The sequence below is a fragment of the Podarcis pityusensis genome (assembly GCF_964106645.2).
Source record: "Podarcis pityusensis genome assembly, chromosome: Z".
Lineage (NCBI taxonomy): Eukaryota > Metazoa > Chordata > Lepidosauria > Squamata > Lacertidae > Podarcis > Podarcis pityusensis.
Genome location: NC_138044.1, coordinates 21,255,792 through 21,544,149, shown reverse-complemented (window position 1 = coordinate 21,544,149; position 288,358 = coordinate 21,255,792). Strand labels below are relative to the sequence as shown.

Genomic DNA, 288,358 nt, shown 5'->3' with positions numbered 1-288,358 from the left:
CCAACGGGCTAGCTGTTCAGCAGCAAAACCTCGTACTTGCAGTTCGTATGTGTCACCTTTTTTCGGTTTCCCTTTTGGTGGGAAATTAATGAAGGTTGGAGCAGAGTTCATGTTGAGCTGTATTTTTTAAGAAACACAAAGAAATGTACTGTCACTCAAATTGTCTGTTGAGCTGCTACCTAAAATCCATGCTCTGAAATGGAGCTCAGATTCTGAAGTTATCCAGACATAACTTGTGAACCAAGACACATAGGTCTATGTTGCAAACTCCACTGTCTCACATAAATACCAGTAGTTGTACTACGGGTTACCAGAAAAGCTTATTTCTTCCCTCCCACTCCACTTAGTTTGAAATGCTCTGAAGAAGCAAGTTATTACTTAATGTGCAATCCTAAATATTAGAGTAATATTAAGTATGTTTATGTTACTGATGCCCCAGTAAGTATAAACCGTTTTTAGAAACAAAACAGTAACGCACATCTTTTTCTTAATCCTACTCCACAAGTATAACTACGCAAGAAGCACATTACCATTTGAAATACATCAGAGCCTTCATCGAAATCAACCATGGCAAAAAAGATCCTGTTTGTGAATGCACTTGAGTACCGCCATGAGTTTGCCAGAATCTGATATTCTTCATCAGCTTGCCTACAAAAATGTAAGAAAGTGCTGTTCAAGCATCTAACCATGTCAAGATTTAAAAGCATTTAGCCCATCAGAAGTTTCAAGAATGTAAGCCCACACTTTCACACTAGCTGTAAGAAAAAACCTGAACAGCAGCAATGATCATGCAGCCACAAGTCACCACTACAAAAGAACAGCATCTGAACTGACAGGGATGCATATACTTCTTGGCGTTCCCACAAAGTTGCAATTTTGCTTTCTTTGGAGAAAGCCTTTTATATAGTAGGATTCAAAGACCCACACCCCTCAGTCTCAGCTAATGTAGTATCAATAAATAATGTCTTTAGCTGAATCCCTCATGTCAATGAGCATTTCTTTGAGAATATTTTTATAATTTGAGAACAGATGGCACTCCAGGTGTGAGTAAGTAGAATTTAAATCTTTAATGCTACAGTGGTACCTCGCAAGACGAATGCCTCGCAAGACAAAAAACTCGCTAGACGAAAGGGTTTTTTGAGCTGCTTCGCAAGACGATTTTCCCTATGGGCTTGCTTCGCAAGACGGAAACGTCTTGCAAGTTTGTTTCCTTTTTCTTAACACTGTTAATACAGTTGCGACTTGACTTCGAGGAGCAACTCACAGAACACGGGGTGGTAGCCTTTTTTGAGGTTTTTAAAGACTTTGGTGATTTTTGAAGCTTTTCCAAAACTTTCCCGACACCGTGCTTCGCAAGACGAAAAAATCGCAAGACGACAAAACTCGCGGAACGAATTAATTTCGTCTTGCGAGGCACCACTGTAAATGCTAAACCAGTTACGGTTGGCACTTCAGATGTGCGCAGGTAGAATTTAAGTCTCTGATGCCAAATGCTAAGTCAATTAAAGATGATGGTCTGTGAATCAGGTGCTTGAATAAGGTTTAGCAAGCACAATACCTACATGAATTGTTTGAAGAGACATTCTTTCTGTCAAATTCTCTTCATAAGAAGCAGGTATAGTACTTTTAACTTAAAAAGCAACTCCCTGTGTATGACTTTATATCATTTCTAAAAGAATTATTTTCAAAATATCACAATGATTAATTGCTACTTTAACAATCTTTTGGTGCACCTGATTTTTTGAATGCTAGCATGGTGCTTTTCCCTTGAGTACAACAGAATAAGTTTGAAGTAAAAAAGATAAAACAAAGAAGAAATACTGTGACACAAAAAAGCATACAAGGTTTTCTGTAATAATGAATTTTCAAGTAATTTAAATCCATACTTGCACACAACACATTGTCTGTGAGGCTGAAGCGCAGTGAACATAACAATCACAGAGTAGTTTCTTGGTGGTGCCTTTATAAGACGACGAAATTTATCACCGTTCAGTCGAATTACCGACCGTTTGCTAGCCCATTCCATCAGCTGGTTCACTTTTTCTGAAAGAACCATCTAAAATATAAAATTGGAAGGAAGAAAACAGTTTCTGTTAAACAAGTTTTCTACTAGGAGTCTAAGCTGCCACAGCTTAATCTGAACAACCATGCATGACATTTAAATGATATGTATTAGCTGCATGATCCCAGAATCAGACCCAGCTCCTAAGCCGTGTTGGGAGACTGAGAATGGAATACTGGTGTCTTCTCTTTAGCCTTTCCAGTATGTTATCATTTCATCTCCTTCCCAGTACCATTTCTTTACAGCAACTACCATTGATAAATCAAGGTGAATATTCACTTCCTCAGTGCTGCTTGCAACTTCGTGTCCTACAGATGTTGGCAGACTACAACTCCCATCAGCCCGTGGTCAGAGGCCACAGAAGATGTCCAGATTATATGGAGTACACTAGGCCTGTTCACAGCATTCAGATAATGCAACCAGCAACAAGCCTTTGATTCCATGAACTTGGCCACACAACATACGGTCTGCATAGACATGCCAAGGCACCCTTAGATGCTGCCCCATTCTCAGTTCTCTCCCTCATCGCCTGCCATTCACTGCCTGACTAAGAGTCATAACCGTCGGATCCTCCTCCTCAGCGCAGGCAGCGCCCGTCGTTTACCCTACGTGACAAGAAAACATGCCCTCTTCTAGGTATCTCTTGCTAAAATCTGGCGGCACTAATTCGCTTGCGCCTATAGCTGCAGCCTGGTCGTGCATAAATTAGGCGAAACGTATGCTACTGCAGTGTAACTGGCAGCAGCTGAAGGCGCAGCCAACAACTTTTTCATTCATTATAATCTTCATCATCGTCATCACTTGTTATGAATCCATCTCTCCACCAAGGAACTCTCTGCGGCGGCAACTTAACAGCAGCAGCCTGAGGGGGGCGAAGACTCCCACAGGACTGCAGTGGGAGAGACGAGTGGCGATTAAGCGATGCAAAGTGCTTGAGGCGCGGGGGGGGGCGGCCCTCTGCACATGCTCGGCAACCCTGTAGTCCGTCACACACACACAGAGCTCTTCCTAGGATAACTGCGGGCCTAGCAAACAGTTGTTGGCGAGCCTCCGTAAGTTGGGCCCTGAGAGTAAGAAAGGTGGGCGGTTGGATGACCTCGGTGTGCCCCTCTCCTTCTCCTCCTCCCCGCCTGGATCGCGATCGCATCGGCCCTCCTCCAGCCAGTCCCACTCACCTCCTTCTTCTTCTGCCCTCCGACGCCGGAGCCGGCCAGCACGGCCAAGAAAGCCAGAGCCAGAACCCTCAGAAACGCCGCCATGACTGAACCGGCCTCCCTTCCTTCAGCGACAGGCAGAAAAGCCACTCACGGGCAGCCCGGCGCCCATAGGCCAGGCCGCGCGTCGGGCCAGTACCGGATTGGGTGAAAGAAACTTCCGCTGCCTAGCTATTGGTCCCCTGCGCTTCTTCCTCTTTCACTAAGTCTCCGCCCCTACCCGAACTTTTACTTTTTGGACTGGAAGTGGAGGAGAAAAGAGTTCAGGAGGGGAGGGAGGAGTAGGAAGGACGCGTCAGACTCCCGTTGACAAATGAGAATGGGGTAAGCTGTTGCGATATGATTGGCCGCCAGAGACCGGTTGGGCGGACTTCGTGCGGACTGACAGGCAGCCCGCACAGCCTGTCTCTGGGTTCTGCGCCAGACGGGAGGACTTTGCGCTCAGCAGCCCCCAAAGGGAGGGGTAAGAGGGAGGGGTAAGAGGGATGCGTCAATTTTAAAAGACTAGCTGTTTATTAATTATTTACTATTATTTATTTCATAAAATTTATGCACCCTTTTTTTAAATTAAAAAACCCCAAAACTGGTTTACGAAAAATATAAGACAATAAAATTATCAAAAGGAATAATTAACAGCAATAATAGTGTAAGACTTTTTAAAAGTTAAAATAGCAATAGAGTAAAAGTAAAAGTAGGTTAAAACTTGCATTGACTACGTTAATGACCATTTTACCTATTTATGTAAAACATGTTTATACCACCATATTCAAAAAGGAATAAAATGCAATTTAATATTAAAATGCATTTTTCTAATAAACAATAAACTGAAAGCCAGGCAATCATAAAAGCCTCTAAATCTAGGGGACCTCGCCAGCCAGCCCGCTCCACAGCTCCACAGTCTTCACTCTCCAAAATTGCAAACCCAAGACTTCATGCGAGGGCAAGGCAACTTGGGCCCAGCAACTATGAGACTCAGGGCTAGCCAGTGGGGCCCAATTTGAAGCTCTGGGTCCCAACTTGGAATCTTAGAGTCAGAACTACAATCCATCTAGACTGCCCTGGTGCGGGGGCCCCCTTAGGAGTGGTCTGCGGGGCCCAATTTGGCCCAATTGCTCCAATTGCCTTAAGGCCAGCCCTGATGAGGCTGTGCAGGGGTTGGGCTGACAAGTGCTGCCACTTCTGGGTCCCTGGTGTCACTATTCAAAGTACAGACTCAATGACTTGTTATGGAAATAAAAGGGGGGAAATAAAGGGGGGCACTTATTGGAAATCATTTTTGTCACCTCTAAACACCTCTCCTCCTTCAAAACCCCAGGACAATGAGCCTTTGCACTGTTAATGGAGAAGGCTGGCAAATTGTATCCCTTCTGGTTTCTATTGGCAAAACTTGTTGCATTGTTGCAAGGAAGTGTCAGAATTGTATCCCTTTGTACTTGACCATGCTGGACTCCTAACCTTTGAAAATCACATAAAATCAATGCCATAACCAATTCTCCTATTTCAATAACATTTTGCTTCAAAAGGAAAGGCGGACTTGGACATCATCTTCCTCCATAATCCTCGAAGGGAGAGGTCACGTACTCAACTTGGATACCACCCTCCTCCATAATCCTTGGGATATACAGTCAAGTACAGAACACCCCTCCCTTGAGGGGAACAATGAACATCTGTTGATGGGTTTCCTGAGGCCAGGTGTTCCCACAGCCCATCCTCAGGAAGGCCAGATAGTTTTATTGTTATAGATAGTTTTATTGTTATTTAGGTGGCGGGAACTTAAGGTGTTAAGAACTTGATCTGAGAACTGAGGCAAGTTGATGAACTTGGGCAACCTCACGACTCCCCTCCCTCCTTGTGACATCATGTTGATGTATCAGCAATATATGAATGATGGTTCTGGAAATGTATTCTGGGTAGGGAGGGAAGGTCTTCAAGGAGCTTGTAACCCATGTTCGGCGTTCTTACTCTGTGTGGAGACCTGTTGCGCAATAATAAAGATTGTGGTCTACTGACTGCTGTTTTGCTCCTGTATTTGGCTGGAACTTCCTTCTTCTGCTAACCGCCCTGATGAGTATCCTCGCACCCCAGAATTTTCCATCTCAGAATCCAGAGCCAGCAGGCAAAGAGTCAACAACCAGTTGCACAGCCTTCCCCAGCTCAAGGGTCAGGTCAGTAGTGGTATGTGCTGACTTTAATCAGTGGGAGAGTGTGAGTGGGGGGCCGGCTGGGGGAGATAGACCAGGCAAGTAAGCTCTCCCAAGTCCCTTCCATTCCTTCCCTCCTCCTTGGCTTGAACAGAGCAAGGCAAGCACATGTGACTGGCACTGGCCTCACCCCTCCCAGGCAGGGAAGTCTATCTTTCACACTTCACAGAGACCTGTTGGTGCCTGCAGCATGCACTGCAGATTGCCCCCAGGCAGAGAGAGGTCTTGGGGATCAGGGAAGGCAGCAGTGGGAAGGGATCTGCGGAGGGATCCAGAACTACCTGTAGAAGGCAGGAGGCCAGGCTGCATGTTGGTAACTGGACCTCATACTGACTCTGACATTAGTGGGAAGGGGTCCAAGCTAACAATCTTTTGCAGAAAATGTGAGAACTGGAATCTGTGTTTACGCTGCATTTTTGGACCCGTGTGCTAGGTCATTTTCACAAGGTCAGCAAAGCCCTTCAGAAATCAGACCTGTTATTGAGTTCTTGTGCAAGTTTGTACAGTTCACTTCTGGATTTCTTAAGGAAAATTAGAGATGATTTTGATGAGCTTGAGAAACAAGCAAAAGCCACCTTGCCAAATGTCAACTACAAAACAATGAGACAAAGAGTGAGGGAACGGTAAAGAAATGACAGAAGTGCACCTGATGCCTTAGATGCACTTTCTTCAAGATCCAGGTTTAGGAAAAAAATCATTTATTCCTATATTAGATGCACTTGAAGCCAATTTAAAAAGAAGAAGTACTGTGTACAGTGATGTTGCACAATTGTTTGCCATTCTTGCTGATTTGACAACATCTAAGCAAGAAATTCAGCAAGGTGTGGAACTGTTGATAGAAGATACCCGGAATATACTGGCCTGAAACTTACTGATGAACTTTTGCACTTTCACCTGTAAGTGAGACAAAGCCATAGGTCTACAGCAGAGCATTCTCTGTCTCATACAGACCTTTATCAAATTATATACAAGGACAAAATTTGTATGACCTTTCCTAATGTGGAAGCAATTTTGCAGCTATTTTTATTATTATTATTATTATTATTATTATTATTATTATTATTATTATTTCTTAGCCTTATGGTCACTAACTGCTGAGGAGAGAGGAGTTTTTCAAGACTCCAAAGAATTTAAAATGAATTAAGGGTCACAATGTCTCAAGAGAGGTTGTCCGCACTGAGCATTCTGTACATTGAAAGTGACCAACTTAGACAAACAAATATTCATGAAGTTTTGGATGATTTTGCTATGAGGAAGGCTAGGGGGAAAACAGTTTAGCCTTACTGTATTGATGGTTGTAGTTTACTTCTTAATATGTGTTTTAAAACTGACTTTTTAATGACAACATAAAGTAGATTCTAAAAGTGCCACAATGTCAGGTAATCATGGTCATATTATTTACACTTCCCAGGCAATATAATTTGTAAACTCAATGTGTTTTTGTTTTTTTAAGAATAACATTACAACTTCATTTTCCTAAAAAATAATGCTTATTCCACAAAAGGTTTACAAAGTTCAGTAATTGCAAAAGTTTTTCAGTGTTAATTTTATGCATTTAAAAAAAGCAACATGATATTTAACAATAACATCTTATGTCCTTTTGAGGAGAAATTGAGAATTGCAGAATTTTAAATGCCCATCATCATCCTTGGCTTCACTCAATTTTGTTTATAACACTCTTCCATTTTCTTCTAGTCGTGAGGGTGGGGGATGGGGAGGGGCCTCACAAGTGGAGCAGCCTAGGGCCTCTCTTCATCTAGAATCAAAGAATCATAGAGTTGGAAGAGACCAACTCTATGATTCTATGATTCTATGATTCTAAGCCCTGCTTATAGGTGTTTCTGCTGGACTCCCAACTCCCCTCCTTCCCCTTATCCCTAACTCTCAGGCCTGCTGTCTGCGGTTGATAGGAGTTGGGATTTGGGAAACCAACTCTAGGTGCTGGAAATGCACCCAAGGAAGGGAGCACCCAAAGGTTCAGGTGTGAACCTTGCACAGAAGGGGTGTGTATTTTAGGGCTAAGTGAAAACTGAACTCCCAGAATTCCTCATTCGATTTGTGAGTAGTGATATTCGGGGTAGGGGGCCATTTTCTTGAATATTTTGAGTGGTGGTGGCAACTCGGAAAATTTATCAGAAAACTCCCGGGGAAAGATTTTGGCTCACATAACAGCTAACATGGGATTTAGAAGGGTCAAATAACCAAGGAGCATATTTAAAAACTGGCTGGAAGGTTGGGGAGGGGAACGGGACACAAGGCTTAAGGATGTCTCCTCTCTCTTCCCCAGGGCTTTTTTTCTGGGGGGGGGGGATGCAGGGGTACACACATACCCCTAACCATTTGTGAATCTAAGTTTGGCCTCATTGAGGGGCAGTATTTCAATACAAGCAGGAAAATGAGAGTACCCCTAAACATTTTTAAAGGAAAAAAGTACTGCTCTTCCCTAACTTTATTTTCAGCAGCATCTGGCAAAACACCCCCCCTGTGAAATAGGGGAGGCAGAATACCTTCCAGATTTTAAACTGAGCCAAAAGAGATAGCAATATTTTCTGACCTCTGCGGATCAAAGGAAGTCCTCTGAAGAGATGGTTAATTGAACTGGTCTGATGGGAAAGGAAACATTTCACAGGATTCCACAGCAAATTGTGTGGTCGGAGCCTGGCCAAGGACTGGCCCAATGGCCTCTGGGCTCCAGGCCAGCTCTCTCTGCCAGGGTCACCTTCAAGCAGCTGCACAATCCCTGGCCCACCCATTCATTTCTTTCTCACAAAGAAATCAAGGCAGCAGGATCTAGGCTCCCCCATAGTCCTCCCCCTATCCAATCTTGCATCCCTCAGAGGCACGGAAGGAAATAAGGTAGGCTGCAACTGGGATTCAGTTTATGGCACCAACTTGGAACACACCTGTAGGGCTGGCTACCTGGTGACTCCTCATTTGCCATTGTGTATTATAAATTCCAGTAGTTGTAATGTTCTTTCCTTTTCATTTTAATGCGTGGGCTTCCTTGTATGATGGATGCACATTTTCTCTTCACCTGGGTGCTCACCTACATTCACCACCTCCATGCATCTTTAAAAAAAATTTTTTTTGTGCTCCAAGGGGGTCTTTTTTGGTGTTGTATTTTTCATTACATAGAAGCCCCATCTTTCCTCCAAGGAACTCAAGGGGGTACACATTGTGGTACTCACAATAACTCTGTGAGGTAAAGGAGGCCGAGAGCCGAAGACCTGGCCAAAAGTCATCCTGTGAGCTTTATGGCTGAGTCGGGATTTGAACCCTGGACTCTTGGGTTCAGTGGACTCCTATTGTGTTCTTAAACTCCCATCATTATCTCAGAACATGACCGCCTTACTTTTATCCCTGTTACCTGAATCCAAAAACACACACGTTAGGAAAAATTGCCAGTATCAAGGCAATTGCTCAGACCATTTTAAACAGTGATGGCTGCCCCCCAAAGTATCCTGGGTACCAGAGGTGCCAACTTGAATAAAATATTGGGGAGGGGGAGCAGGTAAGCCCCACCCCGCATAATAAATCACATGACACCACACACACACACACCCCATTTGAATGGTGATGCCCATCAACTTTGAGGTGGTCCTGCTCTCTCAAATATTTTATTGGGGACGCTGAAGGTACCTAGGAGTGGCTCATATCCTGGGAACTGTAGTTTGTTAAGGGTCCTGAGAGTTGTTAGGAAACCCCTTATCCTCTTCACAAAGTAACTTTCTCTAGAACTAGTTATTTACCAATCCATTCTTCTTCCCACTTTCCAGGGAACTCTGGAAATTGTAACTCTGTGAAAGGAATAGGAGTCTCCTAATAATTCTCACATCAGCCTTAATAAACTACAGTTTCAAGGATGTTTTGGGGCAGCCACAACTGTTTAAAATGGTATCCCAGAGCTTTAAATGTGTATTACAGAAGTGGAAGTTAACTCAGACTTGATAAACTACAACACAAACTTGAGACCCTGAATTTTCACAAAATGTCAGGTGAAAAGGAAATATTGTCCGTCTTGGTACTAGATTCTGGCTCCTGTAACGTCAATACTAAGTCATCTGCAAATGCTCTCAATTTGTACTGTTTGGCTCCAACTTGTATACCTTTAACCAACTGGTCCCTTCTAATCATATTCAGCAAAACCTCCAGGACCGATATAAAAAGCAATGGGGAAATTGGGCAACCTTGTCGTGTCCCTTTTTCTATCTTAAATTCTTCCATCACCACATTATTTACAATTAGTTTAGCCTTTTGTTCTGAATAAATTGCACTTATACCATTTTCCAAACCTTGGCCTACCCCCATCCCCTGTAGGTTCTTCTTCATAAAACTCCAAAAGATATTATCAAAAGCTTTCTCCGCGTCCACAAATATCAAAACTGCTTTAGTATTTATGTTCACTTCTAGTTTTTCCAAAATATCAATTATATTCCTCAAACTGTCAGACAAGTGTCTTCCCGGGAGAAAGCCCGCTTGGTCTTTATGAATCTCTTCCATCAACACTTTTTTCACTTGGCCAAAATGTCTGCAAAAATTTTGTAATCCACATTAAGTAATGATATGGGGCGGTAGTTCTTAAGCTGAGTCTTTTCAGTCTCTGTTTTTGGTATAAGTGTAATACAGTGGTGCCTCGCAAGACGAAAAGAATCCGTTCCGCGAGTCTCTTCGTCTTGCGGGTTTTTTCGTCTTGCGAAGCAAGCCCATTAGAGGTTTAGTGGCTTAGCGCTACAGTATTAGCGGCTTAGCCGGCTTAAAGATCAGCTGATAAGCGGCTTAACGATCAGCTGATAGGCTTAAAGATCAGCTGATAAGCGGCTTAACGATCAGCTGATAAGTGGCTTAGCATCAGCTGTTAAGCGGCTTAAAGATCAGCTGATAAGCGGCTTAGCATAAGCTGTTAAGCGGCTTAAAGATCAGCTGATAAGCAGCTTAGCCATCAGCTGATAAGCGGTTTAGCGGCTTGGGAAAAGGGGGGGGGGGAAGGAAAAAAACCCCGCAGGAACTCGCAAGACATTTTCGTCTTGCGAAGCAAGCACATAGGAAATTCGTTTTGCGAAGCACCTCCAAAACGGAAAACCCTTTCGTCTAGCGGGTTTTCCGTCTTGCGAGGCATTCGTCTTGCGGGGCACCACTGTATACGCTTCTTTCCACAACTCTGGTGCCCTTTTCCCTTCCAATATTTCATTGCAGACTTCCTTTAAAGGTTGTACTAACCACTCTTTCAAGGATCTATAGTATCTAGAAGTCAGCCCATCCGATCCTGGAGATTTGCCTAATTGCATATTTTGAATGGCACCTTCTACTTCCTGTTCAGATATTTTATAATTCAACATTAATTTACTTTCTTGAGAGATTTTTTGTAATCCGTTTGTCTTCAGAAATCGATCTATGTCCATTTCTTTCTGTGGCCCTTGTGTGTATAATTGTTTAAAGTACCTCTGGAAACAGTTTCTAATCTCAGTTGGGTTGTGTATGTTCTTTCCTTCCACTTCTAAATTTATGATAGTATTTAATTTTTGTCTTTTTTTCATTTGCCAAGCCAGCAATTTCCCACATTTATTAGCTGATTCAAATGTTTTTTGTCTCATTTGTTTAATTTTCCATTCTATTTCCTGATTCATCATTTCCATATATTGTACTTGATATAATTTTATTTCTCTCAAAATCTCCTGCGACTTTGGTTTTACTCTCAATTTCTTCTCACTTTCTTTTATTTTCTCCAGAATTTTATCTTTCTTCTCATTTTGGCTTCTCTTCTTTATAGCATTCTGTTGTATCAGAAACCCTCTCATGACTGCTTTGCTTGCGTCCCAGATTACTCTTTTTTCTACATTAGTATTCATATTTATCTCAAAATAGTCTCTCAAGGTTTTTTGGGCCTTTTTATACACTTCTTCATCTCTGAATAAGGTGTCATTCATCCTCCATCTGAAGGAGCCAGTTGATATTAGTTTCATCTCCATCCTTACAGCATTATGGTCGGAGCAAGTTTTTGGACAAATTTCCACTTTCTTTATCTTTGGTGCCATTCCTCTAGTTACCCATATTTGGTCAATTCTAGTCCATGTCATCTTGGCTTCAGAAAAGAAGGTTCCCTCTCTTCCCAAGGGATTCTTTGTTCTCCAAGTATCAACTAAGTCCAAATTGTCTGTCATCTCGAAAAATGTTTTCGGTAGTCTACTATCCTTGGTGACCACTTGTCTTTGTGCCTTATCCATATTTGTAGATACTACTCCATTCATATCCCCCATCAAAATCAGATTGTAATCCAAATAGTCCATTAAGGTCTCATGCAACTTTTTAAAGAATTCAGATTTCCCCTCATTCGGTGCATAAATTCCTACTATCAAAAATTTCTCTCCTTGAACTTGAATTTCAATTGCCACAAATCTTCCTTGATCGTCTTTAAAAATGAATTTCAGTGATAGTCTCTCCTTTGCATAAATCACTACTCCTCTTTTTTTAACTTTATCAGATGAAATAAACTCCTGTTCCAATCTCTTGTTAATCAATACTTTCCTGTGTAGCCTTATCACGTGTGTTTCTTGTAGGCAAATCAAGTCCAATTGTTCCTTTTTTAGTAAATGAAAAACACTTTTCCTTTTCCGAGGAGAGTTGAGGCCATTACAATTCCAACTTAATAGTTGCAGAGCCATGATGGGGTTACTTCACTTTACCTCCGACTGCGCCAAGTGTTTGTTCTTGTTCTGTCGGTGGTGTCACTTTCTCTGAACCATGCAATCCAAAAGATAAGTTTGCTATATCTAGTATTCCTCTTTCCGGTGCTTTTGGCTCTTCTCCAGATTCCACTTCTTTCTGTAGATCTTCTCCATGGTCTTTCAATATCTTTGTCATTGACTGATCTTATTTTTATCTTTCTTCCTTTATATTTAAAGGACAGGCCTTGAGGGAATTCCCACCTAAAGATGATTCTATTACTTCTCAGCAGGGCAACCAGATCTCCGTAATTAAGCCTTAAGTCCAAAAGATGTTTTGGAATGTCCTTAAATATCTCCACACTTGACTCATATATTTCCAGAGTCTTTTGGTAATGCAGATTCAAGATTTTGTCTCTCTCCTCTTTTGTTCGAAGGGTAATCAAACAGTCTCTCACCTTGTTCTTCCTTCCTCCTCTTCCAAGTCTAAATGCGCTCACTATCTTAAATTCTTCCTTCCCCAAATCCTGTTGCCAGAAGTCTGCAAATTCCTGCTTAAGAAAGTCAGTCAAGTTATCTTTCTCAAGTTCTGGTACAGCCCTGATTCTCAAATTTCTTTGTTTCTCCTTCTATTCAATCATAGACAACGTCAAACCGTGGTCCTCGAGTTGCCTATATATCGGTGGTATCTTCTCTTGAGTAGCAGTTGCTATGTCTTTTGCTTCTTCGGCTGTCTTTCGGGTCAAAGCAGATTCCTGTAACAATTTCTCAATAGTCTCTGTATTGGTATTCACATTCTGTCCCAAATTATTAATACTTGTAGTATTTTGGTCAATTTTAACTGATGCTTCGGCTACTTGTTTATTTGTTTCAGCTACTTGTTTAGTTAAATTTTCTAAAGATTCATTAATTTTTCCTAGTGCCAGAGCCAAAACATCTTCAGAAGACATTACTTTTGGTTTAACTTGTGGGTGTGCAGCCCCTGATAATGTTTGGATAAGATACAAGGACTTATTGGAAAATAAAACCCCAAGGTGGCTGTCACCGATGGAAGCGAAAGGTCTGAAAAAGCTCAATATGGAGGTCAAATGGCCAAAATATTGGGAAATTTTGGAACAAGATGGAGATAGACTGAAATTGCAGAGTTTTGAGAAATTAAAAAACAAAGTGCGAGACTGGCTTCATTATTATCAGATAATGGAGGCATATAATTTGGACAAGAAAATTGGTTTCCAGGTGGAAAAATCAAAATTAGAAACAGAACTGTTAGAACCCAAAACTAAGATTTTGTCAAAGATGTATAACTTGCTGTTGAAATGGAATACTCAGGATGAAAAGGTGAAATCTGCTATGATTAAATGGGCACAAGATGTTGGACATAACATAATGATGGCTGACTGGGAACAGTTATGGACCACAGGTATGAAGTTTACGGCATGCAATGCCTCAAGAGAGAATATTATGAAAATGATATACAGGTGGTACATGACCCCAGTCAAGCTCGCAAAAATCTATCATTTGCCCGATAATAAATGCTGGAAATGTAAAGAAACTGAAGGTACATTCTTTCACCTTTGGTGGACGTGCCCAAGGATTAAGGCCTTCTGGGAGATGATTTATAACGAATTGAAAAAGGTATTTAAATATACCTTCTTGAAGAAACCAGAGGCCTTTCTCCTAGGCATAGTCGGCCAATTGGTGCCAAAGAAGGATAGAACTTTTTTTATGTATGCCACAACAGCAGCAAGGATACTCATTGCAAAGTATTGGAAGACACAAGATCTACCCACTCTGGAAGAATGGCAGATGAAGGTGATGGACTATATGGAACTGGCGGAAATGACTGGCAGAATCCGAGACCAGGGAGAAGAGTCAGTGGAAGAAGATTGGAAGAAATTCAAAGACTATCTACAGAAATATTGCAAAATTAATGAATGTTAGAATGATGTTGGATAGAAATTAAGTGGTTTTCAGCTGTAATACTATAAGGGAATATGAAAAATGGATTATTAATAGGTAAAAATTTAACGTTACAATATTTTAAGATTAAAGACTAGGATAAACAAAGAGGGTAAGGATTTGCTGAACCAACAAACCGAACTGGAATACAAAAAAGGGAGGTGTGAGGAGGTCCGGGAAACAAGTTAATGAAAAATAAGTAATGGAAAGATTGAGTTGTTTTTAACCATTTTTATTTTGTATTTTCTTCTTTTTTTATTTTTATTTTGTAACATTTTGAAAATCTCAATAAATATCTTATAAAATATATATATATATTGTCCGTCTTTTAACAAATATTAAACTGAAATAAAAAGTATCAGAATCCGAACAAAGTGAAGTAAAAGCAAAATGGATAAAAGCATAAAAGAAGCTTGAAGTTCTAAATCTCCCTGGCAAAATGCAGAATTCTATCTTTAACAACAATAAAATTATCCTCTGATTGATTACCACAAATATAAAAATATTTACAGATGCACATTTATTTTGCCCACCCAGGAAACAAAGGAGAGGCTACTTTCACTAGGGCCCCATAGCACTCGCAGACCTCAATGCTGAAGCCAGAGGGGGCTTCCTATGGCCATTCCTCAAGGCCCAAATGAGGGGAGTAGGTGAGGCTGCTCACTGATTGGAATGATTAGAATGGAAATGAGGTGTGTGTGTGTGTGTGTGTGTTGATAAACTCCTTTGGTAAAGGAATCCTCCTGGTGCTCCAAAGGGACAATCTGCACCAAAAACATTAAACTTGTAACCAACAATATCTACCCCCACTTTTTTTACAGAGGTTCATGCTTTAATGCTCTGTATCTGAGTGGGCTTTTTGCACCAAGCTTTCCCCATGAATATCTGCTCTTTAAAGCTGAATTAAAGCAAATGACACTTCGGGTTTTCTGTGGATTGACATGTGCTCAGATTGAAGTTTAAAGTGTAGGTTTTCACAGAGAAAGCTCCAGAGCAAAAAGAAATAAATAAAAATGACATGCTAGAACATGCAGACCATGCCTGGAAAGATAGGAAGAAACTTAAGTGTGGGTAAGCCCTTACTCTCCCTTCCCCCACTTCATTCCTTATCCACATGTCTGCTTGTGCTGTGCCTAGAAAGCACAGGTCCATGTAGTTTCCCCCTTGGCCTGCTCCTTTTCCAAGGGAAAACTAATTTTTTTAGCGATAGATTGGAAAAAAAGGCAATCCAGGGAAAACCAGTATTGCTGTTTTCCCCAATTGAGCACTAAAGAGTAGTTTTCCACAGGGAAAAGCAGCAGGACAAGAGCAAGTGTGGATAAGCCTCTTATATACTTGTGGATGCTCAGTGAATTAAAATTTGACTGCAGAATAATGATAATAGATGATGATGATAAAGTATACAGATAGTATTCTAAAAGATTAATCACATCTATCTGAAAGCTGCAGGAGCTACAATATCATGTACATAAGTAATAAAATCATACCATATTAATGCCAGGAATTCTTCCCAGCGGAGCAAGTTCCAGAAGGGACAACAGAACAGGTCCTTGGATCTTCCTGTGTGCCTGCCTGCCTTTTCCCTCACCCAGCCCTTCCTCTCTCTCACCTCTCTCTCTCTCACAGGCCACAGGCACATATTTTAGGCAACCTTGTCAAAATATAAACCGTTTGAGTGCTCCCTAATATTATTGATTAGCATCTAATGTTACCATACATCATTTCCTTGGCAGGGCTGTTGTACCTTCAGAGCCACGTAACAGGCCAGGCCTTCTCACCACTCCTCTCAAGAAAAACCCTTCACCTGCTATACTCCTGCCTGTTCTGCAGCTTTTCATGGCTGCATCTTTTCCCCCCAAGTCCAGAGAAGTACTGATGAGGAAGACTGCACCTGCTGACTTTAAAAAGGGCAGACTCTTCCCATCAAAGTTTCGCATGTGCTGTGCCACCTGCCCTCCTGACTGTTCTGCTTCCCCAACTCCTGTCCAGGTGGCATCACTGTGGAACAGTGTTCTGCTGCTCACACGGAGAGGAAAGACCAGGCTTCCTCAGCCTCAGCCCTCCAGATGTTTTGAGACTACAATTCCCATAATCCCTGACCACTAGTCCTGCTAGCTAGGGATCATGGGAGTTGTAGGCCAAAAACATCTGGAAGGCCAAGGTTGAGGAAGCCTGGGAAAGACAATCTCTTATTCAAGTAGGCACACATGATGATATGGATGCTCCAGAATTTCTTTTAAAAAAATAAAATCAAAGCAGCAACTGGGGAGGCATCTTGAATGGCCTTTTACTTGATCTAAATCGCCCTCAGAAGTTGCCAGCCGTGTCTCTTTCCTCCCCACCCCCAGAAAGAAACCTCCAAACCACAGCACAGGGGTGCAAGTAAAGTGATGGAACAGAAATCACAAAGACAAATGTAAGCTCAGAACAAAATTGTTTTTTTATTTAAAATGGGAAAATCCACCAGATACTGTTGTACAGTTTTATTGTTGTTAGCTGCCCTGAGCCCAGCTTCGGCTGGGGAGGGCGGGATATAAATAAAATTTATTATTTTTATTATTATTATAACACCAGGCAATGATCCCTCCTTTATCTCTGACCACACACATCAATCTGGTTTATGAAGAGGATTCATTCTTCGTAAGTCAGTACTGGGAACACATCCACAACTGCAGGCTGGATGTCCGCTGGATGGAAGAGAAAAGAAGTGAAGTGAAGTGAGTCTTCCTTACAACCAGACCCATCACTGGGCATTCTTAGGCAGCTCATGCCCCCTCCCATGCCCCAGCAAAGCCCAGTGGGGCTGCTACCCACCCCCAACATCCCCATCCCCATTGCCAGACCATTGGGGGTCCACCACTTGGAGCCAGCATCCCCATGGCATCTGGGAACAACTGTTCACTCTCCACCTTGCTTGGGGGCTTTGAGGCAGGGCTGGGATTTCAAACTGAGCTGTGTTACAGCAACCAGGTGTGTTACAGCAAAGAAGTGAGCTCTCCTCAGACCCCAGTTAGGCTGCCAAGGATGGCTTTGGGGTGGAGAGTACGCCCTGTGGGTTTGTTCTGTGCTTGCAGAATGGACAACTTGCCTTCTCTGATGTTTTGGAACAGTGCAGAGAACTGCTGGGGAAGAGCGCTGTTTATGACCTCAGCCTGTAAAATCAAGAAAAGTCTGAATCAGGTCCTTTTTTTACCTCACTCCCTTGCCTCCTAGGACCTCTGTGGGCTCTGCTGCCTAGTAGGTGGAGGCCAAAGGGCAACACCAAAGAAGAGCACAAAATACCACCTGAATAATCCTGGACATACTGGGAGACCACATTATTTCTCTGTCTGACACCAAGCTTGGATATCACTTTCATTGAGAGTCTTTTGTAAGTGTTATGTACAGTGGTACCTCGGGTTAAGTACTTAATTTGTTCCGGAGGTCCGTTCTTAACCTGAAACTGTTCTTAACCTGAAGCACCACTTTAGCTAATGGGGCCTCCTGTTGCCGCCGCGCCGCCGCAACACAATTTCTGTTCTCATCCTGAAGCCAAGTTCTTAACCCGAGGTACTATTTCTGGGTTAGCGGAGTCTGTAACCTGCAGTGTATGTAACCTGAAGTGTATGTAACCCGAGGTACCACTGTACTAAGCTTGGATCATAGAACAATAGGCAAGTAGGATCCTAGAATGCAACAACTGATTGGCTTGCAGGAAAAGACCAATCAGGCTCCAGGAGGGAAGCAGAATCAGCCAGTCAGACGGGACTCATTGTGTAAATAATGTATATAAAATCCTGAGGTTTGGGGCAGAAATCAATCACTGTTTTACAAGCTGCAATAAAGAGCATGAAATCACTGTAGGACTCTGAGTATATTTCAGTAAGCCACCTTGAGAAACCTCTCTGGGCCATAAAATAGAGTACTTACAGTCAGGTTAATGGATCTCAGTGCATGTTCCAGCAAAACATGGGTGCTGCTGGTAGCCATATCCCTTTCTGCTTCGTTCCCCATAGTGAAATAATAAGCCAGTGCCTGTGGGAGGAAAAAGGACCTTAGTTTAGGGGCTGCTTTCGGCTAGAGAGGCAAGCTACTGCTTCCACCGAGAAGTCTCCCCCACTATCTGAGGGTGATTCTTTGCTCATTGTTCCAAACAGCAAAAAAGAACTACTTTCTCCCAAGTTACCCAGCCCCAAATTTGCTTTGCCCCCCCCCCCACAACTGCTGCACCCAGGTGGAGACTGAAGAAAGGGCCTTGACAAGGGTGGGCCCCTGTCTGAGTGGCCTGCCCTTCCCCAGCGTGTCAGGAGACACCCATGTTCTGGGTTTGTGATGCTGCCTGATCAAGCATTTATGCCAGCAGGCTCTGTTGAAATGAAACAATACCCTCGTCCCACCAACACACTTACTTCCAAGAGGGTTCTTAGGCACTGAGCGGTTGGGTCCTCAGTCAGCAGGCGCCTCACAGTTGCATGAAGCAGCTGCTTGAGAGCCTGGTGGTGAAAACCATTTTCACAGAGGTGGATTCACAGATTCACAGGAGGACATGATGTGGAAAGACATGGGGGGTGAGAATAGTTAACAGATTTTTAGCATTGGATAAGGGTGGTACTAAAGCAAACTGGCAGAATAGAGACAAATGCCAGCTTCAAATGAGACTAAGTTTTCGCTCACTGACAAAATGAGGCAAAATGCACTTTCTGATTGGAGATGATGTTTAAAAAATCTTTGTGTGTAATAGCTGGAAACCAGTGAAACCAAAAACATTGTTTGTGCAACTAAGCTTACTCTCTCACTAAAAAAAATAGTAAGAAATGAAAAGATGGTGCAAAACTTTCAGGAGATAAATTGAACCAGTAGAAGTCAAAACTCAAGAGTAACGATCAAAGCTACAAAGACTTTACCTCCTTTTCAGCATTATTCAGTCCATAAGTGTGAGCAATTGGAAAAAGCGTCCCATGGATGATGGCCGATTTCTTACTTTGCATAAATGGAGGTTTCATGAAACTGTCAAGATGAAGCAAGAAACAACATGATGAGTTTTCCAAAGACCTGTGGGTGGTTTCCAGGGGTGTTGCGAGCCTTAAGCCCCTCTCATGCCCTTCTTATATCTTTTTCTTCTGAAATGTTGCCCCCCCCCCTCCACCACCGCCCAGCAGAAGTCTGGGCTGTGTCTCAAACTAAGTCCAGGAGGGGTCAACTGGCTTCCCCCAGGTTATTAGCACTGGAGGCAGAGGGAGCAGACACCAAGCCAGGTTCCAGAATCAGGACCATGCCTGACACACAGACTGACCCCACTGGATCAGGGCTCTTGAGACAGAGCCCCACAATTTGAGACCTATGGAGTCTATACATTCAAACTTCCATGACCCACTGAGTAAATAGCCCCTCCATGCCAGACAGCTCCCTATTGACCCATCAAGTTCCAGCTTCCTTCAAGGAAGGGATGAGATGGGGTGGGGGGGATACACCTAGCCCTGGAAGCATAAAAGTCATCAATCAAGACTTCTTTCTTTTTCAAAAAAAGAAACTTCCATAGCACCATACTGCCAACTGCTGGCTGCCCTTTCCTCAAGCATCTCTCTCTCTTTCTCTGTCTCACCACTTCTAATATCCAATTACCATGAATAGACACACACAAACAAACAAACAGTGCCAACAACATACGTGAGGCGGATGATATCTTCCATTCCCCTCTTCAGTATTCTCACGGGATTCGGAAACTGGGTCCATCTCCCCATGATGTCCTGAGAAGAGTTCAAACAGCAGAAAAGCAAAGTCAGTTCCCCATGGAATTCAGGGGGGCTGCTCCAGCCCGAGACTCAGGGGTTGACTTTGGTTGCAGTTGGAATGCCTATCCCAAATGCCTGCAAATTCCTCTTCTTTGCAAGAGCCACAAACTTCCCTTGCACAGAGTGTTTCCCAAACCCCACCCCTTCTGCCCACCTCCCCACTGGATTTTTCATCCTGAACCTCACTCACCATTATGACCATGGACACAGCATCTTTATTATACTCCACGCTGTCCTCACCCTCATTATAGGCTTTTTCACAGGTGAAGCCCACACAGAAGAGGAAAAGATCATCCCCAGAAAGACCCTGGAAGTGGAGAACGTCAGGCTTTCAATCAGGAAAGGACTTTCCTAGACTACAGAACTGTGAAAGCCATGGGGGCAAAAGGGGGTGCTCCAGGGGACAAAAACCTAAAATGGGCATTTTCCTGAGATTGGGGGGAGCAGAGGCAAGGGAACCTTCTGTGCCAAGGGGCCTTGTACTTGGTCTTCACTCCTGCTCCCACAGATACTAACCTCCAGAATTGGGTCAGCTTGCTGCACCTGGATTTCTGCAATGGAAAGAGGAAGAAAGCTTCATCCATCTGTTTGCATTTCTCACATGGACAAGCATTGCAAGGGGTTGCACTAGATGACCCCTTGGGTCCCTTCCAACTCTACAATACTACAAAAGCAGCATTGCCAAAGCAATTAATCAAAGTAAATAATACAACTCTTATCTCTCTCCCCCCCATTTCACCCAGCCCCTAGTATATCAGGTCAATTAAAAAAAAAATCATAGTTACCAATTCCAGTGCGCTCATCCAAACCTCGAGGAATTCTACACATAGTGAAGCCAATATGAGCAAGCCAGGAGAAACTGAAGTGTATCCTTTGAAAAGTAGACCAAAGACTACTCACACCAGTGATAGGACTAGGGGGTTGGACCTTTCTACTGAAACTTCCAACCAATTTCACTATCTATGTGGGTGGACCTAGACAAATGTAGCCTATGAACGATCATAAGCCATCTGCAGCAGCAGTGGAATCAGCATCATTGCCCCTTCTGTATCAAGAGTTTCTCCCTCAGTAAACTTTGGCGTGCTTCCACTGTTGGTTCTCCAAAACAATTTGTACCCCCTCTTTTTGTTTAGACGCAGTGGCTGGGCTGCTTTCCCTTTAATCGCAGTGCCAAGGTTTCCAAGTGCCTTATCAAAAACTGGAAAGAAGTGCGCAAAAGTTCAAGAAGCCTCTGCAGAAGGTATAAAGCTAGTATAAAACTTGTAAGCTGCACAGCACGGCCTGGCCTAGGGTAATCCATTTGGATCTTTAGTGTAATACATTTGGATCCTACATTGTTCCTCTTTTATGAAATGTACCATAATTGCTTGATAAAATGTACTTTTAGGTCTAACAAGTAGGTCCCAAATTAACAATCTTGGCAGCCCACTTAATAGGACAGCAAATATTTTTCCTCTTAAGTGTTCTTCAAAAGTTTGAGGCACCTGTTGTTTTGACTCCCAGCTTGCTTCGATATCTCTTCATTTCCATAACCCTGTTTCACTAATAGGCTAGTTGCTTCAATCGGCAACATTTCTAAAGGAGAGGGATACTCCCACGTGCCTGTTATATGCAGCAGAGCACGCAAACATCCCAAGTTTAGGGGAAGGCATGTAATTCAGTAGTTCTGCTTTGCACGCAGAAAGTCCTGGGTTCAATCCTTGGCATCTCCATGTAGGGCTGAGAAAGAAAGAAAGAAAGAAAGAAAGAAAGAAAGAAGAGAAGAAAAGAAAAGAAAAAACACTGTCTGAGAATCCTGGAGAGCTACTGCCAGCCAGTGCAACTTCCTACTTTTATATTCCTGTTTCATCGTTTATCCTAAGAACAAGCAACCTTCTCCACAAGACATGCACATTCACACATTTTCATGATACATAGTATAGAAAGGTCTTTCTATGTATGAACACAAGTACATAATTCCTGAATATAAAAGGAGGGAAACATCCTACCTCTGCAACAATGTCATTGGGGCTGCATTTCTGCACAAAATTACACTGTGCCTAGAAAAAAATCGGGGAGCCAGTGTAGTTCTGTATGGTTGCCCTCTGTGCACCCTCTCCTAACATGGCAACCCAACTGAAGTTTCAAAATTGTGCATGGCATGGAGAACATGGGTACAGAAAGGTTATTTCCCCCTCTGTCTTAACAGTAAAACTCATGGCCAATGAATGAAGCAGAATGTTGGGAGATTCAGGACAGATAAAAGAAACTACGTCTTCACATGATATACGGAGATCACGTCTAGAGGAGTCAGTGAGGGCCACCTTAGATGGCTTTGAAACAGGGTTGGACAAATTCCCAGAGGATACAGCTATCGGTGGCTACTAGCCATGATGGCTGTGCTCTACTTCCATGGTCAGAGGCAGTACTGCTTTTGAATACCAGTTGCTGGAAATAGCAGGAGGGGGAAGTGGCTGTGCTCAGGTCCTGTTTGTGGGCTTCCCTTTGTGGGCATCTGGTTGGCCACTGTGAGAACAGGATGCTGAACTAGATGGACTACTGGCCTGATCCAAAAGCTTCTTCTTATGGACACAGTGGGGCCTCTTTCCGAGTTAACCTGCAGAGAGTTCTGCTGAAAGTGCTTGACTTGAGCCCCAGTCTGCCCACACCTGTTCATGGCTGGCCCCAGGGGCTGCCACCATCAACAAACATGCAGCAGGGGATAGCACAGAAGACCTCTGCTGTGCCTGTTAGGTTGGGTGGGTGCCCTAATTCACAGCTAACTTGCTTTCCAATATCCATGTATCTGTTATGTTCCCAGCCAGGAAATCTCCATTAATTGTTCTATCTACTAGGAGGGGATTTGATGTATTTACCTTTTTGCTTCCTCCCCTGACTGCCCACTTCCAAAGTGTCAAATGGCTATGCATAGGGCAGCGTCTCTCAACTTTTTTGGGTCTGTGGACACATTCTGAATTTTGAAAAGGTGCCAAGGGCACCAGTCACAAAATGGCTGCCAAGAGGGGTGTGGCCTAACCCAAAATGTTTGCTGCCTCCAAATAAGCCAAAAACCTAAGATGCTTCCAATATTCAATTTTCTATTATTATTAATTTTGTTAACAAAACTGTTTAAAAAAACCTTATTTTTCAGACACCTGATTGTAGTATTGTCCATTACTAGTGTGCTACTGTAGATTAGAGCTAGAAAATAAAAGATGACTGAATCCAGGAATAATGCACATGCTTATACATGTTCATGGCCACAAATAGGAAGACATGCTCAACGCTGGCTGCTGAGTATTGCAACTACTGCTACTATCTTTATGGAATAGAAAGGAATAAAAATACAAGGAGAGTACATTTTTAAAACCCATGTTTGAGCAATAGTTGAACAATACAGACTCTCCTTCATTGGAGGATTTTAGGCAGAGGTTGGGTGGCCATCCTGCATTGCAGAGGGTTGGACTAGATGACCCTAGGGATCCCTTCCAACTCTACAGAGAGAAAACCTTCAGAACTCAAGATAGAACTACAACAAAGCTTTATTTGGAGTGAGGAATGTTAAACAAGAAGGTATTTGAAGCTGCAGAATTGCAAACAAAGCTCACATTTTGCCAGGCATCTGGAAAGGCCTGAAGTTGCTGATATGGCAGAGGAAACCCTAGAAAAGGGAGGGATGCCTTCTGGTTATTAGAGATGCACTCTGCTGAGTTTCAGAGACCCTTTCTTCTATCTAAGACAGGGGTCAGCAACCTTTTTCAGCCGTGGGCCAGCCCACCGTCCCTCAGACCATGTGGTGGGTCGGACTATATATATATATTGGGGGGGGGGGGAAATGAACGAATTCCTATGCCCCACAAATAACCCAGCGATGCATTTTAAATAAAAGCACACATTCTACTCATGTAAAAAGACCAGGCAGCCCCCACAAATAACCCAGAGATGCATTTTAAGTAAAAGGACACCTTCTACGCATGTAAAAACACGCTGATTCCCGGATCGTCCACAGGCTAGATTTAGAAGGCGATTGGGCCGCATCCAGCCCCCAGGCCTTAGGTTGCCTACCCCTGTGCTAAGCTCATGAGATCTGGACACCAGTAGATGCATATAAACTTGTTCGCTCAGTGGCTGAGCCTCTGATTCACATGGAGAAGGTAGAATCATAGAAATGTAGAGCTGGAAGAGACTACAAGGGCTATCTGGTTCAACCCCCTGCAATGCAGGAATCTTTCGTCCCATGTGGGTCTTGAACCCGCGCCCCTGAGATTGAAAGTTTCATGACCTACTGACTGAGATACCTCCCCACAACTGACCCACCTCAACCCCCTTATTTTTTGTGTCCCCCACCCCCAAAGAGCATTTCCACCAGCACCACTGCACCAATGGGGCACACAGCACACACACCCTCCTCAGTCCTCAGAAAACCCCTTAATCCCGATTTTACTTTATTCTGTGGTAGATTTACAAAAAGAAAAACACACACTTCAGAATTAATTAGAATTAATGATCAGCTTAATTCTGAAATGTCAGAGACCTTCAAGATTGAAAGGGGAACAAGGCAAGGGTGCCCAATTTCCCTGCTCCTGTTCATTTTAACTTTAGAAACAATCAAGATATAAGACTAGATGAGAGCATAAAAGGGATTGCTCTGGGGTACATATCTTATAAACTTCATGCATTTGCAGATGACTTACTCCTGACACTGGAAGACTGAAAAGAGAGTGTTAAAAAACTTTTAGAATTAATGGTGAATTATTAGGAATCCATTAATTAAAGTCTAGAGGAAACACCATAGGCTTTTGGAACCTAAAATCCCTTGGTGGGCGGCCCCATTTGAAATACTCTCAATTAAAAAGAAAAATATGGGCAAAATTAGAACCACATATAGACAATTGATAGAAGAGGAGGGAGGACAGTTAAAACTTAAATCGTATGAAGAACTAAAAGTATATTGCACTAGCTGGCTCCAGTATTACCAACTGAATGATAAATTTGTTTGTGACAAGAAAATAGATTTTTTGAAGGAAAAATATACTGCATTTCTCGCTCCATAAGACGCACCTTTTTCTTCCTAAAAAGTAAGGGGAAATGTCTGTGCAGCTTATGGAGTGAATGAATGGTCCCTGGAGCTGAATTGCGCAGGGGCAAAAAGCAGATCATGCTCTCTTTTTTGAAAGAGGGAAGGGTGTTGAAACAAAGCCTCTGATCATTTGCTGATCAGGGAGAGAGAGATAAGGGAGCTAGAGATAAAGGAGGCTGCCTGGGAGAGGGGAGGTAAAGACAGCAAACTTGCAGGGGGGGGGGACAGGAAGACTAAAGCAACAAGAAGAGAAATTAGAAGAAAAGGAGGAGCAAAAAGCTGCTCTAGCTAAGGAAAAGACACTAAGGCAGAGGACAGGGAAGGGAGTGTTGAAAGGAAACAGCTGATTGGTGGGATCGGGAGAGAGATAAGGGAAGCTAGGGGAGGCTGCATAGGAGGGGGGAGGTAAAAGCCCATGGATCCTCAGGATTTTTACATTGGGTCACCCCAAATTCACCATCAGATCACATGTCTGTGGCCGCAGCATGAATCACAAAAATCATACATCCACTGTTTCGTTAAGAATATTTTTTTTCTTGTTTTCCTCCTCTAAAAACTAGGTGCATCAGGTCAGGTGCATCTTATGGAGTGAAAAATACGGTAAATTCCAATTAGAAATTCTACAAAACCCAAAGAAAAATCTCTCAAAAGCATATAACCTGCTTCTTGAGTGGGAATTAAAAGATGAGCAAACCAAGGAATTCTTATAAAATGGGGACAAGATCTGGGCTACGCAATTTGATTTGAGAGATGGGAAAGTTATGGAAATATGATATAAACTTTACTGTGTGCACCGCTATTAAAGAAAATATCATGAAGATGAATTATAGGTGGTATATGACCCTGGTCAAACTGGCTAAAATTTATAAACTACCCACAAATTCATGTTGGAGGTGTAAAAAGGCTGAAGGCTCACTATAAAAACAAGCCGCCCAGAGTGGCTGGGGAAACTCAGCCAGATGGGCGGGGTATAAATAATAAATTGTTGTTGTTGTTGTTTCATATTTGGTGGAATTGTGTAAAGATAAAGACCTTCTGGAATAATATTTATGAGGAATTGAAAAAAATCTTTAAAATAACCTTTCAAAAAAGACCTGAAGCGTTTCTTCTTGGTCTAATTTCAGACAATATTCCCAAAGACAAGGTTAGAATATTTTTATACGCAACAGCAGCTGCTAGAATACTGGTGGCCAAAAGTTGGAAGAGTGAGGAGACTCCTTCAATGTCAGAGTGGCAAATTAAATATTTCAAATATATGGAATTAGCCAAGATGACAGCGACAATCATAATGCAATCAAAACAAAAATTAAGAAAGGAATGGAAGTGTGTCGAAGAATATATTGTACAAAATTAAAGTGGTACCTCTGGTTGCGAAAGGGATCCGTTCCGGAGCCCTGTTCACAACCTGCGTCTGCGAACGCAACACGCGTCTGCGTACGCGTGGGTCACAATTCACCGCTTCTACATATGCGCGTGACGTCATTTTGTGCGTCTGCGCATGCGCAAGCGGCGAAACCCAGAAGTAACCCTTTCCAGTACTTCCGGGTCGCCATGGGACGCAACCTAAAAAGACGTAACCTGAAGCTAATGTAACAAGAGATATGACTGTATTTCAATAGAAATGTTTGGAGAAGTACTGATTGAGTACATTAAGCTAAGATGTAATGAATTTAAAATAGAGGATTGAGTAATGTGATTAATATTTATGAACACAATGTTAGAGTTTTAAGGTAGCAAGAATGATATCATGCATGTGAATGAAGTTGCGTGTCGAGACCCCACAGCCACCCCCTCGTTGGGAAAGAACTTACACAAGGACACAGATGTTAGGTTTATTGGGCAAATTTTGGCCACAACTTTATTGAATTACAAAATATGAGTGGTATTGGCTTAGGCATCGATTGGACCTGACTATATCTGACTCCTGCCTGCTGTGCAGGAAGTCCAGTAAGGGTAAGCCACCGGTAGGGGGAGACCTGTCGATGCGAACCAACTCGAGCTCCCCCTGGTGTTCCCGTCGGGGTTGTGTCAAGGCCCTAGCCCCCAGCTGGGCTTCGGACAAGATCAACACCCCCAGATTCCTTTAACGGAATACCCTTAAGCATGGAGGGGCAGGTGATGGCCACACCTCCCCTCCCCCACACAAGGTCAAACAATGCCTAACCACAACCCTAACAAAGTTGTGGTGATTGCTACGAGGTAGGTGAAAACCAAGTGGCCAGTGCCAATTTGCCAAGTGGAAAAATTCCCACCAGGCCCCTTGGACAACCAAGGCGACCAACCTTAGTCCATAGCAAAATACCCAACACACACAAACATCCCTTTGCTGTGGTTCTGCTGGAGAGAGAAATAGGGCCATTCCAGGATCAAATCAGAAGCCAGGTTGGCTTTTGTAATTCCAGGACTGTCCTTGGAAAATTGGGAAAACTGGGCCTGTGGGGGGCAGGGTGTGTGCTGCCAAATCTGTGCAGACAGTATCGAACAAGACGGATCAACAGTCTGGCTTAGCCTTACAGTGGTACCTTGGGATGCGAACAGGATCCATTCCAGAGCCCCGTTTGCATCCTGAACAGAATGCAAGATGTGGTGGCGTGTCTGTGCATGCGCAGGTCGAGTTTTGCCACTTCCGTGCATGCACGTGACGTCATTTTGAGCGTGTGTGCATGCGGCGAAACCCGGAAGTAACATGCTCCGTTACTTCTGGGTTGCCGTGGAGCGCAACCTGAAAGCGCTCAACCTGAAGCACATTCAACCCGAGGTATGACTGTATATGTTATTATTATTCAAATATTTATTCAAATATTATTCAAAATACAAGAAATATTTATATACTGCTGTTTCAAAGAAAAATATCAAAGCAGTTTTCAGTAATACATAAAATTATAATAAGAACCATAAAAATAAAACCAGGCATCAATTAACTATTGTGGAAAGATGTGTTCTTAATTGCCTGCACAGACCTGGTGGAATAGAAAAGCTTTCAACAGGCATTTGAAGGTTATGTCAGAAGGTGCCTGCTGAAGGTCACTGACAAACCAAAGGAAATAAGGGAAGCCTTCATTAAGTACTTTACAGAAGATCTTTATAAAAAAGGAACTGAAAAGAAGACATTGATGGAAGAATATATAAAAAGTAGCAATCTCCCCAAAATAAAAGATGGAAAACAGATGACAACAACAACTTATTTATACCCTGCCCATCTGGCTGGGCTTCCCCAGCCACTCTGGGCGGCTTCCAACAAAATATTAAAATACAGTAATGCATCAAACATTAAAAGCTTCCCTGAACAGGGCTGCCTTCAGATGTCTTCTAAAAGTCTGGTAGTTGTTCTTCTCTTTGAAATCTGGTGGGAGGGCGTTCCACAGGGTGGGTGCCACTACTGAGAAGGCCCTCTGCCTGGTTCCCTGTAACTTGGCTTCTCGCAGCGAGGGAACTGCCAGAAGGCCCTCGGCGCTGGACCTCAGTGTCCGGGTAGAACAATGGGGGTGGAGACGCTCCTTCAGATATACTGGACCGAGGCTATTTAGGGTTTCAAAGGTCAACACCAACACTTTGAATTGTGCTCGGAAATGTACTGGGAGCCAATGTAAGTCTTTCAAGACAGGTGTTATGTGGTCTCAGCGGCCGCTCCCAGTCACCAGTCTAGCTGCCACATTCTGGATTAATTGTAGTTTCTGGGTCACCCTCTAAGGTAGCTCCACATAAAGCGCATTGCAGTAGGCCATGCGGGAGATAACCAGAACATGCACCACTCTGGCGAGGTAGTCCACGGACAGGTAGGGTCTCAGCCTGCGTACCAGATGGAGCTGGTAGACAGCTGCCCTGGACACAGAATTGACCTGTGCCTCCATAGACAGCTGTGAGTCCAAAATAACTCCCAGGCTGCACACCTTGTCCTTCAGGGGCACAGTTACCCCATTCAGGACCAGGAAGTCCTCCACACCTGCCCACCTCCTGTCCCCCCAAAACACTACTACGGCAGCAAGAATTCTAATAGCACAAAACTGGAATACTGGAGAAATACCATCCAAGGAGCAATAGTAAGAAAAATTGATGAACTGTGCAGAACTGGCAAAGTTAACGGACAAACTGAGTGAAAAGGACTATAGTGACTTTGGAAAAGAATCGGAACCCTTTACAGCATACTTGCAGAAACAAAACCAAAAATCTATGGACTTGTAGGCAGGATTTAAATAAACATTTACAACTTTATTTACAGAGAACAAGAAATACAACTAGTGGTAACAGAACATTATATATAAACAGCAGAATATAACATTTAGTGCAACAAACCAGAAATGGAAGTTGGGGGAAGTCAACGGCGGGGGACGGGACACTAGAAAATGGATATTAAATGCTGATACTGAATAATTGTTATGAGAACAGAAAAGCAATAAAAATATTTTTTCAAAGAAGAAGAAGAAGGTGCCTGCTGAATCTCTGGCAGTGGAGCAAATACCCCACCATCTGACTAAGGCTTGGTTTCTTGTTGTTGTCAAATGAACCTTGCCAACTTGCGGAATGACCAGGGACGTTCCTGCAGATGATCAATGTGATATACCTGGGAACCCTGTATATTCACAGAATCATAGAATTGGAAGGGACCCCAAGGGACATCTAGCCAACCCCCTGCAAATGCAGGAATCTCAGCTAAAGCATCTGTGACAGATGGCCATCCAACCTCTGCTTAACAGCCTCCAATGAAGGAGAGTCCACACACGCTTGAGGGAGACCATTCCACTGTTGAACCGCTCTTACTGTCAGAAAGTTCTTCCTGATATTTAGTCAGAATCTCCTTTCTTATAACTTGAACCCATCAGTTCAAGTCCTACCCTCCCCAGCAGGAGAAAAAAAGCTTGCTCCATCTTCCACGTGACAGCCCTTGAGACATTTATAAAATGCAATCCTATCTCATATCAGTGTCCTCTTCTCCAGACTAAACAGCCAGTTCCTTCAATGGTTCATCATAAGACTTGGTTTCCAGGACATTTATCATGTTTGCATAAACACCCGTAGGCATGATTTACTATAATAATAACAATGGACTTGATTGCAATAGCCCAGTGCAGGATATTGCTAGGAGGTTCTATTGAGAGATATAGGATGCCAGCAATAAATGAGAGATTTATTTTTTAAATCCCTTTTTAAAAAATAATGTATATTATTATTATATTACTTAAGAACAAATGGGTAGGTCTTTCTCTCTCCCAACCTTACCTAGTTGCTAGGTAGGAGAATAATAGTCACAGTTGTTGTGGTTATTATTACAATACAGTGGTGTCCCGCAAGATGAATGCCTCGCAAGACGAAAAACTCGCTAGACGAAAGGGTTTTTCGTTTTTTGAGCTGCTTCGCAAGACGAATTTCCCTATGGGCTTGCTTCGCAAGACGAAAACGTCTTGCAAGTTTGTTTCCTTTTTCTTAACACCGTTAATACCCAGAGTGCATTGCTTGAAGAGGTGCAGTTGCGACTTGACTTCGAGGAGCAACTCATTGCACGCGGTGTGGTAGCCTTTTTTGAGGTTTTTGAAGACTTTAGGGATTTTTGAAGCTTTTCCAAAACTTCTTTTGCAGCCATTTGGTAAGTTAAACTTTTAAAACTTTTTTGGGGGTTTTTGGATTTTGGGTTGGGGTGTTTGGAATTCAAGGACTTGGTGTTGGGGATGGGTTTGCAAGAATCTGGAAGCTTGTGTGTGTTTTTTCTGCATTTTTATGATTTTCTGTGACCATTGGGCCACTCTGCTGTTTTTTTTTTAAAAAAAATCTGGGTTTGAATTTCTGTGTGGTGGGTGGCTGGGGGAACAGTTGGGGAGGGGTTTGCAAGAATCTGGAAGCTTGTGTGTTTTTTTCTGAATTTTTAGGATTTTCTGTGACCATAGGGCCACTCTGCTGTTTTTTGGTTTTTTTTAAATATGGGTTTGAATTTCTGTGTGGTGGGTGGCTGGGGGAACAGTTGGGGAGGGGTTTGCAAGAATCTGGAAGCTTGTGTTTTTTTTTCTGCATTTTTATGATTTTCTGTGACCATTGGGCCACTCTGCTGTTTTTTTTAAAAAATTCTGGATTTGAATTTCTGTGTGGTGGGTGGCTGGGGGAACAGTTGGGGAGGGGTTTGCAAGAATCTGGAAGCTTGTGTGGTTTTTTTCTGCATTTTTATGATTTTCTGTGACCATTGAGCCACTCTGCTGGTTTTTTTTTTTTTTTTAAATCTGGGTTTGAATTTCTGTGTGGTGGGTGCCTGGGGGAACAGTTGGGGAGGGGTTTGCAATTTCTGTGTGGTGGGTGGCTGGGGGAATAGTTGAGGTTTTTGAAGACTTTGGTGATTTTTGAAGCTTTTCCAAAACTTCTTTTGAAGCCATTCGGTAAGTTAAACTTTTAAAACTTTTTTGGGGGTTTTTGGATTTTGGGTTGGGGTGTTTGGAATTCAAGGACTTGGTTCTGGGTTTGAATTTCTGTGTGGTGGGTGGCTGGGTGCTTTTGAATTTTTTGGATGTGAAGCACTGATTTTTTTGGGGGGGGGTTGCGAAGGTAGGAGCTGTGCTGCCATGGGACCCAAGAAGACTGCTGCTGCAGAGGCCGGCGAGGGGAAGAAGGAGAAGGTTACGCTGGAAATGAAGAAGGAGATCATCCGGAAGCACGACGGTGGAATGCGTGAGACAGACCTCGCCAGGGAGTACGGGAGGAATCCATCGACCATCGGGACCATCCTGAAGATGAGGGAGAAGATCCTTGCGACTGATGCAGCCAAGGGAGTCACCCGGATCGTGAAGAACCACCCAGCTGTTCTGGAGGAGGTGGAGAAGTTGCTGCTCATCTGGTTAGAAGAGAAGCAGCGTGCAGGGGACACAGTGACTGAGGCCGTCATTTGTGAGAAGGCCAAGGCCTTGCACGCAGACCTTGTCCGGGAACAGCCAGGAACCTCAGGCGAGCCAGAAGTCTTCAAGGCAAGCAGAGGCTGGTTTGACGGGTTCAAGACAAGATCTGGAATCCACAGCGTGGTCAGGCATGGAGAGGCTGCCAGTTCTGATGTTTCTGCGGCTGAAAACTTTGCAGCGGAGTTCTTGGAGGTTATGAAGACGGAGGGCTACGTTCCACAGCAAGTCTTCAACTGCGACGAGACCGGACTGTTTTGGAAGAGGATGCCCAAAAGGACTTTCATCACACAGGAGGAGGCCAAGTTGCCTGGCCACAAGCCCATGAAGGACCGTCTGACCCTGCTCTTCTGTGCCAACGCAAGCGGCGACCTGAAGATCAAGCCCCTGCTGGTGTACCACTCGGAGAACCCACGGGCCTTCAAGAAACACAAGGTCGACAAGGAGCGGCTGAGTGTCATGTGGCGATCCAACAGCAAGGCTTGGGTCACATGTGTGCTGTTTGTGGACTGGGTCAATCTTGCTTTTGGCCCTGCTGTCAAACAGTACCTGCTGGACAACGACCTGCCGCTGAAGGCTTTGCTTCTGATGGACAATGCTCCTGCTCATTCTAAAGGCTTTGAGGAGGACTTGTTGGAGGAGTTCAGCTTCATCAGCATCATGTTCCTGCCGCCTAACACCACGCCACTGCTCCAGCCGATGGATCAGCAGGTCATCGCCAATTTCAAAAAACTCTACACCAAGGAGCTTTTCAGGCGATGCTTCGAGGTGACTGATTGCACCACCATCACCCTGCGGGAATTCTGGAAGGACCTCTTCGACATCATCACCTGCTTGAAGATGATCACCACGGCCTGGAACGGGATCAGCCAGAGAAATTTGAATTGCGCTTGGCGCAGCCTGTGGCCGGACTGTGTGGCACCAAGTGACTCTGATGCACCAGAGTCAACAGTGGTGCAGGACATTGTTGCCTTGGGGAGGACCATGGGCCTGGAGGTCACAGAGGAGGACATCAGCGAGCTGGTGGAGGAGCACGACCACGAGCTGACCACCCAGGAGCTGGTCGAACTGCAGGCAGAGGCTGCGCAGGAGCAGGCCTCGCTGGAAGAGGAGGAAGCAACTGAGGAACGGCTGTCCTCCAAAGAACTGAGGGACATTTGCATGAAGCGGAAAGATGTGCAGGCTTTTGCACAGCGGCACCACCCTGACAAGCATGTGGCACATGACCTTGTGAACACTTTTGATACGAAGGTCATGTCGCCTTTCAGGGAGGTGCTGAAAAGGCGGATGAAGCAGCAGACCATGGACAGGTTCTTCAGCAAGAAGCAAAGAGTGGAAGAGGAACCTTCGAGTTGTCCCCCAGAGTCTTAGAAAATGTACTGTACACTTTGTTGATTTTTAAATGTTTTTCTGTCATGTTTAGAAACTTAATTTATTGTTCCTTCAATTTTTGAAGTGCTCTTTACAGTATGTGTGACTTTAAAGAGCACTTAATAAACTCTTGTTGTACCAAATTTGGCTTTGTTTGGACTTTTTTTGACCATAGGAAGGCATTAATTGAATTTCAATGCATTCCTATGGGATTTCGTGCTTCGCAAGACGAAAAATTCGCTAAACGAAAAAACTCACGGAACAAATTAATTTCGTCTTGCAAGGCACCACTGTATATCTTCTGCCCTTAACCCAAAGTCCCAGGGTGTGTGTGTGTGTGTGTGTGAGAGAGAGAGAGAGAGAGAGAGAGAGAGAGAGAGTGAGTGTTACGCGGGTGGCGCTGTGGTGTAAACCACTGAGCCTCTTGGGATTCCCTATCAGAAGGTGACAGGGTAAGCTCATGTTGCTCTATCCCAGTTCTTGTCAACCTAGCAGCTCAAAAGCATGCCAGTGCAAGTAGATAAATAGGTACTACTGTGGCGGGAAGGTAAATGGCGTTTCCGTGTGCTCTGGTTCCCGTCACAGTGTTTCATTGCGCCAGAAGCAGTTTAGTCATGACCCAGAAAGCTGTCTATGAACAAATGCCGGGTCCCTCAGCCTGAAATCGAGATGAGCACTGCATAATCACCTTTGACTGGACTAATCACCTTTGACTGGACTTAACCATCCAGGGGTCCTTTACCTTTTTACCTTACAATTAAAACAATGCATTAATACTAAAACATAGTATTAAATGCAGTTTAAAATAACATACGATCGCAGAAGTGAGGGTTGTGAACAAAATACACACGTCCAGTGCTTTTTTCCTGGGGGTACACAGGGGTATGCATACCCCTAAACATTTTGTGAATCTAAGTCTGGCCTCATTGAGGGGCAGTATTTCAATATGAGTAGGAAAATAAGAGTACTCCTAAACATTTTTTGTAGAAAAAAAGCACTGGACACGTCAAATGTGGAAAGGCCAGGGTAAATAGTTGCATGTTCAGCATCCTCCAGAGGCTATGCCATGAAGGTGCTTTCCCCCACCCCCCAGCCTCTGAGGGCAGAGGAACTACCAGGTGGACTCTCTCTGCTGATCTTAACACCCACAGAGGTCTGCAGGAAAAGAGGGACTTTCAGGTATTTGATATATCTGGTCTGCTGCTTATGACATCACTTAAGTTTTCATACGGTAAAGAAGGCAGCAGACTGAGAAGATGAGACCAACAGTGGGTCCAATGGTCAAGAAGCTGGTTTCTGCACAAGATATGGAGGGAAGTGAGAGGCACTTTAGTGCTGTGCTGAAAATGCAGCAAAAACAATGAGGGAAGCATCCGTTTTGATTTATAAACTCAATCTGATTGGAGTAAGGTACAAGCACTATGAGTTGCCTTAATTGGTGGCCAGTGGTGTGTCTCACTGGTCACTGGTCAGTTACCACCTGCCTTAAATTTCACAAGATTATTTGAAAAATTAAAAAACAAAGTGCGAGACTGGCTTCATTATTATCAGATAATGGAGGCATACAATTTGGACAAGAAAATCGGCTTCCAGGTGGAAAAATCAAAATTAGAAACAGAATTGTTAGAACCCAAAACTAAGATTTTGTCAAAGATGTATAACTTGCTGTTGAAATGGAATACTCAGGATGAAACGGTGAAATATGCTATGATTAAATGGGCACAAGACGTTGGACATAACATAATGATGGCTGACTGGGAACAGTTATGGACCACAGGTATGAGGTTTACGGCATGCAATGCCTTAAGAGAGAATATTATGAAAATGATATACAGGTGGTACATAACCCCAGTCAAGCTTGCAAAAATCTACCATTTGCCCGATAATAAATGCTGGAAATGTAAAGAAACTGAAGGTACATTCTTTCACCTTTGGTGGACGTGCCCAAGGATTAAGGTTTTCTGGGAGATGATTTACAATGAATTAAAAAAGGTATTTAAATATACCTTCTTGAAGAAACCAGAGGCCTTTCTCCTGGGCATAGTCGGCCAAACGGTGTTAAAAAAGGATAGAACTTTCTTTATGTATGCTACAACAGCAGCAAGAATACTTATTGGAAAGCATTGGAAGACACAAGACCTACCCACTCTGGAAGAATGGCAGATGAAGGTGATGGACTATATGGAATTGGTGGAAATGACTGGCAGAATCCGAGACCAGGGAGAAGAGTCGGTGGAAGAAGATTGGAAGAAATTTAAAGATTATTTACAGAAATACTGCAAAATTAATGAATGTTAGAATGATGTTGGATTGAAGTTAAGTGGTTTCTAGCTGTAATGGTATAAAAATACGGAAAAATTGGATTCTAAATACGCAAAAACCTAATGCTATAATATACTAAGATTAAGATCAGGATTAAAAAGGAGGGAAAGCAATTGCTGAACTAATAAATTGAACTGGAATACAAAAAAGGGAGGTATGAGGAGGTCCGGGAAACAAGAAAATGAAAGAGAAGTGATGAAAAGATGGAATTGTTTTTAATTGTTCTTTTTTTGTATTTTGTATTTTTCTTTTTTTATTTTTATTTTTCTTATTTATGTATCCTTCTTTTGAAACTTTCATAAATATCATTTAAAAAAATAAATAAATTTCACAAGATTACTGTGTCCTTCCACGAGAATATGCACAGCACCATCCAATATGACAGTTCATCCTCAGGCATCTTCCCTATAAAGGACAGTGTGAAACAGGGCTCTGTTCTTGCCCCAACTCTCTTTGGCATATTCTTCTCCATGTTGCTCTTATATGCCTTCAGCTCAACTGAAGAGGGTGTGAACATCCATTCAAGGAGCAACAAACTGGTACGTCTCAGAGCCAAGATAAAAGTGTGGTGGATCCTTACCTGAGAGATGTTTGCAGATGGCACAGCCTTGACAGCACACTCCCAGGAAGCCCCCTTGCCCAGATTATCCGGAGCTTTGGGCTGGGCTGTCACCAATATGCTGATGACACTCAGCTCTATATGCTGATGGATGGCCACACCGACTCGACCCCGGACACACTGACCAGATGTTTGGAAGCTGTAGCTGGATGGTTTCGTGGGAGCCGATTGAAACTAAATCCTTCAAAGACAGAGGTCCTCTGGCTGGGTCGGGATGGCATGGGGATGAGGGACCAACTCCCTTCTCTTGCGGGGGCCCAATTAGTGCCATTGCCTTCCGTTAAGAGTTTGGGTGTAATCCTTGATGCCTCCCTTTCCATGGAGGCGCAGGTTACAGCAACAGCTAAGGCAACACTTTTCCACCTTTGCCGCATCAAGCAGTTGGTCCCTTACCTTTCCCGCCCTGACCTGGCCACAGTGATCCATGTGACGGTCACCTCCAGGCTTGACTACTGTAATTTGCTCTACGGGGGGCTGCCCTTGAAACTGTCCCAGAAACTCCAGCGGGTGCAGAATGCTGCAGCGAGGCTCCTCACCCAGTGCTTTACCAGTTGCACTGGCTCCCGCTGGAGTATCAGGTCAGGTTTAAGGTGCTGGTTTTGACCTTTAAAGCCCTTTGTGACTTAGGGCCCTCGTACTTACGGGACTGCCTCTCCTGGTATGCCCTGCAGAGGACCTTAAGGTCCATGAATTATTATAGTTTAGAGGTCCCGGGACCTAATGAAATTAGATTATCCTCCACCAGGGTCAGGGCCTTCTCAGTGATGGCTCCGACCTAGTGGAACGCTCTGTCCCATGAGACCAGGGCCCTGCAGGATTTAACTTCCTTCTGCAGGGCCTGTAAGACAGAACTATTCCGCCTGGCTTTCAATTTGAACCTGGCCTGATCTTTTGTTCCCCTTCCTTCTCTCCCCCTCCCCTTTTTGTGAAGATTGCCTGCTCTGGGATCCCACAGCTGGTTCTTCCCTGGTCTACTTGCTGCCCCAAGTGAGACTAATTTAGCCAGCTAGCCCTGGTGATCATCTAATGTTTATTGGGTGGATTTCCCCCCTAAAGTGATTTTTGATTTTATTGTTATTTACGCTTTATACTGTATTTTATGCTGCTTTTTTTTTTTGTAGCATCAATTAAGTGTTTTAAATTTGTTGTTAGCCAACCTGAGCTCGGTTTCCTGAACCGAGAAGGGCGGGGTATAAATAAAAAAATATTATTTATTTTTTATTATTACAGTGGTGCCTCGCAAGATGAAATTAATTCGTTCCGCGAGTTTTTTCGTCTAGCGAATTTTTCGTCTTGCGAAGCACGGTTTCCTATAGGAATGCATTGAAATTCAATTAATGTGTTCCTATGGTCAAAAAAAGTCCAATCAAAGCCAAATTTGGTACAACAATAGTTTATTAACTGCTCTTTAAAGAGCATATCAAAAATTGAAGGAACAATAAATTAAGTTTCTAAACATGACAGAAAAACATTTAAAAATCAACAAAGTGTACAGTACATTTTCTAAGACTCTGGGGTACCACTCGAAGAAGTTTCCTCTTCCACTCTTTGCTTCTTGCTGAAGAACCTGTCCATGGTCTGCTGCTTCATCTGCCTTTTCAGCACCTCCCTGAGAGGCAACATGACCGTCGTATCAAAAGTGTTCGCTTGGTCATGTGCCACGTGCTTGTTAGGGTGGTGCCGCTGTGCAAAAGCCTGCACCTCCTTCCACTTCTGGCAAATGTCCCTCAGTTCTTTGGAGGACGGCCGTTCCTCAGTTGCTTCCTCCTCTTCCAGCGAGGCCTGCTCCTGCGCAACCTCTGACTGCAGTTCGACCAGCTCCTGGGTGGTCAGCTCGTGGTCGTGCTCCTCCACCAGCTCGCAGACGTCCTCCTCTGTGACCTCCAGGCCCATGGTCCTCCCCAAGGCAACAATGTCCTGCACCACTGTTGACTCTGGTGCATCAGAGTCCGGCCACAGGCTGCGCCAAGCGCAATTCAAATTTCTCTGGCTGATCCTGTTCCAGGCCATGATGATCATCTTCAAGCAGGTGACAATGTCGAAGTGGTCCTTCCAGAATTCCCGCAGGGTGATGGTGGTGCAATCAGTCACCTCGAAGCATCGCCTGAAAAGCTCCTTGGTGTAGAGTTTTTTGAAATTGGCGATGACCTGCTGATCCATCGGCTGGAGCAGTGGTGTGGTGTTAGGCAGCAGGAACATGATGCTGATGAAGCTAAACTCCTCCAACAAGTCCACCTCAAGGCCTTTAGGATGAGCAGGAGCATTGTCCATCAGAAGCAAAGCCTTCAGCGGCAGGTCGTTGTCCAGCAGGTACTGTTTGACAGCAGGGCCAAAAGCAAGATTAACCCAGTCCACAAACAGCACACGTGTGACCCAAGCCTTACTGTTGGATCGCCACATGACACTCAGCCGCTCCTTGTCGACCTTGTGTTTCTTGAAGGCCCGTGGGTTCTCCGAGTGGTACACCAGCAGGGGCTTGATCTTCAGGTCGCCGCTTGCGTTGGCACAGAAGAGCAGGGTCAGTGGTCCTTCATGGGCTTGTGGCCAGGCAACTTGGCCTCCTCCTGTGTGAGGAAAGTCCTTTTGGGCATCCTCTTCCAAAACAGCCCGGTCTCGTCGCAGTTGAAGACCTGCTGTAGAACGTAGCCCTCTGTCTTCACAGCCTCCAGGAACTCCAAGGCAAATTCTTCAGCTGCAGGAACATCAGAACTGGCAGCCTCTCCATGCCTGACCACGCTGTGGATTCCAGATCTTGCCTTGAACCCGTCAAACCAGCCTCTGCTTGCCTTGAAGACTTCTGGCTCGCCTGAGGTTCCTGGCTGTTCCCGGACAAGGTCTGCGTGCAAGGCCTTGGCCTTCTCACAAATGACGGCCTCAGTCACTGTGTCCCCTGCATGCTGTTTCTCTTCTAACCAGATGAGCAGCAACTTCTCCACCTCCTCCAGAACAGCTGGGCGGTTCTTCACGATCCTGGTGACTCCCTTGGCTGCATCAGTCGCAAGGATCTTCTCCCTCATCTTCAGGATGGTCCCGATGGTCGATGGGTTCCTGCCGTACTTCCTGGCGAGGTCCGTCACACGCATTCCACCGTCGTGCTTCCAGATGATCTCCTTCTTCATTTCCAGCGTCACCTTCTCCTTCTTCCTCTCGCCGGCCTCCGCAGCAGCAGCAGTCTTCTTGGGTCCCATGGCAGCACAGCTCTTACCTTCGTAAACTCGGAAAAAGAAAATCAGCAATTCAAACCCAGAACCAAGTCCTTGAATTCCAAACACCCAACCCAAAATCCAAAAACCCCCAAAAAAGTTTTAAAAGTTTAACTTACGAAATGGCTGCAAATCACCAAAGTCTTCAAAATCCTCAAATGGCTGCAAAAGAAGTTTTGGGAAAGCTTTAAAAATCACCAAAGTCTTCAAAAACCTCAACTGTTCCCCCAGCCCCTCCCCAACTGTTGCAAACCCCTCCCCAACTGTTGCAAACCCCTCCCCAACTGTTGCAAACCCCTCCTCAACAGTTCCCCCATCCACCCAGCACACAGAGATTCAAAACCCAGAAATTTTTTTCAAAAAAAACCAACATGGCCCAATGGTCACAGAAAACCATAAAAAATCCAAAAAAACCCACACAAGCTTCCAGATTCTTGCAAACCCCTCCCCAGCTGTTCCCCTAGGCACCCAGCACACAGAAATTCAAAACCCAGAAATTTTTTCAAAAAAAACAACATGGCCCAATGGTCACAGAAAACCATAAAAATTCAAAAAAAATAACCACACAAGCTTCCAGATTCTTGCAAACCCCTCCCCAACTGTTCCCCAGCCACCCAGCACACAGAAATTCAAAACCCAGAAATTTTTTCAAAAAAAAAACAACATGGCCCAATGGTCACAGAAAACCATAAAAATTAAAAAAAAAAAACAACACACACAAGCTTCCAGGTTCTTGCAAACCCCTCCCCAACTGTTCCCCAGCCACCCAGCACACAGAAATTCAAAACCCAGAAAATTTTTTCAAAAAAAAAACAACATCGCCCAATGGTCACAGAAAATCATAAAAATGCAGAAAAAACCACACAAGCTCCCAGATTCTTGCAAACCCCTCCTCAACTGTTCCCCCATCCACCCAGCACACAGAAATTCAAACCCAGATTTTTTTTCTAAAAAAAAAATAAACATGGCCCAATGGTCACAGAAAATCATAAAAATGCAGAAAAAAACCACACAAGCTCCCAGATTCTTGCAAACCTCTCCCCAACACCAAGTCCTTGAATTCTAAACACCCCAACCCAAAATCCAAAACCCCCCAAAAAAGTTTTAAAAGTTTAACTTACCAAACAGCTGCAAAAGAAGTTTTGGAAAAGCTTCAAAAATTCAGCAAACTCTTTAAAAAGCTCAAAAAGGCCACCACACCGCGTGCAATGTGTTGCTCCTCGAAGTCAAGTCGCAACTGCACCTCTTCCAGCAATGCACCCTGGGCATTAACGGTTTTACGAAAAAGGAAACAAACTTGCAAGACGTTTTCGTCTTGCGAAGCAAGCCCATAGGGAAATTCGTCTTGCGAAGCAACTCGAAAACGAAAAAACCTTTCGTCTTGCGAGTTTTTCGTCTTGCAAGGCATTCGTCTTGCGGGGCACCACTGTATAGAGGTTCATCAGACATTTTGCGCCCCCATCCAAGCTTGTAGGGAGTTCAGCCTTACTTACACCTTGGTCTTAAGCATTGGTGACCACCCACTTAAGGAGGTAGACAAATTTGTCTACCTGGGTCCCACCGTAATTAGCAGCCTCTCCATTGATGCTGAGCTAGACAAGTGTATTGGCAAGGCAGCTACAGCAAAGGCTCCCCTCTCCAAAAGGATGTGGGGAAATGTGATGCTAATGTCCAATACCAAGATGAAGGTCTACCAAGCTTGCATGTTGAGCATGCTGCTTTATGGAAGTGAGTTGTGGGCAACTTACCAGGAGCAAGGCCTCAATGCTTTCCATGTATGTTGTGTTACGAGGATTTGGGGTATCACATGGCAGGACAGAGTCTTAAACAAAGATGTTCCCTCCAAAGCCCACATTCTCAGCATGTTCACACTCCTGTCTCAGCAACATCTGTGCTGGCTTGGTCACATCCACTGAAATATACTCAGAATCCTGCAGGGATTTCATGCTCTTTATTGCAGCTCGTACAACAGTGATTGAATTGCCCCCCCCCCAAACCTCAGGCTTTCATATACATTATTTACACAATGAGTCCTGTCTGATTGGCTGATTCTGCTTCCCTCCTGGAGCCTGATTGGGCTGTTGTTGCAGGCCAATCAGTTGTTGCATTCTACGATCCTACCAGCCTGATAGGCTGATTAACTTCCTCCTGGAGCCTGATTGGTCTTTTCCTGCAAGCCAATCAGTTGTTGCATTCTAGAATCCTACTAGCCTATTGTTCTAGGATCCAAGCTTAGTACATAACATCCACAGAATGGAGGATGGCAGGATCCCCAAGGGTGTTATCTATGAGGAACTGGCTTCCAACACAGGCCAACTCTGTGTTACAAAGATGTCTACAATCATGACATGAAGGTTGGCAACATGTGTGGGAATCCTTTGCAGATGACCATAGTGTCTGCAGACAGACAGTCAAGTTGTGCATCCATAGCAGTGACTAGAGGAGGAATGACCGCTGGGTGGCTCATAGAGAGATGAAGCACCATGGGGCATCTGCAGCAGCCTTCATCTTTCCCAGCTGCAACAAATCACGACTGTGCTGCTTCGGTATTTACTGCCACAGCAGCTACTGCAACTGTCCAACAGCTTAACCTCACTCCCAAAGGTGCACTCCTCCATTGTCTCCCGAGACAGACGGATGCCAACAAAAGAAGACGGAGAGATTAGCCACTGAGGTGGCAGTCATCTATACACTTAAATGGGAGCAACCTCCATTGAACTCAGTGGAATCTCTGAGTAACTTGTGCAGAGGTTAGCAAACTTTTTCAGCAGGGGGCCAGTCCACCATCCCTCAGACCATGTGGTGGGCCAGACTATATTTTGGGGTGGGGTGGGGGAATGAACGAATACCTATGCCCCACAAATAACCCAGAGATGCCTTTTAAATAAAAGCACACTTTCTACTCACGTGAAAACACACTGATTCCCGGACCGTCCGTGGGCCAGATTTAGAAGGCAGTAGGTCCAGATCCGGCCCCTGGGCCTTCGTTTGCCTACCCATGTTGTATAGGGTTGTGCTGTTGATTTTAAATCTGCTGCCCTCTGGTGGTAGTGACTGCAATATTGCCTTTCTTTAATGTCAGGGGGGAAACCAGCTCTTCCTTCACCTGCAAACTGCCCAGCAGACAGCAGCTTCTGGCATTCCCATTTTATTTTTTATTTTGTGTAGAAAGCACGTGGGAACAGAGTTTTACCATGTTCTGGAAGCTGCAGAAGGGGAGGGCACTATTGTGCTTTGCTTGTGGGTTGCCCCTTTGGGTATCTGGTTGGCCACAGTAAAAAGAGGGTGTTGGGATGTTAGTACTATCAGCATCCCTTCAGACGTAGAAGTGTAAAGGATGAAGACTTGGTGGTCTGCCACAAAATAGCTTACGTGGAGCACTCTGAACACTTGCAAACCAATGCAAGTATGCAACGTTATTCAGATGTAAGCCCCATTTAAATGAATTAGGGTTTGACTCTAACCTCAAAGGTGCACTCTTCCATTGTCCCCTGAGACAGAGAGATGCCAACCAACCATTACTCCTAGGTAGGGCCCATGAGGCAAGGTGAGGCGACTGCTTCAGGCAGCAGGATCCACAGGGGCAGTGGATTCTGATGTAGAGCTTTATTTTTCTCTTTGTTCCTGATATAGATTTTCATTCACCTCTTTTTCCAGGTCAAGGAAGGGGGGGGTGCCACTTTGTGACTCTCCTAAAACCCAGAGAGCCTAGGACTTGCCGATCAGAAGGTTGGCGGTTCGAATCCCTGCAACGGGGTGAGCTCCTGTTGCTCGGTCCCTGTTCCTGCCAACCTAGCAGTTCGAAAGCATGTCAAAGTGCAAGTAGATAAAAAGGTACCACTCCGGCGGGAAGGTAAACGGCGTTTCCGTGCGTTGCTCTGGTTCGCCAGAAGCGGCTTAGTTATGCTGGCCACATGACCCGGAAGCTATACGCTGGCTCCCTCAGCCAATAAAGCGAGATGAGCGCCGCAACCCCAGAGTCGGTCATGACTGGACCTAATGGTCAGGGGTCCCTTTACCTTTACCTTTGAGGTTCCAAAACGTTTTCAGCCAGCCCTGTTCCCAGGTAATGTGCACAGTGTTACAATAAGATGCTTATTTACTCATAAGCAAAACCAACTTGAATGCATTTTTGTTTTATTTAGAAAAAGTGGGGAACCTTTGCCTTGTTGACCCTGTAGGCATCATTGTACTCCAATTCCCATTGGTCTCAACCAGCAAGGCTAATGGTTCAGGGCGGTGGGAGTTGGGAGACCAACAAAGGCTGGAGTGCCACAGATTTCCCACACCCAATTTATAAGAACATTTCTGGGCTGCTTTTAAGCACACTTTATTCTAATGGTGTAAAACCAGGAAGGGAACAGCTCCTTTACAAATAAAACTGATTCAAAAGGCTGTGGTGTCTTGTTAGAGGCAGTTGGCAATACTTCTAAGGTCATAATAGATTTATTAGCCCCTTCATGCCCAGAACCTATTTGGAAAAAATTGCTACACCAACTTTCCACAAGCTGGACAGGATGGGGATGACAATTACCATAAGCCATGAAGTTTCCACACACCCCAAAGCGCATTCTGGGTAATAAACAGCATTTCAGGAAAAAAACAATAGTTGGGCATCACACACCTACTTCCAACTTGCCAAACCAACCAACCCATTTCACAAGCCACAGATAAGCAGATGGGATTTGTGGCGATAAAGGAGTGGGAACTTTATCCACAGAAATCACATTTTGATACAATAAATGCTTACCCAGGGGGAAAAACCAGCCGACCCACAGTGACAATTTCTGAGCTACGAACCAAATAACACAAGCCACCTATTTGCATAGGAGATAGTTCCTAGGGGCCAAGGTCCATTTGCCCCCCCCCCACAATAAAATATTTGAGGGGACCACCCCTCCAAAGTTGGTGGGCATTGACATTCAAATAGTCTACATGCGCCACGTCTTGCAAGCAAGCCAGGACTCGCTGCAGAATCAAAAGAAGCATATCGGGGGGACTGGGTAAAAGGCAGATCCAGATGATTTAAAATAAATTCATATGATTTTTTTCATTCAAATATAAATAAAACCACCATGATACTGTAGACCATGTTTTAGTCTGTAGGCAGCATCAAAAAAATCATGCATCCACTGTTTAAGTGGGGGCGCAATGGTGCAAAAACATGGTTAAAAAACAAGGATCCTCATGTATCCTCATGATTTTTGCACTAGATCAGCCCGAAGTAACCATCAGATAGAACATCATGGCCATGGGCATAGCCTGCACCACAAAAACCTCAGATTCACGGCTTTCTGGCCATACCATGGCCCAAAAACGTGGTTTCGAAACACGGATCCTCATAGATCCTCGCGCTTTTTGCATTTGCAGGCCACCGCAAACTCACTGTCAAATCACACATCACAGCCAGGGGCACAGCCTGCACCACAAAAAACTAGGACTTCCTGGCTTCCTGGCCATTCAATGGCTGAAAAATGTGGTTTTGAAGCATGGATCCTCATGGATTCCCATGCTTTTTGCATTGGGCCACCCCAAACTCACCGTCAAATCACATATCATAGCCAGGGATATACTCTGCACCATGAAAAACTCAGACCCAAACCTTGCTGGCCATACCATGGCCCAAAAACGTGGTTTTGAAGCACGGATCCTCATGGATCCTCACATTTTATGCATTGGGTCACCCCAAACTCCACATCAAATCACACATCATAGCCAGGGGCAATGCCTGCACCACAAAAATCTCAGATCCACTGCTTCCTGGCCATACCACGGCCCAAAAACGTGGTTTTGAAGCACAGATCCTTGTGGATCCTAACGCTTTTTGCATTGGGCCACCCCAAACTCACCATCAAATCACATACCATAGCCAGGGGCACACGCTGCACCACAAAAAACTCGGATCCACGGCTTCCTGGCCATACCAAGACCCAAAACCGTGGTTTTGAAGCACAGATCCTCATGGATCCTCACGCTTTTTGCATTGGGCCACCCCAAACTCCACATCAAATTACACATCATAGCTAGGGACACACGCTGCACCAGAAAAAACTCCGATCCACAGCTTCCTGGTCATACCACGGCCGAAAAACGTGGTTCTGAACCACAGATCCTCATGGATCCTTATGCTTTTTGCATTGGGCCACCCCTAACTCACCATCAAATCACACATCATAGCCAGGGGCACAGCCCGCACCACAAAAAACTCGGAACCACACCTTGTTGGCCATACCATGGCCCAAAAACGTGGTTTCGAAGCACGGATCCTCGTGGATCCTCACAGCCCCATATTCTCAACACAAAGTGAGAAGTTTTTGGGCAAATCACTGATTTGTACATCAGTTCCCGCATGGCACAACTGTACCTTCCCCACTCTCAGTCTACAAACCATGGGACTTGTGGGTTCAGTTGCCAACATCTGTGTGTATGACTATGACATAAACACACTGAAAGGATCAAACTGGATAAATGACTGCATAATAGATGCATTTCTTGCCTCCAGGATGATCATGGCAAAAGAGCTAGGTCACGATGGAACAATTTTCCCACTTAGTTGCCACTTCATGCAGATGTGTCAAAGATTGCCAGTGCAAGCCCTGAAGAACTGTTTGAGATTTGGAATGCTAAAGAAAGATGTTTTGATTATTCCAGTAAATGACAGAGAAGTCCACTGGATACTGATAGTAATCATTTTTAAAAGGAAGACCATGCTCTACCTAGATTCCAAACATGGATCGAACCACTCTGTGATTGATGCAATAACATCCTTCTTAGCATGTCTGTATGAGATGGATTCAATATGTCCCTATATTTTTGCAGACTGGTCATTTTTTTGCACCAATTAATATACCCAGGCAAGGTAATTCCAGTGACTGCGGTCCTTTCACATGTACCATTGCACATCTGATTGCTTCTGCTGCCCAATTACAGTTCACAAAAGGATATGGCTGCCATTAGACCCTGGATTGCAAAAGAAATAATGCCTATCTTGAAGGACAGACAAATATTTTCAACTGGAAATTGCTGCTGTTCCTCCCAAGAAGAGACAAATCTTGAAAGAGAGTCACATTACTGTTTCTCGATCATGCCCAGAGGGATGGAAGGATGCACTAACCTATTGCTCAGATATTTTAACTTCCTTGTTTGAAGGCTGCTGGTCGCTATGTTTTTTGAAGGAAGGGTGCAGGAGGCCCAGTGGTGACCTAACTATGGTTTACTGTGAAGGAAACTGCAAGGATTGGTACCACTACTTTCGCATAGGCATTGATTCAAAAGATCTTCCAGAGGTTTTCATGTGTCCAGATTGTCAATCCACTGTGGCCAAACAGATTTTGAATCTGCGAACTGTCATATTCCACAGGTTGGTATAATACAGCAAAATCCAGACACATAGTTTTCATCATCATGGCAGGGATGGTCCTTTTCCATAGAATTCTTATTCATGGAGTTGGTTTTTATATCCTGCTTTTCTTTACTTTAAGGAGTCTCAAAGCGGCTAAAAATCTCCTTTCCCTTCCATGCCCACAACAGACACCTTGTGAGGTAGATCGGGCTGAGAGAGTTCATAGAGAAGTGTGACTGGCCCAAGGTCACCCAGCAGACTGCATGTGGAGGAGCGGGAAAGCAAACCCAACTCACTAGATTAGAGTCCACCGCTCTTTTTTTTTTTAATGTATTTTTATTAAAGATTTTCTTGATTTACAAAAGTATGTGCAATGTCTCTCTCTCATATTTCCCCCCCCATGTAACATTTTTACAAATCAGTTTCATTTGTTGAGACATTAGGAAGAAAAGGGGTAAAGAGGTGGTGGGGGGAGATGGGGGGTGGGGTCAGGTGACGATGTTTCTACTTTACTTACTATATGTAGGATTTGGTGTCAACGTTACTTGTGCAGGTTCTTTGATGTTCACTTCTGTTCCTTTGGTGGTGAGAAAGGTTGGGGTTGGCCTAGGGTGTGGTTGTTCATTTGTGGTTGGCTGTGGTGGTTTTTGTTTTCATGTGTGAGTGGGGTGGTTGGGTGTTTTGGAACAGGTTAGCCATATTGATTTGTATGTTGTTGGTGGGTTTTTGTCATTGTCTTGTTGGGCTGTGTATGTGATAAAGGGGAGCCATACCGGGATGAAGGCGTCTTCTTCTATTTGTTCCCGTGTCAGTTTCAGTTTATTGGTTAATTTTTCTAGTAAGGCTGTTTCCCATACTATTTGGTACCATTGGTCCATGCTTACCCCTGACAGGTCTCTCCAGTGTCTGGTTATGATGTTTCTGGCTGCTGAAAGTAGGTGGGTTATGAGTTAGAGTCTACCACTCTTGACCACTACGCCACAGAAACGTATCTCTTAAAACTCTGGAGCAAGCTGTTCAGTTCAGCCTCATAGTGATACTGATTTGCAGAGGGTAGGTGGGTGGCAAGATCTGTTCCCATTTCCAACACAGAGACCATAGAACAGTTTCTTTTGGGGGCTGAACCTGCAGAGTGTTTCTGTCCAGAGTTTCTGTGGCAGAAATTGGCCAAGTGCCTTTATAAACATTCAGCTTCTCAAATCGAACCCCATCATGAAACTTTCAGGTGTAGCTTTTGGAGATGGAGGGCAGAGAAGGTGCTAGTCCTTACTTCCCTCCTCCCAGCCCCATTAGAAGTTGCCCAATGGGCTGAATTTCAGGGCTTTTGTATGTAAAGGGCAAGCTTGTTCTTTACTTGTTTAGACTCTTTAAACTTGGGAAAAGATATTTGGCTCCATGACCAAAAGGGTCAGCTTCTAGAGCATCAGCTCCAAACGCTCAGTTTCATAACAAAAAATACTCAACGGACTTAGGACTGAGGGTAGGGGAAGCTTGGTGGAAAAACAGAAAAGTGACCCTCACTTAACTCTCCAATGCCCTTCAACAAGAATGCTGTAGGAAATATTGCTAAGCCCAAAGGGAGGCAAGAATTTGCTTCAGCTCACCCTGTTAATGGAAGAGCAAAAGCTATGCGTGTGTCATTCTCAATCAGTCTACTTTCAGGACTGATTTTAGAACCCTCTTATATCAGGCCACATGGTCACTGGAGGTGGCCCCATCATGCAGACTTGACTATCAACACAGGGACCATCCTTTTTCTTTTATTCTGATACTGGATTTTAAGTTACAATTATATCTTTTAAAACAGCTGTCAATATATCACACTGTATTCCACCTGCCTTCCAAAGGAACACATGGCTCTCCCCATGTAGTGGGTTAGGTTGAGACTGCTGATCCAAAGTGATCAGTAATTTTTACGGTAATTACAATCCTGCTTTCCCTTGTACCAGCTTACCTTGACTTCAGTAAGGCCTTTGAAAAGGTCCCCCATGATATTATTGCAAAAAAGCTAGTAAAATGTGGGCTAGACAAAGTTACTGTTAGGTGGATTTGTAATTGGTTGATGGGCTGAACCCATAGAGTGCTCATCAGTGGCTCATCTTCATCCTGGAAAGAAATGGCTAGTGGGGTTCCACAAGGTTCTGTCCTGGGCCTGCCTGGTGCTATTCAATATTTTTATAAATGATTTGGATGATGAAATAGAGGGCATGCTGATCAAATTTGCAAATGACACCAAACTGGGAGGGGTTGCTAATACCCCAGAGGAGAGGGTCAGGACTCAAAATGACCTGAATAGCCTAGAGAGCTGGGCCAAAACCAACTAAATGGAGTTAAATAGGGAGAAATGTAAGGTACTACACCTGGGTAGAAAAAATGAAATGCACAGATGGGGGACACTTGACTTAACAACAGTACCTGTGTAAAGGATCTGGGAGTCTTAGTCGGCCACAAGCTGAACATGAGTCAACAGTGTGATGTGGCAGCTAAGAACGCCAATGTGATTCTGGGCTGCATCAATAGGAGTATAGTGTCTAGATCAAGCAAAAGAATGCTACCACGCTATTCTGGTTGGTCAGACCACACCTTAAATGCTGTGTCCAGTTCTGGGCACCACAGTTGAAGAAGGATATTGTCAAGCTGGAGCATGTCCAGAGGAGGGTGACCAAAATGTAAAAGGTCTGAAATCCAAGCCCTATGAGGCTTAGGGAGCTGGATTTGTTTAATCTAGAGAAGAGAAGATTAAGGAGTGACATGATAGCCATGTTTAAATATTTGAAGGCATGTCATGTTGAAGAGGGAGCAAGCTTGTTTTCCGCTGTTCTAGAGACTAGGACACAGAATAATGGATTCAAACTATGGGAAAAGAGATTGCACCTAAACATTAAGAAGGACTTTCTGACAGTAAGGGCTGTTGGACAGTGGAATATGCCACCTCGGAGAGTGGTGGAGTCTCCTTCTTTGGAGATTTTTAAGTGGAGGCTGGCTGGCCATCTGTCAGGAATGCTTTGCTTGTATGTCCCAGCATGGCAGCGCGTTGGACTAGATGGCCCTTGCGGTCTCTTCCAGCTCTATGATTTTATGATTCTATGACACTAGCTAGTACACTGCACTGTTCCATTAGATAGATATTGTTGCTATTTTTTAAGCTAAAGGTTATGTACAGCTGGCATCTATTAGGCTTTGAGCCAGCGTGGTGTAGTCTTACCCTCACACAGGTGCTTGTAACCCTTCTCAAGGAACTCCAAAATGTTGGCAAGCAGGACTTCCTTTTGCAGGGAAGCTATGGAATGCACATGATATTTCAAACAGTGGCTCATTACACACTCACCGTTGCGGCAGCTGAGTGCGCATCCTCTGCACCCCCCCAGTGCAGACAATCAAAAAGGGACAAGAGCAAGTGCAAGGATTGTTGATGGAAGGGGATCTCTTCTGATTAAGTATATCTCATGGCCTGTGGGAATGGGAATTATCAAATGTTTCTGAGGCATAAAACATCACATTAAAAATCAGGTGCAACCACCACTTAATCCTGTTATAAGGCAATTGAGGAAAAGCAATATTCTAGCATTGCAAAAGAATGCAAGTATGCCATCAGTTCTAAGGGCAAAACGAGACTGCGAAACACAAGATTGCCACAGGGACTTGCAGCAGGGCAGCAGTTGTAACCTCCTTGTGGGAAAAGCACCACGGGGGCCAAATTTGGATTGGTACCACAGTGAAAGGGGAGAATGGGCTTCAGCCTTCTCCCTGGCCCTTTTTAAAAAACAATAATTATAATTATTATTAGATTTTTAAGCTGCTCTCCTCACCAAAGTGGGCTCAAAGCAGTGTACAACATCAGAAATTCAATAAAACAGATTAAAAGACAATTTGACTCCAATAACTGAGGCACCCTGATTGCCAGCTACTAGCCCAGTAAGGGTAAGGATAAAAGGGGAAGAGGGAAAGGACCAACAGGAAGAGGGAAAGAGTGAGAAGAAAATAGAAAGGGGAGGGGAAGGGAAAGGTAAAAATAAAACCACTGCTGCCCTCAACCTTAGGACTGGTGAAACAACTCGGTCTTACAAGCTCTACAGAACAGATCTTCTTCTTCTTCTTCTTCTTCTTCTTCTTCTTCTTCTTCTTCTTCGATCACTTGTAGCTGAGTAAGATTGTCTTCCATAAACACAGTTTTAACAATGAGTCCGTAAGTGACTGTGGAGGCCAATTCTGGACCCACATGACCTTCCACAGTGGGGACATTGGTATCCGGGTGGGAGTTGATCACGGTGTGGATTTGCCAAGCGTGCATTCCTCTTAGCACGTTTCTCCCTTGCGTCCTGAGTTCGAGTGTCTTCAAAGCCCATGACACCTTTGGTAAAGGCTGTTCTACAACTGGAGTGCTCGCAGGCCTGTGTTTCCCAGTTGTCAGTGTTTATACTACATTTTTTTAGATTTGCCTTGAGACAGTCTTTAAACCTCTTTTGCTGACCACCAGCATTACGCTTTCCATTTTTATGTTCGGAATAGAGTAGTTGCTTTGGAAGATGATCATCAGGCATCTGTAAAACATGACCAGTCCAACAAAGTTGATGCTGAAGAATCATTGCTTTAACACTGGTGATCACCTGTCTTCCCAAGTGATGTGTAAGATTTTTCAGAGACACCGTTGATGGAATCTTTTGTGAAGCTGGAGATGACATTTGTAAGTGGTCCATGTTTCACAAGCATACAGTAAGGTTGGTAGTACGATAGCTATGTAAACAAGCATTTGGGTTTCCCTGCAAATGTCCTGGTCCTCAAACACTCTGCACTTCAATTAGGACAAAGCAGCACTCGCAGAGCTCAGGTGATGCTGGATTTCGGCATCAGTGTTGACCCTTGTGGAAAGATAACTGCTTAGGTAGGAGAAGCGATCGACATTTTCCAACGTTACGCCATTGAGTTGGATTTGTGGCGCTGCAGAGGGGTTATTTTGTACTTGTCGGTGCAGCACTTTGGTTTTTTGGATGTTGAGCGACAGGCCAAGCTTTTTGTAAGCTTCTGTGAAGATATTTAGGATGGTTTGGAGGTCATCCTCTGAGCATGCACACACTACGTTGTCATCAGCATACTGAAACTCTATGACGGAAGTTATGGTAACCTCGCTCTTTGCTTTCAGCCTGCTCAGATTGAAGAGCTTTCTTTCCATCTGTTTGATATATGATTTCTACCCCAGTGGGGAGTTTCCCTTCGACAAAGTGTAGGATCATGGCAATGAAAATAATGAACAGAGTTGGGGCAATAACACAACCCTGTTTAACACCTGATCCCACTGTGAATGGTTCAATTTGAGAGCCATAGTTATCCGCGATTGTTGCTGTCATGTTATCATGGAGGAGCCAAAAGATGTTTACAAATTCATCTGGGCAGCCAATTTTCAGAAGGACAGTCCACAGGGCATTACAATTTACAGTGTCGAAAGCCTTAGTCAGGTGAATAAACACCATATACAGGGGTCGGTTTTGCTCTCTGCATTTTTCCTGAAGTTGTCAAGTGGTGAAAATCATGTCCACTGTCCCCCTAGAAGGCCGAAAACCATTTTGGGATTCAGGAAGGGTCACCTCGGATATTGTTAAGAGACAGTTTGCTAAGATCCTTACAAGAATTTTGCCAGCTGCATCTAATAGAGAGATGCCTCGATCGTTTCTGCAAAAAAAGGTTCTGTCACCTTTTTTAAAGAGATTGATAATTTCGGCATCCCTGAAGTCTGCTGGGATCGCTTCTCTCCTCCAGATTTTTTCAATGAGCTTGTGAAGTTGTTGTGTAAGTTCAATTCCACCCACTTTGAAGATTTCAGCAGGTATCCCATCAGGTCCACTGGCTTTGTTGTTTTTCACTTGGTTAATAGCTGTACACAACTGTCAGGGGTTCAGGAGCAGAGGCAAGGGCAAGGGAGGAAACAGAGAGCGAGGGAGAGGAGGCAGAAGAAAAGATGAGTGATGACGACGACCCGAGATCTCCGAGTCTTTCCAGTGAATCAGAAGATTCACAGAAAGGAGCACCAGTGGCCAGGGCAAGGGGGGAGCCTAAGGGGACACCCCAGGAAGATAGAGCCAGAGGGGACTCAGAGGGGAGCAGTTGGAAATCAGGACCAGCGTCACCGCCAGAGAGCAGGGAAGAGGAAGGGCGCCAGGGATCAAGCGCTGGCAGCTCACAACAGGGGGGAGGGCACGAGTCAGGAGTGGCCACACCTCCATCGGGGAGCGAAGAAACGGTCAGACGGAAGGTGGAAGGTTGGGCGCGCGTGCCAAGTTCAAATGCACAGGAAGGTGGCGCAGTAGGCAGCCCGGAAAGGGAGCCAGGTCCTAAAGCCCGCCGAAAGGAGGGAGAAGAGTCAGGGGGGTCAGCGTCAGCGTCAGAGGAATCCCGGAAGGAAGAGACCCCGGGGGGCAGAGGGACCCAGAGAAGAACAGTCAGGCGGAAAAGGTGGAGCAAGGCTAGGATATTAAGTTGGTGTACAAGGGGCGGAGACTCAGATGGGGCTTCGCCGATCTAACCATGAGACGTAGAGTTGCACGCAGCAGCTTGAGAATGGAAACTGTAACTCAATAAAGACTTTTATTTAATGATCGCTGGCTAGCGTGATCCTCTGTGAGCTAGGATCTGGAAGCAGCTCTGACAACAACTCTCCCAGATTTGAAGATACTGCAAGCTCATCTCTAACTTGTTTTTGCGGAATTTGTGAGTGGACCTCAGCAGCTATGGGAGAGTTGCGGTTAATGAGATGTTGGTAGTGTCCTTTCCAGAGCAGTTCAATAGCTTCTTTATCTTTTAGAAGTGTGGTGCCATCTGCTGAGCATAGGGGGAATATGCCATGATTTATTGGTCCATAGATGGTCTTTGTGGCTTTAAAGAAACTGTGCATCATGAGTGTCAGCTAAGTGCTGGATCTCTTGAGGCTTTTTTTTTTATCCACCAGGTGTTTTTTAGTTCTCTGGTTCTTCTTTGAACTTCAGCCTTAGCATTGGCATAAGTGTTTTTTCTTAATGGCACAGTTTCTATCTCTTTGCCAGATCTGAAATGCCTTCATTTTCTTGTCAATCATGTGTTCAATCTCACTGTCATTCTCATCAAACCAGTCCTGGTGTTTCTTGGTTTGGTATCCAAAGTTTGTTCACAGGCTGCAATAATGGATGTTTTTAGCTGGCCCAGTGTTCCTCATTGTTATCAGGGAATTCTGAATGCAGATGGTCCTTAAGAGTCATTTGGAAGCAATCCCGCTTAATGGGATCTTGAAGGGCTTGGGTGTTCATTTTGTGCCTTGGTTACCTTCCTTGAAGCCTGCATTGAGGTATAATCCTTGAGGTGTTCTCAAAGTGAAGGAAGGATTGAAGTCTGATAAATAAGAATACACACAGAGGCTTGAACCAGCAAGACTCTGGGAAGGGTGCGTATAATCATCTGTCTCTCCACCCCCTGGCCCAGGTCGTTTTATTCACAAAAGAACTTTTTACAGAGCGTTCGTAAGAACCAATCAGATTTCTTCTGAGCATTTCGACAAACCCCATGTGGGGACAAAGTTAAACTACCAAAACTAATTAAGCACAAATATTTCTGGGGTAAACAAAACAGAACTACAAAGGAGTGCATTTGGCAACCCCTGAGGTCATAAACAAGCAATATACCATACATGATAAGGAGGATAGCCAGGAAGGCAGCGATCATTATCACCTTCTGGTGAGATCTGTTTCCTGGCCCTAAGATTAACATCCTAAGATGTTATCTTATCAGGTGTAACTTATGAAAAGCTACATCAAAAGAAACTGCCCACTGTCTTTGATGACCCAGGATGCCTGCCTGCAGTACGTGACTTGTCAAGCAAGAGAAATGGACGGTAGAGGGAAAATGGCATAAATGTAGAAGCTTATGGGATTTAATCAGAAATTATTGTCAATATATCAAACCCAGTCAACACAATGCATTCATTGTGGACACAATGGCTTGATGTATATATTATAATTCCTCACTGTAATCCCATCTGATCACTACATCCTTGATAGCCATCATGGAGCATATTAGTCGGTGATCTGTCCAGTAGTCATCAGTGCTTGTCATAGCTCTGGTAAGAAGCACATCACGTCGATCTTTAGCACGGATAATAACATAGTCTAAGAGGTGCCAGTGGTTTGACTGAGGATGCCTCCATGAAGTTTTTAATTTATTTTTCTGTCAAAAGAGTGTGTTGGTAATAACAAGGTTGTGCGCTGCACATATCGTCAAAAGTAAGATACCGTTCTGGTTGCTGTTGCCAACTCCTTCTTTCCCAATAGTCCCAGGCCACAAATCGAAATCTCGCCCGACTCTTGCAATCACCCAGGAAGATAATTTTATTTTCCTTAGGCGTCTCTGATAGGATGGTATCCATCTGAAAGTAAAAATTTTCTTTAATGTCTTCATCAGCATCCAGTGTTGGTGCATAAGCGCTTATAATATAGTAGCCTGTTGGTTTTTTGTGAGCTTTATTTAAAGGGTTGAGAGTCGCTCATTAATACCAGTAGGGACTGCTGACAGGAGCTTCACAAGGTCGTTTTTGATAGCGAAGCCCAACCCATGTATTTGATGTTCTTATTCAGATAGACCTTTCCAGAAGAATGCGTAGCCTCCTTTTTCTTCCTTCAGTTGTCCCTCACCTGCTCTTTGAGAGTCTTGAAGTGCTGCAATATCGATGTTAAAGCATCACAGCTCTCTTGCACTGATGGCAGTTCTGAGTTTAGGACATTCGCTGTCTGTGTTATCCGACAAAGTTCATATATTCCATGTTCCAAAGTTCAATTGTCTTTAACAACTGCTGGGTGGTGACCCCATTGGGTGCGGTAATCCAGTCAGGGTAAAAGAGAGGCAGACTATGTTTAGGGCACCTTTTCTAGCCCCTCCCCCTTTTCGGGGTGAGCAGAGTGGATCCTAAAAAGGGCTGCGCAGTCATGGATACAGCTGCCAAGCTGCTCAACTGCCTCATTTCTTGAGTCAGAATGACTGAATCTGTATCCACCGCCCATGTGCTGGTTCATGACTAGGGGCTTCCAGATTTCACGATCCTGCCCCCGTTACCATTTGCCGATCGCCATGGCACTTTTGGGGTTTGGGTTGGGATTTTGGAAGACGCCTGTGCCACCAACTTCTGGATGGAAGAGAGGTGCCGGTGGCGTACTTTTCCCAGACCCTCTCCAGAGCTGAGAGGAATTATTTGCAAATAGACCAAGAGGGCCTGGCAGTCGTGAAGGGAGTAAAGAAATTTCACATTTTTTTTTTTTTAATATATATAATATTTATTGGAGTTTACAATAAGAATACAAGTAACAGACAATATAGCAAATATCTTAACATAATTTCACATTTATTTTTTTTTTGGACTTCCTCACATCTCCCGCTCCCACTTTCATCGTTATAACTTTTTAGCAGCAATTTGTTATCTTATTTGCATTCTTATATCCCTTCTATATTTCATAGTCTTCTAGTTCTCAAAAGAAAAAGAGTTATATTTTCTTAATCTCTCTTATTTTCTTAAATCATCTAAGTTAGTGGTGCTCAATTTATTTATGATCTAGCATCCTGCTTAGCATTCACTCAAGTTGCAATGTTTTTGTAAATAGTTCTTAAATTTCTTCCAATCCTCCTCCATCCTCTCTTCTCCCAGGTCACGGATTCTGCCAGTCATCTCAGCTAGTTCCATATAGTCTATCAGTTGCATCTGCCATTCTTCCAGTGTGGGTAGATCTTGAGTTTTCCAGTACTGAAATTTCACAATTTCTTGTATGGGCGCCCCCTTACCGTCATGACCGACCACAACCCGCTGCTTGGCCTATTTGCCCCTGAGAAGCAGACCCCTCAAGTACTGTCACCCTGCATCCTCAGGTGGTCAATTTTCCTCACCAGCTACCAGTATACACTGGTCCACCGGCCCAGGAAGGCGATGGGCCACGCAGACGTTCTCAGCAGACTGCCACTACTTGAGACTGGCCCCGACCCAGCACCCGCACATGAGGTCATGAGCATGGAACAGCTTCCTGACTGCCCCATTCATGCGCCTGAAGTAGCATGCCACTCCATGAAGGACAGGATCATCTCCCGGGTCCTGGACTGGGTGTGCTGGGGATGGCCCAGTAGCAACCCTGGGCTGGAATTTGTGGGCTATACGACCCGCAAACACGAACTGTCAGCCCACAAGGGGAGCCTGTTATGGGGAGGAAGGGTGGTCATTCCCCAGCTTCTGCGCCAAATGGTCCTCATAGCCCTACACAAAATACACCCACGGGTAGTGAGAATGAAGGCCCTTGCAAGAAGCTATGTGTGGTGGCCAGGAATCCATGGGGAGATAGAAGCCTGGGTTAAATACTGCCAGACCTGCCAGGAGTCCTGCCCAGATTCTCCAAGGGCCCCCGTCCCACCCTGGGAATCTGCCCAAGTGCCGTGGTCCCACCTGCATGTGGACATTCTTTGTCATGGTGGACTCATACTCCAAATGGCTGGAGGCCTCCCAAGTATTGTGCACTTCCATGGCTGCGGCCATCCAAGTACTACGTAGGCTGTTCGCAACCCATGGGCTCCCTGACACCCTCGTCTCGGACAACAGAATAGCATTCACATCAGAGGAGTTCCATACCTTCGCAACACAAAATGCCATCCGTCACACACGATCAGTGCTGTTCCACCCCGCCACCAACGGCCAAGCAGAGCGTATGGTGCGGACCACCAAGGACGCCCTTCGCCGCATGATGCAAGGGGATTGGGATTACTGCCTCGCTTCATTTCTCCTAGCCCAGCATAGCACCCTGATGAGCAACCAACTGAATGTGGGCTCTCCACAAAGTCCCAGTCAGAACTCATGCACCTGCATTTTAGACCATTTGGAGCAGTCTCAAGGGTAGCCCTGTGTTTCTTTCTATCTATCTATCTATCTATCTATCTATCTATCTATCTATCATCTATCATCTATCTATCTATCATCTGTTCATCGCATTTATACCCTGCCTTCCCAGGTTCAGGTGTAGAGCAAGTTAAAGTAGTCTGGTCTGATGACTGGCAGAATCCGAGACCAGGGAGAAGAGTCGGTGAAAGAAGACTGGAAGAAATTTAAAGACTATTTACAGAAATATTGCAAAATTAAGGAATCTTAGAAGGATGTTGGATAGAAACTAAGAGGTTTTTAGCTGTAATGCTTTAAGAGATATGAAAAAAGGTTAACAATTGGGTAAAAGTTTAATGGTAAGGATTTGCTGAACTAACAAACTGAACTGGAATACAAAAAAGGGAGGTATGAGGAGGTCCGGGGAAATAAGTGTAGGGAAGATAGGTTTGGAAAATCAGTGTCTTTTTAACTGTTTTATTTTGTATGTTTCCTTTTTATTCTTTTGTTATATTTTAAAAAACGTTATTCTTTTTTTTGTACTCTGTATTTTTTTTGGTATTTCTTGAAACTTTAATAAATATCATTTAAAATAAATAAATAAATAAAGTAGTCTGGTCTGCAGGTGACTGCTGCATGGATCACCATGGCTAGGTTCGAAAGGGACAGGTACGGTACCAATCACCTAACCTGACATAGATTTAAAAATGCCTGTGTGTCACATTTGTGATCAGTGCCTCTATAAAGACAGAAGTGTCCAGGATCACATCGGGACTCCTGATGATGGGTACAGGTGACTATTGCGCCCCATCAAGAGCTGGGAGCTGGCAAACCGAACTGAAATCATTCTGGCCCAGCCATTGCACCCCCATCTTTAATGGATTGAGATTCAACTGACTCCATTTCCTCCATCCCAGCACACCCACCTGAATATTGGCCAATATATCCAGGGTAGCATCTGGCCAGCGCCATGAGTTTTTAGATCCACGATTTTTGTGGTCAGATACAAAATATTTGAATAAAGGGTGAATTTTGGGTTCCCCAATGCAAAAACACTGAGGATGCATGAGGATCTGTGCTTCAGAATCACGTTTTTGACTTACAGTGTTGCCAGGAAGCCGTGGATCCGTGTTTTTTGTGGTGCAGGCTGTGCCCATGAACATGACGTGTGATTTGACGGTGAGTTAGGTTGCCCCAATGTAAAAAACGTGAGGATCCATGAGAATCTGTGCTCCGAAACCATGTTTTGGGGCCAGTGTATGGATCCATGATTTTTGTGGTGCATGCTATGCCCATGGACATGATGTTTGATCTGATGGTGACTTCAAGCTGATCTCGTGCGGAAACAGGTAAAAGGCTGATTTTAAACGAATCCTCATGAATTCATATGATTTTTTCATTCAAATTAAATAAAACTGCCATGATACTGTAGACCATGTCTTAGTCTGTAGGCAGCATCAAAAAAATCATGCATCCACTGTTTCGTGGGGCCGCAATGGCGCAAAAACATGGTTAAAAAACACGGATACTCATGGACCCTCATGATTTTTGCACTAGATCAGCCCGAAGTCACCATCAGGTCAAACATGGCCATGGGCACAGCATGCACCACAAAAATCATGGATCCACGGCTTCCTAGCGACACCGTGGCCCTAAAATGTGGTTTTGAAGGACAGATCCTCATGGATCCTCGTGCTTTTTGCATTCGGCCAACCCAAACTCACCATCAAATTATATATCATGCCCATGGGCATAATCTGCACCACAAAAACTTCAGATCCACGGCTTCCTGGCGATATCATGGCCCAAGAACGTGGTTCTGAAGCACGGATCCTCATGGATCCTCACACTTTTTGCATTGGGCCACCCCTAACTCACTGTCAAATCGCACATCATGTCCAGGGACACAACCTGCACCACAAAATACTCGGATCCACGGCTTTCTGGAAACTCCATGGCCCAAAACTGTGGTTTTTGTCTCTACTTTCCAGAGGCAGTCCTGGTTTTACAGAAGCCATTCTGGTTTCTGATTTGATCCCGGGAAGTCCCGCTTTTCCTCAGGACGCCCCTATTTCCATCAGAGAAATGTTGAAGGGTGTGGTATGATGTCCCTGAGAGAAACTTTGTGAGGGCATGGAGTCGTGTGACCCTGGAGCCAAGAAGATCAACTAACTATGCAACCTTTAGAAGGCAGCTGAAGGCAGCCCTGTATAGGGAAGTACGTAATGTTTTCTTATGTTTTTATGTATGTTGGAAGCCGTCCAGAGTGGCTCCAGCAGCCTTAGTCAGATGGGTGGGGTATAAATAAGATAATAATTATTATCATTATCTTATTATATCATTAATATAATAATATTATCAAATATTATTATTGTTATAAGAATTTTAAGGTCGTACATATATAAAATAAATGTTCATAAATGTACCAAGCACACACACACACACACACACAAACACACACACAAACCACATGTCTGAAGCGCACAGAAAAAGTCTTGAAACCATTTTGTCCCTCCCAAATTTACCTGTTCCAAACAGCACATTGAAATGATGGTTAATGATAAAGGCTTTATGTTGTTGGAGTTTGCTACGGCCAATGCTAGCTTGGAAGATTTGATTTCTACCCTTACAGAATTTAGGCTTGCATGTGGAAACTTACAAAGCCAAAAGGGATGTATTCTCTGGTAATTCTGATCTAGAATCTGGTGAGGATTCTAGAGTTGCTTCTGTAGTGCTGGGATGGGGAATCTGTGGCCCTCTGGATCTGGATCTTGTTCTACTCCCAATTCATCATGCTTCATGGAAAGCGATTCACAAATGAAATGAAATAATAGCACTCACCCCTGACCATTGGCTCTGCTGGCTGGGGCTGACGAGGGTTTATAGTCTTAACATCTGGATGCTGCAGGTACCCTGTCTGTACTGGGTGATCAATATCTCTCCAGATATTACTGCACTGAAACCCCCAGCAGCTCCTTTTGGGCTTACTTGCTTGGTTGCTTTAAGAGAATTGTATTTTGTCAGTTGATTTTGAGTGATCGATTCAATATCTGTGTAAAGAAGGTTTCTGTGGCTGACGTGCCCTTTAAATGAAGGACTTAGTTAGCTTTCGGATGATCTCTTCTAGTGCTTTGCAATGGCCAAGGAGCTGAGAACTGTGGCTGGCAACCAAGCCAAGAGGCTGAAGAGCAGCTGCAGCAACAGAGAGGAGGCAGCAGAAGAAGTTGGAAAGCAGGAGGAAAAGGGGCATGAAATGAAACGGTTCAAGACCAGTGGGGAGGCGGTGGAGGACGGGGTGAAGAGGTTCCCCAAAAGGAAGGTTGTGCTGCTGATGGCATATTCAGGGAAAGGCTATCATGGGATGCACATAATAGGCAGAATATGTGGTCCTGGTCTAATGATAGGTGAGAACAGTGAACAGACCTTCCGTAGTTCTACACTTGAGGGCTTCAGCAGCAAAATGGATTTTGAAAATGTGTATTTTCAGTTGTGTTTCAGGTGTTTCTAAATTGATTGTGGACATTTCCTCCCACTTCTGGTGAGCCAGGGCAGCTCAGCAACGCAACTGGTTGTCTCCAAAGTCTGTTTTGGGGGCCTAATCCGGCCAGTCAGTTGGTTGAATCCAGCCCCTGTGGCAGTTTATTTCATGGGGTAAAATCCTAAAAAAACCTCAGCTTCAACCCTGAAAAAAACTCCACAACTTCAATCCTAAAAAAAGTCAACAACTTTGGTTTTCGCTTGGTCGGCCCTCAAGGCCCTTCACTTCATCAAATCTGGCCCTCTTTGAAAAATGTTTGGGATTCTCTGAAAGGCTCTCAGCTTCCCCTCAATCCATTAATGTGGCTCGTTTCCCTCCCATTCTGCATCCTGCAGCAGACAGCTCTGGTGGGTTCGAGGATCTCTCTCTGAGTTCTGTTTCTTTTTCCTGTGACCGGATCTAGCCTCACCAATGCCTCTCTGGATAAGAGCATTAAAAGCAAGGAGATCCATTCTGATCCAACCAGATGGGCGGGGTATAAATAATAAAATTATTATTACTATTACTATTCCTGCTGGAAGAGTTCATCACAGCTGGGATAACCGCAGAGGCCTCCTTGGTATCGGGAGCCTGAACAAGAACGGACAAAGCCTACCTGAACTGTGCTCATACCACAGCCTCTGTGTCACAAACATGGTATGCTCTACCAAGGCAAAACACTCGGTGTCTTGGAGACATCTTAGATCTCAGGTCACTGGCACCAGCTGGACTGGATTGTCACCAGGCGATTGCACTGAACTGTGTTAATGCCACACGGAGCTACCACAGCACTGACTGTGACATGGTCACACCCTGAAGGCGAGCAAAGAGGACCTCTAGCCAATCTAAGGTTCTGCACTTTGGCAGGAAGAACCAGCTGCTCCAATATAAGATGAGGGACACCTGGTTTGCTGGTAGGGAAAAGGATCTAGGGATCTTAGTGGACCGCAAGCTTAACATGAGTCAACCTGAGAGTGATGCAGCAGCAAAAAATGCTAATGCTATTTTAGGCTGCAACAACAAGTGTCCAGATCAATGGAAGACAACAACACAATGAAATTCAAAAACAGTAACAATTTATTGTGCATTTATTCAAAATCCATTTAAAAATATTTATTTTTATTCCATTCTCTTCCAGTTCTTTTTCTTCTTGACACGTGGAGTTACACAGGGAGTAGATCATATATCCTAAGGAATTGAAAAACCCAAGATTCCGTGAGATCTTTTGAGGCAAAATAGTTAACAACTTTCGGATCTCTCTTTGTCCCCTGCCCTGCCCTGTCTTTTGCAAAACAAAGGTGTCAACCCTGTGCCCTGTGCTCCCTGAGGTAGTCCAAAGGAAAGAAGAGCAAGGCATAAGGCATCAGCTTGGCTGCAAGAGTTGCCAGAAGGAGGCCTACAAAATGCCACCCAACCATCTTAGGGACTCCACTCTGCATCTGTGTAGGGCTCCATCTGCCTGAGCCTGTCTTCTGACACAGGGGAAAGTCCCTCACTCACCGAGGGTTTGAGCCCCATTAGCTCCCCTCCCCTGGTTCCCCGGCCTCTTCTCCCCGACTGCTCCTCCTTGTCCACCCTCCACTCCCTGGGCTCCAAGACGTCTTCCCTTCCTGGTTCTCCAGCTGCTTCCTCCCACCATTCCTCTGTGCCCAACCAGTCCATGACACTGTTTCACCCCTTGGCCTCTGTCCCCACAAGGCAGATTCCCCCTACCTGATCTGGTCCCACAGCCACTGCTTCCTTTCTGCCGCCATGAAAAGATGGAGAAGGAGGTCTTGCCCCCCATGCCTATTCCTGCCCTCCTCTGTCCAAAAAAGGAGGGCCGTTTGCTCACCTGGTGCCACGGGCTGCTCTTGGTCTTGCTGGGGGGCCACCCTGTGGCAGCGCTTGAACAGGCGCCTTAGGCACCTGATCCTAGAAGAGATGAGCGGAAAGAGCGACTCAGACGCCGGCACCCCCAATTCTTGCGGGGCGTTTGTGTGTGAGGAGGGGCATCTGGAGAAAACAGTGAACCATTGCCGAATTGGCAGAACAGAAATACATATGTGGAGCCTAATCGATCCTTGCCGGCCCATCATGACCAATTCCTTCCATCTCTCTGCAGTTCAGAGCCTGAAAGAGGCAGCCCAGAGCATGAAGGGCTGGCAGAGAGAGAAAGGAGGTCCCAAGTGCTCTGGGTTCAAGAGCTACGGCCATGCCAGGACCCAGAGAGCCTGGTCCCCTCATTCATGCAGTCAAGCAGTGTATAAATTTCATGAAGCAAATGAAGTTTGGGTCATTCTTAACATTGTTACCGGATTTTTTGGAAAGGGTGGGGTGGGGTTTCCCCCTCCAACAGGCACCATACCCCTCTCCAACTGTACCCCAAATCAACACCTTCACTTCAGCAAATGTGAATTCTGCAGAAAAACAGATAGATATTGAGCAGCTGGAAAGTGAGCAGAGGAGGGTGACCAGGATGATCAAGGGTCTGGAAACTAAGCCTTATGAGGAACGGTTGAGGCAGTTAGAAACCAAGGCTGATCCATATTATAGATATGGAAGATAACATCAAACAGAACAGTGTGTGTAAAAAAAAAAAAGGAAAAAGGGAGGGAAACACTATTTTGCCAAAGGTTTACGATGGAGACTTAGAGCTGACTCTTCCCCATCCTTTATTATTTATGGAGTGAATATTGCAGTTGTATAAGGGATTATTTTTTTGACTGGAATGTAATTGAAATTCGTAAGATTTTGGAACGCAGAAATAAAATAATCAACCATCAATTCTAGCACACGGGAGGCCACCTAAATTATATAATTTTGTATTTGAACAATAAGTGTTAGTAATTGTATTATAGTTTGGTATCGTTCTGAAGCCTTATTTACCTAGGGATCCATCAGCCACGCCATCCCCGGACCTTGGAGGGAACAAAAGTACCAGGAAAGCAAAATCTTCTTTGGAGAAAAAGTTTATTGAAATCTGTGCACAGAGACAATATCTGTACACAGAGACAACCAGCTGGATAGCTCCTGAAAATATACTGGCTGTAAAGCAAGACACTTCAGCAAACTTTCTTATACTTTCTGAGCACTCTCCTCCCTCCCATACCTTCTCAAATTATTCCCTTACATGGCACATCTATATTGCTTGCTAAACACATTTTATTGCTTGCTAAACATTCCCTCCCCTCTCCTTCGTACACGTGTCTTTTCTCATCTTTGCATTAGTAAGCATAAGACAGGAAAAGGGGCTTCTTTAGCAGGCCTGGTTAAATCTGCACTTTTGACCTTCCAGCCAATTTTAGCAGGTCTGGTTAGTTATTGCTAACAGCAGCGGTTTCTTGCTAGCTGGCTAGGCAGGAAACGAACTTTTGACCTGCCAGCCAAATTTTGCAAGCAGTCACTGGCGGTGTGCTAACTGTCTGGCCAAAATTTGCAGAAGTAAGATTAGCACAGGATTAGCACAGGAATTTACTGCAGATAGTATTTGAGAGCAACCTTTCTTAGGTACAGAGTTCTAAGCACAGAAAATATTGAGAGAAACCTTTTCCCATCTCCCTTTACTCCCTCCTCTTCTTTTGAACAATCTATTACTTAGATTCGTTCTGGGGTAGGGGTCTATATTCTCTCATTACAGCAATCACGCGAGGTCCCATCATGCGAGACATCATCTTTCCCATCATATTCTGCAAGCATTGCATCAAGCAGGGAATACAAAAGCAAAAAAGCAATAGAAGCATTATTGGGCCTATCACCATACTAACCCTGTTGGGTGGATTGAACTCTCGTGCTGCCTCCCTACTGACCAGAGCATATGGAAGCTGAAATCCTGGGGTGGCAATTCTTACTGGCACTTGTTTAGCAATTTCAATGCACACCTGGTTAAGGCTCCCACCCCTGCAATACTTGCATTAAGATAGGTTCCGTCCCATCTAACGCCTGGATTAAGATTAGAACCTGGTCCATCAGATGAGGTTGGTATAGTAACCTCATCAAACCCGTTTCCAGTAGTCAATGAGCACGCCATCTCTTACCACCGGCAAGACGAACCAGTCGTAGCAGAGGCCAGCAGGCCAGTAAGGGCGGTATGGCTCGGTAGGGTCAGGGCTGTGGGGCATAGAGCAAATCAATACAGAATATAACAGAAAAAAAGGAAAAGAGAAAGTCCTTATGAAAGTATTAAATGTCCTGGTGGACTTCCTGGATCAGTCCCGGCACGGGTTTTCACGTTGGGGACGCTGCCCGCGGGCGTCCCTCCCATCCATTTCTTCAGCTGTGCGTTGAGATATCAGCTTCCGGTGTGATATCAGCAGAGCGGTCATCAGCGGAGGGTCTGGAGATGGTCAGCCGAAGGGGTTAATCAGGATTTAACTGCACAGTTCAATCTATAGTGGTCACTCTGGTGTGGTGGACCCAAGGGGTGATGCCGGCGAATTTCACGGCGGTGGATGTGGAGAGCAGGACGGTATAAGGTTCCAGCACGGTTGTAGCTGCGTCCGTGCCCAATCGTTTACCCACACTTCATCACCTGGCTCGAACTGATGCAGCCAACACACAGGGGTTGTGAGCCTGGGTCCACCTGTCGAGACAAAAGAAAACTCGGAAGAATATCTGGACTTAATTATTCAATTGCATATCCTGACCAGCATGTGGGGACAACATTCTGACATATGGGACCGGTCTCCCAAGCACAATTTCAAAGGGTGACAGGTGGGTTCGCTTTGACGGGAGACTGCGGACCCTGAGCAATGCCAAGGGCAACATGGTCACCCAATTAGACCCGGTTTCCTGTGTCAGCTTGGACAGCTGATTCTTTAGAGTCCTGTTCATTCTCTCTACCTTTCCAGAACTCTGGGGTCTATAAGCAGTATGCAGCTTCCAGTTGATCTGGAGCGCTTTTGCCAGTCCCTGTAGGACTGCATGAACAAATGCTGGTCCATTGTCAGATCCTATGGACCTTGGCAATCCATAGCGAGGGATGATTTCCCTAAGCAGGCACCTGGTTACTTCAAATGCCTTTTCAGTCTTTGTTGGCCATGCTTCGGCCCATCCGGTGTAGGTGCACACTGCCACCAGCAGGTAGCGGTGTAGTCCACAACGGGGTAATTCAGTAAAGTCCACGACAAGATCTTCCATAGGTGCAGTTCCACTATGCTGAATCCCTGGGGGAGCCAGTGGTCCGGCTCTGGGATTATTCTTTTGACACAGCAGGCATTTCCTGGAAATCTGGGCTGCCAGTTGGTAGAGGTGTGCTATATAGAAGCATTTCTCCAGCTGCTTGGTTGTAGCATCTGGTCCTATGTGGGTTGAATCATGGTATCTCTGAGTAACCTGCCGAGAAAGGGACTCTGGAATCCATATCCTGTCATCAGGGGTAAGGTACCATCCTTCTTTGGACAATGTCAGTTCCTGAGCGTCTGCAGTGTCCCTTTCCTGCTTCGTATAAGCTGGCTTGTCAGTGGTGCTTAAAATTTCTTCCGGGACCAGTGCTCCAATAACCGAGGCGGGGGCCAGTTCTTGGGCTGCTTCCTTGGCCACTCTGTCTGCCAATCGGTTTCCTCTGGCCACTTCTCCTGGTCCAGTCTTGTGTCCATAACAATGGATAACTGCCACTGCCTCGGGCTCCCATACAGCATCCAGAAGGTTCAACAAGGCTTGTGGGTGGGCCACCTGGCTTCCTCTGGAGGTAAGCAAACCTCTTTCTTTCCATAAGGCTCCATGGGCATGTAAAGTCAGGAATGCATACTTAGAATCTGTATAAAAGTTTATCTTCTGTCCCTTTGCCAGGCTCAGGGCTCTGGTAAGCGCAGTTAGCTCTGCCAGCTGGGCCGATGTTCCAGGCGGGAGTGACTTTGCTTCGATCACCTGGTCTTCCAGGGCTACCACTGCATAACCTGCCTTCCCGTGTCCAGCCTCAATGAAGCTGCTTCCATCCATAAACCATGATGGCCACTGGGGGTCTGCTTCATCTTTAAGGTCAGGCCTGCTAGAATACACCTCATCCATTACTTCAATGCAATCATGCGTGGGCTCCTCACCTACTCCTACCGGTAATAGGGCAGCTGGGTTGAGGGTTGTGGTGACTTGGAATTTCTAACGCGGATGTAGTAGCATCTGACATTTCCTCATTTTAGCCTGGGAGAGGAAATAGGTGCCTTTCGGCAGATGGCACGCTGACTCTTTCCTAAGCGGCCTCGCCCTCCTCTTCTTCTTCTAACGGTGGACCTCCTGTCTTCAGGGCCATCAACTTCTCTGCCTGGTACTTCTCCTTTTTTCTTCTGGGCCTCTTCCTCTCTCTGATTATAAGTGGTTTGGGCTATTTTCTAACATCCATTTCAGGGTGTGGCCCATCTGGATTTTTCGGCAAATATCGGGCGCTGCTTGGGCTACAAAGGCAGTTTTTATGATAGGGGCATGGATATACTGGCGGTAGGCTTCCTTCAGCTTCTTTAAGTAGGCTCCAGGGGCCTCCTCTGTTCCTTGCACTATTTCTCTGGCCTCCACAAAGTTGGTGAGTTTTCTGGCTGCCCTCCTCATGCCACTTAAGACATTCTGGCGATAAGTGGTGAGGGTATTTTACCCTTCAATGGTCTGATAATCCCAATTCAGTGTAGTTTCAGGATATCCAGTTGCAACAGCTTGATCTCCTGCCCCCTGCGCTCTCATGTGTGCTCGGGCTTCAGCATGAATTCGCCTATCCTCCTCTGTAGCTAGCAGGGCATCCATCAAATATTGCACATCATAAAAAGTGGGGTTGTATGTTTTAAAAAAAATTCCCTCAAACAGCTTAATGATTTTGGCAGGGTTTTCTTCAAATGAAGGGTTTTGGTTCCTCCAATTACAAACATCTGCACTAGAGAAGGGGACATGTTGAACTGTATAAGTTCTATTGGGCACCACCCCGTTAGGTCCCGTGGGGGCTGGAGGGTCATACACTCTATGGAGAGGCATCACTCTGGCCGCGCCCTCCTCCTGTGTTTTATGTGCCCTATGGAGGGTCACTCTTTTCACTGCCTTCCCCACTCTTTCTGCCACTTTCTTCTCTGTTCCCCTACACATCCCGCTGTTTTTAACATATGGGGACTGACGTCCACTTCTCCTGCATAAGGTTCCACATACTTTCTCAAACGTTCTGCCTGTTCTTATTATCACCTATCAACTTAACTAATCTTTTTACAAATTCCTCATCCTCACCATCCTCTTCTCGTTCCTCCCTTTCTCCATCCTCGCCCAGGTCTACCAATGCATTGTCCACGGGATTGGGGGCTGGGCCATCTGTTCCCTGTGGCGGGGGTGGTGCCAGGGCTGTTGCCGGGGCATGAGGTGGTGGGGCATCAAAACTTTTATCTTCTTCCCTCTCTGAATCCTGGAGGACTGGGGGGTTGTCCTCCTGTCTTCCTGACTGAGCAGATACGGCTGCCTGAGACTTTTTGGCAGCATGACTTCAGCCGGGGGGGGGGGTTCTGTTCCACATTGGTCTTCCATGTGGAAATGTAGGGGATTTGATCAGGGTGGACATTCAAAATGTTCTGATATAATGGATTAATGAGTTGCAAATCAAGGGTCCTGATGGACGGCCAATTTGTTATTTTGGGGTGGGCCAATCTAATTTACACAATGTCCTCATCCTCCCCTCTCATCAGCTTGAATCCCCAAAAGCATTTCAAAGGGGTACTTTTACTTTGGCCAGAACCCATTTCTTCCAGATACTTCACACACAACAGACCTACAATTGCTCGGCCAAGGGGACACTAAGCCCTGGCCCACACTTGACAATTCAGCCACTAGAGTATCTTGACATGCAACATACAACATACAAAACACACCAATATAATTTCAACATGTAACACACTAAACACACCAAAATAATTTCAGCATGCAATACACAAAACACACCAAAATAATTTTCCCTCCTTCTTCTGTTCCAAATTTTTGCTGGTGGCACTCTCCTGCACAACCAGTCCCCTTTATTCCTGGTGGCTGGCACTCTACTGCACAACCAATCCCCTTATTCCTGGTGGCTGGCACTCTACTGCGCAACCAATCCCCTTATTCCTGGTGGCTGGCACTCTACTGCACAACCAATCCCCTTATTCCTGGTGGCTGGCACTCTACTGCACAACCAGGTGAGGCTGATCAGACCTCGCCCCCCTTTTCCTTGGGGGCCCACGCCCTTTCCCTTGGGCTTACCTTTTTCCGCTGCGGACCTGTCCCCTCGGCGCCGTCCTCTTTGTTTTTCTCCCTCAACAAGATGTCTCCACTGCAGGACAGTGTGGCTGGCTCCCCCCACGAAACAGGTGGGGTGCGCACGGGAGCCTGCAAACGCTGCTGAGCTGTTCACCTTGGTTGAGCCTGGCCCTCCGGTCCGTATTGGGGAGAGGGCTTATCCCGGACGAGCCCCCAAAGAAATGAAGCCTTATTTACCTAGGGATCCATCAGCCACGCCATCCCCGGACCTTGGAGGGAACAAAAGTACCAGGAAAGCAAAATCTTCTTTGGAGAAAAAGTTTATTGAAATCTGTGCACAGAGACAATATCTGTACACAGAGACAACCAGCTGGATAGCTCCTGAAAATATACTGGCTGTAAAGCAAGACACTTCAGCAAACTTTCTTATACTTTCTGAGCACTCTCCTCCCTCCCATACCTTCTCAAATTATTCCCTTACATGGCACATCTATATTGCTTGCTAAACACATTTTATTGCTTGCTAAACATTCCCTCCCCTCTCCTTCGTACACGTGTCTTTTCTCATCTTTGCATTAGTAAGCATAAGACAGGAAAAGGGGCTTCTTTAGCAGGCCTGGTTAAATCTGCACTTTTGACCTTCCAGCCAATTTTAGCAGGTCTGGTTAGTTATTGCTAACAGCAGCGGTTTCTTGCTAGCTGGCTAGGCAGGAAACGAACTTTTGACCTGCCAGCCAAATTTTGCAAGCAGTCACTGGCGGTGTGCTAACTGTCTGGCCAAAATTTGCAGAAGTAAGATTAGCACAGGATTAGCACAGGAATTTACTGCAGATAGTATTTGAGAGCAACCTTTCTTAGGTACAGAGTTCTAAGCACAGAAAATATTGAGAGAAACCTTTTCCCATCTCCCTTTAGTTCTAATGAGGCTATTATTGGATTGAAATTGAAAATTAATAAAAAAATTATTATCGAATATGTTAGTCCCTTTTATTGCTTTGCCAGTGCTTGCCATTTGCTAATCAGCATGCAAATCATATCCAATTGCTAATCATTTAATCTGTCATATTTTACTGGATTTTGTGTGAATTACCATATATTCAATTTTTTATTTCCCCTTTTCTGTATACATTCTGTATTGTTTGTAATTTCATTTCATCTCATCTCCATTTATCATTTCTATTAAGCTTTGTATAGCAACAGAGCCCAGAGATTTGTTTCACTGCAACCCCACCCCCTTTGTAGGCTGAAGAGGGGAGGGGCATCAAATTCCCCACAGATTGATGGGAGGGGGGGGAACCCTGTGGATTTGTGCTTTTTATCAGATATGCAGAATGCTCTAATCCCAAACTCTCTAGCCCAGACATCCCCAAACTCGACCCTCCAGCTGTTTTGGGACTACAATTCCTATAATCCCTGACCACTGGGCCTGTTAGCTAGGGATGATGGGAGTTGTGGTCCCAAAACAGCTGGAGGGCCAAGTTTGGGAATGCCTGCTCTAGCCCTACGACTGGCTCTGCCAGATAAATCCATTTGTTTCTAAGGTGCTTGGTGGCTCTCTTTTTCTATGTTTGCTGCGGGGGGCTTAATAATATCACTATCCTTCTGCACTCTGTGAATTAAGCAGGGGCATGGATTTGCAAGCATTTGTAACTTCTGCCACATAATTTTCAGGTGGAACTCAAATTGGGAGAGAAAAGGGTAAATTCAGCCTGCTCTTTCTATGTGGGTGGCACATTTTGTGGTGCATGCAAGTTTAATGGTGGGCCATAACATTAAAGGCAGACGCGTGGGGGACCTGCCTGGCCTAAGTGGTTAAAGGAACCATCAAATTCTCTCAGCAGTGAAACTGACCTCATAAAACCTCTCTGGCATGGGAGCACATGAATTCCAGGGCCATGGGCACATGGGGCACATGAATGCTTCATAGTCTGTTGTTTTTCTGCGGAATTCACATTTGGAAATATGCCCAGTCGCAAAGAGCACATACCTGCTTGTTTCCAAAGGAGTGCTAAATTAAATTAACAAGTCCTCAAAGAGGCAGGCCTGTTCCAGTCCCCACCTCAGATAGTCTCAAAGGGCGAGGAAGCCAGTGCAAATTTATCAGCAATTTCAGCAGACGTATCTAAAGAGTGCAGCAGCTACCTTTGGGCTGACCAAATTTCTGGCACCTTGGCTGAGTGTCCTGGAGCATGCACAGAAATCCTTGATCTCCAAGGGGGATGTAGCATTTCAAAGACCGCAGGGCAAATGTGCTCCTGAGCATATGCAGAATCCTTTTCCTCTGGTGAGGTGTGGGGAACCTTTGGCCACCTCAGCTCTTGCTAGACTGCAACTCCTGTCAACTCCAGCAAGCAGGAGTTCAGCAACATCTAGAGAGCCAGAGGTTCCCCGCACCTGAGCTAGAGACTGTGCAGGTATCTGTGGATTCTGGAGTCCCAGAATTTGCCTTAGGTATATTTTTTCATGGATGTTAGTGACTTCACCTGCCTGATGCTGCATAGGAGGTGACCTAGGATGAGATTGCTGGCAGGTACTCATGCTATGGCCTGGCTGACTTGCTTGCACAGTAAACGGGAGACAAGTGTGTAATCTTATCACAGTGAAGAATGGTAGCAACTTCCCCAAATCTCTTGCTAAGCAGCAAAAGTCTGTATTGCTGGGTCTGCCTGCTGGAAATATAACATTGAATCACAATGGTACAAAATAACTCAGCAAGCTGACATTTATCAAGAGTTAAACAAAGGTTAGTGTACTAAATATTATTTCCAATTCTAGGTAGTTTGCTATTGGAGAAATACCATATATGATTATAAAAATCTAAAGCAAAAATTATTTAAAAATATGATTTCATTTCTAGATCAGACAAGATTTCTTCTACTATATATTTCTTTCTTTATCATATACACACAAAGCTTCTATTTTTAAACAGGAAATATTTTTGTAACCTAAGGTCTATTATACAAATCCATACAGATGTTCATTTTGTTACAGTTCTGTTAAGTTGTATACAAATTATAAAGATTCCAAGTTTTTTTATGTTCTGCCATGAGTCTATCATTTACTAAATTCGCGAGTTTTGCCATTACTTCATATTCTGATAGTTTCGCTTACCATACATCTATTTCAGGACATATGTCAGATTTCCATATGTTAGCGAACACACTCTGACTGCTGTGGTCATATAACTAAATAGTTCCACTGACAATTTCACAATACAGTAGCTGAAGGAGTCATTCCCAATGGCATAATTTTGGGGTCCAATGCAAATTTTGTTTTTTTTTACATTTTTTCATTTCGAAATGAACTTTCCTCCAAAACTTTTTGGTCTTTTCACAGGTCCACCATAAATGGAAGAAGGTTCCTTGAGGTCTATGTCATTTCCAGCAATGTCCATTCATTTCATTATTCACCTTCTGTATATCTTTCAAAGTTATATAGCATTGAAAGAACATTTTTGTACAGTCATACCTCATGTTACGGCCGCTTCAGGTTATGTATTTTCGGGTTGCGGACTGCGGGAAACCTGGAAGTACCGCAACGGGTTACTTCCGGATTTCGCCACTCGCGCATGCACAGAAGCGCCAAATTGTGCCGGCGCCTGCGCATACGCGGTGCTTCAGAATGCGAATGCTGCGGGTTGCGGACGTGCCTCCATCATGGGTTACGTCCGCAACCCGAGGTTTCACTGTACCAATTTTGTTTTAGGGCTTAACTAGCAGTGAATTTTATTCCTTTATTCATAATTGTTCTCATTGTTCCACTATACACTGCTCTTAAAATTTTTGCATCCATTTTGTCATATAAGGTTTTGCTTGTTTGGGCTCGGTGTCATATTTGAGTAATAGTTTATAAATTTTACACAAAAAGTAGACCTCTGTTATGATGGACTCAAATTCTGTCTTTTCACTGATTTAACTGTTTGCCATACAGTCTTTCTTGAATCTGGATATTAGTTGACAGTATGTAAGCAGTTTCATATTTTTTCTCCTCTTTAATACTTCAGCATGTATTTGATCTGTTCTTGAAGATGAACCATACCTTGGTACAATATATAGTCATACATTCTCCTCTCGGCTCTAATAATAATGTTCCAGTGGTGACATTAACAGTGCTGCTAAGGGCATTTTTGTGATTTTTGTAGTGCAACTCATGATTTTTGTAGTGCAGGCTGTGCCCCTGGCTATGATGTGTGAATTGATGGTGAGTTTGGGGTAGCTCAATGCATAAAGCGTAAGGATCCATGAGGATCCGTGCTTCGAAATCACGTATTTGGGCCATGTAGTTGCCAGGAAGCCATGGATACATGATTTTTGTGGTGCAGGCTTTGCCCCTGGCTATGATGTGTGTTTTGACTGTGAGTTTGGGGTGGCGCAATGCAAAAAGCGTGAGGATCCATGCTTCAAAACCACATTTTGGGGCCACTGTATGCTCAGGATGCCGTGGATCCGTGATTTTTGTGGTGCAGGCTGTGCCCCTGGCTATGATGTGTGATTTGACGGTGGGTTTGGGGTGGCCCAATGCAAAAAGCGTGAGGATCCATGAGGATCCGTGCTTCAAAACCACGTTTTGGGGCCACGGTATGGCCATGAAGCTGTGAATCCAAGTTTTTTGTGGTGCAGGCTGTGCCCCTGGGTATGATGTGTGATTTGACGGTGGGTTTGGGGTGGCCCAATGCAAAAAGCGTAAGAATCCATGCTTCAAAACCATGTTTTTGGACCACGGTGTCGCCAGAGGCTGTGAATCCGTGATTTTTGTTGTGCAGGCTGTGACCTCGGCCATGATATTTGATCTGATGGTGACTTTGGGCTTATCTTGTGCAAAAATCATGAGGATCCAAAAGGATCCGTGTTTTTTAACCATGTTTTTGCTCCATCACGAAACAGAGGATGCACGATTTTTTTGGTTCTGCCTACAGACACATGGTGCAGAGTATCATGGTGTTTTTATTTTGTTTCAGTATAAAAATCATATGAATTCATGAGGATCCATGCCTTGGATCCATGTTTTTGTGGTGCTGCAGCGTGGCTAAGTGTTGGATCCACGTTTTTTATAGTCCAGTCTGTAGGCGTGCTTTCCAGATGTGATTTGACACTGGATTTGTTGGAGTTGTTTTTTTAAAAGTGGAGGATCCATGAGGATCCGTGTAGATCCGCCTTTAACCCAGACCCATCTAGTGCAAAAATCATGAGGATCCGTGTTTTTTAACCATGTTTTTGCGCCATTGCGGCCCCACGAAACAGTGGATGCATGATTTTTTTGATGCTGCCTACAGACTAAGACATGGTCTACAGTATCAATGTGGTTTTATTTAATTTGAATGAAAAAATCATATGAACTCATGAGGATTCGTTTAAAATCATCTGGATCCGCCTTTTACCTAGTCCCGCTTATGGGCTGCTACGCCCTGCTCTTGTGAGTCGCTCGCTGCCCCTTGCAGGAGGCAGCGGAAGCAGTAAGAAACACTGGCTGGTTATACGGTTTTTCCCAAATGGGGAAGTTTGCCAGATAACATTTTATGAAACGGTTATCATAATGTGGACTTCGAACCCTGTTTGTCCCCCTTGCCCGTTTGACTTCCCTAAATCACTTTTCGAGTTTCATTCTTGGCGATGACGACGATAACACTCGCAATGCTTTAAAGAGAGCGAGAGCGCAGTACTGTTCCTTCGTTGCCATTTAATTATTGATTTATAATCATTCTATTTTTGCCGCAAATGATCCCAGTGCAAAGGAATTACGCGTGAATAGCCGCCACCCATCCACGCATCGGTTTGTGTACAGGTTTTGTGCTACTATTGTTTTACATTGTCTGTCATGTCAGTATTTAATGGAACACCTGAACGAACAAATATTTAAAAGAAAAAAGAAAAGCAGCCGCCGCCACTGAACCGTCAGGGAGACCCGGAGGGTAACCGCTTTCCTGGAGCAAGAACTAAGGAAAGCGGCTGCGAAGCAACAACTCCTCCAGCCCGCTGTGCTTTGTGAAATGGATTTTCTTTTTTATTAAAAATGAAACAAGATGCAACGGAACAAAAAAAGAAAAAAAAGGATGTGTCAGAAGTGGGATTCGAACCCACGCCTCTATACAGAGACCAGAACACCCAGCCCCGCTCGCGGGAAGGCAACTCTATGCGTCCGCCTTGAGTCTGGCGCCTTAGACCACTCGGCCATCCTGACACTGCCGAGAAGAGGCACGCAAAGGGACTCTCAACCTCGCCGAGGCAATAGGTCTCGGCTTCCCTCGCTCCCGATCCTTTCCTGAATCCACAGACCCCGAGACCCCGAGACCGGCCAGAGGGAGGCCAGCCACAAGCTACTCTTTCCCACCCACCACGCCCAAAAGAACTGGGGGTGCCGGGCTGGGTCCCTCGGCAATTCTTCCAGCCATACTATATTTCCCAGCATGCTCTTCGCGGGGGGGGGCACATGCGCAGGTCACGTCTTGCACGGCGACGGCCATTGTGCTCTTCACCTGTGCTTGTCAAGGACGCCGGGAGAGGAACTCTGAGGGGCTGAGTCCGATCCTGAGGCAGAGACATGTTTTTTCCTTTGGCGAGGGGAGCTCTGCGCTTCGCGGGTGAGTGTGCAGGGGAAGGTCGGCCCTCCGTCCTCCGCGCGGTTTTGGGTGGCGGCGGACAGAGGCAACCCTCCTCCGACTTCTCCATACTGGCCGGGGTCTCCCTTGTTAGGGCCGTGCTCGGCACCGGGGTCTCGCGTTTAGGGCCTTCCTGCCTCGCCATCTGCTGTGCTCTGTGCTGCCTGGCTGCGTGGACGGACCTCACTTAGCAGCGCCAGTTGCTGAGCTGCGAGGGTCCTGCGGGAGGTGGCACCCAGGACTACCTGTATAGGCTGAAGCACCAAACAGCTATGTTGGTAGAGGTGTGGGTTTTTTTGGGGGGGGTGCTGCTAAAGGGAGACGGTAATGCAGCGCTTTCATGTAGCCAGGATTTATGCTGGGTGCGAGGAGCCTTTTTGTTGGGGTGGGGCAGAACCTCAGTTAGTTAAATGGCCATCCCGAGCATCGCACGTGGCGAATGAGATCCAGCTTTGCCGGCTCCCTCTTCTAGAGATGGATGTAAAAGGAGGGCGAGACGCAGACACTGCAGCAGTTTTAATGGAGACGGCGCTTTGCATTGCCAGCTGTAAATGAGATGATGTATTCTCGTTTTTCCATTGACCCAGGGGGAAATGGCTTTCTCCGCAACTAGCCCAGGATTGTGTTCATTGACTGGCAGTAGCTTTTCAGGGATTCAAGGCAGAGGTCTTTCTCATCCTTACTTGCAGGCACTTGGGATTCCAGCTGTCCTTCTTTATTATTCCAAAAGAAGGGTGGTTTAAACACACAAAAGTACAGTACACAACACTTTCTAAGCACTGTACTTACTTTAAAAGATGAGATGGTTCCTACATCAAGCTCATAACCTAATAGACATGGTACAAGGTGACTGGGAAAAGAAGAGGAGAGCAAGCGCTGAAGTGGCTGCTTATTCACTGGTAAACCGATGGGGTTGCAATTGTCTGTGCCATAGTGCATTTTCTGGGAGTCCCAGGCTACCTGGTTGGGGGCAGAGGCCATAGTGCATTTGCCTTTGTTTATTCAGTCCTAGGACAACCAGCAATTAGAGCTTAATAAATAATAATCTTTCAATTTCATTCTTGTATGGAAAAAGCACGGTAATGTGTGAGGATGCCCCATTGAAAATAAAGATTGTAACTTGATAGGATTGGGTCATTGAGTATATATTTCTTTCTCTTGGAATTTTAGAGAATGACACATTCAAAGTAGAACTTCTTACCCATGCAAACTTTTGAAAGTGATATTTGTTTCAAATGTTGGAGACCTTTGTTGGCCTCCTGTGAAAACATTTTGTATTTGGCAAATTCATCCAGCTACCCTAAACTACTTTAGTAAGTATGTAGGAATTCTGAATAGTGATGTCAGAACAGTAAAATAAATAGAGATTTCATTCTGGTTTCCCCCCAAAAAATGTTTACTAATTTTCACAAAATTATAAACCAACCAACCAAACAAACAAACATAAATCATAACCTTATTAAAGTTATACTTATTAACATTGTTAAGCGACTTCCTTGCTTCCCCTTGGTTGGATTAAAATGTATATCTTTTTAATGGTTTTCCAAATCAGAGTTCTTATAAACTTAACTTAGTCGTTTAACTTCCTTATATCTTTTCAATTTGAAATTAAACATATTAATTCAACACTTAACTTATATAAAATCCTAAGCCAATCTAATACCTGCAAGCTGTTTCAAATTAATTTAACTTAACAAATTTAACTAACTAATCATTAAATTTAGTCCATTCTTCCTGATACTCCTCCTCCTTCTGGTCGTGGACTCTTCTGGTTAGGTCGGCTAGCTCCAAAAAATCCATCATCTTCCTCTGCCATTCTTCCACAGTTGGTAATTCTTGCGTTTTCCACTTTTTAGCTAGTAAAATTGGAGCAGCAGTTGTGGCATACAAAAATAATTTAACATCTTTCTTGGGCAATTCCCGACCAATTATTCCAAGAAGAAAGGCTTCTGGTTTCTTTTTAAGTGTATATTTCAACATTTCTTTCTTTCTTTTTTTAATTAATTTTTATTCATTTTTAAACATATTAATTATCATGCATACCACAAAATTTCACATTTTATACAATCTTTTTGGACATCAACACCTCTGATGATCCCCCATTTTTATCATTTCTTCTGCATTTCTTAAATTCATATTGCCTTTAATTATCTTAACTAATGTCTCCCTTTTTATCCAATTATGCATTAATTCAAATTATTCACTTCACAAAACTTCTTGCAAACCCACAAATGTAATCTGGTCGTTACAATTACTTTTCAAATAGTCCATAAATTTACACCAATCTTCAGTGAATCTCTGGTCCCGCCATTTCGAATTCTTCCTGTTAGCTTGTCTAATTCTGCATAGTCCATCAATTTCATCCTCCAATCTTCTTTCGTGGGTAATTCTTCTTGCTTCTATTTTTGTGCCAATAATATTCTTGGTGCCGTCATTGCATATAAAAACAGCTTACAGTCCTTTCTGTTTATATCATCTCCTACAATGCCCAGTAAAAATGCTTCTGGTTTCTTAATAAATGTATGTTTCAACATTTTTTTTCATCTCATTATATATCATTTCCCAGAAGTTTTTCACCTTTTTACATTCCCACCACATATGATAAAATGTTCCTTCTTTTTCTTTACATTTCTAACGTTTGTTGCTTACCTTATACATTTTAGCCAATTTAACAGGTGTAATATACCATCTATACATCATTTTCATCATTTTCTTTTAAAGCATTGCATGCAGTAAATTTTAAGCCTTCTTTCCATAATTTCCCCCAATCGTTCAGCTGTATACTATACCCAATATCTTTAGCCCAATGAATCATAACTGACTTTACCTCCTCATCCTTCAAATGCCATTCAAGCAGCAATTTATACATTTTAGACAAAATTTTATATTTATTGCTTAATATCTCAACTTCAAACTTTGATTTATTTTCATCAAACACTTTTTCTTTAAAGTCCTGCTTAAACATTTCATTAACCTGACAGTAGTGTAGCCAATCATTTACATATTTAACTTTCTCATATGGTTTCATCTTCCATTTACCGGTACTTCCTTCTTTTTGTATTAATCTCCCGCAAGTTATCCAATTTCCACACATATTGATCTTTTTCACACTCATTGCTTCTAATGGGGATAACCAATGCGGTGTTTTTCGTTCTAATAGATTTTTATATCTATCCCATATTTCTATTAGAGATCTTCGAAATATGTGGTTTCCAAATTTTTTATGGATTTTTGCTTTATTATGCCATAAATATGCATGCCAACCAAATCTACATTTTTTCCAATTCATTATAAATCTTTTCCCAGAAGTCTTTTACCTTGGGGCAGGCCCACCACATGTGATAAAAAGTTCCTTCTTTTTCTTTACATTCCAACAGTTATGATAAATCTTAGCTGGTTTAAAAGGGGTCAAATACCATCTATACATCATTTTCATTATATTTTCCTTTAACACAGTACATGCGGTGAACTTAACCCCTTTCTTCCACAGTCTTTCCCAATCGTCAAGCATTATGTTATGTCCTAGATCTCTTGCCCAATCTATCATCGCAGATTTAACTTGTTCATCTTTTGTATGCCACTCCAGCAATAACTTATACATTTTAGACAAATTTTTACCTTTAGTATCCAACAACTCCGTCTCCAACTTAGATTTTTAAGAAGATTTCATTCAGAGCTTTTCAGATTTTTCAGAGATTTCATTCTAAATTCTAATAGCAGGTGTAAATCCAGTGTGTAATACCCTAAGTGGGGAGCATTAAAAATACAAAAAACCCCGAGTCAAGTGTTACCGCAACAAATCCAATGGGAATGAGAGGCTGTGGGTTCTGAAATGTGGGTTCACTGATGTCTTTCAATAGCTTGGCTATAGAAGAGGCTCTCTTTTCCTGCAGAGAGAGGGACAGAGATAATAAAGTGCAAAGTGTGTGGGTATGGAAATGCATCGGATGGTGGATTTAGTTTCCCATTGATCACAAAGTGGAGTGTGTCTGAACGAGTGGATCCCATTGCAAACAAGTCATGCAACTTCACAATTTGCCAAGTTATTTTTGTTGCAACCATATATATGCACTGTAATATTCAAATGGTTTGAAAGTACCTGTGGTGGAGGTTGTAGTTCTTTCCTATTTAATGCACAAGTCATCGCATAGTAAAAGGGGTTCTTAACTAAAAGTTTCATCTTGTGTTTTAGCTCGTGGCGTGCAGCGTACTGCGGCAAGACAAGTTCACCACAAACATGGGCCTGATTTTCATGACAAATATGGCAACTTGATTTTACTTGGTGGGGCTCTGTTTTGTGTCTCCATTTGGAGCTATGTAAGTATTTCAGCTTTGCATTTAGCTCTGTCAATTGGAAGTAACAATTCCTTCTGGAAAAGCCATAGGTCAGGCTATATGTGGATGAAATTTAATTTTACAAAAAATTAACAAATGAAAGTATCATCACAGCTCTTTAAGAAATCCCGAGAAATTGTGTAAAATCCTATACAGTGGTACCTTCGATTACATACGCTTCAGGTTACAGACTCCGCTAACCCAGAAATAGTACCTCGGGTTAAGAACTTGGCTTCAGGATGAGAACAGAAATCGTGCTCCGGCTGCGCAGCGGCAGGCCCCATTAGCTAAAGTGGTGCTTCAGGTTAAGAACAGTTTCAGGTTAAGAATGGACCTCCGGAACGAATTAAGTACTTAACCCGAGGTACCACTGTATGGTTACTCTCATTGCTTAGCATCCCGAGGTTGATGTACTGCAGTGGTGGTATGACACTTAAAAGATTTTGCAGGACAGATTTGCCTTTAAAGTGCAACATTAAAAAATATGTTGCACTAAGGGGTTTTTTAATTAAAATTTATAAGCCACTTTTCTGCCAAAGGAGGGCCCTCAGAGCAGCATAATAGTTAAAAGTTCAGGACACAGATTCTGTAATATGAATAATTTCAGCAGCATAAGAACAGAATCGACAATCAACTTTTTGGCCTCATCAAAACCAGATGAAATGAGGGAAAACATCTAAGCAACATTTTAAAAATCATATCTAGGTTAGCCTTCACCATTCAGAGGCAGGCTAATGAGGAAGAGGGCAGCTTAGTCTTCAGTAGAAGCTCCACAGTCTGGATGCTGCAACTAAGAAGACATGTGTGCCAAATAGATTATAAAGTCTTAGATTGGGAGCTAGATTTAATTAATATACAGTGGTGCCTCGTAAGACGAAATTAATCTGTTCCGCAAGTCTCTTCGTCTTGCGGTTTTTTCGTCTTGCGAAGCACGGCTATCAGCGGCTTAGCGGCTATTAACGGCTTAGCGGCTTTAAGAAAAAGGAAACAAACTCACAAGACGTTTTGTCTTGTGAAGCAAGCCCATAGGGAAATTCGTCTTGCGGAACGACTCAAAAAACGGAAAACTCTTTCGTCTTGCGCGTTTTTCGTCTTGCGAGGCATTTGTCTTGCGAGGCACCACTGTATGGTGGTTTAGGTTATTCAGAACTAGGACGTCAGTGGAATGAAGAAATAGTAAGCTGCCAGAACTTGAGTTCTGCCTTGACATATTGAAGTTTGGTCTGTGGAAACTGATGTATAACTGGTCCTTAATTTACACAAAACAATTTTACAGTTAAGCTTCATGCCTTCTGTTTGTGCAGCTGGTTGAGTGGTGTTGAGGGCTACACCAAAGTACAGGAAGTTTATAGCTTCAGAGAGACATGTCTCGCTCTCTGAAGAAAACGCCTGTCACTGCTTAACAATATATAACGCTACATTGCTATGTACCATATGTATAGAATACCCTTTTTAAAAATTACGTTGGATAAATCCAGATCAGAATGCTTCAAGAGAACTTAAGGGGCCATTGGTTATTTTTTCGTTGTTTCACTGATGGTATGTGCACATTGTCTCATTACAAAGAGAAAAAATATAATGGGTGTTGCTGAGAAAGGTACATTCAGCTGGTCTGCCTTTACGGATCTGGCTTAAAACGTCTAAGAGAAAGTTGTAGTTGCAGCTGTTGGAAAGTAAGATTTCACTGTGCTTGACTGTTGATTCTTTACTTGCAGGTTGTAACACAAACAGGGATAGAATGGAATTTGTCTCCTGTTGGTCGAATTACCCCAAAAGAATGGAGAGAGGAGTAGAGATTCTGGGTTAAATCCTCTGCTGAAAAGTTGGGAGCAGCCATGGGTTCGCTGGAGCTTTTATTGGAATATACTAATACTATGCCTGTAGAGGACACAATTATCTGTGATTCAATAAATGCATTTAAACATTAAAATTATTGGCTTTGTTCCATTAATTTTGTCCCTTATAGCTAGGTAGAAAAGAGTACTTTGGTAGTTGTTGTCGTGTCCGACTCTTCGTGACCCCATGGACCAGAGCACGCCAGGCACTCCTGTCTTCAACTTTGGTAGTACAGATTACTAAACTGAATTGTTAAAATGTATTGTGACAGTAGAGTATTGTGCTTATGAAACTAAAAAAGAGCCAGCCCCAAAACAATTGGAGGCAGAATGTGACATAAATGTTTGACATGATGTTCTTCATGGATTAGAATAACTTCACTAACTCTTCCGTCATTGGTATCTGGACACAATAAAATACACATGAACATGCACACAACATGCATAGAGTTACAATTGGTAAATGGTATTAACGTATTGCTTTATAAATAGGATTAACATTTTATTTAATTTCTAAACTTTGAGAACAACATGTACAGTGACCACACTTAAAGTGTTTAGGGTAACTGAGATGTCACATGCAAAATATACACATGAACTAATTATCTGCCAAATTACAAATTATGTGAAATGCTGCAAGGTGGGCTCTGTGGCACTCTGGTAAGCATTTTATATTATGTCATTGCTTGTGTACCATCTGTTTTATACTGTAGGTGAAATAGTTTAATTCAAAGGACTAGAATTATCTGTGTTTTGGTAACAGACTGAGCTGCAAACAATGAATATCTGCTGATATTTGTTTAGTCGTTTAGTCGTGTCTGACTCTTCGTGACCCCATGGACCAGAGCACGCCAGGCGCTCCTGTCTTCCACTGCTTCCCGCAGTTTGGTCAGACTCATGTTTGTAGCTTCGAGAACACTGCCCAACCATCTCGTCCTCTGTCGTCCCCTTCTCCTTGTGCCCTCAATCTTTCCCAACATCAGGGTCTTTTCCAGGGATCCTTCTCTTCTCATGAGGTGGCCAAAGTATTGGAGCCTCAGCTTCACGATCTGTCCTTCCAGTGAGCACTCAGGGCTAATTTCCTTAAGAATGGATGTGTTTGATCTTCTTGCAGTCCATGGGACTCTCAAGAGTCTCCTCCAGCACCATAATTCAAAAGCATCAATTCTTTGGCGATCAGCCTTCTTTATGGTCCTGCTCTCACTTCCATACATCACTACCGGGAAAATCATGGCTTTAACTATACGGACCTTTGTTGGCAAGGTGGATGTCTCTGCTTTTTAAGATGCTGTCTAGGTTTGCCATCGCCTTTCTCCCAAGGAGTAGGCGTTTTTTAATTTTGTGACTGCTGTCACCATCTGCAGTGATCATGGAGCCGAAGAAAGTAAAATCTCTCACTGCCTCCATTTCTTCCCCTTCTGTTTGCCAGGAGGTGATGGGCCAGGTGGCCATGATCTTCGTTTTTTTGATGTTGAGCTTCAGACCATATTTTGTGCTCTCCTCTTTCACCCTCATTAAAAGGTTCTTTAATTCCTCCTCACTTTCTGCCATCAAGGTTGTGTCATCTGCATATCTGAGGTTGTTGATATTTCTTCCAGCGATCTTAATTCTGGCTTGGGATTCATCCAGCCCAGCCTTTCGCATGATGAATTCTGCATATAAGTTAAATAAGCAGGAAGACAATATACAGCCTTGCCGTACTCCTTTCCCAATTTTGAACCAGTCAGTTGTTCCATATCCATATCCATATCCATATCCAACCAGTCAGTTGTTCCATATCCAATTCTAACTGTAGCTTCTTGTCCCACAGAGATTTCCCATAGAGATTTCTCAGCAGACAGATGAGGTGATCAGGCACTCCCATTTCTTTAAGAACTTGCCATAGTTTGCTGTGGTCGACACAGTCAAAGGCCTTTGCATAGTCAATGAAGCAGAAGTAGATGCCTTTCTGGAACTCTCTAGCTTTTTCCATAATCCAGCGCATGTTTGCAATTTGGTCTCTGGTTCCTCTGCCCCTTCGAAATCCAGCTTGCACTTCTGGGAGTTCTCGGTCCACATACTGCTTAAGCCTGCCTTGTAGAATTTTAAGCATAACCTTGCTAGCGTGCGAAATGAGTGCAATTGTGCGGTAGTTCTTTGGCACTGCCCTTCTTTGGGATTGGGATGTAGACTGATCTTCTCCAATCCTCTGGCCACTGCTGAGTTTTCCAAATTTGCTGGCATATTGAGTGTAGCACCTTAACAGCATCATCGTTTAACATTTTAAATAGTTCAGCTGGAATATCATCACTTCCACTGGCCTTGTTATTAGCAGTGCTTTCTAAGGCCCATTTGACTTCACTCTCCAGGATGTCTGGCTCAAGGTCAGCAGCCACACTACCTGGGGTGTACGAGATATCCATATCTTTCTGGTATAATTCCTCTGTGTATTCTTGCCACCTGTTCTTGATGTCTTCTGCTTCTGTTAGGTCCTTTCCACTTTTGTCTTTTATTATGGTAATCTTTGTACGAAATGTTCCTTTCACATCTCCATTTTTCTTGAACAGATCTCTGGTTTTTCCCTTTCTATTGTTTTCCTCTATTTCTTTGCATTGCTCGTTTAGGAAGGCCTTCTTGTCTCTCCTTGCTATTTTCTGGAAATCTGCATTCAGTTTCCTGTATCTTTCACTATCTCCCTCGCATTTTGCTTGACTTCTCTCCCCCGCTATTTGTAAGGCCTTGTTGGACAGCCACTTTGTTTTCTTGCATTTCCTTTTCATTGGGATGGTTTTAGTTGCTGGCTCCTGTATAATGTTACGAGCCTCCATCCATAGTTCTTTAGGCACTCTATCCACCAAATCTAAATCCTTAAACCTCTTCCTCACTTCCACTGTGTATTCGTAAGGGATTTGACTTAGATTGTATCTTACCGGCCCAGTGGTTTTTCCTACTTTCTTCAGTTTAAGCCTGAATTTTGCTATAAGAAGCTGATGATCTGAGCCACAGTCAGCTCCAGGTCTTGTTTTTGCTGACTGTATAGAGCTTCTCCATCTTTGGCTGCAGAGAATATAATCTGATTTCGATGCTGCCCATCTGGTGATGTCCATGTGTAGAGTCGTCTCTTGTGTTGTTGGACAAGCGTGTTTGCGATGACCAGCTTGTTCTCTCTGCTGATATTGTCAGCTCTCAATCTGGACTCAAGAACCACCTGTTTTGGAAAGCCCTTGTATAAATCCAGAGAGAATTGATCAGCCTATAAACTGTTACGATGTACAGTTTCTCTTTTAATATAGAAACTGTCCATATGATAGGTTGTTCTTTAGATGTTTGGGGTAATTTTTAGAATGATGTAACAATGAATTTCTGTCCGTAGGCTTAGTATACCCTGTTACACAAAGACATCCAAGAATGGAATTTTCTTTAGATACATATGATATGCAAACTTGACATTATCGTTAATTGAGTTAATCCAACAAAAAAACAAAGACACCCTGGAAAACATATCCCATAATATCTGAAATACTTCTTAAAGGGGTTATGGTAGAATTTATGGTATTCTTAAGCTCAGTCATATGTAAACAGGCAGTGATGGAAGCTACTGGGTTGCCCATAGCAACCCCCTTTACCTGGAAAAAAGTATTAATTTTTTTCTGGAATAATGTCTAATTTTAAAAATAGGTTTGTTATCTGATGGATTGGGAAATTAAAACTAAATGTTGGAATGGCTGCCTCATGGTATAGATGTATAATTGACATCTAGTGTAGTTAAATATGTGATTGTCAGTCTTTCAGCCTTTTATTGATTGAATAAGGTATGCAATATATAGTGTAGCAAACCAACTTTTCATGTTAACACTGTGAGAAACAAGAAAATTGACTAAACTTTAGAAACTGCCAGACTGCTGCAAGAAACCGGTAGACAGTTATATCTCTGCAACTCAAGAGAATAGCATCTTTCCCCTCATCAGCTGGGTCTTAAAATTTTAGTTTCATCTACAGAAAAGGGGATAACACAACACTGGAACATGCTCCATAAGGCCACTGCCATAAGCACAAGGATGCTTTCTTTTTTTCTTAAAGGGACATTTCTAAAGTGCAATTTGCAACAGTTATAGCCACATCCTAAAACAAGTTAAAGCAGTTCTAAGAGGATTAGATACTAGTTTTATTGAAGTGCACTCAAGTTTGTATTAAATCATTGCATAACAAAGGGCTGTTCTTGTTACTTGCAATGCCACCCAAACCATAAGAACAAGCTCCCTCATGCCTGGGCCCAGGGCAAAGTGTCAGTTCCTCAGGCAGGCTTTTAAGCATCTGTCCAAAGGCACCCTGCTGGATCAGGCCAATAGCTCACCTAATCTAGTAATCTACCTGTGGGAGGTCAGAAAGCAGGACCTGAGCACAAGGGCAACACTCCTGTTCTGAGGCTTCCAGTAACGTGAATTCAGAAGCATTACTGCCTTTGATATTAGTGGACAAAGAATACATCCCTCATGGCCGGTAGCTATCTGTGGCCTTATCCTCCCATCAACTTGTCTAATCCTCTTTCAAAGCTATTCCAAGTTGGTGGCCTTCGCTGTTTCCTGTGGGGGTGAGTTCCACAGTTTAACTGTGCTACGTGAAGTGGTACTTTATTTTATTCCATCCTGGATTTTCCATCATTCAGCTCTATTGGATTCCTATTCATTTATTATTTATATTTATTATTATGAGAGAAGGGGAAAAACTTTTCTGCATCAATTTTCCTTTTCTCTAAACTGAGCCCGCCCCCCTGCAAAGCTGCCTCTGCACACTCTCAGCCTTCCTTTTAGACCAGGAGTGAGAAACGACGGTTGGATTACAGTGTGGTTGGACTACAGCTCCCACCGCCCTTCAGCTATTCGCCTTTGCTGGCTGGGGCTGATGGGAGTTGGAGTCCAGCAGCGGGTTCCTTTAACGGGCTCTAGTCTGTACCTAAATCTCTGCCTTAGAGGTTATTGAGGCGGGGCATCATGTGGCGTAGCGTCATCGTCCTTGTCACATGATCCTCCGTTCTCTTCCACGTGATTCCTTTTGCTTTACAGGCGGGGCGGAAGGAGGGAAACGACGAGCGCGATGACAGCGCAAAGTGTGTAGCAACCGTCGTTGGGAGGGGCGGGGCCAAGCCTCAAGGGGGCGGGGGGAACTTAGGGAAACAGGAGGGGAAAGAGTCCGCCGCGCTGTTTGCGGTCGGACGGCGCCTCTTGAGGGGCAGAAATCTGGCCAGGTAAGGAGCCTGTCCGGGCGGAGAGGAGCGCCCTCCTGCCACGTGAGAGGCCGGCAGACGGAAGAAAGAACAAACGAGACACCCCTCGCTGGCGCCTGAGGTAAATCGCTCCTCAGTCTACCTAGCAGGGTTGTTGTGAGGACAAAACGAGGAAGGGGGAAGAGCGATGTGGACCGCTTCGAGCTCCTTGGAGGTGGAAAAGGTGGGCTGCGAATGAATAAATATTATAATAGATGCATCCACCCCCCTTTCCTCCAGCTTCCTTATTCTCTTGAGCGGAGACTGCTGGGTGTGTAACGCCAATCGACCCCTCCGTGGAAGGGCTAGAGTCGGAGGGCGACATGGGGAAGCACTCTGCACAGGCTCAAGAGCTCTCTTGGTCGGCTTCGCTTCCCTCTCCGTCATCTTCCCACAGCGCCTGTTGTGGAGAGTAGCTTTCTGGATTGCAAGCCTCTTGGGGCAGGGATCTCTTCCTTTGTTTAAAGAATAAACAATCATTAAAAAATTTCCTGTTAAGCAAACTTAATTAATGCACCATCCACTCACTTAGACATTTTTATTTATTTATTCTTAAAGGGAGAGCAAGTGAGAGCCAGAATATGTCCCTCAAGAGGCATCTTTTAGTTCATTAATTAATGCTGATGTAGCTGCTGAGTATGTCTGTCTTTAAAGTCGACCTTCCTGAAAAGCATTTGATTCTGCTTGTGGATGCGAGGCCCACTCCAGATATGCCCCACCTGTGGAGGTTTCATTCTGTCGGGTATCTTGTGCCTGGGTTTTAGAGATGTCTGCCCACCTTGGCCAGAGGATGGGGCCAGATGCTCTCCCCTGATTTGGTGTGTTTGGAAATACATGTTTGTGATGTGCAGAAGTTTTTGTTTTTGTTTTAGTCCCTTGTTGGCATTGAGGTGGTTTAGCAAGGAGAGCTAGCATATAGAAGAACACAGGGTAAAAGCCCCTTGATCAGTGGGATGCTGATGCTGCTTCATGTAATGAACAGGTCAAGTTTACTCCCTCTGTTGAATCAGCCTTGTGCAATCTGTGATATTAGGGCTAGTTACTTGTCTTCTCAAGGTGTTTAGCTTGTTCCCAGAGGACAATTATGTGGGACATTGTGGACTTGGTGTTTCTTGTTTTGTGCAAAACAGTGTGAACTTTTGATGAACATCTGAGGGATAATGGTGCCAAAACTATGTAAACAGAGATGATTGCATGGGATGGAGCATGGGCCAGGATCCCATGGACTACAACTAGTTCCTCAAGCCCCAGGAGTTGGGGCAATTTTGGACTTACTGTATGTTTCTCAAATAGCAATCTCTCATTCCACATGACAAGCTGTTTTTGTAACTGAGAGGTGTTTCCAAGGCAGTTTGTGATAAGGAGTAGGTGGCTAAGTCTGCTGATTTATGAGAGGATGGGGACAGAATATGATTGGAGTGGTCTGAAATTGCTCTTTGGTTCCTGTTTTCTGTGATAAATTAATGTGCAAACAAAATTCTAACTACTCTTTCAATCACTGCTTCCCACTAGTTTTTTTTCCTTTCGCATTTATTTTCCATCCTTTTCTCTTTTAAAACTATCCTATATAATTATAGTCCTTCAACTGTTTCTTCTTTCAACATAATATTGGATGTGATAAATGCATTAAGTATAATGCAGTAGGAAAATGCTGTCGTTAAACTGAACCTGTAAGTGTGTACTAATTAAGGTAGGAAATATATATGTATGTATGACAGGTGGTCAGAAAAAGTTCAGGAAGGCTGATTAAAGCTGTTTCAGTTTCTTCTTACTTTTTTGTTTAAAAGCTTTATGTAAACTCCCTTTCATGTAAGTGTCAAAGTAATGTACAACAATCAAATCAACCACTTTAAAATTTCATAAATATACAAACACTAAACATGGAATCACTAAATGATTCTTCTCTTTTTGACATATGTGTGAGTGGCTTTGAAGGGAGGAAAGCTGGTAGAGTAGATTCTTCCTTTCATATGTAATTGCATAATATTTTGATCAAATCCTACACAGTAAACAGGTCACTAGACCTTATTAAGGTAATTATAGGGACACTTTATTTTGCTACAGTTGCATTTAAAAAACAAGCTGAACTACTTTTGTTCTTTATAATGGTACAGTTTAGTATATGCATGTTCTGTTGGTTTAGAAATGGTGGTAATGAATCATTATTAATGAGATCCAGATCTTATTCTGATAATATCTTATACAAGTGGAGAACTGATCTTTCTACTTAAACTCATTCTTGTAATTTAGGGTGATGAGCCAAGGCATACTTTCTTTTAGAGTAAAATAGTATAAAATACTCACACAACTTTTTTTTTAAAATGGAAGCGATATCTGTAATAGACGACTCAAATGATGAATATAGTGGTTAGTGAAGTTAAGATTGGTGCCTTACATGAACGTGCAGTGATTTCAGTGAATTGTTTTTCCGTGTAAAGTCCGTAACTGATTGAGCCATATAAGAACAAAAGAAGAGCCTGCTGGAACAGGGCAATGGTTCATCTGTTCTAACATACCTGTTCTCATAGTGGCCAAATAGATTCCAGTGAAAAACCTGCAAGCAGGACTCAGGCACAAGAGCCCTCTTTCTCTCCCGTGGTTTCCAGCAATTGCTATTAAAAAGCACTACCACCTCAGGCAGTGGAGGCAGAGCATAGCCATCATGACTAGTAGTCATTGATAGCCTTATTCCTAATGAATTTTCCTCATCTTTTTTAAAAGCCATCCAAGTTGTTAGCCATAACTGCTTCCTATATACATCAGACATCCTCCTTCCCCTTTATGTATAATCGAAAGGGGCTTCCTGGCTGTCAGTAAAGTTGTATGTGATGCAACATTTTCCACTACTACTAAACTTTTCTGATTTTAGAAATAGTTTCATAACATTGATAATGTAATGAATGAATACAATAAACATCAGATTTGGCAACTGGAATGGACACAATGCTAGGTAGATCTAAAATAAAAATTATACTAAACTTTATATAAGTAGCTATCCCTAGAAAGCGCACAGTATATCTATGCACCCAGCTTTTCAGACATGCTAAAGTTAGATTGTTAACCACTTCTGGTGCCATCAGGGTGTCCTTGGGCTTGCTGATCGAGCTCCTGCCAACCTAGCAGTTTGAAATCATACCAGTGTGTGTAGTTAAATAGGTACCACTGTGGTGGGAAGGTGCTCGTCATGGTGTTCTGTGTGCCAGAAGTGGGTTAGTCATGCTGGCCACATGAAGCTATCTGCAGACAAATGCCAGTTTCCTTGTTTGAAAGCAGAAGTGAGTGCCACACCCTATAGTCAAATTCGACTGGACTTAACCGTCCAGGGTCCTTTAACTTTACCTTTACCTTTCCCCAAACAGTTCAGGTATCATCTCAGCTTAATAAGCCAAGATAAGCACCTCTAGGCTATTGATCCACCTGTCACTAGAGGCAGAAGTAATGTTTGTGTACAAGAGTGTCTTTATCAGTTTTGGCTGCTTCACCAGCTGCAACCCTATGTGTTCAGTGATAACCTTTCGTGTTATCTTTCAGCTGGTAACTTCCCATTTGGGCTACTCCAATGCATTATACATAGGGCTACTTTCAAAATGATTCAGAAACTTCAGTTACAGTACGCTGGTGCTTCACCATCTTCACTTGAGCACAGTCCAGCTCATTTCCAAGCCCAGTTGATGCAGAGGCTATGAATCAAGTGCCCCCACAAAGTGAAGTGTGGAAGATGGCTACAAAAGAGAACATACTGTGACGCTCTTAACTGTGGAATGCCCTCCCCAGGGATGCTCACCTGGGACCTCCATGGTGTCATTTCAATGTTAGGTGGATACCTTCTTTAATTTCCTAGGCTTTTCATTTGTTTCATATGTTTTTACTCTTTTGCTTGCTTTTTTTAACACTTTTTTATTTTTATTGAACTTCAATGTGTCTCTTTTTTGTTGTGAGATGCTCTGAGAGCTTTAAATAATTATATGTTAGGCTAGTGTCCTTACTTTAGTCACTGAATGTAATATGGAGAAAGGTGCTATTAACGCCACTTGAAATCTGTGGACAGAGACACTTAAATACCATTAGGTGTTACAAACTATATAATAACCTCATCAATACATACTACTAAAAAAGCAGTAAAAAGTACAGGGATGCAATAAAGCATTATACAGAAAGACAGGTTTTAGGGCAGGGGTAGGCAACCCTCCTGATATTGCATTATAACTTGCACCATCCCTGATCCTTGGCCCTGCTGATTAGGACTGAAGTTGGAGTCCAACAACATCTGGAGGGCCACAGGTTCCCCACTCCTGGCTTAGGGTTTGATTTTGTGCGAATGAGCTAGTGTGAATGAACTTGTTTTTGTGAAGAGTACTAGAACATTGGACGCGGGTGGCGCTGTGGACGCGGGTGGCGCTGTGGGTAAAACCTCAGTGCCTAGGACTTGCTGATCGTATGGTCGGCGGTTCAAATCCCCGCGGCGGGGTGAGCTCCCATCGTTCGGTCCCAGCTCCTGCCCACCTAGCAGTTCGAAAGCACTCTTAAGTGCAAGTAGATAAATAGGTACCGCTTTATAGCGGGAAGGTAAACGGCGTTTCCGTGTGCTGCACTGGTGCTGGCTCGCCAGAGCAGCTTCGTCACGCTGGCCACGTGACCCGGAAGTGTCTTCGGACGGCGCCGGCTCACGGCCTCTAGAGCGAGATGAGCACGTAACCCTAGAGTCGGACACGACTGGCCCGTACAGGCAGGGGTACCTTTACCTTTACCTTACTAGAACATCAGCCTTCATCTTGGTTATTTACAGTGTTCGAAATTAGCAACTGACTATCAGCCACTCCTGCCAACCTAGCAGTTCGAAAGCACGTCAAAGTGCAAGTAGATATATAGGTACTGCTCTGGCGGGAAGGTAAACGGCGTTTCCGTGCGCTGCTCTGGTTCGCCAGAAGTGGCTTAGTCATGCTGGCCACATGACCCGGAAGCTGTACGCCGGCTCCCTTGGCCAATAAAGCGAGATGAGCGTCGCAACCCCAGAGTCGGCCACGACTGGACCTAATGGTCAGGGGTCCCTTTCCCTTTCCCAGCCACTTGAGGCCATATGAAGATGCCTGGGTGCCCGGGGGGCGCCTGACGTCTCCACCACCTGGAGGTTCATGCCTGGGGATCTTTGGATTTTGACTGTTTTCACACACTAATGCTACATCCAGTAGAATTCTGTCAGTTATATTTTATCTGCACAATCAGAATGGATTTCAGGAACCAAAATGCTTTTTCTCTGCAGCCTGAGCAGGTGTAGTGAACAATGTTAGAGTTACTGGTAATTGTTGTAGCTTGTCCTCACTTACTCTACCCCCACTGCCTTGCTCACAGTTGTAAAGAATGTTCTTATGTCTTATTAATGGTTTGTGTCACCATTAAGAAAAAGAGGTTGGAATAGGCCAGTATATAAGTTGGCTGTCTCTGGATAAAGCAACTTTTCTACTTTAAGTTTTCAAAGTTCTTAACCTAGCACACGGTTGTCATCTGACCTAACCAGATGCTTAAGTGAGAATCAATTACAGTCAGTCCATCATTTGAAAAATGAAACTTTAGAGCTGTTTTGCCCAAAAATGGCAACTAAACATTCCATTTTTGTGACTGTAACAGGGGGTGGATCTACAAGCAGAAAGAAAATGCTATAAATAAGTTAGAAATTAAATTGTTATAACAAAAGGGGAAAACAATGTGGAAAATCACAAAGAAATATTTTGTTTTGCTCTCCAGCACCATCTGGAGTTTTTTGGACTAATATAGCTGAGTCCCTGGGTTTAAGGAGCAATTAGGTGCCTAGCTTATATATCGGAATTTCTAACACTGGTTATTTAATTATCCAATTTAATTATTAGTTAAACCTTTAGTTGACTGTTTGGTGAGAATAATGGAGTACATGCTATATTCTGGGGCTTTTAAAAAAAATTCTGGCGTGTGACTAACAACAGAAGAAGACAATACTGTATGTGGCTTTTCCTTCCAACAATGGCTGGCAGGTGATATGTATGAAGCTATAGGTGTGCCTTGCACTTCCTTCATATCACAAAAACACACCTATACTGATAAATTAGGTGAGTAATTAACTAAAATATATTTGATGTACCAGCTTGGCATACAAGTGCCTTATTCATCATTAGTGAAGTGAACAAAGGCATCAGTTAAGCATAACAAGAAACATTTATATGTAGAAATATTTGGTTAGGTCCTAGAACTGATAGCAAACATTCCTATTGTTATTTTTAAAAAGGAAGGTCATATGTTATTGAATCATTTTTCCCTCAGAGAAAGGCAAAGGAGAAAAGACCCAGACCAGAGAGTTTATGTACTATTTGGAGACCACAAATGGCCAGAGATTATTAGTTTTATTGGCTTTTTTCTTATTTTAGAAGTATTTGTACTTTAAATGATACTTCAGTGCCTTGTAGAAAGGCAGCAAAGTATACTGTACTTGCAACTTATGTGCATTTAACTTGTGCACATTCAGCTTTATGTGCTTGGCAAAAAAAATTAAGAGGGAGAAAACGGGGCAGACTCTGAGAAAAAAGACTTTGGCAATACCATATGCTACTGCACCCATTGTGTTTTGACAACACACGATTTTCGCTTTAGGTGCGGTCTTCAGAACATAACCCCTGTGCAAGTTGCAGGTTTGCAGAAGAGAAGTATTGAAAATAATATGTAAGTTAATTGCTGTATTATAATGCCTAGTATTCAAATACTGTCTCCATCATGAATTTACTAAGTGTCCGGAGCAAGCCACTGTTGAGGTGTAGCTGCCTATCTACAGCAAGAGTGGCTACAGTTCCCATCATTATTTAGATTATGAATCAGTGCATATTTTTGAAACATGGAAATGTTATGCCCATTGTGCATGTGGAATTAAGAAACAACTAATTATTCAATTCATCTTGGTTTGTTCATGTGTGAAGTGGCCACCCAACATTGCACAACTTGTGTGACCCACCAAGGTGAGAACACAGAGCAAGGCATGGAGTATAATCTGCTGGACCAGTGGTTTGCAACCAGTGGGCTGTGGCACCCTGGGGTGACTTGAGGAGCAATCGGGGAGCCCCTGGGGGTGGTCCGTCCTTTCATTAACTTGCAGCCCATAACTTCCTGCATTAGTGCTCTCTAATCTTCCTGCATCCCTTCCCCCCCCCAAAATTTATTTTCTTAAAATCTCCCCCCAAAACAAAAAGCTTTCACAGCTTCAGTAGATAACAGTTCCTTAGGTTTACACAGAGGGCTTGAGAAATACAAGAAAATAGCAAAGTAGGTATGCCTGGATGTATGTGTGTCATATAAGGAGAGATTTAAAAATAACCATATTTTAGTGGTTTGTTTGATTCTTATGGGTTCTTTGTAGGTCTTGCTGTTGCAATAGAAAACCAGAGAATTGTGTGTGTTTGTTAAAGACACACTACTAAGTTGCTTTTATTTGCCTTGTACATTGGTGATGTCATCTAAGTGATTATGGTGACATCTTTACACATAACCAAGGTGTTCTTGTCTCCAGTTCCTTATTTTGGGAGAATATTTTAATCTCTTCTTAACACTATATCCATGTACTGCCTTGGCTCTGCTCTCTGCTTCCTAATGTTAAAAAATGTAAAGTAGCTCTCTATAGTGGTTTCTTCTAGTGCTGGAGAGAACAAAGGGGCGTTGTCTACTGCTTTGTCATGAGAGTGTAGTGTGAAAGTTGGAGAGACTAGCCTCCCTCAATTCATCATTTCAGGCTCTTTGAATGAAAAACAGCAGTTGATGAGCTATTCCATCTCTTTAGTTAAAAGATAACACTAACTGAGAACTTTGGGGGGTCATAAGTTTTAAAATGTATTTGTCTTGCATGTGCTTTGTTTCCTATTTTTTGTATGCTTCTTTGTGAAGAATTTTTTTTAACAAGCAAGTTATACGTTTATTAAACTTAAAGTATCTCTGACAGGACTTGCTTACCATAATTTCATGATGCACAAAAATGTAAATGTAAATTGTGTAGATAAAGGACAGGATGCAGAGAACTGTACAACTAACTTTTTGTGCCCATGAGGGCATTAGATTACCATACCTTATATTTCCAAAACAGCAGCCCCTTGTGCCATTTCACAGGACATACTTTGAAACTTGGTTGAGTTTTAAAAGTAAATTGGGCCTTCAGAGGTGTGCTAATGAAAGAGAACATAAAAACAAAAATCTTTGCTCATCTGCAATTGTATCATGGGTGTGAACCTATGGCAAGTTTTTGGACTTCCGCCAGTGTATGCCAAGCCAAGAATTTAAACTTTGGTTGGCTTATCTGAACTCAGTGGGTGTCAGTGCTTAGAACTGACTGGCAAGGAGGGAAGTTCAGAGTGCTAAGTTCAGGGAAGCTGAGCTGTAAGCAAATTAACTTCGGCAATTGTGCATTCACAGGCAAGCTTTCTGCTTTTGTCCAGCAACACAGAGTTAACAGTGAAGCTTCAAGCTAAGCTTTCTGCAATTTTACACCATTTTTTTTCTTTTTGAGCTAGTGTTGCGTTTTTGTTTACATTCCCAAGTTTGTAGTTCTGTGCCTAGATTCAAGTCATATTTTAGCTAGTTATTCACTGAAAAAACAAGGTTTATTTTCTTAACATTATGTAAAACATTACTGCCCCTTCCCTATATAGAGAGGTTATATAAACAGGGTTGTGTTCTTGCCCCAACTCTTTTTGGCAAATACTTCTCCCTGGTAGTCTCCTATGCCTTTGGAGCAATGGGGGTCTGTTCAACCTGGCATGTCTCTGTGCCAAGACAAAAGTGTTGTGGGTCCTTATCCAAGAGATTTTGTTTTCAGATGACGCAGTTCCTGGAAACAGATGGTCAGGTTTTACATCTATAGCAGTGACCAGAGGAGGAATGGCCACTTGGAACAGAGAGCAGAAATGCCATGGTTCATCTGCAGCAGCACAACTGGACACTTTCATCTGCCTCAGCTGTAACAAAACATGTCACCCCTATATCAGTCTCTACAGCCACAGCAGGTGCTGTATCCTTCCAAAAGTTTGACTTCAACCCCAAAGGCGCACTCCTCCATGGTCTCCCGAGACAGACGGATTTCAACTATTCTTAGGGGCTGTGAAGATCACATTGACTACTTAATCTTCATACCATTGTGGTTTAATATAGCATGATATTATTAGTCAGGTTAAAATGTAGTTGTTCAGTGAACTAATATTTACAGAAAACATCTCAACCTGTGCAAATTACAGTTGTTACAGCAATCTTCTAAAAGAAGATAAAGAGCATAATAGGGTAGGAAATGCATCTTAGCCAAATCCCCTTTTATCTATTATTTGAACTTAGTTACGTGAAAACCATCTTTTGTTAAAGTTGATTTGCACCTGCTACTTAACTGCCACCTAAACTTCTTGTTCTGTGTCTGTATTTGTAATAGGGTAATAATCTTTATTGAAATTGTTATGTGACAAACAGAGCTTTTATACCATAAGGTGTAAAATTAGCAGCAGGTGAATATGAAATTCTAAAACCCCTTGTTTTGTACATGTTTTGTGTTTAGGGTTTTTCAAGAGATTTTGGGAATTAAAAAAGCTTCATTAACATGTAACCTTGAAATTTTGGATCCCCTCCAAACTGATGCCAAAGTTTTGTGGTGCAAACCCTGTGTTTTGTGCTACCCCCAAACTGAATACAGTGGTACCTCAGGTTACATATGCTTCAGGTAATATCTGTTCTTATCCTGAAGCGAAGTTCTTAACCTGAAGCACTATTTCTGAGGTAGCAGAGTCTGTAACCTGAAGCGTATGTAACCTGAAGCGTATGTAACCCGAGGTACCACTGTACTCCAATTTAATCGCAAACTCTCTATTTTGATCTGATCAAGTGTTAATTTACAAATTGCCAAACATCTTGTGAACTCTTCAGGAATATTATGTAGAGGGTAGTTATATATGAGGACTGTATGTCCATTTTTTATTCTGGAAATTTATACAATTTGAATTAATTGTTCATTCCTTATACAGTATCCCACTTTCTCCAAAGATGATGATATTGTCAGCATGAAAGGAAGGCTTTAATTACCTGTTTTCCTAATGACCTCATTCTATCTGTTTGGAATTTATGTAAACAAGGGCTTGGTCACATTTGAATTGCAGAGATAATTGTATTATTCCACATTTGTTGTTTGGGTCAATCTTCCAGGGATTTGTGCACACAGATGATGGTACAATTGTAGGCCTGCCATCCTTTTTGCTGTTGGATATTTTTGGACCAAGTACAGGTTGCAGTGCTTATTGGTGACAATACCATGTATTCTACTCCCCCCGGCCTTTATTTACCTTTGGATAAAATAGTCTGAATGAAATCGCAGGTTGCTTGTCGCAGGAAGGTATATATTTAAAGCATCACATAATGGCCTGTGACATAGTGGTGGTTTCCATTGTGGAAAATCTTGCCTATATGCACCTCATATTTTTGTTAGGGTATTCTTTTAGTTTATGTGTTTATTTGGAAAAAATACTGAATGCAAGCAATGCTTTGTTTGATGATGCATCTTGATCAATGTACATGATATTTTATGAAGTTCTGTCCCATCTCCATACCTCCAAAAAATTAACTCCAAGGATCTTATATTCTAGAACTTAACATTTGGAAGCAGTGGAGCTCGTGGGACAAATCCACAATGCAAACTCTGTGGAACAGCTCCCTATATCATGGGTAGGCAGACTAAGGCCCGGGGGCCGGGTCTGGATCAATCACCTTCTAAATTCGGCCTGCGGACAGTCTGGGAATCAGCGTGTTTCACATGAGTAGAATGTGTCCTTTTATTTAAAATGCAACTCTGGGTTATTTGTGGGGCCTGCCTGGTGTTTTTACATGAGTAGAATGTGTGCTTTTATTTAAAATGCATCTCTGGGTTATTTGTGGGGCATAGGAATTCTTTCATTCCCCCCCCCCAAAAAAAAAATAGTCTGGCCCCCCACAAGATCTGAGGGACAGTGAACTGGCCCCCTGCTGAAAACATTTGCTGATCATAGATGCTGGGTGTACAGAGGCTGCAGATGGAATCCCACCTGAGTAAAATGTGTTTTGCATAAAGTTCAAATTCAGGGTATAACCCCTCACTACTTAAGGTGAAGTGGGGGGATCCTCACTCCAAATACGGCTCAATCAATCAGGAGGAGTGCTGCATGAACCAATAGCCTGGCATCTGCATGGACCAACCAGACCTTCTGGTCTGTTTTTGAAATGCGCCAAGTGCATTTTGCACCTTACTATCGGCCACTTGAGACCATATGAAGATGCCTGGATGCCAGGGTGGCGCCTGACGTCTCCACCACCTGGAGGTTCATGCCTGGGGATCTTTGGATCTTGATTGTTTTCACACACTAATACTACATCCAGTAGAGTTCTGTCAGATATATTTATCTGCACAATCAGAATGAATTTCAGGAACCAAAATGCTTTTTCTCTGCAGCCGGAGCAGGTGTAGTGAACAATGTTAGAATTAATTGTTGTAGCTTGTCTTCGCTTATCCCACCCCAGACGTATACTAATACATCTGTTAATCACAGTCAATCCATCATTTTTAAAAAATAAGACTTTAGAGCCGTCTTACTCCCAAATGGCAACTAGACATTTCATTTTGGTGACTGCAACCTTGGTCTAAGGAGCCATTTAGTGCCTAACATATATTTGAGTTTCTAACACTGCTTCTGGCCCACCTTTGCATACCCCTAAATATTTTGTGAATCTAAGTTTGGCCTCATTATCAGCCTTTGTGACCAATCCATGTGCACACCCTTTATTTTGCCTTCTACATCAGACCTGCTGGGTAGCATCATAAAGGATTTGACTGCCCCTCCCTACATTACGTATCCCTTTACGCCTTCCATCTACCCTGTCCCAGTGTGTCATACACCCTGATAACAGCAGATTGGGTGAAGTCAAAGCCATTATTGAACCTGCCCAAGATGAAGTAAATCCCAAAAAAGTGTGCATGAGGTTGTCAGTGTATCACCCCAGCAGGGCTCCTGAGCCTCAGGTTGGAGTGCCTGGCTTAGAAAAATACAGCAGTGGATTCCTCCCCCCCCCCCTACTGTGTGTCTGCCCTTGACAAAAAAAAAAAAAAAAAGGTGGACTGCTGTTCTTGTCCACAGCATAATGTTGTACAGGCACCTCCCCACTCACACGTGACCATGTATACACATGTTGCTGGTCAGTGCTTCCCCCCCCCCAAAAAAATGTTTAGGGGTACTCTCATTTTCTTACTCATGTTGAAATACTGCCCCTCAATTAGGCCAAACTTAGATTCACAAAATGTTTAGGGGTATGCATAACCCTGTGTCTCCCCAGCACTGGTGCTGGTATATAATTAGATAGAATCCTACCAGGAAATGGCAGGATATAGCTGGAGAGTCCTTGTGGTTTGGACATCCATGAGGATGTCTGTGAGGGTGGAGGAAGCCCCGAAGGGATCTAAGGTGTGATGGGGCTTTGTTTAGAGTATGCTTACAGCTGGTGTGTGGGGTAGCGCAGGCTACAGCCGCTTTCCTGCTCATTCTCCAGCCTCCAACTGGCCCCAGAGCTTAAACCCTAGATATTTTGGTCTGGATTGGAGAAAGAGTGGGAGAGAAAGCTGGAGAGCAGGAAAAAGTTGGCATTAGAGGATGCTCCTCACATTATGTGATTTCACTTATATGTAGCGGGGCCTGGAACATAACCTCCACCTAAGTGGTGGGGATACCTGCATAAAGCCATCAAGTTTGCTATGTAAAAAATAGGCTTTTCTCCAACACACTCTTCCTTTCCAAGGTGCCTTCATGGCATTTCATAACTGAAGCCTTCCTGTGCTGCTTCTGCTATTTGGATGGGTAGAAATCCAGTATTTCAGATGGATATCCCCAATTAATGTGTACTGGATTCTGCAGTTAGGTCACAAGATAACACTTGATAATACTCATTTTAAAATATAATGACAATTTTAGTGGATGCCTGGAAGTACTTTGAGAATTTCTATAGCCCTGTCTTTACAGGTGGCATATGGTCTTTGTTAAGTTTCATGTAAGATAAGTAGTTCAGTGGGCAGGAAATTAACATAGGCCATTTTTTGCCTGAGTACAAATACCACATCTGTTTTTCTTCCTTTACATCTTTCAGGAATGTGAAGCAGTAAATAGAATGGATCCAGTATCAGGTGCCAGATCAATTGATGTTTGTGTGGAGGGAATGACATGCAATTCTTGTGTACAGACTATCGAGCAGCATATTGGAAAACTAAATGGGGTTCACCATATTAAAGTAAGTATTTTTTTTCACATTGTTACCTGATCAAAGGGTATATGAGGTGTGGTAGGCCTTGTTCGGCTAAGCAGTTCACAGGATATAATTCATCTAAAGTTTTTTTGAAGAGCACCATCTGGGTTCTTGCTAAGAGATCAAGTTGTGCACTAAGGGATTAAGTTGTGCACTTTGGAAATACTGTTCTTAATGACGGGGGAAATAGTATATGTTTACTGCTGTTTCGGAGAGCATGTATTTTGGTTATCTTACATATAATTGCAGGTAAATCAATCATTTCTACCTTAGGCAAACGCAGAGCAGAGAAGCTATGTTAGTTAAATAGATTACGCTTGTGTAATTAGATCATAAGAGTGGCTTCCTGGTTGTGTTTTGCCTAAGGAAAATAATAAAATTTGGAATTAATGTAATTGGCTTTTTAGTGGCATCAGTTTGCCCTTTGGAAAATTGAAATAGTCAGAAAAGAACTCAGCTCGTTGAAAGCAAATCCAATTTTGAGATAGTTGCCCTGTCTGATGTGAAAAGCTAGTGATGTCAGCAAGGTTGTGTAAGAAGTACAAATTATTTTCTGCTGCTACTAATTCATCAGTTCCTTATTCTCTATCCTAGTTAGTGAATTCCTGACTTTTCTATCCCTATTGAAAAAGATCAGGATCAGTTTTAAAACAGTTTTAACAGCTACAGTTCTCAAAATGAAATATATGCTCTCTTTTTCAAAGATCTCTTTGTCACTCACATCATTTGGCTGTTTTTCCTGGAACAGGTTTTGATTAGCTGGTCAGGCACCAGAAGTTCAGTTCTATGGGGCTCGGAGAAGGAAGAGAAATTCAGAGTAAATGTTGTAGTTCTTGCTGAAACCATCACACTAATCAGTGAACTAGAACAAGGTGGGTGGGTGGGAACGGTAACTCTGAAGACAGATGGAGATGTTCAGAGTGACATGGGTCACTCCTCCAAGTATGAGCCACCCAGGATATGACTGGACTCCTGCTGGACGACAGTAGGGAGCATGAATCTGGACAAGTGGGAAGTCACTTGACAAACACATCAAGATATTAAAGGGTCTGGAAACTAAGCATTATAAGGAATGGTTGAGGGAACTAGGTTTGTTTAGCTTAGAAAAGAGGAGACTGAGAGAAGACATGGTAGCCATCTCCAGACTTCTCAATGGGTGTCACATGGAAGATGGAGCAAACTTGTATTCTCCTGCTCTGGAGGCTAGGACATGAACCAAGGGATTCAAGTTACAAGAAAGGATTTATAAGAGCTGTTTGACAGTGGAACATACTCCCTTGGGAGGTTGTGGACACTCTTTCCTTGGAGATTTTAAAGCTGAGGTTCAGCTATCTGTCAGTGATGATATTCTTGCATTGCAGGGGGTTGGACTACTAGGTGATTCTCAGGATCCCTTTGAACTCTACAGTTCAGTTATTCTAAGTCTATACCAGCTCTTTTCTTTCTCTCTTTAACCTTTTAACCTGTAGAGTTTCATTTCAAGCCTGGTCAGTGCAAGGGACACTGCAACATGGGATTAGTATAATCATCGCTGTATGTAGAGTGTTATGTATGCTTAGGGCACTTTGGAAAGTGCTGTGTGAGAAATTTATACTGTATTATGTGAGTGATACTCAGAAAGAATCTGGCCACTTTTATTGTGACTCATCTTGTAGCCAGTCATCTTGTCTTACAGATAAATCCAATTTAATTTGTGGTTTAATAGGTACAGTCTTACACTTCCTTCTCAGATGAGTGGAATCACGTGCAGGGTGTCACTATAATAGGACAAAGCTGCCTGATATGTTAATGCCACCTTGAGATTTTAATCTTTGTTTGGCAAAGTTGTCTAACATGTTTTTTCTTTTTTTCTTTTTCTGCTTTCCCTTCAAGGTTTCACTGGAAAATAAGAATGCAGCCATTATTTATAACCCCAAAAAGCAAACTCCAGAGTCACTACAAGAAGCTATAGATGACATGGGATTTGATGCTACACTTACTAATGCAAACTCTAAACCTGTTTTAGCAGACACCATTTTTCTTACAATACCAGCTCAATCAGCATTAACATGTGAAGAAATCCGTACCAACCTCCTGCAAACCAAGGGCATCTTGGATGTGAAAAGCTCTTCTGACAGAAAGTCTGTAGTTGTAACATTTGTCTCCTCTATTATAAATGGCAAGCAGATCAACCAAATAGTGCCAGAATTCAGTTCAGAGAATGTAGTGCATGAAATAAATCCTGGAATGTCTGAAGATTCAAATTTATTCCAAACAAGCGATGTTGCATTAAGGATGAAAGTAGAGGGGATGACCTGCCATTCTTGCACTAGCACTATTGAAGGAAAGATTGGCAAACTGCAAGGTGTCACTCGAATTAAAGGTAATTAAAACGGATTAGAGTTTGGTTTCTCCTGGCCTTATATGTTGCTTGATCATTTCCCATGAGTTTTCCAGTATTGCAACCCTTTATTTGGTATACCCAACTAGGTAGCTGAGTGGACTCTTTCTTTTACCCTATTCTGTGTAGAGTTTGCAGCCAAATCACAAATGCATGCTTTGCTGGACAAGCACAGGCTAGTACACAGAGAGTTCATAGAGAGGACCCTTTATGTGTCCACTTCCCCTGCCTCCTCTGGACAGGTATTCTGTAACAAAGGAGATATTCCTTTATACTTTATTCTGCCTCTGAGGAGACTCTTTCCACCATGCCTCCAAACTGATCAGACATGTGTCTGGGGGCTTACAGACACACACTACCTATTTTGAAGCCAGCTTCTTTATTTTGTACCCAGGAAGTTTTCTTTCTGTATTAAGATTTTTACCAAAGTTATTATAATGCAATAAAATATAGAAAACTAATGTAAATTTAAAAAGAGACAAAAACCGCTGCAAAAGAAATAGGGAAAAAAGAAAAACAAAGAAGCAGAAAGAAGGAAGGAAAGAGAAGGAAAGGCAAAGGAAAGGAAATTTAAAAAAGGAGAGAAAGAGAAAAGAAGCAATAAAGAGAGATAAAAGGTTCTCTGATTTTCCATCTGCCAGTTTCATTTCAAAAAGTTATTTAATACGTTCATGGGAATATCCATCTTCTCCACTTTCTGTTAATATTTCTCTTAAGTCCAACTCTCTCAAAATCATTCATTTCCTTTCCCCTTGAAAAGTCCAATAAGGGTTCCTAATTATTTTTATTAGTAATAAATTTCAGCTGTGCTTCTTCTTTAAAGTCTTTCCACTGTGACCACATGTTAAAATAATATTCCATAATTCTTTTCTCGTTACATATCTTTTAATTCCCTCCCAGTTCTGTATATTCAATTTCCATTTTCTGTTGTGGTGCAGTTGTGTGCTGTAGAATGAGTGGTGTTAATAGCAAAAGAAGACAAAGCTATGTTAGTAGACAGAGGCTCATTTGAGGGTGGCAGAACTCCTTCCCCAATTGCATGACACAGTTTATCACATTCCCATAGGGACAGTGCTCCTCTCCCTTTGAAAGCTAAACCCCACCATTGCAGGCGTGACCCGTCTGTGTTGCACACTGTGTTATGCACTGGTATATCTGTGATTTTGCAGCCTTTCCCCACCTGGCTTGCCAGTGGCAGCAGACCTTTCAGAGGTGGGCAAGAGGTTGGATTAGCCTGCTAACATGGCGGGGGAAACCAGAATTTTAGGTGAAACACCATTAGGGAAACATACTAACAATTCACCATTTATCTTCTAGTCTCCCTGGACAATCAGGAAGCTGTGGTGGTTTATCAGCCTCATCTCATCACATCGGAGGAAATAAAAAACCAAATAGAAGCTGCTGGTTTCATGGCATCGATAAAGAAGCAGCCTAAGCCCCTCAAACTTGGTGCTATTGATGTAGAGCGACTGAAGAACACACAAACCAAATGCTCAGAAAAAGCTCCGCAAGAATCTCCAGAGTACACACAATGTTTGAAGACCATAACATTCCGAGTTGATGGCATGCACTGCAATTCATGTGTCTTCAATATTCAAAGCAGCATATCAGCACTCCCTGCAGTAACTAGTATAGCGGTTTCTTTAGAGGAAAAGTCTGCCATTGTAAAGTACAATCCCAGCCTAATCAGCATAAGTGCACTGAGAAGAGCCATAGAAGCAGTATCCCCAGAGACTTTTAAGGTCAGCCTTTTTGACGGACATGAAAATGCTGCACTTCTGAACACACCTAAATCTCCGCTGAAATCTCCAAGAGCTGTCAACAGCATCATGCACCATCCCTTGACATGCATCACCGTGATAAATATAGAAGGAATGACCTGCAATTCTTGTGTACAGTCAATTGAGAGAGTAATTTCCCAGAAGCCAGGTGTGAAGGCAATACATGTGTCTCTTCTGAACCATAATGGGACTATAGAATATGACCCCATGCAGACCTCTCCAGATGACTTAAGGAATGGCATTGAGGATATGGGTTTTGATGCATCCTTAACAGGTGAATGCTCTTTAAATTATGCTTATAGCGCAAATCCAACTGCTATTTTGAAAGGTAGCTTTCTCTGGAGGGGGTTGTGCAAATCCATATGGTAATTATAATCTCTTAATACTGATTCTGAAATGGCCTAACCAGGAGTCACTCACCCTAGTTTTTTGGGGGTGGGGACACAGGAAAGGAAATATTGGGTGTCATTAAAGGCAGCTGATTTGGACATGGGCAGGTCTGCCCCATTGTGTACATTCCAACAATATGTTGTTCTGCATAGCCCCACTGAAATTAATAGGTCTATGAGATTGCACATGGTATGGTGTATCTGATTGAAAGTTGCTGATGTCTTCAAAGATCTGGGAAGATGCCCCTCCTTCAGCTCTACATGCTTGCTTTCTACATGTATGCTCTACAAGCATGTGCTTTAAACAATTGTTTCATGTTCTTATTATCTTAGAATATTTGTAGTGTTTCAACATAAAGGCTAGCAGCCACTCACAACACTACAGATACTCTGAGATAATAAGCAGGAACACAAAACAATTGTTTGAAGCACATGTTTCTAGAGCATACATATAGAAAGCAAGCATGCCCCCTAAAGAGAAGAGATACCTAATGGCTTCTGTTTAACTGGAAAGGATATCCTAAGGGTAATTTTCCAGTTAGGAAGCATGGGATTTGCTATTTTCTCTGCTTCTCAAATTCAAAGGTATCTTCTGGGCTCAGCTAGAAATAAGGTAGACTGAGAGAGCTGGTATTTTTAGCTCCTTCAGATGTGAAATGAATGCATCCAGTGTCCTTGGGACTAACATAGTTGCAGCAGTTGTTCAAACACATTAAAATTATTCTTTTCTGTTCCTAGGTCCCACAAGTACAGAACCTTTGGTGCTAATAACTCAGCCCTCACAAGAAAGGCTGGCAGAATCTCAGGATAATAAACACTTCAAAATGGAAGCTCACTCCAACCTCTCCCCCGTCCACAATAAGCAGGATGCAAGTGCGCCTTCCAAGTGCTACATTCAAGTCACTGGCATGACATGTGCTTCCTGTGTGGCAAACATTGAAAGGAATCTGAAGAGAGAAGATGGTGAGATATACATTAGTAAAATGGATTTAAGTTCCCTGACACCATTTTAGTGATGCTTAACCTGACCATTTAAAGCTCAGGTGACGCAAATATGTAGGCCCTTCAGGGATTCTGATTATACAGTTTAAATTCTAAGGCTTGCATCTTTAGCAGGGATGAAGAAATGGAGTGATATGTTGTGGGAGTGAATGCCATCCTTTGGCAGGAGAAGAGCTAGTAGCATTTGCCATTCATTACCATAAGACGTAACAATCTTCTAGTCTTCTCTGTGTCTCTTGTGGCAGAAAATAGAAGGTGGAATCCATAATGTTTCACTGCCAGCTATCAGTTTTTGTTCCCTCTCTAAACTCTTAAAGGCTAGTGGCCAAGAAATAGGATAGTGCATTTTAGTGGCTGCCTTTCAAAAAAGATCTGAAAGAGGATCCAAAGGCACTGCTGTCGCAGCAGCGCAATGACTGTATCTTTCCCCTTCATTGCAGGGGTTTATTATTATTATATATTCAATTTATATGCCGCTCTTTATCTGAAGATCCCTTGGCGGTGTACAACATTAAAAACATAATTTACAGAGCATAATAATAAAAAACAGTAAAACAATCACAGAAAGAATCTTAATAACAGTTCCCCCTCCCCCACTTTTAAAAGGTCGTAGATTGTTTAATGGCCAAAGAAGAATGTTTTTGCCTGGTGCCTAAAGACGTGTAATACATTAGAAATTAGGAAGAGGATATGGACTGGCAGGGTGCTAGGGTGGTTGTTTGAGGACACTGTGGTTCCCATAGGTGCTGCATTGGGAACTTCCACACTAAACAATATTGTATACTTTATTTGTAATGGGCATAAAAACCATATTCACCTTTTTTTCTAACTTTAATCTACATTGAATATATGAAGTGAAGTGGAATGTGGAGAAGTAGTTATTTATCCTTTCTAGCATTTATAGCTTGTCTACCTGTTCAAAAAATCAAGGTGGCTATCAAAGCCTTTACCTTGACTCAAATTAGAGCCAGACCACATTCTGTGAATAAGTTGGCTCCTTTAGCTGTTGCATGTAATACCTATTATGTTCCAGTATTGCTGTTATGGCCTAATCTGTATAGAGGTATATGGCACAACTCAGCCTTCCCTAATGGGTACTCCCCAGATGTTTTGAATTACAACTCCCATGAATCCCCAGTCATCAATGGAGTGGTGGTCCATAACATCTGAAGACTATCTGATTGCGGAAGGGTGAGCAAGAGCATCCCGCTGTATATTACACTCCTAATTTCTTTATGTAATGTTCCTTTGTGTGGCCTTGTGTCTCTAGGAATACACTCTGTTCTTGTTGCTCTAATGGCTGGGAAGGCAGAAGTGAGGTATAATCCTTCCATCATCCAGCCATCAGCTGTAGCAGAATTGATTAGGGACCTGGGCTTTGGAGCTACAGTTCTGGAGAACTATGATGAAGGAGATGGCACCCTGGAACTTGTCGTAAGCAAATAATTTAATAATCAATGCCACTTAACACTCAGCCATTTTACCTAGTGAGCTTTTCATACAAACAGAGTTAATTAAAGAAAATTCCTCTACAGATTGTGTGTAAGTAACTGTGATTCCAAAAGCATTTAGAGTAATTTATCTCCCCCACCTCCTTTTCCTTTGCATGTGTGAGAGAGTGTATGTCAGAGAGATTACTACTTGGCAAGCTCCAGCCATTAGCTAGAGACACTTGGTGTCTGTATGGAACAATTTTTGTCAGGACTGTAGCAGGGGTGGAGTGAAGCTAATTCTTAAAATTTAAACTCAGCCTCCATGCCAGCTTGTGTTAGGGCAGCAAACATTTACCGTATTTTTCGCCCTATAGGATGCACTTTCCCCCTCCAAAAATGAAGGGGAAATCTGTGTGCGTCCTATGGGGCGAATGCAGGCTTTCGCTGAAGCTTGGAGAGCGAGAGGGGTCGGTGCGCACCGACCCCTCTCGCTCTACAGGCTTCAGGAAGCTATCAGCAAGCCTGGGGACCCCGCGGGAGTTCCCGCAGGGCTCCCTAGGCTGCGGATAGCAGCCTGCTGTACGGAGCGCGGGGAGCGCTGAAGCAGAGCGCCCCGCGCTTCGGGCAGACATCGGGCAGCCCCACAAGCTCGGGGGACAGCGGGGAGGCGGAGCGCCGCCATCCCGCTGTTCCCCGACCTGGTTTGGATTCCCCGACCTCGTTTTGGGGGGGAAATGAAGGAAAAAAATTTTCCTTTATTTCCCCCCCAAAAAACTAGGTGCGTCCTATGGGACAAAAAATACGGTAATCAAGTTTTCAGTATAAAAAAGGGGGGCGGAATTAAGAGAGGAGAAGTCTGATCTCATGCCCATTTGTGCCACATTTCTAGGCACAAGTCCATCCTTTAAAGCTCTGTGTCAGAGTGTTGTTGTTGTTGGCACTTTCTCCATGAAAACCCTCTCCAGACTGCAGAATCGGAGCAAAAGGCATCCCACAGAAAACCCAAGTTGCCATTTGTTCTAAGTCAGTGCTAAGGAGCAGGTTTTCCTAGGGAAAGTGGTGGTGGGGGGGAATGGTCTTGGACATGAAGCTTTAAAGTGCAGATATGTGCCTTGAAAGCGTGGGGGTAGAGGTAAGTGTGAATGAGCCCTTTGCCTTAGCAGCTCAAGCTTATATTTTATTTTGGTGTGTCTGATTCATAATACAATTGAGCAACAGTATTCTCTGCTGGCCAGCTAGGTTTACGTTTATACTTTATTTATTTATTTCACAACATTTATACACTGCTTGATTATAAAAAAACCTTGAAGTGGTTTATAAAAGATAACAAGTAAAATAAAAAAAATATTTACAACTTTAAGGTGCATCGGTTTATAAAAAAGTATTGTGCCTTCCTTCTGAAATACTTGGTGTACTATGTAAATTAAAATAACACTGTGAAACAGTTGTGCTACAGAATCAGTAAAATAAAGTTAGTGCAATTTTGGGTCATTGACTGGGAACAGTGCCATCTTCCGATTGGAATTACTTATCAACTTACTTATTTATGATGCATGCAAAATTATCTCTGAAGAGAGAATATTCTGCAAACAATAACCTTTTGTTTTAACAGGTGAGGGGAATGACATGTGCCTCATGTGTTCATAAAATAGAATCCACGCTTATGAAAACAAAAGGGATTCTGTACAGCTCTGTAGCACTTGCAACAAATAAAGCACATATTAAGTATGATCCTGAGATAGTTGGCCCAAGAGATATTATACGGATTATAGAGGTAAGTAGTCTTGTGAATGTAGCAATTTGATGGCTCATTTTTCACATATAAATACTACCGTGTTAGTGGAACATATTTTGCAGCTGAAGATTGTTGGGCCCATTGTGGATAGTAAAGATACCAGTATAAAGATAATTGTAATCTTGGAGACTTTGTCTCTGTCCCTGTCTTGCTCCCACAACTCTTATCTTTTTCAGTTACCTTTCTTTCTTCATGCTTCCATCTTTATTTCCTCATGTTTGTCTGCTTTGATCATGGACAGGGAACATTTTTTGTTCCACAGGCCACATTCTTCCACAGGCCTCATGGGCCAATCTGACAGTTGGGGGCCTCATTTTCTGGTCAATCACAGGATGTCATATAATGACACTGTGATTGACTGTTGGGTTGTCGTGCCCACCTATGAGCATCCCTTGCAGGGTTCTGGAGCACCAGCAGCTGCTCAAGGACACACAAGAGAGAAGCCTGCATTTTAAAATATTCCCCCTCTTGCTGCTGCTGTGTGAAGCCAGAGAAGGAGATAACTTTAAAATGCAGGCTTCTTTCCGTTGCTTCCCACACGGGGCAGTGGGACAGGTGAATGGGAGTGAGAGAAAATTACCGCAGCCTGTTTGTGAGCCTCCCCACTGGTCTCCAATCCTGACGTTGCAAGTTGAAAGGAAAAACATGGGAAGATTTGCAAACCACCCCGTCTGGCTCCTTTTCTCCTAGGATGTCAGATGTGGAAATTAGCTGTGCAGGGAGGCTTAGAGAGAGAAGCAGTTTCCAGTGACTGGAACTACTACTCCCTCCTTCAGCTGATGGGCCATTGGGAGCATGCCTCGCTCAAGCAAAGGAACATGTGAGAGCCCACTTTAAGATCCTGATGGTTCTTTTGAAGCTCTGCTCTTACCTGCCTCACAACTGATGTCATATATGATGTCTGGTATGGGGGAGGTGTGTATGGCCTCTCCAAACAGGCTTGCAGGCCAAAGGGAGATGACTGGCAGGCCAGGTTTGGCCTGCAGACCAGAGGATCCCCATCTCTGGTTTAGATTGGCCAAAACCTTCCTGTAGGTAGGTGTACATTGTTTTATGTTGCATATTGTACAGCACCATGTTTTTAAGGTGTTTATTATTAGCAGTATATGCACAGGTGATATGCAGATATCCAGACAACTGCATGGTATCCTCAAGAAGCATGATGTGCTTGAGTCAAATGTTTGCATCATTTACTGAAATACAGTTAAAACTCCTCTAACATTTTGAAACAGCTTTGTGGGAGGGATCTGCTCTCTTGCGCTCTGAATGTGTTTTCCCCTAGCTTTCAAAACTGACTGCAACATTTGTACACTACAATAAATCTAACCCCCCCCTCTTTTTTTTTTTAGAATTTAGGATTTAATGCTGTGCTGGTGAAGAAAGATAGATCTGCTAGTCACTTAGATCACAAACAGGAGATAAGGCAGTGAGTATTCTTTTATCCGTACTCCAATCCCATACAAGATGTTTGATTCCTTCTGTGAGAATCCAGAATGCAGTTCTGTTATAAAGCAGGGCTGGGGAACCTTTTGCTTCCAAAGAGCTCTATTTCCTCAGAAGCATTTCAATGGACTGCATGTTCCTATCAGTCCATGATTCATGAATATTCTCTTTCATTCACTTTGGATGTGTACACACTGTACCTTTAAAGCACATTTCCCCCCTCAATGAATTCAGGGCCCTGTATTTAGTTAAAGGAATTGTAACTACAACGCCCAAAATTCTTTGAACTGTGGAAATGCACTTCACATGTTCTTTAAAGCCAATAGAGTACACACAGCCTAATTGCAATTTGCATTGAGCAAAAAAAGATTCCCTTTGGTTCTTCTTTTCCCAGTAGACTGCCAGCATGAGGGCCAGTCTGGATCAGGATCCTGGGCTAGAGGTCTTTAAACCCTAGCCTCCTGCTGCACCTGCAACTTACATTGATGGGCTGGGGGAGACCTTCCATTAAAGTGAATCATACACCCTACTAAATGCTTCCTGTCATGCTCAAGGTGCTAGATGCATGAATTTTTCTCCATAGTCAAACACTTTCCTTTCAATGTTGTTATGATTTCTTCACTATTATCTTGTTCTCTTATTTATTAAGATGGAAACGATCCTTCCTTGTAAGCCTAATTTTCTGCATTCCTGTAATGGGACTGATGATTTACATGATGGTTATAGACAGCCAGATGTCATCCATGCACAAGGTTGCGAACATGACCAAAGAAGAAATGGAAGCATATCATTCATCAATGTTCTTAGAGCGCCAGATCCTTCCCGGCTTGTCTGTTATGAATTTGCTCTCCTTTCTGTTGTGTGTCCCTGTGCAGGCAAGTAGGAATAAATCAAATGCTAGTGTAATAGTATTTAAATTTCATGCCAAGATTCCTTTGAATGAACCATATGGAATAAAGCAGGTGGACAAACTTGCTGCCAACCCTTGGACTAATTTCTTGAGCGTGCTTGGGGGTGGGGAATGGCACAGAGATAAGGGAAGAAAAGGGGATGCCCTGCCCATTTTAGATCCAGCCCCCAGCGTATTATCCCTTGGGGAATGCTGTTCCCACAAGATGCAGTGATGGCCACTGAGCTGCCGTATTTTTCACTCTATAAGATGCACCTGACCATAAGACGCACCTAGATTTTAGAGGAGGAAAACAAGAAAAAAAATATTCTGAATCAAATATTGTACTAAACTATTTAATAAACTTAGGGGCGATGGGCGTTGTAGTTGAACAACATCTGGGGACCCACAGGTTGACAAAGGCTGAATTATGGTATGTGAGTTGGGGCCTACCTGGCCTCTCCCCCCCCCCCCCATATTTTATTCAAGTTGGAAGAGGGAGGGAAGGAAGGAAGGAAGGAAGAGAGAGGGAGAGCTTCATATTTGTGCGTGCCTATAGCGGGCAGCTGCCTTGCCTCGCCTCCGAGGTGACGCCGGAACCGGAGCAAAAAGAGGAGGAGGAGACACCGGGACAGGAGCCGTGTAAGCGGCTCTCCCATCAGCTGAGAGGAGGGGCGGAAGGGGCTGCCGTCTGTCCCTCCTCCTGCCTTGCTTTTCTTCCTTTTTAGGAGGAAAAAAGTGTGTCTTATGGAGTGAAAAATACGGTAGGTGCTTTTAGAAGAGGGTTAGAGAAATTCATGGGTGAGAGGGCTACTGATGGTTACTAACCAGAAAGGCTTTGCTCTTCCTTCCACATTTGGAGGCAGCAGTTCTTCTGGACACCAGTTGCTGGAAGCCACATGAGGGAAGAGGGCCATTTTGCTCAGTTTCTGCTTGCTGGTTTCCCTCAAGCATCTGGCAGGTCACTGTGAGAATAGGATGCTAGACTAGATAGACCATTGGCCTGACCCAGCAGGATCTTCTTGCGTTCTTATTAGCTGAAAGCACATTAGGCCCTGTAGGCTAAGTTACTTTTACTGTATTGCCACCCCTCTAGACAAAAATCTGAAATATTAATGCTTGTTCCTTTTAAGTTTTATTATGATGGAACAAAATGCAAGAATAAGCTCCACACTTCAACTATGCCTCTCTATTAAAGCTGAGCATCCATCAGATTTTTCTAGGCAGTCTGCTGCCTGTTTGCTTAGCCACCCTACCAGGGAGAATTATCTGAACCCAGGAGGAGAATGATAGTTCACAGATCTCCAGTCCTTATATAGTTATCAATAGTGTGTTTATGTGCAAAATGTAATTGTGAATTTTGCTGTGCTTGCAGTTATTTGGTGGCTGGTATTTCTACATCCAAGCTTACAAAGCACTGAAGCATAAGACTGCCAATATGGATGTGCTGATCGTTTTGGCAACCACCATAGCATTTGCCTACTCCTTTGTTATTCTTTTGGTTGCAATGGTTGAGAGGGCAAAAGTCAACCCTGTGACTTTCTTTGACACACCACCCATGCTCTTTGTATTCATTGCATTGGGGCGATGGCTGGAGCATGTGGCCAAGGTAAATATAAAAATATAAATGCTCATATATTTAGAGGGGCATTTATTAAAGCACTCTCAGACTTGGCGCTGCTAGTTTTGTAAGATTATCTTAAAAGTTTAGTGCTCAGTTATTTCTCAGTTACATGATGCCTGTTGGAATCCGAGAGTACAGGTATTCCATTCTGTACGCGGCAGAATTGTGTTAAATATACATTCACTGTTTTCAAGACAAATACTTCGGAATGCATGCTTCCCCCACACTTAAGTCCATCTTCATCCCAAGGAGAATAACAGAAGACTGTTTTACTTACTTAGAACTTATTTATTTGCTAGAAGCATGGCTTGTGCTGCATATGACTTTGTTGCTTGCAATAATCTTTTAGGTGGTACTTTGAATTTAACATATGTGGCTCTATGCTTTTATAGGGTAAAACATCAGAAGCCCTTGCAAAACTGATTTCACTACAAGCAACTGAAGCAACTATTGTTACTTTAGGCCCAGACAACATCCTCTTGAGGTATTGTGCTTTACTGTAGTTTTTTAATATTTTTTTTTGAAAGGCAAGCTGAATACATTTCAGTATGTTGTGCTCATTGATTTTCCCCCCTGTGCTCTTCATTTTTGTATGGCCCCATCAATATATATGGCATTTTGTAGAGAAATAGAAACAGAAGATATTCCTTCACCCTAAATAACTTGCAGTCTAAATTGCTGGTATTTGGGGGAGAGAAAGATGTGGCAAGACTTATGGTCAAACCATGAATATGCACAGATTCAGCTGCACATGCTGAGGCTTTATTTCAGTTGTGGATAAATAAGGACTAAGGAATTTTGTGTGTCCTCTTAGTGAAGAGCAAGTTGATGTTGAGCTGGTTCAGCGGGGTGACATTGTCAAAGTGATTCCAGGAGGCAAGTTTCCAGTGGACGGCCGTGTTATTGAGGGACATTCTATGGTGGACGAATCACTCATCACAGGCAAGCTGTGTTATATTTATTTCAACGGGTGCTTGAAACTAACTAATGGTGTGGGTAGGAAGGAAAATAGACAAAATGAAAATTAAGACTAGGGGATGAGAGGGGGAAATGCAAAGAATTGTGTCTCTTAATGTTTTACTGGCAAATCAATTTATGCAGGTGAAGCTATGCCTGTGACTAAAAAACCTGGCAGTACAGTCATTGCAGGCTCTATTAACCAGAATGGATCATTGCTGATCTCTGCAACCCACGTTGGATGTGACACTACTCTCTCCCAGATCGTCAAACTTGTGGAAGAAGCACAGACATCCAAGGTATTTCAATAAGCAATACTAGAAAGGAAGTAAAGTTTTTCAGCCTGTTTCTTCGGCTTTGATTCAGTACAACAAATTTATGAATCAAATTTGACATCATTACATGCTTACTTAGTGTACCAAATTGGTCTTCAGCAGAGAGGCAACTTAAAATTCCCATACTTATAGGTCTCACATTCTCTGATCATGGCAGTTGGTAAGCAGACTGTAAAGCAAATCATTTTGTGTAATTTGGAAGCTATTCAAGAAAGCATTGCAAAAAAGATGTATTGTTAGGACTGCAGAAAAAGATACATGTGCAAAGGTGCTAGTGATGGGAAGCTTCCTGTTATTCAGAGTGAATTTGCTATTTAGGCAAATGTGTAGACCAGGGACGGCCATCTTTCAGAATACTGCAACCAACTCACACAATTAAAAACTGGCAGTGAACTACCCCTTTTGGGGGGGGGTTCAGGTCAAAGTTGTTGAGCTTTTATTCTTTTTAGGGAGGGAAGCCCCGTTTTTTTTGGGGGGGGGGGGAGATCGCTAATGAAACAGCAGCAAGTTCTCCTTCTTCCGTTCCAGCAATCTAGAGGGCAGAGCTGGATGGAGGAGCCAGCGATCAACTGCGATCTACCAAAACCTCCTGGGGATCATCCAGTAGATCGACCTGTTGGACATCCCTGGTGTAGACAATCTCTGAGACAACCTCATGCCTCAGAGAAGATGGCTAGAATTTATTTTCTTTTTCTCTCCCTGTGCTTTAGGCTCCAATTCAGCAGTTTGCAGACAAACTTAGTGGCTACTTCGTTCCATTTATTGTTGGTGTTTCTGTGCTTACACTTTTTGCCTGGATAGTGATCGGATTTGTTGATTTCGAAATTGTGGAAACCTATTTTCTTGTAAGTCTAGTATTCTTTTTTTGGGAAGATTTGTTTCACTTCCAGGTTTCAACCCTTTAATGCTGTTGACACTCCCGACATTGTCTTTGGAAGTAATGCAGGGCTGGAAAATCTTATTGGCTCAGCAGACCAGATCCTTATAAAGATCTGCCTTGCAGGGCCATCCACCTGTCAGTCGGGAGATGTCACAAATGATGCCAGGGGGTTCGGTGCTTTGAAGCCAGGACACCAAAGCCCAGCCAAATTGAGCATGTTGGGTGAGGTAGAAAGAGTTTCTTGTAGGGAGCTCTCGTGCTCCTGAATCAAGCTGGATTGATCTCCCTTCATGTTGGCCAATGGAGAGAGAGGTCACTTCTGCTTATCGCTGAAGTGCATGGAGCTGCCTCAAAGAGGAGTCCTGGGAAGGAGGAACACTTCTCTCTCCCAGTGCTGCTTTTGGAAGCATGTCCAGTGAAAACAAGCAGCCCCCTTTCCCTTCAAGCATGGAAGTAGGGTGGGAACATTTGCGGTTATTCTTGATGTGCTTATCAATTGACCAATCTGTTTACATGCAGTTTTTAATGAGGGCATGACCGGGAATTACTAGCCTTAAAAAGGATAATGGATTTAATTACATGATTTATATGAGCACCGAGGGGCAAATGTAGGTTTGCAGAGGCAATTATAACTTTTTAGAATTTTAAACCTTGAAATTTTATTTAATTGTACTTATAGTCTACCTCTTCCCAAGCACTCCAGTTGGCTCAATATACAATTTCAACAAATGCTTCTTGTGTAGCCTTTGGAAGTACACCCAGATTCATGCTTAGTTAAGTGCCAAGTGAAACACAGAAGCAAATTCCCAAGTTGAGGTCCAGCCACCGTGAGTGCCCAGCCTTGAAACCTGGAAATACAGGTGAAACTCGAAAAATTGGAATATCATGGAAAAGTTCATTTATTTCAGTAATTCATCTTAAAAGGTGAAACTAATATATGAGATAGACTCATGACATGCAAAGCGAGATATGTCAAGCCTTTATTTGTTATAATTGTGATGGTTATGGCGTACAGCTGATGAAAACCCCAAATTAACAATCTCAGAAAATTAGAATATTGTGAAAAGGTGCAGTAGCTATTCAATCCATAACACCTGCAATGGGTTCCTGAGACTTTAAATGGTCTCTCAGTCTGGTTCAGTAGGAAGCACAATCATGGGGAAGGCTGCTGACCTGACAGTTGTGCAGAAAGCCATCACTGAGACCCTCCATAAGGAGGGAAAGCCTCAAAAGGTAATTGCAGAAAAAGGTGCACAAGCAGCAGAGATGACCGCAGCCTGGAGAGGAAAAGACCATTCAAACGTGTTGGGGACTTTCACAAGGAGTGGGATGAGGCTGGAGTTAGTTCATCAAGAGCCACCACACACAGATGGATCCTGGAGATGGGCTTCAAGTGTTGTATTCCTCTTGTCAAGCTGCTCCTGAACAAGAAACAACGTCAGAATCGTCTTACCTGGGCTAAAGAAAAAAAAGAACTGGTCTGTTACTCAGTGGTCCCAAGTCCTCTTTTCTGATGAGAGCAACTTTTGCATCTCATTTGGAAACCAAGGACCCAGAGTCTGGAGTAGGAATGGGGAGGCACACAATGCCAGATGCTTGAAGTCCAGTGTGAGTTTCCACAGTCTGTGTTGATTTGGGGAACCATGTCATCAGCTGGTGTTGGTCCACTGTGCTTCATTAAGTCCAGGGTCAACGCAGCCGTCTACCAGGAGATTTTGGAGCACTTCATGCTTCCTTCCGCAGATGAGCTTTATGGGGATGCTGATTTCATTTTCCAGCAGGACTTGGCACCTGCCCACACTGCCAAAAGTACCAAAGCCTGGTTCAATGCCCATGGGATTACTGTGCTTGATTGGCCAGCAAACTCGCCTGACCTGACCCCATAGAGAATCTATGGGGCATTGCCAAGAGAAAGATGAGAGACGTGAGACTAAGCAATGCAGAAGAGCTGAAGGCTGCTATTGAAGCATCCTGGTCTACCATAACACCTCAGCAGTGCCACAGACTGAGAGCATCCATACCATGTCGCATTGAGGCAGTAATTGTTGCTGAGTACATATGCATGCTTCTGCTTCTCAGAGGTCCAATATTGCTCTATTTGCAATCCTTGTTTTGCTGATTTCATTTAATAATCTAATTTTCTGAGATTGTTAATTTGGGGTTTTCATCAGCTGTACGCCATAATCATCACAATTATAACAAATAAAGGCTTGACATATCTTGCTTTGCGTGTCATGAGTCTGTCTATTAAAAGGTAAAGGGACCCCTGACCATTAGGTCCAGTCGTGATCGACTCTGGGGTTGCGGCGCTCATCTCGCTCTATAGGCCATGGGAGCCGCTGTTTGTCCGCAGACAGCTTCCGGGTCATGTGGCCAGCATGACTAAGCCGCTTCTGGAGAACCCTAGGCTCTGTGGTTTAACTCACAGCGCCACCCGCGTCCCTTATCTCATATATTAGTTTCACCTTTTAAGTTGAATTACTGAAATAAATGAACTTTTCCACAATATTCTAATTTTTCAAGTTTCACCTGTATATTGATTTAGGTTGGCCTTGAAGTGGAGGTGGTCCCATAGATATGTGGGGCCCAGGCCACACAGAATTTTGTAGGTCAGCACCACACTTCGAATTAAGCCCTAAATAAATTTGTGAGCCAGTTAGTGAGTGGTCAAAGTTGCCTTAGAATAAGCTGTATTTTTCTTGTGAGCAACCCTTGTTCATACCTAAGCAACTAACTGTTTGTTTGTCAATAGGGGTACAATAAGAGCATTTCCAAAGACGAAGTGATAATCCGCTTTGCTTTCCAAGCCTCCATTACAGTGCTTTGTATTGCTTGCCCTTGTTCTTTGGGACTAGCAACCCCAACAGCTGTGATGGTGGGTACTGGTGTAGGAGCACAAAATGGCATCTTGATCAAAGGTGGAGAACCTCTAGAGATGGCTCACAAGGTAAGAAATCAGACTTTCCTTTACAGTTTGGCCACAAACTGTCATGTTTCTAAAAAGGATCTGGCTAACTTCATCCTTCCCCAAAGCTTGTATGACTTTAGTCTGCATAAAGAAAAAAAAAGGGTGGGGGACAGAAAGCACTTGGTTTCTAATGTGGTTTGTGGGTTTTTTGCAGGTTAAGGTTGTGGTATTTGATAAGACAGGGACCATCACCCATGGAACTCCAGTGGTGATGCAGGTGAAGATCCTAGTGGAGAGTAACCGGATGCCACGCAATAAGATTTTGGCACTAGTGGGAACCGCTGAGAGCAACAGTGAGCACCCCCTGGGAGCAGCTATTACCAAATACTGCAAACAGGTAGAGGAGCTAATACAGAGATTTCTTGATTCACCCTCTTAACTATCTGCCAAGCACCAACTTAATTGTGGGGGACATACAGCCATGTCTGAACTTTCCTGCCATGCAGTGAAATAACCGCATTTGCTACATATTCACACCTTATCTGAAAATGTTGTGACATGGTAAGGCTGTCTTTGTCATCAGATTTCTCTCTGGAGTGAGAGTTCATGAGTACAGGATTTTGAGCTCATATCATGCTCTGAGGTAAAGGAACAGCTGCAGTATTCTGACCAGCAGAGGGATGTGCACCTACAGTCTCTCTCAGCATGTCATATTGGGATGGGGCCACCCAGGTTCAAATATCCACTAACACATGAAGCTCACTTGGTTACCTTGACCCAATTGCTCTGTTTTAGCTTTATCTGTCTCATAGGATGGTTATCAGGATGTCATCAAATGGGGAGAGTTGGGGTGGGAGAGAATCATGCATGCCACTCTGAGCTGCTTAGAACAAGGGTGGGATAACAATGTAAGCCAATGGGCACCACAATGATATTTACTACAGTATATTTTTAGTAACTGGTTAATTTTACTTAGTGAATTATATTTAAATAATTATAATTAATGCAGCTCTGTGTACACAGTTCTGAATTGTCTAGAAATCTATGGGGTTGTATATAATGTATGTTCTGCTCAGAGAAGACCCACTGAAATTAATAAACCTCACTTGGCTTTCTGAAGAGCCTCATTATTTACAGGTCTTACAAATATGTGATTACTTCTGAGCATCTCTTTAGTCTTAAGCTCCTTTGTACTTCTGTTCCCTCAACCTACTATGTATTATTTATTTATAAAAATATTGATATACCACTGCATCATAAAGATATATCACAGCAGTTTACAACAATTTAAAAACAATAAAAACAAAAAAGTTTAAAACTAGTTAAAAGAAAAAAGAAATTAAATACAAGTATCAATAGGCCATTATGGGGGGGTATACTCCTTATTGCCTTCATAGGCCTGGTGTAACAGAAAAGTTTTCACACATTTAAAAGTTGGCACAGATGGCACCTGCTGAATCCCTAGTGGCAGGGTGTTCCACAGGACTGAGCCAATGCCTTTGAAGCCTCAGTTTCTCACATTACAATCTTGGCTGTGTATATGCTTTTGCAGAATGACTTTTAAAGTCTAGTGTGCATTTACCAAATCCCAAGCACTATCTGATTATATATTCTCTTTAGGAATTGGACACAGACACCCTTGGAACTTGTACTGATTTTCAAGTAGTCCCTGGCTGTGGCATTAGCTGTAAAGTCACCAATATTGAAGCCCTGCTGTGCAGCAGGAGTGAGACCATGGAAGAGAACAATGTCAGGAATTCAGCCCTTGTGAAAATGGATGAGAAGATTGAGGAAATTATGCATCCTGCCTTGATTATTGATGAGCAGTTGCCAAGTAAGTTGAGATGAATCTGTCAAATGAGCTTCATGTAAGCAGAAGCCTTGTTTTGGCATCTGTTGCTAGAGGTGCATCAGCCTTTCTCTTTCACTGAGGGTGGGATTTGATGTCTCCTTCGCTTTTAAAAAAGTAAAATACCAGCCCAATAGTAAATTGTTCCTTGTAAAAGCTCTGAGGGGAACTGGGTGCAATTTCCTCTTGATCGTCTTTATTCTGATCCACTTCCGATGTAACTGTGGTTTAGTGTCACAAGAATGAGATGAAGTAAGCCTTGAGTGCATACACTACCCCTTTCCCTCCTTTAAGCACAACTGAAAGTGCCAGCTTTTGGTTTCCTATAAACTGGTTTCTTGAGTTCAGCTGTATTGGGAAACTGCCTTTTATCTTTGCATGAGGAAGAGAGTAAAATGGGGTGTATGCTAGCCCAAAACTCAGTGGAGCCGTAGTTTAGTATATTTTCCTACCTGGAGCAGCATCTCTCACTCTCTTTTAGTTTTCTTTAGTCAACTATTTCCCTTATTTTATCAATTTAAAGTATTGCAAGGCATTCCAAGTGGGAGAAACATGTGTTGCAGTTCTCACTGGACTGAATCATCTCTTACTGGAGATCAGGACGGATGTCTATCTGAATCTTTCTCCCTCCCCACTCCCAAATAAGCTTTTGTCAGGATTAAAACTAGACTCGAATACATTGGGAGTGCCTTCAAACATGCAATTTCCCCTACCTTCAGCTTGAAGTAATACAGTCCCAACTAAAGTTGTACCGTGTGACTATGCTGCTCATGTAGCTCAGCTGTAAGCACACTGTTGCACAAGTGCATAATCTGGATAATTCTGACCACACACCTGTGGTCCCTAGCCATAGGTCCCTAGTGAATAAATGTTCGTGAATAGCCATGACTAAATGCTCCTGCAAACTTAGCATGCATCAGCAGTAGTGTGTAATTAAACAGGTCACCTGTTTCTCAGAAACTGCAGTAACATTTTCCTTTCAGCTACTTGGGGTTCCCACAAGTATTCTGTTCTAATTGGAAACCGGGAGTGGATGTCTAGAAATGGTCTGCTTGTCAGAAATGAAGTTGATAATGCCATGATTGAGCACGAACGTCGAGGTCGCACTGCTGTTCTTGTGGCTGTGGATGGTAAGCTTGATAATGAGGATTAGGATTGGATTTTATGTGTGATACATTGAAAAGGCAGGGAAGAACGCAGCTGAGGAGTAAACAGTGACTGAAAAAGTTGTACTTCAAGCAATAAGGAGCAAAATATTTTCAAGACAGATAAAAGAGAGCTCTAAGAGAGAATTAGATAAATTTGTGGAGGAGACAGGTATCAAAAGGCTACTAACCATGAGAGCAGAATATGATAACAGGATGCTGCACTAGATGTGCCATTGGTCTGATCCAGCAGGTTCTTCTCATGTTCTTACAGTATGCTATATTTTTCTATATAAAATATTCCAGTTCTCAAAATGAATTGTTTCATAATATTAATAGATAATCCAATGTGTGGCTACAAATCCTGTCAAACTGGCAGGTCTAACATTGTTCTTAACTTCTTTTTCTCTGTTGACTATTCCTATAATAAATATATACACAAAGCAGTACAGTAATCCTATCCAGTGTCATTTTCCTTTAAACATTAAGCAATGTAAATAAGTATTTTCAATTGACTTGTGTCTTAAAATACACACAGGTCCCAGTATGTAAACACTTGTTATACAAGTCTTCAGGTATCTACACATGAAGGATTTGTAACCTAACATTACCAAGTGAATGTCTTGAATCAGATATCCGAACAACAGTCAGAGAGACAGATATACGGAGAGACAAATTTACAGATACACAGTTGCATTCACCGAAAAATCCCCATTCCCTTCCTCCCTTGTCAACTCTTTGTGCCACAAAACTGTTTTTGGTTTGTGTTTCCTGGCTTTCTTGTTGAATAAATACAGGTATGTAGTTTAATTGTAACAGTGTTTGTGATTTTATTCATTATAGTAATGTTGTTAATGGTTTTACAGGGTTTTATTTAAACAATTTGGGGGCATGTTGTGGTTTTCTCCCTAGAAAGGAATGGAGCTTGCTATGTGAGCACCTGCCTAACAAACCGTTTCACAGGAACAGATTATGTTTGCAAAGCAGGACCTGTGTGTATTTACAATTACTTCCATTAAAATGCTTTCCAAGTAAAGCTGCCAGTAAATGCATTTGCATATAACATTTAAGCGACATTTAATGTGCATTATTGATTCCCACAGAACCTCGATTCAGATAGGTTTGGCTATTAGAAATATTATTTGAGATCTAGAGAGAGAGAGAGAGAAAGGGAAGGAGGGCATGTAATGTGGCATACTTTTAAAGTTTTGTGTTCTGCATGTAAGACAAACTAAATACCAATAGTTCTAGGGCTTTGGGAAACTTTCTGGAAGCTTTCCGCCCAGGAAGCCAGTATCACTGCCTTGGAAAGTGAGAAGAATAGCCCATCTTTAAATTTGTGCAATGCCCCATGGGTGGAAGGAGAAAGGGGGTGAAGGAAAGAGGAAAAATAGTCTTTCTGTGCTCTTCAGAAAACAAAGAGGATTAATGGAAACATATTCATGTCTGTCTAGGAGAACTCTGTGGCTTGGTAGCTATTGCTGATACTGTGAAACCTGAAGCAGAGCTGGCAGTCCGTACTTTGAAGGCTATGGGTTTAGAAGTTGTTCTGATGACTGGTGATAACAGCAAAACAGCCAGGTCTATTGCCTCTCAGGTAAGCTGCTCCATATGTTGGCTTGCCTTGCTTCAGGCAATTTTCCTAATGCCTACAAGGTCCAAAGGTTCCCCCCTTCAATTTTTAAAAATGCAATAGGTTACTTATTTAGTCATTGGAGCATCAGTTAAATCAGTGCTACTCAAAGTGGTGGTCCACAGGCAGGTTCTGAGAGCCACCCTGGTGACTCCACCACAGCTCAGGTTGGGTGGGATGCTTCAGGGACCAGATATGCTACTGGTCCCTGGAACATTTGGAGGCAGGGATTGCTGGTCTACAGCATCAGATCGCTTGAGATGTACTGAGTTAAATAATGCTTTGATATTTCTAAGCAATGCCACTCATTGTTGGGGGAATGCTTTTCGAAGATGAGAATCTCGTAGTTCCACAGAACTCATTATTCTTAACAACTGTATTTTTTTGTGTCTGAGGAATCTTCTGGTGTGATTTTGGACTTCCTTTTCTTTTTCAGGTTGGCATCACTAAAGTGTTTGCTGAAGTCCTTCCTTCCCACAAGGTTGCCAAAGTAAAGCAACTGCAGGATGAAGGGAAACGAGTAGCAATGGTGGGGGATGGGATCAATGATTCCCCTGCTCTTGCCATGGCTAATGTTGGAATTGCCATTGGCACAGGCACAGATGTGGCCATTGAGGCAGCAGATGTGGTTTTGATTAGGGTAAGTGATTGGATAGAGTGAAGACCCATAATTCAATGTAAAACAAATTATGCCACCAATGTAACTAGTCTTGTTAATTCTTACTTGGCAGAATGATTTGCTGGATGTGGTGGCAAGCATAGATTTATCACGGAAGACTGTTAAAAGGATACGAATCAACTTTGTCTTTGCTCTCATTTACAATCTTGTCGGAGTTCCTGTAGCTGCTGGTATGTGATGATTCTGGACTTTGACAATATGTATAATATTGCATTTTTTTTTCTTCCATGGAACATTAATTGCAAGTATATATCAATTAACAATTCCTTATGTGGGAGAAATTTGTGTGTGAGAAAAAGAAGAAAGCTGCAGTTGATATAAATATGTTGCACAGAAAGAAGAATGTTAAGGGTTGCAACTGATACCCAAACTCATTCTTAAATGTTCATGCAAATTATAGTGGGTAGAAAAAGGGGAAGCTTTTCCGGTTTTTATTTATTTATTCATTCATACATACATACATACATACATACCCTACCTATCTGACTGGGTTTCCCCCTGCCACTCTGAGCAGCTTCCAACAGAATATAAAAAAATACTGACATTTCAGACTTTAAAAACTTATTGATACAGGGCTGCCTTCAGATGTCTATTGAAAGTTGTATAGTTGTTTATTTCCTTGACAACTGATGGGGGGGTGTTCCATGGGGAAGGTGCCATTACTGAGAAGGCCGTCTGCCTGGTTCCCTGTAGCTTCACATCTCGCAATGAGGAACTGCCAGAAGGCCCTCAGAACTGGACCTCAGTGTCTGGGCTGAACAAACTGGATTAGATTTACTTACTTACTTACTTACTTACTTACTTACTTACTTACTTACTTAATTTTTGGCATTTGCATGCTGCCCCATAACCCAAAGTTATTTGAGTGAGCTGAACTTCAGAAGAGGGCCTTAAGCAATGGGTAGGCAGGTACACATGAGAAAAAACCTGGTTCCAACACATTTATGAGTTTAAAGGTTAAAACCAATTAAAAAGTGATGGGAAAAGTAAATGGACCATAAATGGTCAAGCTGGCCTTGCTTTGGACCTGCTGCAGTTTCCAGACAGTTCTAATTCTAGCTGTTTGATTAAACATGCAGTGTTACAAAACTCTACAATTGACACTCTAGCTAGGTCCTCTGCAAGTCCATAAATCCTAAACTTGGGTTTTGCCTTCAGCTCTGCTTTGCCCCCTACATAAACACTAATTTAACATGCTTTGATTTTTTTAAATGCATTTCAGAATCATGTTTGTGACTTTGTTCTTTAACATTTCCTAGAGTTATTTCCAATTTCCCTCCCCAGGTGTCTTCCTTCCAGTTGGTTTGGTTCTGCAGCCTTGGATGGGCTCTGCAGCAATGGCTGCCTCTTCCGTTTCTGTTGTGTTGTCTTCTCTGCTGCTAAAATTGTAAGTACAGTATCCTCAAGCTTCTCATTCTTACTTTCATGACTTGCTTGTGAAATCCATGGTTGCATTTTGAGAAAAATAATTTGCTCTTCCAAAGAGGATAACCAGCAAGCTGGGCTCTGCCCTACCTTTTGAAAATTCAGGTAGGACTTACCTGTGCCTGCAGTTTTCCAGAAGAATCCCCTGCCCCATAACTGCTGTTCAGTTCAGTGAGCTTTCAGTAATGTATTTTTAATGCATTGCTTGTCTCATTCAGCCTCATCACAACTCTATATAGAGCATGCCAATTTTTGCAGTTATTGCCGATTGAGCTCGTTAGCCTAATTACTGATTTGATCCTTGGTTAAATTGGGGATCAAATTGAAGTTGTCTATCCAGACTAACAAATACTCTTAGTTGCTGAACTACCATGGTTTTCACATTCCCACTTTGTCCTCCTCAGCCCCAGGACAGCATTTTAAGAGAAGGAGACTTTATATCCACACTTCCATCCCAGTTAGGAATTTCTCCCTTTGCCCAAAGACATTGCAGGCAACATAGAGAACTGTCTGGCTCCTCAGCCTGGTCTGTTCTGGTTATGGATGATATTGTAACTGGGCACCTCTGGAGCCAGTCAGGGGAGTAAACTGGCACAGTTTGATTTGATTATTGATTATTTAATTTCTGTACCTCTTAATATTTTTTTTTTAATCTCTTTAAGAGGGGTACAAAAAAGACAACTTAAAGCAAAATATTACAGAAACACACAGTTACATATAAAAATGTTACATTAATACAAAGTTATGAATATATAAAAATCAATATCAATTCATCTTCCTTCTGACACACCCTCCCTCTCAGCCTCTAGGTTCTCATCCAGAGTCCAGACTACAAGCTTTAATAATTATTACCTGAATGATTAAATTGCAACCCTGTTTCAAACTGATGCAGAGGTGATTTTTGTGCATTTTCCCTTCCCTTTAGCTATAAGAAACCTACCTGTGAGAAATATGAACGGCGTACCCATGGCCAGGTGAGGCAGAAGAGCCCTTCCGAAATCAGTGTCCACATTGGAATTGATGAAACTGGACCAAGATCCCCAAAGCTGAACCTCATGGACCGAATTGTCACTTACAGCCGAGCTTCCTTAAACTCCCTCTTCTCTGACAAGCTGTCCCTTAGCAGCATAGTCCTCAGTGAGCCAGACAAGCACTCCCTTCTAGTTGTAGATTCACGGGAGGAAGATGACACAACTCTCTGAAAGTCTTCTTTTTGCTGAGAAGTGGACTTGGTCTCTCTTCATGCACTGATCTATTCTGGAGGTTGACCACCTGCACTGTGTTTCCGATCGTTTTGAATTGGATTTCAATTGCTCAGTTGACCAGGGCAGTTATATCCCCACCCCCCAAAAAAATCACTTCTAACTCAAGAGGCTGGCAGTTTCTGCAGAGCTTTGCCAGTATTAGCAAGCCAGAGCTTATCCAAAATCAACACTCACAAGCCACAGTATGCACTGGAAGCCAGTGCAGAGCAAGACACTGCTGAGCTGCTGGGATCATGAAAGGGCAGTCACCAGCACATGGTTTCTAGGCCATGTCTTTGCATGCAATGCGACATTATTTTATAGAGTGTGAACAAGTAAGGATAGAAACCATGATTTCTTTTTTCCTTTCCTTTTTTTTTAAAACACAGATGTGCCTTATTTTGTAATGGTTGTCTTCATAATTTCTTCCTAATTTGCTATGTGTAAAATGGCATTTTTCAGAAAACATTGCAACACAGGTTATCCCATGATTTGGAAAAAAAGGAAACAATTCCCGTTATTTGTTTCTCCTCCCCATCCCAGCTGCAGAGCTATAGACAATTCAGTGCACTCACCCGAGGCTACTGGTGAGAACGGTGCTTTCAAGTGTATAGAGGAGCTCCACTCTTGCCACAGCCACTGCCACACAAAGAATCAAGGAGTCAGGGCCATGCCTTGTGATGTTTTTCATTACTCAAAGGTCTATGTCTTTGTAACTTCATAAAGATGGAGTGGCTCAGTCGGCAGAGCATGAGACTCTTAATCTCAGGGTCGTGGGTTTTGAGCCCCATGTTGGGCAAAAATATTCCTGCATTGCAGCAGGTTGGACTAGATGTCCTTCACGGTTCCTTCCAGTTCTATGATTCTGTGATCTGAGATGTATGCTGGTGAGTTTGAGATGTTTGAAACTGCAGAGTTTAAAAAGATGTGTTTTCCTTCAGTGCTTTCAGGGAGCTCCCATTCTTGCATTTCGAGTTTGAGGTTTTTTTGTTTAGGTTTTTTTTTTAAGGCTCCTGAGCATTCTTTATTTATTTATTTCTGAGCAGATCACAAAATTTCGTCTTGGAACTTTTAATTTCTTTTCCATTTTGCTCAACTAAAAATTGTCATGGTTGTCGCAATGCTACCGCTACAGTTACAACTATGCTGGCTTGGGTCTGTCAGGAGTTTTGCAGTTCAGAACATCTCGAGGGCGTAAGGGTTGGGAAGGCAGTGCTAAGCCAAAGTGCGAGTTCTGCATTGATGGGAAGCTATTGTTTCGTCTCCCTGCATCACAGAGTTTAAAATACATTTGTTATATTATTTAACTTTTAAAGAGATTTGTGCTAGGTTTGCCCACGTTTCTCACCATGTTTACAGTTCAGCAGGTCTTAGCTTATAATCCTTTGGAGTGAATATTGCCATGTTGATGTTTGAACAGTGGTTGAAGACATACATTGTAGAGTCCTTTAACCTGATAATAGAGGCATTTTTATAGTGTTTAAAGTAGCAAGAGAGAGGACCACGGTTCAGAAATCACCAGGGCTCTTGTTCCTGACCTGCAGGGGCATTAATGCATCAGTTTTAGTCATCATTAATCCCATTCCTAAGGCCATACTTAGGGGGGAAATGAAGCCAAACTGCAGCTGTTTCACTCCCACCCCAGGTCATGATGGGATAATAAGAGTGCAGAAAGTATATCAGTGAAAGTCCACTGCCAGGGAGTAAGTAATCATCTGACTCAGAATCCTGACCCTCTCTGGCACATACCCTGTGCAGGTCTGTCCCACATTCAGGAATCATGCTGGCCCGCACCGGCCCTTCTCCTTGGCAGTTATGTGGCCACTCACCCCCTGCAGCCTCAGTTTGACTCAAGAGACTGGGTTTACCAGAAAAGGGAGTGGGGCTGGCTTCAAAGGAAAAGCAAGGGCCAAGGGCCCCTTCCTGTCAATTTGCCCCCTTTCCCCTGGCATGTTAGGTGCCAGTGTTGGGTCCTGTGCAAGCCATCAAACACCACTGGCAAGAGTGGTGAAAAAATATGTGTATTTGAAACTAAGTAAATTGTGTGCTTTTAAAATCTTTAAACTAGAAATGTTTGTAAGACTGCATCTTAACTGACCATAGAACACCATATTGACTGCCCAATAGTGGCTGGAAAGCTCAATGAAATATTTTCACAATCATGTTGCGTTTCAAAATAGTAATAATTATGGAAAGATACTGAGGGGCGAGGGTCTACAGAAAATAGTTTTTGATGTTTGATCTGTGTGAAACAGAAATCTTGGAAATAAATTTATTTTTCTGCATCTCACAGTTCTGCCCTTGAAGTTATATTCTCCCCTCCCTTGTAATTTACACAAAGCATGCTTGAAATATTAGTTGAAAAGAGCAGCCAATTTCTTTCTGATGGAATCAGCCTATTAAAGCAGAGCTGGTGATGGCTTCACTCTGAGAAACAGATATTTTGAAATTTTAATGGCATGCCAGTCTGGGAGCCTTTACTTGCCTGAATAAATATCCACTTTACTTGCTCTGCAGTTTCATTGCCCGTTAAGCCTGCAGTGAAGAGCCATTAACTTCCTGTCCTGCCACCTCAAGAAAATCTGACCCATATGATACCTCAGTTTAGTTCCTGTTTGTTGCCTGATAAATGGTATTATTCTAGAACAGGCATAGGCAAACTCAGCCCTCCAGATGTTTTGGGACTACAACTCTCATCATCACTGACCACTGGTCCTGTTAGCTAGGGAGGATGGGAATTGTAGTCCCAAAACTTCTGGAGGGCCGAGTTTGCCTATGCCTGTCCTAGAAGTATTACAGTTTTCTTCCTTTGGAGCAACGGTTATATGTCAAGGCTTGTATTGAAAGGGTTGATATCTAAGTTGAATTATAGCTAGGGAGAAACCAGAGAATTGGTGTAGAGGACCACACAGTCGGGTCTGTATCAGTTGACGGTGACGTTTTTGTTTTTTGAGGCTGAACAAATCTGCACTTTCCCCTTTTGAAAAATATTTGTGACGTGTTTTGATGAAACATTTACAGGATTTCAGCTGTCACATCACTTTGATCATTCACAAGATAAGTTGTGGGAGTAGGTGCTATCTTTTGGCAGGAGATGAGCTACTAGCATCTGCCATTCATGATCATGTCATAACAATCTTCCAGTCTTCTCTGTGTCTCTTGTGGCAGAAAATAGAAGGTAGAATCCATAATGTTTCACTGCCAGCTGTTAGATTTGGTTTCCTCTCTGTCCTCTTAAGGGCTACTGGCCAAGAAATAGGATAGTGTATTTTAGTGGCTTCCTTACAGAAAAGATCTGAAAGAGGATGTGTTTTATCTTCTTTCTTCTCTATCTTTATTTTTCATCTTTGGTTTCCTCTGCTCTGGGACATTATTGGGGTCCAAGGATTACATACACACGAAGGTAGTGGATAATTGGTGGAAGGACCCTGACCGAGAGGCATGGAAAGGAAGACTCTCTAACTCTCAGGGTTAGAGACTGGGAGAAGAAAGGAAAGCTCCCAGGTGGGAGCTGGGAGAGTTCACTACATCCTGTGTGAGACCAAAGTTACAAGCTTCCTTTGACAGAGGACTCTGCTTTTCTCTTTCTCTTTTTTTTTAAGTTTCTTTTATCTAGTTGTATTATGAAAAAGCTTTAATAAAATCTAATTTTTATAAAAATGAAAGAGGATCCAAAGGCACTGTTTCCTCAGCAGCAGAGTTAGTGTGTAGCTTTTATCTACATTGTAGGGGGTCCCTTGGGGTCACTTCCAACCCTACAATTCTATGATTCTGTGGTGGTTTGAAATGTACTGCTATCACATACTTGATGCAGAAGCCCACCCAGTGTGTCTTCCCTTTCTATGTGTGATTTGCTAAACTTTTTTGGAATGTTCATCTTGATGCTTTGTGAATAATAGCTTATACTTGGCTTTAATTCAAAGAACCAAAATTGCTTTACTGTCTTGACTGTACAGTGTTCCGATAAAATGTCTTCTTCTTTCTTCTTTGGCAATCACTCATAGCCGAGTAAGATAGTCTTCCATGAACACGGTTTTAGCAATGAGTGTGTAAGTGACTGTGGAGGCCAATTCTGGATTCACACGTCCTTCCACAGTGGGGACAGAGGTTTCCAAACGGGAGTTGATCACGGTGAGGGTTTGCCAAGCATGCCTTCCTCCTAGCACGTTTCTCCCTTTCATCCTGAGTTCAAGCGTCTTCAAATTCCATGAAACCTTTGGTAAAGGCTATTCTCCAAAAGGAGCACTCGCAGGCCAGTGTTTCCCAATTGTCGGTGTTTATACCACATTTTTAAAGATTTGCCTTGAGAGAGTCTTTAAACCTCTTTTGTTGACCACCGGCATTATGCTTTCTATTTTTAAGTTTGGAATAGAGTAATTGCTTTGGAAGACAATAATGAGCTATCTGTAAAACATGACCATTTCAACAAAGTTGATGTTGAAGAATCATTGCTTCGACACTGGTGATCTTTGCTTCTTCCAGTGCACTGGCATTAGTTCGCCAGTATTCCCAAGTGATGTGTAAAACTTTTCAGAGACACCGTTGATGGAATCTTTTGTGGAGTTGGGGATGGCGTTTATAAGTGGGATCTCTTCTCTCTCCCAGATTTTTTCAATGAGCTTGTGAAGTTGTTGAAGTTCAATTCCGCCCACTTTGAAGACTTTGGCAGGTATCCCATCAGGTCTGCTGTTTTTGTTGTTTTTCATTTGGTTAATAACTGTACACAACTTTCCCAGATTTGGAGATACTGCAAGCTGATCTCTGATTTGTTTTTGCAGAATTTGTGACAAGACCTCAGCAGTTATGGCGGAGTTGTGGTTAAGGAGATGCTGGTATTGTTCTTTCCAGCACAGTGGAATAGCTTCTTTATCTTTTAGAAGTGTAGTACCATCTGTTGAGTGTAGGGGGCATATGTCATGATTTATTGGCCCATAGATGGTGTTTGTGGCTTTAAAGAAACTATGCATCATGAGTGTCAGCTAAGTGCTGGATCTCTTGAGCTTTTTTTATCCACCAGGTGTTATTTAGTTTTCTGGTTCCTCTGTGAACCTCAGCCTTAGCGTTGGCATAGGTTTTTTTCTTAGTGGCGCAGTTTCTATCTCTTTGCCAGATCTGAAAGGCCTCCCTTTTCTTGTCAGTAATGCGTTCAATCTCACTGCCATCTCATCAAACCAGTCCTGCTGTTTCTTGGTTTGGTATCCAATAGTTTGTTCACAGGCTGCAATAATGGATGTTTTTAGCTTGGTCCAGTGTTCCTCATCGTTATCAGGGAACTCTGAAAAAAGATGGTCCTTAAAAGTCATTTGGAAGCAATCCCACTTAATAGGATCTTGAAGAGCTTCAATGTTCACGTTGCACTTTTGTTTCCTTCCTTGAAGCCTGCATTGAGGTATCTTGATAGTCGTTGTGGAGTGTATTAATTGGTGATCTGTCCAGCAGTTGTCGGAACTTGTCATAGCTCTGGTAAGGAGCACATCACAGTGATCTTCAGCTTGGACAATTACATAGTCTAAGACAGTGATGGCAAACCTTTTAGAGACCGGGTGCCCAAACTGCAACCCTAAACCCACTTATTTATCGCAAAGTGCCATCACGGCAATTTAACCTGTATATCTCATTTTTTCTGTGTGTTTCATGTTTCTTCTTTATGACTGCTGTTGTAATAAATAATCCTTCATAAAAGTTATTGCATTACATTCTTCATTAAATTTTCTTTCCATTGATATATAATTTTATGGTATAACAATGCTATTTTTCTTAAAAAATGTTTAGGGGTACTCTCATATTGACTCAAGAAAATCACCACGGGGGGCGGGGATAAATACAGTTCAAATTGGGGGGGAAATACAGTGGTACCTCAGTTTTTGAACAGCCTAGTTCTTGAACTACTTGGAACCTGAGGAGTTGAAACCCGGAAATGAGTAATATCAAGGTTGTGTACTGCACATATAGTCAAAAGTAAGATTCCGTACTGGTTGCTGTTGCCAACTCCTCCTTTTCCAATAGTCCCAGGCCACAGATCGAAATCTTGCCCAACTCTTGCATTAAAATCACCCAGGAGGACTTAGGTGTCTCTGATAGGATGGTATCCAGCTGAGAGTAAATGTTTTTCTTTAATGTCTTCATTGGCATCCAGTGTTGGTGCATAAGCACTTAGAATAGTAGCCTGTTGGTTTTTGGTGAGCTTTATTCAGATGGTTGACAGTCGCTCATTAATGCCGGTAGGGACTTCTGACAAGAGCTTCACAAGATCATTTTTGATAGCGAAGCCTACCCCATTTTTCGATTTTCTTGTTCAGATACACCTTTCCAGAAGAATGTGTAGCCTCCTTTTTCTTCCTTCAGTTGTCCCTCGCCTGCTCTTCGAGTCTTGAAGCACTTCAATATCAATGTTAAAACGTTGCAGCTCTCTTGCAGTGATGGCAGTTCTGCATTCAGGATGCTCATTTTCTGTGTTATCCCACAAAGTCCATATATTCCATCTTCCAAAGTTCAATTGTCTTTTATGACCTCTGGGTGGTGACCCCACTGGGTGTGGTAATCCAGTCAGGGAAAAAGGAGGGTAGACTACGTCTAGGGCACATTTTTTAGCCCCTCCCCCTTTTCAGGGTGAGCAGAGTGTATCCTAAAAAGGGCTGCTCAGTCATGGATATAGCTATCAAGCTGCTCACCTCATTCCTTGAGTCAGAACAACTGAATCTGTATTCACCGCCCATGTGCCAGTTTATGACTAGGGGCTTCCAGATTTCATGGTCCTGCCCACATTACCATTGCCAATCACCATGGGACTTTGGGGGTTTGGGATGGGTTTTTGAAAGATGCCTGTGCGTGAATTTGTTTTATGTGTGTAGATCAGTGTGTGCTGACCATGACACAGTCTTTGCAGTAAGGCTCTATTCCGATGGCATGAGTATCACGACGATCGGTAGATTCCTATCTGCTGCAGCCTTCATCCGCCTTCACAGCCGTTGTAACATGCCACTTGTTATCTTCTGCCTGTTCTGCCATTGCAGACTTCTTGGATCCTTATTTGCCTAGCTCCTTCCCTTTGACCTTACCGCCTTGTGTGGCCCTGCTGAGAGTCCAAGGCTTCCAACAGCTTCTTTCACAAGGGTCATAGGAACGTGAAAGCCCACTCACCACGGCAAGGTGATGATCTAGCAAGTGAGTCCGATAAAATGTACTCTGCCTGTAAATATGGTTTGTTTCCTGTCTTGAGCACATTTCATTTATTTACAGTTTTATGTTAACTCGTGGGTTAAAATATCAAAAAAGCTATTTTTAAAAAGCTGCAGAAAAAGCTATGCATTTACATTTTATTTGATTTATTTATTGCTCTTCTCCACTGTTAGGCAAGATGTTCTGCTGTCTGCTTCATTTAAATTACTAGCCAAAAAGTAAATCTAGACATAAATGCAAGTCAGGGCTTCCCTTTCCTCTAGATCACATTTGGCTGGCTGGCAAACTGAATGCTGATTTAATCATCTGTCGTGTCCTCCCCTCCCTGTTTTGCCAAGTAGGATGTCTACCTTGTTAGTTTTTTAAAGTGCTACATGTACATTTATTCAGTTAAATGTACACCCATCTCTCTCTTTTTAGGTGTGTCTGTTAAAAGCAATTACGTTTTCTTAAAAAATGAAAAACTGCTTTCAGATAAGTGTTGGGTTGGTGATGTCACTGGTTTATATCCATCTGCTGCAAATATGCAGTATTGATGGGCTCTCCAACCTTTTCAGACCTAGGACCTACTTCTAACCCGAACATTCATTTGGGGACCCATTTCTTAATCTTTTGCCATATTTTTCATGGTGGCAGTGCCCCTGTTGCAACCCATATTGGATTGGGCCACCACCCACTAGCAGGTCCCAACCTACCAGTTGAAGGCCAGTGGACTAGGAGGTAAGATAATCTAAACAAAATGCAGTGAGTGCAGTTCCATTGGTGGTTCAATGCTCACATGATGTGTGTATGTGTACTCCTGCAACTGGGCAGATGGTTGAAACTTACATAGCATTTTTCCACTGCTTTTAAAAAAATAAAATATGTAGGTATTTTAGTACAAAGGTGACTCACTGGTGGCTTACACAGGTCCAGGATTTCTGAAAACTTGACTGAAGGTTGCTTTACAAGTTACATGACAGCTCACTTGTTTGTTGCGACCGCTGGTCCCAACTTCTCAGTAAGCAAATCTAACATGCTTAGTGTGCACACACCCATTATTATTTTTGGGGTGCCTTCCAAATGTTTTGGGTGAGCCCAGATTTGTAGGTCACCTGTGACAATAAGAATGGCCTTTCCCAATATCCTGTAAAGCTGTCCTACATTTTTAAGGAAACGAAATGTTTTCATCTCCTTAGGACTCTGATTATGGGTTCTACAAAGTACTATTGTGAGTACACATTGGGTTGCATTTAATTTTCAGCTGAAAAAATCATAAGTTCTTGCCATGACTATATGTAATGTCTTGATTTTCAGGATACGCTCTGTAAAACAAAACAAAAAAACCATCAACTTTGTGCAATATTTGATTTTAATGCATAATATTTTACATTTGGCGGGTATGCCACAGTTATAATCTTGTCAAGAATGTGCCTTCAGCTCTATAAATGTTATATCACAACATTACAAGACTGGTTGTGTGTGGATTTTTATTTGAAGGGCCCCATTTTGGTTTCATTCAATCTGTTTCTGTTCAGAAATTTCTCACCTAGCTAAGCACCATTCAAAATTACATTCTTTAATTAGCGCCACACCACCACCACAGTGCACAATGCAACACTCCTGTGAACTTTTGGATTCTTTCCCATTGCAATATATTTAGAAAGAAAAGGAAGGGGAGCAAGGAAAAAAGGAAGAGGTTCTACCTTCTGGATGAAAAGCCAACCCCAAAGCACCACGTCACTTAACTAGTATCTGTATAAATGGGTGCCAAATGGATTCATGCTAGGGTTAGCTTTCCTATATTCTTCCTGTACTGTCGGAGACAATGTGCCTCTGCATATCCATTGCTGAGAATCACAAGTGGGGAGAGGGCTCTTGTGCTCAGGTTCCACTTGTAGTTTTCATAGAGGCATCTGCTTGAGTACTGTGAGAACAGCAAGCTGGACTAGATGGGCCTTTGGCCTTATTCAGCAAGGTTTTTTAGGTACTTAAGCAATTTGTTCTATCCAAAAAAATCTGCTTCCAAACTACAGCGCAACCCAGTTTATAAAGCTGGCAATCCAAGGTAGACTTCCTGTAGATAGCAGATTGTTTTGCCCAGTACCCGTGCTTTCTTTGCTAGAAAAGGAGCTGCTGGTACTCACTATGAAGTTGTTGCAGTAAGTGCCACACTTTTTAACAAGAACAAAAGAGGTGCTGATACCAAGAACTAACTCAGTTGGTCTTAAAGGTGCTACTGGAAGGATTTTTTTATTTTGACTATGGCAGACCAACACGGCTACCTATCTGTAAAAAGAGGTGCTGGTACTGCGTACCTGTGAATACCCCTAGAAAAGAGAACCACTGCCTCGAACCATATAGCTATATAATTTTAAGAGCTGCTATTTCCCCCGTCTTCAAAATGAAGACAAGAAGTTAAGACATAATAACAAACAAACAACCCTGTGTTCCCTGTCCTCCCCAAGTGTCCCCTAGCCCTCAAGGAGCTGCTATTTTCAATGTCTTAAAGGAAATCTATAATCGACAGGGACATGCAGGCCAGCCTTTTCCAAAATGGTGCCCTCCCGATGTTTTTGGACTATGGCCTTGTTCATTGGAGATGATTAGTTTGAATCTAGAGAGCACAAAGTTGGGAGAGGCTGATGTCGACAATGTGAAAAGGCAAAAGCAGAGGAGGGTGGACTTGCTCAGAGTTATAAGCAAAATGCTCTTATAAAAGAGAAACCAGTCAGGTTTCCTGTGGCTATAGTCCTGCCCTTGCAGCTTTACTCACTTTTCTTACCTTGACTGCTGTCATCTAATCAACCTTAGAAAAGAAGAGATTAGAAGAAAGATGGTATCACTGGTCCTTGACTCACTAACTAATCCTTGGATGGATGACCTGTGGTCTTCCTCCTACAATCACCCCTGTCCATAGACCACCCTGGCAAGGGCTGATGGAGTCAAGGATGACCTGTGGTCTTTCTCCTACAATCATCCCTGTCCATAGACCACCCTGGCAAGGGCTGATGGAGTCAAGGATGACCTGTGGTCTTTCTCCTACAATCATCCCTGTCCATAGACCACCCTGGCAAGGACTGATGGAGTCAAGGATGACCTGTGGTCTTTCTCCTACAATCATCCCTGTCCATAGACCACCCTGGCAAGGGCTGATGGAAGTCCAACAGTTGGAGGCACCACATTGGCTAGTCCCATTCTGTGCACTTGGTCTCTGTATTACATTTGTGCAAATAAAAGTTTTTGAGTGCATATAGTTAAAATCTGAGCACTGTATACATCTGTCCTTCACAAATCCCATGTTGGAAGCCTTATCTATATCTATATCCATTTCCTTTGCTTTAATCTACATAGATTAGATACTAGAGCACAGTTTGAAGCATCTGCTGTCCTTCCTTGCACTGACAGGCTAGCTTTCCTCTGCTAAGCTCAATTCAGCAAATGCAAGCTCTCATCAGGTAATATGTAGTACAGTTTTGTTCTGAAAACATTTGCTGGGTCCTTTCCCTTCAAAACTTGTAGGGGTGGGATGATAAGGATCGATCTTCTAAATATACTTTGGGTCCTACTGTCATAAGCAGAAAGTGTGTGCCATAAAGTGATGTGGATTTTCAAAAAACACACACAAAAAGCACCCTCCACTGCCCTAAATCAGTTGAGTTTTTAGAGTACAGTGGTACCTCGGGTTACAAACGCTTTAGGTTACAGACTCTGCTAACCCAGAAATAGTTCCTCGGGTTAAGAACTTTGCTTCAGGATAAGGACAGAAATTGCGCAGTGGCGACTCGGCAGCAGCGGGAGGCCCCATTAGCTAAAGTGGTGCTTCAAGTTAAGAACAGTTTCAGGTTAAGAATGGACCTCCGGAACGAATTAAATTCTTAACCCGAGGTACCACTGTAAAATCTGGGTAAAATTTTGGGGTAAAATCTGTTTGGAAAAATTAACTAATTTTCCTTCTGTAAAATGGGTGACCTATTGCCTCGAGTGGGGGTTAAAGGAGTGATCCACCTCGCTCATCTCTGCCTTGTCATCTTCGTGCTGTTTCAAACTGCTAGTCTCCACGCTGTTCAACATTTTTATTTGTGCGTAGCACGTAAAGTGGTCCCTAGAAGCTCACAAGTACAGCAACTGCTGGCCAGGCTTAAGTACTATTATTTACTTACATTTTTTTACATTTATACACCACCTTTTCCTCCAAGGTGGCTTTCATGATTTTCCCCATCCCTCATTAGTTTTCCCACAACAATCCTGTGAAGTAGGTTCAGCTAACAGGTAGTGACTGAACCAAGGACACACAATGAGGTTCATGGCTGAGTGGGGATTTGAACCCTACTCTCCCAGGTCCACCCCTCTAACTCAGGGGTAGTCAACCTTTTTTATACCTACCGCCCACTAATGCATCTTTCTTGATGGTAAAATTTCCTTACCGCCCACCAGTGCTCGATAGAAGGAGGATTCAGCTTGTGCCGTAGAACCCCCTACTGCCCACCTAGAATCCTGAAATGCCCACTAGTGGGCTGTAGGGACCAGGTTGACAACCCCTGCTCTAACCATTATCCCACATTGGCTCTCAGATTTGCCTCCCACCCTTTCAAAAAAAAAAGCCAGGGCAGCAAACATCAAATGTTGCAGCCATGACTACCATATTGGCCTCACTCCCCCCGCCCCAAATTCCAACCCTGAAAAGTTAAAGTGCGGCTTATATTCACAACTTTATGGTATGCAGCCAGGAGCGCAGTGAAGCGTCACCCTCCCCACATGCAGTCCCCTGTCCTCTCCCCCAAGGCCAGAAAGGGAGAGAGCGAGGAAGAGGAAAGGCCACCAGCAACGCAGCGTGGCTCCCCCCCTCCCAATATGCAGCCAGGAGCAGCAAGGAAGGGAGTGGCTTATATTCGGGTACCGTATTTTTCGCCCCATAGGGCGCACCAGCCCATAGGGTGCACCTAGTTTTTTGGGGGGGGAATAAAGAAAAAAAATTATTTCCCCCCCCCAGGTGCGGGGCTGGGGCGGGGGAAGCCCGACCTTCCCCCGACCCCAGCCCCCAGAACAGGCTGCTATCCGCAAGCCTAGGGAGCCCGGCGGGAAGTCGCGCCGGTCTCCCCAGGCTTGTGGAGAGCTGCCCGAAGCCCAGGGCGCGCACCCCAGGTTTCGGGATGCAGGCAGCTCTCTGCAAGCCGTGGGAGCCTGGCGAGACTTCCTGCCGGGCTCCCACAGCTTGCGGAGAGGTGCCCGAAGCCCAGGGTGCGCTCCGCTGCGCGCCCCAGGCTTTGGGATGCAGGCAGCTCTCTGCAAGCTGTGGGAGCCCGGCGGGAACTCCCGCGGGCTCCCAAGGCTTGCGGATAGCTTCCTGAAGCCTGGAGAGCGAGAGGGGTCGATGCGCACTGACCCCTCTCGCTCTCCAGGCTTCAGAGAAAGCCTGCATTCGCCCCATAGGACGCACACACATTTCCCCTTCATTTTTGGAGGGGAAAAACTGCGTCCTATAGGGCAAAAAATACGGTAATTTTTCTTTTCCCCTCTCCAATTTTAAAGGTGTGGCTTATATTCGGGCCAATACGGTATCTTAAGTTGATCTCAACACTATTTTTGCAGCTGGGCAGGCATACACACACACACACACACACACACACACACACAGAGAGAGAGAGAGAGAGAGAGAGAGAGACACCAAAGTAGCAAGTTTAAAAATGAGGTTATGCTGTAGGCCCAATCGCCTTCTCAATCTGGCCTGTGGACGGTCTGGGAATCAGCATGTTTTTACATGAGTAGAATGTGTGCTTTTATTTAAAATGCATCTCTGGATTATTTATGGGGCATAGGAATTTGTTCATTTCCCCCAAAAAATATAGTCCGGCCCCCCACAAGGTCTGAGGGATGGTGGACCGGCCCACAGCTGATAAGTTTGCTGATCCCTGCTGTAGGTGATTCAATGTAGGATCTCACTATTTTGCTGTAGAACTAGATGAGACCTAGACCATGCAAAGCCATAATCAATAAAATGTCTGTCCCTCTGCCCATCTATGGTGAGACATTAAGCTTCCAGGCAAAGGTTGGAAGTGAGCAGGGGAGGATGCTCCCACCCCCTATGGATTTCCAGAATGTTAAACAACTTAGATATTTAAGACAGCTTTATTCCTTTTTGCATTTCCAGACAGCACCCAGACCTGCACCAGATTGCCAAAAAGATTGATGAGCTGAGCCCACCATGGCCAACCACAGAACACAAACATGGACACCCTCAATCTGCTTCCTGCTGATCATCCCCTCACAACCTCTCTGCCAAGAGTCACATTCCTGAAACATTGAGCCAACAATCAGTGTAGCAACAAGAGGGGAGATGGGGGGAAACAGGAAAGGACTGAGCACCTCTGATGTCTGCTCTGGCTTGCACAAACCAGCTGCCAAAGGAATTTTTCTCTGGATCTGACTGGTCAGCCTGACCTTAACCCTGAGCCCTTGGGCTTTCGGCCAGTCTTGTTCCACTGTTAAGGAAGGGAGGCTAAAACTGTCTTGGATGCCTGGGCTGTTTGTAATGCACAGGAATGGGTGATGAAGACTCTGGCAGCCTCTGCCTGTTATGGGGAGGCAAGGCAGACAGACGTTGCTCAGCAGTAGAGCATCTACGTGGCATGAAGAGACTCCCAGTTTCAATCCCTGGAATCTCCAGGTAGGAGTAGGAGAAGACTCCTGCCTGAAACTTTGAAGAGCCATTGCTGGTCCATGTAGCTGATATTGAGCCAGATGGACCAATGGTCTGATTGCATATAAGGCTGCTTCCTATGCACCTTGACACACTGGCTGCCTTGGAGAGGAGCAGGACAGGCAGGCAAATCAGGTGTAGAAGGGCAAGCAGACCTGCCCAAGGACATTCTCCAGGAGCCTGAGAGCACAGAGTCCTAAGGGCTGGAGGCACACATTCAAGCACCTCCCAGTTCCAGGGAGACTTGGAGGGTCTGGAATTGGAACAACAGGTGATTCAGATTCTCCATGGATTGCCATTTGCTCCAGTTCAGTGGTAAAGAGTGAGGTTTTGCAGGACAAAATGGGAAGAAAAAGAAAAAGTGATTGGACACAATGCTTTAAAGTGTGGGCCTGTGCCTAGAAACACAGCAAGAAAAGAAAGTCAGGGTGAGCCCTGAGACTAATGGGGAGGGCCAATCACCCATGGGACTGGTTGGAAGTAAGTAGGGAGGTGGGCTTGTAGGAATCAAGAGGTGGGGCAGTGCCTCATTTGCCCTGATGCACCAGCCTCCAGTCATGTAATGGTGGATTCAAAAGTGCACGGTCCATTCATGATAGCCATGGACATACACTTTTCCAAAATAATACAACTGTTTAAGATTATACAATCATCTTATCATACAATCTTATAATCTTAAATCAATCAAGAATCTTAAATCCTGGTATTGACACAATGTTTTTGTATTATATATTTTGTATTTTTTATATTGTAATTGTGTGTTGTGAACCGCCCTGAGATCTACAGATAAAGGGTGGTATGCAGATTTAATAAATTGAATCATCAACGTCACTGACCTAAGGCAATCCCCTAACAGTTGGTACAGAAGTCTGCTGCTATCCAATATCCCTTTGTGCCAGTCCCCATAGTGCAGCCAAACTTTATTACTACAGTAAAAGCTGAATCCTACAGATACTTATATGAAATTTCAAATGATACTGTCTGCCCCTGGGGGGCAGTGAGGTTACCTGGGAGTGGGGGTCGCTAAGAGGCAAGGGGCTGGCAGGGGAGCACTGGAGGGGTACAGTGTGATTGCATACTATGCACATTAAATTTACACATTAAGCAGTTGCAAACACACACATGGAAGGCAGGGAGCTTGCAATAGGGTTGCCATATTTCCAACAGTGAAAATCTGAATAGAAAAGTTGTTCAGCTTTCTTTTTTTTTGCTTTGCCCAAAGTTGTTGAGCTTTTTGGGCAAAATCACTTTAGAAAATGCCTTCCTCGAGCTATTTTTATGGGAAAACGGGCACTGCCATACGTCCAAATTTTCCCGGATGTTTTACCGATTCCTGCACAGATACTGCTGTCAACTGCAGTAGAAGAAGAATCTTTATTTGCACCAGCTACTAGCCATAGCAATAAAACTGAATAAAATGTACTGAAGATACAGGTTAAAACTTAACTATAGAAAATACATTTGGGGGGTTTACATCAACAATCAAATAGCAGATCTTATTCTAATTGCCCCTGCTAAAAACCTTGCAGTTTTCTCTGTCACCTGCTCATCTTGATCTGCATCTTGATCTGCTAAAAGAAAGAACACAGTAGCAATGGTTGAGCGACCTGGCAAGAACAATAATAGAGGGGTAATAACCTCACTCCTCAAATCTTTATAAAGAGTGCAAGTCAGAAGCACATGAGCCACTGACTCAATACTGCCATCTCCACAGGGACATAACCATTTTTCTAGTGGAATTTTTTGAAATCGACCCTCAAATACAATCTTGTGAAAGTGAAAAGCGCACCTGTATTTTGGAATTGTTAAATTTTGCAAATAGGGTGCCAAAGTGTCATAATGACTAATTGGAAAATAATCATACCATGGACAAAATTTCCTTATTGTGGCCAGATTATTCTGTCACTCAGTATCATATATGCACTAATTAAATTATTTGCTTTACTGAAGTCCAGTATTAATAACTATTGTGGTGATAAACCAGAAAAGTAAAGCTTTTGGTTGACAACTTTAGTCCAAGCACTCTCACGACAAGCTTGTGATACTAAGGGTAGTAGACCAGTGGGGTTTAAATTTAGGCGAAGCCAATAATTAAATGTCCTACGCCAAATCTGTAATTAAACAGAGGGGAGGTTACCCTCTAAGCACAATGAAGCATTTGGAACACAGGATGGAACAGAATTTTTTTTTTGCCTTAGGAATTTAGATTGAGCATATTCTGTAGATCCAAGGTGAGGGCCTGTCCAAATATGAGCCCCATATAATAACTCTGCTAGGGGTTTAGTTTTAAGCGCTCCAAGTGCTGATGGTATGTGATTGCCACCTTTTGTATGGAAAAAGTGTGTAAGAATTTTGGCACTTTGGGATGCTTTTTGCTTTGCATATTTCTGAAGCGCTCCCCATGACCCTGTTGCCTGGAAAATAAGGCTGAAGTATTTAAAGACTTTAACTTGTTCAATCAACTGATTATACCATCTATGGGTTCTACAGTTTCTTGTATTCTTGTAATTTACAGCCAGCTGTTTTCTTTGGCAGTAAGCCAACTGCAGTATTCCAGATATGACATATTGACATATGGTAAGGTTACCAGATGTCCCCATTTCCTGGGGACAGTCCCCAGATCAGTCCCCTGACAAAATCCATCTATTTAGTAGGGAGTTGAAAAGTGTCCCTGGATTCATTGAAAAAAATCTGGTAACCTTAGCATATGGCAACCCTAGCTTATGAGCTCTTTTTGTGCAGAGTTTATCTGGTATGGAAAGAGCTTTTCAGCTCTCTGCCTTGCTTACCAGGCAAGGCCCACTCAGTGTGTGGACTCTGAGATGCTCTCACAAGATATTGCAGGGCTGGGATGCTGAGAGGGCCCTGCCCCTTAAGCAATGCAGAGAGCTCAAAAGCTCATTTTGCACCTGGTAAGCCAAGCAGACCCAATGCAAAAAGGCCCTCTCAGCATGCAGGTTACAGAAGGGTAAAGATGTTCCCATATGGATTGTTCAAGTATGTGTTCTTGTGGATACATGGAACTCTTGGAACTAAATCCCTGTGTAAGATGCAATCATACTCTTAAAAGGTCGAAAGATTTTAAAAAGCTGGTATCACTGGATCATGTTCGTCAATTGTTTTGAATTACTTAAACAAAATAGTTCTAATGGATTTTGATTAATGGAAATGGTTGTTCCAGCTTAGGTTCATGGCTCTCACAAGCCACTCTTGAATTCCTATATTGATTATTTAGGAACGTTACTGTTGTGACGTGGGGTTTGTGATTTCAGCTCTCCTGATATAACATGCTGGAGACAGTTCTCTAGTAACACTTCTTTATTAAAGCAACAAGACTGACTACTGGGGAGAGGAAAGCTACATTTATAGGGACAGGGAACTAGCAAGAAAGGATACATTTTGGAGGGAACAATATCAGGCAATCACAGTCCTGCCTTTTGGAGGGAACCAATAAGACAGAGGATCCAAATACAGCAGCTTAAATGAACCAATAGTAGCTGTACCCTCTGGAACCAAAAGGCAGTTACTTTACCCTAATGCAAATACAGACAATAATAATACAGATATAAAATCCTTTGACTCAATACACAACACCCCTTCCCCCCTAGTGAGCACAGCAGACGTAATCTCTCAGGTACTGTGGGGGCCTACAACTTCTACTTGATCTCCTGACAACAGGTGTTGCAGGTTCTGGATTGGGTGTTACCTGTGGTAGAGGGGCTGCTCTAGGGGTTTCGTCAGGAACAGATGGAGTCCCCGACATCTCAGGGTCCCCTATCTGTACCTCGTCATTGTGAGGACTAGCAGACCCTGGTTCATTTGTTAAAGCCCCTGGTGATTGCACCTCTGGGCCATTTTCACTCTGGTCTTGCAGCTCTGCGTCGTTAGCCAGGGATGAATTATCTGGCTCCTCCCTGCTGAGCGCCCGGCGCCTCAGCTGATCTATATGTCTCTTCCACACTTGCCCGTTTTCCAAGGTCACATAATAGGACACAGGTCCACTAGCCCGGGTGACCACACCAGCCACCCACCGCGAATCTCGTGAATAGTTCCTCACCCAGACCAGATCTTCAGGGGCGAGATACCTTGTTGTGTCAGTCTCAGCCTGGGGGTTTGCTCTTGAATTATGGTTTGGCATTTTATCCGGGTGGACATAATCCAGCACCGTTACCAGTCTCCTACCCAAGAGCAGCTCAGCTGGCGACTTGCCCGTTGCGGTACACGGCGTCGCATGCTGCAAAAATAACATTCGCGCGATGCGAGCTGACCAGTTACCCTCCATTAAGCGCGCAATGGATTCTTTGGCTGTTCTTACCATGCGCTCAGCCTGCCCATTGGAGGATGGGTGAAAGGGCGCGGATGTGACCCCTCTTATGAAGTTATCAGCCAAGAATGCCCTGAATTCTTGGGATACAAAAGCTGCCCCATTATCTGATTCAATGGTCTCAGGTAACCCGTGGGTTGCAAACAGCTGCCTCAACACCTTGATGACGGCAGCTGATGCCATGCTAGGGACCATCGCCACTTCTAACCATTTGGAATATGCATCAACGATAACCAAAAAGACCTTTCCTTGGAATGGCCCAGCAAAATCTAAGTGCAGCCGGCTCCAGGGAGATCTGGACTGCTCCCACCAGTGGACTGGTGCTCTGGCCACTTCCGGCCGCACCTCTTGGCATGCCTTGCATGTTCGTACCCATTGTTCTATGTTCTGGTCCATTCCAGGCCACCACACATAACATCGGGCTAGCGACTTCATCCTGACCATTCCCGGGTGTCCCATGTGAAGCGTCTCAAGAACCCTGTTTCTCAGTGGTGCTGGGATGATGACCCTATCTCCCCACAGGAGACAACCCTTATGCATGGACAACTCGTGCTGCCTAGTCGCATAAGGCCTGAATTTGTCTTCATGCGGACCACCTGGCCACCCCCTCCCCACCCAAGTGAGCACACGGGAGAGAACAGCATCTTTCCTCGTTTTCTCAGCTATATCAGTAGCCGTTACAGGAGCCCCCGGAAGTGTTTCCAGCATCATTATGTGCTCCGCTGGAGCAGGATCCTCAGTGCTCCCGCCAGGAAGGGGCAATCGACTCAGCGCATCCGCGTGGCACAACCGTTTCCCCAGCACATGGGTCAAGGTGTACTGGAACCCGTTCAGGAATATAGACCAACGTAACATTCTGGGGGAGAGAATTTGTGGCGTTTGTTTGTTCGGGTTGAACAACCCTAACAGTGGCTTGTGGTCCGTTTCAATGTAGAAATGGCGACCGTACACATAATCATGGAACTTTTTGATTCCTGCCACAATTGCAAGCGCCTCTTTGTCAATTTGAGCATAGTTGCGCTCCGTGGGCGACAACGTACGGGAATAGAAAGAGATGGGCTTTTCCGACCCATCCGGTTCCCTATGACTTAGCACCGCCCCCAGGCCGTATTGAGAGGCATCACATGCCAGGACCAGAGGCTTTGACTCGTCATAATGAGCAAGGACACTCCTGCTACTCAGCATTCCTCGCAAGGAGTCAAAAGCCTTCTGCTGCCCCTGCCCCCATCGCCACACATTCTTTTTCTGCAACAGTCTATGTAATGGTTCAGCTACCGAAGCTTTCTGGGGTAAGAACGAATGATAAAAGTTAATAAGTCCCAGGAATGACTGCAACTCCGTCTTGTTCTGTGGTCGTGGCGCCTCGATGATGGCCTTAATCTTAGCATCTGTGGGGTGGATGCCTGATGCATCAATTTTAAACCCCAAGAAATCCACAGTTGGCACCCCAAAACTGCATTTTTCCTTTTTCAGTTGCAACCCCACCTCCTTGAACTTGAGCAACACTGCACGAACACGCGCGACCAGTTCCTGTGGGTCTTTTCCAGCAATCAAAACGTCATCAAAAAATGGCAAGACCCCCGGCAGACCTCTTAACAGGTGTTCCATGAGCCCTTGAAAAATCCCTGGGGCCACACAAACTCCAAATTGTAATCTGTTAACTCTGAACGCCCCTTTATGTGTGACAATAGTCTGTGCTTCCGCTGATTGTGGGGTTACTGGCAGCTGTTGGTAAGCTTGTGCCAGGTCAATTTTGGCGAACACCTTGCCCCCAGCCAGTTTAGCCAACAGATGTGATACGACTGGAATGGGGTATGAGTTTCCCCTGAGTGCCTTATTGATAGTACATTTGTAATCTGCACAGATCCTGACTTCCCCATTTGCTTTAAGGGGCGTGACGATTGGAGTCTCCCACTTAGCAGAGTCCACGGGTGAGAGAACTCCCTGCTTGACCAATTTATCCAGCTCTGCTTCGATCTTGGGTTGCAGTGCAAATGGCACTCGCCTTGGTTTGAGTCGGATTGGGGCCACCCCAGGGTCCAACTCGAAGTCAACTGGGGGCCCTTTATAACAACCCAGTTTTCCATTAAAGAGACCAGCAAATTCTTTGCATAATGCCTCGCTCATCTCAGGGCAGGTTTGGATTGAATTAAGCCCTGATATACTCAGTCCCAGGGCGGGGAACCAGTCAGTGCCCAGGAGACTGGGGCGACTGCCCTTCGCAATCACCAGTTTGAGTACAGCCTGTTTGTCCCGGAACTGTACTCTCACGGCACACATTCCCATAACATGGATGCGGCCCGCTGAGTATGACTGCAAGGTTGCCGGGAAGGGTTCCAGAGGGGGCAACTTACCCCTGGGGAAGAATGTCCTCGCGGTCTGGTCCGACACGATAGTGAATCCAGATCCGGAGTCCACCTCCATGTCGCACTGCTGACCCTCAATCTTCACCTTGACGTGTGCCTTGCCTTGTGCTGGAAACTGCACGACCCTCCCGTTGATCTCCGTAACGTAGTGGCAGTCCTTTAGAAAATGGGTTGCTGCGGGCGGTCTGCGATGCTCCGGTCTAGGTGCTCCTGTCGCTCCCAACGCCGCCGATCTACAGACCCTGGCGATGTGACCTGTCTTCCCGCACATCCGGCACATAGCATCCCGGAAACGACAACTCTTCCGCTCATGGTTTCCGCCACAACCTGGGCACCTGCCTCGGTGATCTTTGTGCACTGTGCAGGCCTGACTCACTGACTCGACCCCACGGACTGGGCTCTGGCTCGGAGTAGCCTCTAGCTCGTCCATGGCATGCGCAACTTCTATCTGTGGCTTAGGGGCCTTGCGACTGGCATCAAGCTCCTCTCTTTCATAATTCTCCGTGGCGGTGGCCTCCTTCAAGGCTGAAGCAAGGGTAACCTCTTCTTTAGCCACGATGCGTCTTCTGGCCTTCTTGCTGCTCAGACCACCGATAAACCAATCCAGGAGAGTCTCTTCCAGATTTTGGAAGTCGCAGTGCTGAGCGAGCTTCCGCAGTTCAGCCAGAAATGCAGATACAGACTCCCCAGCATGCTGCTGCCTCTTATGAAACTCCATCCGCCGAGCCATCTTGGTCTCAGTAGGCGCCAAGTGGCTTGTTAGGCAGGCAAGAATATCTTTGAGAGATGTCTCACTTAGCTTCGCTGGAGCAAGCAATGCCTTGGCCAGCTTGAAGGTCTCAGGCCCACAGTAGCTCAGGAATGTGGCCTTTCTTTTGCTGGCATCGGTGATCCCTTGAGCCTCTGCGAAGAACTCAAAGCGTTCAACGTAGTCTTCCCACGTGTCGGGCTCTGATGGCTGGAAGGGCTCCAATACCCTTGGACTCTCCATTGTCCTGTGGCAGGGTCGTCTTCTCAGCTGGCCAGTGAGTCTTGTTCTTAGCTGCAATCCGGACTCTGAGGCAGGGCTGCGTTTAACCGCTCCTCAGCATTCCGGATCCCATCCTCGTCGCCAGTTGTTGTGACGTGGGGTTTGTGATTTCAGCTCTCCTGATATAACATGCTGGAGACAGTTCTCTAGTAACACTTCTTTATTAAATCAACAAGACTGACTACTGGGGAGAGGAAAGCTACATTTATAGGGACAGGGAACTAGCAAGAAAGGATACATTTTGGAGGGAACAATATCAGGCAATCACAGTCCTGCCTTTTGGAGGGAACCAATAAGACAGAGGATCCAAATACAGCAGCTTAAATGAACCAATAGTAGCTGTACCCTCTGGAACCAAAAGGCAGTTACTTTACCCTAATGCAAATACAGACAATAATAATACAGATATAAAATCCTTTGACTCAATACACAACAGTTACTATTTTGGAACTAAGTCTAGTTTCACTGCCTATGCAACTTTTTCTGAATGCTGTATGGAAAAGCACACAAATTTTACCTTTGGAGAGTTTGTAAGTAAACCATTTTTAACTTACAAAACCTGTGGTATTTTTCTTTGCTAGGGGAAGAGGGGAACCTTGAAACTCACAAGGGGATATTTTAAAGGTCTAACATCCTATATTTCCTTACCATACTGCATATTTTTTACTTTAAATCTCTGTAGTTCTCACACCAAAAAATACTTGCCCCAAACTTGGATCTTGGCACCCAATAATTCTCCTTTTTATATACAAGCAACTCCCCATTTATGCATGCTCTATTTGCGCATGACCATGCACACAAGTGGTGCTGGGAGCCTGGAAGTGGAACCTGGAAATGGGGAGCACCCTGGAAAGTTCTCCTGGCTTGTGAGGAGGACTTTTCCAGGGCCCAAAGAAGATGTCCCATAAATGTGTTGTGAGATCTGCTTTAAAACAACAACAACAACAACAACAACAACAACAACAACAACAACAACACCCTGCTGCTATTCACTGCTGTGAGTTTGTTTTTAGGTTGCATTTTGCCCTGTCTTTAGTTGTGTTTTTATCTTGCTTTGTACTGTGTGTCAGTTTGGTGCCTTTGTGTACTTTTGTTGAAAGGTTAGGTGTGTATGTTCATACATCCACAGATAAATGCATGTGGCTAAAAGCTTAGCGGTTCAATCTCCATGAGGTTGGGCAAGACTTCAGACTCTGGAAAAGAGCAGCTGCCAGTCAGTGTAGATAATACTGAGCTAGATGAACCTCTGATTCACTATATAGCAGCTTCCATCATAGCCAAGTTTAATTTTAAAATAGGTTTACATGGATAAGACAAGGCACTAGAAATTGCCTTGACTTTTAAAGTAGCTTACCTTTTTAAGCAGCCAAAATCCTTTCATGGCTCATGTTTTATTGCAGAGAATTTCGATGACAGATGTGTAAAGAATGTTATTCCACCCCAAAGTTATGTTTCTTCTTATCATCAGTATTGTGGTGGTGGACTTTCCTCTAGCTGCAAGATGGAATCTAATGCACAGGATGTTTTGGTTGCCCCATGAATGTTTCAGGAAAGATTTAGATTTAGGTTTCTCATCTCTGCCAAAAAGGAGTCAGCAAACATTTCCCTAAGCGGCAGCTGCATCCTTGAGAGGAAAAGGGATCCTGTTTCAGAGCTTTGGCCCAGGGCAATATGTGAGCCACAAAGCTGTGTGGGACTCACCTGCCCTACATCTTGACAGCCTGTTTTTGCAGGAGCTGCAAAAGTTGAAGGTCCACTGTCATCTTGGGGGTTAGAGCTTATTTCGGTAAACCACACATTGGGCCAGCCTGCTCCGTTATAACTATTTCTGCTGTGTGCATGTTCATTTTGCCCCCATTCCAATGCAAAATGCTTTGTGTAGTGATCATCCCCGCAGCCAAAGAGATGTAGAGGCAAGGTGAGCTGTGTGGTCTCTCTTTAGCCCATGTCAGCGAGGAAAAGGAAGTTAGCTCTTCTATTGTGCCACTTGCACAATTAAAGTGCTCTAGTAAAGGACCCCTGACAATTAAGTCCAGTCAGACTCTGGGTTTGCGGCGCTCATCTCACTTTACAGGCCAAGGGAGCTGGCGTTTTTCCGGGTCATGTGGCCAGCATGACTAAGCTGTTTACCTTCCCGTTGGAGTGGTACCTACTGTTGTGGGGATTCAAACTGCCGACCTTCTGATCGGCAAGCCCAAGAAGCTCAGTGGTTTAGACCACAGAGCCACCCGCATCCCTCTACAAAGCTACTATTGAGGCCAGCCTTCCAGAAATCCTGGCATGTCGCCAATTATTTGAACAACAATTCCCATCACCCTTGACTATCTAGCTGTAGTGATTTAGTGATTGATGGAAGTTGTAGTCCAATCATCTAGAAGGCACCACATAATGAAAAGCTGATTTAGACATTCTCTAATGACAAACAAATACATCAGCTGGCAGGAGGTTGATGCAATTGTAAGTCAGCGAAATTCTGTTCTTATAATTTAAATGGCTAAAAATTATAGTTTGCTCTGGCCCACTTCCGCAGCTACTATAGGTACCATAGCACCCATTCCACATGTCCTTTCGTGTGGCAGCCCCTACACTTTGGAACTCCCTGCCTGTTGACATCAGGCTTCACTGTATTCCTTTTGACGTCTGCTAAAAACATTTTTTAGACAAGCTTAGAAAGTTGGTGCAAGCTTTAATCTGTTTTTAGTCTATTATTATTTTAACTTTTTGAAAGTCTTACATTGTTATTCATTATTCCCCGGGTTTCCCCACCAGCCGGAGCTCAAATCAGGTGGGCACCATTGCCATTATAAGAGAATAAGCGAGGTGTTCATGGTGAGTTCCAGCACCTCTTTTTCTAGGAAAATAGCACTGGTTCTTCTTGTTGATAAAGTTTATTATTTTATCTTTTTTCGTAAACGGATTTGAGGGCTTCCCCTCCCCCTTACAATCAAATGGTGTAAAAAAAAATTAATGAAACGAAAGATAAATAATTGTTTATCCTGACTTGCTGTGGGGCAGAGCCTAAGCCCCACTTGCTCTGCCAGCAAAAGGGGAGAGAATATTGGACTGGGGTGAGCAGCAACCTGGGCAATCTAGGTTGCCAACTTACCCAAGTCAGGCCACAAAAGTGAAGTCGAAGCGGGTAAGAATCAACCAGGCAACATAAAAGGTGTCCAATTTCTAGCAGTTAAGAGCCTTGCTCTGTTGGCCACCGTTAATCAACACAAGAGGGGTGGTGGTCACCCCACTGCCAAATTTCTGTGTCAGTGGTTAGGCTTGCAAACGTTTTTTCTCCTTTGATTTTAGGCAAATAGCTAGAAATTAAAAAGGCGAGATTTCCTGAGACTAAAATGCATGAAGAGGCGAAAGTGTCATCTGACACAATTTGGGCAGGGCACTACTAAAGGCACAACAGCCCTGTCAGGAAAAAACACAAACAACAATGCCTGCTGGAGGGGGGGGGGGACAGAGTGGACCTTTTGCATTGATCCCTGAGAACACTCTGAGATTTGTTGTGTTTCTCAGTATGTGACTAACCTTTGCAGATATGTTGGGCAGACCAATGGGCATGGCGGCTGGGAGCTGGAGTACAACAACTGGAGTTAAGAACCACTGTGGTGTAGTGGTGAGAGCAGTAATGGCCCCTCTATATGTGTAGTCAAAACATCTGCAGGCCACCACATGGCCTACCCCTGGGTTAGAACACTGGACTAGGCCAGTGTTTCCTAAACCTGGGTCTCCAGCTGGTTTTTGGACTACAATTCCCATCATCCCTGACTCCTGGTCCTGCTAGCTAGGGATGATGGGAGTTGTAGTCCAAAAAGTTTGGGAAACACTGGACTAGGCCCTTGCAGTCCTCTGTTCAAATCCTGAGAGCCTCAAGTTAGCCACCCCTGTTGCAAATGCAGTGGTACCTCGGGTTACATACGCTTCAGGTTACAGACTCCGCTAACCCAGAAATAGTACCTCAGGTTAAGAACTTTGCTTTAGGATGAGAACAGAAATCGTGTGGCGGCAGCAGCGGGAGGCTCCATTAGCTAAAGTGGTGCTTCAGGTTTCAGGTTAAGAACGGACCTCCAGAATGAATTAAGTACTTAACCCGAGGTACCACTGTGTTTCCACCATCTAAACACTGATGTGGATACTGAAAAAGTAGAAGCGATAAAAACAGTCTGAAGCAAACATATTTGCAGAAACAATTTTATTTTCTCCATAAATACAGTACAGGTACACTTTGTCATGAGGTTTACAGTCTAGACATAAAAAATAATAATACACACATTCCTATACTGGTGCAGGAGAAGAAATATATATATATAGAGAGAGAGAGGCACCAAGCGAAGACATTCAACATGTTCAGAGTTCCGCAAATTCCCTCCTTCCAACAGACTGGAGACACAAGATGTTGGCATCACCCCTACAACCAGTTCCTGAATCATCTGGTCTAATGGGTCTGTTCCCAGTGGGAAGAAGTTGCAGGAAAGACCCCTGGAGTGTTGCGACAGGGTTGGGGGGAACGCAACTCCTGTTGCTTTGCTTTCAGAATCATAGGATTGGACGTAACCCTAAGGGTCAGTCCAACCCCCCTGCAACACGTAAGAAAAACTACAAAGCCTTCCTCTATACAATCTACACATAGTCTTCCCCACTGGTGCCTTCAAGATGTTTAGAACTACTACTGTCCCCCCTCCCCACTGGCCATGCAGGCTGGGGAAGATGGGAGTTGTGGTGTTCCCAGCTGGGGAAGACTCATCTACAGCATAGCTTCTATTACCCGAGTTTGTGTTAAAACTCTTAGTCTAACGTTTGGTTCAAGCACAAAGGTTATCAGTTTTATATTGTCTTGCCTCATGTCCAGTACCAATAAATTTTACAGAGGAAAAGAGAAGCAGAAGAAGGAGCGTTGCGCAGCATAACTTCTTCTAAGTAGTGTCAACTTCCAACTTAATTCCACAGCAGGCCAAAAGTTACATGCGAGGAAAACAACTTTTCCTAATTACCAGGCAGATTCCCAAAGTCCCATAATTAGCATAATGAAAAGAGTGGGTGACTAGTGGAAAACCTCACTTGCTTGCACAAAACTCCCAGCTACTATGAAGTTAATTTGCAGCAGCAGAGTTGCAAAAAATAAAAAATCAGCAGATTCAGGGTGTCCCCAAATGTGCATAGAGAAATCTCCTTCTCCTACCCAGCTTGGCACAACATTTTAGGGACGAACCTGCAGCCCTCCAGAACTCCTTCCGCTGGCCTGGGGTGAGTACACTCTCAAATAATTATATGGTATAAGATCACTTGCTTTGTCCCTGTTAAAGGGAAATTATCCTGAAGTTCAAAAGGCACCATAGGACACAATGGATTCTTCACTTTTTTAATGCCATTTCAGATCTTGATCTTCTGAAGATGCTAAGGGGAGGTTGCAATGCAACATGATCTCTCACCTACCACAGGATGGGAGGCACCTGGGTAAAGGAGACTAGACTCACACTCAGAAGGCACTTCCTTTTGGACACAACTTAACTCACAGTTTACATTTTGTTCAAGGGTTCCTTCTGTTGCCTCTGAATGACATAATCTAGTTACTCCTCCACTTTTGCTCATTTCTCTAATATACGTAACTTTGGGATCTGTGCTGGCAGTTGTTAAAAACATGTACGACAGAAACACATTCATTTTTCAAACTTTTAAATGCATGTTTGAAATCGATCCCTGCAAAGTTTGCTAACTAGTGCTGCAATATTTATGTGAGCTCCCAAGAAACAAAATAATGCAAGTTACAGGTGTGTGTCTATATGTATGGGTATGAAAACCTGAAACCTTAGGTATGAATCTATTATAATTTCTAAATGTGTGCAGAAGATTAATGAGAGTTTTCAGGAAAATGCAAGGTTTTCAACTTACAGGGTTGCTTTACTTTATTTAGAAAAGGACCCCAGTGTAACTATTATCTTGAGTAAGGCACTACATTCTTACATCAAAATATACAATTATTTTAAGAGAAAAAGCTGCTAACTTCTGGAATGAATCGATTATAGTCGAAGAAGGCATGTGGAAGAGGCAAAAATATGGTTTAGGGAAAACTCCCCAGCATGGCCACACAGAAAATCAAGTTTCTGTCTGGTGACACACCCTGCCACTTGCTTAGTTTAGCAGTAACTCCAGTCAAGCCAGCTGAATGGCTGCAGTTTAAACGGAACAGAACAGCAGAACAACATGGAGGAAAGGCTCACAGCTTGTTCACTGAAATCCTGAATGGGATGCATTATTCCTCATCCTGCTGCAAGGGTAGGAAGCCCTTTGACATATATGAAATAAACAGAAAACTCCCCTTACATCTTGGGGTATCTAACAAAAGGACAGAATGATATGAACAATAAGATGCATTTTTTAAAAAAACAAAAAAACGAGTGCAGGCACATTGTGGAAATCAACTTATTTTTTTCTAGTTCTGGAATGTTCTGTGAAAACGGACACTCTCATAAGGAGGGCAAGGAACGTGAAAAAAAAGTCGTCCCACCCTTTGGAGTCCCATACGTACAATGGTTCTCAGAGACCCCTGAATATTTGGGACACTTAAATGACACTCAAAAGTGACAGCACCATGTAATCATCTGGCAAAAAGAGAAACCTGGGAAGTAACAGGCTTTGTAAAAAGGCATTATGGACGTCAACGTCTAAATAAGGTCCTTACTTTCCTTACAACACAGGGTTGTTGTTTTTTAATAACAAAAAAAAAATACTGACATTTCAAAAATTTAGTGCATTTAGGAGCTTGGTTTAATTTTTATCCAGATGCTATCAGATCCAGTATTTTTAAAGAAACAGAAAGAAGGTATGGGAAAGAACCTTCTTAAAAAAACAACCCACAACTACTTTAATAATTTTGGAACAAAATATAAGTTAACCTGCCCATACCTTTGAGAAAATATATATATATACAAAACAGCAGGAAGCTCTGGCTTCCTTTACTATGATCTGCTTAAAAAAAAAAAAGTTTCACAGGGGGAGGGGTACGGAGACGCTTCTTGCTAGTCTGCTTCAGCTTTCGATTTCTTCAGATGAGATACTCCACCATTTCTGCATCGTTGAGGTCCTGCCCCAAATTCTGAGCTGGGTTCTTCCTTTCTAGAGTGTTGGAATGGAAAACTGGTGTATCTATAAAGCAAGAGAAGGAAATCAGTTTAAAAGGCGGCGGTGTGTGTGTAAGTTTATAGGGGTGGTAGCCAATTGACAACTACAGTATTTTTCGCACCATAAAATGCACCTGACCATAAGACGCACCTAGTTTTTAGAGGGGGGATGCAAGAAAAAAAATATTCTTTAAAGGGAGCGCTGAGCAGAGCCTGTATGCACCCCAGGCTCTGCTCAGCACTCCCTTTCATGAGCCGCGTGGAGCGTGTGTGTGGCACTTGTAGGCTTGTGGGCTGCCCTTCTCCCTCCTCGGGGAAAAACACCCAAGAACCGCACGCATGCTTCACACAGCTTTTTAAAGGGAGCGCGGCTCTTGGGGGCTTTTCCGGGAGGTGGGGGAAAGGACTGAGGGGCTAAGCCAGAAGCTAGAACAGCAAGAGGGAGTGCTGCGCAGAGATCCCTCTTGCTGTTCTGGCTTCTGGAATAGTTGCGCAGCCTGAATTCGCTCTGTAACACACACACATTTCCCCTTACTTTTTAGGAGGGGAAAAGGTGCATCTTATAGAGCAAAAATATACTTTTCCAGCTCTTGTTTCCATCTAGCAAAATGCCTTCCAACTAGGGCTGCAATCTTTAAGTGATTTAACTAGTGAGATCAGCTGTTTCCCAACCTGGTGCCCTCCACAAGTATTCTAGACGGCAACTCCCATCATCTCCAGCCAGTATGGCCCCTGGGCAGAATGTCACTTTAATTCATTGAAAGCCTTTAAATTATTGTTGTTCATTATTCTTAAGTCCTGGCTTAGCCAAGGGGAAAGTCCTCATTACCTGCTTTGTCCGAAGTGTAGGTCAGATTCATAGCAGGGAGCCTCCCCTGCACAGGAGGCAAGGCAGAGGAGGAAGAGGAGGCGGAGACCTTGCTTTGCTCACTTCCCCGGTCCGTCTGAGTGCTACAGTCTCGGCTGCCAGTCTTGGAGTGCGCAAACAGCAGCGGAGGGGAGGGGAGGATGGGCGAAGGAGTGGAAGGAATGGATTCGGAGCGGCATTCTGTTCCCAGCAGAACACCTGAAGGGGAGAAAAAGGACAAGGCAGTTGCACACCAGATGCATGATGCCAGCTTCGTCTTATATTCTGCTCCCTGGGAGCATCCCACAGCACCCAGTCTGTTAAGGCAATGTAGAGTTTTTTAATAATAAAAAAGAGCCAAAAGCCTTACTAAAGTATGCATTCCAGAGGGTCACAACACAAACACACACTTCCAACAGTACAACCTTAGGCAAGTGATTATAATGGCACAGCCAGAAGTACAGAGTGGGAAAAGATGTGTTTGTGCTGCTGTGTATGTGTTTCACTGATGGCTGTCGTGTTCCTCACTGCCCAAAGCAGGAAGATGTGTCCACCCCACCCCCTGCCGCAGGTGTGTAGTATTTGAGCCTGGTGTCAACATATTGGCACCAGAGAGAGAAAATTCCAGTGATTGGTCGAATACAGTGATAAATCAAGGAGTGGTGGTGGTGACATCATCATATCAAGATGGCAGTTTGAGTTGACTCTCCGTCACTTCCATGGGGACAAGTTCTAAAAACACATGCCCCCGATGTCAAAATTAAATTCTACCTATGGATAGGGCCGGTCCTGCAAGGCAGGATTTGATATTTGGTCAACTGGACTGCTCAGAGCCCATGTATGATATGTGAAAACACACATACACACAAACACATGTGTAAATCACCTAAGCTGCCCTTCCAGCTCTTGTCCTCTCTCTTATCTTCCAGAATGGGTGTGCTGCTCAATGTTGAAGAATGGGAGAGCAAGCCTGAGCCAGTGTTGGAGATGGACATCAGGGATTTCGCTGGCCTCATGGAAGACAGCTGGTCAGTCTTGCTCGCCTCTTTCCTGGACCGCTGCTGGAGCACCTTAATCATGGCATCCTTCTCAATGATTTGAGCATGGAGTGTCTTGATCCTAGGACAGGGCAAAAGGACAGTCATCAATATATCAGTGATCCTGGGGCTTTTTCTGACTGCATCCCTCTTCCCAAATATTAAGAAAACTGGGCAGAGTTCATGGATCTGACAATAGGATGCTTGACAGCGCATGGGCTCTCGCAAATGAGCTGAGGGATGTCCTGCTACACTCAAGAAGACCCCAGATAATTTGTCCTGATGCTGATGGGACTTGAGGTCCAAGAAACCATCAGGAGGGCACCAGGTTGGCAAGACTTTTCTTTAAATAATTTTTATTGTTTTGTAAATATAAAAGTTACAATTTTATCACTACAAACAAGAAAAATCTAACCAATGTGGAAACAGAAATTCAATCCCCCTTCCAAATAACATAAACGTTATTGATCCTGAAATGGTATGTTAACTACTCTCAATGTCCTTTATTAATCCACAGAGATAAATAACTACAAAATATCAGTTTATTAATATGTGTATGAAAATCGTAAAACAACAACAACCAACCACTTAATTCCTAGGAAAAAGGAATATTAAAACAACAATTGTATGTTAAAGAACTGATTATTAATAAGCCAAAAAGATAAGAGATAAATAAATAGATGAGAGAACAAATAGGAACAGGAATAATCAGATTATCATTTTAAATTAATATAAGCATTCATCAACTAACGCTTAAATTTCACGTGTTACAAATTTATACATAATGTGAAGGTGGCTGAATTTAATTAACGCTGGTATAAATATAATTGGCAAGACATGTCTGAAGCTCAATGGGGTTTCTAATCAGGGGCAAGAGAAAGAAGAGCCAGAGAAAAGATAAAGGTTCTTGAAAATGAAGCATTTTTTAATACTAAAAAAATCACATTCCAAGAGGAGACTTGCTGGGCAGTGTTCAGACGTGGTTCAAAGCAATTCAATTTGATGCTGGACACAAAAGATGTTTACATGGAAGGAGGAACCAAGAAATATCTAGCTTTTACACTGTTATAGTTGCAACATAGCATTTGTTCCACATTTGTAAAAACTCACACTTTGGAACTCCCTGCCTCTTGACATCAGGCGGGTGCATTTTTGTATTTTTTTCAGCACCTGCTAAAAGATTTTTGTTTAGGCAAGCCTATCCAGATATGCAGAATGCTGAAATGTGATTTAAACTGGCTTATCATTTATTTTAATTGTGTTTTTAAATGGTATGAACACCTGTTGTTAACTGACAATGTTATTGTTTTTTGTTCTTTTTGTAAACTGGTTTGAGATTTGTTTGTATTTACAATTTAGTATAGAAACTTTATGGGAGGGAGGGGAGTTGGGTATGTGCACACATGTCAAAGAAGTTATGCTCCTCTTCCATGGACCAAGTTATCCAATCCTGGGAGTGGAGGAGCCACCTGGCTAGCCAGAATCTCTTTCTCTGGTGTTGTACTACTAAGCCTGCTTGTGTTAAGTATCATTCCCACAAAAAGGGTTTTCTGCAATCCTATGGATTGTGCAGCATATCAGTTTTGACTCCAGGAAAAAGGGTGTGGGTGTGTGAAGAGAAGAAACGTTTCCTATCCTAATTAATTATGTATTTAAAAACTGATACGAAAGAACAGCACAAGAAAAATGATCAAGCTGCAGTTTACCTTCCCTCCATGTCTAGGCATCTCCTGTTAGCCATCAGGATTTCCTCCTCTTCCTTCTGGATGCGGGCTTCAAGAGAGGTGTCATAACTGGCATTGGGCGAGTGGCTGATGACAGTGGTGTCCCTGAAAAACAAGCAGGACTAGTAGCTGGGCAGCGTGTTAGCAGGATCCCTACCCAACAGAACCCATTGCAGTGGAGCTCCTGCATGTAACCAGTGGAGCTGAACGTCATCCAAATGCTAGCCAAACTCCTGTATCGGAAGAATCCCATGTTGCCACACAACGCAAGGTTTGGGTGGCTGCCGGATTGAGTTTTATTGAGAAATTTAGAAATACTAGCCCTTGTGGTTGTATGAAAAAGCACACAAACTTTTATTACAAGCCAGGTTCATAATAATAAGATCCTGGAGGTTGCCCACTCTTTTTTTCTTTTTCTTTTTAAATATGTTTTACTAAGAGTATAACAGCGAATTGAAGTAAATAAGAACAAAAGGGGGGGGGGGAAACGTTTTTAAAAGCAGAGGAAAACAACACTCTCTTCTAAAGGAGTGGGTACACAGCTTCTGCATCCTTTGCTGTCGTCTGAGGCTCAGGTGACCTCAGTGGCTTCCATCAGAATATGCTTCGGCCCTTGAAACAGACACGCCTTACTTGCACATCAGTCTACGGAGCCATACTCCATGAATGAAATGAAATGAATAAATAAAAACACTGTGGGGACGTGGGCTCTATAGATATTATTTCCTCTCCCCCGGTTTCTGTACTATCAACTCCACTTCCTACCTCTGGGCAGCAACTGTAGCTGCAGCATCCAATGCAAACTGCCTCATGACGCTTTCTTCCAGGTACTTCTGTTCCCACTTCGTCATATCTGCTTCCAGGGCAAGAATCCGTTCCTCCTTTTCCCGCAGAAGCTCCATAAGTGCTGTGGCGTTGTATTCAGAGACACTGGCCGGCTGAGACGTCCCCTGGCGCTGATGATAAAACGAGCCAATAAGCTGCTTAGAATGAAGGCTGCTGCCGTATCAGAAATCCCCACTGAACACATTATTATTATTTTTGTTTCAGGATAAATATTCGTTGAAAAGTGCAAATACAATACAAATAATACAAAGGGAAAGAATACAATGAATTGAAAATGTAAACCTAGAAGGCCTTATTGGTGGCTACTCCCAGACTCTGGAACTCCCTCCCTAGAGAAGGCAAACTGGCTCCCTCCTTGTTGTTTTTCCACTGGCAGGTGAAAACTGTTTTATTCTGACAGTCTCTTGGGACTGACTGTGCTGTTTTTACCAATAGACCTGTTTTTATATTGCTTTAATTGTATTACAGTTTAATTATTTTTAAACTATCATCTTTCATGTTTTTAGCCTTCTGCATTTTATCAGAGTTGTTTTAATTTGTGTAAGTTGGCTTTTCCAGTCTGGGGAAAAGGTGGGATATAAATAAAGATAAAGATAAAGATAAACCATAGGACGTCGAAGCCTGTACAGTGCAGCCCCAGAAGGGATAACAAGGCATTGATTCATACAAATATTCCATTTATAAGTATCGAAGAAATGCAAAAATAAAAATGTTCTCCACCTGCAAGCTCCGCCTTTATTGAAAGTAAAGGTTCTATAAAATTGTAGGTGTGCCTACACTGGGGACACTGAACGACTGTCCCACTGATCACATTATTATTACACTTGCTAACTCTGTGGCTTCCTGGAGAATAAAGTCTGATTCACCTAAGTCAGCCAAATGTTGGATTGCTTGGCAAGTTTGAAGTGTGCTAATTATCAGTTGTGGGACCAAGCCGTTCTGTGGCTCACTTGGACAGAACAGTTTTTATCCCCTAGTAAGAAAAATGCACACATCTCACCATGGGCTGAAAACCACGCAGTGGGACAACCTGACAACTGTTCAGCTGGAAGCTCTGCTTTGACACACACTAAATTCATTACATAACAGAGGCACTTCATGAACAGTGCAGAAAGCAGCAGAAGGAAAGGCGCCTGTGATGTGTCTCCTAACAGAAAACAAACGCTCACTCTTAAGTCGCTAACTAGGGCCAGTGGCACAGTGTCTGCTCCACATGCAGAAGGTCCTGGGTTCAATCCCATTTCCAGGTAGGGCTGGGAAAGATTCCCTGCCTGAAATGCTGGAGAGCTGCTGCCAGTCAGTGTAAACAATACTGAGCTAAAGGGACGAAGCAGCTGACGTGGTGTTAGGGTTAGGTTCCTGTGTGTGTTCACCTCCTTTCAAAAAAGCAGTCGGTTAAATAAGTTTCACTAGGGCTTTTTAAAAACCAGAAGCCCAGCTCCTCCTCCTCCTATTATTTATACCCTGCCCATTTGGCTGGCTTGCCTCAGTCACTTTAGGTGGCTCCCAACAGAATATTAAAAACATGATAAAAGATCAAACATTATAAACTTCCCTAAACAGGGCTGCCTTCAGATGTGCTCTAAAAGTCAGATAATTGTTTATTTCCTTGACGTCTGAAGTGGGGGGCATTCCACAGGGCGGGTGCCACTACTGAGAAGGCCCTCTGCCTGGTTCCCTGTAACTTGGCTTCTCGCAGCGAGAGAACTGCCAGAAGGCCCTGGATGATGGGGTGGAGACACTCCTTCAGGTTTACTGGGCCGAGGCCATTTAGGGCTTTAAAGGTCAGCACCAACACTTTCAATTCTGCTCAGAAACATACTCAGTTGGAAGGTGGTGTTCTGCTTAAGATCCTCTTACCTGCTGCATCCGGAGGGATTCAAGTTCCCTCTCCAGCCGTGTCCGCAGTCGGTGTTCCAGCTGTTCGCGCTTCTCGCAGGCTGCCTGCAGCTGAACCAAGGCCTGCTGCATTTTCTCCACCTTCTCAACATAAACCTGCTTTTTCTTCAACTAAAAGGAAAAAAGGGTGGGGGGAGTGTAGGTGGTGAAGCTCCTTCAGTAACCAGAAGCATCACAACACCTGCTAGCTCCAGCAAGCCTTCGTCAAGAGCAGCAACCCAGATTCCCCCTCCCCCCAGTCATCCCAAAAGCACAGCAGGGGGAGGGCAACAACCACCCTTTTGCTGTCCCCCCAAATCAGGGGAAGGGCTGTAGCTCAGTGGTAAGGCACTGCATGCAGGACATTATAAGAACATAAGAAGAGGCAGCTGGGTCAGGTCAAAGGCCCAGGACTCTGTTCTCACACCCACTGACCAGCTGGGGAGTTTGCAAGGTGGTTTGGACTACAGTTCCCATCATCCCCAGCCAGGACAGTCCTATGTTGGTGGGGTTGGTGATGGGAGCACAGCTATCCTATCTGGGGCTGATGAGAATTGCAGTCTAAAACATCATTAATAATGATGATCACCACCACCACCACCACCAAGATGTCCCAGAACAGATGACAACAATTCAAACAATTTAGTATGGCAGCACCTACACCTTGGAACTCCCTGCCTATTGACATCAGGCAGGCGCCTTCACAGTGATTTTTGGCACCTGCTAAACATTATTATTCAGATAGGCCTTAGAAACTTGACATTAGAAACTTGACATTAAAACTTGACATGTTTTAATCTGTTCTTAGTCTATTGCTATTTTAACTTTCTGAAAATTCTAAATTATGGTGTTGATTTTTTGTATTGCTAATTTGTTTTATCTTTTTTGTAAACTGATGTTCATTGCAGACACACTTTTAATTGATCAAACCCTTCTTAAACCAACTAAAGTAATTGATTCGAGCCAGCTAAACGTCACAGGCCTCTCCAAACAGTGAGCGCTTTCACTCCAAGAGCAGAAATAATTTTGCTTCAAGGAGATGCCTGCTTTGGCTGAAAAGTATTTCATCAGCCAAGTGCTTTGGTCTAGCATTACTTCTCTCTCTTCGTTCCAAATCTTTTTATTGATTTTGCATTAATATACATTAAATGGACACAATTATAGCCATACAAAGAAAAAATGCAAAAGTCTCCCACTGCCTCCTTCATATTCTATTGCATGATCATCACTCATGTTTGTTTAGCATCTATTTTTGCCATTTCTACAACAGGGATCTTCTGCATCAGATCATCATTGTCTCTGAAACCTGAAGGAGAAAGGACACGCACGAACATACCTTTAACAAAGGGAAAGCAATCAGGAAGTCAGATCTGTACTGATGCAGCCAACACATTCTGGATACATACGTAATGAATAGCCACCAACTGGCATAGAAAGTTTCCGGTTTCTTTTCCCCCTTCAATAATAATGCTACATCTTGAGTTATTTCTCTTGTATGTTCCTTCTCTTGTACGTATGTACTTGCTTGTCTTTTGATTAGTGAATAAACCTGTATTCTGAATGGGAGGGGTTTGAGCATTGCTGAGTTATTGCACAGAACCTTTGAGAACCAGACGTCACGAAGCGCCACCGTGCCTCAACAGCAACTCAAGCCAAACCCATCTGGTCAGTTCTTTCCCACTTTCTGTTTGCTTATTTTAAAATAAGTTATAACCCTCAAAGAGCACCTCTGGAAAATTACTCACAGACCAAAATGTTTTTTTGGTGTTTTTGTTTTTTTAAAAACAGTATAAAAACAACCCAGCGATTTCTGTGGCACTGCATATGCATGGGCCCTTGAAACACAAACACACTATAGACAGACATGTTATATCTATGGTGTTCTAGTCATAGAGTGTTGCACTGACCTGGGAATCCAGGGTTCAGTTCCCCACTATTAGCTATGAAGCTCACTGGGTGACCTTGGGGCAAATCACTGCCTTTCAGCCTAACCTACCTCACAGGGTTGTTGTGCAGATTAAATGGGGATGGGGGGGGGAGAGCCATGTATGCCACCTTGAGCTCCTTGGAGGGAAAGTTGGGATATAAATGCAATAAATGGGGAAAAAGATGAGTAAAAGGAATATTCTTGGGTGAGCACATCAACCATATTGCACTTGAGGCAGGGAATAAAATAATCACACACACACCACCAAAAAACACACAACCGCCCCCCCAAGCCTCCACGGAAACTGGAATTTGATCTGGTGATATCCCCCCCACCCCGTGCTTCCGAGAGAAGGAATAGCCTTCTCTATCAGTTCCGCTGACAGAAGATAACTATGTGGTGATTGATGATAGTAAGACAGATGGTCTGACTATTAAATCATTTTGGGAGATAAGAGCGATCAAATAGGAGAAACCTCAAACGCTTTGATCAAGGCTGTTCTCTGCTTCCTGCACCTGGGGGCTTGGATGGGTGACAGAATGAGACAGCAAGCTGAGGAGCTGACATTGTGCCCAAACGCCACGTAACAACCCTCTGTGGGTAAGAAAACCCGCATCCTCTCTTTCTTAAATACTTCTGGGACAAGAAAAATGCAAATTACAGAGATTTCTCTGCTGATTAAAATTTACAATCAGAAAACTTGTAACAGCCACTTCCTGTCTCTAAGAACAAAGGGGAAACTGGTGGTGGGAATTAATGGAGGTAAAGTTAATATTAAAGAAAAAACTTGGTTGATATTTACCAATAATAATAATCTGGGAACCTAACTTGGACTTTGGTGGGGGAAAAGAAAGATTCTGAGACGCTTTGACTTAAAAGAAATACTGTTTAACAGAAAGTGGAGAAGATGGATGTTATCATGGACTGACTGATTATTTCTTTTAAATGTAATTGGCAAATGGAAAATTGGAAGCCCGTTTTATCTATCTTTAATCCTTTCTTTCTTTCTTTCTCTCTCTCTCTCTCTCTCTCTCTCTCTCTCTCTCTCTGTTTCTATTTTTTCTTTGGAATCCTATGCTTGGGGCCTTTGTTAAGGTTCAGGGAATTAAGTATTCCTGTGGGTGGTGGATGGTTCATGGAGGACCCTGGGTGGGAGACAGGGAAGTGTTGCCCCTCCTCCCAGGGTGAGTGGCTGGAAGGAGAAAGGAAGGATCCCAGGTGAGAGATGAGAGGGACTGATATGTTGGGGGCGGGGCTGATAATTGCCTTTGGGGGAGGAATCTATATTCTGCTTGTAGTTATAGTAGTGGCTATCTTATTGTATTGTGAAAAACTTTGATAAAAATATTTTTTATTTTAAGGAATTTGATGAAAGAAACGGAATTCATATCTTCCCATATAACAAAGGGAAAAGTTTGGCTACAACAACTGCAGACTATCGGAGAAAACCAGAATTTGAAAAGTATACTTTGAAACAAATACTATTAGCAGCTTGGATTTGATCACCACAATAGTTATTCGGTGGAAAGAAAGTAAATTAGAAAATGGCCATATTATCCCTGTTGATGCTGATCAAGAAACCTTCCCTTATTTTCAAAAATTCTTTTGGTGCATATTCTGCATAGTGACCCAAAGCACAAGATGTCTTCCCAGCGGGTCAAAAATTCCAAGCAATCATTCAGCCATAACTCTAGAGCTGCCACAGTTTGGGAATGAGTCCCAAGACGCTTGGCAATGTTTGTCTCGTAACAGAGATGAATCCTTCTCCAGCTCCTATTAAAATCTGGGTGAGAGAAGACTTCCAGGGCGCAGTCACAGAAAACAACCCCTCTCTTCAAAGGAGATGGGAAGACAACCAAGGCGGCTTTAAAAGGGGATTAGGGCAAATTCATGAAGGAGGAGAGAGCTACCAGCAACAATGGCTGTGCTCTGCCTCTACAGCTGGAGGCAGCAATGTTTCTGAGTATCTGGAATGCTTCTGAGTTGCTGGAAACTGCAGGAGTAGGGAGTGGTCTTGTCCCTGAATCCTGCTTGCTGGTTTCCCACAGGCAACTGTTTAGGAGAACAGGATGCTGTACTAGGTGGGCCACGGGTCTGATCCAGCAGGTTCTTATGTTTTTAATGCAGCTGCTCTGAAATCAGATAACCTAGCAGCTGCGACCATCCTCCATCATTTGTACTGAAAACACAATAGCACCAGCATTCCATTCCATTCCATTCTTTTCTTTTACAGCCTTGGTCACCCTGGTGCCCCCAAGATACCCTGGACCACAACAGCCATCAGTCCCTGGCCAGCCCAGTTCCCCCACCTGCACAATGAGCTGATGTAGCCCACCCCATCCACAAGCCCCCCCCCCATTGCTACTTTTGGAAGCATGGAAAGAAAAAAAAACAGAGAAAGGAGGAGAACACAGTTCCCCATTTTATTCCCCAAAAACCCAGCTGCGCAAAGACTGAAATCCCGCTGTCTCAGATGCACTGAAGAATAAGCATGCCACCGTCCAATTTTGTTATCTGGGCATCAGGAATGAAGCCACCCCACTCTACTTTATTTCCAAAAGCGAGCTCAGAGGCCCAACTGGATTTGCATAAAAACAGCCTTCACAATACTATGCCCAATCATCCTCTTAAAAAGGAGTCTGGAAAAGGTTAAGCAAGCAGAGGAGAGTCAAGGGAGCAAGAAAAGTGAAGAAGCAGCGTGAATAACACACACACACACACACACACACACACACACACAAACACACACACACACACCCTCAATTATCTACACATGCCAAGAACACCACTTGGCAAAATCCTTCCTCTTTCGTAAGGCTAGATTGGAAATTATTTACCATTACGGGCTCAGAAATGTGGACTAAGCACACAAAGGATCTGGCCAAGCCACCTATAATAGCTTGATAACCAGTCAGTGCTAAAATCATAGGCCTAGTTCTTCTTTTCAGAACTCAAACACCCTTCACACAATGGTGTCTTGGAAAATTACAGTAAAAAAGAAAAGGGCAAGTCTTTTAGGGATTTTGGTTTCCTTAATAATGCTCAGTGGGCGTTTGAAGAAAGGGGGTCCGGCAGTCAAGCTGGCATCCTTAAGGACATTCCATTCTTACTGCCTTTTAGCAGTGCAGATCTTGTAAGTTTAACTGATGCACATTCATAGAAAAGCATCCACATTAATTTGCAAGAGGAATGAAAAGCACCAACCTGGCCCTTTGCAAGAGCTTTAAGCACAAACGCAGGTTGGCTAAAAATATGACAGTTGTCCACAGAGATGATGGGATCTCACTTATCTGAGATGAAAGCAGTGGAGGTTTTCCTTTTCAAAATGTTTTGTTTTTAAGGCCAATTTCCAAACTTTCTAAACTCTCCAAGGGACCTTTGCAGATATGACTAAACTGAGCAATACGGCTTTAACTATATTCTTTCATGATTCTCTTGAGATAGATGAAAAAAGCTTTTGTGCTGCCCCCAGGACATTATATGATGGGCATCTGGATAATTTGTATGGATTAATAAGAATCATTTATGCTACTGCGCAACTTGATATGACTTTCTTTGCTTTTCCATTAAAAGTCAATGTAGATGGCAGAATGCAAACACAAAAGTGTGAAACAAGAAACAGACTGAACATGTGATGAGAACCTCCAGCAGCTCCTCTGAGCTGGGGAATGGGGCCTTACCTCTTCTTCCAGTTTCACCACTTTGGCCTGAGCATTGTTCAAAGCCTGGTCGCGAATTTCAATGTGCCTCCTCTGTTCCTCATTAGCAGAGCGAACTCCAGCCAGCTCGATCTCTAGCTTCTCCTTCTCCCTCTGGGTTTCTTTGTCTGTCCGAATAAAGGGGGAGTGGAAGGAAAACTTTTTAAGAAAATGGGCAGAAGGGCAAGGAGAAAGATTGAGTCGTCTTCTGGGAAATCCATTTAAAATCTCTGTTTCTTTTAAAATGCGTGTCACCCTTCTTCATTCTACCTTTCCTCCAAGGAGTACAGGGCAGTTGGCATGGTTCCCCCCTGACACCTTTATCCCTGCTACAACCATGTGACAGGCCTTGACACTGGTGGATCTCAAGTTCTAGTAAAAAAACAAATTACGATTCTGCAAGCCTGATGTTTGTCCACCTGTGTTTTATATATTAACAGCTTCAAAAATTGTAGGCCTTGCAGCAGATGTCGAATTCAGTGCCTCACCGTGTACAGAAAAGGACAATATACTGCTAGCAGGAGTGATTTCGCACACCTAATTCCCAGGAAGATTATCTGACTGCTTTGGTCAAGTCCAGCCTTCGCCCCATTCCTTAGCTACATGAACTCCACAGTGGAGTTTGCTACAAATGAGACAGACAACACCCATGCAAACAGATCCTAACTGTGCAATTCCTTGTTCGTGTTAAGGAAAGTCAATTCTGGTGTGCAAAAACAACATTTTGTGCTAGTGATTTAGGATTTGGATGACTTCCACACAATATGCCTAGTGTGATTTGGGTTGGGTAATTGGAGGGAGAGAAGGGAGTCTATCCCCACACAAGGGAATTGTGTAAATTGGACTTCAACTAAGGACATTTGATTTGGCTGAAGCAGGCGCGCGCACACACACACACACACACACACACACACGAGATAAATCCCAAATGGAATGGATTTGCTACTTGCTTTAATCCAACAAGAAGTGTTCTACAAAGAATGAACTATCTGGAACCTCTGCAGTGAGGTGTCCAAACAAGACCCATTTTACGGGTTACTATGTTAAAAAACAAAACAGGATAATTCAGGCATGCCTAAGGCATGAGGTGGTGCGGCAGAAATGAAGAATGAATTCACCAAGGGTGCTGCTTTTTGTGGAGCTGCTGTGGTTCTCAGCATTCTACCAGTTGGATGCCAACACTGACTCAGCTGCAGAATACACACCTCTTGAATAAAATACATCCAGCCCTGACAACACAGGAGAAAGCACACTCCAAGCCGCGGCATCATCCCATGCCTAAGGAATTACACCAAGTCATTTTGTTAACAGAACCAGATTTTATCCAGCCAGCAGACAGGCTAAGCAGTGCCAGTCTTGCAGGTGTGGAGAGAATGGAAGCAGAAGATAATCACACACAGAATTTTACACTGTATTCACATTGAGAATTTTACACTGTATTCACATTGAGATTTTAGTGGTAGGGCTCTGTTTATAAATGTTATAAAAGCGACCCTATAGATGTGAAGTATTTTCACACCCTACCGATTTGGAATGGGATGGTGCATCTCATTCAGTTAGCACTGGAATATCCATCAGTAATTAAAAAGATTGCAGGCGCTGGCGTTAAGGAGTATCTACAGCATTTTCCCCTTTCAAAACCAATTATGTTTCAGGAGCAAACCGGAGGAAGATGGATGCTGGTGCAAGACAAGCCTTGGGTCTGCTCCAGCAGGGGTCTTCCTAGATTCTTATCCCAACAGGTCCTGGCTCTACCTACAATGGCCAGTCAGATGCTTCCAGAAAGTCCACAAACAGGGGCATGAAAGAAAAAGTCCCCCGTCCCCCCGGTAGTCACTCCCTTGCAGCTAGCATTCAGTGACAGTCATGATGGCTGGGCTCAGGGGCAGCCTAGCAGCCACTGGCCAGGGAAGAACCATAGATCAGTGGCACTGCACTTGCTTTGCAAGCACAAGGTCCTGGGTTCAATCCGCAGAAACTCCAGGAAGGGCTGGAATCTTGTCTAAAATCCTGGAAAGTTGCTACCAGTAAATGTAGACAGTAATGTGGACGCTACTGAGCAAAAAAAACCCCAAAACATTAAACAGCCCAACAATTTAAAACTTTCAAAAATAATTGAAATCAACAATACAGTCATACCTTGGAAGTTGAACAGAATCTGCTCCAGATGTCCGTTCAACATACGAAATGTTCGACTTCCAAAGTGTGGCTTCTGATTGGCTGCAGGAAGCTCCAGAACCAATCAGAAGCTGTGGAAGCCCCATCGGATGTTCGGCTTCCAAAAGAACGTTTGAAAACCAGGACACTCACTTCTGGTTTTTGATTATTCAGGAGCCGGAACGTTTGACTCCCAAGGCGTTCGGGAGCCAAGGTACGCCTGTATGCTAAAAACCAGACTGAAGAACATCTCAGCATTCTGCATTCCTGGGTAGGCTTGTCTACACAAAAATGCTTTGAGTAGGTACCAAAAAGAGTGTAGCAAAGTCCTGGCTGGGAGCTATTTCTCACAAATGTGGAATGTGATTTAAGTGGTACCTTTGACAATGCCTGTTCTGTTGATCAAAGTGGCTGAGTGGACATTTATGGGGTAAGGTGATCTCGTAGGTCAACTGATCTGAGTTGTTAAGGGCCCCCCTATATATTAATAGTAACACCTTGAACTTGGACTGATAGCAAATCAGTAACCAGTGGAGGTCTCTGAAGCAGAGGGTTTATATGCTGACAGGGTCTCACTCCCATCACTAATTGTGCCACAGCATTCTGCACTAACTGCAGCTTTTGGATCAAGCCCCACATAAACCACATTCTAGTAATCCTATCATGAAATAACAATTTTTTAAATTGCAATTTTAATTTTAATGCAACGGCAACACAGTTAGGTGCTGTCTACTGGGTGGAGCTCTGAGAACAATAAATCAGTATTTACCTTGCTTAAGTCCCGATACATTTCAGCCCAGCGGAAATGTCGTAAGAACCTGTAACATTGGTTTTTACTATAATCCATCTGCTCCTCCAGGCAGGGTTTGTAACCCAAGGCTAACTCTACACACACTAGCAAAGCAGCGGCATAGTATAGTTCTTCCTCAGAGGAAACACCAGCACCACCATCCATCCTGCTCTCCTGTCTGGATTGGCCTAGTTTCACCCAAGTGGCTACACGTTGGATTTATATTCAGTCTCAAGGACCCTGCACTTCAGAAGTGCCTGGAGGAAGACAAGTGGAGTGCTCCACTTGTCTTCTATTGCAAGCAAACCTCTAGGTGTTAACACTATAGCTCAGTGGTAGAGCATCCGCTCTGAGCGTGGTTCAATCCCCAGCATCTCCTGCAAGGTCTGGGCATGCTCCATGTCTGGAAGCCTGGAGGGCCACTATCAGTCAGTGTTGACAATACTGAGCTAGATGGACCAGTGTTCTACCTCAGGAGAAAGCAGCTTGTGTGTACTTGCCTGTGGCTTGTAGCTCAATTTTAATGCTTCTTTGCAGCAAAAAAAATGGGTTCGCTCATGTAGGGAAGGCTTAGTAAATTGCTCCCTTTGCATCAGTTCAATGAGCCAGAAAAGAAATCCCTGCTGGCATCTCCAGGAAGAGCTGGGAAAGTCCTATAATCTCTCGCTTTATTCTGCACTATAGAACTATATCCAGTGCAATTTAGGAAAGGTAGCGGTAATGTGGGGGAGAACCAAGGGGTAGACAAATAAATGTTCAGGGGAAGTGTGAACGTGTGGAAGTCAAGAACTGTAGTGAGTAAAGGGTGGGAAAGAGAAACTGCTCATTACTATGAGCAGCACTGATTGCGCCTATTTTTTTTTTAAGATGCAAGCAGACACTGCCAGCATCTCACCATCTTATGCTTTGCTGAGCCATTCCCAAGCCTACCCACTGCTTGCCCTAGTGATTTCTGAACAGCTGTCACTTCAAGCCCACCTTTGCAACAGGCCTCAACCATATTAAAGGAGAAATTCAGACTCACTTTGTGCAAAGAGCTGGCAGATGGTTTTCTTGTTATCCTCAGAGCCTTCCTTCTCCGCAAGCTGCTTGTTGGCTGTTTCCATACGCTCTGCAGAAGAGAGGATAAATACATTTTACAGAATCCGCACAGCTAATTGCAGCCAGCATACTGTACGTTTTTCTAACACCAAGCTTCCTCAATCAGTCTGGTGCTCCAGCTGGAGCTGATACCAAGTTGCAGTGAGGTGGATAGCAATAAAAGATGACTGGATAAATTCACGGATGGTAAAGCTATCAATGGCTACTGGCAACAATGGAGGCTGGTTCTCATGGCTGAAGAAATAAGTGCAACAGCCGTCAGGCAACCAGGGGTGTCAGGCAACCAGGGGTGGTGAGGGGGCAGTGGGAGAGGAGGAGAGGTGCAGGGTCACTTTACTGGAGCACCTGAGAAACCAGCTGTTATTAGCCCTTCCTCCTCCTTGAACTGTTTATATCTCAGCTGCTCATTAGAAGATCTCTTCTTGTATCTGAGTTTGCTTATTTTCTCCTCCTTCCCCACTCATTTGCCTTTTCTGCTGTGTCTTTTAGATGGTGTGCCTGAGGACAGTGACAGTCTTTCTTTCTTTCTTTCTTTCTTTCTTTCTTTCTTTCTTTCTTTCTTTCTTTCTAAAACTGATCTGTAAATCACCCTCCAAGACTTCTTTTCCGGCTGAAGGGTGTAGTTAGAAAAAGCTATAAATAAATATAAGTTTTAAGCATAGAATTTCTCAAAACAGGCTAGAGAGCTTTTAGGTATGGCAAACTGCCACAATGGCACAATTCAACATCTGTGTTGCTACAACAGAGTGAGAAGCCAGAGAATGCTGCACTTGGGTAGAAATCTCCCTTGAGCTGTGAAGCCTATCAGACAACCTGGAGTTCGTCACACGCTCTCAGCAGAACAGAGTGCCTGTGTGGAGTAGGGGTTAGAGTGTCGGACTAGGACCTAGGAGACCGGGGTTCAAACCCCCGCTCAACCATGAAGCTCACTGGGTGACTTTGGGTTAAGTCATTGCCTCTCAATCTAACCAACCTCACAGGGTTGTCGTGTGGATTAAATGAGCCAGAGAAGAACTATGTATAGCACCTTGAGCTCCTTGTGGGGGAAAGAAGGTGGGATATAAAATGAATGAATGAGTGAGTTCTCAGAGACTTCAGAGTTGCCATACAGCAAGTTTCGCAGGCGAGCACGATATCAATGTTTTCCCAGTCCAAGTTACTACACAGAGCTGTTGTAAGGTGAGGCATGCTAAGACTTGTAAGTCAATAAAAATTATTTACAAGGCAAATAAATAGTGTGGCATTAGAAGCAAAAATCTTTCTATCATGGTACTAATCTTAATTACATACATTAGTCAGTCATCAGCTATCAGTGCTAACACGTAGAGTATTTTAAATGTCTTTTTAATGCCTGTGTGTGCACTTCTGGAACCATCTGTCTGGAGAAATGCTGGTAGTCTTAGTGGCCAAAGGTGATTTTTATTAGCCTGCACAGTAGCCATGGCTCTAACTGGAACACCTGTACCTGGAAGAAAACGACATTGGCATAATGTGTTGCTGGACTGCAACTCCTATCATCCTTGACCACTGGCTTTGCTGGCAGGGGCTGATGGGAGCTGGAGCCCAGCAACTCCAAGCCCAGGGAAGCCTCATGTATAAACTCATGTATAAACAGAAATTTACCTCTGAGGTCTCTATTGAAGTCATGCAGCCTTCGTATCTCTCCTTCCAGCTTGTTCCTCATGGTCTTCTCCAGAGTCTCCCGCTTTGTGGAAGACTTTTCCAGGTTATTGTAGGCTTCTGAAACTTGCTGAATTTCTGTTTCCAGCTGGAGCAAACAAGAAAAGAAAACTATGCATGCATTTTCTATCATATCTATCTATCTATCTATCTATCTATCTATCTATCTATCATCTATCTATATCTATCATCATCTACCTATCTACCTATCCACTATATAACAGTATTTAGCATGAACATATACAGGCTTTCTGGTGGTAGTGGGTGAATGAATGACTAGACCTCATGCAAAAGAACGCAGATCACAACCATGCTGCAAACAGAACTCCTTTCACTTAGTGAGCCAAAGGCACATGATACTGTTCTGGTACTGAAGCAAGCAGGTCTGGTCCTGAGAAAATTGGATGGGAGAAGGAGGGCCATAGCTCAATGATCAGAGCATCTGCTTTACATGCAAAAGGTCCCAGGTTCAAGCCCCAGCATCTCCAGGTAGGACTGGTAGAGACCGCGTGTCTGAAATCCTGGAGAGTTGCTGCCAGTCAGTGTGGACAATACTGAGTTAGGTTGACCAATGGATCAGACAAGTGGTCCATCTAGTTAGGCATCCTGTTCTCACAGTGGTCAACCAGATGCCTCAAAAGGAAGCCCACAAGCAAGAGCCCTCTCCCCTTCTGTGGTTTGCAGCAACTGGTATTCAGAAGCATTACTGCTTCCAACTGTGGAGGGCAGAGCATGACACCCTGGCTAGTAGCCATCAATCGCCCTCTCCTCCATCCTTTTTCTAAATCTCTGTTAAAGCCATCCAAGTTGGTGTCCATCACTGCCTCCTGTGGGAGCAAGTTCCGTAGTTTAACTCTGTGCCGTGTAGAAGTCTTTTCTTTTGTCTGCCCTGAATCTTCCAACATTCAGCTTCACTGGATGCCCACAAGCCATCTTCAAATACCTAAAAGGCTGTCCCATGAAAGATGGAGTAAGCTTGTTTTCTCCTGCTCCCGAGAGAATGGCTTCAAGATTCTGACTAAACAGACTACATGGAACTGGCGGAAATGACTGGCAGAATCCGAGACCAGAGAGAAGAGTCGGTGAAAGAAGACTGGAAGAAATTTAAAGACTATTTACAGAAATATTGTAAAATTAAGGAATCTTAGAAGGATGTTGGATAGAAACTAAGAGGTTTTTAGCTGTAATGCCTTAAGAGACATGAAAAAAGGTTTGCAACTGGGTAAAAGCTTAATGGTAAGGATTTGCTGAACTAACAAATTGAACTGGAATACAAAAAAGGGAGGTATGAGGAGGTCCGGGGAAATAAGTATAGGGAAGATAGGTTATGGAAAATTAATGTCTTTTTAACTGTTTTATTTGGTATGCTTTTTTCTTATTTTTTACCTTTTTGGTTATACTTTAAAAACTTTATTCTTTTTCTTTCTGTATTCTGTATTTTTTGTATTTTTTGAAACTTTAATAAATATCATTTTTAAAAAAAACCAACAAGATTCTGACTAAACATCAGGAAGAACTTTCTCGTGGTAGGAGCTGCTCAATAGTGAAACAGACTCCCTCAGAAGGTAGTGGACTCTCCTTCCTTGGAGATTTTTAAGCAGAGGTTGGATAGCCATCTGTCATGGAGGCTTTAGTTGAGATTCTGCATTGCATGGGGTTGGACTAGATGACCCCAGGGTCCCTTCCAACTCTACAATTCTATGAAATGAGTCTCCTCCACCTTTCCAAAGAATGCAAAGTTTTGTGGGTCAACGAGAGGTGTTTCAACACCCTCACAAAAGCCACAATTTCTAGGACATGTGCAATAGGAAGCTGCCTTCTTGGTCAACGTGGCTCAAGTGTTATGATGCACGTTGACCGGACGTTGTTCTCCAAGGATTCAGGCCAGACTTGCCCAGGCCTCTCTAGAGATGCTGCTGGGGGCTGAAGCCAGGACTCTTTCTGTACAAAGCAGGTCTCAGCCACTGTGCAAGGGTCTTCTGAAGCCATAAGCAAGACAGCAGCAGATGTACGTAAAAGCAAATGTGGTCCAACAGTATACATACAGGCTAAACCATGAAAAGGTGCTCCCAGTAGATGCTTGCACACAACAACCATGGTGATCTCCGGCTTCAGAAAAGAGCAATCAAAGTGATGAAGGGAATGCCATCACTCCCCTATGAGAAAAGGTGGCAACGTTTGGGACTTCTCAGTTCAGAGCAAAGGCGAATAAGAGGCCAAACAATAGGAGTTCATAAAATTATGCATGGCCTGGAGAAAGTGGATAGAGAATCGTTTTCCTCCCTGTCTCATAAAACTAGAACTTGCTGATATCTGATGAAGCTGAATGTTGGAAGAATGTTGGACAGATAAAAGAAAGTACTTCTTCACTCAGCGCATAGTTAAACTGTGGAACTCCCTCCCACAGGAGGCAGTGAGGGACAACAACTTGGATGGCTTAGAAAGAGGAATGGGCAAAATCATGGAGGATAAAGCTATCAACGGCTACTAGCCATGATGGAGGCTGCACTTGGCCTCTGCGGTCAGAGGCAACAATGCTGTTGATGGAAACTGCAGGACAGGAGAGGGCTCTTGTACTCAGGCCCGGCCTACATATTCCATACAGGCATCTGGCTGGCCACTGTGAGAACAGGATCCTGGACTTGGCAGGGCAGCAGTCTGAAGGGTGCTTCTTACACTCCTAAGAATGAAATACTAAATGGGGGTGGGATGGGGAGGTTCCACCAGCTCTTACCTTTTGGAGCCTGGCTACTTTCTCATAGCATCCTTCCAGCTCCTGGCGCAAAGCTCTGTTCTCATCAGAGAGGATCTCCACCATCTGCTGGGCCCTGGAGACAATGGCGAAAGGGTCGACAGGCATCTGCTGGTATGGGGAAGGGGTTGGCTGGGGCCTGCTGAGGGCCGAGTAGGAGTCCCCTTGCTGATGCTGATGATGTTGCTGCTGCATTTGCATCTGCTGCTGCTGCTGGAAATGCTGCTGTGGCTGCCCAACCACAGGCTGGCAGAGCCGGTAAAGCTCTCCCTGGTGGACATGGCTGGGCAGATAGAGCTGCTGGGTCCGTTGCTGGGAGAAAGGGTCTCCTTGGACAGGAGTGTTTGGAGGCTGGGAAGGAGACACCCTGGAGGGAGGCAGCGACTGCAGGAGCGTCATGGAGCCCAAGGAGGTGAGTGAAGACGTTGGGCTGTGGTGGTGAGGAGGCCTCTGCTGCAGCTGGTGCTCCAGGTTCTGCCTGCAAAGACCAACAAACACCAGTGGCTCACTTGGGCTGATCTGGCAAAGAGACAAAGTCATATGAACAGAGATGGGTGTGCGGTCAAGGCCACTACAGCCTGGCCATATGATGCAGGGGGTGATGGGAGTTGTAGTCCAGCCTGCAGGGATTGCTGGGAGTTGTAGTCTGGCCTGGAGGGGCCAGTGGGCATTGTAGTCTGACCTAGAACCTGCACTGTACCACTTCAGATTGCAGGTGAAGATTCTGACCATGGAATTGTACCTGACCAAAAATGGTTCCTACGTATGAAGAGTTAGCAGGTCATGCAAAAAGCCTTCAACCTAGAGAACTCATTTTTAATGTTTAGGACTTTGTCCTTTTTTCCTGACATGCAGGAACTGTCAATCACATGGGTCTCCATGTGCAGTCTGAATTGGTACAGTCAGTTGGTACTGACTGACAACCTCAGTGAGAACTAGATGCTTGTTTGGCCCAGATACTGTATATTAATCTTCCATCAAATACAAATTAGCCTGAAAGCATAACCATTTCAGAAGCAAATAAAAATTTTTGAGGCTGGTTTAGAAAATTCCTTCTAGCACACCACAGGGGAAAAGAGTGATCAAAGTGCAAAAACCTTTGTTCTCATGTTAAGGTTCAATGTCTAAACCTCCCAAAAATTTCTTACCTGCTGCATTCTGCATTTATATATATTTGTGAAAAATATTTTGCCTGCTGTTCTCCAGATGGAGAATAATAATTAAAAAAATAAAATGCAGTGAAAACATCAATACAACTATGTAAAGGAGACAGTGAGCATTCCCTCTCCCAAAAGATGTGGCAAACATTAAAAGCTTGTTTACAGTTTCCTTTGAAGAGACACAGCCCTGAATCTGCTGGATGCCATTCCGTTAGGGTACAGAAAAAGACATATGTGCTCCCTCAATTGCTACCCAGCAGCAATCATTCCATCAGGCTTCCTGAACTCTCCATATCAGCTGTCCGTTACAAGAACCTTAACTTTAGGAATGTAAACCTAAGGACAAAGGCTGCCTTACTACTCATTTTCATTAGCAGTTCTGGAAGTCCTTTCAGCTAAAGAACAGGGTAGAAATGCTATGAATGAATGAATGAATAGGCCACTGGTTCTGTAATCTGTAGGCTGCCATCAAGGAAGCCCTCTTCACACAATGACCACCAGCACACAAAGAAAATAATCTAAGCAAGTTCTTAAAGAATGGGAAGGTCTCATATGGAAGAAGACACACCTTCAGCAATCAATGCTCTGGTTAAAAGCAGAGCTTCACCACCTTGAATTTCACCTGGTAACAAACTGGTTAGCAAGAGCAGCTCACACCAGCCCACGTGTTAGATGCTCTCTGTCACCAACACCAGAAATCACCTGCTAGCATATTGTCTGCTTAACACAAGAAAAGCCCTGCTGGATCAGGTCAGGGGTGCCAACTATAGGGGGCCCCAGGAGCCTGAGCACCCACAAAAATTTTGTTGTGGGTGCTCAGAACCCACATTGCTGGACCCCCAACACAACTTCCGGTGCCTCATGAAGCACCAGAATTCACGTCTGAGGCCTTGTGAGCCCTTGGAGATTTTAAACAGCATTGGGAACAGAGACCTTGCAAGACAGGATAGCTCAGTTGGTTAGAGCTGACAAGAGTGTAGTGCTAGTAACAGCAAGGTTTCAGGTATGATCCCTGCATGGGACAGCTGCATATTCCTGCATTGCAGGGGGTTGGACTAGATGACCCTCAGGGTCCCTTCCAACTCTATGATTCTAAGAGGGTTTCCATTTTATCTTAGAATAGTCTGTCCTACCGTGGCATTTGAAGCAATGTGTGCTGGTACATGCCCCCTGGTAAGTTCGTTCTTTTAAAAAATATTTTTAAAAATCACATGCAAGAGGGTTTGAATCTCACAATAGAGATTCTACGTCTAGAAGAGATGCTACTCAAAGACTGCCTGTCTGTCTAATAAATTTACTTATCTGGACAGACAGTTGTCCAGGCAGGGGGGGGGGGGACTGGGTATGCTAGTCCACAGCAAACAGCAATCTGGCATTCTGAGATCATGCATGTCCATTTACACACATCTATGCATGCCAGAGAGATATGACAGACATCTGCCACTCCGAGATGCAGATTCTAAGGAGTTGGAGGAAGAGACTCAGTTTATTGGGAAATAAACATTACAAAAAGAGATATTTGAATTTCCCTTAAGTACAAGAAGAGGATTAACAATAGAGGTACCTTCAACAAGGATTATCCCTAACACCACAAGATGCGACTAGAACACATGTAGTTGACCACTATATATGGTAGGACAGGACAGAAGGTAGATTGGGATCTACCAACAGATCTCCAAGCAACAAAAAGCTTTTGTCCCTTATGAAGAAACACTCTGGCAAGACCCAGGAATGGAATATTTCTTGGCGGATAAAAAGAATAACAACGTTAATGACCAAGTTTTGCTTCTCAGCTGAAAGGTCTCCAAAGATGAAACACTCACATTAATTGCAAATTGTATCTCATGTTTTTATTTTTCATATCATATAGTATTTTAAATATGTGCATATCTTATCTTTTGCATCATACTGAATTTTAAACAAGGAAATGTTTTAATTAATCTTCAACGTTTCTATTTTTTGTATGCTCTGGGTCTGTGACGGGATAATAAATCACAGAATCATGAAAAGTCAGAAGAGACCACAAGGTCATCCAGTCGTACCCTCTGCAATGCAAGAATCTAGCTAAAGAATCTCTAACAAGATGGCCATCCAACCTCTGCTTGAAAGCCTTCAAAGAAGAGGAGCCTACTACTTTCCAAGGTAAGTCCACCCCACTATCAAATAGCTCTGACTGTCAGAAAGTTCCTTCTGATGTTTAGTTGGAATCTCCTTTCTTGTAACTCAAAGCCACTGGTTTGTGTCCTACCCCCTGTAGCAGTAGAAAACAAGCTGGCTCCATCTCCTATGTGACAGCCGATCAGATAATTGAATATGGCTATCATGTCTTAGAACATCAGTTTTCTCTTCTCCAGGCTAAACAAACCCCACACCCTCAATCATTAATGACTGATCAATTGACAAAAATCCTGCCCAAACCATCTAAAGACTAAGCAGCAGTAGCGGATTCTGTGACCTAGTCATGATTTGTGGGCTAAGCAAATGCCCAGAGGAACCCTGGTCCTTAAATCTATGTTCTGCACCTACACACACACAAAGCACACACATCACATAAAAAAAAGCACATCAGGCAAAAGCCACTATATGGGACCTGGTTCCAGTTAGTGGATCACAGGGTTCTAGTCAGAAAAACATAAAGGATTCCACAAAACCATATAGTGCCTGGTCTGGTCTATGGAAGCTACTCCTCCGACTCCAAAAAATTGAGGGAGAATGAGACGCAGTTTATTGTATTCATTATTGATCTAATTATCTCATTTATAACTCACCTTTCCTGCAAGGAGTTCAAGGTGACATGCATAGTCTTTCTCCTCCCCATTTTATCCTCAGAGCAACCCTGCAAGGTAGGTCCAGCTGACAAGGAGTGACTGGCCCAAGATCACCCAGTAAGCTTCGTGGCCAACTGGTGATTTGAACTCTGGTCTCCCAGGTCCTAGTCCGACACTCCAGCTACCACACCACAACTGGCTCAATTTCTCCTCCAAACAGTAAAGGAAGAGGTGGGTGTGGTTTCAGCAAAGAGAAAAGGGTCCGTGTTCCCCCTTAAATTTGTCAGGAACCACATTAAGTCTTATATGCAAACTCAACCCTGCTGAATTCATAGCCGTGACAGATGGCCTGGGACTGCAGAAAGGAGGCGAAAGGACAGTCTTGCCCTGTCCATTGGCCGAAGGAACAACAACCACTAGCCAGCTGTTTATTAGGCAAGATCGGCGAGAGAAGATCAGCTTGACCTGAACCAAATATAAATACATAATAGCTTAGCAGTTCATTGCAGTCTTGAACAGTTGAACCCTGTCCTACATATTTTGCAAGGTTTGTCTTCTTAGTCTGAAGTCAGATACTTCTTCTTCTTCTTCTTCTTCTTCTTCTTCTTCTTCTTCTTAATGCTAAGGAGTTGCTTTGGGGGACAGTAACGTTAACATTTGCTGATATTTTGTGAGCACAGTATTATTTCAAAGTACCCTATGCAAAATGAATTACTGGTTCATTTTGGATTCTGTTCGCTTTTAGCTATGCTTTGTGTACATCTTTTGGGCATTGAACTAATGTGACTTCAATCATACGCAGCTGAAGACTGACGGGTTGAAATTCTGCAAGATAAAGGTGGAGAGCTTCAAAGCTCTTTTTGCACTAGGTTTTCCTGGAGCAAAAATATCCTTTCAGCTCTCAGCCTTGTTTGGGGGGACAAGGCCCTCCTTGTCACGTTGGTTCTGGGATGCACTCACGAGATCTCACAGGGCTGTCTTGAGATCCCAGGAGATTTCACATTAGCAGGGCCCTCTCAGCACAGTCACTCTGGAAAGTTGAGATGCTCGTATGGAGGAAGGTTGAGTATACAGTCATACCTTGGAAGTCGAACGGAATCTGTTCCGGAAGCCCTTTCGACTTCCAAAACCAAAGCTTCCGATTAGCTACAGGAAGCTCTTGCAGCCAATCGGAAGCAGTGTCGGACATTCGGCTTCCAAAAATAGTTCGCAAACCGGAACAGTCACGTCTGGGTTTGCGGCGTTCAGGAGCCTAAATGTTTGAGAACTAAGCTGTTTGAAAACCAAGGTACAACTGTACACATTTTTGTGCACATATTGAACCCCTGGAACCAAACCACAGCATAAAATACAACTGTACTGTAGTTATAGGGTGGAAATATGGGGTGGTGTTTTTTTTTTAATATTTTGGTTGTAAATAACCTCTAGTACAGTAATAATTAACAATGAAAATGAACTGAATGGCAAAAAGTATGCAGCCTGCAAGTGCTCTCACCTGCTCTGAGCTCTTGGTTGGAGGGCAAGGAATTTATTTCTAAGTTTTAGGTGTTCTTAGTCCGCTGCTGCCCTGCTTCCATTGCATAATATTACCTGAATTAATTAATTGCCACCTGAGTCTCACTTCCACACCCCCATTGCTGCTGCTATTGCCTCCCTCCACAAATTACAAGTTAGGAACTATGTGTTTAAGTCTTCTTACTGTTCTTCTGTTACAACTGTCTTCACAATGGGGGTTATTCAGGTTAAAAAGAAGGGAGGAGGGAATCCTTGTACATATTATAGAGGTGAAATTTTAGCTGCTTCTGGCAAAAAAAGCATTCTAAAGTTCTCCTAAAAAGAGGGAAATGAAGTCATGTGAATATTTAAATTCAAATATGCAGAACGGGATTCACAGCCCAAAAGGAAGAAATGCATCACCAGAAGATACAGATTTTGCATTAAATCGGTGTGCTGATTTATAAGCATAGAGACAGATTTAGAATTGATTGCTATGATTTAAATAAAAATATGGTGAATCTGACCATGGGGAGTGGAGGAGACTGTGCTACCCCAATGCAGAAAAAAATGCTCCAAGACAAGAAATAACTCTAATACACTTTAACACCCAAAGGCTGTCTGTTGGTTGAAGTTCCCATAGAAAATGAGCCTCTAGGAAAGGACATTATTAACATTAATAGTAGTGGTAGTAGTATATTTTATTATCATAATCATGAGCAATCTGTCAGTTTCTAAACCACCATCTCAAAGTGATTTAAACAAGATAAAAACAGCAAGTGCATTTAGAACAAGACTAAAACCCTAACAGAAAACCTTTCGAATCAACGATATCTTTTGATTGTTTATAGAAAGTGCAGGCAGTTGGCGATTACAGGGATGCTATTCCGTAGGGATGCTATTTGCAAGTGAAGTGCAGGATGTATTAATCACCCTGTCTTCCGGTGGTTAGGGCAGAAAAATACTGTATTGGGATGAGATGGGTAAAGATTAAATAATACATGAGAGGTTCAGGTCTTTGAATAATCAAAGGAAGGGTGGGGAGCCTGTGGCCCTCCTGAAGTTGTTGCCTTCCAACCTCCATCAGCTCCAGCCAGCACTGAGAGTCACAGGTTGGCCTGATTTAAGGGTCCTAAACAGGAACCAAAAAGCAGAGTATTTAGGAAAACGCAGAGATTGGTTTTCCTGCATGAAAGAAACCAAAGGCTTCCTGAACTGTTTTTGAAGGCTGGTTCCGTAAACTCAGCCCCAATGCCCCCTGCCCTATAAAAAGCATGATTCAGAATAGCGGTTTGCACATTCCACTAAGGAAGGTAACAAGACAATGAAAATTCAGAACAGCAATGATTAATCGCGCATTTATTCAAAATGCAATTGAAACTATTCAGTTTAATTAATTTAACAAAACTGATGAACTTGATCTGGTGATACCAGTTTTTTGAAGTCTGACAGTCACTGAAACCTCCAGCGCCTCCCTGCCTGTTAGCACTCCCTGGGGTGTGGGTATGTGCTATTGCCCACTTGGGGAACCACTGAACTAAAGTGTCCAATCAGCTCAAGGACTACTGTTAGCACAACAAGGCATCTCCCTCTCTATGTCTCATGTTCCCTGCCCTGCATCTTTATTTTATTTCTTTCTTTATTACATTTATAAACTCCCTTTACCTTCCAAGGAGCTCAGGGTGGTGTAGATGGTTCTCCTCCTCCTCATTTCATCCTCACAACAACCCTGTGAGGTAGGTTAGGCCAAGAGATGCTGACTGGCCCAAAGTCACCCAGTGAGCTTCATGGCTGAGTGGGGATTTGAACCCTGCTCTCTCAGGTCACAGTCCCACACCCTAACCATTACTCCACACTGGCTCCAGAGGACTGAATGAACCCCAGAATAGATTTAGGAGGTGGGGGGGGGGGGGAGAGAAGAAGTGGGAAAGTTCCGCTGTGCAAGGAGAAATCTTTGCGCCAACAGAACTACTGACTTAGCACTACCCTGACTTAGCACAAACCCAATTTATGTTTTTACGCAAAAAAAGAACCTAAGAGCAAAGTGCTCACCACTTTTGAAAGACACCATGCAAAATAGCGTTTTTTTCCTCCTCAGGGCTGGACGCCACCTTCTTGGCAAGTAGACCTAGACTTCCACAAAGCTGCTCAACTACATACCAGGGGAGAGGATGTTTTTCATCTTTGTGGGTTTGAATGCCTCAAGCTCTGATGACCCTGTGCATCGGGAAGGCTCACTGCCTGATCTCACACAGAGTTAGGCATCTGGTTTAGGCAATTATTCATAGGTCTGACTTTCAGAGCAGAGCGGAAGACATGACTTTAGCTGTTAGTTGGTGGTCTCCAATTCTGGCGAACTTAGCAACGCAACTGGTCACTTTCCTTCAAGATGGCGTTCCCGTATAGTTGTGCCATGCCAATCCTTAAGAAAAGTGATCGCTCAGAGCCTTGGAGCTACAGACCTACCAGTCTTTTAGATGTAGTCTCTAAACTATATAAGATGTAGTCTCTAAACTATATAAGTTAACTAAATAAGTTACAAGAATGGGATAGGAAACAATCTGTGAAAAAACAAGCAGGTTTCATGCAGGGCAGGAGTACTGTAGACCAGACTTATCAGCAAATTTGTGAACAGACCAACAATCCAAACAAGTTCATTTTTATAGCCACTGTTCATGTTCATCAGCCTTTAATTTAACAGAGAGTGATTATAGCATAAACATTGATAAAATAATACTCTGGTTATTCAGTTACAACATCAAGAGAATTATTTGCCTTATCACGAACATTTCTTATCAAGCAAGGAATGAAACAAGGCTATATTTTGGCGTAATTTCTAGTAACTATTTACTATTTAAATCCAGGTACAGTGGTACCTCTAGATGAGAACGGGATCTGTTCCGGAGCCCCGTTCGCATTTAGAAGCAAACGTAACCCGTGTCCGCGCATCTGCTCGGGTCACGTTTCGGTGCTTCTGCGCATGGCGTCATTTTGAACGTCTGCACATGCGCAAGCGGCGAAACCCGCAAGTAACACACTCCGTTACTTCTGGGTTGCCGCGGAGTGCAACTCAAACATGCTCATCCCGAAGCACATTCAACCCGAGGTATGACTGTACGGCTTTCCCCTTCCTACTTTCCCCCTTCAATTGGAAATCGTAATTTGTCTGAAATGCTTTGGGCTGATGACCTGGTCTTGCTCTCCTCGAACAGAACAGGCTTTAAAGGAACATAAACCAAATTTGGGCAACTCTGTAAAAGAAGATCAGCTGGCAGTAAACAAGAGGAAAACTAAGGCCATTAGACATAGGAAGAAGGCACCTAAGTTCAGGTGGTCATTAGATGGGCATGCCCTTGAACAGATCCACATGATGAGAAACTCTTATGGGTGCAATTAAATTACTGCATGCCAGGTCCATACAAAAGGCGGCTAATTAATCGATACTGCTCTTGAGATCTTTGTGGCTAAAATCATAGCACAAATGTTACGTGGGGCATAAGCTTGGGGAATAGGAGCCAAATCTGAGCTGGAAATTCTGCAGAATAAGTTTATGAAGCAGACACGGGGAGCCTTGAGCTTGGTCCTTCATTGATTGCAGCTAGAATCTGTTTAGAGTACATCAAATATTGTCATAGACTAAACAGCCTGGAACGCTAAGCTTTGCTGGTTGGAGCATTTGAAACGCTATTTCACTGTTATAATTTTTGTGTTCTTCCATGTAAGAGATCTATTAAATAGTACTCCTATTGCAACCCCCCCAGGACCTTAGGATGATGGGTAAAGGTAAAGGTACCCCTGCCCATACGGGCCAGTCGTGTCCGACTCTAGGGTTGTGCGCCCATCTCACTTAAGAGGCCAGGGGCCAGCGCTGTCCGAAGACACTTCCGGGTCACGTGGCCAGCATGACAAGCTGCATCTGGCGAGCCAGCGCAGCACACGGAAACACCGTTTACCTTCCCGCTAGTAAGCGGTCCCTATTTATCTACTTGCACCCGGGGGTGCTTTCGAACTGCTAGGTTGGCAGGCGCTGGGACTGAGCAACGGGAGCGCACCCCGCCACAGGGATTCGAACCGCTGACCTGACGATCGGCAAGTCCTAGGCGCTGAGGTTTTACCCACAGCGCCACCCGCGTCCCTAGGATGATGGGTAGGCAATAAATAAAATAAAATAATTAATGAAAATAATAATAAAAAAGTTGTTGAGCTTTTTTCTTTTACGGAAAACCTCAGAATCCAAAATTCCCCCCCAGATAAATGGCAGCCCTAAATAAAAGATAGACAAAGGATTTGTAATCTCCCCATGCGGAAATATCTTAGTTCCCATGTTCTCAGGAACTGGATTTTGGATCATGATGTTGATCAAGACAAAGCATCTGTGGTTGATGCTTTCCCCCCCCATCTGGTACACCTAAAATCAAGATCAATCATTCAAGGCGCCGTTATTTCTATTCACAGCTCCTCGGAGCTTTTACAAAACCTAGGTTTCGGCAGATGCCCTCAGCATATTTGGACAGGAGACACCTTGGAATCTCAGTTGCAGAATGGATATGGATATTCAGTTGTAATCAGATCTAAAATATTATGCATATCTCCATGCATATCTGCTTTTCTTTTATTGATTTGATAATTGCAATGAAGTGCAGACATAACAAAGAATCAAAAATTTAAGCCATTAAGTGCCGCAGCATGGAAGGACAAAAGTACAAAGCTATAGTACAGGTCCAAAGAAATAATAAAGTATTAACTTATACAAATATTCCTTTTACAAATAATAAAGATTTATAAAAATAAAAGTATTATGCACCTATGGATAATAAAATTATTCTCATTATTGAGAATAAAGATTATATATAGTCTTTAGGAATAAAATTTGCGTAAGAAATAAAATTTGCTGTTTTGCCCTTTCCATTTGGAGCCCAAAGAGAGATATTTATCCCCTATTCTTCAACTGTATTCAGAATATCTAGCTGATAAACAAATTACACATTCGGTAGCTAAACTTGCACTGTCAAGAATTATCATGTATTATAAATCTTAACACAATGTTTCGTTACCCTTGCTGGATGGCACATATGGCTACTAATGGTTGTCCTGTGACTTTCTGCAACATGCATCTCCTTTAATTCATGCATTGCTTTAGAAACTATATAATTTTTGTACTGGAAATGCCTTTGGCTGTGTTCAATAAAGCTGACTGTCAGCGCAGCAGCAGCAGTAGCAGCTGGTGGCTCCCTTGCTCAATGGGAGGAAAAGGCACTCTGCATGTGCTCAGGTAAACTCTTTTAATATTCCCACTGGCTAGAATATTGAACACAATTTGCTGACTGGGACAAATAAATAAATTCTGGTCCAAGCTGGGCAGCAATCATAGTTCTCATTTCATAGAGTCACAGAATTGAAGAGTTGGAAGGCCCCCAAATGATTATCCAGTCGAACCCCCTCTGCAATGCAAACTTTTCTGCAAAGACAAAATTTAGAATACATCAACCAACAATCAGAAGGGGGGGGGGAGTCCTTTCCTGCTGCTCTTCAATCTCTATTCAGAGGTATTATACAACTAATTTCAAATCATGCATGCAAACCAAAGCTTAAAACAGAGAAGCAGCGCAGAATTCATCCAGCAAAACCCCATCAGTGGTCTACCTGCAATCTGAAAAATGCACAGAACTTTCGTTAATATTTGGGACAACTCACATGTCGTATCGTGAAGTGTAGAAGGTAACAGAGTCACTCCTGGATGGGAGAACACGTTTCTTCAGTGAAACAAAGCAGCCGGTAAGCCTAGGCTTACATTTCCAATCTTTGGAGGCACCAGATTTGGAAAAAAAACGCTCCATCATCAATGCCTGAGCCAAAAGCACAGCAAGAATCCTATAGACTCAAGAACACCAGACTCTTCCCTCAGCAAGTGAGGCAAGTGTGGAACCAATGTGGAAGGAAAACGCCTATGCGTCCATACAACAAGAGAGAGACAGACAGACAGAGAGAGATATCTCAGTGCCTCTCCAAGAACACATACCAAGGGGGATGTACACGGTCAAGGCAACAACTGACATCAGGCATGCGCCTTCCCTGTACTCCTTTTGGCGAAGGCTAGAAGCATTTTTGTTTAGGCAAGCCTATCTAGATATGTGGAATGCTGAAATGCAATTTAGTTATATTTCAGCTCAATCGTCAATTTTAACTGTATTTTGAATTATTATTTTTGTAAACAAACAAACAGATGCTTGCAACTTTGTCCCATGTCCATTGTTTTAAGGCTTTGTTCTCCTGTAGAATGATTCTATTTGCTGTCAAGAAGGCAAGAGCCAGTGTGGGGATGAGGACCTGGAAGAGACCAGGACTCAAATCTCACCCACCTACCCACTTGGCCGTGAATCTCATTAAATGAGGGGCAGAGCCATGCACACCACACCTTGAGCTCTTTAAGAGGAAAAGGTAGGATGGAAATGCAATGAATAAATGACTGAACTGATTGTTTTATTTTAAACCCTACTCAGCATATCTGGACAATGTGTTTTGTGTGCTTCTTACATTGATCATAACAATAAAGATTTGAAGACAGAAAGGATAGTTTGTTTATTTATATATCACATTTAGATCCCTTCTTTTTTCCTCCAAGGAGCGAAAGGTGGCACACATGGTTTATCCCCCTCCTCATTTAACGCCCACTACAATCTTGTGAGGTAGGTTAGGCTATAAGAGGCAGTGACCGGGGCTCCATGGCCAAGTGGGGATTTGAACTCTGGCCTCCCAGGTCCTAGTCCAAAACTTTAACCACTACGCCACACTGGCTCTTAAAGGTTTGAAGGTTGGGCCAGATGGAGCCCTCTTCCAGGTCCTGGAATCCCACCGAACTGGCAAATGGATCTTACTTGAACACTAGCAATGGGAGAGCATCCTCCACCAACCCTGAGGCAGCAGGCCAAATTGCAGTGGCGGGACAAAGGGAGGCTATATGGCAACAGAGGGCAGTTGCTAGAGGCTCTGGAGCAATAACTGTGAGCTGCAGCTGCCCCTGAGAATCTGCCTCACACTGTCTAATGAGAGTGTTGGGCTTGCTGAGCACACCACCAGGTTCTAATTCAGACTATATTCAATGAAACCCTTGCTCAACCATGCAGTACGCCACAAGAGCAGCCACAGAGAGCTGACAGCATCCTGCTGCAGAGTGTGGTTTCTGTTCATGGAGAGCAAAAGGGAAAGGCATGGAAGAGGGTACCCTGGAACATTTCCCAGAATCCTCTGCAATGGGCAAGCATTCTGTAGTGAATAAATTGATGTAGCACTTGTGCCCTGGGGGAAGTAAGTTTGAAAGCCACAGATGTCCACAGCAGGAGCCATAGCTAACTGAGGAGTACAGCGTCTGCTCTGCATGAAGAAGGTGCCAATTCAATTCTCAATGGGATCCCTAGGTATCTTATGCCCAACACCCAGGAGAACCGCTGCCACTCAGTGTAGACCATACTGAGATAGACAGAGCAACAGCTCTGACTATCACAGCTTTCTACAGTCTATTATTTTAGTTATCTGCTTAACTTACAAATATAACTGCTCTTTGGTTATCAAATTCCAGGATGGTTTACAAAGAAAAACCCACTGAAACAGTAGTAAGCAAAAATCACAAATACTGTACAACATTCTCATAGTAACCTCCCTGCAACAATGCCAAACAGAAAACATGTCACTCAAGAGGCTAGTAAAAAGATGAGCAAGTGTTTGTTTATATATATCAGTCTCTAACAAACTCTAAAACATACTCCAGCAGGGAGCTGGAGTAACAAATGTGCTACACCAGCAAAATATCTTTCTCTGGTTGCCACAAGATCTACACTGGTAGTCAATAGGAGCAACCAAGAAGGAATGATGCACAGATCTAAGTGAATGGGAAGCTTGACTGAGCTGACTGCTGCTAGCCTGAGTGATGACCCAGTAACTGCTATGTAAAACCACCAGCGGGAGAATTACCACTCTAGTAACCTCTATCCTGGAAGGGTCAGGCCTCTCACATCCCTTTCTGCCTACAGCACTTTTCAGTGACAGGTGCAGCTATCAGGAAGTCCTCTTGTTCCTCCAGCTGTTTTTAAGGAAAGCCAGTTTCACGTTAGGACGGCTACTGGCCACCATGATGGCCATGTTTTGCCTCCAGTGTCAGAGACAGAAATGGTGCTGAATACTAGTTCCTGGAAACCACAGTAAGGAAAAGGGCTCTTGAGCATCTGGTTGGCCACTATGAGAACAGAATGCTGGACTAGATGGGCCATTGGCCTGCATCCTGCAGGCTCCTTATTTTCTCTTGATTCCCATTAGCGAAGTACAAAACCAAGACATCACCTGAAAATACCACAAGTTCCCAAGGATGGTTTGTGCAGACAGGTAAGGAAAAAGCTGAGAAGAAATTCTCAAAAGTGCCAGCAAAATACAGTAAGCCCACAACTTATGTGCATTTAACTTGTGTGCAATCAGCAGTTATGTGTGTTGCAAGAAAAATTAAAAGGGGGTTGACAGGGTGCAGGGTTCCGGGAAAAATGACTTTGGCAATCTGGCGTGCCACTGAACCCAATGTGTCTTGACTATAAGCGATTTTAGCTTTGGGCGTTGTCCTTGGAACATAAGCCCTGTGTATGTTGCGGGCTTACTGTAGCTCGTTCTGGGCCCTTTGAGGACCTTGGGCTGATTTGCTCCCTTTCTTTGGTTTCGTGCATGAAAGGCAGGCTGCTTACCTGAAAGATCCATATTCAGGAGGATGCTGGTACCTCATCAGTGGCCCGTCAGCTCGGCCTTGCTGACCTAGGCGGTGGTCGCTGTAGAAATGCCCGGGGTCCATCTGCTTACAGCTCATCGGAGGGGTGGGCATGTTTTTGTAGGGGTACTCGGGAGGAGGCCCCCTGTGCTCCATCCCTTTCATATTTGGCTGGGGCGGGGCTGTCACAGAGTTCTTGTAGAAGTCGTTGGTCTGCTGGGAAGAGAGCGGGGAGAGCGGGGCGCTTGTGACGGGCGCGTGGGCCTTCACACCACTGGTGGCCAGAGACAGCTGCATCAGCCTCTCGCTCAGGGAGCGGACGTGCCCTTGCTTTAGGTCCTTGAGTCCTTCGTCCTGGTGGACCTTCCCAGGGCTCACACGCTGGACTGTCGGGCGCCCCTCAGTCCTCATCTTCTGGTTGGAGACCCCCGTCACATAAAATGCCGCCCCAACGCTGGCGTGCTGTTGGCCCCTGAAGTACTGGGACTGGACTTTCGCTTCCTCATAGGTTGGGAGGTCTTCACTGTTCTGGAGCCTTGGGGAGAGCTGCTTCTCCATGACACTGTTGTCCATTTGTATTTCCTGGCCCTGGGGCTCCTGGCGGGCAACATGGGCTCCGGCCTGGTGGTCCTGAGGGCTCAGCCCTTCGCTTGGAGCCCCTGGGCTCCCGTTGCTGGCGAAAGTGGGTGCGTTGCCCGTAGCTTGGTGGTGCAAAGCGAGGAGGTTGCGGCTGTCGTTTGGGTTCCCATATCGCAGCTGCTCCTGCAGCAGGCGCTGTAAAACTGTCGTGGCCGTTTGCTCGTCTGAATTCCTCATCTCAACTGCGAGGCCTCGGGGGTGGAATGCGAAAGGGGGCGCGCAGGCTGCCCGTGACCTGGAAAGGAGGGAAAGAAAAGAGGGGATTGTTGGCCTACATGTTGAGTGAGAAAGGTGGAAGTTCGGAGGGAGAAGGCAGAAAACCCCATACCTTTCCTTATTCAGCAAGTGGGGCTTAACAAAAAGATTGCCATTAGCACCTTGGGACCAGTTTGTCTATGAGACTGCCTTACCCTGACTGCTTCAATCTGTGGCATTAGCACTATTACGGGCGCTGCCTGTTCAGGATTTGCAAGAAATCAATCTTTTAGTGTTGCTGGACCTATAGTCTGGAACTCCCTGCTTATTGACATCAGGCAAGGCACCTTCAATGCACTCTTTCCAGTGCCTGCTAAAAACATTTTTGTTTAGACCTACCTGCGCAGACATGTAGAATGCTGACACACGCTTTAATCTGTTTTTCATTTATTGCTGCTTTAATCTTTTATATGTTTATAAGAGGGGTTTTTTTTTACTGTTTTTAGTGATAATTTTATTGCTTTCTTCCCTTTGTAAACCACGTTTGAAGGGTTGTTGTGGGGTTTTTTTTAAAATAATCAAGCCATGTCTAAATTTTGTGAAATAATAAATAAATTCAGACAAAGGGATTTATCTGAGAAGGTGGTCTGAAATAAGAGCCACAAGGAGCGTCAAGAGACTAGCCATAGGTTTGATTGCTAAAATACAGACAGCGTCTATACTGTCAAGTTCACACCATCATGTTGAACCATGGTTGAAACCTCATTTTCAGACATGGCTAAAAAATTCCCACTTTGCTCTCTCTCCCCTCCCTCCCCCCGCCCACTGCCACAACTCCTGCTATGTTGCCAGGAAAAGGGACAGAGTTCATGGCTGTGCGGTTTCTTTTGGAAAAAGCAAACTTCCAAGCAGTAAGCTCCTTATTTGCTCCTTGTTTGGAGAAAAACAAACCAAAAGCCCAAGTTTGGACATCGCAACAAGCTAGTCCACTGGTTCCCTAACAGTTTTGGCCCATCAGCCCCTTGGTTCCAATAAGCTGGTGCCCATTCCCCACCAACCTTACCTTATAAAGAATGTTATTTAGAATAGCAGTTTTCATGATCCACTAAGGAATATAATAAGATAATAAAATTTGGAACAGTATCAGTTACTTGCACATTTATTCAAAATCCAACAAAAACTGTTCCGTTGAATTGATCCAACCAGACCAGGGGTAGGCAACCTAAGGCCTGGGGGCCAGATGCGGCCCAATCGCCTTCTCAATCCGGCCCATGGATGGTCCGGGAATCAGCGTGTTTTTACATGAGTAGAATGTGTCCTTTTATTTAAAATGCTTCTCTGGGTTATTTGTGGAACCTGCCTGGTGTTTTTACATGAGTAGAATGTGTGCTTTTATTTAAAATGCTTCTCTGGGTTATTTGTGGGGCATAGGAATTTATTTATTTATTTATTTATTCAAAATATAGTCCGGCCCACCACAAGGTCTGAGGGACGGTGGACTGGCCCACGACTGAAAAAGGTTGCTGACCCCTGAACCAAACTGATGAACTTGATCCAGTGACAGCAGCTTTTCAAAGTCTGAGCGTCATTTACACCCTCAGCGCCTCCTGCTGTCCCCTTGCCTCTTAGAACCCCCTTACATAATCCCACCTCTACCAGGTAGTGCTACTGCCCCTTTGGGAACCACTGAACTAGACTCTGACTTGTTTCCTGGCAGCAGCAGGAGTAGAGAAGGAGCACAGAAATGATTGTTAAATGTAAACAAGGTGGAGAGCTTAACACTTTGTTTTGCACTGGGTAACCCATGAGGAACCAGAGTGAAAACGGATTCTAAGCTCTCCGCCTTGCTTGCTGGGCAAGACTTAATTTGTACACAGGCTCTGGGAGAACAGGGAATTCTCTCTTTCTAACCCTTATTCACTAGTTGTGGGGCAGTTCCAAAGGCTTGCCTATATGCAATTTCTGGGATCGTATGCTAGGAACAATTAGAAATGTCATCAATCAATCAATACCAAAAAAATGTTATACGGTTGTATAAAACAATACAAATAAACCAATCTAATTTAACAGCTTAAAACTAAGCAGGAGAGGGAATAATGCCTAACACAGTAAAAATATTTTTTTTAAAGTAATTTACCAATCATCCACACTCTCCAGAGGATGCAATTATTTCTAAGAGTTTGTATCCAAGATTAAATCTTCAAAGATCCAGAGGTCATGGCCACTAAAAAGTCCCAAGTTTCTAGCTGTTTTCTGCAACTCAGGAGCACCCCCTTGCAACCAAGTTGAGATTTCCTGCTGCGAGATTTGGGACTCTCCTCTGGTTGGGTAGAAGAGCCGAAGACAGCCTTTCAGCCCACTCTCCAGAAAGCCTTTTGATGTGCTGAAGAGGAAAACTTTCAATTGTTGTACGATTTGCATAAGCAAGCAAACAAACTGCTTGCACGCAGTAAAATGGACTACTTCTCTCTTGGGCCAGGAGCAGGAGGTGAGATTTGGCTGATTTTCACCCCTTAAATCACTAACTTTGCAGGTAGCAACTGATGGTATCTTCTGGGGAATTTCAGATAGTCTCTCAGTGTGAGACCCATTGAGGTTTGCAAGTTTTACTTGTGGACCTCTTGCTGTGCTGGCTGGTTATTTGAGGGGTTTCTAACTGGTTCTGGTTTTGCTTCTCAAAACGGCTCTAGCAGCAAAGCAGTGCCTCTCTTCTCTTGCTTTGGCTTTCATTTCTTCTAATAATAATATTTTTGCTGGCTTCCCTGCAGAATAACGGTTTTCCCCCTTTATTTGGGTTCTGCTGCATCTCTCTTTTTTCCCCTAGGAATGCAGGGCTGGGGAGAGCAGACTGAGAATTATGACAAAAAAGGTAGATTTTCTTTGGGTTTCCTTTCCTGATCCAATAGTCACCTTTGACTGGACTTAACTGTCCAGGAGTCATTTACCTTTACCCTTTCTGTGTACCTACCCATTCTGAAGTTTTATTTTGTGTATCTGATGGTGTGTTTGGTATGGAGCAGGGAGTGAAAGTAGGGTAAATATTCTTATATCTTGAAATAGATAAGAAAACCATTCTGGTTTAATTCATCGTTCCGGTCCTATCCATCTGTGATAGTGAGTTAAATTTACTGGATGCATGTTGTCTGCTTTTTGAACCTAGGTTTGCAGCATGAGACACAGCATCTTTCTAGTCCTTTCTGGAGATCACAGAATCATAGAGTTGGAAGGGACCCTGAGGATCATCCATAGCTGTCAACGTATCCACTTTTTAAAGGGAAATTCCCTTATTCCGAATAGGATTTCCCTTAAAAAAAGGGGGAAGTTGACAGCTATGGAATCATCTAGTCCAGCAAAGTTTGCTGATGACACTAAGTTGTACAGGGTTGTTGTTGTTGCTGAACTAAAAGAGGCTATGAGGTGACCAAAAGGATCTCTCCAAACGGGGTGAATGAGAATTAAAATCACAAAACTGGTTCAATGTTAACAAGTGTAAAGTGATGCCTGCTGATTCTAACATTACATATGTTACTGAGGTCTGAGCTGGTGGTGACTGACCAAGAATGACATCTTATGGTCATAGTGGATGGATCAATTAAGATGTTGATCCAGTTGTGGCAGCGGTAAAAAAAAAGGGGGGGGGGAATTAAAGTTTAGGGATCATTTTGAAAAGGATTGAAAACGGAACTGGCAATATCATAACCGCTTTATACAAGTCTATGGAGCAACTGCTCTAGAAATACTGTTTCTAATTCTGGTCACCACATCTCTTAAAGGATATCATAATGCTGGAAAAATTTAGAAAAGGGCATAAAACCTCAATCCTGTTGTCGTTACTCTTGAATATCACATTTCCAGAAGGCATGGATTGAAATATTCATCTTCTCTCCCCTCCCCTCCCAAGGCATACAAAGGAGAAATTTATAAGATGGTAGCTGAATGGGAATGAGATGCAAAAAATACGGCCAGTGATAATTACAGCTTAATTGTATGTTCAATAAGCGGTGAGATCAAACATGGGAGAAGTGGGGGTTTTGGGGCTGGGGAGAACGATACAGCTCCTCACCAAGGGTGCAAACAACCCTCAACATGCCTCTGTCACTGAGTTCAACTGCGACTTAGCTGTCCAAAACCATGTGTAGGTTTATCACATTATCCAGCTTCTCCAGCAAAGTATCCTTGGATCTTTCATATATACAGGGATAATTGAGAGACCTCATGGATTGACCTCCATAGAAATTTTATCAAACAGGACCGTGCCCATCACAAGAAAGCCAAAACACTGCTGGGATATTTTAGGAAAGATTTCAAAACAATATTGTGAAAAATGAATAGGCTGAATGTGTGACTCTGCTCCTGAAAATATTTTAAGAACCAACTCCTGGATCTGTTGCTAGGGGGAGTATTAGAAAACAAATTGCAGTCCATTTAGCAAATAAATTAGTATTACACACTACTGTAATGATAATAGTGCTACCTTCTTATAATCGGTTTATGGATTTAGCACAAGTAATACATAAAATATCATTGTCATATCAAGTAGTGTTTCTTACTAATCTAGAACAATATGTTACACCCACACCAGTATTTATAAATATTAATTATTCAAATGACTTGTGGTCGGCACCTAAGGCTGAATCCCATTTATGTTTGTCCAATTAACAATTGCTATGAAAAATGTGATATTAAAAATGTGTCACTGCAATAAAGCTTTGCGATACATAAAAAAGAATGCCAAGACACTGCATTTTAAAAGCTCACTCTGAAACCCGGTAAGGGAGGGCAGTGAAGAGCTCCTGGCTCACCCCTGCTCCTTCTGCCTGCGGTCAAACCTATCTTACCGCGGTTGGCAAACTAAGATACAAGCATTTTCCAACAGAAATTTATACAGCCACATGAAAGCTGCCCACAGTTATCTTCTTGCTTGGAAAAGATTGTGGAGGCCTTTGATGTACCTTAGAAAACAAACTTAAATTGGCGACTCCAGCCTTGGCTCTTGCAGCATGAAGTGGGAGTTCTGGTATGAGAGATGACGATAGTCCCTCTTTTCTTCCTTAGTCAAGAGTGGCAGCGTATTTTTGGGTCCCTTGAAATTTGGGTTAGCTTGGCAATTCCTTGACACTTTAGAAAATTCTGAAAAACAAGAAATGGTGGAAACTGATTAAATAAGGCAGTATTAGAAAACAGCTACTAACTTAACTCTGGAGGCATGGTGAGATAGGCTATGCAACACAGCCCTTATAGAGAAATGAATGAAGCATCTTAGCGTGCTCAGGAACACAAAGGCCAACGGTGATTTTGAAACTGTATGGCCCCTGGCCCATGTATATTCAATGTGCTGGAAAGGGCAGTGCTGCCCCCCCACCCACAGCTGCCCACAGCTTCCTCTGGGCAAATCTGTTAAGACAGAGAGTAGAACTGTAGAGTTGCAAGGGACCCTGAGGATCATCTAGTCCAACCCCCTGCAATGCAGGTATATGTAGCTGTCCCATAGGGGATCAAATATGAAACCTTGGCATTATCATCACCCTAGACAACGGAGACATTTAACTGATGTGATCCACTCTAAACTATTTAAAAATTTAATGTTTGGCTGCATTTCTTACATGGTATACGCATGGAATGTTTATTGGGGGTTAGGGATAACATGTTTATGTTTGTTACGTGTCCTTTTAGAAACTGAAAAATAAAGTTAAGAATTGTTGGGATTTTTTTTAAGGAAACATTCCTACTTTCATCTGCGGCATTTGATAACTCTGCATCCAGTTTTGACATGCTTGATTAAAATGATGCATTAAAAAGATATTACTTTAAGCAAAAGGAAGTGCAGTAAACAGCACCTATTTCTAGGTAAAGAAGCACATTTTCTTCTTAAGTTCCAACCCTAAGCGAAATAAAACTGAGCAGATCAGAATCAGTTAAAATTACAATCTAAGTAAGTTGAATGCTGCCAATGTCAGTGCTGACACAAATACAAACGCTTCAGGTTGCGTTTCTTCATGTTACGGACCGCCGAAACCTGGAACTACCGGAATGGGTTACTTCCAGGTTTCGGTGGTCACGCATGCGCAAAAGAGCTAAACCGCGCTTTGCGCATGCGCAGAAGTGCCAAATTGCAACCCGCGCGTGCACAGACACGAGTTGCGAACACTGCGGGTTGCGAACGTGCATCCCGCATGGATCACGTTTGCAACCTGAGTGTCCACTTTAAGGCACAAGAGCCTTTCCAGACCCCCCCCCCCAGTGGCCCATAGCACCCCAGACGATAAAAGAGCTGACTTCAACGCTAGAGAGGCACGTTATCTGTAGGGCAAGGGGGCTGGTCTCCTAATGATAACTACATTAGCCTCTCTCCATTGCACTTAAATTATTAGCAGTCCAGCAGAAAGAACAGAGTCTCACCAGTGACTCGGGTCCTGCTAGAGAGGATCCCACAAGGCATCTTGTTGGCCATGTGAGAAGATGATGCAGGACTAGATGGGCCACAGGGTATTCAGCAGGGGCTCTTCTCACATAATTACGGAAGCCACCAGAGAGTGCTCTTATCCTCAGATCCTGATTGTGGACTTCTCATTGGGGCATTTGGTTGGCCACTGTGAGAAAAGGTCGCTGGGCTAGATGGGCTATTGGTCTGATCCCACAGGCTCTCCCTCTGTTCTTATGTATTTGTCACTTGCAACCAAAAATAAAAGCTATGGGAACAGGCAGCCGAGCCTTGTGCGACAGAGGTTGTTTTGGCTGGCAGGAGTGTGTGCATGTGTGTATGCAAGCATGTGATAACAGCAGCTGTTTCTGCAACGTGAAAGGATTTTGGAGCATGTTGTTTGTATGCATTTGGTCTTTGGAGGAAGAGCTGGTATTCGTGTGGGGGGTGAGTAGAGGAGATGTGCTTTAATTCACCAATCCTCCTAACACCCTACTCTTCTGCCAAAATTGATCAAGGATTTATTACAAAACTCTCTCTCTCTCTGTGTAATTTGGTTCCATAACGCATTTGAGTTGGACACCCCTTCTCTACATTCTAGCAAATTGTGAGGAACAAAATCAGTAACTAAAGGACATAGGTTGAATGACAATATGCCATTGTTTTATTTCTTATTCAAATATTGAGGGAGACAGACACTCAGCACCACCAGTATATGCAAATACCTCATTTAAGACTTTACAGAAACTGTTCTGAATAATGATGGAACTCTGAACTATAGATATGTTATAAAGCAAGATGAGTTGGCAGAGGAACTGAGGGAGGGTGCCAAATAGCATCTTGGAATGCTTTTTAAAAGCAGATATAAAAAGTAGATATTGCAATAACAATTATTATTTCACCCAAGTTCAAGTCTTTATTTGTGATTAAACACACAGAGAATCTCTACTGAACCACTGATTGTATGGATTCTGTGGCTAAACCCAAGAAGATAATCAAATTTAAATTGGTTAAATAAGAAGCGACATGACAGAAGTTTATGAAATTATGCATGCCATGAGAAATTCGGTAACGAGACAAATTCATGGAGGAGAGGGCTGTGGGTGGCTACTAGCCATGATGGCTATGCTCTGCCTCCACAGCTGGAGGCAGTAATGCTTCTGAATACCAGTTGCTGGAAACCACAGGAGGGAGAGCTCTTGCACTCAAATCTTGCTTGTGGGCTTCCCATTGGGGCATTTGGTTGGCCACTGTGAGAGAAGGATGCTGTAGATGGGACACTGCCTTGAACCCGAAGGTTCTTCTTATTTTCCTAAAACAAATCTTCTCCTGCTAGATTCAGAAGGATGTACCAGTGTTTGGCACTCTGCTGCCCCCCCCCCCAGATGTTTTGGACTGCAATTACCATCAGCCGCAGCCAGCACAACTGCCGGGAAAAGGCTTCCTAAAGACATCTGCCAACAAACATTCCAGCAAAGGTAAATCCAAGTCTTAGAACAACAGAAAAGCAGAACCTTTCTGGCATGTTTTACAAGGAGCTTACTAAAACCATTCTTACTTCAGCTGTCCATTTTTTTAAAAAAAAAATGCCCAAAGCCACTCACAACACAAACATAGTTAAAATAACAAGCAGTGAAGGGAAATACAAGGGAAACGGGGGGCGGGGGACGGATTCAGACTGAAATACAAAGACTAAAACCTTAACATAGCGGCTGGTCAAATATCTGCTGTAAAAGAAAAGTCCTCCTCTTGCAACAGAGGACCACAAGAAAGGAGGGCCAGACAGGACCCACTAGGAGAGTGGTGGCAAACCTATGACACGCATGCCAGAGAGGGCACTCAGAGCCCTCTCAGCGGGCACGCGCGCAGTTGCCCCAGCAGGGCCGAATCAGCCTTCCCTCACTCAGCACCGGGGCCGCCAGAGCTGGAGGCGGGGGTGGTTGCTGTTGTGGCAGTGGCAGCGGAGGGACCCAGCGCTGGTGGGTGGCAGGTGCCTGCTTGCTTGCTGCCCGGCCTGCCTTCATTCACTAGGAAAATTAAGTGTGGCACTCAAAATGGAAGTTATACTCAGAACAGAGCATGTTTGGCTTCTGAAAAACATTCCAAAACCGGAACACTCATTTCTGGGTTTGAAGTGCTCAGGTTCCAAGTAGTTTGAGAACTAAGCTGTTAAAAAACTGAGGTACCACTGTATTTATTTTTCCCAATTTGAACTGTATTTATTTTTCCCCCAGTGGTGATTTTCTTGAGTCAATATGAGAGTATCCCTAAACATTTTTTTAGAAAAATAGAACTGAGTTATACCATAAAATTATATATCAATGGAAAGAAAATTTAATGAAGAATGTAATGCAATAACTTTTATGAAGGATTATTTATTAAAACAGCAGTCATAAAGAAGAAACATGAAACACACAGAAAAAAAAATGAGATATACAGGTTAAATTGCCGTGTTGGCACTTTGCGATAAATAAGTGGGTTCGGAGTTGCAGTTTGGGCACTCGGTCTCTAAAAGATTTGCCATCACTGCACTAGGAAGACAGTTCCACAGACTTGGAATGGCCACAGAGAGAGACCACATCCCAAACAGACACACTGCTCAGATGCTGGTGGGATGCAAAGGGCAGCCTTTCCAGAAAATCTTAAGGACAAGTTCATCAGGGGAAAGAGAGTTCTTGAAGCACCCTGGTCCCAAGTCATTAATGATTCAAAAGGTCATAGCCCGTATTTCAGATTTTGGCCTGAAAACAGACTGGGAATCAGTGTAGCTGTGGCAGGAAGCGAGTCACAAGCTCTCCAAAACTGGCTGTAATCAGCATTCTGGACTCCTTGAAGTTTCCAAAGGTAGCCCTACTTAAAGTACAGTATGACTGAATCTCACACAGAGGCTTGGTTCCTAGGGTTCTGTGTATACATGAAAATCGCATATACCCAAACCCTTGGAGCTGCCCCAACGCCTAGTGTGGGAGGGAGAGAGATAGTTCTCCGTATTCCCAGAGCAAGCACACTGAGCAGGACTTGCCCAGCAAGTAGTGCAAAGAGCTTAAAACCTCTTTTCACACAGGGTGAGCCCAAGCAGACCTGGTGCAAAAACGGCTTTTAAGCTGTCCACTTTGTGCAATTTCATCCAGCACGCATGTGGCTGAAACTGTGTAGGTTGAATGCGTGTTAAATGCGCAGAAGGTGCAATTGGTTGATGTGAACAAAGGCATGCGTGTTACCATGCCCATGACTGCATCCAATGATACATTCCCAGGCTGAGCACCAACTATGGTCAGAACAGGCTGTTCACCTCGGCAAGGAGACTGTTTTGAAGTGGGGAAGGCAGTTCCCCAACAGATTCTATGCAGTCACCTTCAAAGACACACACACACAGGCCAGATGGGGTACCTGAATAGAGGAATGCAGCCCTGACAAAGTAATCTGACTCCACCTTTCCAACCTTCCTCCCCCTAGCTTGCTGAGGTACCACAAATCCTAAAGTGAAGGCTCCTAAGTCTTACTGTTAATTGCTTCTGCCAAGCTGTAAGCAGCCCAAATCATTTTTTTTTTATTAGAAAGAAAGAGGGGCTTTATTTGTATTAGACAACGTGAAAGTCTATTCCTGCCTCTTCGCTGCCATATTCTCTCAGTGTCAACTGGATAATCTCATTTACTTGTTTCACATGCTGTTGTTTTAAACAGACAGACACACATTTCTCTGTTCTCCAGAGTACACTTTGGTCACCAAAAACATTCCACAGATCCTAGTTTTCAATCTTAAAAATCTATTTAAGGGGTGGTGGTAGAGGAGATTACTTCATTGGGTGGGATCAATGAATATTTACGAATAAGCCACAATGCCCAGGAATTCCTCTCTCATGCTGACTGGGATGATTAAGATGACAAAGACTGGCTCCTGATTGTGTGACCAAGTTCAAAATCAATTACCTCCAAAGTCATCACCATTTTCTGCAGGCCTAAATTCCAGCAATATTCAATCGATCGACAGCAACAGCACAATTTTACCTGCCTGCATCAGTCCAAGGTACGCCTTAGTGTAATGACCCACATGCTTAAACGCCATGCCCTCACACAGGCTTGTAGTCCCCAACCTGATCTTATCTCTCCTCCATTTTATTCACCATCCTATTCTTTCATTCTTATTTACTTATTTTTGCTCACCTGTTCATTTCACCGATACAGTGTTTTCCTTTATTTCTCCTTCCTATATTTATCGTCACCTCATTTCCTCCATTTTGAATGGGTATTTCCTGGCTGGGGCCCTCAAGAAGCAGGCCACAGCACTTTCACCTCACATCAGAGACCCTGCAGGCATCTCACCCTGCTTAGACCTGCAGTGCTGCCTCATCACCAGGGAGAGAGTGTCTGATGGTCACATCAACCAGAGCTAGGGAATGGAAACCAGAAGACATGATCCATTGCCATGGGACTGGAAGGGTATCAAGGACATTTGAGGAATGGGTTCATGTTTTTGAAGCAAAGGTGTTGTTAATGGAGCGCAGTGCCTCGGGGGTACTCTCTGGAGAGGGCTACAAACTCATCCTGCAACCGCTTCAATTATCCTAATTCCATGCAGTGCACACTTCAAATGTCAAAAAGGCCACTTGAAAAATATGGAATGAAATAAGCAAGATGTAAGTGATCACATGGGGGATGAAGTACTTGCAAATTATGCCACATACTACTTCCAGAGAGTGCTGCAAGCTACCGTATTTTTCGCTCCATAAGACACACTTGAACATAAGATGCACCTAGTTTTTAGAGGGGGAATGCAAGAAAAAAAATATTCTTTAAAGGAAGCGCTGAGCAGAGCCTGTACGCATCCCAGGCTCTGCTCAGCACTCCCTTTCACAAGCCGCGTGGAGTGGAGTTGCAGGCTTTTCCCCGAGGAGGGTGAAGGGCAGTCTGTCACTGACCGGCTGCCCTTCGCACTCCTCGGGGGAAAGCCCCCAAGAGCTCCACGCAGCTCTTTAAAGGGAGCGCAGCTCTTGTGGGCTTTTCCGGGAGGTGGGGGAAGGGACTGAGGGGCTAAGCCAGATGCTAGAACAGCAAGAGGGAGCGCTGCTCAGAGATCCCTCTTGCTGTTCTGGCTTCTGGGATAGCTGCGCAGCCTGCATTCGCTCCATAAGACGCACACACATTTCCCCTTACTTTTTAGGAGGGAAAAAGTGTGTCTTATAGAGCGAAAAATACGGTATTTGTCAGATTGTCTGCTGCAACTGAAACAGTAACAGGCACATACAAGTGCTTCTCCTCTGCTTGCAAAACTAAGAAAAGTGGGCCACAAGATTTGGTGTAACCTGCAATAACCTGCCCTGGAAAGAGCCCAGCCAAGAAATTAATAGGGAAATATTCCTAATTGGAAAGAACAAGTTCACCTCCCTTTGCGGGCTGGGCACCAGGGCAGGCCTGCCCCTATGAGTAATCCAATGTTAGCCATAATAAATAAAACTAGAGGGCTCAAAGGCTTGGGTTAGTAGACTATTATTTCACAGTGGAAGGTTCATACTATTCTCAGAAGGCTCTTATTATGTTTGAAAAATGCAAGCACAACACAAGCATCCACCTGAGTTGCAAGAGGAAGGAAACTGTGTTGACAGTCTTATGAGAAGTCTCTGAGAATCAGAAGCATTTCTCTGCCCTCAACCCAGCAGTAAACCTCTGAGTGTACACCACACTCAAAGCTATTCCTGAAAGAACCCCCCTTTAGTAAAATGGGGAAGAGTTGTGAAAGTGAATCCATTAGAAAAGGGCTGGGCAAAAAGGACAAATGCTCAGTGTCCTGTTCAGCCTGAGGCATCACTGTCATCAGGCTGTGCAGTACATAATGAAAACTTCAAAAGGTGGCTTCTGCCCAGAACTAAAAATTCCCATAAGCAAACAACAGAGATCAAAAGCAGAGGGGACAGAAATCCTAAAGGACCCAACTCAGAGCCTGTGGAACTCTTAGGGGTTTCTTCAAGTAACTAAGACCCTTGAGGTGGAGCAGAAAAAATAGGAGCATGTTGACAGGAGAGTGAAATGACCAGGAGGAAGGCATGGAATGGAAAGCTTGGCTAAGAAGAATGTTTACAAAACAACGACTTTTCAGCTTTCTGTATAACTAGAGTTAAAAGTCAATTATACTGAAGTGTACACAATTGGTCCCAATTAAGTAAATACAGTGACAAAGAAATGGGCCGCATTGACAATTATGCTGCTTTAGCTACCCCTATCCCAGTTGCCTACCAACTGTGTCTCAGGTGATCACACAGGTGTGGCACCAAGCAGGTGCATGGACAAGGGCCAGTATTACACATCCTCATTCCAGAGAGTGAGAGTCACCCTCACCACCACCTCCTGTTAATTAGAAACAAGAAGTGAGACTGCGGGAGACATACACATATTCTTAGCATGAGCTCAGCTTCCCAGCTCCTAAGGCAACGGAGTCGTACAGGCGAAAGGCATAATGGAAATTGCTCCTATGACCCGGTGATGCAAGGCAAAAGCTCATTTTCAGCAACCACTTGCCATTTTAAGAAAGGAGTTTAAGCTGTAACCACAGCCCATGTGATCTGAGCGTTTGCCAATCAATTGAAGTTCAAAACTGGAGCACCAGAACACATTCAGACCGAAATAATAATATTATAATAATAATAATTTGCTGGGCCAAATTCTCCAAAGTGAACCAAACACAGTATGATCACATGTTACATGGAGAGTTCAATTCCAAGAGTTCTGCATATACACGAAATTCATGTATACCCAAACTCTTTGAGCCACCCCTGTGGCTAGCATGTGATGGGAAGAGAGAGATTCCCCAGCACTCCTAGACCCTGTATGCTAAGTGGGCCTTGCCCAACAAGCAAAGCAGAGAGCTTAAAAGCTCTTTCCAAGCCAGAAACTCCAAGTGGACTTGAGATAGCTCAGTCTCTAGAGCATGAGACCATTCATCTCTGGGCCATGGGTTCGAGCCCCATGTTGGGCAAAAGATTCCTAGTGGTCCCAAAAGCTTTTCAGGCAACCACCCACTCAGTTCCATAAACTCGCCTCCAGTGTCCTCTGCCCTATTATTCATAATAGCAGTTCTCACTAAGCAACCCACTAAGGAATAAAATTCAAAACCGAGACAATGAATTGCACCTTAATTAAAAATGCAATTAAAACTATTTCGTTAAATTAATTCAACAAAACGGATGAACTTCTGGTAGTCATTTACACCTCCAGGGACCCCCCTGCCACACCCTTGCCTATTAGTGCCCCCGCCTTCGTAATCCCACTGCCTCCCCAGTGCATAGATGTCAACTTTCAGATTTGAAAATAAGGGATCAGCAGCCTCACCTGTCCCGGGGTCAGTCTATGGGATATCTAACAATCTGGGAAAGCAGCGGGAAACGGTGCTGGAATAAGGGAATTTCCCGCAAAAAAAGGGAAGGTTGACAGCACTGCCCACTTGGGAAACCTATATAATATTTACACACCCATTGTGAAAGTGCTAGGCAGGCCAAAAAGCCTACCCAGTACAGTTCTACTCCTATCGCAAGAGCCAGTGACCCAACACAAGCAGGAATTTAGGAGTTATAGTTCAGCTCCATTCCCTTTGCTTTGCTCCTTAGCGATCCGGGTCCTGCTCTTTCCTCTTTGTTGTTAGAAGCCCCATCCCACAAATATCCCAAGAATGCTTCAACGTCATCTTCATTTATTTGAGTGGTTTTTGCCATTCCTCTGCTTATTTAGCCCAGGCCTCTCTTTCTGCTCTGGGGTCCCAGTTAATGAAAACCACATGAGATCACAATGTGAGTTTGCCTAGTGCTCAAATCAATGTCATCTGCATTAATGGGGGGGAGCATTTTTTAGCATATCGTTTTTAACAAGGATCAAAAATGTCAAGCTGCAGTGCGCACAGAAAGATCAGATAAGCGCACAAATTTACCCACCTATACATGCCCCCTCTCCCCGGTCCCGGCCACTGTAATATACTTTTGCAGAAATGCCAGCTGAGATTATAATTGTGCTTAGCACTGAAAGCCCTTTTATTATGGCCGAAGTGCTTCGCAGTATATTATCTCACTAATACAACTGCTCTGTAAGGGAGACCAATATTATAATTATTGTAGATGACCTGCTGATAGGGTGGCCCTTTGTACATTGCCAAAAAGGGAAAAAGAGAAGAGGGTGCAGATTTACATAAAATTTGCATGTGCTAATTACAAAAAACCCCACAATTTTTGTAATAATAGCTATGATCTGAACAGCAACACACCTTAGCGCTGCTGTGAACAGGTGACCTGTGTTGCTTACTCAGCCTGATGCCCAGCTGCAAACTAGGGATCAGGCCTCCCTGATCTCTCCTTTTGGGGATCTTTAAACTGGATTCGCAGTGGATAGCCTTTCAGACACACACAAACTGTTTGTAGAGAACTGACCTCTGCAAAGTAAGACACACGGCTGCTCTATCGGGTGAGTCAGAGACAGGGCAGGAGCCTAGCCTTAACAAGGCCCCCAATGAGTGGACGGCAAAGGCAAGGTTTGAACAGGAGACACAAGTTCTCAGCCACTATTAGCACAGGGTGGCATTTAGGTTTGCCCTAATGTGGTGAATGGATTCTTTGATGGCTCTGCTGGATTTGGTCACAGAACTCTCAATTTTCAGATTTATATTTGTGACCTACTTTTTACTCAGCACTTACACCACCATGAAGTTGTTGAACTGAAGAGCAGGATACACACCCTGTCTCAAGTAATCAATTACTTTTTGCAGTGTTTCCCCATTAGCAGTGTGCGTATCCCTTGCCCAGGGTATGTGAAAGGGTTTCAAAGGGCACACAGCAGAACTTTTTAATTTTACTTTATCATAGTATAACTCTTTATTATATACTAATGAATTGATGCCACATATTGTAATTGGTCCGGTCTAGATAAAACAGTACAGTGGTACCTTGATTCTCAAATTTAGTTTGTTCCAAAACCAAGGTGCGCTTTCCCATAGAAAGTAATGCAAAACGGATTAATCCGTTCCAGACTTTTAAAAACAACCCCTAAAACAGCAATTTAACATGAATTTTATTATCTAACGAGACCACTGATCCATAAAATGAAAGCAATAATCAATGTACTGTACAGGGTGGATTTGATTTAAATCAAATCGATCTAAATCACGATTTAAATCACTAGTCAGTAAGGCTTGATTTAAATCATTTTTTGTACAGAAAGACTCATTCTTTCTGGTATAATCTTAATATTTACAACCATATGAAGGTTTCATTTTTGGAATACTAAATTTTCAGAGTAGTTTTTACAGTTATATCAACAATTACTGATTTGATATACTATTAGAAATACATAGACAGATAATTATGAAATTATGGTGAGGTTTAATAAGTTAACTATTTATATTTGGACAATATTTCTGCTGTACTTTTTTGGAAAGAGAAAAATAATCATTTCCTTACTAACCATTTAAACAATTTATTTAACTGGTTATAGTCATTGTTTGGATGAGGGCTTTTATCCATTTCCACAGTCACACAATCAATCAATCAATCAATCAGTAGCTGAACTGGGATCCACGCAGTTCCAAAAACAAATTACCGTATTTTTCGCTCTATAACACGCACCCGACCATAACACACACATAGTTTTTAGAGGAGGAAAATCCGTAGGCATGCCACCCGTAGGCATTCCCTCCATAACACGCACAGACATTTCCCCTTACTTTTTAGGAGGAAAAAAGTGAGTGTTATGGTGCAAAAAATACGGTAACTGAAAAAGCCTCAAAACAAAAAAATGCAAAATAAATAGCAAAAACAAAAGCACCAAATATAACCTCCAAATATCACCACAGAACACTGCAATTGGGAATGGAAGGCTTGAATTACAATGGGAGGGGGCACAAATTAGCAGCGCAACAGGAAATCACGGAAACGGATGGCTTGAATTACAATGGGGGGGATCCAAAATAGCAGCGCAACAGGGAGACTCAAAACGGAGCATGTTCAGCTTCCGAAAAAAGTTCGAAAACCGGAACACCTACTTCCGGTTTTTCAGCGTTTGGGTTCCAAGTTGTTCGTGAACTAAGCTGTTCGAAAACCGATGTACCACTGTATTATTAAAACTACCCCCGAATTACCTTCACCTAAGAAGAGGCATGGCAGTAAGACTAAACTCTCAAAAGGGACTGACTGAGTCAGGAAACTGCAAATGCTGTCTAGCTTCCTCCATCTGCACAATGGGAGCTGGGAGTTCCTCCTCCTGCTCCATCCCCACCTACCTCTCTCCGATAGGGCTGGGCGATATCTGGTTTTCAACATTGTGATATATCACCAGCTAAACATTGTGATACACTGATATATCACTATGTCTGAAATAAGGATGGAGCTATGTAGAGGCACTGACTGGCTTCACGGTTTTCCCTGCATCATGATTGCCAAGTCAAAAATTATGAAACTGATGTCACAATATGGACTTCATACCAGTTTGGATGATATATTGCCTGGCCCTACTCTCTTGCCATGCCCACCCCAGCACTATCAAATATTGGGAGTTGACCTGCTTGCCCTGGGATGTTTCACCAATTGACACCTCCCAGTCTCCTGAGTCTAGGAGGAGTACTAATATGGTCTGGGTGTGCACTCCTGTTCTTACCAGGATCAAGTAGTTATGCATATAGAGAGCGCCAATGTGGTGTAGCGATTCAGAGTGTTGGACTAAGACCTGGGAGATTGGGATCCCAGTCCTCTCTCAATCTTAATCTTGAGCTCACGGACCTCCAATGAAACTGAATATTGGAAGATTCAGAAAAAATAAGAGGAAGTTCTTCTTCATGCAGTGCATAGTTAAACTAGGGAACTCACTCCCACCGGAGGCAGTGATGGCCACCAACTTGGGATGGCTTTAAAAGAGGATTAGATAAATACATGGAGGAGAGGACTACTGACGGCTACCAGCCGGGATGGCTCTGCTCTGCCTCCAGAGCTGGGGGCAGCAATGCTTCTGAATGCCAGTTGCTGGACACCACAGGAGAGGAGACAGTGCTCTTGTGCTCAGGTCCTGTTTGCAGGTATCCCATGGGCATCTGGTTGGGCCCTGCGGGGACAGGATGGTAGACTAGATGGGCAACTGGCCTGATCCAGCAGGGTTCTTGATATGTTCCTACGTTCAAATCAATAGTAATTAAAATGTTGTACAGTACTTGAAATATACAGGTCATCCCAGCATGCGGATCAGGCAGGCCAAGAAGCAATTAGTTCTACCTTTTGAGTCACCATATTATATCTGGCTCCAGTTGGAAGACTTCAATGTTACAGTAGACACAAACACACCCTTCAAGCCTCACTGCAGGCCAGGGATGGGGAACATGCATCGCTCCAGATGTAGTTCAACAACATAATGGTAGTTGTAGTTAACTACCATTATCCCATAGCACTGCCCAGGAGAAAGGGGATTGGAGCCCAACCACAACTGGAGGGCCAGAGATTTCTCATGCGTACTGCTCAGGGCAATTTTCCCTTCGTGAATTTTTCTTGGAGGGTAAACTACATTTTTTTAAAGGTCAAACTCTCTATTCCCCATCACTTGAATCTAACAAGTCCTTAAGCTAGGATTAGATTGGACTGATGGCACCAGTTCTGGAGATGTGATTAGTCACATGCTAGCATAACCATGGAACAGGAGGAACTAATTTCTGTCTTAATCAGAGATCTTTGCAACTACGAAACCTAGCACTCTAGCTCAGTGGTTTCCAAAGTAGGTAGCACTGCCCCCTAGGGAGGATAACCTAGGGGGCTCTAAGAGGCAAGGGGGCTAAAGGGGGGCCATTAGAAGCATAAATGAATATCAGACTTTGAAAAGCTGGTATCGTTGGATCAAGTTCATCAGTTTTATTGAATTAATTAAACTAAACAGTTTCAACAGGATTGTGAATTAAAGTGAAATTAGTGGTTATTGTTTTGAATTTCATTTATTATCTTCCTTAGTGGGTTGTGCAAGGGGAATAATGCTTTTTATGTGTTGCGTAGTGGGTTCTGGGGATGTGTTTATGGAACCAACAGGGTGGGGGTGCAAAGAAGTTGGGGAACCACTGGACTAGTTCTTCACTTGTTTGTCCTGAGAGAAGGGAGAAAAAATAATGGGTCAAACTCAGAGCACAACCTGCCTTGTAACTCACAGGAACATGCAGTGTTTAAGTCTTTTATGGGTTGCACTGAACTGCAAAGGTGGAATAAGATCTGTTCATTACAATGCAGTTTCATTTTAGTCTTGTAAGCAAGTGTGAGATGTTAACATCAGTTCTCAAATACTTTGGATGCAACAGCCACTTTGAGGGTTGCTGTTGCTGTTTACAATCAAGTGGCATGTAAATTTTATGAAATAAAACAAATTTAGTATGTATTACGCCCATACCAATCCCTTTGCAGGGCCTACCATGCTGCTACGTAACAATATAAGGGTCATAAACACACTTGGTATTCAGACACCACACCAAGTCAAACCATAAGTTTAGCATGAGTATATGGACTCAGGGAGAGGAGACTGCAGTCACTTCATTCCTTTCTGATTGTTCTGCCACTATGCCTCACTGAGCTAAGCCATGGTTTGCCATAGCATGTTGTCTTACTTTGAACTTATGATATAGTTCTCCAAAACAAACCATGAGCTACAAACAATAGGATAAGCTTTGGTTGCACCAGGCGGGTGGCGCTGTGGTCTAAACCACTGAGCCTAGGGCTTGGCAATCAGAAGGTCGGCAGTTCAAATCCCCACCATGGGGTGAGCTCCCGTTGTTCGGTCCCTGCTCCTGCCCACCTAGAAGTTCAAAAGCACGTCAAGTGCAAGTAGATAAATAGGTACCGCTCCGGCAGGAAGGTAAAGGGTGTTTCCATGCACTGCTTAGTCATGTTGGCCACATGACCCAGAAGCTGTACGCCGGCTCCCTCGGCCTAAAGAGCAAGATGAGCGCACAACCCCAGAGTTGTCCACAACTGGACCTAACGGTCAGGGGTACCTTTACCTTTACCTAAGGAAGCTAAACCAAAAGCCCAGATTTAAGTGGCACACTAAGCAGAACCATAGCTTAACTCCTTCCAACTTCCAATTCTATGATTCAACACAGCAGCAAAAAGATCAGGGAGGCCACAGCCTCTTCTATGGGAGCCTGCACACGAAATAAGTCATGGTTTGGCTTATCAAGATATACAAACCAGATCATTCTGTTATCCGTACCGTACTAAAAATTAACCTATGTGGGGTGATAAGGGAGGGAAGTATCAGTGCTGCTGTACACTTCAGTGGAATACAATAGATCAGAAAAAATCAAAGTGAGGCTGAAGAGACATTGGGGGCAGGGAGCAGAACTCGCCCCAACCAAAGATTTTAACACAGTTAACAATGCCTAAGTAGGGCTAATTTTGCACCATTTAAAAAAATGTTTACACAAATCTGCATGTGTAAAAATATTTCTGCCCACATACTTTGCTTTTGATCATACAAGCAGGTTGTAGCAATGATCTTTTTGGATAAGGTATTTCCTCCTCTGGGAGAGAAAAGGGACAATGGTTCTCTCAATGATACTTCCACTCTCTATTTTTTAATATCTGCATTAAAAATTATGAGTTATATCGAACCAAGTTCTACTCAGAATAATCCCACCGGAAATAATGCACTTAAGTTAGTCCTGCCTGTTATTTTTAATGGGTCTACTTTGAGTATAACTGATCATCATCATCATCATCATCATCATATATTTATACCCTGCCCATCTGGCTGGGCTTCCCCAGCCACTCTGGGCGGCTCCCAACATAATATTAAAAACATAATAATAATAATAATAATAATATATTTATTTATACCCTGCCCTCCCCAGTCAGAGCCGGGCTCAGGACGGCTAACGCCAGTAGAATTACAATAAAAACATAATGGGGGGGGGGGGACAATTTAAAATACAGGTTAAAATGCAATTTAAAATGCAGCCTCATTTTAAAAGTAGCCCATGGATCAAAACCATAAGGGGAGGGAAAACATAAGGGTCAGACTGAGTCCAAACCAAAGGCCAGGCGGAACAGCTCTGTCTTGCAGGCCCTGTGGAAAGATATCAAGTCCCGCAGGGCCCTAGTCTCTTGTGACAGAGTGTTCCACCAAGTCAGGGCGAGTACTGAAAAGGCCCTGGTCCCAGTTGATACCAATCTAACCACCTTGTGATTTGGGACCTTCAAAGTGTTGTCATTTGTGGACCTTAAGGTCCTCCGCGGGGCATACCAGGAGAGGCGGTCCTGTAGGTACGTGGGTCCTAGGTTGCGTAGGGCTTTAAAGGTCAAAACCAGCACCTTAAACCTGACCCTGTACTCCACCAGGAGCCAGTGCAGTTGGTAAAGCACTGGGTGAATGTGATCCCACGGCAAGGACCCCTTAAGGAGCCTCACCGCGGCATTCTGCACCCGCTGGAATTTCTGAGTCAGCTTCAAGGGCAGCCCCGCGTAGAGCGCGTTAAAACGAGCAAGCCTGGAGGTGACCATCACATGGATCACTGTGGCCAGATCAAGGAGAGAAAGGTAAGGGGCCACCTGCTTAATATGGCGGAGATGGGAAAATGCCACCTTTGCTGTGGCTGCAACCTGTGCCTCCATGGAAAGGGAGGCGTCGAAGGTTACACCCAAGCTCTTGACAGAAGGCGCTGGCACTAATTGAGCCCCCGCAAGAGATGGGAGTTGGCCCCTCAACCCTATGTCATCCTGACCCAGCCAGAGGACCTCTGTCTTCGAAGGATTTAACTTCAACCAGCTCCCACGCAGCCATCCAGCCACAGCTTCCAAGCATCTGGTCAGTGTGTCCAGGGCCGAGTCAGGACAGCCATCCATCAACAGATAAAGCTGGGTGTCATCAGCATATTGATGACAACCCAGCGCAAAGTATTAAAAACATTAAAAACTTCCGTAAACAGAGCTGCCTTCAGATACAACCCAGTCTCTTTACCCATTTTGTTTCTTCTTTGCTGCCCAGTTGATTGGAGAAACCTTCCATAGTTTAAAACTGATTAATTTGGGCCACTGCCCCCTTGATTCCATAAGCTCATCCCCAGCGCTTCTTACCCTATAAAAAGCATTATTCAGAATAGCGGTTTACAGCAGCCACTAAGGAAGATAGCAACACAATGAAATCCCAAACAGTAACAACTAATTACACATTGATTCAAAATCCAGTTAAAACTATGGAGTTTAACTAATTCAATAAAACTGATGAACTTGAGCAAGTGATGCCATCTTTTCAAAGTCTGATAGTTATTTACACCTCCAGTGCCTCCCTGCTGCCCCCTAAGTAATCCCACCACCTCCTGGGGCAGTACCACTCACTTTGGAAACCAGTGACTTAAGTTGTAAAATGCTTCACCCTTAGTGCTGGTATAAGTTAGGTGGTACCATCACTGTTTCACCATCAATGGGAAGAGGCAAGTGACCACATAGACTTGACCTGGGAGAGTTTACTGGCTCTGCAAAGTGTCAACAGTCTGGATTCTGCAACCGCAATGATTTGCACGCAAACCACATGTAACAAATGATGATGCTCATGCCTCCATCCCGCCCATCCAGCCAGACCCTTCCAATCCCATCTTGTCCAAGAATCCCAGAAGCACAGCACTGGAAGGAGCCAGCTTGTGTCACACCCCACCGTGGGAAACTGAGAAGCTAACTGGAGGGGTGGAGCACCCGTTCCACGGCATTCCTCCTCTGCCCTGTGACACAGCCTGGGAGCAATAAGAGATGGAACCACAGGACGTACAGGCAGAAATGCTTTGCCTGAGCATGGTGTATGCAGGCACCATGTGCTATATACACAGCCAAGTAATGTATTGGTGCTATTTCAGGTAAACATTGAGTTGTGGCTGATCACTTCTGTTAGCAAAAGAAATAAAACATCTAATTGCAAGTGAATGTGGTTTAATGCTCTTAGGCTTGGTGCACTCTTTAGATCAATGTTTCTGGAGAAAAGCCTGAAGTGTTTGGTTATTTGTTAATTGGTTCAGTTGTACTTTAATTTCATCTGTACTTGAAAACAGTTGACAAAAACGAACTGGAAAAACTGAAGACGAAATAATACATAATTGCAAGGAATGTGGTTGCTCTGCTCCAGTATTGACCAGACACACAGTACTACCAAAATATATGCTTGGGTCTATTTCCACCCACTTAAAGAATGCCCATTAAAAAAGGTACTGAAAAGTCATACTGCTCACTTATGTTTGCTTGACAGCAAAGCACAGAAAGCAGTTTCTGAAGAAGTGTAAGAGGCAAGAACAACTGGGCCCTCTGCTTAAGCATAGATGCAACTGATTTGGAACAAAGGAAGCCAGGAATTAATGATAAACAATTCAAATTAAAAACCAGTACTCAAGTTCTACTATCCAGTTGCCCCTTTAACTAATGTTACTTTCCATCCCAATATTATTGCAAGAAAGGATGCTGTTATGGTTCAGTTTACATATTGGCCAGTGTGGTGTAGTGGTTAGTGTCTTGGATCATGACCTGGGAGACCAGGGTTCAAATCTCCACTTGCCCATGAAGTTCATTGGGGTTGACCCCCTGGGGGCCAGTCTCAGTCTAATCTAGGGTTGTTGTGGGAATTAAATGAGGAAGGGATGAATTATGTGTGCCACCTTTGGCTCCTTGGATAAATAAGTGGGGGATGTAAATGCAATAAAATAAATAATACAAAAAAAGTTAAGAGTGGCAAAATAAAGTATTAGTTGTCATTGTTGTCATTTGGCTGCGAAGACTGACAAGCCCACTTGGAGAATAACTTGATAAATCTAACTGGGCTAAAACTTTAAAAATCCATCAGGTTCCACACCAGGTAGCTCCTGCATATCTTCCCCCATGTTAAGTAAAATTACGAATTGCCAGAGAAGCCACTTTCGTCTTAAGGGTGTTGCTGTCGCAGGGAAACAAAAGTGCATAACTTTTCATTCCTGGCACACACACAGGCCCGTGAGAGAGAAGGAATACTGGAAGGAACTTGATTTCCCAGTTGCAAAACCCCTTCACCAGCCTTTTGCCTTCAACATGCAGGAATTATATACTTTTGTTTTCAAAAAGTTGGGTTAATATATATAATATATATATTGCCCAAGAAACCAAACCTGTGCGCGTCCCAGCATCACAGGAGGCGGAGGCGGAGGTCCAAAGGGGCGGAAACGGTGCCGCTGGAGAAAAGCAAGGGTGGGGTGGTAGGGGCGTCCGTTCCGACGACTCAGTTTGTCGCGTGCGAAAAGGCTGGAAAAGGGGCGCTTCCTCTGCAGTCTCAGCGGGAGCTGCTGCCGCTGCCCGGGGGACAGGCAGAAGCGTGCAGGCGGCCCATCCCCGCGTTCCCGGGGCGGCAAGAAAGATTCGCTTGCTTGCTGCTGGTGCCAAACTCCAGAGCGCCGCTCTCCCCTTGCGCGCAGGCGTTCAGCGCTCCGCCCGCTAACGAGGAAACATGGCCGGGGAGGGGGGGAGGGAGGGAGGAGTGGGAGCGGAGTGCCTCCGGGAAGCGGAGAGACTCAGCCCCTCGCTTGCCTAGGGGAGCCTCAACCAAGGAGGGAGAGCGCGCTCAGCGCCGCCGCAGCCTTGCCAAGCGCCCCATCTCCATCGCCTTTGCGCGCTCCGGACGCGCCCTCCTCCCGAAGACTTTAAAGCAACAGCAGCCGCTTTAGAAACCAAAGGCTTGGAAGGAGAGGCAGGCAGGAAGGTCTGCCCAAAGCCACACGCCGCCTGCTCACTGGCCCGAGCCGGCCCAGCTGCAGATTTCCGTTGGCTGGCCGGCCTGCCAGTCGCGCTCATTGGCAAAGAGGGAGAGGGAGGGAGGCGAGACACGGTTCTTTTGTCATCTCTGGCTTTTGCAGCAGAAAGAGTTGCAAAAGAGCCCGGTCTCAGGCAGCGCCCCTCCGGAGTAGGCTTTGCAAAAGGCTCCTGATTTTGCTGCAGGATCTTGTCCCGCGATAACGCAGAGTTAAGTTCCACAAGGACACAGATGATCTCACACAGAAGACCCAAAGCCATCTTCCTCGCACGGATTCACACACATTAAGTTCAGCAATTCTTACAAACAACCCTGCCGGGTAGGCAAGCATTACCTGCATCGTACTGACAGGCCCCTTGTGGCCAAGTGCAGTCGAGGCCACACAGTGAAGTCCTGGCAAAGGTTGGAGTTGCAATTAGGACTTTGCAGCACAGTACTTCACTGCCATGTCCTGTCAAGTTCCCATGAGATGCCCTTTTCAATCCCAAGGAAACAAAGGGCACATTCCCACCATACATTTAAAGCACTAGGAAGCCACTTTAAACCATCATGGCTTCCCCCAAAGAATTCTGAGAGATGGAGTTTATAAAGGGCACCGAGTTGTTAGAAGACCCTCCCCGCCAATTCCCCTCCCAGAGCTACAGTCCTGAGTATGCTAGAATCAGAGGTGCACCTAGGCTCCTTTGTGCCCTTGGCAAAGAACTGTAATGGTGCCTCTGAAGCTGGGAGAGACCATGGACAAGAAACTCAAAAAGTTTGCTTTTCAACACCTTTCATGCTCCGCCACTTACTTCCTCCACAGCCATCAAGGCAATAATGCAAGGGAACGAGGTTTAAGGAACCAAGGGCAAGGAGTGGCCCGAAAAGGTTTGGGAACCACTGGTCTAGTGAGATGTACCAATGGGACAGTTTTGGATGTTGCTCTTAACAAAAAACCAGGACTGGTTGAAGACATTTTGCTCTGTGTTGAGCGACAGGATGCCAGCCCTTCTCATTCCATATGCAGAAGCCAATTTGCCTGGCAGCTGTATCAGACTTCAGCATGGTCTGCCCCTCTCCTCCACCCAAGGACAGCTGTCTAGCTTAGGCACACCACTTCCCTGACCCTCAACTTCACTCTGCCTGATCCTGGGGTGGGAAACCTCTGACTCACCACATGTTGCTGGGCTAGAGTACATCGTCTCTGACCATTTATCATGGTGGCTGAGGCTGATCGGGGTTGAATTCCAACCAACATCTAAAGGGCCACAGGTTCCCCATCCCTGACTGGCTAGGAATCCAGGCTGATATGTTTGTTGGTAATTTAGTTTTTTATTGAGATATGTTTTAAATAAAGAAAAAAATTAAAGTACATATAACACATCAACAACCACAACTGGGGTACATTTCAGCAGGTAAATCAACAAAGGACAGAGGATCAAGAATTGGAGGTGTGGGGGGGGGAAAGGGTCACCTCAGGGAAGAGGCAAGTAATGACACATTCAGTGTTTAGGTAGTTGCTTAGAACCAAAGCATTTGACAAACTCACATGAAGGACCGAAATAGTTTGGGAATAACCCCACACCGCAAAGTACAGCGAGAATCTGGAGGCGGGGGGCTCCTTGTTAATGTAACACAAATGAAAACCTTGTGACTGAAAAAGGTGACTTGCCTTTAAGTCCCCAGATTTGTGGACTATGTCCTGTAAGTTTCTTGGCCACTGCCCTTTGCCATACCCCGTTCCACCACCCTGCCAAAGAAAAATGGGCATGAGGCCTCCAGTGGTGCGCAACTTCCATGGAATTGTAGAATCACAGAATTGTTGTGTTGGAAGGGATCCCAAGGGTCATCTAGTCCAACCCCCTGCAATGCAGGAATCTCAACTAAAGCATCCATGACAGATGGCCACCTAACCTCTACTTAAAAACTTCCAAACAAAGAGAGTCCACAACCTCCAGCGGTTGACCATTCCAGAGTGGTTACAGTTAGCCAATAGCACAATCAAAACTTTGTACAAAGTGTTTTGCATATTTTCTGGAAAAAATGAAATTTGGGATAAACCTGGGGGAACAAGGTATTTCAAGGAGTGTTTCTAACCAGCATTTGTCAACCCATGCCTTGAGATCTGCTGGGAGGGCTGCTACAGCTTATTCTGCAGCGGCTCACAGCAGGGCCTTCTTGCTTATATAGGCACTATGGCTGTAGAAATCCTTTCCATTGAAGGGACACTTGACTCCCCCACCAATGTTTCCTCAACAATCACTGAAGATGTACTTGTTCTGCTTGGCCTTTGGGAACTGGTTGGCTTAGTCTGTTCACCATGACTCATGCAGGCACTGGTGAAGATTGGTGGGAAATCTGTGAGCTTTGATCATTTGAATGTTGAATCCGATATCATTGCAATGCATACCCTGGTCTTAAATTGGGAACTCTGAACATAAGAAGAGCCTCCTGGATCAAGCCAACAATGGCCCAGCCAGCATCTGGTCCAGCATCCTGTTCTCACTGTGGCCAACCAGATTCCCCAAAAGGAAGCCCACAAGAAAGCCCTCTACCCTTCTGTGGTTTCCAGCAACTGGTATTCATAAGCATTTGTTGCTTCTGACCATGGAGGCAGAGCATAGTCTTCATGGCCTATAGCCTTATGCTCCCCCATGAATGTGCCTAAGCCTCTTTTAAAGACATCTAAGTGGGTGGCCATCACTGCCTCCTTTGGGAGAGAGTTCCATAGTTTAATTCTGCTCTGTATGAAGAATGACTCTCTTTCATCTGTGTCCTGAATCTTCTAATATCTAGCTTCATTAGATGTCTACAAGTTCTAGCGCTATGAGAGAGGGAGAAAAACTTTTCGCTACCCACTGGTAGTGTAAAGATATTATTAGGTTAAAATGATGGTGGTGGTGGTCAGGAAAGCCCTGACTGAAAGACAGCTCTAGGAAGTTCTGGAAAAGAGGCACGCTGGTTCCTTTACCCTTTCAGAAACAGTTCTCTTGTACTGTACTGTAATAGCTCTTGTGTGACCAGTTTCCTTTAATTTCAGGAGAGCAGGAATGCATTGCGTTTTCTAACCAAACAAAGCCAGACACGACAACTTGAGCTGAACAGGAAAGGAGCAAGGAAAGGAGCAGGACATCCCAGGTTCCCTTTGCCAAATGTTCCTCCTTCCCTCCCCCCACTCTGTGAGCTGCAGCAGCACACTCTTGAGGGCCTGCCAGATAAAGGAAGCTTGCGATTTTCCATGAATAGATCACACTACAATGTCAGAATACAGGAAACAGCGCAGGAAAGGAGCTAGTAAAAGCCACTAAATTGTAGTGCATTTCTCAAGCCAAGTTACACAACTGAGCAAAAGGTTACTTCTGGTCCATGGAAAGAACAGAGAACACAAGGGCTACTCTGCAAACAAATTGGAAGGCTCCAAAATGCCTTTTTTGTTGCCATTGCCTCCCATAGGAATGTGGCTGGAAAGAGCTCTATCTCAGGTTATTAAGAAGCTGTGCAACAGGGATGGTGCTGAACAAAAGGGTACCCTAAAGGTCTTCTGTCAGTGAAAGAACAGGAGACTGCAGCCATCGCTATTAAATTTCCATAGAAGGATGTTTGTTGCACAGTGAAGACCACTGAAAAGAGAATCTGCAAAATTTTTCTCCTTAAAAACTCTGGAGCTGCAAAGTGCGCAGGAATCTTCACTAGTTCAAAAACATGCCACAAGAGATTAACTCAAGCTCATTTGTTAAAAAGTCACAGAAATAACCCATAAATTCCCAATACGCCACTCCCTATTTGTCTATATCAAAGACAACCAGGATAATAATAGGACACTACTATTTTCAGGTAGGATGCAAACACATACCAGCAAATTCAGGATGTGCATTGACAGTTGATTGGGAGGTCTTGTGCAACAAATCCGCTTCTCTAAAAGATCAGACATTTTGCGATAAGGAAGGTGGCAGAAAAATGCACTGGAGAGTGTGGGACTACACTTACTTAGCACCACACTGTCTAACCTCCCTGCAAAAAATCAGGATAAAGGCTCCACATACAGGTCATCGGGAAGCACTTTTACATTCTCTTATTCCTGTCTCCCCAGTGGGTGAAGACAGTTATCAGGTGGCTTTAATATACATAGCTGCAAAATCTTGTAGCACTTCTGGGTGCTACCTTCAAGGTTCTTGGTGGGGATTAAAGTAGTCTGAGACCTATGACCTGCTTGCATCTCTAGAGCCATTCAAATACCCAGCAGTTCAATGAATACTTCTCCATATAGATGTGCACCCTATACTAGAACCTCACAATCTACCAGCTGGAGCCAGGTGTAAAAAAACACAGTTAGAATTGAAAAAACAGTGCTGAAGTCAGTTAGGCTGGCAAGCACACAAGGCCTTCTTGGTGGCGGCCCTGCAGTAATGGAACTCTCTTTATGTTACCATTCATTGGCCCCTCCAGCTCTAACATTCAACAAAGCCTTAAACACGTGCATTTGTTACTATTACCTTAAAGAGAGTTTAGGTGATCCAGTTCGGTTTCTCTCATACACATCTTTGTCTGTATCCATACTCCATGTTCTGCCTAATGCTCTGTTGCTTTATCTCCCTTCTCTGAGCTTCGTGAGTTCTTGGCCAGAAAAGCAACTAATAAATAAGCAGAATAATACATATTCTGAGTTGAGGAATTTTTATGCACCAGAACTGAACTGAACTTATACAGCCCTTTGACACAAAAGGCCACCCCCTGTTAGCATTCCTCATTACACCAGCATGGTGTCGTGGCTAGAATGTTGGACTAAGACCTTGGAGACCAGGGTTTAAATCTCCCAGTGGACCTGGGAGACCTTGCGGGGGGGGGGGGGGGAAGGCTGTCGCTGCCTCTCAGCCTAATCCACCTCACAGGGCTGTTGTGGGTATTATATGAAGAAGGTGAGAACAATGGATGCCACACTGAGCTCCTTGGAGAAAAAAGCGGGATAGCAATGCAGTGAAATAAAAAAAAAAAAAATGTGGTCGTCTGCATCTTAGGTGGGAAAAGTTGTTTCATTGTTGCTCTTATAAAATGATTGGGTGTCACGATAAATCACTCAAGAGATCCATCACCAGATCCCAATCTACCTTCCACACACCCTTGTGTTAGGTCCAAGGAAAACAAATTCAGCAGTTTGTATGGCTTTATTGGAGATTTGGACTGATCTTTTCCAACTTGATACCCTCCAGATATTTTGGTCGTCAGCTCCCATCTACCTTAGCCAGCATGGCAGGATCAAATCAACGATTTCTAGGCATGATCCTGGGGACAAACCACACAAAAGGGTGGTGGTTGTTTGTGCCAGACTTGTAAGCTTCCCAGAAATGCCTGGCTGGCACTTTTAGGAACAGAATGCTACATAGATATTTGATCTAATCTAGCAGGACCTTCTGCACACATTGGAAAAGCTCTTCCACTAAGCTATGGCTCTTCCCCAGAACATGCCATGTACATTGATGGTGCTATGATGCTACTATTATGCTATAATGATGCCTACGATTAGTACCATGAAGAGCTCTTGATTCTTTTGAGAGTCACTTTCTTGGAATCAGAGAAAGTACTGTAACAAGGAATTCAGAGGAGGCATAAATTTGCTTTGGCCATGTACAGGCCATGCTAGATGTTCTTGGTTCTACAGAAAGTGCTGCTATCACAAGGGAAGCCTCCTTGAACAAGTTCGGAGAGTCTCTGCTGAATTCAAACCCCATTCAAGCCGAGAGAATGACCCAGTTATGCAGATGCTTATTGTGATCAGAAACACAGCTTTTATAACAACATAAAAGAAGAGCCCTGCTGGGTCAGCCTATGACCCATCTAGTCCAGGACCCTCTCCTCACAGGGACCAACCAGATGCCCCAAGGCAAAACCCACAAGCAGGATTCAAGCCTATGAGCCATTCTCCACTCTGGTGGTTTCCAGCAACTGGTATTCAGAAGCAATTCCCATCTGTGGAGGCAGAGCACAGCCATCATGGCCTTCTCCTTTATGAGTCGGTCTAATCCTGCTTTAAAGCCATCTAGGTTGGCAGGCGGCCACCACTGCCTCCTGTGGGAGCAAGTTCCATAATTTAACACTATGTGCTGCATGAAGAGGTGCTTTCTTTAAACTCCCCTGAATCTTCATTGTATGTCCACCACGGTTATTACAAGAGACGGAGGAAAACTTCTCTCTATCCATTTCCCCCATGCCATGCATGATTTTATAAACTTCTGTCATGTATCCAACCCTACATACAAACTGCAGGCAAACAAAACTAAAGGTGGTTCTTCTCATCCTGTCACTTTTATGCCTTGGAAAAGGTAAATGCAAATAGAAATGTAGCACCCCCTACTGGTGGTATGTGGCTCCACAGGCCTTTTTGAAAAGCCATTATGGGCCAGTATTAAATGAAAACAAAAAACAAAGCCCTGCAATTACCCTTGCAAAATATTACTAATAATATCTGGCTACAGACCTGCTCCAACCCTAGGGACCTTGCAGCCATATGTGTATGTGTGTGTGTGTATATACAAATTTCATGTTCACTAATGGTGTAATATTACACTATGTTCACTAATGGTGTAATATAAAGCTAAAGCAAAGTGGGTGTTCCTTTCTTGGTTTTGAAGGAAATGGTTTAAAGATATAATTTACAGGCAGATCTTGCAGCCAGCCTTGGTGCAGCAGGTGTTGGAACGGGAATGATATCGGGCACTGCCATTAATCCATCCAACTCAGTATTGCCTGCACTGATTGGCAGCGGCTCTCCGGAGTTTTTCTCCCAATCCTACCTGAAGCTGCCAAGGACTGAATCTGGGGCCTTCTGCATACAAACGAGACCTTCTTGCGCTAAGCTAACTCTACCCCCGACCTGCCTTTTATCAAATCTGTCCACCTAGCTCAGTATTGTATACACTGGCCGGCAGCAACTCTCCAGGGTTTCAGACCAAGGCTGTCCCCCAGAGGCCCAGACCTACCTGGAGAAAGTCCAGGGACAGAAGCTGGGACTTTCCACCTGCGCACGCTCTGTCATTAAGTTGTGCCCCATCCAAACACTTCTCCCCGCAGCAGGCAGGGAAGCCTTCCTTCTCCAACTCCCACAAAGGCTCGTTCTGTTTTACTCGTCAGCAGCTACGAAGCCGCTCCGAGGGCGGATTAGAGGCGGCGGGTTCAACCTCCCTGCTCTCTTCCCGCCGCAGCTGCCCCAGACCCCGCTTGCATCGGGGCTTGCAAAGCAGCCATGCACGGCAGCTCACCGACTCTCACAAGCTCCCCCTTCCAGGAAACTGGCTGTTGCAAGGGCAGTAGCTGGACAAAGCCCCCCACCACGCGGCGCCTCGCTCCCTCCTATCCACCTTACCGTGCGCCTTCGCCCTCGGAAGCCCCCATGGTTAACAAGGGCCAGTCAGCCGCCCTCTTCCTCTCGTTAACTTTTACCAGCCAACTTCAGCTACGATCCTCAGCGTGCAGCTAGAAGATACGGTGAGCAGCAAAGGCTCTTGGGAAATGTAGTTCATTGCCCCGAACAACCTTTGCTGTCTCGTCGATTATGGCAATGCAGTGGGTGCATCGCAGCGGCACCTCCACCAGGACCCACTTCTGATTTACCAGAAGTGCATTCTAAAGCAGACTTCACCAACCCAGGTGTCTTTCGGACGTCTTGGGTGGACTACAACTCCCACCAGCCCCTGTCAGCAAGCACATCAGCCTGTGGGTGTTGTAACCCAAAACATCTGGAGGGCAGTAGAATGATGATAATAATTATTAATTTCATTGCATTTGCATCCCACCTTTCCTCCGAGGAGCTCAAGGTGGTGTACGTGGTCGCCTCCTCCCTCTCTATTTTATCCTCACAACAACCCTGTGAGGTAGGTTAGGCTGAGAGCCCAAGGTCACTTTGAGGCCTAGTTCTAGCTGGCACACCACACCACAGGGTCTCTAGAAGGCTCTTGTTACAAGACTGCTCTAAGCACACATGGAGTGTGTGTGATCCTGTGCACATTTGGGAGTAAGCATCATTGAACCCAGTAAGACTTGATTGTGAACAGACATGCATAATGCTGTCACTCAAGAACAAAAGTAAGAGGCATTGCTTCTGCAGAGCGTTTATTATTAAATTTCTATCCCACTTTTCCTCTAAAGCAGTATTTCTCAAACTTTGGTCTCCAGCTGTTTTTGGACTACAACTCCCATCACCTCTAGCTAGCAGTGATGGGAATTGTAGTCCCAAAACAGAGAAAGAGAGAGAGAGACCCAAGTTTGGGAAGCACTGCTCTAAAGAGCTGAAGATTCAAACATAGTTGGGAAGGGTCTTATCCCAGTGGCAGATCATCTGTTTGTATGCAGAAGGTCCCAGTGGGAGATGCCAGTATGAGGTAACCAGCCCAAACGTACCCTTTTGAGTTTGCACCTGTGAATTGCGATAACTGTAGGTAGTTAAGGGTTTTTCTTGTTTTGCAGCCCGGACATGTATGCTCTCCCAGCAGACATAGTTTCTTACCACCATCTCACACTTCATAGCCTAGAAAGTGGTGGCTGCAAGGGCAGAAATCGATTGCGCAGCAGCTCCTGTTGGCTACACCAGCTTTTCTGCAACATTTATGGAAAGTTTGGTGAAAGGAGATGAAATTATAAGGGCAGTTATGCTCTTTCACTCTCTCAGCAGTTATTGATGCCTAAAGTGCATTTCAAAACTCAAAACCTGAATTTGGCTGCAATGCAAGCTCTCATGCTGAACGGTGCATCTGTCTCCCCTTTCGGTCTTGAGAGCCAGTATAGTAGTGAGTGTCAGACTAGGACCTGGGAGATGGGTTCAGATCCCGACCATCAGCCAGGAAGCCCACTGGGTGACCTTGGGCCAGGCACTCACCCTCAGCTTAACCTACCTCAACAGGGTTGTTGTGGGAATTAAATGAGGAGGGAGAAAGAACTATGTACAGCTCCCCCCCATTTATGTGGGGGTTATGTTCTAAGGCACCATGCACATCAGTGAAATCGCATGTAATTGAAACCGATTGGAAAAGCCTGCAAACACCCAATTCCGCCCCTTTAGTGACGTTTCAAGGTCCCTTTTGGGTTTGGTGCGATGTGCGTATACATGGTCACACACATATTGAACATGATGCATAAACGGGGGTCTGCCTGTATGCCACACTGAACTCCTTGGAGAAAAGAAGGTGGGATGGAAATGCAAACAGTTAACAAATCAGCTCTAAAAGTAGAACCTGTGGCTTTGCGCAGAGAAAGGCCTGGCTTCAAAACAAACTCCAGCTTCCCCAAGCAAAGCAGAGGAATAAATACCCTGTGTGAAATGTTGGAGAGGGGGTATCTGCTAGTAGTCTGTGTTGACAATTCTGAGCTTGGTGGACCCATGCGCTTATTTGGCACAGGGAGTTTCCTCTGTTCTGTTCAAACAACTTCATGTTCTCAAAGCTTAGCTTTTATACATCGTAAGAGTAGCATCATATATTGTTTCTGCTGCCACAAAGACTTGAGGCAGCTTATAGACCAAAACATTTACAATGGCTTAAACTTTCAAAAAGCTTCTGTAATGTTTGCCTTTAAGGTGCAACACTCTTTGCTTTAACCCTTTTATCTTCGGTTACTTATTAAATGTACTCCAAATGTTTGCTCTCCTCTGCCTTCTCTCCAACTGCCACCTCCACTGCTAGACCAATTATTTGAACTTCAGCCATGTATTTGCATTTAAGTCCAAAGCTCATGCTTCGGACTAAAAATCAGCTATGCTGCTCCTGCAAAGATTAAACCCCCCCCCCTCCGAAAGAGTATAATTGGATTTCCCGTAACAGGAAAATATCTTCAAACTTCTCAGTAGCTATATCCTGTTATTGGTAAAGTGTAGAATTTATCCTGTATCCCCAAGGGATTATCGTCTCCTCTTTTTTGCTTCCCCCAAAAACCTTGTTATATCAGCACTCTTCATGTTTTAGCCTTTCTCTGAAGTAGTGAATAGCATGTTCTTCTTTATCCTCCAACTCATGCTACATTAGTATGGCAGTTTATTCAGTTTCCCTAATTGTATTATATTTGAACTTTCATGTGTCATAAAAGGCACTTCTGGAGATCTAGTGGAAGATAGTGAAAACTTGGCACTCATTTCTGTGTTAATTGGATCCAGAAACAATCTATTTGCAACCCTAACCCAGAAAATAGGAGTAGAGTGATAAAATTTGAGGCAGAATATAGGTATATAGTCCTTTCCTGCCATTTTCTGGGTGAATCATGGAGCAACTGGACAGAAGATTATAATCAGGAAAGCTAATGCAATATATTACATGGAGAATTACACCCTCAGACTTGAAGCAAATTCAGGAGTACATGTATGGTATTTCAGATAAATTTAAATTTAGGGAATTCAGGGAAGGAAGGAATAGAAGCAATTTGTTTCCCACCATAAACAATAAATTAAATAATTTGTCTCTGAATAAGCATTAAACATTGCAGTCCACTACTTATAATTGTTACAGAGAGTTAAAAAAATGTCACATGCTCACTTAGGAGCACTTTGAAAGATTTACAATACATACTATACTGTACTAAATTTAAAAGGGGGGCATTATTGCAGAGGCTGTGCAAGTCTGGTTCAATGATCAAATCCAAAACAATAAAACTCATACAAGTAAAACTAATATTAAATTAAGTATTAGGAAAACTATTAATTCTGAATAATTCTAAACTGTGCAAAACACCACCTACTTATCTGAGATCTTTACTCTAAAATTTTGGGTAACCTCAAGGCAATCTTAAAAGATTAGGATTAAGAGATTAAGAGCAGGTGGCGCTGTGGTCTAAACCACTCTTGGGCTTGCCGATCAGAAGGTCGGCGGTTTGAATCCCCACGACTAGGTGAGCTCCCATTGTTCGGTCCCTGCTCCTGCCCACCTAGCAGTTCAAAAGCACGCCAAAGTGCAAGGAGATAAATAGGTACCGCTCTGGAAGGCGCTAAACGGCGTTTCCGTGCGCTGCTCTGGTTCACCAGAAGTGGCTTAGTCATGCTGGCCACATGAACCGGAAGCTGTCTGCAGACAAATGCCGGCTCCCTTCCCGCCAGAGATGAGTCAGATGAGTGCCACAACCCGAGTTGTCTGCGACTGGACCTAACGGTCAGGGGTACCTTTACCTTTTAGGTTTGCTGTGGGGCCAGAATCTTTTACTGTGACATGCTGGGACTTTATTTTAATCATAGAATTGTAGAGTTGAAAGGGACTTCAAGGGATGAAATGCAGATCTCTCAACAAAAGCATCCATGACAGATGGCCGTCCAACCTTGGCTTAAGACACTATCAAACAGCACTTATCGTCAGAAAGTTCTTCCCAATGTTTGGTCAAAATCTCCTTTCTTGTAATTTGAATCCATTGGTTTGGGTCCTACCCTCCAGAGCAAACAACCTTATTCCCTCTTCCATGTAGCAGCCAGCCCTTGAGATATCTGAATGTGGTTATCATCTCTTCTCTCAGTTTCTTCTCCAGGCTAAACATACCCAGCGCCCTCAACCATTCCTCATAAGGCTTGCTTTCATGAACCTCTCCTCTGCACATGTTCCATCTTGTCAATATCCTTCTTAAACACCAGACTTAAATATTTATTTCTTAAATGGTCATACCCTGACCTTCACACAGTACTCTCGGTGTGGTCTAACCAAGGTAGAATACACTGGTACCTCGGGTTAAGTACTTAATTCATTCTGGAGGTCTGTTCTTAAACTGAAGCACCACTTTTAGCTAATGGGGCCTCCTGCTGCCGCTGCTGCATGATTTCTGTTCTCATCCTGAAGCAAAGTTCTTAACCCAAGGTACTATTTCTGTGTTAGCGGAGTCTGTAACCTGTAGCGTATGTATCCCGAGGTACCACTGTAGATCTATTTACTTCCCTTGATTGAGACACTGTTGATGGTAGCATTAGCTTTTTTTGCTGCTGCATCCCATTCATGTTCAACTTGTGGTCTAGTAAGACCCCCAAATCCTTTTCACATGTACTACTGGTAAACAATGTGTTCCCCATCTTATATTTCTGCAGTTGGTTCTTCCTGCCTAAGTGAAGCACCTTACATTTGTCCCTACTGAAATTGTGTTAGTTTGCGTCCAGCTCTGAAACCTGTTAAGGTCATATTGAATCCAGATTCTGTTTTCAGTGGCATTTGCTACCCCTTCCAGTTTGGTGCCATCTGCAAATTGTATGAGCATCGCTTCATTACCTGCAATCTAAGTTGTTTATAAAAATGCTGAACAACAGGCCCAGGACAGAACCCTGCAGCATCCCACTTGTCCTTTTTTTCCAGGATGAGGAGGAACCATTAGTGAGCAATCTTTGGGTTTGGCCAGTTAACCAGCTACAAATTCACCTAAAAGTTAAGCTCATCCAGTCCACATTTTTTCACACCACCTGTTGGAAACCACCAGGATAACTTGACTTCAGGTCTTCTATCAAGGTCCAGCTTTTATTATTGCATTGGTATTTATTTTTGCCTCTCATTGATATATGATTATCTTATATACAGTGCTAATGCTCCTGCTCTCCCGTTCTGCTTTGGAGGAGGGGAATTCTTTATGTAGACTTTATGTTCTGGTTTGCTCTCTATACAACTGAAAAACTAATAAAAATATATTTCTTCTAGTTCATCCCAGTCTAAAACAGAAAACTGTACCTATGTAATTCATTCAGACTCCAAACAGCAGACGTAAGAGGCCTTTTCAAATAGTTGCACCCAACCTGATGCTCTCCTGATGTTTTAAGGTTGCAACTTCCCTCAGCCAAAGCCAGCTGCCAGCACCTGCATCCAGCAAATATGTGGCAGCAGGATTTCTGCAGTCTCAAATATCTGGAGGGCACAAGCTGTCCTAGAAACGGGTCCAACCTGCAATTTCCCGGTACTAATAAGATCATCTTTTTTGGTTGTCTTTTATCTATCTGCCAGGCTTAAATAAACAAGTGCTAGATAATTTGCCTGTTGTTAACATACGTCCCCACCATGTCCTCCAAAGGGTAAGAAATATAAGCAAGACTATACAAATATACAAGAATAACCAGATGCACAAAACAGTGTGAAGATAATGTGCATGATAGCCCAGGGGTTGGGGGCGGGGGGAGAAGAAACACACTTTCAACTCTGTTTGCATCTCAAAACATTTATTTAGAAGCTAACATTGCAGTTGACATCTGTATTTTCCCTCCACCTTGTGGTACTGTGCAAAGGTGAGAAGTAGCAGTAGCTAAACAAGCTGTTGAGATTGAATAAAGAAACTTGCTTTGAGGTACTGATAACTAGTAGGGGAACTTGGCCTTGGTAAGAAGGCAAAAATATATAAATATATCCACTCTAAATATCACAAAAACCATTTAACACTAAATTCAGGTGGGGCAACAGTCAACATCAGGTAAACTGCAGACAAGAGCCATTTTAACGCTGCTGTAAATCTTCCAGGTTACTTTATCTGACTCTGCTGCCAGTACGAATACAGAAGCGCTGCAGTGGTTGCTTTAAGGGCTGTGCACAGGAACATGTCAGGGGGGAGCTCTTATTCATCCCACGCTCTCATCTATTGCTACACGTTGCTCAGAGCAGCCACACCAGGAAGAACTTTACCTGCACAGCGTAAGAGAGACAAACACATATAAAGATGATGCATCATGGAACATCTTTTAACACATTTATAAAGAATCTATAAAGGATGGTACATGGAAACTGGCTTTGGCTGACACTTTCATGTCTGCCTTATATCAGGCAGGTGTCTTTGCTGTCCTTTTTTTTGGCATCTGCTAAAAACATTCTTGTTTAGACAAGCCTGTCCAGATGCTCAGAAAGTTGATGTGTATTTTAACCTGTCTTCAGTCTATTGTTATTTTAATGTGGAAGGTTTTAAATGGAAAAAAAATTGTTGATAATTGTTTTTATTTTTTTTGTAAACAGCCTTCAGATTTTTTACTTTTTTTTATAGTCAAGCGATATTTAAATTTTATGGCATAAAATATAGTTTATTTTTAATAATTTATTTTAGAGTCTCTGTACCCCACCTTTCCTTCAGATTGGAGACTTGCAGTGTGTGTGTGTGTGTGTGTGTGTGTGTTTGTGTGTGTGTGTGTGTGTGTGTGTTTTGGTGGTCAAGGAATCACACACCCCTGCACCTTTGGAAGCTTTAAGCAACATCACAGGAGTCTTCATAGGACCAAGGTGAAACTGCCAAGCTCCCTTGTTATTTTAGCTATCGATAGATGTTTGTTATTATGTTGCTATGAGATTATTTTCATGATGGTTGATTTTGGGAGATATTTTTTGTGGTTGTATATCTGCGCATGATTCTTTTTGTGAAAGGGCAGCATACAAATAATAGTATTGTACATGACAGGGGGCCCAATGTCATTCTTCCCAGCCTCCGTCTCACTCTTGGGAATCCCCCCCCCCCCCAGGCCACACACCTACACTCCTCTGCTTCACACCCTCCTTCAGAGTTTTTGCCTGACTTTAATGTATATTTGAGCTCTGTTTTCTTGGAAGGAGGATAGAAGGGTGTGTGTGTGTGTGTGTGTGTGTGTGTGTGTGTGTGTATATATAGAGAGAGAGAGAGAGAGAGAGAGAGCAACTAGCCTAAGGCACAGAAGCAAAATTTCTATGAATATCTCTACCCAGTTTTGCCTCAGGTGCTGCCCATGATTTCCATGTGGCCCTTGGAAGGATGAACAGGAGAATGCAGCTCTTGAGCTGAACAAAAGACCCAGAACACATAGGGTGTGTTCTTTAATGAAAAGGAAAAATACTCACACATTGAATTCTGCCCAGAAATTAATTGGTACCCAATAAAGGTTAACAGAGATGTTACATCTACAAAGCCTGAAACCCATCAGCAGTCTAAAGCTGCAATCCTAATCCCCACATAGTTCATAGTTACTTCTGAGTAGATGTGGTTAGGATCGTACCATAATTCTGCCAACACTTTCATCTTTCTACTAAAATAGGTTTAAAAGCTTAATTGACAGGTGCTTTCACATAGAACCAGAAACAGTTCTTTTCAGAACAGCGGAGTAATCCAGTGCCAGACTTCTCAGAGGTAAGCCTCTTTTAATTCAATTAAACGTATTCCCAGATAAATATGCTTGGGGCTGCATCTTAAAACCCTAAGATTATTTTATTTTTTTCTCTGAATTTCTGATACACATCTTACACTGTGCAACTTAGTTAATATCATTAAGTTTGCTGCTGGGGTATTTAGTCAGGATTGTGAAAAACTTTAAATGCTGATCTGTATAGAAAGCACAGTCACAGTCCTGAAGGTGGACAGATAATAAAGTATTAAAATTGCCTCAAGTGCTGAAAGCTCTCCATGAGCACCCTCTGAGTAAGCTTTTAAAAAGGCCTATTATCATTCTGGGGCAGGCTGGGGGTAAGAATGAGGCAGCAGTAGCCGGTCTAAAAGCGACTTAGTGAGATTTTGAGCAAGGCCTTTTGACAAACTCAGGTCACTGCTATCATTTATTGCCTTTCTATCCCCTCTGTCCTCCATGGTTCTCCTCCCTCTCCATTTTATCCTCACAACCACCCTGTGAGGTAGGTTAGACTCATTTTTATCTTATTTACAATGAATACAGACACACACAACTCCCTCTCCATGGTACATTGTGAAATTTGGCTTTCCAAATGGCCTTAAGTACTCTATTTACCTAAGTCTCCTCCAGATATACTGCACTGCTTTTTTGTATTTGTAAAAGCCATTATTTTTATTGTATTGCTTGATGTACTCCAATACAAAATTATTTTTTAAACAAATTCTGCAATCTGTGACTTTTTATCCAATTCCTTTCTCCTCAGTCTGAAGCTGCCTAACAATTCTTCTACAGTTAGGGAAAAGGAGTTTGGTGCAATTTATAACTCTGAAGTTTAGTGCCACTTAGCAAAGCCTACATTTCCCAAAATGTCTTCCTTTGGTGTGTATACCATTGCAAGTCTCCTTTTATTGGTCTGCATTTTTTCCTTTCTCCACTACTTCCTAGGCAACAGAAACAAAGCTCTTTCAGAACATAACTTTTGGTAACAACAGCTGACGAGCCCAGTGCCGCCTCTTTCTTTTTTAGGGGGAAGGCACTAAGGTTTGGAAAATGTACATGTATTAAGAAACAGCTAATTACCAGAGGAAGCTCCCAAGAGTCATTCATGAAACAACAGCACCCACAAAAAACTTCCATTGACAATGCTGACTGAACACTGAGTAAATCGACACGGGACAGTAATCCAGCTCAGTGGTGAACCATCTGCTTTGCATGGAAAAGGCCCCATGTTTGATCCCCCAGTGGCATCTCCAGGTGGGGCTGGGATCTTGGGGAGCCACTGCCAGTGAGTGTAAACATTGCTAAGATGGATCAAGGGTCTGACTCAATATAAAGCAATTTTCTAAACTGTTTCTATTATAGACAGCTCTTTTAAAGAGCTGCAAATATGAGGCCAACTCTTTAGTCCTGGAATTGCAAGCCTGGTGAAAGAGTAGGCAATGAATTTGGTTAAGTGCATAAGCCTTTTTTGGGCAGCGGCCGGGGGGGGGGGGCGGCGGCGGCGGCGGCACATAGTAAACATTAGTTTCACCCCTTTGTTTAGTCAAGGCATGTGGCCAGAAAGTATGTCCTGGGTCTGGGTTTTATGGAGGCCTCAGTCCGAGCGCTTGAGAGATGTAGACCTTTTTCTGGTCACCATCATTATGCAAAACTGCAGCTGTCTTGAAAATGGTCCCTATGTGGGGTCTGCTGGAACCATCACAGGCAACAGCTACTCTACTTGTCTTGCCCCACGTCCCTGCTCAAGAACCTTAGGAGGAGCTGCTCATCCTGCTCTCTCTTGCTTTCAAGTCTTTCACTGGGAATAATCTGCTGCCTTTTTGTCAGGAAAATGGATGTATCAATACTTTTGAAATATTAAGATTTATTTTTATTGTATTGTATATGCATTTGTATTGTATTTGCATTATTTTATATTATTGTATTTGTATGCATCTGTTTATTCTTGAGAGCCTTTGGGCTGAAAGGGGAGGTTGGGTGGCCATCCGTCATGGATGCTTTAGCTGAGATTCCTGCATTGCAGGGGATTGGATTAGATGACTCTTGAGGTCCCTCCCAACTTTACAATTCTAAAGAAACAAACAGTAGTATAACATGACATTGATTTTCTTTAGCCACCTGGCCCTGGTCTTTGAAGAGTAATCATGTGTGTGGGTAGCTGTAAGCATGACCTAGGTACAAAAAAGCATACAAACAAAATTAATCCCCTGGACATCTTTAAGGAAGAGGGAGGAAAACACACACTACCTTCTAGGAGTTCCAAGCTGGCACCACCTCCAGTGCTAACATGACTAACTTTATCCTCGGTGTTCCATTTGGCACAGCATGTAGCAGTGTCTCCACCACCTGTTCAAGAAAACACAGTCAAGGAACCTGAAAATGGTTTTGGAAGCATAATTTGGAAGCTTAACTGCGAGGTCGCCTTACCCCATACACTGGCATGATGATAGGTGCCACTTAATACTTTTTGCATTTGTAAGAAACTGGTATTTTAGTGTGGCAGGACCTATACTTTGGAACTCCCTGCCTATAGACATCAGGCAGGAGCCATTGCCATACTCTTTTTGGCGCCTGCCAAAAATGCCAAGTTCACCTGTGGAACTTATGGGCAGGGCTGCTGCAATAAACAGGTGTGCAAGCCTTTGGGAGGCATAAAAGCAAGAGGGCATCAGAGGGAAGGAAAGAGGGACAGAGGCCAGAGTTGCCTGCAGCACCCCTGACTATCATTCAAGGCACCCCAGGGGCACACTGGCTGAAAACCACTGCACTAAAGGGATTGCTGGGGTGTGTGCTAAGAGGCAAGGGGGTCACTGGAGATTAAAATGACTATGAGACTTTGAAAGGCTGGTATCACTGGAGCAAGTTCATCAGTTAAATAGTTTTAGTTGGATTCTGAATAAATGCGCAATTAATTGTTACTATTTTGAATTTCATTGTTACTATCTTTGTTATTGGGTTGTAGAATCTGCTTTTCTGAATAATGTTTAATCAGTTAGGGTAGGACAGGGGGTACTGGGGATGAGTTTGTGAAACCAAGGGGGCAGTGCCCCCAAAATGTTTGGGAACCACTGGCTTAAAAGCTCGGTCCCAGAGTCTGACCATGTATAAGGCAACTTCTTACGCCCTTCTTATGAAGAGAAAATAAATAAATCAAGTATTCCAAAAGACTGAAAAACTATTCATTTGAACTGGAGAAGACAACGAATGGTGGCTCTTACCAATGATGGTGATGGTGCCTTTGGATGTAACTTCCACAACTTTATCCATCACAGCTTTAGTTCCTTTAGAAAACTTGTCCCACTCAAAGACACCAACTGGACCATTCCATACAATCAGCTTGGCCCTGCCCACTGCTTCCACAAACAGCTTAACACTTTCAGGACCACAATCCAAACCCTAGGATCAAAAAGGGGAGGGTGGTAGCTGTTCAGCCATTGCACCAGAAAGATCAAACAAGTAGAAGAGCTCCTCAACCCACCCCCGCAACCTCTCCCCAGTCTTTAAACCAGAATTCTCCATGTGGGTCCCTTTGATGCTTTTGACTGCAATCCCATCAACCCTATGCTATCTGGAGATGAGGGGAGCTGCAATCCAAAACATCTGCAGGAAATCAAGAGTTAAACCTACCATCCATCCATCAGGTATCCCAGAGGCCACAGTGGCTTCTCCAGTGTTAGCATTCTCATCAAATTTATCTGCAGTGACGAAGTCAACAGGCAAAGTGATGCGTACACCATTCTTCTCTGCTTTAGCCATCAGGTCCTTGACTATTTTTGATCCTTCTTCATCATACAGAGAGTTGCCAATCTGGAAGCAGAAGACAATGCACTATGTAGCTATCTACAGATGTTTGTGTAGACTGCCACAAAGCAAATCAGAATCTCGAAAGCAAGGTATTTTTTATTATTAAATCCAAGTAACATCAACAGATAATATGGGTATGTTAAAGAAACTGTAACTAACAGAGGACAGAGAATTAATGCAACCTCTTAACTGCTGCCAGGATTATTATTTGTCAGAAGGGGGCGGGGCAGGGGGAACGATATCAAGAAAATCAACCCTGAGGAAATTGATAACTAAAACCTAGGACCTAGTACTATTATTATTTATTAAATTTGTATACTGACACCTGTAAATCTCAGGGCGGTTCACAACATAAAGCTACAGCATGAAACCCACAAAATACTTTTAAAATATAAGAAAAAACCAAAAATCCCCCCTACCATAACACATTTAAAAGAGCATTAGATGTCAATCAGCCAAAGGTCTGGGTGAAGAGGAATGTTTTTGCCTGGTGCCTGAAGTATAACTGAAGGCACATAGTAAGTAAGCATGGTTAAGCTTACATAGTGAAAACCAAATAAGGCAGGTAACAAACAAATGTCTTCATAGAGAAATGAAGTCTTTTTATAATGTACTAGAATAATAAAGAACAGGATAATGTAAATCCTTTTGTGTTACTTGGAACCTTGTGATATTAATTTATTGTGTTAAAGACTTTGTAATGAAAATCTTTTTTTCACTACAAAGTCTTAACATAATAAATTAAATAAATCCAAATTATGTTTAGTTCTAGAAATCTCTTTCTACTTCTATTTGGCATTTGTTGGTATATTTTATTATGTTAGGTAAAGGTAAAGGGACCGCTGACCATTAGGTCCAGTCGTGGCCGACTCTGGGGTTGTGGCGCCCATCTCGTTTTATTGGCCGAGGGAGCCCGCGTACAGCTTCTGGGTCATGTGGCCAGCATGACTAAGCCGCTTCTGGCAAACCAGAGCAGTGCACGGAAACGCCGTTTAAACCTTCCCGCCGGAGCGGTACCTATTTATCTACTTGCACTTTTGACGTGCTTTAGAACTGCTAGGTTGGCAGGAGCAGGGACTGAGCGATGGGAGCTCACCCCGTGGTGGGGATTCGAACTGCCGACCTTCTGATTGGCAATTCCCAGGCTCTGTGGTTTAACCCACAGCGCCACCCGCATCCCATAACTTTATTATGTTAAATATATATAAATAAGAAAACACCAGATAAACTACATGAAGCTGCAGGAAAAACATTTTCAGCTTGTCCTCTGAGCGTTTAAGTTACAGCCAACAGCCAGAGATTTTACCAGCAGCCTAGCCTGCCCCCAAATCCAATGTCCTGTTATACATGATTTACCGTATTTTTCGCTCTATAAGACGCACCAGACCAAAAGACGCACCTAGTTTTTGGAGGAGGAAAACAAGAAAAAAAGTATTCTGTATCTCAGAAGCCAGAACACCAAGAGGGATCACTGCACAGTGAAAGCAGCAATCCCTCTTGCTGTTCTGGCTTCTGGTATAGCTGCGCAGCCTGCATTCGCTCCATAAGACGCACACACATTTCCCCTTACTTTTTAGGAGGGAAAAAGTGAGTGTTATAGAGCAAAAAATACAGTATTTTGCTCATGAATTTGCATCCAGATCTGTTTAGCAAATTTTAAGCCATAGAATGCAGTTCAAAAACTATTGTCAATTAAGACTGCACATATGGAACAGTCTTCCCCAAGCTTGTGTTCTCTGGAAGTTTCAAACTACAATTCCCATCAGCCTCAGCCATCACAGCCATATGATGCTGGGGCGGATGAGAGTTGCAGTCCACAACACATGGAAGACACCAGCTTGGGGAAAGGTTATAAAGAAACAGTCAAGGAAACATAATAAGCATCTTTATCACCCAAATTATATATAGCAGACACTGCAGGTTGCATACCTTCATGTTTTTGAGCACTTTAAGGAAGGTAAAAGCCATTCCACCACCGATAATCATCTCATTGACTTGATCCAGCAGGTTTTTTATCAGCTGAATCTTATCCTGAACTTTAGCACTGATGAACAGAGAGGTTAGGGGAAGAAGAAAAAAATGTGAGTTGATGCACCACTTTATTAGCAGGGTTGTAGACAAGCCTACTATTGCCAAGTTTCACTTGTTATCAGTACCTAATACAGAAAAATAAATACAGAGAACAAATACATAATTATTGATCAATGAGGAAGTCACATGTATTGATACATATGCATGATAATCTAATAATTCTCTTAAAGCAAAAAAGGGGATAAAGTTACAACTGTTAGAAGCCCACTCTCCACCCCTGCCTGGGGAAAAAATCGAGGTTTGGCTAATGATTTGAATGTGTATCTATAAACACTAGAACTACAGGAGGTATCCAACATTTATTAAGCATGTGGTATGGTTGGACTCTTGTTCCAACTTCTTCCACTGCATTGGATGTTACTAGGATTTCATCTCATTTTACAGAAGCATGAAGCAATTTAACTCAAAGCGAAACAGGAAAAGTTGCAGCAAAGTGGGAAGGAAAATACCCAGGGCCTCCAAAGCTGGCCACTGTAGTGTGCTGCACCCCCCCCCAAAAAAAACGGATTCTGAACAAGGCACTGTCTTGTTTTTATTGATTGTATGTAAGCCACTCTGGGAACCTTTTTGGCTGAAAATGCTCTAAATAGTTATTTCTAAAAGACATTATGCACTACAATCATACCTTGGTTTTCGAACAGAATGTGTTCCGAAAGTCTATTTGACTTCTGAAGCATTCAGAAACCAAGGCGCGGCTTCCGACTGGCTTCCAATTGTGCAGCTGTGTCGGAAACAACAGTGGAAGCTGCATTGGATGTTTGGCTTCCAAAAAAAGTTTGAAAACCGGAACACCCACTTCCAGGTTTCGATCGTTCAGGAGCCGAAACGCAAGAGTACCAAGCCGTTCAACAAGTACCAAGGTACAACTGTACTGGTAGCACTGGTTAATAGGAACACAGGAAATGACTAGCATGGATTCATTAATGTCAGAGTAGTCATATTCACTGGTCAATCTAGCAAAGTATACTCTCCAAGGACTGGCAGGAATTCTCCAGGATTTCAAACAGCGTTCTCTCTCAGCCCTACTTGGAGATGATAGGGACTAGACTGGACTTTTATTATGCAAAGCAAGTACTCTATAAATTACTGAATTTATCACCCATCTTCTCACCAGCTGGTTTCATTTGACACCCACAATAATGGGCTGACCATATGTAGTGTCTACAATCCTACCTCCATTCGACTTCCAAAATGTTCGGAAGCCAAGGCGTAGCTTCTGATTGGTTTCCGATTGTGCAGACATGCTGGAAACAATAGCGGAAGCCACACTGAATGTTCGGCTTCGAAAAAACCCCCACTCACTTCCTGTTTTTGATCATTCGGGAGCCAGAACGTTTGATTCCCAAGGCGTTCAGGAGCCAAGGTACAACTGTACTGTACTGTACTCTGTTCAGGAGCCAAGGTACAACAGTACACACTGCAGTTTTAGGTAAGAGATTAAAACAGCACACCTACTGTTTTTAACATTATGAATTGAGTTGGCACAACATGTTTAAAACTGGGGGAAGCAGGCTTCCTCCCAACCTCTGCGTTTTGGACTACAAGTCCCATCATTCCCAGTCAGCACAGGGAAGGCTGGCCTTTGGAAATGCCATTGAGAAATTTAATGGACTTCTGGTAGCAGCAGCACAGCAAATGAACAGAGATTGGTCAAGTCAAGAGCTGCAAGGCTACTGTGTTCCCTATTATTCATGGTTGCATGCTTGCCCCCACAGGGGGGCCTTTGCTCAGCGTCAAAAGCTTGCTTTGTTTTTGCAGGGAAGAAAGGAACAGAAAGATTTTGCCATCAAAGCAGCTCAGGTCTTTGTACTTTATCATACACATTTGAAAGCTGTAATTGGGGCAATCAGGAAGATTCAAAGCAGTGCACAATAAGAATGAAATCTTAATTGCAATGCAGTCCTTGAGATTTGCATGAGGATTATGATTTTGTATAACTACATTTGTGACAATCTGCATTCTTAAAAAAACAAAACCCTGAAAAATGCTTTTTAAAACCCCAATTTCATTTTTCCAAACAAAGCCGGGGGGGGGGGAATATTCCAGACAAAAACAGCATTTTAGGCTTAACATATAGAATTCTGGCATCTGACCGCATGTTCTGAGACTGTACATCTACATCTACATCATCAAACTATGCCTCTTGGAAGCTGTAGGAGCTGACATGTATCCAGCTACAGTTCCTCATAGTTGCATAACGACAGGCAGTGTCAATTTACACACAGCACTGCTGAATAAGGACTATGTTTGTACTTTAAACTTTGGTGGAAAGGTCAGCCACAGGCAGACACACAGACATGCTGATTTGGCCCGTGACACAAAATGCACTGACTGTACTCTACACTTTTATGTACTCTATTATGAACTGGTTTGAAAATGCCTTATTTATAGCCACATCAGAGAAAATGACCCACCAACTTCAGGTTCTCGGAGGAGACGTGGGCCCATTTTTGTAGTTTAACAACACATTCAGGCAAATCTTATCCAAATGTGATTTCATGTCGTGTAGTTTTTGATTACAATATATGAGTTTCTGATCTGCTGTGTCTTATCTTGGAATACTGCCATATTGCCTCTTTTGCACAAATTTCTTTTAATATTTTCTCCTTATCTTATACCTAATCATGCTCAAATGTTTTTTCTTACCACCACCACCCTTTGTTGGATTTTTGGGGGTACTTCAGGCTTGTTTGCTACACATTTAATAAAATTATAAAATATTATTTTTTAAAAGAATTACTGAAATAGACATAGTGTTGAAAATATGGAAGGTAAAACGATCTGCACAGTAAACCAATTAGTTACAAGGTCACATAAAGGTAGAAGCAAGCAACAATATAGGCAAATATATTTTGTCCTTACCCTCCCAGGATTGCTAGGAAGGGTCGCTCTGGGTTCTCTAGAGCTCTTGCAAAATACTCCAGTTCTTTCTTCATCAGGAAACCAGCAGCTTTGTGAGGCAGATTGACACCTACCATGGAACTGTTACATTGGAGAGAAAATATACAAATCAGCCAATAAAAATGAGTTCCACTGTTGTTTTTGATGCTATATGTATGGATGCTACAAAACCCTTCAAGTCCACAACTGTGCAAATATTTAGCAACGAATAAACAACTGTGTAAAAGGCATGTTACTTCAGAAGTCCACATAAAAAAATTGATTTGTTAACAAATAAAAGTGCAAACATAAAACACAAAGATACACCACAGAAGCCTTCTCCACCTGGTGAGCTCCATCACTATTGAGAATAAAGGTTCTATAGTCTTAAATGAGCCACGCATTTGCATATACTGGTGGCACTGTGTGACCTCAGAAATTAAACCATGGCTTGTATCACAAAAATAGTTGAGCTCTTCCATCTAGATACTTCTAGGTTATGAGATAACAGAAGTCCAGATCTTTTTTTCTGATCTAACAGGCACATGACCTGCAGATTCTGTAAGGAACTTTTAAAAAAAAAAACATTTTCAACATGGAATACCCATTTTATGCTACTGGGTGAAATTCTGGGAAAAGGGAAGTGAAAAGATCCATTACCAGAGTTTTGCTTTGTTAAATGAAGGGTGGTTTTTAGAGGCTGCATGGCAAAACCTGAAAGTTATTTCTGCAACTTGACAAAGGATATAGATTTAAAACATTTGCATGACAGAAACACACTTCTCATACCTTGGCAAACTTAGTTTTCAAAACCGAATTAAGGAGTATCCAAGGCCTATGGCAGTCAAAATTTTCCATCCCACTGGGTGTCAATGTAATGCAGCTGCTTAGTAGAATATACAACTCAGCAGTCTGAGGAAAGCTGAGCCCATATAAAGCTGTTTTCAGTGCATAAAGCAAACAATACTACATTGTTAATAAAGCAAATATCACTGTGTATTTCATAAAAGATCGAAAGGATTCTGTGATAATGGTGAGAATCCAAACCTAAAGTTCTGTGGAATGGGTGCTGTTACAGGTGCCACATAATTCTCTGTGTTGTAAGGTTCTGCTGTCGTAAGAAATTTACCTTTTAAGTGTGGCAAAACCTATACCCTGGTACTCCCTGCCTACTCATATCAGGCAGGTACCTTCGCTATACTCTTTCCAGCTCATCTTAAAAACATTTTTGTTTAGGTGAGCCCATCTAGTCCTGCAGAAGTTACACGTGTTTCAATCTGTTTTTAGTTTATTATTTACCTGTTTTTACTGTCTTTTATTGATAACGTTAATGCGTTTTTCTTTGTAAAGCACTTTGAGGATTCATAACACTCAAGCAGCATGTGTGTTTTGTTAAAAGCCAGTCTCTGAAACAGACAGAAGCCCAGCCATGACAAAATAAAAGGCAGAGGCTTACATACCTGTGAGCTCTGTGTGCAGTTCCGAAAGCATCATTGATGTAAACATCTCCGAGTTTAGAAAGTGACACTCTGAAAGCATCAACCTTTGCTTGATCAGCCTTGATCTGGGAAGAGAAAGAGAATTAAAAACTCACCAGTTTTAGTTACCTTATCAATGGACATTAGAAGCCACCAAATCACTGTTTAAATAGAATTGTTAAGAGCTTTTCCTGGGCAGGGTAGGGAAATTTCCATCCAGTAATCACAACAGTTGATCTCCTGGTATAAGATGTATTTTAATGCCTCTGAGCACACATGTAAACTCTCATCTTGACAGCAGTATTTAAAAAATGGAAAGTGAATGCAGTACATACGAACAGTACAAAAAAATAAGGAAGACAGGTGGGTTTTAAGCTTCATTAAAATGCCATCATCATTAAGCACTTCTGTACAGGTTGTTTCATTTATTTTATGTAGCAAACTTTATACAGGTTGACTGCAATGAAACCTCAAAACAGTTCACTAGGAGAATGGGCCACATTTCTGTGCTGTTTCTGAACTATGTACAGCAGAACAGCTCGTCATATTGCTTCCACCACAAGGTGGTTCTCATTCAATGCAAAGATCAGAGCTCTTCTCTTTTCTAGGCTAGTGAAAGCCATTCTGGAAGGGGTGCAGATTCTACTCTGATAAATGTTCATTATAAAAAAATTAAGAGAGGATGTGACTCCCCTTCTGCCTCTTGAAAGAGCAAAACAGTTTATTAATGAATCGGAATGAATGCACACAGTATATTTGCAACTTAAACATCATCATCAACAACAACGCAATCACATTTTGAACTAGTCAAAGGCAAATAGACTCTGCCTGCTAACTCTCCCATTAAAAACGGGGCAAAGCTCTTAAAGTCTTATGTGACTCAGTATCTCAAGGACCACCTCTCTCCATATGAACCGATTTGGACCTTGCAATAATCTGAAGCCCTTTTTAGGTGCCCCCTCCAGAGGAGGTTCAGAGGGTGGCAACATGAGAATAGGCCTTTTCAGTGGTGGCTCTGTGCTTGTGGGATGCTCTCCCTGAGACTTGTCTGGCACCATAACATAAAAGGTAAAGGGACCCCTGACTTGGGTCTCAAGTGGCTGGTAAAGGTAAAGGGAACCCTGACCGTTAGGTCCAGTCGTGACTGACTCTGGGGCCGCGGCGCTCATCTCGCTTTATTGGCTGAGGGAGCTGCCGTACAGCTTCCGGGTCATGTGGCCAGCATGACTAAGCCGCTTCTGGCGAACCAGAGCAGCGCACGGAAACACTGTTTACCTTCCCGCCGGAGCGGTACCTACTTATCTACTTGCACTTTGACGTGCTTTTGAAATGCTAGCTTCACGCATAAAAAGTTTTTCTTTTCTGGCTTTTAATTATGTATGGCCTCCTTCAGAGAGTGGGATATTTTAATCTTGCCTTTTAAAAATAGGATTGTCTTCTAGATTTTTCTTGGTTTTTTCTTTTATGCTGGTCTCAATGTAGGTGCTATGCTTTTGAGTTATCTTGTTAAGCAACCAATTAGTTAAACAAACAAACAAACAAACAAACAAACAAACAAACAAACAAATAAATAAGCAAGCTCTCTTCAGCCTTCTTGGCCAACAACACACTGAGAAGCAGTGTGGTGTAGTGGTTAGACTAGGAACTGGGATACCTGGGTTCACATCCCTACTAGGCCTAGCCTACCTCACAACATGGTTACAGGGATTAAATGAGCTCCTTGGAGAAAAAGGTGGGATATAAATGAAACAAACAAACAAATTCTAGTACGGCTTTGGTTGAGTTGTGCAGTTCAACCTGCCAAACCCTCTGCTCATATGGCAGTGGAGGTAGGGATCTTAAAAATAATCCTGTTTCAAGACTCGGAAGCAGCAGGAAACACTGCCAACTAACAGTTGCATATAGGCAGTACAGATCTGTAGCATTCCTCTAACCTTGAGGAGGGAAAAAAAAAATCTATTAATTATTATTGGTTTAAACTAATACAATCAATTGCTGCTTCATCTCCTCAGCTGATCAGCTTTATGTACTTAGTTTAACTGCCTCTACTACAGCCAGGGCAGCTAGCAGAATAGGAAGTATGTGCAATCCATTCTCCTTTAGCTCCTGATTAAGTCACCAGAACAGCACATAGGCGCAACGCATCTTAAGTGTTTGCTGCAGCATTTCTAAGGCATCTGCCGTTTATTCAGCTCAGGCTTGCTGAGGCAGCCACCTTTCCTGTTGCTTCTCCAAGGTAACATACTAAAGCAGGCAAACAATGAGAAACAAGCCATACTTAAAGTGCACAACAAGAGCAAATACTTAGCTTTTCTGTAATTTAAGATGGACATCCTCTCAAAAGATGAACTGCACCCAAATGGGCAATTCCAAATATTCTACATTCACTGAGGATTGTTCCCTCCTGATAAGCAGTTCTGTAACTGATTTTATGCTGTTCACAATCTTTTTTCTTAATACTGGCAGTATAGAAAATTTTGCAAGTAAATAATTACATTTCAGTGATACGGGCAATACTAGCCCAATATTTCAAGAATAGAAGAGAGATAGACAACAGGGACAAAAGGGAGGCCAGGGTCTTAAGAAAAAAATGGGACCATGGGAGCAAGTGTTAAAAGTGTAAATGCAAGGTAACCTGACAGTTACTTTCGACTGGAGATGAGGATGAAAGGATTGTGCCAAGAGGTTGAAGCTGGAATCTCTAAATTCAAGCTCTTCATCTTGAGAAGTTAATTTGCATGTGCTTTTATAGCACAGTGTGGTGTTCTGTATCAACCTAAAAAAGGACACTGTACTATATATCACTGTGGCTGCATCGAAAGGGAGCCAAGACTCAAGTCTTAATAGGGTCAGAGGTGCTAAGAAAAGAAACCAAATGGTCATGGCGACCTTCATTAAAATGTCAAGAGGTATGGATACCCAAGCGGCTGCCCAAGCAGAGTGTGGCATCTGGATTCAAAGGTTTTGCCAGTCCCAGTTAACAGGGTTCAAACAGCCCATGAACAAATCACAGCATTAACTGAGCAGAGAAGGGAAACATGCTTCTCACATGCTCTTGCTGAAGATATTTCCTGCAAAAACATACCCTTAGACCTGTGTTTCCCAAACCATTTCAGACCGCCAACCCTATGGTTCCAGCAACTCCCCACCCTAACCTATAAAAGGCAGTACTCAAAATAGTGGTTTGCACAACCCACTAAGGAAGAGAACCACCCAGTAACATTCAAAACGGTAACACATTAATTGCACATGTATTCAAAATCCAATTAAAATTATTTAGTGCAGTTAATTCAAATTGATGATCTTGATCCAGTGATACAAGTTTTTTAAAGTCTGATAGTCATTTACACCTCCAGCAGCCTATTAGCACCCCCACCCCAAGTACCATCCACTTTGGGTAAAAGGTAAAGGTAAATGGGCCCCTGAACATTAGGTCCAGTCGTGACAGAGTCTGGGGTTGTGGCGCTCATCTCACTTTATTGGCCGAGGGAGCTGGCATACAGCTTCTGGGTCATGTGGCCAGCATGACTAAGCTGCTTCTGGTGAACCAGAGCAGCGCACGGAAACGCCGTTTACCTTCCCGCTGGAGCGGTACCTATTTATCTACTTGCACTTTCACATGCTTTCGAACTGCTAGGTTGGCAGGAGCAGGGACCGAGCAACGGGAGCTCACCCCATCACGGGGATTCGAACCACCGACCTTCTGATCGGCAAGTCCTAGGCTCTGTGGTTTAACCCACAGCACCACCCGCTTTGGGTACCACAGCCTTAAACAGTGATTTTAGTTATTCAGCCAGCATTCTTCCTTCATTCTCTGGGCACAAGATGGTTAATCAGCACTCATGCACTGCTCTATACTTATATGCATATCATCAATCTCCTGTGAATTATTTACATATCAGGCTTAAACGCTCAGCTGAGCATCTCTTCATTCTAGTTGCTACGAATTGTCTTTTTAACCATATTAAGGAAAAGGGTTACAGATAATAGATAACAGATTGCTTGTGTGGGGGCAACTCCAAGCGGGTGGTTGGTATACATATGCTTTGGGGTATACATGTCACCCCCTGAACATAACCCCTGTATAAAATGAATGATACCTTTATTGGTGCAAATAAAACCATATATCCCAAGGACACCACAGTCACTGCGGCCTTCATTCCAAGAAAATTGAATCTTGGAGAATCACCTAGAACCCCTGGATTCTCTCACCACTTGGTAGAATGGGGTGGCATGTATCAATTTCTAACTCTAACGCCATCTGAGAGCATGAACTATTAGTAACTTTGTGGAAACATCTACATGAGTGGCACAATTTAAGCACCCAGAAGTGATGCAGTAGAGAAAGCAGAACACAAGACAAGATGTCTCACCTTGTTCCCTGAAGCGTCCTTTCCCTTCCCTTCCTCTTCTACATGGAATCGGAGATTTTCCAGAAGAATGACTGAGCCAGTTGCAGGATTAGCGCAAGCAGCTTCCACCTCTGCACCCACACACTCATTCAGGAACATGACATCCCTGGAGACAATTCCCAGATAAATGTATAGCCTCAGTTTACCAATTATTAGAACGCTTCACAACAAATTATCATTCAAAGCACCTCTTTTTAGTCAGTCTGTAATGTCATCGTGCCATACCTGCTTAGCAAAGCTTTGAGCTCTGCTGCTACTGGTTTCAAGGAGTATTTGTCGGGCATAGGAACCCCATCAGGCCGGCCCAGGTGACTCATCAGCACCACAGACTTGGCTCCATTGTCCAAGCAATGCTTGATGCTTGGGACAGCTGCCTTGATTCTGCAATGAAAACAGAAGAACAGAAGGTTCCCACAGCAGTACCTGCAGCATCTAAGCTACATCAACAGATCATGGTTTTAAAGGAAAGATTATGCACATCAGCTACAGAATCAAGGGTTATTAGAATCAGGAAGTAATAGATCCCATTAACCTCTTCATTCCTACCTCACCAAGGTAGAAATATTCTCCCTCATCAGCTGCTATACCACACTACTGTTCCCTACAATACAAACTGCCTTGGTCACTATCACTTTACCATGTGTGGGACTGTAACAAATGTTTCACTAGTCCTGTTAAATATGGATCAGTTTGATACCTTTAAAATCTTTGCAGCCATTAGCTTGCTTGGTGCACAGACTATCAGTTTGGTGCAATAACTACTCAAAATGCAGAAAGGCTGAATATACCAGTCGAAATAATATATAGCCCCTTTTGGGTGGTTGTGTTAAAAAGAAAAGGCTGTGGTATACACAGCAATACCTAGTTAGCTACTCTGGAATGAATGTTCTGCAGTGGATAAGTGTTTTTTATCCTCATTCTCAATAAAATAATTTCTAATCCTGTTTTAAAATATCAATCCAGAGAAAAAGAGGCACATCCAACAGTTACAGAGGTCAGTAGGGCTTCTTGCTACTGGAATCACAGCCTGCAAGAGGGGACCTGCTTCAAGGGAGATAGGTCATAGAGCTCCTAAGTACAGATCCTGCCTCAAGTTCTTCTCCCTGTTTGGCCCTGTCTTTCCTCTCAGCCAACAGAAGACAAAACAACACACCAGCAGTGGTAAAAAGGTGTTGGGAGAGGCCTCTCCTCCTAATGCACAATGCAAGTGTGAGCTGCTGGGAGACCAATGGTCTCGAACATACCTCTCCTGTTCAAGCCCCCTAAAGCCTAACACAGCATTAGCAGGAAACATGAAGCTGGTATGATGAGTTGCCTTTAATCAGAGGCTATCTTGCTATCAACTTTGACTAGCAGTAGATTCAAATAGAAAGCTGCCTTATACAAAGCCAGGCAATTGGTACATCTAAATCAGTATTGTCTACACTTGTTGTTGTTTAGTCGTTTAGTCGTGTCCGACTCTTCATGACCCCATGGACCAGAGCACGCCAGGCACTCCTGTCTTCCACTGCCTCCCGTCAGTCAGACACTATTGTCTACACTAACTAGCAGCAACTCTCTAGGATTGTAGGAAGGGAGTCTCTCCCAACCCCACTTGGAGATACCGTTGAGGTATTAACCTGGGAACTTCTGCTTGCAACACTGATGCTCTACCACTGAGCTATGGCCCTAAATCTAGCTTGGAAGGACAGAATGAGCCCAAGACATGTTTCACATTATCAGTACCTCAGTATCTTACCTGGAAATGCCAGGGCATCAATCCTGAAACCTCAAATGAGTAAAGTACTTTTTTCTTCTTCTTTCACTGAGTCACAGTCTAGTAGAATCACTAAGCAAGGAATGACTAAGCATAGGCCCTACTTGGAATTTGCAGGGGACTCTTACCTTTGGTTGTTGGTTATTTTGTTGTCCTTCATTGGAACATTGAAGTCAACCCTAAAAAAGGGGGGGGGACAGAAATGTTTCAATGCAAGTTGTTCACACAAACATCATTAATTACTGAACACTGTTGTTAATGTCCCAAAACAGGCAAGATACTCAAAAAGGAGCTGCAGCAAAAGTTGCACTTGGGTGGGGTGAGTGCAGAGGGAGAGCTGTCACAGTATTGCTGCACTACTCCCTTCCCCTGCTGTGTTGGTTGGTACAGCACTCAAAGGCTCTCAGATCCATGCAACTTCTCTTCTCTATACCAGGGATATAAATTTGAAAACCAGGGGCCAGTGGTGGAACAAAGAGACCATGTGAAGGGAAAAGCCTAACTGTGCTGAATCACTTTGGGTAAACCTGTTGCAAAAAAGAAGGCTTGCAAAAGGGTTTTGCAAGAGCTGTCCTGTTTCAGAGGCTGCTTGAGTGAATTAATCCATTTGTGCCAGCATGGCATAATCATCAGTGTGTCTGACTAGGACCTAGGAGACCAGGGCTCAAGTCTCCACTTCGCCATGAAATTCACTATGTGAGCTTGGGCCAGTCCCTCACTCTCAGTCTAATTCACATTGTGGGATTGTTGTGGGGATAAAATGAGGGGGAGAACCATGTACACAATAAAGAGCTCATTGGAAAGAAAGGAAATTTTGCAAATGAGTAAATCATGCTGAGACAGCTTCAACACTCATGAACAAGGCTATATAAGCCAGCTATATTTCCTGCTGGAGGCTTCTGCCACTGTTCAACCCCTAGGCCGGCAAAAGTTTAGAAATTCATTACTATGCAAATTAGAACACCAGAATGTTGTTGGGCCCCAAGTTCCATCAACTCTAGTCAGCATGGCCAATGATGATGAAAGCTGAAGTCCAACAATACCTGTGGGTATGTCACAGGTTGGCCACCCCTGGCCTAAAATAAAAGTGACCAGTTAGGAATATCTAAGTTATCAAGTATTAACAGAGATGCCCTTGACTAGAAAGTAAAGGTTGAATTCAAAGAGAAAGGCAGAGAGTAGGAGAAAAATGTTCTAATACCCATTCCATAACCAAGAAGGGTAGGGGGTTGAGAGGCACAAAAGCCACCTAGACACAATATGAGTTTTACAGGCAAGGTAAACACAGAGTGCAATCATATTCAATATCTGTTATAATCCCTTATTTTCCTTCACAAACTGCTTTAGCTATACTGTTGTAAAATAATAATAATCCAGGAAGGATGCAGCATATACTGCATCTGAAGTACTTGCAGATCAAAGACCACCACCAGAGGCTTGGCTGTGACTAAAGCAATGGGCTTTTATACAGAAAATCTAGGATCAAGTCACTTATCAAGCTTGTATGATTGCCTTGGGTCAACCTAAATACTCTGGGATGTTGCAATTACCATTTAATTATTTATTTAGTTAACTACTGCCCCACTTTTGTGTAAACTACTATTTTAAGTGCTGTATACAATCTCCCTGATCACAGATGCTTGGCAATTCTAGCAAAATGTTATAAAATAAAACTTTTATTAAAAAAGATAATTCTAACAAAACTTTAGGGCTTCCATCACCTGGGATGTCAAAAACAAGCACATAACATTTAGCAAGCATTTGTCTCAAGCATTTAGCAACCATGTACAAGGTTTGGATTTTATAAGAGGCCTGCTTGATTCAGCCAGCACACTGTACAAAACGTAGATTCAATAGCAAACTGTGCTTCCAGAAACACTCATCTCACATGCCTACGCAGGGAGATTACTCAGCAAAGGCCCGCATGATGTAGCCTGCCCAACAGACAGAAGAGCAGGAAGAGCCTCAGAAGCCATTTCTACAAAGCATGCTGTGCCCCAAAGCTGAAGGAGACAGGAAGTCATGTTGCATAATACAGCAACTGGAAGAACAGAACACATTACAGTACGATTAACAGGACTAGATTTTGTTTTAAGCAATGTAAGATTTTTAGAATAACATTCCCCAAGTTTCAAAGGCATGAAAGAAATGCAGGAGCAAATCATTTATTTTCTAGATTTCTCCATAAATAACATGCTTTGGTATATAACATTCTGCTATCATTAAGTTAGATGGTAAATGTGGAGGACAGGTGGGAGAATTGGACTGATGGCCACAGCATATAGAGGGTAAGCTTTTATTATGTATTTTGTGTTTTTATTTTGTATTTATATGCTGTGGACTGCCCTGAGATCTTTGGATAAAGGGTGGCATACAAATTGAAAAAATAAAATAATAAATAAATAGCTCCATGCTTTTGATGCTCTAGTCATCCAGCTATAAATCAGACGGCAATTTAGAGCACAACACTGAACCAATAGAGACAATAAATTTCATGCACAAACTAGGGTTATCACCTTGCAGCCAGAATGAAATTCTTTTATCTTTGAAGATCTGGTACCTCAGTTAATGAGGAGGCACAAGCAGAACAGGGGTAAGCAGCTAACTAAAAGGATGATAAAAGCCAGAGTTTCTCTACCTGAACTTTGCACCTATGTAGTTGTATCCATTGGCCTGCATAAACACAAACAGGCCATTGAACATCTCTACACAGGGTATCAAGTGGGAGGCCCTGCTCACCAATCTCCTTAGTTTGTGTGCAGCACAAGTGTCTTCACAGTGAATAAAGGTGGAGTCAGTGACCAGACTGCAAGCTGGCAACTATTACCACAATGGAAGATGCTTGGAAAAACAGGGTATGAATGAAAGAATGCCCATGACATTAAGGTCACTTGGTAATGAAAGTCTTTGGGATAGATGTATAAAAAATGTAGAAAAGTGAAAGTGTTCCACTGAAAGTTTCACAAAGGTTTAAGAGAGAAACTGTCAATATCTTCAAGGAAGAAACTGAAATATGAATAACAAAATGAAATGCCTTTGCTTAACCTCAATGACCTTGAAAAAAAAAACTGGAGACTTTTATAATACACATATGCAAGGTTTGGAGACAATAAAAAACTCACACACATGTGGTATGAGCAGCAAACTATTTCATAACAAATTTTTCATGGCAGTTTAAAGTCTTTTTCTGAGGCTTACAACTCAATACCTGAAATTAAAGTACTTCCCCCAGCTCAAAATTCTGGTTTGACTGACTTCTGCTTTTAATAAGGTAAAATAAAAAAAATCCTTCCAGTAGCACCTTTAAGACCAACTAAGTTAGTTCTTGGTATGAGCTTTCGTGTGCAAGCACACTTCTGAAGAAGTGTGCTTGCACACGAAAGCTCATACCAAGAACTAACTTAGTTGGTCTTAAAGGTGCTACTGGAAGGATTTTTTTTATTTTGACTATGGCAGACCAACACGGCTACCTATCTTTAATAAGGTAGTACTACAAAGTTTAGATGCAACTGATTTTCCCTCTTCTAATTTTGATTACGCTCCGTAGGCATACAATTCCTTAGCTTGGATTTTAGGCTCCAGCCCCCACCTATGATCTCTTGCCAGGCTTGGAATAGTTTGGCATTTACAACCTTCCCTGTCAATCAAATGCTGGACTAAATGAAAAGCCCTCTTTAATATTAGTTGAAATAAATGGCTTAATTAAAGCACATATCTGAAATTATAATATACTATGCATGAAAATATAGTTCTATGCAGTTTGCAACACCCAAAGGGATGCTGAAATGAAAATTAAGATCTTGCTTTGAAGTTGTCCTTGGTTTAATTGACTATAGGGAGCTCAGTATTACTTCTGGATAAGGGAACCACCTACAACTCCTTTCCTGTGCCTGATAGGAATCACTGCAATTCTCAGAGTCTTATTGCTGAAGGCGGGATTGAAATTAGTAACACAAGCCACAGAAGCCAACAAGCTATGAATAAAATATGCACCTGCAAGCGGAAAAAGGTTTACTATGTGTATCCTGTATTAGCAACGTGTATAGTGATTTGTACAGTGATTATTAAGCACTGTTAGTATAAGTTAATACTTTACTTTTAGACGTCCTACAAAACATAATCACAGTCCAGTTCTCCCAGATTTGGAATCAAACAGCATAATTTTGTCCCCACTGTGTTCAATTATAAGTAACCATGTTCAGAATACACAGCATAAGATGTGTAACATCTTAATTAAACCAGAAACTAGAGTTTTTATGGTTTCCTGATCCTGTGACTTTATGGTTAGCACCTAAAAGACAGCGCTTTACTACTTTTCTATACTGTAATGGGTTTATTGTAATCATTCCACAATACTGCTCCTTCCCATGTGGGTAACTATGGGCCTTAAGGCCATTTTGACCCCAAAGTAGATATATGCCATTGCAAAAGGAGGGAACTGATATGCCATGTAAATATTCTGTGATGGCTGAAAAGTTCAGCAGCAGATGCAAGTCACTGTGCTGTAGTGTTTGAAGTGTTGCACTAGGTAGGCCTTCTGGCAGGCCAGAGTTGAACTCCCTGCTCAGCCATAAAGATCACTGGGTGACCTTGAGCCAGTCACTGCCTCTCGGCCTACCTCGCAGGGTTGTTGGGGGGATAAAATGAGATTAGCGAAAACTACCTAGATCTCTTCAGAGGGGCCTGGCGAAGGTGAGATATAAATACAACTGTTTGTTTCTCCCCCTAACATTATCTGCTTCGCCAGTACTTAATTGAAAGCCTCAGTGAACGTTACCATAAAAATAAACTCAACCCATAACGGTTTATGTTCATTTACGTTCTAATTCTTACATCACTTGCTTTGCCACCACTTAACTGAAAACCTCAATACACATTGCACATATATAAATGCGAACAGGTAAGCCAACCTCCCCCCCCCCGCCAAACCCTCTTGAAGATGCATTGCTTTTCCTTCCGCTCCCACCAGCCCACCCCAGGCTACCCAGTTTTGAACCCAGCCCTGCGGTATAGGCCTACGACGAAAAAGAAACAGCGAAAGCAGCTCACCGCATGACCACGCGCTTGCCCTTCACGTCCACTTTGTCCAGCGTGAGCTTGTTGGAGAGAGACATTTTCGCAGCAGGAGCAAACAAACTGCAACCTCTTCCTCGTTCACCGGCAGCAAGAGAAAGAGGCGGAGGGAGGACGAGCTAGCGCTGTGGCGACCGGAGCGTGTCGACCGGAGCCCCGCCTACCACCGGCTTCGGGATTGGCCGGGCAGCGTCACCCGCGCCGAGGATTGGCTCAGAGGGTCGCGTCAATCTCGGAGTGGGTGGGGGAACCGGGGCACCGGTGGTCACGTCTCGCACGCAGCAATGGCTCAGAAAGGGCGGGAAGCCCCTGAGGGGAGAAGAGCGGTTGGGCATCTGGTCTTCCTCGTCGCCTGAGGCGACTGGGCGCCCTCGCGGGGTACCCAAAGTGTCCCCCCCTGCCACGTTATATAAGCACAAACATACACACGTGTATATAATTGAAAGGTTCAGAGAAGAGTGACAGAGGAGAATCGACAGAGGAAGTGTTTCTTCCCTCTCCCCTCACACTGGATCTCTGGGACACTCAAGAAAACTGAATGTGGGGAGAAAAAGAAGCAGCTAAACTCCCGCAGGAGGCAGTGATGGCCACCAACGTGGATGGCTTTAGAAGAGGGTTGGGGTAATTCAACGGGGGATAAATAAGTTGTCGGCGGCTACTGGTCACGACGGAGGCAAGCAATGCTTCTGAATGCCAGTTGCTGGAAGCTGTGCTCCAAGTCCTGCTTGCGGGTTTCCCACAGGGATCCCGTTAGGCAATGGAAGAGGAGTGTACAGTACTGTACTAGATGGGCTACTGGCCGGGTCCCTAATTCCCCTCCTCGGAGGGATGCGAGTGGGTTTGGGTCTTGGAGGCCCGCACCGAGGTTTGCCACCTTCGTTCCTGCAAAAAGCGGGGCGGTTGGTAGACGGTTTTTGGTGCTGAAGTGACTTCAAAGCGACCCATGACGATTTATTGCAGCCTAAAAGGAGGTCCTCTCTGAATTGTGTCACTCGCGCACGCGCACACACACATACGCATGAATTTGTAAATCTGTCTGCCCTTGGCTACCCAGAGCTTAAATGCATGACCTTTCACACACCTTTTCAAACACATGCATTTGGAGAGGACCCCTAATTTGGCGGGGGTGCGGGGAGAGAAAGGCCTGAAATACAAGACAAAACTGTATTAATACAGGATGCAGCATTTTACATTTAAATACAGTGGTAACCTCTGGTTGCGAACAGGATCTGTTCTAGAGGCCCATTTGCAACATGAAAAGCCCGCAACCTGAGCGCCATATCTGCGCAGGTGCACGGCGTGATTTGATGCTTCTGCGCATGTGTGAGCAGTGAAACCCGGAAGTAACCCTTTCTGGTACTTCTGGGTCGCCACGGGACACAGCCTGAAAAAAACATATCATGAAGCAAACGTAACATGAGGTATGACTGTATGGGACAAGCCTGTATTGTACAGGACAGATGGCAACCCTACACACCCCAAGAAGAGCCAAGGTGACCCAGAGAGGGGGCAGCTGTGAAATAGGCCCCCCATCAGCAGATAGGTTGACAGTAAGGCATGGCAGGGCCTGGTGGGGTAAATGGTAGTCACTAACATTCAATCAATCAATCAATCAAAACCTATAAACTAGGGCTCATCGCAGATGACCTGATGTTCACAACACCAGACCCCATAATGAATGGGGGGGGGGGGAATGCTGAAAATAACTTTTCCTAAGAAACCAGAAGCTTTTCTTTTAGGTATTATGGGACCAGAGATCCCGAAGGACCAGACAAAACTATTTATGCATGTGACCACTGCTTCACGGACTCTCTTAGCCCAGAAATGGAAAGATGGTACAACTCTGACCAAAGAAGAATAGCATGCAAAACTGATGAACTATGCAGGGATGGCATAGGAAGAAACTGAAAACAAGAAGAGGAGGTCTTTAATCAAGATTGGGGAAAGTTTATAATTTATTGGAAAAACTATAGTAAACAGATATATACTGTACATTGGTAGAATTGACAGAAAACCTGTAGTAAAAATTTGAACAGGATTGAAAAGGATTTATAAGAATAGAGTTATGAAAGAGATGCAGAGGGGGGAAACATTATATTAAGATCCACAAGGGTGGGGAGGGAAGTCAATGGGAATTATATATTTATGTTTTTAACTCATTTAGGTAAAATAGAAAATGCAAAAAATAAAATTTATTAAAATAACAAACACCAGATCCCATAAACACAGCAACCACCCTAACTAAATAACTCAACATATTCACAATGTTGTCAGGCCTACAAGTAAACTTTGCAAAATCTGAGGCTATGTGCTTCAAAACACACACATGTTAAGTTGTGGGTGAACATATCAGACGACACAGCGATTCTTCAAACAGCTCTTGTTTATTCAGAGGCCAGAACAGAACTGAACAGCAACAGCTCAGCTGGCCTGCTTTTATAGGCAGCCGGCTGTCAACATTGTAGCAACAACAACCCAGGATTTCCCGCCTAAAATAACTGACGTGGACCTGAGTGAAAACTATATGCACGATACTCCTGGTGGCCAGGGTGAGAACTTCAATACATAACAACACACATACACGTCTTGCATACTCAAAAGGAATTCACCAACATCACAAAGATAAAACTCTGCTTCACTAAATTCAGATACCTTGGCGGAGTTAGAACAAAACATTGAGATTGAAGTCCATAAAAAGGTTAAGTATTTAGGGATTTGGTTAACATCAAGAAATATAAACCTATTTAAAAATAACTATGAAAAAATTTGGCTTGAGGTAAAAAGAAATCTAGAAATTCGGAGCAGAATGAATCTCTCACTGCTAGGCAAAATATCAGCGATTAACATGAATGTGTTGCCAAAAATGCTATTTCTTTTTCAATCAATACCAGTCATCCTGAAAGATGAATATTTTAAAAAATGACAGAAAGAGATCTCAAATTTTATCGGGGGGGGGGGGCAGAGCAAAAGGCCAAAGATAAAACATAAAATACTTACAGATATAAAAGATAGAGGCGGGTTTGCCCTCCCAGACCTTAAATTGTATTACGAATCTGCTTGTCTGGTATGGGTCAGGGACTAGATGAGGTTGGATAAGCAAGAGGTATTAGAATTAGAAGGACACGACAATAGATTTGGCTGGCACGCATATCTATGGTATGGGAACTGAAAGGTCCACAGAAGTTTTTATAACCATATAATTAGGAAATCATTAATGAGAGTATGGGAGAGATATAAAGATTTATTGGAACAAAAGACCCCTTGGTGGCTTTCACCATATGAAGCATTACTGCTCAAACCACTCGGAAAGAAAGGAAAATGGCTCACATATGTTGATCTATTAAAGGATCATGATGGAAAATGGAAATTAAGAGATTATGATGAGATCAAAGATCATTTACTTAATTCGTTCCAGAGGTCCATTCTTAACCTGAAACTGTTCTTAACCTGAAGCACCACTTTAGCTAATGGGCCTCCTGCTGCTGCCATGCCGCCAGAGCACAATTTCTGTTCTCACCCTGAAGCAAAGTTCTTAACCCAAGGTACTATTTCTGGGTTAGCGGAGTCTGTAACCTGAAGTGTATGTAACTCGAGGTACCACTGTATACAAAATGTATAAAGAAGACAGTAAAAAAGGATTTAGCTATACAAGATCTAGGTTCCAAACGGAAGTGATTGAAGGGAAAGTGAAATTATTGAAGGCGGCATACAGCATACTGTTAGAATGGGAGACGAAAGATGAAGAGGTAAAATCAGTCATGATTAAATGGGCACAAGATGTAAACCATAATATTATGATGGAAGATTGGGAAAAGTTATGGAAAACTGATTTAAAATTTACAGATTGTTCCCTACTGAAGAAGAATTACATGAAGATGATGTACAGATTGTACACAACACCAGTGCAGTTAGGGAAAATGTACAAAACTAGTTCAAATATATGTTGGAAGTGTAAAGAAAAGGAGGGGACATTTTATCATATGTGGTGGGATTGTAATGTAATTTAAAAATTTTGGGAAATGATATACAATGAATTGAAGAAAATGTTCCACTTAACATTTGTTTAAAAACCTGAAGCATTTTTGTTAGGGATTGTAGGGAAAGACCTGCCAAAAAAGTTGAAAAACATCTTCATGTATGCGACAACGGCTGCGAGATTTCTAATAGCACAAGGATGGAAGACTGAAGAAACCCCAACTAAAGAATCATGGCAAGAAAAATTGATGGACTATGCAGAACTGGCAAAATTGACATATAAGCTACAGGACAAGGATAACTGTGACTTCAAAGATGAATGGGAACCCTTTACAAAGTATTTGAAGACGCAACAAAGTGAATTGGACTCCTTGGCAGGTTTTGAATAAACATTTACAAACTCTTTATTGATAATAATCAGTTAGATAATTTAAGGATCTATACAACTTTGTAACATGCAGAGAATAGCATTCACAGAGAAACCAAAGATTGGAACTGAGGGAGGTCGGGTGGGGTGGGGGGGTGAGTCTTGTATGGGAGGGTGGGGGGAGGGAGGGAAATGGTTAAAAAACTAAGAATGACTTGTTTTTGGATAATATGTTTTGTTTAAATTTCTAATAAAAAGTTATATTAAAAAAATTCAGGTACCTAGGGGTTCAAATAACCAGAAACCTCAGCAAATGATACCTCTGCAATTACGAGCCCCTGTGGCGACAAATGAAGAGAGACTTGAGGAAATGGAACAACACCACTCTCAGATAAAATAGCCATAATCAAAATAAAAAATGGAAATACGAAAGGTGCTGGAAGGAGTGTAATGGGAACTAACTGGCTGAGAGAAATAGCGTCTGTTGAGAGAATATTATCAAGCATCATAGAGCCAACTCCTAGGGGCTAAGGGGTCCACCTCCCTGATAATAAAATATTTGAGGGAGCTGGGCCACCTCAAAGTTGAAGGGCATTGCTATTCTGATGGTGTGTGTGCACTGTGATCTGTGATTATGAGGAGAGGAGCTTACCTGCCCCCCCCCCCGGTCAAGCATATTGGGTTGTGTATAAGTCACTGAGTGGGCTGCAGAGAGAAAGGTGAGGACCCAGATTTTCCATTATGAATTGATGCAGCTTTCGTCTGGTCTGTGGTGAAGGGGTTTACAAAAAGGATTTCATTATCACTATGAAATTTAAAACCATTTCTTTGACAGGTCCTGATTTATCAAGAAAACAAAAGGCCGGGCAGGAAAAGCAGCCTAGAACAGTGGTTCCAAACTTTTGGGGCACCCCCCCCCTTGGTTCCATAAACCCACACACAGTACACTCTACTCTATAAAAAGAATTATTCAGAGTAGCAGAATTGCATGTTTATTCAAAATCAAAATAAAACTATTTAGTTTAAGTCAACAAAACTGGTAAACTTCAACCAGTGATACCAGGATTTCAAGGTCTGATAATCATTTGCACCCCCAACGACTCCCAACTGCCCCAACGTCCCTCCACTGTCCCTGCCACCGCCTTGTCTCTTAGCAGGGGGTGGTAGTATGTAATCCTACTGCACCCAGGGCAGTACCACTCACTTTGGGAATCACTGGTCTAAAAAGAAACTCATGTGTCTTTAGTAAGGGTTTATTTTAGGGTTGTCATATTTCAAAAAGTCAGTGCTTTTTTCTGGGGGGGCCGCAGGGGTACTTATACCCCTAAACATTTTGTGAATCTTTGTACTTTTGTCCATTTACTGTATTTATTTTTGCCAGTTTGAACTATAAAATTGTGATTTTATTGAGTCAAAATGAGAGTACCCCTAAAAATGTTTTTAGGGGAAAAAAGCACTGCAAAAAGTGAAAATCTGGACACAAAAGTTGTTGCTGCCAAAGTTGTTCGAGGTTTGTTTTGTTTTAGTTTTGCCCAAAATTTGAGTTTTTGTGCTATTTTTAAGGAAATTCACCAAAATCTAGACTTCTGACATGGGATGCCATATGCCTGGATTTTCCCAGACTCTCAAGCGATTTCTGCCCGGATACTGTTTTCAACTACCATATTCCAGCTATGTCCAGGAAATATCAGACGTATGTCTGATATTTTTCATGGTGCCACTGCCATAAGTTGCTTGAAGATGCATTAATATTTAATTTCTGTGAGGGAGCTGTAGTCATGGTTTCCTATATTCACTGCTAAACAGGCACATTCTGGAAGGGGGATGTCCTGTTTTTTAAAGCACTTATTGACAGCCAGTGTCTGTGCCTGCCCATTCTTTACCTGGCCAATGCTGATCAGTGGGAGCAACACATAAATAAAGCTGTCATCTCATCCCGATCATTCATTTTTTAAAATCAGATGCTTAAATTTTGAGGCATAGAAACATAACAAGATGCAATCATGTACATATTTTTGCTTATGTTGCACATTCTCTAGGAGAATAGGGCTGCCTTCTAGGGTCTTCTGGGCTGGGCACCCAACCGGCATGATTCAGGGTGGGCCCCTTTCACCCCCGCAACAGCCTTTGATTCCCACTTCAACCCGGTTGATTTGATTCTCCCCCTTTTTGCCAATTTAGATCTTCACTCCTCCGTTGTCCCAGGGGGACCACCATTTTGCAGTTTTCCTCAGGTGCCAAAATGTTTCAGGCTGGCCCTGCACAGGGCTGTCCTATTGCTCCCTGTCACAACTGTTGAAACAGCAATTGGTTGTTGAAGAAACTGGGATGTATTGGCTTTGAAAGTGAGGGAGGGGGTAATAAATGAGTTTTTGAATACCTTTGTAAATACCTACGCTAGGTGTTGTAGATATTTGCCTCATGCCTTGGAAAGCCTGGTGGCCAGCAATTGCTGGTTGGCCAAAGGTTCCCCATCCTTGGCTAAAGCCATTATTTACAGAGGAGCAATGATGCTTTGATTTGTAGCATCTCTTTCCGTCAGGGCTCAGCATGGAAGGACTCTGGCGCAGGAAACGGTCAAGAAGACCAGGAAATGATCTCCTTTGAAAATATAAAGTGTGTTGAAGAGGTAAAAATAGCTTTCTGTGGCACCCTCAGACACTAGAAGACTCTTTTCAGAATAACCTTGGCAGGAAGTGCAGAATCCTGCCCTGAGATTCGAAACTGGGACTGTGGAAGAGATAACAGGAAACAAGGGAGAGAGGAGGAAAAGCAGGGATTACTTGAAGAATAGATTCAGACCCACTTTGGCATCATTTTGGTTTGGGTAGCAGCGGAACAAGAGGTTAATTGTTTTATTTCTGGAAAGCTTTTCAGTGAACAACGAAGTAGGGCCTTTGAAGAGAGAACCACGCTGGCCAACTGTTAAACGGATTTTAAGCACACATAGTGGACACAAACTCCACAGAAAACCAATCCTTCACCCTTAAAAATTAGGAAATATTTTGGGGGGGAGGAATACACTCTATTTGAGATCACAGAGCAATCTGGAAGTCATCTTGACTCTCTTAAAGACCCCAAATATCTTATCTGCAGAGGAAGAAAGTATCTTGGTAAAACCTTTTCTAATGGTTCTTTTCATGTGCAATCTTTTGAATCCTGTAAATAGATAAACTTCTCACACAAAGATCTGGCAAGTATCTGTTAAAAGCAGAGCAGAATTGTCAAAAGGGCATGTTCTGTGTATGAATAAGGGTAGCTTTGTAACAATGGATTCAAGAACTAAGGTATTTACAATTTCAGAATACATAATGGCCCCAGTTGCCAGGAAAAGGCAATCAGCAAGCATTATTAGGTATCCTGACAGACAGGAGACAAGTCAGAGTCTCAAATTTCTGTTGTAAATTGCTTCTTTTGTGAGGCTTGTAGGATGCTTGTGGGTGGTCTTTGGCTAAGGGGTTGGGGAAATTCTGAAGTTGTTACACACCTTTGTCCCAGGTCCTCACCTTCTTGCAAGGGGAGAGGGAACTCTGTTGCAACAGAAAATAAAGATATCCCTTGCTTTCCTCTACCGGTTTCTGCCTCCACCCATTCTTCTCTGACCGATCATGGACTTAGAGGATACTGGGTCACTTGATGGAGATTTTGGCTGTAAAGGCCAACCCCAATTTTCCTTATAACACAACCTCCAAATGTAAAGTGAGATGCCCCAGAGCTGAAAAATCATTATTCATGTAAACGTAATGTCTATTTCCAAGGATATGTGGAACGGCGATAATCACATCACAAAAGAGAGGTTCACTCTCCCTCCCTCCCAGCCAGCTGCTCTCCCTTCTTCTAGACCAGGGGTCACCAACCTAAGGCCCATGGGCTGGAAGTGGCCCGCAGAGGTTGTTTGACCGGCCCAGAAGCCGCCCCTGAACCAAGATGCCCGGCGCGGGGACTCGCTTCTGCGGTGCCAGAAATTGCATCTGCGCATGCACAGATGCCGGAAATCATGGGTGTGCGCAGTCACGCACACGCGCAATCCGGCCCATGGAGGGATCTCCACGGGACCGATCTGGCCCAGGCAAGATAAACCTTGCTGACTCCTGTTCTAGACCCTCCAGTCAGGAGAGTCTAATGTGCTGCTTGAATGAAAGTTCTATAGCTGGAAAATGCAGCATTATTTCCACAGTTGATTTTGAGTGGTCTTAACATACCTAATTAGCTTTTATGTCAATTACCACAAGGTGTGCCTGTAATTTTTTCCATTAAGTACATTTTCTGTAGTCTGGCCAAACCTGAGGTATACCAGATTAAGTGTCAAGTATAACACAGGGGAAATATGGATTTTTTGGGGGGAGGGGGAGAAAGTCCCTACAGCCAAACTGCATTTTTGAATGCTATCATTAGTACAGTGGTACCTCTGGTTACGTACTTATTTTGTTCCAGAGGTCCGTTCTTAACCTGAAACTGTTCTTAACCTGAAGCACCACTTTAGCTAATGGGGCCTCCCACTGCTGCCACGCGGCTGCCACGTGATTTCTGTTCTCATCCTGAAGCCAAGTTCTTAACCTGAGGTACTATTTCTAGGTTTGCAGAGTCTGTAACCTGAAGTGTATGTAACCTGAAGCATATGTAACCCGAGGTACCACTGCACCTGATTGGGGACTCTAATGCTAACACAAAGCATTTTTATATTGTTTTTAAATTGCCCTGTGATCTTCAGAGGAAGAGTAGTATAGAAATTTAATTAAATATAAATATAAGTAAATAAACATTTTGAATTTCCACTTCCATAAATTTCCACGAAATGGGTGTAATTTCGAGAGACTCTCTCCCCTTTCTTCCTTGTCATTGTAATCAAATGTGTGTTTTAGCTTGTTCCTGCTGACGTCTTCATCTAGGTCCACTTCACCCCACCTGTGTGAACACAAAATAAAAACAATCTTTGTTGGAGTTGATGTGGGCATCTTCCTTACTCTGGCACAACTTTTTCCTGTAATAAAGCCATGGCACTGGAACATAAGAATTCTAGAGAAATCCTGTACACAATCTGCTGGTTGACTTAGCACCTGCAAAATGAAAGAAATGAGCAACCAAAAATGAGTGTGTAGAGGCGCCCTTAGCCTTCCTGGTTCAGTGCTTCAGTATTGAGCCAAACCTCTGGGAAGTATGTAATACCATAAAAGGTAAAGGTAAAGGGACCCCTGACCATTAGGTCCAGTCGTGACCAACTCTGGGGTTGCAGCGCTCATCTCGCTTTATTGGCCAAGGGAGCCAGCATACAGCTTCTGGGTCATGTGGCCAGCATGACTAAGCCGCTTCTGGCGAACCAGAGCAGCACACAGAAACGCCGTTTACCTTCCCGCCAGAGCAGTACCTATTTATCTACTTGCACTTTGATGTGCTTTCGAACTGCTAGGTTGGCAGCAGCAGGGACCGAGCAACGGGAGCTCACCCCGTCACGGGGATTCGAACCGCCCACCTTCTGGTCGGCAAGTCCTAGGCTGTGTGGTTTAACCCACAGTGCCACCTGCGTCCCTAACATATGCCTTATTCAAGCATAGTGTACCAGGTTTGTTAGTACTTCCCCTATATGGGCTGAAGCATCCCATCCATACTGCAGGGGAATCGGGGCTGTAGCTTAGTAGCAGAGCATCTGCTTTGCTTGCATAAGGTCCCAGGTAGGGCTGGGAATGTGTGTGTGCCCCCACACCTGAAACCCTGGAGAACTGCTGCCAGTCAGTGCAGATAATAGTAAGCTAGATGGACTAGAGGTCTGACTTTGGATAAGGCAGATTACTAATATTATTAGTATTGCTTTTCCTTCACCACAAAGTATCTATTTCAGATGCTGACACTGTACCTCCACACTATGAGGAGGAAGTGAGTTGCGGGAGGAGTTAGCTGCTAGGAGCAGTTCTAATGAGCCGATTGCAACCTCTGGGAGCTTGTGGCCAGGACTTGTAAACTGGGGCGTTTGTGAGGGCATTTTGATAGGGATGCCCAGAGTGCTATCTCACAGTGAATGTAGGACCAAGAGACATGAAGGAGAAGGGAGCTGCTGGAGCCACCTGGGCACCTTAGCTCAAGAAGAATATTGACAAGCGGGGGATGTGCGCAGAGAAGGGTGACCAAGATGATCAAGGGTCAGGAAACTAAGCCTTATGAGGAATGGTTGAGGGAGTTGAGTATGTTTACCCTCGGGAAGGGGAGACCAAGAGGATGACAGCCAGCTTCTTGGATGTAAGGAAAGTAGAAGATGGAGCATGCTTGTTTTGTCCTGTTCTGGTGGGTAGGACCCAAACCAATATGTTCAAGGAAGAACTTTATGACAATAAGAGTTTCTGACCGTGGAGCAGAGTCCCTCAGGGGTTGGTGGACTCTCCTTCTTTGAAATAAAAAAATTCCTTCCTGTAGCACCTTAAAGACCAACTAAGTTAGTTCTTGGTATAAGCTTTTGTGTGCATGCACACTTCTTCAGATACACTGAAACAGAAGTTGCCAGATCCTTCTATATATTGAGAAGGTGGGGAGGGGTATTACTTAGAAGGGTGGTGGGAATCGGAGATTGGCAGATAGCTGAGATGAGCCTGTTGACGACTCTTAACGACTGTAATAGGTCTTACAGGAAAAGGCAAGGGGTGAGAAGGTGAGAAATGGCTTAGTCATGTATAATGAGATAAGAATCCGATGTCTCTGTTCAGACCAGGTCTCTCCATTGTTTTAAGTTTGGTAATGAGTTGTAATTCAGCAGCTTCTCTTTCCAGTCTATTTCTGAAATTCCTTTGTAGTAAAACAGCTACTTTGAGATCTTGTATAGAATGTCCTGGGAGATTGAAGTGTTCTCCTACTGGTTTCTCTGTTTTGTGATTCTTGATGTCAGATTTATGTCCGTTTATTCTTTGGCGTAAGGTTTGGCCTGTTTGTCCAATATATCTCTCTTTGGAGATTTTAAAGCAGAGGTTGGAAGGCCATCGGTCATCGATGCTTTAATTGAGATTCCTGCATTGCAGAGGGTTGGAGTAGAATATACAATACTTGGGGTCCTTACAACTCTACAGTTCTATAATCTATAAACCTCAAATCCTTTGGAGCAATGCTTCCCAAAGTGGGTGGTGGTGCCCACTGGGGGCAATGGGATTACCTTGGGGACACTTAACATGCAAGGGGGTGGTGCTGGAGGTGTAAATTGCTATCAGTCTTCGAAAAGCTGGTATCAGTAGATCAGGTTTATCAACTTCGTTGAATTAATGAAGCCAAATAGTTTTAATTGGATTCTGTATAATTATTTGCTACTGTTTTTAACTTTTATTGCGCTACTTAACTGTTACTGTTTTTAATTTTAATGTGTTATCATTTTCTAATTGGGTGAGCAGGACTGGATTGCATCTCCCATTGTTCTCAGAAGATGAGAGTTAGGAGGTAGCAAAAAAGGTGAAAGAAGAAACAAATCAGAAGCGGAAGTTGGGGGAAGCCCAGGAGGGGAGGGAGAAAGGAATGTATAGTAAAAGTTATGAATATGAGATGTATGTAATGAATGAAAAGGGAAAATGAATTTAAAAAAATTAAAAAGAAAAAACAAATATTTCCAACAACAAAAGTGCAATGATGTGGTTAAACAGCGCCACCTGCTGCTTGGTAGTGGGAGTTTGTTTGCTTGTTTGTTTTAAGAAAACACATCACCACTACCATATTTACGCGATATCAAATCTAACTCATACCTCAATTTTGAAAACCATGAAACAAAAATGTACTGTATTTTTCTGTGCAAAAGACGCCTCCATGTATAATACACCCCCTATTTTTTTAAACCCCAAATTAAGAAATTAACTTGTTTAGCTCTTTTTTTGGGGGGGGGGAGCCCGCTACTGCTGATCACTTGCCACAGCTACTGCCGACCACACACCTCGCCACAGCCGCCAATGGTCTGCCTGCTTGCCGCCACCGACAGCCCACCCGCCCCCTTGCCGCAGCCGCCAATCCCCTGCCCAATTGCTGCAGCTACAGCTAATCGCCAGCAGCCACCAATCACCCACTCAATCACTGCTGCCAATCTCCTGCTTGCTGCTGCCATTAATCGCACATCCCCCCTTTGCATTCACTATCCGTGTTTAAGATGACACCCAATTTTTGCCTAATTTTTTTAGCAAAAAGCATTGTCTTATACACAGAAAAATACGGTATTTGCTGGTGCAATCAAATCTAATGCACACTCTAATTTTTGCAATGTTATTTGGCCAAAAAAAGCTCCTTTGCTGGCCAATTTAAGTGCTATTTACTGCATCCTAAGAGGTTGCTCTGTTGCCATAGAGTCCGTTTTATAATTCTGGATTGATAGAATTTCATTAATATGTACCAAAAGTACATTTCTTCAATCTGTGGGATAACGAGCCTCATCTGGCATTGCCATACATCCGGATTTTCCCCAACATATCGGGAATACTGCTGCCTCTAGCAGCATCTGGGTGGGAATCAATAAAATGCTGGGGGAAATCCGGTTGTATAGCAGGTCATGTCGACGGTGCAGTTTTTGCTGATTTTCCATTCAAAAAGCTCAAAAGCCACAAAAATAGTAAATGCAATTTTGCCCAAAAAAGCTCAATAACTTTTCTGTCCAGATTTTCCCTGTTTGAAATATGGCAACGCTATCTTGTAACCAACATGCTTAAGTCTAATTAATGCATTAAGGGGTTAATTCTATAGAGTTAGCTTCCTGCCAGGCTTAGCTGGTTCACTCACTCTCACCTTGGGAAAAGGGTAATCAAGCCTATTGCTACCAGAGAAGCTCAGTTTTGAGCTGGTTGCTACAGTTCAGACTGCATGACTCTTACAAGCCATTCTTGTGTTCCTATATGAATAATTTTGGAACTTTTACCACAGTAACTATGCCAGGTTTTACTGCCTCTGTTTTCTGCTTGAATATGTGTAAGGAAGGTGCCAGGCAAGCCTCCATGGGGAGAGCATTCTGTGGAACCACCACAGAAAAGACCCATACGCGTGTTGTCACCCCCCAGGCCTCTTGTGGAGGAGGCACATGAGGAAGGGCCTCAGATGACGATTGTAGAGTCTGGGTCGGTTCATATGAGGAGAGGTAGTCTGTGGGGTATTGCAGCCATTTAAGGCTTTATAGGTCAAAACCAGCACTTTGTATTGGGCCCGGAAACTGACTGGCAGCCAGTGCAGTCGGACCAGGATCAGTGTAATATTCTCAAACCATCTTGTTGTAGTGAGCAACCTGGCCACCAGATTCTGCACCAGCTGAAATTTTTGAACCATCTCCAGATGCAGCCCTAAGTATAATGCATTGCAGTAGTCTAACCTAGAGGCATAGGCAACATAAGTTAGGCTAACTTTGTCCAGACAGGGGTGCAGTTGGGCCACCAAGCAGAGCTGGTAGAAGGCACTCTGCACTAGGGCTGGGCGATGTATTAATACATTGTCCAAAACCAGTTTGAACTTCACATCGTGGTAATGGTTTCATAATAGCTGACATGGCAATATATCCTGAATCACAATGTGTGTGTGAACTACGTAAAAAATTACGATGTGGGGAAAACTGTGAAGCTGGTCATTGATTTTCTCATTATTCCTGCTGCATTATTCCTTGTTGCTCTGCCACCTCAGCTCTCCCCTGCCTCGTGCAGATGGCAGGGAACCACAAGAACAGGCGCTGAAGAAAGGAGCCTACCTGGGAACTTTCCTCAGTAATAGTGACGCCATGAGCTTCTTTTTAAGCTCAGGGGCCAGGCTGGTAGGTGGTTGAGGGAGATGCTGGTCCCAGCCGGCTATGGACTTCTTACTGGGAGCTCCTTCCCCCCTCCATTCTTTCTCCTTATTTGGACTCTCTCTGCTCATCCGAAGGTGCCTCCTGACACCTGACCTCCGCCAGGGCCCTTGCAGAACTCCTTGTGCCTCACCTCCCCACCCCCCATGTTGCTGCCAAACCCTGTTTTGTTTTTGTTTTTAGAACTTTTATTGTTTCCAAAACCAAAAATGAAAACATTGCTCTGTTTGATGAGTGGGGAGGGGCTTGGAAGGAGGTGTGGTCTTGTATAGAGAGGGGTGGAGTAAAAGTTGGAGCTGGATTGGAGGGGTGGGACAGTGCCATGTCTCTCTCCACGCTGGAGGGTTGAGGGAGGGAGTGGGTGGTGGGGAAGGGGCGCCACAGGTTGTGCAGCTCGCTCCGTCTCCCTCTGGCCTCTCACTGCACCGCTTGCTCGTTGGCGCTGCTGCCAGAGTCCTGGGGCTTCATCACGTCTGGGAGCTCCGGGGGTCTGGAGAAGGGATCAGTGTGGAGGGGCTCAAAGGCATCTTCACTGGCTCTGAAGGCCAAGCCAACTGTTGCTGGGGCCTGAGGTCGTGCTGTCTGGCTGGTGAAGCCACAGTCTCCGAGGGTTTTGCTGTCATCCAACAGTTGGTCATCCTTGTATAGCCTTTGTTCTTCTGGGGGTCTCTTAAGTATCCCCTCAACAATTCTTTTCAGCTCATACACCGTACTGGACTCCTTGGCGTCTGTGAAGATGGTCGTCTTGTGACGTCGGATCATTAAAAAGACGTCCATCTCTGCAGCCGCAACCTCAGCCCAGACCCCCCAGAGAGGAAAAAGCAGCAGAACCCCCCAAACCCTGTGTTTTGAACCACTGCTTAGTCCCACTGAAATTAAACCGTATGCAATATGCAAGCTCAGATTACTCTAAGATCCTTCTTCCCATTTCACCTCTCTACTCATCCATTCTTGTCCTACAGATATTGTCATTGCATAATTTTTTTCATGGCTTGATTCACATCTTTAATATCCTGTTTTCATGCTCCTGAACTGCAGTGATGCTGTGCTGCAAAGGGAAGTTCCACACACACTGGCTGTTGTCCCAAAGTGGGAAGCGAGAATGGAATGACAATAGACTCCCCAGAACCACTGCTCCCATTCTGTTGTTCCTTGCCAGATGAATATCGGTTACTCGATTTAAAAAGGGTAGGGGGCTAATCTCAAGGAAGGGGTGGCTGAGTTGGTGCCATCCAGGTGTCATACTGAGCTCCCATCAGCCCCAGACAACAAAGTCCAAGGTTGGGGATGATAGGAGTTGTGTAGCACAGCAACATACTGTTGTGGGTTTGGTGAGACCCTTCCCATTTGGGGGGTGCTGCCCAGTGAAGGTTGGAATCTAATAGAGGAGGAAGTTGCTAAACTGGTCAGACCTTTTGTTTGTAAGACGATGACCTTAGCTGCCCACTCAAGTGTCCTTATCAGCACCCCAAAAGAATGAGCTGGGTTGCAAGAACTACAACTAGGTGTGATGGCGCCCTCAGTGCTAATGGGTGGGGCTTTCTCCCATTCGCTCACCTCTGTACGGTAGCTGATTTGTAAGAAAATCGATAGCTGTTATTACCAATAATTGGCTGCCTTGTGACTTGCAGCAACTCAGAATCATAAATGCAAATGACCAAAGGAAATGACTTTGAAATCCGTAAAAGCAGTAACACTTAAAATATGAAGCGAGGAAGGTGTGCTGCTTTAGGCTGGAGTCTGACTAACTGTAAATAAGCGATCAGCGCACTCAGAGGTGCCCACCTCCAGAGCCCCCTGCTGCCTCTTTGCCTCTTAGCAACTCTCCACCTCCCAGGGGACATTGCCACCTACTTTGGGAATCACTGGTGTAGGCAGTATTCAGCTGGATGGGTGCATGGCCTGACTCAGTATAACACACCTTCCTGTATTCCACCTACAGAATGGAAGTTGCCTAGTCCAGCCTCCTGCCAATGTAGGAAATCCACTCCTGTGGCCATCTTTGGTAGGAGGTGAAGCTTGCTTTTCATTTTTTATCTTTTTAAAGTAACACATAGTTTGACAGGGGAGAAAAGAAAACGGTAGCTTAAAAGACTCACCTATAATTATAAATGAAGAGCTTTTGATAGATAGCATGGGGTAATGAAAAGCAGGCTGCCATTATCCAGATGCTGGAAATGGCCAGTGCTCCTTTGGTCAGTGACATCCTTGGCTTGAGTGGGTTGAGGATGACCTGGAAGAAAGGATGCCTCACAGTGATTCTCATCTCTGCCGACCAGGGGTGGGTAAAGTGCAAGCCATACCCATACCCATAAAAAGCTCCCCATAAATGTAATTGCCATGTTGGGCACTACCTGCACCATGCATTTAAAGCACTGTGACCCCATTTTAAATGGCCACAGCTCCCCCCAAAGAATGCTGGGAACTGTAGTTTGTTAAGGGTTCTCACAGTTGTTTGGAGACCCCCCCCCCACAACTACATTTCCTAAAGCAGTTAACAACCAGTCTGTCTTCCCAGGGAACTCTGGGGATTGCAGCTTTGCGATAGGAATAAAGGGGCCTCCTAAGAACTCTCAGCACCCTTGAGAAACCACTTCCCATGATTCTTCGGGGAAAACCATGACTGCCAAAAGCAGTGACTCCTTTTTTTGGGCCACCCCCTCATTCCAGAAACTCACCCCAGTGCTCCCTACACTACCCTACAAAGGGCATTTTTCAGAATAGTGGTTTGCACAGCCCACTAAGGAAGATAGGAACAGCATAAAGATCAAAACAGTACCAATTAATTGCACATTTATTCAAAAGCCAATTAAAACTATTTAGTTTAATTAATTCAACAAAGCTGATGTGGATAGTTCAGTTGGTAAGAGCATGGTGCTGATAACACCATGATTGCAGGTTCCAAATGAAACACATGCATATTCCTGCATTGCAGTGTGTTGGACTAGATGATCCTCAGGGTCCCTCCCAACTCTACAATTCTAAGTTGGCGACCATGGCTGCATCTAAGTTAGTGATGGACTTGATCCAGTGGTACCAGTTTTTCAAAGTCCGATAGTCATTTGCACCTCCCACAACCACTGCTGTCCCCTTGCCTCTTAGCGTCCCCTAGGTACTCCCACTGCCCTCTAGGGGGCAGTATTGCCCATTTTGGGAACCACTGGTCTAAACGGTCATGATACTGCTTTAAATATATAGTGCAGATGTTTTAAAAACCTCCCACTTTCCACTCCCACTACCAAGCAGAGCGTGGCGCTGTTTAACCCCATCACTGCACTTATGTGGTTGGAGAGATTTAACCCACATCTCTGTAACCAGTGCAGGCAGCCATGGGAGATGCAATTCAGACCCACTCATCCAATCAGTCTTGACAATGGAAGCTCTTGACCTTCATTATCATGTTGGTGCAAATTTTGAATCAGAGACAGTGCTTTGAGTTCTGAAGTCCTGCCTCTTCTTACTGCATTAGACATAAAAGGGCTGGGTGATCATGCAAGAATATTGGCATAAGCAACCACCATTATCAGCTTCTTGCTAATGGAAAGCTGTTGGCTGAAGTTTGCAGTCCATGGGAGATGCACAGACTTGGCTGAAGAAAGGCAGCAGAGTTACCTGCAAGTCCGTGGTTTCCAGTTAATGCTCAGCACATAAAAGGGAGTGCTGTGTTCCTAGTGGTCTGCCCGTGTGGGTTTGTGTGGCAAAAGCCATGTAACTCTCAGAGGAGTGGCTAATATTAAGCTGAAGAAAGGTAGCCATCCCTGCTGCAAACAATCTGCAAAGCTTACCTCACTGCTACCAGCACATGACAATCTGGTGCTTTTAATGCTGCCAGTGCTTGACTTATTAGGGAGATGGCCTCAATAATAATAGAACACTTTCTCTGAACACCCAGGGGAATATTTCAGTATTCACTTCCTAAGCCTGCAATTTCTGTCTACCTTCTTTTGGTATCACAATGTTCTATTAATCATTTTCCCTACTGAGCTGATATTATAATACACATTGTTAGCTTACTGATGAACACAGTACGTCAGTTAATGAAAGAAGCTCCTAAGACACACTCCAACCTTTAGTTCCAACTTTTTTTAAAAAACTGTTTTATCTTTCTGTGAGTATATTCTCCAGGAGTTAAACAATACCCACTATGTGACAAAACGCCTATCAGCCTATCCTGCATTGCAGATTCTGCACTGATGCGGGAGGGAGGTGGACTTGATGATCTCCTAGGTCCTTTCCAACTCCATGAATCCTTAATAATCATGGAGCCCATGTAAACAATCTACCAGATGCTTGATAAACCATGTAATTTTGCTGCAGGACATTTATCAAGAAGTGCAAAACAACGGTCAGTTATTGTACATGAATATGTGTGAGAGCTGAACCTCTTTATTCTAATATAGACCAATAGTGCCATCTAGAGCTAAGAACGCTGCATGGAAACAATATCCTTGGTTTCATTTCATTTAATCCTTTCTTTCCTATAATAGCAAACTGGTCTGAATTGACTAGTTCTTTCGTAATGGAAGTTCAACACCATTAGGAAGCCGAACCATCCTCTATGCACATTTCTGATTAGTGGTTGTTGGCATATATCTGCCTTGAGAGACAATGCAGTGTACCTTTGGGGGTGAAGTCAAACTGCTGTGTTAGCAATACCAAAGTGACCTCCCTGGGGTGCAAGTCTAGGCACTGTGCATGGAGGTCCTGGGCTGCCTAGATGACAAGACCCGCCCCCCTTGGTGTCACTGGTGCGGTCCAAAGGAAATCAGAGCAATATGTTTGGCACCCCAGGAGTTGCTGAAAGGAGGCGTACAAGGCGCTGTCCAACTGTCTTAGGGACTGCACTCCGGATTTGTGTTGGGTCCAGCAGAGGTTTAGGGTCAGAGTTTTCCTTCCCCTGGATGCACTACCTTCTCAGGTAGATGAGTCCCATCTGCCCCTCACTTCCATCTACAACACATGCAGAAACTGCCTTCTTGAGGTCTATTGGGTCCACTCAGTCCACAACAGCCTGTTTTCACATGCAGGGGAAGTCCCCAACTCATCAAGGATTTGAGACCCATTGGCTGCCCCTCACCTGGTTTAGCTTGCCAGTCAAAGCTGTTCCTGGGGTGTAGCCGTTGTCCTATGCTGACAGCTTCTAGGACCCACAGGTGAGAGCTGAGTGCAGGGTGGGGACCAAAGGTGGACAAACTACCTAGAAAATGCACAACATGTCATCCACCAGAGGTACCACCCCTCCCCTAACACCCCAGACACCGCTTCTGATTGATACCTAACCACTTACATGAGAGATGGAGCTTATTTCACCATTGGTTCAAACTACAGTCAAGGCAGGCGCCTTTTTCTGGTCCCAAACTATAATAAATGTGTGACATATCCTTTAGTCCTTTGTCTCCTTTGGAACCATGAAAACCAGAGATATTCTGCAAGGGACTAACACTTTCCTAGGCTGCCTTCTTTCCAGGAGCTCTGCATGTTTTCTGACACCCAAGACAACACTCAAATAGGCAAAATGTAATTAGCTAAATTAGATTGCCTTTAAAAATTTGGAAGTCTCTTTCTGTGTGATTTGTTGCATTCCTTTCCCCCTCTGAAATAAAGTTACTTATATACCATGACAGTTGGCTTTATTGGTTTTAAAAAGGCTTTTCTCTGTAATACAGGCAACCCCCATTTTGCACAGGGGATGTGTTCTGGGCATTCATGCGCGTTGGCAGAGCATGCATAAGCCAAGCCCACCCCACCCCGTCATGCCCTGTTATGCCCCGCCCTCTTCCAGGTCAGTGGTCAAGCAATAATTGAACGTGTGCAAAATAACCACTGCCTGGGCTGTTTTTCACCTGATCAGATTGGATGGATGAGCTGCAGTACCCTTCTCTGACCATTATGGGATAGGGCCATAGCTCAGTGATAGAGCACCTGCTTTGCTGCATGCAGGGAGGTCCCAGGTAGAATCTCCAATGGCATCTCCACTTAGTGCCGGGAGAGATTCCTGTCTGAAACCCTAGGAAGCCACGGGCAGTCAGTGTAGACAGTATTGAACTAGACACACCAATGTCCTGACTTCGTATAAGAAGCTGCTTATACACCCAAGTGACCACTCCTAACAAATACATACATACACTGGCTGTTTATTATGGTGGGCAATTTCAATTTCCTTGTGTCCTTAGGGCACCCTTTCTCCCACTGCCCACTCCACAACTTTGTGTAGTCAAGACTAAAGGCAAAATAGTGTTGGTTTCAGGCATAGGAGCCAACCTCTAGGGCCCAAGGTCCCTTCAGCCACTCCCCAATAAAATATTTGAGGGGGCCTGGGTTCCCCAAAGTTGATGAGTAGTGCCATTCAAATTGTGTGCATGTGCTACACCTTGTGATCAATTATGCAGGACAGGGATAATTGACAGGGATCAATTATACCTCCTCCCCCCATATTTTATTCAAGTTGGCACCCCTGGTTTCAGGATACCTTTTGCAGGGGGAGGTGGGGGATGGGGTGGGGTTTCATACCTGATGCCGGTCCAGGGCTATAGCTGTCAGGGTCAGGGTGGAGACGTGGAGAGAGCAATACTGCGCAAAGCGGCTGACATGGCACATGCTTTCCCCAAAGACCCATGTGCCGTTCACGAACCGAACCTGCAGAAGAGACTGGCAAGAATAATGGGGCCAGCAGAAGATTTGTGGCTAACAACTAGGATTCACTTGGTACAGTCAAGCACATGGGGTTTCCATCGGCACATGGGGTCAGGAGGACCTCTGTCCATTTGTGAAAGTTCGCAAAGATTAAAATAGGGACTTCTGTCAATTTTTTACTTGATCTGACTGTTTGCTTGCCAGGTGGCAATGGGAGTGGAATAGGACTCTCCTAACAACTCTCAGCACCTTTAACAAACTACAGCTCCCAGAATTCTTTGGGAGAGCCATTTATTTATTAATTTAAAAGATTACAGTATTTATAGTCCACTTGTCATTGCATGTTTTCAATCTCAGAAAGGGGAGCAAAGTTTATAAAAATAAACATAGAAAAATAGCCACCAAAATTACAAAATCATATAAACAGGACCAATAAATAACCAAACAATTCTATCATAAGGCAAACAAGCAAAATCACTGCAACATAAACTAATATTTCCAGTTTAATGAAATATGAGCCTCAAGGTCAGCAGTCCGGCCAGGCAGGGGTGGGCAGATTGATTTGCTGACCTCCTCTAGCTCTCCCATGAACATTTAAAGTGGGATCACAGTGCTTTAAATGTATGGTGTGAACAAGGCCCTGGGTGTCTGTCTAGCACACCAAATGCAAGGCAATGACTTAATCCAGGCAGTGACCTCCTTCCTTTCTGGTCTGGGGGCATGGCAGTTTGGTGAAGGACTTACCAAAGAGAAAGGTGTGTTGAACAAGGTGATCATGATATCGGACATGGCCAGGTTGGCAATGAAGAGGCTGGTGGCCGAATGCATCCTCCTCCTCCTCCTCCTCTTCTTCATCATCACCACATGGCACACCAGCAAGTTACCAAAGAGAGATACGATGATGATGACTGTGTAGGCCACAATGAGGAGAGCTTTCATGGTGGGCTTCTGTGACTCCGGCTCATATTTAGCCATCTCAGCAAACTTCTCCCACTCAATGATCTGGCTCTCTGTCCAGTTGAAGGGTGTGCCATTCTTGGCTTGGTAGTGTAACATAAACTTGGCCAGAGAAAAATTGCATTTGGGCTCCTGAGGAGGACATGGGAAGTGAGGGGAACGGGATAGAGGGAAGAGGAGCATGTGAGAGAGGTGGTCTTCCAGCCAGCTGGAGCCTTGCATGGAGACAGGCTAAGTTAGCAGGAGGCGTTTGTTCCAGCAAGTGGGACTAAATAGCAGAGAGAGAGAGAGACAGACAGAGAGAGAGAGAGAGAGAGAGAGAGAAGCTTTTTAGCCAACTCAGGTTGGGAGCAGCTGTCAGGACAAAGGCAGCATTTAAATATCCAAGTAGAAAGAAGTCTTGAGGTGCATTAAATATGTTTTGTAGCACACTGTTTTGTAGCACACTAGTGTGTCATTTGACAAAAAATGTGGACAGTAAAAGTGGAGCTGGGAAAATCTGGTGTGCTCATTTTTCTTTTGCATGCTGAAGGGCAGCACATATGTGCACAAAAATAAAGAAAAATGGCATATGGCAGAGCACACACAAATCATGGAGAAAGATCAGGTGTGCAGCTTTAATTGGTCATCTTGAGTCGTTTTGTGCTACCCGTTATTGAGGCATTCAGTCTTCCAACTTCTGAGAGAGCCCTACAGTGTTTTGTTCTCCCCTCTTCCTTTTTCCAAAGCACTTTACCCTCCTATTTGCTTTGTCAATTTTTTTGGAGCACAATTCTTCTAAAATGTGTACTTTCCCCTCCCTTCTTTATAATTCTCTTCCCAGCTGGATTGTCCTGCAGAACCTGTAAATGATATCAGGGGAAAACATTAACATTATGCTGATAGATTTGATTTTTTCTTTTCTGTACAATAGAAAGCGACTATGCAAATTGCCTTGATAACAGGTCTCCTGACATATTCAGAGATGAGCTTGGAACAGTGTCCTAAACAGGGAACAAGCTGGCTTCTGGCACCATAAGTTCACCTCTATTTTCTTTTCTTCCTGCATTCCGTGTTCTTCTTCAGTACAGTGTAAAATGAAGGGTTATTTACTTAGTCTTTTGCTTTCAATTACATTTTTCAATCAGCAGGCAGCCAGATGACCAGATGAGGCACGATTGTAACTCTGTACAAACTGAGCAAGATTTGATAACAAAGAGTTCTTGTGACTAGATTGTGAAAATAAAATGTCCATTTCCAGAACATGTTCCTCCCAACAGTCAACATTACTAGCTCAGAGCGATCAGGAAACCTAGTTCTAAAGCAAAAGTCTATAAAGTAAGTACCCCCCCTTCCTGAAACTCTGTGGTTAGGGTTGTTCAGACAGTTGCCATGGTTTCAGGGGTGCCAACTTGAATAAAATATTGGTAAGCTCTGCCCCACATAATTGATCACAAGCACACCATTTGAATGATAATGCCCATCAACTCTGGGCCCCCCCCAGCTCTGATATGTTCTCACGAGATATCATGGAGCCATCCAAGTCCCCATGAGATCTCCCAGCACCATCCCTGGCAGAAAGCTCAAAAGTTCTTTTTGTGCCAGGAAAACCTTGCATACATTTAATTTGCTCAATTTCAACCAGCCAGACTTGGACCACACAAGCTTGAAACCACACAAATTAAAAATGTGTAAGATGCAATCATACTGTAGTGCTATGTAGACATAGAGAAACAAACCTAACTTAAAAAAAAGTACTACCTGTGCTCCCTTTTGTCTACCAGAGTATTCATAATCCAGGATGCTAAAGGGAGAACAAATAATCCTTCAAAAGTTGTTTATATACTATTCATTCATTAATTCTTGGCCCTTCAGGTGTGGGGGGAGAACCAAGTCTCCGAAGCAGCTTTCATCAATCTGTAGTAAGCTACCATAGTCCCTGCCCCTCAGGTTTATAATCTAAAAGACACAACACAAAAAGAAAAGAGGTTGGACTGGAGATGGGAAAAAAGGCAAACTCAGACACCAGTTCTCAGGTACAATACGTGCTATTTTTCTAGAAAAAGCAGAACTCACCATGAATGCCTCCCTTATTCTTTTAGAATGGCAATGGTGCCCACTTGAGAGGTGCCAGAACTAAGTTCCAGTGAGTTCTGGCTGGGGGAACAAAAGCCCTGGATATACCGTAATATTTTTTAAAGTGCTTTTCCTGACAGAGAGGCACAAAGCAAGCTCTCTGCAGTTGTTCCTTCTCTACCCAGGGCCAAGAGGCTCTTCAGAGAGTGCTGCCCTTCCAGTCTGCAGTCCCAGGAGAACAGTGCTTTCCTTTTCCACCCACCTAAATTGTTACGATTGGGAGGCAATGCTCACCAACATTCAGTTAAAACCCAGAAAGAACACAGCAGACAAAGCCAGCAATCATGTTTGGAGAGTCAGCTTTTATGTCTTACCAGAAGGAGATGCAATGGCACAGTACAATCCCACACAAGGTTGCTCAGATCCAAATCCCACTAAGCTCAATGGGTTTTACTTACTTACCTGGGGGCAAGTGTGTTTAGGCCCATAGTTTAACTAACTACTGCTGAAAATCAGCCCCATTAACTACGAACCCCTAAATTTGGGATCCTTTCCAAACCTGTACCAAAGTTTAGCAGGTTTTTTGCAGTGAAAACCTTGCGTCTTGTATCACCCCACAAACTGAGCAATTGATACATCAAACATGGGGTTCACACTTAACTAGAAAACCCCAAAATTTGGGCACCAGGAATTAAGTTTTAAGTGACCGCTGCACCTTATTGGCTTTGCCTGGTACATTTTTATGAAATGAATGGAACAAAAATTCCCACTTATTTAAAAGGTGTATGTTTCTAGATTACATTTCTTGTGTCTTAAATATGTGGCTTGTGTGTTGAATCTACTTCAGGAGCCCTTACAAACTAGCTATTTATTGGGTATTCATTCTGACTGCTTGCACAAAGCTTCCTCAGAGGCTAGATTATATCTGGTCTTTATCAAGCATTCATTGTGATTTGCTTGTGGGATGGTTACATGACAATGAGAATTTGTCTGGCATCCATCCTAATTCACTTGAGGTGTCTTTAAGCATCTTCATGTTAGTCATTCAATCATCCAACGTTTTACTGTGAATTTCCCTGTCAGTTTCCAAACCAAAATCCTTTTCTCAAAGAAGAAATAAAGTAGATTTGCATGTCCTGGCGCAAAACAGCACCTATTTACTTTAAATGATCTACTTGAATCAGTACAGCAAAATACTGACAGCTCAGACATTAAATTGGTTCAGCAAATCATCCCTTTGTCTGTTGAAGTGCATTTCTGCTGTGAATTTTCCCAGTTATATTTTTTAAAATACTCACGTAATCTGTTTTAAATTGTGTTATAAAACTGATAACTGCATACCTACAGGTAACATTTTTTTACCAGTCATGAAGCAGCAGTAAGAGTAAGATTCTATGCAACAAACAAGAAGCAACTGTGTGTACAGCCTCATACATAGAATAGAATCGTAGAATTGTAGAGTTGGAAGTGACCCTGAGGGTCATCTAATCCAACCCCCTTTAATACAGGAATCTTGCCTGTAGCTGTTCCTGGGTACCTGGAAATCTATTTTGTAATGCAGTACAATGAAACATGGGTAGGAATGCACACATTATGGTGCACAAGTGGTATTCTTACATAGGAATGATAATTCATGCAGGAAATTGTCTTGGATGAAGCTATCCTAAGGCAGCAATCCTATATATCATTACCTGACAACAAGCCCCATTGAAGATAGCAGAGTTTACTTCAAAGCAGGCAGGCATATGATTGCACAGTACATAATACTTCCGGCCATTGTTTGTCAGCTGAAGGCAATAACATTCTCTATTCGCTGCACAATTATTAAAACTGAAAGTTATACACAAACAAAATCTAATTGCCTGGGACTTGTTTTCAAACTGCTTATCCTCAAGGAGCAGTTTCCACTGTGATTTATTTTTTTGTTGAGAACCCCCACTTATTTTTCCACTTGTGCCTCTTCCTTTCACAAGTAAGGCAGCTGCATCAACCAAGACCCCCATGTGTGGTGCAGAGAGTTATTGGGCATCCGGGGGGGGGGGCTCCGTTTACACAGGGCCCTCCCATAACATTTTACACCTGGTTTTGCCATTACCTGCCCACCTTTTTAAAAAATTGCATCTTGCAGCATTGCAATGTACCTGTCTTCTGTACTAACACACTGGACCCAGATATTGTAAGCAAAGTCACTTAAATAACTCAAATGCAGTTCCAGAAAGAAAAGTCCAGATAACACTTTACTGAGCAAAGTGAACAGAGACAGTGTGTAATATGAAGAGAAAGGAACAGAGAGGTTTTGCCTTTCTTAGTTCAGGCCTTGTACATAGCAAGGAGACATTCAGCCAAACACACAAATTAAAAACTCCCTCAGAACTACATAGCCAATCAGAATGCATGCCACCACAGGGAAGATCATGCCACTCTGCCTGGTTGCTATGTGACACCTCCACCCACCCACCTCTTGGCTTTAAGAGACTGTAACAGTAAAAGAATTTACTACTAAGTTACAAACTGAACGATCGCTGCTGTTGCACTTCCAACAGATACTTCAAGGACCATCTGCCCCAGGAGCCTGCCCTTTCCCAGGTCTCTATGCTATTAAAGGTCTGATGGATGGTGAAAAGAGAAGGGGCCTTCTCTGTGTTGGTGCCCCAGCTCTGGAATTATTTCCCTCAGTACAACCGTCCCTATTTATATAATAGGGGCCTCCTAATAGGTGTCTCTCTGCACCCTTGACAAACTACAGCTCCCAGAACCCATGGGTATTTAAAGTGGTATCATATCATTTGAAATATATGGTGCGGATGTGACCTTTGACAAGCTATTATTGCTTTTTGCGCCCTTCCCCTTAACCTTCTATATTCTGTAACTTTTATACTGTACTTGTAGCCTGTCTACTGTAAATAAATTATATTTGATTTGATGTTTGAGTTTGAAACTGCTAACCCAGGTGAATGAGGTCCAAATTAAACTTGAGGACATTGAGTGACCTATGGAATTTGAGGGATTCCTGAATGTTCTGGGGGTGAGGTGGGGTAGCATTCTAGTTGCAGTGCTGGTGCTCATCTAATGGCTCTGGTCTCACATGGAATGGGGAGATGGACAGGGCCATTGACTCCTAAGTGAGAAGGGGCCCTCTCTGGGCCATGAGTTCTGACCACTACTGCCCAATCACAAATATCCCCTTATTGGGCAAGATACTTGAGAAGGTGGTGCCAGTGCCTCTTTATGGAAGAAACAGATTCTCTGGATCACTTCAGTCTGGCTTTGATTTATTGGTTGAGTTTATTTCCACAATGAGCTGTGCCCAAGGCATTTTACAGCAAACATTCAAAACACAGAGCATGGGAGAGGCAAATACAGAACATCAGTAAATTCAAAAGCGGCAAAAATCAACAATCTGGCAAACACAGAATAAATTCAATATTACAAAACAAAAGCAATCTATGCCCAAGTGCATTTATATCCCACCTTTCTATCCAAGGAACTCAAGATGGCATGCACAGTTCTCTCGCGCTCCTCATTTAATCCCCACAACAACCCTGTGAGGTAGATTAAGCTATGGGCTCACCCATAATTCTGCTTGCCCTGTGCCTAGAAAGCAAGGGCCCAAGCGGTTTCCCCCTTTGCCTGGCTCCTTTCCCAGGGAAAACCCATTTTTTAGTCTTAAAATCAGTGCAAATGTCAATCCAGAGAGAACCCAATTGACGTTTGCTCCGATTGAGCGCTAAAAGGCGATTTTCCCCAGAGGGAAGCAGAGGTTGTCATTTGCACTCATGCAACAGCTCTCTCAAGTGTACATACTTCAGCTTAAATGTGGTTTGCATTTTAAAATCAGAGGGAAGCTGGTTTGAGGGAAAGTGCACCAACCAGCAATATTTTATAAGAAACGGCAGGATGCCTCTGGATCGTGGCTAATGCTGTTTGTACTCAGCTTCAGAAACCAGTGGAGGGAGAGCACTGGAACCAGAGCAAAGATTAATATGACAGGCTTTTTTGTACTCAGTCTACTGAATACCTTGCCACTGTATATTTCCATGCCTAAGAATTATCATTCAGTTCATCTCCTCAGAAATAAAGATGAAAGAAAGCTTTAGTGTACTGCGGTCTAGCAGAAAAAGTTAAGATTTCAATGTGAGTAAGAGTCTGTTTCAGAATTGCCAGTGCAAACCTGGAGATGGAATGGCAATGTTACTATTTATTACAATTTTTATGTCATGCCCTTTCTCCCAAAGGAGCCCAGGGTGGCAAACACCAAACAGCACTATAAAAACCCCAAAAACAAAAGAATATTTAAAACACTTGGAAACTATTTTAAGCTTCTGAAACATTAAAAAACTTTTAAGAATGCCTTAAAACATATAAAGCATGGAAAGTCATACATTTCACAAACAGCCTTTGAATGTGTGTCTATAAGAAAAGAAGTTCAGTGGCAGCACAGACATTTTTTTTTTTTGAGGGTGCGTACAGAAGGGGCAAAGTACCGATATACGTCTAGATGGGTGAGTTGTATTCCACGTGTTAAGATCTCTGAATGAAAAATAAGGGTATATGTTTGTGGCAGGAATCCAGCAATGGGGGGGGGGGGAGTGTGTGGGAGCTCCTTGCTGGGTGTCTGTGTCTGCTGTCTTCTCTCCCTCTGGTGATGCCCATGATAGCATCCCAATATAACAGAATATATTCATTGCAGAGGGTCGCTTTCAACTCTACGATTCTCTGATTCTGTATAAACATTCATACACAGCTAGAAATGGTAGACACATAGTATAGTCTAAAGAACCTTCAAATAGTGCTTACTACTACTACTTATAATAGTACTAACCCAGAAATAGTACTTCGGGTTAAGAACTTTGATTCAGGATGAGAACAGAAATTGCGCAGCGGTGGTGCAGCGGCAGCGGGAGGCCCCATTAGCTAAAGTGGTACTTCAGGTTAAGAATAGTTTCAGGTTAAGAACGGACCTCCAGAACAAATTAAGTTCTTAACCCGAGGTATCACTGTAGTAATACAGCTATTATTGTCTTTATTACACATTCAAGGCAAGATCTGTGCTACTTCAGAAACCACAATACATTATCTTCTAGTGTAACATGTTCAACGTAGTATCAAACCAACTCTGCAGTCGAGCCGCATCCTTTCGATTTAACTCACCAGAAACATCCGAAGACATGAATACAAAATTGTGCAAAAGCCGAGGGAATCTGTAGCAGCACAGGAATATTGATGCATGGGTGACAGGCAATGAAAACAATTCTACTTGTCCTTTACACTTTACTCACCCTCTGGGAAGGAAGGGAACTGCTTCGGCTGATCCTGCTGGCTTTTCCACAGCCACCCAAACCTATGGCCCAAAAGGAAAATGTTGAGCACTCTTTCCCTCCTCTGCTGATGAACTACTTCCCAATCTCTCACTGTGCCTTCTTGCATGGCGCCCTGTTCTGCCTGCTCTTTCTCTAGTCCTGCAGAACACCAAACACACACAGTCCCTTCTAATCACTGGGCACATGTGCCTTAACTGACTGGCCAATCAGAGATAGGCAGGAAAGTGGGCGAGGTGGGAGGGAGCTTGCTAGTAGTGAAGTGCTTGAGTTCCTTCTGTCATTTGCAGGATGATGAGTGACACTTACAGTAATGCTTTTCACTACAAGAGGATAAGAAGGGATGGTGGTTCTGATCACTCAGTGCAAAAGAGGGAGAAATCCAAGGGTTGTTTTTAAACCACAGTGAAAACTGAATCTCATTTCCCTTTCAACTCACAGTTTACAATTCTTCCCCACTCAACCCAATCCACACACACGTGTGCGTGTGTTTGTGTACTGTGTGAGAGCTGGGCTAGAAGCAGGCTGCAGGTAGAAGCCTGAGAGTGATAGCCATGCTTCGTTTTTGCTGGAATCCAAGGCTGTGTCTATGGGAGAAGCAAGACCTTTTTTGGTTGCTAATCCTGCAAGCTCCTCCATCATAGACTCAGGTTGTATATGTGTGTAAATAAACCATATATCCTAAAGACACTACACTCTCCACTGTCCCTCATTCCAAGGAAACAACCCCAGAGAAGCACCTGGAATCCTCCAAGCACTGCTTGGAGATTGGGTTGGTGGGCAACACCTCAGAATAGAAAGTTGATCCTCAAATCACAGAAAAATCCAGCTAGTGTTTGCTTAGATGTACCGGTAAGTCCCATGGTATTCACTGGGATTTTTTCACAAGTAATGTGCACAGGAGTGATCAAAATGGAATGTCTGTCAATCTTAATTTTGCAGTTTGACGGCAGCCTGTGGTGCTAATAATAGGGGCCTTCCAATCCTTGACTGAAATTTCCTCAGAAGCTGCTGGAAGAAAGCTAACTACAGAATAAGCTCCACTGTGCTTATTAAACTTACTTTTAAATAAAGTTGCAAACTCTACAGTGAAACTGTCTCCAAAGGGTCTCCAAACACTAGAAAGTGTTTATGCTCACTTGTCTCCGTGTGTTGCCTTCTGCATTGATAAATGGACAATTTAACAAGAGCTGGACAACAAACATTAGTGTCTGCGTGGGGCTGGAGTGACAGAATATGTTGATCATGTTCTTTTGCATTGTAAACCACTTGAGACTATTGTAGGTAAGTGGTATATAAATTGTTTAAATAAATAGTAAGTGCAGCTGGATTTTGATGTCCCCGCTATTAAGAACCCTTCCTTATATTTACTGTGTCTGCTGCAGGATGTGGCTAATCTTACTAATCTTATTTGCATATGTATATGCTGATGTTTTGCTGGTTTTATTTTAATTTGCCAATTGAGAAATAAGCTTTTGAAAACCAAAACCAAACCAAACAAAAAATAAACAAAGTCTCCTGGGAAGGTCTACTATAGATTAGGTATTGTTTTGATTAAGGCACATTTATTTCCACATTACGGAGAGCGTTGCAAAAATTAGATTTGAAATCAGTGCAGATGAGGAGAAATTTGCTGTCAGTTTTGTGTGTGTCTGTGTGTCCATTTCAATTAGTTCTTCACACAGCACATTTTTAAACTATGGAACTGTGTTGAACCAAAGGTGAACTGTTTTGGAAGCTCTACAAACTGTCATCTTGGTAGTCAAGATAACCCCAAGATTAACTGGTAGTTGTTGTAGCAGCAACGAGCTCATATATACTTATACATACTTGTTTTGATGTTATCCTCATCTGTGGGCTTGGGGCTCTGAGCCCAGAAAGAAGAACTATCTGTAAGATGTGGGTATTTGCCACCTATGCCGTCATCTGGCCAGGTGGAGTGATGGGAAGCCCTGGCCAAAGTGATGCATGCTGCTTTGTGTATAAAGAATGCATGCATGCTTGCTTGGGTGTGGACAAGTCATCTCCTTGCTCTCGCATCTGGAAAGGCTGAGAGACCGGGCAGGCTAATTTGCTGTAAGTCTACACCATGGGTAGGCAAACTAAGGCCCAGGGGCTGGATCCGGCCCAATTGCCTTCTCAATCCGGCCCACGGATGGTCCAGGGATCAGCGTGTTTTTACATGAGTAGAATGTGTCCTTTTATTTAAAATGCATCTCTGGGTTATTTGTGGGGCATAGGAATTTGTTCACCCCTCCACATATAGTCCAGCCCCCGACAAGGTCTGAGGGACAGTGGACCAGCCCCCTGCTGAAAAAGGTTGCTGACCCCTGGTTTACATCTTTCTTTAATAAAGCACTGGAACTGATCACTCTGATGTTTTTGACAACCTTCTTTGGTATCCCTGCACTCAACCACTTCCACGAGCCCTCCTCTGGGCTTGTGGTTCAGAATAGGAACTCACTCCCCCAGGAGGCAGTCATGGCCACCAACTTGGATGGCTTTAAAGCAGAATTAAACAAATTCATGGAGGAGAAGGCTGTTGAAGGCTATGCTCTGCCTCCACAGATGGAGGCCGCAATGCTTCTGAATACCAGTTGCTGGAAACCACAGGAGGGGAGAGTGTTGCTCTTGCACTTGAATCCTGCTTGTGGTTTTCCCACAGGCATGTGATTGGGCACTGTGTGAACAGGAAGCTGGACTGGATGGGCCCATGTATTTAATTTTCTTGGTCTGTGATCATAATGAATATTCCTTCCTTCATTCAATTGAGGAGCAGGATTTGCATCCTAATTTGCTTCTACTATTCAACTCAGCTGAAGGCATTTAAACACCTCTAGACTTTCCAGGTGCCATGATCAGAAGCTCTCCTCAGATTTACAACAAAGCACTTTGGTTTAAAACCTGTGAATGTTGATATCCCAGTGTATGGTACTAGTTGCTTTGTTTTTCTTTACCTTGAGAGGATTTTAACAGAACCTGAAATCAGAACAACAGACAAACCAGGTGTTAGACAGCAGGAGCTGCATCAAAAGATCCCACAGATGTTATTGCCTTTGACATTTCCTTGTTTGCTGAATGAATTCTCCTCCTCATCTTGTCACAATATATAGGTATTATCAGTGCCTCATGACCAGGGCTCCCTGGTCAGAGTCTCACAATTCTTTTGCTTGTTTCTGACTTCATGCGGCTTATTGCCCAAAGGACTCTGCAGGAGTTCAACCACTCAAGGTGGGTGGATCAAGGTAGGCCCAGTACATCTCAGTCTGCAGATCAAAGGATAGCCATGTTCAAATCTGTGTCTTCATGTGGGAAGTGGAGTTTTGGTTAGCTCGAGTGAAATTCTTCAGCTTTCTTAAAGGTAAAGGCAAAGGACCCCTGACCATTAGGTCCAGTTGTGACCGACTCTGGGGTTGCGGTGCTCATCTCACTTTATTGGCCGAGGGAGCCAGCCTACAGCTTCTGGGTCATGTGGCCAGCACGACTAAGCCGCTTCTGGCAAACCAGAGCAGCGCACAGAAACGCCGTTTACCTTCCCGCTGGAGTGGTACCTATTCATCTACTTGCATTTTTACATGCTTTCGAACTGCTAGGTGGGCAAGAGCAGGGACTGAACAACAGGAGCTCACCCCATCGTGAGGATTCGAACCGCTGACTTTCTGATCGGCAAGCTCTAGGCTCTGTGGTTTAGTCCACAGCACCACCCGCGTACCTTACTGAGCTTTCCTACTGAGAGTCAATTGCAAGCATAGATTTGTAGTTGGTTTTAAGGGGTAAACCAAGTGTTTCTCAGAGGTGCGTATAATAGTTGAACCACCCCAAGGGAGGCAAAGGCAGGTCTGCACCTTACGCAAAGGGCTAGAAAGTGATGGGCCTGCTCTGTCATAAACTGGTGTCAACAGTGTGATGCAGCAGCAGCAGCAGCAGCAGCAGCAGCAAAAAAGGGCTAATGCTATTCTAGGCTGCATCAACAGAAATCTAGTGTCCTGATCAAGGGAAGTTATAGTCCTGCTGTATTCTGCCTTGGTCAGACCACACCTAAAGTACTGCATCCTGTTCTGGATACTACAGTTTAAGAAGGATATTGACAAGCTGGAATGTGTGCAGAGAAGGGTGACCAAGATGATAAAGACTCTGGAAAACCAGCCTTTTGAGGAATGGTGGAGAGACCTGGGTATGTTCAGCCTGGATAAGAGGAGACTGAGAGGAGATATGATAGCCATCTTCAAATAGCCAAAAGGCTTTCACATGGAAGATGGAGCAAGCTTGTTTTCTCCTTCTCTGGAGGGTAGAACCCAAACCAGTGGATTCAAGTGACAAGAAAGGAGATTGCAATTAAACATCAGGAAGAATTTTCATTAGAGTGTGTAAAGGTAAGATGAAGAATGCCTCTATATAAGCCTGTGTAATGTACAGGCATGTGGACTCCACTTTTGTGGGTTACCCAGTGAATGCTATTTCTCTGACAAATTAAAGCTGTCCTAAGCATCACAGTAGTATGCTTTTACTGTTTTCACAATACATTCTACAAAGGGGAGATTTTCCATTAGTTTGGTCTTTCCCTTTTTTGGAACTGAGAGTCAATTCACTCTGAGATCATTGCTGAGAAAGAACTGTACAACAAGATAGCAGATTTCTTCCACATGAGATGGGCAAGTGACAGAGCTCAAGCATTTTGGAAAATCACTGTGCAAGCAACTTCGTCCATCACAAATGTCAAAGTACCTTTTCATCTTCTTGATTTTAGACAAGATTTACCCGCCTGCAGAAGGAAGCACAAAGTGTATTTTGAAGGCTGTAGTGGTTGCTAGTTGTTGAGCTGTACATCTGCTGCAGTAGAGTCTTGAGACAAATTGTGCTTAGGGCAAAGGAGGAATCGGGTTCAGGCAGCCATGGATTGCCTACAGGTCAGGTTGGATGACCAAGAGCAATCTGTGGCTATTATGCGATGGAGGATCAGACAGGATGGAGAGGCAGGCAGGGCGGAATAACCCCATGAGAAAGCTGAGACCTACCTCTGATTGCTGGCTGCCCCTTCCAGGAGAAGATAGGCTTAACTTATTATCTGTCTGGTGCTCACCTTCCTGCCTAATATCTGCCTGCCCACAGGATCACTCTGTCCACTCAACAGCCATTGAGAGGAGGGAGTGATCCTGTAGAATGTGGGTCATGCTCTGCATGTTGCTTTCCTTTAGCTGTTGCAGAGCACACACCCCCTCCGTAGAACACCTCCTCTCAACACCTGTTGAGCAAGCAGGTGGAGTGGTGGTAGCACCCATGGTCTTATTCAGAAAGGAACTTAGAACAGGATCCAGAAGCAGGAATGGTCCACATGTCATCGCAGGTCAGGTAAACTCCCTGGGCTGTAGCTACAGGGTAGATCAGGGATGGGTGGGCTGTGTGCAACCCTATTTTCTAGACTGCTTTTTGTTGATCATTCAAAATGTAAGGATAGACTACAAAACAAGAATGGCTAACACTCTTTTATTTACAGCATTCCATAAATCTCCGAAAGCATTTGAAAACTTTTATGAGCTATGGAGCTCAGTAGTAGCTTTTACAAACAACTCTTTGTTACTGCATTATGACTAATCTGAATGATTAGACTGCCTATAGAGGGTAATAGTCTACCTAGTATAAATTTACTTTATACTGTTGACAGGTGGCTTTTATATGGAGTCAACATTTCAGCTTTGTTTTGTTTTGCTGCTTGCATCAAAACCATCTAAAGTGAAGAGAAGAATTTGATTCCCCTGAGAACTGGCAATCCATTTTCACAGTTTCCTGTTTATTCACTGATATTAATAAAACAAAGGGATGACACCCAGGGAAGAAAGCAGTCATTCATGGATGCCCTGCCACCTGCTGTGTTTAATTCCAAGGTGATGTCATCACAAAGACTTTGTGGTGATTGAGGCATAATTGCTGTCATTAAGTGTGCCTTGTTGGGCTGAAGAAAGTGAAAACTTGAGGAGAGAGAAGATAATTCAAGAAGGAAGAATGTGAGGACAACAATGTAGTAGAAATTACAGGGGTCAGCAACCTTTTTCAGACGTGGGCCGGTCCACTGTCCCTCAGATTATGTGGTGGGCCAGACTATATTTTGAGGGGGGAAAATGAACAAATTCCTATGCCCCACAAATAACCCTGAGATGCATTTTAAATAAAAGGACACATTCTACTCATGTAAAAACACGCTGATTCCCGGACCGTCTGCGGGCCGAATTGAGAAGGCGATTGGGCCGCATCCGGCCCCCAGGCCTTAGGTTGCCTACCCCTGAGAAATTAGAATAACAAAGCCATAGAAGCATAGAATTGTAGAGATGAAAGGGACCCAGGGTCATCTAGTCCAACCCCTTGCAATGCAGGAATCCTGCCCACAGCCATCCCATGGTGGGCTCAAGCCACCAGCCTTCTGGTTCACGTCAAGACACACAGACCCATTGCACCACAGAGACCTCTACAGTATATGCCTTAAAAATACATATATAATTTTTATTCATTTACCACAAACGTGCAGTATGTGCAAACTAACACACAGCCATACAAACAAAAACAGAGCTGTACATGGAGCACATTCAGTATAAAAAACAAATTACAGAGATGCAGTTACGTATACCCAAGAGTGTATGATGAGCCTTTATAGCCCAGCCACAGTGAGGAGTGACACTTGAGAGGCGTATTTCTATGACTCTCCCTATTTATATAATAAAAAAATGGAGAGCAGTCACATCAAAACTGTCCAGTTTATCTTCATCCCAGACTACATATTCAGATAAAGCAATTTTCCACACATGAATAAACCGTGACTCCCACGTAGGAACTTTTGGCGATTTCCGGTATTGGGCTATTACTGGTCTGGGTGCTCATAGTAACATAAGGACTAGTATATGCTTTGATGAATAGTATACATATGAATAGATGGGGGGGAACTGAAAAAGGAAGTGTGAAAAGCATATTGTTAGGAGAATCTGTTCATTCAGATATATTGTTGTGAGTTTGGGGGAGTGTCAGTCCAGCTGATGGCCTGAATACCTTCCAGTTCTTGGTGGTAAATGACTAAAGGCCTGACAACTGAGGCATGGTGCCAGAGGCCTGATCCATAGCACTAGCAGAAAAACCAACATGCCAATTTCATGTGTGTAAAGGAAGAAAAAGCGCCTCTTCTTTCTACATGGTCTGGCAACTGTTCACATCCAACATGAGACAGGAAGGGCAGACCAGGACTTCCCCACAACCTTACAGTGGACTTTGGAGAGATCTCCTTGATTAGAGTATGTTCTCATATGCCATTCGTATGGTGTGATGATATATTATTCTTTCATTCATGATTTTCTGAATGCTCTTATGGGTGAATAATGAAAAGACTGTGAGTCAAGATGCTACTTATACATTGCAAAATGAACGAAAAGCATTTTATATTAAAAAAAGAGGAAGTTTTCAAGCTAGGTATCGTTCAATATTTGCTAGGCTTCCTGAAGCTGGAATGAAAGCAGTAAAACCCAGCTTTAATCACAGCAGCGAAAAGTAACAATAAAACACCATGCACATTCAGCAGAATACAGCAACAGATTTAATACTACTACTAAAATAATAATAATAAAAGCTGCAGACAGAAGCTATATAGTAAGGAGGCCAATCTAATTTCCCAAGGTGTCAAAACAAAAAAGACTCTTCTCTGTAAAGCCTGCTGAACCTACTATCTCCACTCTTTATCTCAATAAAAAATCAGTCCATGCAAGCTGTGTTTGCACACACCCACTGGAGGGCAGCAAAGACCATGAATAATGAATGAGGACTTTATTCCTTTCCTTCTGACTCATGCTTCTCCTTTGACATTTGAAGCGAGAGTCGTGTATTATATCTACCGAAGATCGTACAACAAGAACAGCACAGATCCTCTAACATTCGACAGGTAACAGTGCTTGCCCCCCCCCTTTAAAAGTCATCTGAGCTAGGGGCCATCACCACAGCTTGGGGTCTGTCCAAAGTGCAGCTTACTTTTGAACCTACTACTGATAATTTTTATTGGGTGACTCCGAGTTCTAAAGAAAAGGAAGCAGCTGTCTCTATCCACTTTCTCCCTGCCACTCATAATTTTATAATTTCCTATCATGCCTTCCTGCAGCCATCTCCACTGCCTGTTAC

The 288,358-nt window shown here is 43.6% G+C and overlaps 9 protein-coding genes, 1 long non-coding RNA gene and 1 pseudogene across 15 annotated transcripts in view; 3 read left to right on the top strand and 8 right to left on the bottom strand.

The window, feature by feature from the left end:
- Window positions 1–3,397, bottom strand: part of MAGT1 (magnesium transporter 1) — a 16,004-nt gene extending 12,607 nt beyond the window's left edge. The window contains exons 1-4 of the mRNA XM_080989941.1: window positions 3,238–3,397; window positions 1,887–2,056; window positions 531–648; window positions 1–117 (exon numbers count right to left, since the gene is read on the bottom strand). The exon at window positions 1–117 is cut by the window's left edge and continues 24 nt beyond it. Of these exons, the coding sequence (XP_080846067.1) occupies window positions 1–117; window positions 531–648; window positions 1,887–2,056; window positions 3,238–3,321 (489 nt within the window). The 5' untranslated portion in view covers window positions 3,322–3,397. The remainder of the gene's footprint in view (window positions 118–530; window positions 649–1,886; window positions 2,057–3,237) is intronic.
- A 13,329-nt stretch (window positions 3,398–16,726) lies between these two features.
- Window positions 16,727–21,715, bottom strand: LOC308468900 (uncharacterized protein; the record flags this gene model as incomplete). Its single annotated transcript, XM_080991369.1, has 9 exons — window positions 16,727–16,782; window positions 17,184–17,247; window positions 18,005–18,109; window positions 18,484–18,567; window positions 18,979–19,081; window positions 19,742–19,821; window positions 20,057–20,173; window positions 20,383–20,417; window positions 21,697–21,715. The coding sequence occupies 9 exons, from the start codon at window positions 21,713–21,715 to the stop codon at window positions 16,727–16,729; spliced, it is 663 nt and encodes a 220-aa protein (XP_080847495.1).
- An 8,756-nt stretch (window positions 21,716–30,471) lies between these two features.
- LOC308468899 (tigger transposable element-derived protein 1-like) lies at window positions 30,472–36,071 on the top strand (the record flags this gene model as incomplete). The annotated part of the gene is made up of 3 exons (XM_080991368.1): window positions 30,472–30,506; window positions 31,451–32,018; window positions 35,981–36,071. The coding sequence occupies exons 2-3, from the start codon at window positions 31,468–31,470 to the stop codon at window positions 36,069–36,071; spliced, it is 642 nt and encodes a 213-aa protein (XP_080847494.1). The 5' UTR covers window positions 30,472–30,506; window positions 31,451–31,467.
- Window positions 36,072–38,762: 2,691 nt separating this feature from the next.
- Window positions 38,763–40,565, bottom strand: LOC308468898 (putative CENPB DNA-binding domain-containing protein 1; the record flags this gene model as incomplete). Its single annotated transcript, XM_080991367.1, has 3 exons — window positions 40,431–40,565; window positions 38,893–39,471; window positions 38,763–38,798 (listed from the first exon to the last, which is right to left on the bottom strand). The coding sequence occupies exons 2-3, from the start codon at window positions 39,292–39,294 to the stop codon at window positions 38,763–38,765; spliced, it is 438 nt and encodes a 145-aa protein (XP_080847493.1). The 5' UTR covers window positions 39,295–39,471; window positions 40,431–40,565.
- A 21,530-nt stretch (window positions 40,566–62,095) lies between these two features.
- On the bottom strand, window positions 62,096–62,812 carry LOC308468157. Its single transcript, XR_013981500.1, has 2 exons — window positions 62,746–62,812; window positions 62,096–62,220 (listed from the first exon to the last, which is right to left on the bottom strand). It is a non-coding gene; the product is annotated as an uncharacterized lncRNA (long non-coding RNA).
- A 12,805-nt stretch (window positions 62,813–75,617) lies between these two features.
- On the top strand, window positions 75,618–82,061 carry COX7B (cytochrome c oxidase subunit 7B). Its single transcript, XM_080990472.1, has 3 exons — window positions 75,618–75,778; window positions 79,989–80,113; window positions 81,847–82,061. The coding sequence occupies exons 1-3, from the start codon at window positions 75,739–75,741 to the stop codon at window positions 81,922–81,924; spliced, it is 243 nt and encodes an 80-aa protein (XP_080846598.1). The 5' UTR covers window positions 75,618–75,738; the 3' UTR covers window positions 81,925–82,061.
- A 5,058-nt stretch (window positions 82,062–87,119) lies between these two features.
- On the top strand, window positions 87,120–134,928 carry ATP7A (ATPase copper transporting alpha). Of its 3 annotated transcripts, none has more exons than XM_080989717.1 (23): window positions 87,120–87,290; window positions 100,352–100,492; window positions 102,380–102,869; window positions 104,205–104,942; window positions 105,796–106,020; window positions 107,330–107,493; window positions 109,105–109,266; window positions 110,637–110,713; window positions 111,380–111,605; window positions 112,995–113,228; window positions 113,636–113,727; window positions 114,058–114,185; window positions 114,345–114,499; window positions 115,246–115,380; window positions 118,168–118,362; window positions 118,538–118,720; window positions 119,944–120,157; window positions 121,156–121,302; window positions 122,772–122,914; window positions 123,387–123,590; window positions 123,682–123,799; window positions 124,914–125,016; window positions 125,980–134,928. In XM_080989717.1, the coding sequence occupies exons 2-23, from the start codon at window positions 100,373–100,375 to the stop codon at window positions 126,254–126,256; spliced, it is 4,530 nt and encodes a 1,509-aa protein (XP_080845843.1). In that variant the 5' UTR covers window positions 87,120–87,290; window positions 100,352–100,372; the 3' UTR covers window positions 126,257–134,928. The 3 variants fall into 3 exon arrangements, with proteins under 3 accessions (XP_080845843.1, XP_080845842.1, XP_080845844.1); XM_080989716.1 differs by having other exon boundaries at window positions 87,120–87,392; XM_080989718.1 differs by lacking the exon at window positions 100,352–100,492.
- Window positions 134,929–152,057: 17,129 nt separating this feature from the next.
- Window positions 152,058–222,082, bottom strand: AMOT (angiomotin). 3 transcript variants are annotated; one of them, XM_080989779.1, is made up of 14 exons: window positions 221,942–222,052; window positions 219,078–219,215; window positions 195,389–195,566; window positions 189,583–190,476; window positions 175,420–175,915; window positions 172,629–172,773; window positions 170,929–171,015; window positions 166,940–167,085; window positions 161,315–161,464; window positions 159,374–159,564; window positions 158,591–158,713; window positions 156,734–156,966; window positions 155,830–156,066; window positions 152,058–155,025 (listed from the first exon to the last, which is right to left on the bottom strand). In XM_080989779.1, the coding sequence occupies exons 4-14, from the start codon at window positions 190,416–190,418 to the stop codon at window positions 154,925–154,927; spliced, it is 2,745 nt and encodes a 914-aa protein (XP_080845905.1). In that variant the 5' UTR covers window positions 190,419–190,476; window positions 195,389–195,566; window positions 219,078–219,215; window positions 221,942–222,052; the 3' UTR covers window positions 152,058–154,924. The 3 variants fall into 3 exon arrangements, with proteins under 3 accessions (XP_080845905.1, XP_080845906.1, XP_080845904.1); XM_080989780.1 differs by lacking the exon at window positions 219,078–219,215 and having other exon boundaries at window positions 221,942–222,082; XM_080989778.1 differs by lacking the exons at window positions 219,078–219,215; window positions 221,942–222,052 and adding an exon at window positions 213,968–214,486.
- A 5,629-nt stretch (window positions 222,083–227,711) lies between these two features.
- Window positions 227,712–251,291, bottom strand: PGK1 (phosphoglycerate kinase 1). The gene is made up of 11 exons (XM_080991199.1): window positions 251,110–251,291; window positions 246,189–246,239; window positions 244,530–244,685; window positions 244,266–244,410; window positions 239,875–239,978; window positions 238,397–238,516; window positions 235,373–235,487; window positions 233,267–233,446; window positions 232,858–233,035; window positions 231,887–231,985; window positions 227,712–228,185 (listed from the first exon to the last, which is right to left on the bottom strand). The coding sequence occupies exons 1-11, from the start codon at window positions 251,172–251,174 to the stop codon at window positions 228,145–228,147; spliced, it is 1,254 nt and encodes a 417-aa protein (XP_080847325.1). The 5' UTR covers window positions 251,175–251,291; the 3' UTR covers window positions 227,712–228,144.
- Window positions 251,292–265,458: 14,167 nt separating this feature from the next.
- On the bottom strand, window positions 265,459–266,083 carry LOC308468202 (elongin-B pseudogene; annotated as a pseudogene). The gene has a single exon. The product of its transcript is annotated as an elongin-B pseudogene (transcript).
- A 1,259-nt stretch (window positions 266,084–267,342) lies between these two features.
- On the bottom strand, window positions 267,343–280,288 carry LOC308467876 (G-protein coupled receptor 83-like; the record flags this gene model as incomplete). The annotated part of the gene is made up of 4 exons (XM_080989523.1): window positions 280,172–280,288; window positions 272,625–273,105; window positions 271,758–271,883; window positions 267,343–267,480 (listed from the first exon to the last, which is right to left on the bottom strand). Exons 2-4 carry the CDS (start codon window positions 273,057–273,059, stop codon window positions 267,343–267,345), a joined length of 699 nt encoding a protein of 232 aa, XP_080845649.1. The 5' UTR covers window positions 273,060–273,105; window positions 280,172–280,288.
- Between the last annotated feature and the right edge of the window lie 8,070 nt (window positions 280,289–288,358).

Coding starts and splice junctions, on each gene's coding strand:
- PGK1 (XM_080991199.1), bottom strand. CDS start 251,174: ATGTCTCTCTCCAACAAGCTCACGCTGGACAAAGTGGACGTGAAGGGC. Junction 233,036..233,266: donor GGATACCTGATGGATGGATG/GTAGGTTTAACT, acceptor TTTTGATCCTAG/GGTTTGGATTGTGGTCCTGA. Junction 228,186..231,886: donor CAGCTTGGAACTCCTAGAAG/GTAGTGTGTGTT, acceptor TACGCTGTGCAG/GTAAAGTTCTTCCTGGTGTG.
- AMOT (XM_080989780.1), bottom strand. CDS start 190,418: ATGAGGAATTCAGACGAGCAAACGGCCACGACAGTTTTACAGCGCCTG. Junction 158,714..159,373: donor GCTACAGTTGCTGCCCAGAG/GTAGGAAGTGGA, acceptor CTTGTTTTTCAG/GGACACCACTGTCATCAGCC. Junction 156,967..158,590: donor TGCCTAGACATGGAGGGAAG/GTAAACTGCAGC, acceptor GCCCTGTCCTAG/GATCAAGACACTCCATGCTC.
- COX7B (XM_080990472.1), top strand. CDS start 75,739: ATGTTTTTTCCTTTGGCGAGGGGAGCTCTGCGCTTCGCGG. Junction 75,779..79,988: donor GGGAGCTCTGCGCTTCGCGG/GTGAGTGTGCAG, acceptor CTTGTGTTTTAG/CTCGTGGCGTGCAGCGTACT. Junction 80,114..81,846: donor GTGTCTCCATTTGGAGCTAT/GTAAGTATTTCA, acceptor CTTTACTTGCAG/GTTGTAACACAAACAGGGAT.
- ATP7A (XM_080989716.1), top strand. CDS start 87,357: ATGTGGACCGCTTCGAGCTCCTTGGAGGTGGAAAAG. Junction 102,870..104,204: donor AGGTGTCACTCGAATTAAAG/GTAATTAAAACG, acceptor TTTATCTTCTAG/TCTCCCTGGACAATCAGGAA. Junction 110,714..111,379: donor CACAAACAGGAGATAAGGCA/GTGAGTATTCTT, acceptor TTATTTATTAAG/ATGGAAACGATCCTTCCTTG.